This window comes from Bufo gargarizans, chromosome 2 (assembly GCF_014858855.1).
Source record: "Bufo gargarizans isolate SCDJY-AF-19 chromosome 2, ASM1485885v1, whole genome shotgun sequence".
In the NCBI taxonomy this organism is placed as follows: domain Eukaryota; kingdom Metazoa; phylum Chordata; class Amphibia; order Anura; family Bufonidae; genus Bufo; species Bufo gargarizans.
In genome coordinates this window covers 64,208,531-64,496,888 of record NC_058081.1, presented here as the reverse complement: position 1 = coordinate 64,496,888, position 288,358 = coordinate 64,208,531, and the positions used below count along the sequence as shown (strand labels likewise).

Here is a 288,358-nt window from a genome sequence, read left to right as displayed (position 1 = left end):
AATCAAAATCAGGAAAGAAATAAGAGACTCGAGCTCCACTGGTAGGTCCTTAGCGGCAACCTCATCCTTCAAGGCATCCGAGAGACCATGAGAGAAAGCAGCGACCAGAGCCTCATTATTCCAGCCCACCTCTGCTGCCAGGGTACGAAACTCAATGGCGTATTCAGCTACGGATCGTGAACCCTGTCTGATGGACATAAGGAGCTTCGCAGCAGAGGCAGCACGAGCCGGCACATCGAATACCTTCCGAAGAGAAGCAACAAAACCAGAAAACTCGGCAACCACCGGATTGTTGTTCTCCCATAAAGGGCTGGCCCAGGCCAAGGCCTTGTCCGAGAGCAGCGAGATCAAGAAGCCCACCTTTGATCTCTCAGTAGGAAAGGCATGTGGCAGCAACTCGAAGTAAATGCCCACCTGGTTAAGGAAACCTCGGCACTGAGTTGACTCTCCCCCAAAGCGCTGTGGAAGGGGGGCATAACCAGTCATACCCCGAAACACCGCAGGCGCAGCAACAGGTGTCGGGGTAGACTCTGGCGCAACAACCGGAGCGGCAGTAGGAGCGGGCCCAGGAGCGACAACCGACCCATCGGCAACGGAAGCTAAATGAGCCGTGCGTTCAAGCAGGGTTTGCAACGCCACAGCGAACCGACCCAACAGGTGATCCTGCTGATCAAGTCTGGCAACCAGCGTAGGTAGCGAGGATGGCCCTGTACCGTCAGAATTCAAGGCTTGGTCCTAATGTCATGGAACCATGAACCAGACGTACAACAAGAGATGAGTGGAAATAAGAAGGCTTTATTGAAAATAAAGCTGTAAGGCAAAAGTCCAAACGGATGGCTAAACCGAAGCAGGGTCTTGCGAAACCAGGGATCAGGAACCAGAAGGGTAGTCAGACGAAGCCAGGATCAGGAACCAGCAGGGTAGTCAGACGAAGCCAGGATCAGGAATCAGCAGGGTAGTCAGACGAAGCCAGGATCAGGAACCAGAAGCAGCAGCAGTCTTAGAAGCATGTGAGCACAGGAGGACCAAGCAAGGAACTGAAGCCACAGACCTCCTATATATATGAGCTAGGCATCCAGCTCCTCCCAGTGGGAAGGAGGAGCCGCAGGGTGGGAGGCTACAAGAAACCCAGAAACCAAGATGGCCGCCAGCACATGTCAAACGAAGGAGAACAGCAAGGAGGTAAGACCATGACACATCAGTCCACAGCACCTTATTCCAAAATGAAGCTGGCTTGTCCAGATGTGTTTTAGCCCACCTCAAGCGGCACTTTTTGTGCTGTGGGCGGAGATAAGGCTTCCTCTGCATCACTCTCGCCTACAGCATCTCCTTGTGTAAAGTGCGCCGAATGGTTGAACGATGCACAGTGACTCCATCTGCAGCAAGATGATGTTGTAGGTCTTTGGTGCTGGTCTGTGGGTTGACTCTGACTGTTCTCACCATTCGTCGCTTCTGTCTATCTGAGATTTTTCTTGGTCTGCCACTTCGAGCCTTAACTTGAACTGAGCCTGTGGTCTTCCATTTCCTCAATATGTTCCTAACTGTGGAAACAGACAGCGGAAATCTCTGAGACAGCTTCTGTATCCTTCCCCTAAACCATGATGGTGAACAATCTTTGTCTTCAGGTCATTTGAGAGTTGTTTTGAGACCCCCAGGTTGCTACTCTTAAGAGAAAATTAAAAGAGGAGGGAAACTTACAATTGACCCCCTTAAATACTGTTTCTCATAATTGTATTCACCTTTGTATGTAGGTCAGGGGTCACTGAGCTTACCAAGCCAATTTGAGTTCCAATAATTAGTTCTAAAGGTTTTGGAATCAATAAAATGACAACAGTGCCCAAATTTATGCACCTGCCTGATTTTGTTTAAACAATTATAGCACACTTTCTGTAAATCCAATAAACTTCATTTCACTTCTCAAATATCACTGTGTGTGTCTCCTATATGATATATTTAACTGACATTTTTTATCGTAACAACCAACTATTTATACAAGAAAATCATGACGATTAACAAGGTTGCCCAAACTTTCGCATCCCACTGTATATTTAGGCAGTTAAAATACATCACACAGAATCACACAGAAGTAAAGGCTTCACTATCTTTTTTATCTGAATATAAATTCCACAGTGTGAGGATTGTCTAGATGTTCTTCAAAATATGTATTCATGTATCAAAGTTTGTCTCTTAGCTCTGAGATAAGGACTCCATGGATGCAGCAAGTGCTAATTACATCCACAGTTTGGTATTTGCTAATGAGCAGAAAGTCTGTAATATCTATGGATACTTATAATCAACCTTCGTTTTGTACAAGAAAATCAATAAGATATCTGTATTGGGTTATATTGTTACGTATTTTTAAGGACATTTATATATCCGTTATTATATGTTTTAGGGACGTATATATTCCTATAATATATTAAAAACAGCTTAAGCATGGGCTTTGTTAATGAGTATCTGTGTAGATGTGGTACCGTTGGTGTAGCAGAGGAGGCACGGATGTCTCTGTGAGAAAACAAAGTTTATTAATATTATTATCAGTATTATAAGTCAACAATGTAGGAAAAATTCAAAAGGCGTCTAAGAGTCTGTCTCTATTTGGTAAGAAGCGTTAAAATTAATCAGTTAGCTTTGATTTAAGCTTACAAATACCAGGTGTGTATGGTGAAGATGAAGTCAGATTTACATAGTTAACTCTTTAGGGCATGATGCGTGTGACTTATACAACAGTGCCACCTAGGTATGAGTAGGCTGCACTACACCAGTAGCAAAAGTGCATTCTGGGCAGTGTTATGACGTCACATCCCTGATCAATGTACACGCCCATCTGACAGTGATTGGAAAGTTCCAAACTAGGAAGGTGTGTCCATCTGATAAGTTTTTGGTTAAGAAACCACATAAAAAAAAGAGAAGGAAAAGAATAAAGAAAGAACCCTTTCTTTCTTTATTCTTTTCCTTCTCTTTTTTTTTATGTGGTTTCTTCCAGGAAAAGATCTGGATTATCAGAAAAACTCTTGAGAGCAGACTTCCCCCGAGACTCTGCACCTCACTTGACCCTTGGGTAATGTATATTTTGTTTCATGTAGTATTGGTATAGATTAATTGGCTTGATACTTAGCCAAACCCCGCTTATTGCAGACGGATAGTGTTAGTACCATATCACTATCAGCGGGTTCATTGAAAATGCATATCACTGAATACAAGTTCTGATATTGGTAACAAGAGAGTTTCTCTGTTGGGAATCTTTATGTTCCCTAGTTTTATATCAAGCCGATAATTTATAAGTTTCATTGCAATACTATTTATACAATCTGAGATTGGTCATCGTTTTGGGCAGGGCAAGGGCTTGTATCTCTCATTTTCATTAGTGAGTTTCTGTGCATAATCAATTGATATATATATCTCATAATTTTAAGCAGCACTGCATTCTTGTACTGGTTGAATAATAGATTGTGTGACGCTGGTCTTGGTGCTAAATTTGTGTTCTGTTGGCACCATCTAGTGGCGGTACTACAGTTTTCTTCTATCATTGGTTTTATACTCATTGTTATTGATTGTATATTAAATTATTATATAATAAATCATTTATATTTTTGCATAGGCACTTGTACCCTGTTTTACTGATTGCACAAAATAATTAGGTTCTCAATCAAACTCTTGGAGGTGTATATACAGTACAGACCAAAAGTTTGGACACACCTTCTCATTCAAAGAGTTTTCTTTATTTTCATGACTATGAAAATTGTAGATTCACACTGAAGGCATCAAAACTATGAATTAACACATGTGGAATTATATACATAACAAAAAAGTGTGAAACAACTGAAAATATGTCATATTCTAGGTTCTTCAAAGTAGCCACCTTTTGCTTTGATTACTGCTTTGCACACTCTTGGCATTCTCTTGATGAGCTTCTAGAGGTAGAAGCTGAAATGGTCTTCCAACCGTCTTGAAGAAGTTCCCAGAGATGCTTAGCACTTGTTGGCCCTTTTGCCTTCACTCTGCGGTCCATCTCACCCCAAACCATCTCGATTGGGTTCAGGTCCGGTTACTGTGGAGGCCAGGTCATCTGGAGCAGCACCCCATCACTCTCCTTTATGGTCAAATAGCCCTTACACAGCCTGGAGGTGTGTTTGGGGTCATTGTCCTGTTGAAAAATAAATGATGGTCCAACTAAACGCAAACCGAATGAAATAGCATGCCGCTGCAAGATGTTGTGGTAGCCATGCTGGTTCAGTATGCCTTCAATTTTGAATAAATCCCCAACAGTGTCACCAGCAAAGCACCCCTACACCATCACACCTCCTCCTCCATGCTTCACGGTGGGAACCAGGCATGTAGAGTCCATCCGTTCACCTTTTCTGCGTCTCACAAAGACACGGTGGTTGGAACCAAAGATCTCAAATTTGGACTCATCAGACCAAAGCACAGATTTCTACTGGTCTAATGTCCATTCCTTGTGTTCTTTAGCCCAAACAAGTCTCTTCTGCTTGTTGCCTGTCCTTAGCAGTGGTTTCCTAGCAGATATTCTACCATGAAGGCCTGATTCACACAGTCTCCTCTTAACAGTTGTTCTAGAGATGTGTCTGCTGCTAGAACTCTGTGTGGCATTGACCTGGTCTCTAATCTGAGCTGCTGTTAACCTGCGATTTCTGAGGCTGGTGACTCGGATGAACTTATCCTCCGCAGCAGAGGTGACTCTTGGTCTTCCTTTCCTGGGCGGTCCGCATGTGAGCCAGTTTCTAGCCTCTCCTGTGCCTTAGGCCTCATGCACACGACCGTAGTTCTGGTCCACATCCGAGCTGCAGTATTTGCAGCTCGGGTGCGGACCCATTCACTTTAATGGGGCCGCAAAAGATGCGGACAGCACTCCGTGTGCTGTCCGCATCTGTTGGTCTGTTTCGTGGCCCTGAAAAAAAAATATAACATGTCCTATTCTTGACCGTTTTGCGGACAAGAATAGTCATTTCTACAATGGGCCGCCCGTTCCCTTCCGCAAATTGCAGAAGGCACACGGACGGCTTCTGTTTTTTGCGGATCTGCGGTTTGCGGACCACAAAAAACTAAATGGTCGTGTGCATGAGGCCTTAGACATACATCTGTATATCTCCACATCCTGATCTGGCCACACACTGCTCACAATATGGACATCTATATAACTTTAGCTTCTACTAAATGTAATCTGGCCACACTAAATTATGTTATGCCAAGGCAAGGTATCATCGGACAAAAAGTTACCATAGCTACGGCATTCAGTGATTTCTACAATGAAGATAGCACACACAAGTTTGAGTGTTCTCAAATTAGAGGTGGCTTGGGAGTAAATGTAAGAACTTTGTTACAATGTGCAACTTTGTACATCCATGAGGCATAATTTTTTTTATCTATGGATTGTATCTACAGAAATAATGAGGATAAGCTTTAGGATTTCCCATTCCTCATTTCATCATTTATCACCAATAGGACACCATAGATTATATTATAGCCGCAAAATCTGAAATTTAAAAAGAGTTTGTTGAAACAAGATAATTTCCAAGAATTATTATCTAGTCAGTTAATTAGACAATGAGTTTTTTTTTTTTTCAAAATTCCATTGAGTCTACGGTTTACCTTTTAAAAATAACTTCGCCATTACGGCTTTCATTTCTTGATTTCTCAAGCAGTATATGATGGGGTTGAACAGAGGAGTTACTACAATGTACAAAAATGCAATGGACTTGTTGATGATCAAGGTGTCTCCATTAGCTGGAACCATATAGATAGTGATTATTGTTCCATAGTAAATGGTGACCACAGTGAGGTGGGAGCTGCAGGTAGAGAAGGTTTTCTTCCTTCCTTTTGCAGAGGAGATGCCAAGAATTGTTATAAAGACACGGATGTAACTGATAAGAACTAAAATAAAAGGTAGAACCATTATAGGAATAGCAACTATTAGGATCATTAACTGAAAGTCAGTCTTGTGAGAACATGTAAGTTGAAGGAATGGAGCAAGATCACAGAAAAAATGGTTTATTACAACGGGGCTACAGAAATCAAGTTGACATAGAAAATTAAGAGTGATTTGCGTCAAGAGGAAGCTGAAAACCCAACAATAGATGACCAAGCAATGCTGAAGCCTGGTATCCATGATGGTGCTGTAGTGAAGAGGTCGACAAATAGCCAAGTACCTGTCATAAGACATGACTGTGAGGAGATGACATTCTGCACACCCTATGGCACAATATACATAAGCCTGGGCTATACAACCACCAACCGAGATGGTGGCTCCTTCTAACCATATAACACGCACCATATTAGGAACAACCACAGTCAGGAACATGGATTCAACAAATGATAACTGCTGGAGGAAGAAATACATGGGAGAATGGAGCTTCGTCTTGATAGACACCAAAACTATGACCATAGTATTGATCATTAGAGTCACAGTATAAATCACCAGTATTACAATAAATAAAATAACAGCCCTAAAGCCAGTAACATTGGGGAATCCTAAGAGTAGAAATTCAGTGACTGTCTGGTTGCTTTCATTCATATTTTTACCTTGTGGGAGTATTCATATACAATAGAACTCCTTTTAGTTGTCTGGATATTTGAATCTGTTAAAATATTAGTGACGTTTCTGTTAATTCCAGATTTATCTCCTTAATATTAAGATGTCACTTTGGTTAGCACTATCATTTCTAATTTATCTGACTTCTCTTATAACAGGAAAATGTTCACAATATGAGTCAACAGTATGAGAGCTAGGTTATTCAACGTAGATAGCACAATATGGAACTGTGCTGAGCTCTTTTACCTACGGAAACAAAAACAGAAAATGTTATGACAGATAAATTTGTGACCCAAGCACCAATCCTCGAGTATTGCCATACAGATTTCCAAGGCATTTTGTAAAGTATAGCTTTTATCCTTTTCATAAAAGCAAATGATAATGTTTCAGATATTGAGGGACTGTGTCTCGCTTCAAAGAAAGCCCTTGGTGGCCAAAATGTCATTTGCTTTCATCAGTGTTGGACTAAATTGCATAGGGCCCACCAGAGGGCTTCATTCTAAAGGCCCACCAGCAGGGGCCGCAATCATACTTTCCCTACTTGGTGTAGAGTAGTAATATTGAGCCACTGTAAAGCGAAGTATCCGAAGTGGACCAATCTGAAGTTCAGGAGAAATTTGATTCGTCACGAAGGCAAATTTCCTTGCGTTTCTTGGTAATAAATACATTTTTCCTGAAATGGCAGTAAAAAATAATGGATATACTCTCTCATTAATTTGATTGTGGAGAGGCTGTCACAGCCATCTTGATTGAAGAAAATGCGCCAAATCTCTCTGGCGCTGGTGTGTGATGTCACCACGTCATCAAGCTGGCCAGGCTGTGATGACGTCACCATGTCCAACCAGTGTGAAGACATGGTGAAATCATCACTAGAGATGAGCGAATCGAAGCTGACGAAGTGGAATTCGTTTAGAATTCCAGGAAGAATTTGATTCACAACGAATGCGAATTTCCTTGCGCTTCGTGGTAATGATTTGCATTTTTCCTAAAATGGCAGCTACACATGTGAGGACTGAGGACATGGAGCAACGAACTCTGGAAAGGCGAGATCACCCAGATTGACATGCCGGCATGCAGCCAATCAGCAGCCAGCTAGCCTTGTGATGTCACAGCCCTATAAATACGTCGGCCATCTTACAGTCAGACATTTTCCAGCGTTCAGAGTGCAGGAACAGACATGTGAAGGCGCTAGGGACAGCTTTTGGAAAAACAATTGTGGAAAAAAAGACTGAAAAAATGATTTATAAGTGCAGGGAAAGGATAGGGAGGAATCATTTCACAGCATCTTAGTGCAGGGAGAGACGTCAGAAGGCGCTAGTGACATTTATAGGAAAGTGATTTACAAGTGCAAGGAGCGATTATTTGGGGATCCAAATAGCCATTATACAGCTCTGTCATTCTAGCTTTTTGTTTGTGGGCTGCAAGTCTTTAGAGCAGGTATGTTCAACCTGCGGTTCTCCAGCTGTTGTAAAACTGCAACTCCCACAATGTCCTGCTGTAGGCTGATAGCTGTAGGCTGTTCGGGCATGTTTGGAGTTGTAGTTATTTCTGTTGAAAGCATGTAGGGGCGTATTTCAGTAATAAAGAAAAATATATATGCACTTCACTGTTGCAGTTATTTCTGGTGAAAGCGTATAGGGGCGTAGTTCAGTGCTACCAGAAAAATATATACGCACTGCACTATTTAATTGTTTTCTGGTTAAAGCGTATAGTGGCCTATTTCATTCCAACAAGAAATATACCGTACGTTTCCTCTTATAAGAATGGCAGTGCGTCTTATGGGGCAAATGCTGAAATTCACTCTGATATACCGCCGCCGTGATGCTGCACAGCACGGCCAGCGGGTGTATCAGTGGGGAGGGAGGAGGGGCTGTGGGCCGGCATCTGGTTTTGTAATGGCAGCGGGGTCCGGTGCAGTCACTGTGTTCAATTACACCAGGCCCCACTGTAGTAATCATATCTAACCTGTAGGCAATGTTAAACTATAGAAATCATGTACAATCCAGCCTGTAGTACTTACTACAATCTTCCGTAGCAGGCAGGAGGCCGGGCGGCGGCAGCGTAACTCACTACGTCACGCGCCTGCTCCTCCCACTTTATAAATGAGGCAGGCGGCACAGGCGCGTGATTTAGTGAGTTACGCTGCTGCCGCCCGGCCTCCTGCCTGCTACGGAAGATTGTAGTAAGTACTACAGGCTGGATTGCACATGATTTCCATAGTTTAACATTGCCTACAGGTTAGATATGATTACTACAGTGAGCGGGGAACGGTATAATAGAATACAGTGACTGCAAAGGGCCCCGCTGCCATTGCAAAACCAGATGCCGACACTCACCCACTGTATTGGGGCTCATTCACTACACAGGGACACTGTTATGGGGGGGATCTGTGGATAACACATAGCATAAGATGCTATATATGTGTCATCCATAGGGTTGAGCGAACCCGAACTGTAAAGTTCGGGTTCGTAACGATTTTTTGGATTTTTGGACTCCGGACCCGAACCCGAACTTTTCAGTAAAAGTTTGTTTTCGGGTTCAGTGTTCGGCGATTTAATGGCACTTTTTTTGCCAATCAACAAGCCTTTTACTCTTGTGTCCTTAGAAGCCATCACTAATGGCATGGCTGTGATTGGCCAGTGCAGCATGTGACCCAGCCTCTATATAAGCTGGAGTCACGTAGCGCTGCACATCACTCTGCTCTGAATCTTTAATCTGAGGTGTTTGCTAACTCAAGCTACCTAGATTTTGTTTTGTGGGTGCAGTCCACAATCTTTTTACCCTGCCCTGAGCCCAGTGACACAGAAAACTTTATATTCTGCCATTAAAAATACACCCTTTTTGGTCAAAATACTACATTTGCAGCCTTTGCTGCATCTGTCACAACAAGAACTAGATACTACACAAGAGTTAGATACTACTGTTATATTCTGCTATTTAAAAAGCACCCATTTTGGGCAAAATACAAAATTTGCAGCGTTTGCTGCATCTGTCATTGTTAAATGCAAGCTTCAAATACTGCAATAATTTTTTGGGGTTTAAAAAAGCACCCATTTTAGGCAATAACCTACATCTGGGGCCTATGCTGCATTTGTCAGTGTGAAATATAATCTTGAAATACTGCAATAATTATCTAGGTTTTAAAAAACACCCTTTTTGGGCAAAATACTAAATTTGCAGCATTTGCTGCATCTGTCATTGTGAAATACACACGTTAGATACTGCTGTTATCTTCTGTTATTAAAAAAACACCCATTTTAGGCAAAATACTAAATTTGCAGCCTTTGCTGCATCTGTCAGTGTGAAATACAAGCGTTAGATACTACTGTTATATTCTGCTATTAAAAAGAAATATCAGTAAGATGCGCGACTACAAGCGCACGCTGGTAGACGCGCTGCTGGGTGCATTCCCACCTGACAGCGGGGGCACAGTAGAAACACAAGGCGAAGGCAGAGGAGGAGGAAGAGGTTGCCAATGCAGCTGGGGCACCACCAGCACCTCAGAAGGCAGGGTTAGCATGGCCAAAATGTGGGAAAGCTTTGTCGGCACGCCACAGCAACCAGCACCACCAGCTGATGTGGAACGTCTTAGCAGGAGGCAGCATTTCAGCAACATGGTGGAGCAGTATGTGTGTACACGCCTACACTTACTGAATGACGGGTCTGCCCCCTTCAACTTCTAGGTCTCCAAATTGGGCACATGGCCTGAGCTTGCCCTTTACGCCTTGGAGGTGCTGGCCAGCTGTCCTGCAGCCAAGGTATTATCTGAACGTGTGTTTAGCACGGCAGGGGACGTCATCACAGACAAGCGCAGCCGCCTGTCCACAGCCAATGTAGACAGGCTCACATTCATTAAAATGACCTAGGCATGGATCCCACAGGACTTGTCGGTACCTTGTGCAGAATAGACATGTATACCGGCCTTACCCAGCCATTGTTATACTACAGCGCAATTGCTCATTGTTGTATTTTTGATATTTCCCACTCTTTTGGGGTGTACCCTAATTAAAAAAAAATTCAAATAAATTAAAAACAAAAACCAGTGTTGGCTACCTCGTCCTCCTCCACCGCCGCTTCCACCTACACCGCTACGTCCCCCGCCTCCTCAACCTCCTACTACATATGGACCTCCACCTCATACATCAAGATTATTTTTTTTAATTTGTACATATTTTATTTTATGTCATTTCACTAATCTGTCTGTTACATTTTCGGGCGAAATTCACCAATTTTTGGCTATGATATACCCCTGCTCTACCTAGTAGACAGGTAAACAAATTTCACTAATTTGTCTGTTACATTTTCGGGTGAAATTCACCAATTTTTTGCTGTGATATACCCCTGCTCTACCTAGTAGACAGGTAAATAAATTTCACAAATTTTTCTGCTACATTCTTGGGTGACATTTTACCATTTTTGCCGTGAATAAACCTTTGCATAGGTGACAGTGAACCGAAATGTTTAAAAATGTTCTGTTCCATTGGTGGGTGACATTAATTTCTGGTGATGAAAAACCCCTGCTCTGCATAGGTGACAAGGAATTAAATTAGTAAAATTCATCTTTAATTGGCCCTTTCATTCGATCCTTCCGCTTTAATAACTTTTCCCACATTTCAGCACGATCACATTGCAGCCATTGATCTCCCTTAGATGTGGTCTCCCTTTCTTACTCTCCCTCTCCGGTGTGGAACCCTGATTCGCCGCTAACCGCGATCAACATGGTAGGCGCAGAAAGGTTGATAAAGAAGATATCCAATTGGATCGTGGACATCACGGGGATGTGTGACATGGTGGAGCAGTATGTGTGCAGATGCCTACACGTACTGACTGATGGGTCTGCCCCCTTCAACTTCTGGGTCTACAAATTGGGCATATGGCTTGAGCTCGCCCTTTACGCCTTGGAGGTGCTGGCCTGCCCTGCAGCCAGTGTATTGTCTGAACGTTTGTTTAGCACGGCTGAAGGGGGTTATAACAGGTTATATTTCCCAATATTTTGAGGTGTACCCTAATTAAAACAAAATAAATAAATAAATAAAACCAAAAAGCAGTGTAGGCTACCTCCTTATCCTCCACTGCCGCTTCCAACTACACCATCACATCCACCGCCTCCTCAACCTTCTACTCCATATGGACCTCGTGTCACAACCAGACAGCTGAGAAGCTCTGACAGAGGCCTTTCAGAACCTACTCCTTGAGTTTCTTTGTTGTGGTATTCAGTTCCTCATCTCGTTAGCCTCTCTCAGCTGTCATGTGTTGGACTAATTGCTTCCCTTTAAATTCCTCCCCAGAATGCTTTTCTGGGCGGCTTATACTTCTTCCTGGAGTGTGTGTGCATGCTGATCTTGTTCTCCTGTCTGCTACAAAGTTAAGTGTTGAACATTTATCTGTTATTTTCTGTTTGCTGGATCCCAGGTGACCCTGACTCCCTCCGTGTCTTGTGTAGGGGGCCGGTGGTCGTGTCCCCTCACTATTGTAGGGTGCTCAGGGGTTATATAGTCAAGGTACGTGGATATGCAAACCTCCACCATTCGGATCTTTGCATAGGCTGAGCATCCAGGGAAAGTGCCAGGTCTTCTGCAGGGGTCTCCCTTTGGTTCCTTAGCTGTTGGATCCAGCGAGTCATTTATGCATGTTGTTTTGCCTTGTTTCCTGTACACCGTCCGTGACATTATAAGCCGCCATAACCGTCTCAAGCATGGATCCGGTTTCACTTTTGGCTGAACGCCTTCAGGGTCTTTCATTGGAGGTAGCTGATCTCCGCAGGACTTTTTCTCAGCTTCAAGTGACCGGTTCAGCTGGCGTTCATGGAGTTTGTTCTGAGCCTAAGATCTCGCTCCCGGATACGTTTTCCAGGGGGTAGTGAGAATTTTGTGCGTTTTAGAGAGGCTTGCAAACTCCATTTTCGCCTTCTTCCCCATTCCTCTGGTGATGAGGAACGGAGGGTGGGGATCATTATATCGCTGCTCAGGGGTAACGCTCAGTCCTGGGCCTTTTCGCTGCCGGAGGGGGCACGGCCCCTCCGTTCAGTGGATGAATTCTTTTTAGCCCTGGGTCAGATATATGATGATCCGGATCGTATTGCTCTGGCGGAGTCTAGACTACGTCTCTTATGACAGGGTAAACAATCTGCAGAGATATACTGCTCAGAATTTCGGAGATGGGCAGCTGATACTGGTTGGAATGATGCTGCACTCCGAAGTCAATTTTGCCATGGTCTTTCAGAGGGATTGAAAGATGCATTTGCCTTTCATGAAAGGCCTATTTCTTTGGACTCTGCTATGTCTCAGGCCGTTCGTATTGACAGGCGTCTTAGAGAGAGAGGAGAGATCTCTCCTTCCTGTCATACTCGGTCCCAGGACTGTGCAGCAGTCCCATTCTGTGCGCAGGGGTCTCAGTCGCTGTCAGCCCCTTCTGAGCAGGAGCCCATGCAGCTGGGGTTGATTGCTTCTGACAATAGAAGATTCAGCCCGCATGGGAGGGTTTGTTTTTGTTGTGGAGGTATTAATCATTTGGCAAATATTTGTCCCTCTAGGTGATTCAGACAGTTCTCTGGGAATAATAAAGAAACAAAGAGGAAAAAATCTTTTAAAAATGTTCCGTCTGTTACTATTGGCAGGGTTGAGGCGGAAATTGAAGGTTTTCCGTTTGCTTGTAGTTCCCGTTTTGTCCTGCCTGCTAGGGTGGCGCTAGAGAGCAAGAGCATTTTTTGTGAGATTTTTGTGGATAGTGGAGCAGCGGTCAATCTCATTGATAGTCAATTCGCAATAGCTCATGGTTTCCAGGTGTGCACTTTGGGAAAGGATATTCCGGTTTTTGCGATTGATTCCGCTCCACTTTCTCAGAAATCATTAAAGGGCATAGTTCACAATATCCGTTTAATTGTGAGTGATGCTCATGTTGAGTATGTGTCATGTTTCGTCCTTAGCGGTTTGCCTACTCCTCTAGTGTTGGGGCTACCCTGGCTCACTAAACATAACCCCACCATTGATTGGCAAGCGAGGCAAATAAATGGTTGGAGTGACTTTTGCAGAGAGAATTGCCTCACGACATCTGTTTCTGAGGTTGCTACTAAGACTGTACCATCTTTTCTCTCTGAATTTTCGGATGTCTTCTCTGAGAGTGGAGTTCAGGATTTGCCCCCGCACAGGGAGTACGATTGCCCTATTAATCTCATCCCAGACGCCAAGCTGCCTAAATCTCGTTTATACAATCTTTCCCAACCTGAGAGGATCGCTATGCGTGCTTATATCTCTGAGAGTCTGAGAAAAGGACACATACGACCCTCGAAGTCACCTGTTGCCGCTGGTTTTTTCTTTGTTAAGAAAAAAGATGGTTCTTTAAGACCTTGTCTGGATTTCAGGGAGCTGAACAGTATCACAATTCGTGACCCTTATCCGCTTCCTCTGATCCCGGACCTGTTTAACCAGGTTGTTGGGGCTAAAGTCTTTTCCAAATTAGATCTAAGAGGGGCATACAACCTGGTCAGGGTCAGAGAAGGGGACGAATGGAAGACGGCCTTCAATACCCCTGAGGGCCATTTTGAAAATTTGGTTATGCCTTTTGGTTTGATGAATGCCCCAGCCGTTTTTTAGCATTTCGTGAACAGCATTTTTTATCATTTGATGGGAAAATTTGTATTGGTGTATTTGGATGACATTTTGATTTTTTCTCCCGATTTCAAAACTCATAAGGAACATTTACGTCAGGTCTTCCAGGCTCATCCGGGAGAATAAATTATATGCGAAATTGGAAAAATGTGTGTTTGCGGTTCCAGAAATTCAATTTCTGGGGTTTCTTCTCTCCGCTTCTGGTTTTCGCATGGACCCCGAGAAGGTCCGCGCTGTGCTTGAGTGGGAGCTTCCTGAGAATCAGAAGGCGCTGATGCGTTTTTTGGGCTTTGCCAATTATTACAGGAAGTTCATTTTGAATTATTCTTCTATTGTTAAACCACTCACTGATATGACCAGAAAGGGGGTAGATTTTTCTTCTTGGTCAGTAGAGGCGCGTAAGGCTTTTTCTGATATCAAGGAGAGTTTTGCTTCCGCTCCCATCTTGGTGCAACCTGATGTTTCTTTACCCTTCATAGTTGAGGTTGATGCTTCTGAGGTGGGTGTGGGTGCGGTATTGTCTCAGGGTTCCTCTCCTGCCAATTGGCGACCGTGTGCCTTTTTCTCAAGAAAACTCTCCTCCGCAGAGAGAAATTACGATGTGGGAGATAGGGAATTGTTGGCCATCAAGTTGGCTTTTGAGGAATGGCGCCATTGGCTAGAGGGAGCCAGACACCCTATTACCGTATTTACTGACCATAAAAATCTGGCCTACTTGGAGTCAGCCAAGCGTCTGAACCTGAGACAGGCCAGATGGTCTTTGTTCTTTTCTAGGTTTAATTTTGTTGTCACGTTCCGCCCTGGAGTTAAGAATGTGAAGGCAGATGCCCTGTCACATTGTTTTCCGGGAGGCGGGAATTTTGAAGACCCGGGTCCCATTTTGGCTGAAGGTGTGGTGGTCTCTGCTCTTTTTCCTGAATTGGAGGCAGAGGTGCAGGCAGCCCAGTCAGAGGCTCCTGATCTTTGTCCTCCTGGGAGGTTGTTTGTGCCTCTCGCTTTAAGACACAAGATTTTTAAAGAACACCACGATACGGTCCTTGCTGGGCACCCGGGGGTAAGAGCCACACTGGATCTCATCGCTCGGAGATTCTGGTGGCCTGCGCTTCTTAAGTCGGTTGAGGGTTTTGTGGCAGCCTGCGAGACTTGCGCTCGTGCCAAAGTCCCTCATTCACGGCCATCAGGTCCTCTCCTTCCCTTACCCATTTCTTCCCGTCCTTGGACACATCTGTCCATGGACTTCATAACGGACCTGCCTCGTTCCTCGGGGAAGACTGTGATTCTGGTGGTGGTGGACCGTTTTAGCAAAATGGTGCATTTCATCCCTTTTCCTGGTTTGCCCAATGCTAAGACGCTGGCGCAGGCATTTATTGATCACATTGTCAAATTGCACGGTATTCCTTCAGACATAGTCTCTGATAGGGGCACGCAGTTTGTTTCCAGATTCTGGAAGGCTTTCTGTTCTCGCTTGGGGGTTCGGTTGTCATTCTCTTCTGCTTTCCACCCGCAGTCGAATGGCCAGACAGAGCGCGTCAATCAGAATCTGGAGACATATCTGCGCTGTTTTGTGGCGGAGAATCAAGAGGATTGGTGTTCTTTTTTGTCCCTTGCTGAGTTTGCTTTAAATAACCGTCGTCAGGAGTTTGGGACTTTCTAACCGTCGTCAGAAAGTCCCAAACTGGGTTTCATCCGCAGTTTGGGACTTTCTCGGGAGAGTGGTCTTCTGGTTTACCTGATGAGGACAGATTCTCCTCGTCTTTGTCATCTATTTGGCAAAAGATTCATGATAATCTAAAGAGCATGAGTGAGAGATATAAGCGTGTGGCAGATAAGAGACGTGTGCTTGGTCCGGACCTGAATGTTGGTGATCTGGTGTGGTTGTCTACCAAGAATATCAAATTGAAGATTCCCTCCTGGAAGTTGGGTCCTAGGTTTATTGAGCCTTACAAAATCCTGTCTGTCATCAATCCTGTTGCATACCGTCTTGATCTTCCTCAGACTTGGAAGATCCATAATGTTTTTCATAAGTCCTTATTGAAACCTTATGTTCAACCCATTGTACCCTCGCCTTTGCCTCCTCCTCCGATTATGGTTGATGGGAATCTTGAATTTCAGGTCTCTAGGATTGTGGATTCTCGTCTTGTCCGCGGATCTCTTCAGTACCTTGTTCATTGGGAGGGGTATGGTCCTGAGGAGAGGATGTGGGTCCCAGTGACGGACATTAAGGCCTCTCATCTCATAAGGGCTTTCCATAGGTCCCATCCTGAGAAGGTGGGTTCTGAGTGTCTGGAGTCCACTCGTAGAGGGAGGGGTACTGTCACAACCAGACAGCTGAGAAGCTCTGACAGAGGCCTTTCAGAACCTCCTCCTTGAGTTTCTTTGTTGTGGTATTCAGTTCCTCATCTCGTTAGCCTCTCTCAGCTGTCATGTGTTGGACTAATTGCTTCCCTTTAAATTCCTCCCCAGAATGCTTTTCTGGGCGGCTTATACTTCTTCCTGGAGTGTGTGTGCATGCTGATCTTGTTCTCCTGTCTGCTACAAAGTTAAGTGTTGAACATTTATCTGTTATTTTTGCATAGGCTGAGCATCCAGGGAAAGTGCCAGGTCTTCTGCAGGGGTCTCCCTTTGGTTCCTTAGCTGTTGGATCCAGCAAGTCATTTATGCATGTTGTTTTGCCTTGTTTCCTGTACACCGTCTGTGACACCTCGTCCTCCAAGCTCAAGATTATTATTTTTTATTTTTACGTATTTTATGTTATTTTAAGTCTTAACCACAATTTGATGCCATTTGCAGCCCTCTAGCCCTTTCCATGACTTTTTTACAGTCATTTTAGTGCTCAAAAGTTCGGGTCCCCATTGACTTCAATAGGGTTCGGGTTCGGGGTCAAGTTCGGGTGCCGAACTCAAACTTTTTTGTGAAGTTCAGCCGAACCCGTCGAACCCGAACATCCAGGTGTCCGCTCAACTCTAGACATCCACAGATCCCCCCCACATAGCAGTGTCATGCCATCCACAGATGCCCCCTATAACAGTGCCATCCACAGATGCCGTTATTTCTGTTAAAAGCGTATAGGGGCGTATTACAGTAAAAAAAGTAAAATATATATGTACTGCACTGTTGCAGTTATTTCTGTTGAAAGCGTATATGGGTGTATTTCAGTAAAGAAAGACAAATATATATACGCATTGCACTGTTGCAGAAATTTCTGATGAAAGCGTTTAGGGGAGTATTTCAGTAAAAAAAGACAAATATATATATGCACTGAACTGTTGTAGTTATTTCTGGTGAAAGCATATAGAGGCATATTACAGTAAAAAAATTAATATATATATATATATATATATGCACTGCACTGTTGCAGTTATTTCTGGTGAAAGCGTATAGGGGCGTTTTTCAGTACTTCAAGAAATATATATACGCACTTCACTCTTTACTTTTTTTCTGGTCAAAGCGTATAGTGGCCTATTTCAGTCCAACAAGAAATATATATTCTCATTTCACTACTGCAGTTATTTCTGGTGAAGTGTATAGGGGCATATTTCAGTACTGCAAGAAATATATATATGCACTTCACGCTTAAATTTTTTTCTGGTCAAAGCGTACAGTGGCCTAATTCAGTCCAACAAGAAATATATATTCTCAGTTCAGTGTTGCAGTTATTTCCGTTGAAAGCATATAGGGGAGTATTTCAATACTGCAAGAAATATATATATATATATATATATATATATATATACACTTCACTGTTTAATTTTTTTCTGGTCAAAGCGTATAGTGGTCAATTTCAGTGCAACAAAAAATATATATTCTCAGTTCACTGCTGCAGTTATTTCTAGTGAAAGCTTATAGGGGCGCATTTCAGTACTTCAAGAAATATATATACGCAGTTCACTCTTAAATTTTTTTCTGGTCAAAGCGTATAGGGTCGTATTTTAGCACAACAAGAAAAATATATTCTCAGTGCAGTTCAGCAGTTAATTGTCGTGAAAGCGTTTAGTGGCCTATTTCAGTACAAAAAGAAAAATATATTTGTCGCTTTTAGGGGTGTTTTAATTTCTATTTCATTTGTTTAGTTCAGTTTAGTATGTCAGGCAGATAAGTGCCAGGCCATGCACAGAGGAGTGGCAGAGGCCTGAATGTTTCTGGCGCAAGCAGAGGTTGCAGCAGAGTAAGGGGTCGTGGCAGCAGTAGTCGCAGCGAGAGGCCTGAGTTCCCGGTGTCATCTAGCAGCCGTGTCTTGACCAGCAACCCTGTGGTTTTTGATTGGTTAACTCAGTCATCCACATCATCCCAAGCGACATAAGACACCCCCAGCCAACAGTCGGTGGGTTCGTCAGACACAACCCTTAGTTGGTATTGCCCTGTGCCCTCACCTGTCCTTAACCTGCCTCTGGCTTTTTCTGTTCCAACACCGCAAGAAGTACTACATGCAGTGCGCTCAGCTTCACTTTTCAGCGAGGATGAGCTACTAGAGGATAGTCAGCAGCTACTGCCCAGCCAAGATGTGGAGGAGACTTCCGCCACTTCCTCCGCTAGGCGGGTAAGTCGTGATGAGGAGCTTGTCTTGCGAGTGGTCAGGCTCCTGACCCAGAGGCTGTTGAGGAGGACATCAATGATGTGCAGACACTACTCGATGATGATGAAGCCGATCGAGCCGGGTAAAGAAAGGGCTTCATCATCATCAGGAGAATAGGGTGGCAGCTTACCCGTCAGGCAGTGGCTGAGCCAGCAAGTCGCTAGCATGGCCAAGAGTCAGCAGGGTGGCAGCAGTGGGAGGTCAGGAGCCAAACGTGCCCGGGGTAGACCACCTGCTTCGCAGCAGCCTAACTGCTTGGGAAGTAGTGGTTCATGGATTCATGGCTGCAGCGGTGGTAGGAATCAGTCAGTGCAGACTGAGATAACAAAGTCAGGGGGCACACCAAATAATGAACGGAGTGCAAGGGGCGGTGAAAAGAGCATATAACAAAATCACCTGACCCAAGAGAGAGTCACCAGAACCACCCCATAAATGCACATCCGACAATCAATTAGTATCAAAAGTATATAAAGTTTATTAGATACACCAACAGACACATTAAAAAATTGTATACAATTAGAACAAGGTGCGGTATGCAATAATATATAATCAGCACATGCAGGTCTACTGAATTGCCCAACCAAAGACATATAAATTATAAACCAGCGTATAAATGTCCGATAAAAAATACAGCAAATGTTACATAAGGTAAGACCACTAGCAATACAAACAGACCAAAATGGGGTCAGAATAGAAGGGCCAAACGTACATGAGCAGCTGGTGAAGAAGCCGGATTGCTCTGGCGATACGCGTTGGGCGCTTTCTCATTTTCCAGGTCCACTGCACCAGCTGCTCATGTAGGTTTGGCCCTTCTATTCTGACCCCATTTTAGTCTGTTTGTATTGCTAGTGGTCTTACCTTATGTAACATTTGCTGTATTTTTTATCGGACATTTATACGCTGGTTTATAATTTATATGTCTTTGGTTGGGCAATTCAGTGGACCTGCATGTGCTGGTTATATATTATTGCATACCGCACCTTGTTCGAATTGTATACAATTTTTTAATGTGTCTGTTGGTGTATCTAATAAACTTTATATACTTTTGATACTAATTGATTGTCGGATGTGCATTTATGGGGTGGTTCTGGTGACTCTCTCTTGAGTCAGTGCAGACTGTTGGGGGGAAAATCACAAATCACCTACTCGGCGGTGTGACAGTTTTTTTTCAAAGCGCCATAGGGGGTGAACGTGGCCATATGTCACATCTGTGGGCAGAAGGTGAAGCGTGGCCAGGGTGCCAGTGTTGGCACTATGGCCCTGCGACAACATATGCAGCATCTCCATACAGTGGCCTGGGAGAACCGTGGCTCCAATGTGGTGGTCCTACCTGCCTCAGAAACCACTGCATCAGCCAGTGGCATGCACCAGGTTTCAGGCAGTCAAGGCTCCACCACCTCAGCCGAAGGGAGCTGTCTGTCATTCCCATCTTTTGCTGGTCCAGGTGATCCTGCTCCTCCTACTCCTCGTCAGTCATTCCGTCAGCAATTGTTCACCGAAGCGATTGCCAAGAGACAGCAGTATGCGTGCACGCATCCAACGGCGCAGAAGCTGAACGTGCTCCTGTCCAAGTTGCTGGTGCTGCAGTCCTTCCCTTTCAAGTGGTGGACTCCGCACCTCTTAGAGAACTGATGGCTTTTGCCGAGCCGAGGTGGAGAGTCCCAAGCCGTCATTTCTTAAATATGTAGAACAGAAGGTGGGCCAGTCCTTGAGCCTGTCGGTGTCTGCCAAAGTGCACGGCAGCGCCGACATGTGGAGCTATAACTACGGTCAGGGACAATACATGTCCTTTACAGCCCACTGGGTGAATGTGGTTCCTGCACAGCCACACTAGCAACTTGTCACGTCGCTTCCGCCTCCACGCTGTCATGCCGTTGGTCCTGCGACAATGTCCGCCTCTGCCTCCTCATCCTCCACCATGTCCTCAGGGACAAGTCACAATGCCCCTCCAGCATTCCACATGTGCAGGGCTCGGCGGTGTCACGCTGTTCTGCACCTGGTTTGCCTTGGCGAACGGAGTCACACAGCGGAGGAACTGCTCCGTGTGATGCATCCTGGCTTTTTTTTCGAATCCTTTCTTTCTCCGTGACAACTGAAAATCAGAACCATGCTGACCGACAACGGGAAGAACATGGTGTCGGCGCTGCGTCAAGGAAGGCTGAGCCATGCTTGGCAGACGTGTTTAATCTGGTTGTCAGGTGGTTCCTGAAGTCTTCCATCTAACTGCAAGACATCCTAAAAATGGGCAGGAAACTTTGCCTGCACTTCAGCCACTCGTATACCGCAAAGCACACCCTCCTTGAGCTGCAGCGGCAGAACGGCATCCCCCAACATAGGCTGATATGCGATGTTTCTACCCGTTGGAATTCCACCCTCCATATGTTGGACCGACTATATGAACAGAGAAAGGCCATCAACGATTTCTTGATGATGCAAGCGGATAGGAGTACTCCACTGTGTAACTTCAATGTCAGCCAGTGGCAGTTCAGACATGACACCTGCCATTTGCTCAGGCCCTTTGAGGACGCCACGTTATTTGTCACTCGCCAGGACTACAGGATGAACGATGTCATTCCACTGCTTCATGTCCTGGAACAGATGCTTGTAACAATGGCTGGTCAGGGGACAGGAGACGTGGCGCCTCGATCTAACGGCCGCATGAGCCCTGTGGGGGGCTGAACTGGAAGAGGAGGAGGAGGAGGAGGGGGGAGGAGGACATTGGAGCACAGACAATGTGTAGCCAAATGGATGGCATTTCTACTTAGCTGACAGGACAGGAGGAGCAGGAGCATCCAGAGTGGCTACAGGGCGATGAGGAAGACGAGACAGAGGACCTGGACACACCGTGGCAGTATGCAGTAGAGATGGAGGCAGGATGCATGCTCACTTGCTTGCGTAGTGACAGCCAAATTGTCACCATTCGGCAGAGGGATGACTTCTGTCTCCCCACCTTGTTGGACCCTCACTACTGGTCCAGAATAAGGGCCTTCTTTACACCCACCGAGAGGGAGGACAAACTGAAGTACTATAGAGACATCCTATGTAGTTGGCCGCTGCCTATCTGCGCCATCGTCCATCTTCTCGCAGGTCTGACTAGGGGGGGCCCTCTGTGCTCACGTTCCACTGCCATGGCTTCTGGGAAGGGGTGGTGTGGCAGGAGCAGTACCTTCTCCATCAGCAGCAGCCTGAGGCTACAGTCGCTGATGAGTAGCTTTCTTCACCCGCATAGTGAAGAAACTACTCACCAGCAGTTTCAGGTAGACCTGGAGCAGGACCAGAACCAGCAGGTGGTGGCATACTTGGACAGCACCCTGCCACCCCACATTGAAGATCCGCTGGACTACTGGGTAGCCAAACTGGATTTGTGGCCCTAACTGGCAGAGTTTTCCCTGGAAAAGCTGTCCTGCCCGGCCAGTAGTGTGGCATCAGAGCGGGTTATTAGTGCGGCGGTGGCCATAGTTATCCCAAGGAGAACTCGCCTGTCCACCCAAAATGTGGAGAGACTGACCTTTGTCAAGATGAATCAGGCGTGGATCAGCCAGGATTTCCAACCACCAATTCCTGATGCATCAGACTAGATCATCTATGGTTCCACACCAACACTTTGATAAAAAGACCAGTTTCTTCTGACTACCTGCCTCAGCTACTACTCTGATGCTGCAACCCGCCTGATGCCATACATATGATGCCAAGTGCTCCTTCTTGCACCCACCTTTATTAGCGGGTACTGGTTTTGCCACCCACTGCCCCACTCACTTTGTGGTCTCCTGATGCAGCTGCTGCTACTGCCATCTCCACATTATGTCACCTTGCCACTCTGTGGTATCCTCATGCTGCTGCCATCTCCACACTATGTCACCTTGCCACTCTGTGGTCTCCTGATGCTGATGCTGCTACTGCCATCTCCACATTATGTCACCTTGCTACTCTGTGGTCTCCTCATCCTGTGGCTATCGCCACACTGTCACCTTGCCACTCTGTGGTCTCCTCATGCTGCTGCCATCTCCACACTATGTCACCTTGCCACTCTGTGGTCTCCTCATGCTGCTGCCATCTCCACACTATGTCACCTTGCCAGTCTTTGGTATCCTGCTGCTGCCATCTCCACACTATGTCACCTTGCCACTCTGTGGTCTCCTCCTGCTGCTGCCATCTCCACACTATGTCACCTTGCCACTCTGTGGCCTCCTGATGCTGCCGTCACCTCCAAACTATGTCACCTTGCCTCTCTGTGGTCTCCTCATGCTGCTGCCATCTCCACACTATGTCACCTTGCCACTCTGTGGTCTCCTCCTGCTGCTGCCATCTCCACACTATATCACCTTGCCACCCTGTGGCCTCCTGATGCTGCTGTCACCTCCAAACTATGTCACCTTGCCACTCTGTGGTCTCCTCATGCTACTGTCATCTGCAGACTATGTCACCTTACAACTCTGTGGTCTCCTCATGCTGCTGTCATCTTCACACTATGTTACCTTGCCACTCTGTGGTCTCCTCATGCTGCTGCCATCTTCGCACTATGTCACCTTGCCACTCTGTGGTCTCCTCATGCTACTGTCATCTGCAGACTATGTCACCTTACAACTCTGTGGTCTCCTCATGCTGCTGTCATCTTCACACTATGTTACCTTGCCACTCTGTGGTCTCCTCATGCTGCTGCCATCTTCGCACTATGTCACCTTGCCACTCTGTGGTCTCCTCATGCTACTGTCATCTGCAGACTATGTCACCTTACAACTCTGTGGTCTCCTCATGCTGCTGTCATCTTCACACTATGTTACCTTGCCACTCTGTGGTCTCCTCATGCTGCTGCCATCTTCACACTATGTCACCTTGCCACTCTGTGGTATCCTGCTGCTGCCATATCCACACTGTGTCACATTGCCACTCTGTGGGATCCTGCTGCTGCCATATCCACACTATGTCACCTTGCCACTCTGTGGCCTCCTTATGCTGCCGCCACCTCTAAACTATGTCACATTGCCACTCTGTGGTCTTATGCTGCTGCCATCTGCACACTATGTCACCTTGCAACTCTTTGGTATCCTGCTGCTGCCATATCCACACTATGTCACCTTGCCACTCTGTGGTATCCTGCTGCTGCCATATCCACACTATGTCACCTTGCCACTCTGTGGTCTCCTCATGCTGCTGCCATCTCCGCACTATGTCACCTTGCCACTCTGTTGTCTCCTCATGCTGCTGCCATCTCCACACTATGTCACCTTGCCACTCTGTGGTCTCCTCATGCTGCTGCCATCTCCACACTATGTCACCTTGCCACTCTGTGGTCTCCTCCTGCTGCTGCCATCTCCACACTATGTCACCTTGCCACTCTGTGGCCTTCTGATGCTGGCGTCACCTCCAAACTATGTCACCTTGCCACTCTGTGGTCTCCTCATGCTGCTGCCATCTCCACACTATATCAGCTTGCCACTCTGTGGCCTCCTGATGCTGCTGTCACCTCCAAACTATGTCACCTTGCCACTCTGTGGTCTCCTCATGCTGCTGCCATCTTCGCACTATGTCACCTTGCCACTCTGTGGTCTCCTCATGCTACTGTCATCTGCAGACTATGTCACCTTACAACTCTGTGGTCTCCTCATGCTGCTGTCATCTTCACACTATGTTACCTTGCCACTCTGTGGTCTCCTCATGCTGCTGCCATCTCCACACTATGTCACCTTGCCACTCTGTGGTATCCTGCTGCTGCCATATCCACACTGTATCACATTGCCACTCTGTGGTATCCTGCTGCTGCCATATCCACACAATGTCACCTTGCCACTCTGTGGCCTCCTTATGCTGCCGCCACCTCTAAACTATGTCACATTGCCACTCTGTGGTCTTATGCTGCTGCCATCTGCACACTATGTCACCTTGCAACTCTTTGGTATCCTGCTGCTGCCATATCCACACTATGTCACCTTGCCACTCTGTGGTATCCTGCTGCTGCCATCTCCACACTATGTGATGCTGCCGTCACCTCCGCACTAGGTCACCTTGCCACTCTGTGGTCTCCTCATGCTGCTGCCATCTCCACACTAAGTCACCTTGCCAATCTGTGGTCTCCTCCTGCTGCTACCATATCCACACTATGTCACCTTGCCACTCTGTGGTCTCCTCCTGCTGCTGCCATCTCCACACTATGTCACCTTGCCACTCTGTGGCCTCCTGATCCTGCCGTCACCTCCAAACTATGTCACCTTGCCACTCTGTGGTCTCCTCATGCTGCTGCCATCTCCACACTATGTCACCTTGCCAGTCTTTGGTATCCTGCTGCTGCTGCCATATCCACACTATGTCACCTTGCCACTGTGTGGCCTCCTGATGCTGCCGTCACCTCCAAACTATGTCACCTTGCCACTCTGTGGTCTCCTCATGCTGCTGCCATCTCCACACTATGTCACCTTGCCACTCTGTGGTCTCCTCCTGCTGCTGCCATCTCCACACTATGTCACCTTGCCACTCTGTGGCCTTCTGATGCTGCCGTCACCTCCAAACTATGTCACCTTGCCACTCTGTGGTCTCCTCATGCTGCTGCCATCTCCGCACTATGTCAACTTGCCACTCTGTGGTCTCCTCATGCTGCTGCCATCTCTACACTAGGTCACCTTGCCACTCTGTGGCCTTTTGATGCTGCCGTCACCTCCAAACTATGTCACCTTGCCACTCTGTGGTCTCCTCATGCTGCTGTCATCTACACACTATGTCACCTTCCAACTCTGTGGTCTCCTCATGCTGCTGCCATCTCCGCACTATGTCACCTTGCCACTCTGTGGTCTCCTCATGCTGCTGCCATCTCTACACTATGTCACCTTGTCACTCTGTGGCCTCCTGATGCTGCCGTCACCTCCAAACTATGTCACCTTGCCACTCTGTGGTCTCCCTATGCTGCCGCCATCTCTGCACTATGTCACCTTGCCACTCTGTGGTCTCCTCATGCTGCTGTCATCTCCACACTATGTCACCTTGCCAGTCTTTGGTATCCTGCTGCTGCTGCCATATCCACGCTATGTCACCTTGCCACTGTGTGGCCTCCTGATGCTGCCGTCACCTCCACACTATGTCACCTTGCCACTCTGTGGTATCCTCATGCTGCTTCCATCTCCACACTATGTCACCTTGCCACTCTGTGGTCTCCTCCTGCTGCTGCCATCTCCACACTATGTCACCTTGCCACTCTGTGGATTTCTGATGCTGCCGTCACCTCCAAACTATGTCACCTTGCCACTCTGTGGTCTCCCCATGCTGCTGCCATCTCTGCACTATGTCACCTTGCCACTCTGTGGTCTCCTCATGCTGCTGTCATCTCCACACTATGTCACCTTCCAGCTCTGTGGTCTCCTCATGCTGCTGCCATCTCCACACTATGTCATCTTGCCACTCTGTGGTCTCCTCATGCTGCTGCCATCTCCAAATTATGTCACCTTGCCACTGTGTGGTATCCTCCTGCTGCTGCCATATCCACACTATGTCACCTTGCCACTCTGTGGTATCCTGCTGCTGCAATATCCACACTGTGTCACATTGCCACCCTGTGGTATTCTGCTGCTGCTGCCATATCCACACTATGTCACCTTGCCACTCTGTGGCCTCCATATGCTGCCACCACCTCTAAACTATGTCACCTTGCCACTCTGTGGTCTCCTCATGCTGCTGCCATCTGCACACTATGTCACCTTGCCACTCTGTGGTCTCCTCATGCTGCTGCCATCTCCACACTATGTCACCTTGCCACTCTGTGGTCTCCTCATGCTGCTGCCATCTCCACACTATGTCACCTTGCCACTCTGTGGTCTCCTCATGCTGCTGCCATCTACAGACTGTTATTGTGCCACTCTTGCAAGGTGTTTTTTTTTCAAGTAAAAATGATGGGTGATTGAAAAACTTATTTTGCTGTATGGACCGAATGACGTTGTGTGAGGTTGTGTGACGTCTGAAAGTGTAAGGAAAATATATATTATGAAACAAAAAATATACAAAAAGTACATGAAAACAATGACAACCTCCTGATGTTGCCGCCACTTCCAGACTCTGTCATTGTGCCACTCGGTCACGGTAGCCTCCTCATACTGCCGGCATCTCCAGACTCTGTCATTGTGCCACTCGGTGGCCTCCTCATACTGCTGCCAACTCCAGACTCTGTCATTGTGCCACTCGGTGGTCTAATCATACTGCTGCCATCTACAGACTCTGTCATTGTGCCACTCGGTACCCTTCTCCTGATGCTGCTGCTGCATCCGCCACCTCCAGACTTTGCCATTGTGCCACTCGGTGGCTTTCTCGTGATGCCGCCACCTCCAGACTCAGTCATTGTACCACTCGGTGGCCTCCCTATACTGCTGCCAACTCCAGGCCCAGGCCCTGTCATTGGGCCACTCTGTGGTCTCCTCATGCTGCTTCCACCTCACCACTATGTCATAGGTCCACTCTGTGGACTTCTCATGATGTTCCCACTCTCCCCACTTCATTACTGGTCCACTATTTAGCCTTTTTGGCTTGGCTGACATCATTATTTATTTGACCTTTCTTCTGATCTGTCAGAAGGAAGGAAAAATTAGATGCACAACGGATCCTTTCTGTGTAGCAGCTGTACGGCCTGATCAAAATTGGCTTATAAAACACAGAAGACATGCAAATATTCCATTCACGAGTCATCTCTGTCTTACATCCACTCCTGTTTTTTTTTTTTGGCATTAGCAATACTGATGGATTATTGGGCAAATGCTGACAGAGTGAAGGCGGATGCTCCACAGACAGGATCCGTTTTTTGGGTGTTATTATTCTGACAGATCAGAGGAAGGGCAAATTAATCAGTGACGTCAACACAAACTTACTGCTGACACCCTCTCCACTCTGTTCGGGGGGGCTCCACTTTTATACGCGTTTAATAGAACAGGTTCTGATAACATCTATATGGAATCAGCTGACAGTGTAATAGGAGTGCACTTCTTCTTGGTGCTAACATCGACCTGTAAGGCTGAGTTTATACTTGAGTTATTTGGTCAGTTTTGGTCCCGTGACTGCCCTAATAAGTGAAGTATGCAGTGATTCTAAGAGCGACGCATGTCATCTGCGTGTCATATGGACTCACAGTATTATTTCACTACCAAAGCAAACTCCCTATGCGTGTTACTACAAGGCACAGTGTTCTACACCACTATAAAGGCTCTCAGCAGCCAGGAAATAGCCGTTTTTTAACGCGATTCGCCGCAAATAAATTCGGATCAAAGCAAATTTTCCCCCAAAATTTGGCAAAACGGCCGACTCGAATTTTTGAAAAATTTGCTCATCTCCAATCATCACGTCACAAATGAGATTTGCCGTGTTTTAATCAAGATGGCCTCTCCGCTATCAAATGGATCAAGTGACCCCTGATTTACCCCGAAAAAGGCCTAAAATGTGACTCTCAGATGCCGCAATCAACATTGAACATGGCATCTGAGGCTTTCAATGACGGGGGGGGGCGATGTGATCACCGTTCCTCATCATTGCGTCCGCTACATACAATGGAATGCGATTCTTAATTAAGTAATTCGGAACAAATTGAATTTCATCTCGAAGTTCGACAAAGCAGCCAAATCGAATTTTTGGAAACTTTGCTTATCGCTACTATGAGACAGCCTCATGTCATTCTGAATAACAGAGGCTGCTGCATACACGCTTCGGCTCCTCTGATCTCCACCTGGGAGATCCAAAGCATACCCAGAAGTGCTTGCTTCCAGTATTTCACATGCTCAGATGCCATGTCAGGTTTGACCACAGCATCTGAAAGGTTAAATGTCAGCGATCGGTTTACCACCAGTAGTGGACATTAGCCACAAATCCCTGCTGTATGAAACAACAGGCACCCTGTTGCTATGACTCCTGCTCCGTTCCGGAGCGGGTGCCATCTTTAAAGACCCAACGTGTGACAGACATACTATTATGTCACATGCCGGGAAGGGGTTAAATTCAAGGTTTGACTTTCTTTTTCCTGCACTTTTCTCATTGTGCTGAACAGTACAACTGCTTGTGTGTTATAAGTTTAGATTGTGTTTGTCTATAATTGTGACAATCAGACCACATTTTTATTTGTAATCACTGCAGAAATCCAGGTGACCCCCAAGGTTTCACTTACTTTTTCTTGCACCTGTAAGTGATCTTCATTCTAAAGAATTTTCCTACCATGGAAATACGCAGAAACCCGGCTGTGATCACATTGGTTGTTTCTTTAGACTGCTTATCATAATCACCATGTGCAGTCTTGAGAAGCATTGTGCAATTTTCCGTTCCTTGGGTGTATAACACTTCTGTTGCTTCACATCTCTCTGGATTTAGTCTTATCCCTATAGACAAGAGGAAGAAAGCTGTGTAACCATACGTGCCATAAGTAATAATGTTGCAGCACACTTCTTTAACCTTTTTATATATTGCAGAGCGCTCGGAGAATTAGTTGTTTTCGAAAAATTAACAAGCTGTCTTGGGATATTATTTTTATTACTTAGCAATTATAAATATTATGGTCTTTATTGTAATAAACAGGCGTTAGTTTATGGAAATGAACAAGAAGCTCTGGCTGATATTTTTGCATTATAATACATTTATATTGTCAATTAAATTCAAGTGAAATGCTGAGTAAATATAATGTATCAATATCAATTATGACCCAAATCAATTTATAGAATTCTATAAATAAAGGGGGTGTCCACATATAACAACCGTCAAGCATTTAGAAGGCCCAAAGCTGCTATAGCAATTAAATGCTTCCACGAAGATGTCGTAGTCACAAGTTGCTAAAATGCAATTGACGTTGTTTTATTACAAACACATTTCCTATGATCTAAGAAAATAATATTCTTGATATATTTTTTAGTTGAAATCCAGCAGGCTGCACACTCCATGAACTTCAGTCAATGAGTCTAAAATGCCTGTAAGTTTAGTTTGCTTCTTATCTATAATACAAAAAAGGGAAAAACCAAAAAGTTTTAATAAATTAAATTTGTGGAATCCTAGAAGACAGAGAGACTCTTCTAAGGACACTTTTCAATCAACCGTTTCTTACTTTTCCTTGTTTCGGCTATATATCAGGAGTATTTCCCAAAGGCATATACAACAAACATGGTCAATGACCGTAATGTGAACACAACCTACCTACACAAGAGATAGTTGTCTGGTGCAGACATCTAGTGCCTATCATTGACCTGCTAAGGGGGGGGGGGGGGGGATCATTGCAAAATGACTTGATGAGTCTTCTGGACTTATGAATTTGTGTTTTAAGTGTTGAAATTGACCACAGCATCTGAGGGGTTAAAAGTCCATGTTTGGAGTTGACTCTGCCTCCAAGTGTCTGCCAGGGTGCAGCGTGTGGGACCCTTGCATTTGGGATGCAAAAGTCTTAATACGGCAGCCACTGGCGTCTGCCTGCAGTGCATGCCTATCAGGCTATGTCAGAGGTACAGCCTGATAGTGCCTGTCAGTATAGTACTGACAGTATAACACACTGTACAGCATAAGCAGTACACTATATTATAGAAGTGATCAAAAGATCACCTGTAAAAATCCCCTTGTGGGACTAATTAAGGGTAAAATATAAAGCGATGGCAAGAGATTAGCAAAGACTTCATTCTGGTATAAATCATTTTGAACTGAACCAAAAGTGCTCCGATTGGACTGCAAATTTGTGTATACCATTCTGAGGTCTTCTAGGTCTTCTTTTTCTCTCTTGTCTTTATCTATCTTTTTTAAATAAATCTCTCTCTCCCCTTTCCAGCTCTTAAATGCAAATATATATATGACTATGGGTAAATGCATGGTTGACACTCAGGATACCAGCGCCATACATCAACGGCACTGGAAACTGGGACAGAAATCCCCGCGCCATACAGCTACGGAGCTCTGCTCGGGCGCCCGATCAGCTGCAGGTGTCTGGCAGTCCCTGATAGCCAGACCCCTGCTGTATGCGCCGGCATCTGTGAAAACACTGATGCCGAAGCATTAAGCCTTGCACTGCCGCAGTCAGCGCTGACCGCGGCACGTGCGGTATGCTGCCGAGTGGGGGGTGTCCATCTGGTCCCCGTGCTGGTGTGACTGGGACCCAATGGCAGGGAAGGCAGCCCGATGCCTTCCTTAGGCATCGTGTTGCCTTCCGTGAGAGCCTGTGAGATCCAGCCCCCTGGATCTCACAGGCAGGAAGCTGTAAGTGTATTACACAATATAATACACTTACAGCCTATGCATTACAGTACAGTAAGTACTGTAATGCATTGTAAATGGGATCAGATCCCCAAAAGTTGAAGTCCCAGAGTGGGACAAAAAATAAAGTGAAAAATGAAGTTTAAAAAATAAAGTTTTACAAAAAATGTAAGTTTCAAGTAAAAAAAAAAAAGCGTCCTTTTTCCAAAATAAAATGAAAAAAATAGTAAAAAAATAGGGAAAAAATATCGCCACGTCCGTATCGACCAGATCTATAAAAATATCACATAATACACTTCGTTGGGTAAACGGCGTAAAATAAATAAATAAAGAGAAAGAGTGTCAAAAAAGCCATTTTCTAGTCACCTTGCCTCACAAAAAGTGTAATACCAAGTCTTATGTAACCCAAAATGGCACCAAATCGTCATTTCATCCTGCAAAAAATGAGCCTCTACCTAAGACAATTGCCCCAAAAATAAAATAGGGCTCTCAGAAAATGGCAACACAAAAACAACATTTTATTCTGTTAAAAAATGATTTCGCTGTGTAAAACTTAACAAAAAATATAAATGATAGACATATTAGGTATCGCCTCATCCGTAACAACCTGCTCTATTAAAATATCACATTATATGCCCCCTCAGGTGAATGCTGTAAAAAAATGTAAGTGATCAAAAAGTCTTATGTATCTCAAAATGGTACCAATCAAATCATCCCCTCATCCTGCAAAAAATGAGCCCCCACATAAGACAATCATTTAAAAAATAAAAACCAATGGCACCCATTAGTGATGGACGAACATCTGCCTGGGCGGTTTGCGAACGCGATCGTGCGAACACGATCAGATGTTCACGAACCGCAAGTTTGTGGCGGGTCCCATTCATTTAATGGCAGGCGAACCTGAAACACCTTCAGCTCATATTTGCAGCCAAGAAATATTTTCTAGAAGTGCACAAATAGTCCCACAACATGGACAGTGACATACCAGATGTATTATTAGAATTTGCGATCTCCATCGGCAATATCATTTTTGCGTACGCGCATGCGCACACCAGTTATAATTATTTTTTCTAATACCGTTTGTCACTGTGTGTAGCAGAGGGAACGCAGCAAAACGGCAAACAAATGCTGCTGTTCCCAAATGCACTATATAGAAAGTATATTATTGGTATATAACACCCCACTTCTATCTTTTTTTTTGGGGGGGGCGACTGGTATATCACACCAGTTATAATTATTTTTTCTAATTGCGTTTGTCACTCTGTGTAGCTACAGTATCGCTGCAGAACCGCACACAACTGCTGCACAATACAAATCCACTATAATATGCTTTCTATGTTAGAAAGTATTTTATAAGTCAATAGTACACCTATACCAGTCCTTAAAAGGACTTTTGTGGACCTATTTGATAGCGTTTTTGTCCCTAACAGTCCTGTCCCTGCTCCACACAGCAACCTTTCCCTACACTGACAAAAGACTGAATGTAAAATAGCAGCCAGATCGGGTCTATTTATAAGGTAGGGGGTATGTCCATGTGCTGAAACTCTTCAATTGGCTGTCCTGTATCACCTGATGGATGTGTCATGGGTCAAAGTTCTTCACAATGTAAAAGAATATGGCGGGCGCGAATATCACCATATGTTCGCTGAGCGAACTGCAAGGCCATCTCTAGCACCCATATGCCTATCCAACAAAATCTGCGCTGAAAGCCATATAGCGCTTCTTCATTTCTGAGTCCTGCCACGTGCCCCCACAGCAGTTTACCACCACATATGGGGTGTTGCCGTATTCAGGAGAAAATGGGTAACAAATTATGGGTGCTTTTTCTCCTGTTACCCCTTGTGAAAATGAAAAATTTGGGGCTAAAGCAACATTTTCTTGGAAGAAATTTTTTATTTTTACAGCCAAGGGGGTCAAAGTGTAAAACGCTTAGGGGGTCAAAGCGTAAAACGCTTAGGGGGTCAAAGTGCTTAGTACCCCCCTTAATATATTGTTTAAGGGGTGTATTTTCCAAAATGGGGTAACTTTTTGAGGGTTTCCACTGTAGGGGTACATCAGTGTCACGGCTAAGGATGGGGGAAACCCTCAGCCGTGCGATGTCACGCGTATGTGGAAGTTGCTTGGCCAGGACAACAGAATTAGGGAGCAGGTCACCTCCTACAGCGTCCCTAACTCTGACCCTGACTCCTAGCTGTATGAGCCAACCCAGAGGTAGGAGGGCTCATACTCAGGAACCTCGGGTCCCTACTATCCCTCAGCAGATCCCTGAGCTAGGAGCTGGGCAAGACAACCTGTTCCTCCTAGACACGGAGGAACAGGAGTCTAAACTGGCCAAACTGCAAGGAAGGGGAAACATAAACAGCCTATGCATATGGCAGGTGAGCAAAACCACTTCCACACCTACCTGCCACAGACACACTGACTGGATCCCGTGCTCACATGCTGTTGTCCACACCAGAAATAAAGGACACAGCACACACATAAACACACAGGAACCCAGATCCATAGCTGCAGTAAGATAAGACATCACAAGAACATAAAATAAACAACACGCATAACTTTTATGACCACAAGGGTGGCCCTCACTGGCAGATGGAATAACACCAGGAGGATGACTCCAGCTTACCACAAGGCTGGAGTACCCCTGAGCTTCAGGTCTTATCAGAGGCTAAATAGGCCAAGTAGCCACACCCACACAGACACACACTGGAAAGGGAATTAACCCTTCCAAGACCAGACAGGGTAGTGAAGCCACTTAAAGGGAAAGTACACACACAAATAAACCCCATGCACAAAAAACAGGGAAAGTGCACACATATAACACAAGTTGCCATAGGCAACCGCATGCATAGACAGTGAGCAGCCCAGCAACAATCTCAGGCTGCTACAGTGCCAACAACACCATGTTGCCAGCGGCAACCACACGTGAGGCTAACAACTTACAGCCCTCAGCTGCGGTGAACAACCAACTGACCGCTGGCAAGTGCATGCGAAGACTAAGAGTCACGACCCTCAGCATAGTCGTGACAGTCAGGGTCTCTTCAAATACAAAATGGTGCCTAAAAACCATTCTAGCGAAATCTGCCTCCAAAATGCATATGGCGCTCATTTCCTTCTGACAACTGCCACGTGCTCAAAAAGCTGTTTACCGCCACATATGGGGTATTTCTGAAAAACTGCAGAATAAGAGTAATATATATTGAGGTTTATTTTGCTTTTTAACTCTTGCTGTGTTGCAAGAAAAAATTGATTAATATAAAAAATCGACCAAAAAAGTGAAATTTTGTAATTTCACCTCCATTTTCCTTTAATTCTTGTGGAACACCTCAAGGGTTAACAAAGTTTGTAACAGCAGTTTTGAATAATTTGAGGGGTGTAGTTTTTAAAATAGGATCATTTATAACTACACAAGCCCCTCAAAATCACTTTATAACTGAATTGGTGCTTAAAAAAATGGTTTTGGAAATTTTGTTGAAAATTTGAAAAATGACTTCTAAACTTCTAAGCCTTCTAACGCCCTAAAAAAATAAAATAACATTTACAAAATTATGGCAACATAAAGCAGACATATGGGAAATGTTGATTGATAACCACTTTATGAGGTATTAATTTCTGTCTTAAAAGTAGAGAAATTCTAATTTAGAAATTTGTGAATATTTCCAAATTTTTAAAACATTTTGGATTATTTTATAAATAAAGGTGAAATATATCGACTCAAATTTACCACTGTCATGAAGTACAATCTGTCACGAGAAAACAGAATGGCTTGGATAAGTAAAAGCGTTCCAAAGTTATTACCACATAAAGTGACACGTCAGATTTGCAAATATCGGCCTGGGATTTAAGGTGAAAAGTGGCCCGGTACTGAAAGGGTTAACTGTAGAAAACTTGCAACAGATTTTTGGAAAACAAAAATTGTAAATGTGTAATGTCTGCAGCCAAAATATATGCTGTAGGTGACTCTGAAAAATATGCTTATTGAATAATTAGAAGCTTTGCAACAGGTTATTTTTTTTTTAAAAAGGTGCAATTGTGCAATGTCCAGGGCAACTATGATGATTAAAATATGATCAGCCAGTTAGATTTAGGTTGTTTTATACTAATTTTATATTTTATATACATTTTTAGCATATTTTATATTAAAATACTAGCTGGTAAACAAAAAAATAATATTGTCTCTTTAAAAACTGAAGTATGATGCAACAGAGTCTGTATATATATATACAGACGTGGACAAAATTGTTGGTACCCTTTGGTCAATGAAAGAAAAAGTCACAATGGTCACAGAAATAACTTTAATCTGACAAAAGTAATAATAAATTAAAATTCTATAAATGTTAACCAATGAAAGTCAGACATTGTTTTTCAACCATGCTTCAACAGAATTATGTAAAAAAATAAACTCATGAAACAGGCATGGACAAAAATGATGGTACCCCTAACTTAATATTTTGTTGCGCAACCTTTTGAGGCAATCACTGCAATCAAACGCTTCCTGTAACTGTCAATGAGACATCTGCACCTCTCAGCAGGTATTTTGGCCCACTCCTCATGAGCAAACTGCTCCAGTTGTGTCCGGTTTGAAGGGTGCCTTTTCCAGACTGCATGTTTCAGCTCCTTCCAAAGATGCTCAATAGGATTGAGGTCAGGGCTCATAGAAGGCCACTTTAGAATAGTCCAATTTTTTCCTCTTAGCCATTCTTGGGTGTTTTTAGCGGTGTGTTTTGGGTCATTGTCCTGTTGCAAGACCCATGACCTGCGACTGAGACCAAGCTTTCTGACACTGGCTAGTACATTTCTCTCTAGAATTCCTTGATAGTCTTGAGATTTCATTGTACCCTGCACAGATTCAAGACACCCTGTGCCAGACGCAGCAAAGCAGCCCCAGAACATAACAGAGCCTCCTCCATGTTTCACAGTAGGGACAGTGTTCTTTTCTTGATATGCTTCATTTTTTCGTCTGTGAACATACAGCTGATGTGCCTTGGCAAAAACTTCGATTTTTGTCTCATCTGTCCACAGGACATTCTCCCAGAAGCTTTGTGGCTTGTCAACATGTAGTTTGGCATATTCCAGTCTTGCTTTTTTATGATTCGTTTTCAACAATGGTGTCCTCCTTGGTCGTCTCCCATGTAGTCCACTTTGGCTCAAACAACGACGGATGGTGCGATCTGACACTGATGTTCCTTGAGCATGAAGTTCACCTTGAATCTCTTTAGAAGTCTTTCTAGGCTCTTTTGTTACCATTCGGATTATCCGTCTCTTAGATTTGTCATCAATTTTCCTCCTGCGGCCACGTCCAGGGAGGTTGGCTACAGTCCCATGGATCTTAAACTTATGAATAATATGTGCAACTGTACTCACAGGAACATCTAGTTGCTTGGAGATGGTCTTATAGCCTTTACCTTTAACATGCTTGTCTATAATTTTCTTTCTGATCTCTTGAGACAGCTCTTTCCTTTGCTTCCTCTGGTCCATGTCGAGTGTGGTACACACCATATCACCAAACAACACAGTGATTACCTGGAGCCATATATATAGGCCCAATGGCTGATTACAAGGTTGTAGACACCTGTGATGCTAATTAGTGGACACACCTTGAATTAACATGTCCCTTTGGTCACATTATGTTCTGTGTTTTCTAGGGGTACCATCATTTTTGTCCATGCCTGTTTCATGAGTTTATTTTTTTACATAATTCTGTTGAAGCATGGTTGAAAAACAATGTCTGACTTTCATTGGTTAACATTTATAGAATTTTAATTTATTATTACTTTTGTCAGATTAAAGTTATTTCTGTGACCATTGTGACTTTTTCTTTCATTGACCAAAGGGTACCAACAATTTTGTCCACGTCTGTATATATATATATATATATATGTGAAGAGCCCAAGCCCTGTAACACACATAATAAACTAAGCCATCCTAAATATGCTGGGGGCAATATCGGGCAAAATAATTGTACTAGGGCCACTATAGGGGCAAATATTTATACTAGGGGCAACAAGAAACAATATATTTTAACAGCAGGAACTAAGGGAGCCATTATTTATACTCAGGGCACTATGGGGGCCATTTTATGTCCATGGGGTACTATAGAACGGCATTTTATATACTGAGGACACCGTGGGGGGGGGGGCATATTATATACTGAGGGTACTGCAGGGGTTGAAGGTAAAAAAAGAAACTGATGTAAAACAGAAAATGTACTGATGCCATGAAATACTGTTTTTCTTTTTTTTTAACTCGTTTTATTGAAGCTTAACAACAAGCATGGTTCATCACATTCCGGAGCAGTGGCCGCCCACGCAGGGGAGCCACCAACTCCACACAATACAGTCATGATACATAGTGCGTTAGGTAAGTACCGACAATATTACCACAACTTAGCATCCATAGGTGCTACAGGCCTGCAGACCAGTATTCAGACACCCGGCGCATTGGGATCCTCCGATACGGAATGCAAATGCACAGACTGTAAGGAGTGATTCGAAGAGCACCACTCCCCCCACACTTTCTGGAATTTCCCTGGACACTTTCTATGTATATACACTATTTTTTCCATATTCATTGCATGGTTCATCAAGGTCTTCCATTGGCCCACCGTCGGTAGTCTTTCCGCCATCCACCTCATCGCTACTGCCTTCCTAGCCAAGAAGAGAGCCTCCCCCAAAAATACTCTCTGGTAATGTGTCCACTGATCCTCCTCCAATATCCCCAGGATACATATTTTAGGGCAGACTCCTAACGAGACAGGCACCATTGCGGAGAGAATTTCTAGAACATTACCCCAAAAAACTTGCAAATATCTGCACCCCCACATTAAATGCCAGAAATCGGCACCCTCCTCTTGACATCTATGGCACCTGCTGCTGGGCAATCTCCCCATCCTATACAACCTAAGAGGGGACAGATAGCTCCTATGCAATATGAACAATTGTATCAGTTTATTATTTACCGATGGGGAAACCTTTGTGGGTACCAACATAGCCTCCTCCCATTCCTCAGCATCAAGAGTTGGAATATTAACCTTCCATTTCGCTTCTACCTCCAATGGTTGAAGAACCATGCGATCACCCAGTAAGTATGTATACAGTATAGAAATAATGCCCTTGGGTCCCTGTGATCTCAGCACCCCTATCAAAGGGTATTTAGATATACTGCGACCCGTCCCCCTAAACTGAGCATTCAGGGCGTGCCGCAATTGAAGGTACCTATAAAACATAGAGTGGGGAATCTCAAATTTCTCCTGTAGTTGCTGCAAAGTCCGCAGTACCCCCCCATCATACAGCTCAGCCAGTGTCCGCACCCCGCATCCCTTCCATGTCTCGGCCCCCCCCCAAGGATATCAAGTGCGGCATCGTGGGATTATCCCAGAGCGGAGTTGCATCTGGAACATCTACATACGAGTTAAATTTGGCTGCTTTCCATACTTGGTTAGCCAATCTATGAGCAGGAAGTAACCTCCCGGGGACTAAACCTGGAGACTCCAGTACAGGCCATAAAGTGGAAAGGTTAAGATGTTCCCTCAGCCAATATTCCGGCCCTGGCAGTTCTCCCTGCCTAACCCATGCCGCTACATACTTCAACTGGCCAGCCAGATAATACAGATAAAAATCCGGTAAACGGGAAGCCAACAGTCTAGTCAGAATTTTGTACTCTAAATTAAGCAATGAAATCGGCCTGTAAGAGCCACACGCGGTAGGATCCTTATCCGGCTTTAACAAAACCACAATAGTAGCATCATATAAGGTCTCAGGTAACTGATGGCGCTGGAATGATGCAGAGTACAACTTAAGAAGTTGGGGACTAAGAATTTCACTATACCTAGAGTAAACTTCAATCGGGATCCCATCCGGGCCCGGTGCCTTCCCAGTTGGTATATCATGAATGGCTAACTGGATTTCCTCCAGGGTTATGCCCTTATCCAGGAGGGCCACCTCCGCCGCGCTGAGCCTAGGGTGTTCCACCTCCGAAATATAATCATCTAGTTCCCTCTCCGTATAGTGAGCTGCTGAACTGTACAAGGATCGGTAGAACCGTTCGAATCCATCCAGTATTCCTTCACGGGATTCCACCAATTGTCCCTCCGGGTTCAAAATTCGTAGCACCGGGGGAGACGACTGGTTGGTCCTAGCAATCTGGGCTAAAAGCTTACCCGCCCTATCACCCGATTCAAATGACTGCTGCTTCATGAAGAACATTTTCCGATCACTTTTCTCCTTAAGATACATCATATACGCCCTGCCTCTAATCATCCACTCTATCCTATTCTCTTCTGTGGGGGCGGAACAAAAGGATGCCTCAGCCTCCCTACATTTAGTGTGCAGTTCCAGTTCCCGTCGAGACGTGTCCCTTTTTACATAAGATATTGAGGACCTCAAACATCCCCTCAGGTAGGCCTTCAGGGTATCCCACAATAACAAACCTTCTGTTTCCTCTCCCTGCACGTCTAGGAAAACTCTCATCTGACCGGGAATCCCTATCATTTTGTGTAAATAGGGAAAGCCAAAAGGGATGGATTCTCATCTTCCCCCCTCTAGACACGACCCCGGGAATATCAAAACGTGCCACAACCGCAGCGTGATCTGAGGGGCCCTGCGGCTCATAAGTGATTGCTACCAGATCCGAATAAATAGCAGCGTTTCCCAGGACATAGTCGATCCTCGAAAGTGCCCCCCTAGCGGGAGTAAAACAGGAGTATTCCCTCAGCTGCGGGTTCCTAAGTCTCCACATATCCACCCATCCCATTTCTGCAGCAATTCTAAACAGAGTAGTTGTCGAATGGACCCCAGTCCCCCTCCCTTCAGGTGGTCGAAATCTGTCTAACTCCTCCTGCATGACCATGTTAAAGTCTCCCATGCAAATCAGCCTGGCTGAGGGATATTGCACCGCGAACCCCAGAATAACATGAAGAAGTGAAAGACTAGCCGGGGGGGGGGGGTTATACATGTTAATAATAACATATGGAATGTGATCAATAAAGCCATACACCAGTAAGTATTTTCCCTCTGGGTCAGCAACAGACTGCTGCGGTTCCCACAAGAGTCCCTTGCGCACTAATAGGGCCGTACCTTTAGAATTTGATGTGCCGTACGACTGAAGTGACCACTGCACCCACTGTTTAACAATTCTGTGCCCAGTGTCAGCCGTCAGATGAGTCTCCTGAAGTCCCAGGACGTGAGGGCAATAGCGTCGCACATGCGAAAATACCGCAATCCTTTTGTTCGGATCACCCAAGCCTCTCACGTTCCAGGACATCACCACTAGAGATCCCATAATTCAAACATAGGGTTATCCCTCCAGTAATGCTGAACGCCTTCCGGCAAGTGGGATGACACCCCACTCAGCTTAATGGATCGCCTCCCCAACACACTCCTATTGAACAACTGATGTGACCATGCATTCCATAACTTAATAAACACAGAACATAACAGGTAAACACTTAATACCTCTGAGCAAACATCCAGTGTATGCATTATAGTATTAATAACGTGACAATATATTCGGGGACCAGTGCGGGAAGAAGATGTTATGCCCGCACAGGTAGCCGATCATTCCCCGGTCAATGTAGATATTGCAGCTGCAACGTGACTAAGCTGCAGTAGGTGCATATATGTCTAACCAGCCCACCTATAGAACAGTATTAACCCCATAACTGTATCTATGAACACAACAATCTGGTATCTAAGCGAGCAACACATGACATGTAAATGTAAATAAGGCTAAACATAGCACCGTATAATAAGGATAATTAACTCAGTGACAAGACATCCATTTCGCGCCTTTCAAGGGACCAACAATACTTGCAACTCAGTCCCGGTGTGCCAGGTCAGTGCGGCCTTGGGCGTCTGGCAACCCATTCCTCAGCTTCCTTCGGATCAGTGAAAAAAATAGGCCGGTCGCCATCCACTACACGTAGTCGCGCCGGATAAGCCATCGAGTACTGTAAATTCAATTCCCTGAGGCGCCTTTTGACCAAAACAAAGGTGGCCCTCTTCTTCTGCAAATCCGCAGAAAAGTCCGGGAAAAGCGACACATTGGCGTTTTCGTGCGTCAGCGCACCCTTGCTCCTTGCCTGGCTAAGAATTAAATCCCGATCCTTCCAGTTTAATAAGCGGGCAAGCAGGGGCCTCGGTGGTGCGCTTGAAGGCGGTGGTCTGGCCGGGACTCTGTGCGCCCTTTCCACAGCATAGGCCGCAGAGAACGTGGCATCAGGAAACTGGGCCTTAAACCACAATTCCAGAAAGCTGGCAGGATCTCTCCCCTCCGCTCTCTCTGGCAACCCCAGTATTCTCACGTTGTTGCGCCGGGCCCGATTCTCCAGGTCGTCGCACTTCTGCCGCCATAATCCCACAGCTCTTTCCACCTCCGTCAGCCTTGAGTCCAGCGGTCTGGTGTAGTCCTCCAGCTCCGACACCCGATCCTCAGTGTGCTTAACTCTTTCTCTCAGCTGCTGCACGTCCTGTCTCAGCAGGCCCAAGTCGACCCGCACCTCCTCTATCTTACAGGTAAGGGAGGACTGGCAGGAGGATATTGCTGTGAGGAGCTGCTCAGAGACCGCTTTCAGCGTTATCTCCGGTTCCCCAGCATCTTCGGCCTCTGTCTGTTGTGCGGCCTGCCCACGCGTCACCGCTGCACGTGGAGTAGCGGGAGCCGCGGCGCCATGTTGGTTATCCTGGCGGGCATATTCTTTAAGCTTGCCAGCCGCGGACTGCGCTTTGCTGGGACCCATGTCGAGGTGTCTGGGTTTCCTCCTTCTCCTCTGCACTTGCCACTCTGAGTTTGAGGAATGCAGCTTGGCAGGATTAGTCAGGATATAGTCCAGGGACCGGAGCCGCTCTCAAGTGCGTGCGGTCATGCCGGCAGTTGGCCACGCCCCCCCTTTGAAATACTGTTTTTAACATCCATTTATTTTTTATTTTTTTCACTGTCATGTGAATATACCCTAAATATATTTTCCCAATCCCTAAGGGTAGGTACACACCTCCAGCGGTTCAGTCTGGTAGTCTGGTCCGTCAAAGGAGCAGACTTCCGGAGTTAACCCTATTGGGCATAGTTGGATACTGCTGTGCACCGCCAGCTTCCCAAAATGCTGCATGCAGTGGTATTTGTCCAGCTGAAAGTTGTCATGAGATCTGATGGTGCCAGGTAGAGTCTGATGAAATTCGGCTACGCCAGTTATGGCTAACTCCACTAGGCTACCATAGTTAAAGTTTGGGGATGTGAACGTACTCTAACACAGTCCCTGTAAGAATGTAAATCAAATTTCCATTTCCACTTGGGCTTCATTTGAAAGCAGAATTTTTGGTAAATTTGTAATGAATTTGATTTGTTTACAAATCAGTTTGATTATCTCTAGTGCTGGCAAATCCAAGAAAAAGGCTGGACAAACAGCAGGTGTCTGGGACTACTAAATGCAAAGTGTAAATCAGGTAGTCTAAGCGATGCGGCCATCTTACGTGAGAGAAGAGGAGCCTGGGAATCAACAGATCTGCAGCTGAAAAGATGAAAGTGAGATCACCAGGTAGGGTTTTGTTTATTCCCTTTTTTTCTTCAACTGGAAAGTTATTTATCGGTAATAAAATACTGTCTAGAATGTGTGGGCCTTTGCATACCAACAACTTAAGATTGCACTGGTAGATAACTACCTGTATAAATCTTTATAGCCCTGTGTATTCTACTTTTATCCCTCGATGCTTCCTGTTTCCTGTGGATGATGTACTATAATTCTATTGTCAACCAGTCATTTCTGCCCCTCTTCTTGCAGTGGGATGCAGATTGCACACTGCCTGTATTATGCTGCTTCAGAGGCACAGTCTCTAGCCTCTCTTGTGCCTTAGGGTCCATGTAGCTGGCCAGCTAAGACCTGTCCTAGGTTGCTAGTATAGCATATATGTGTATACAGCTAAACCTGCTAACAACCTTAATAAAGTTCCTATGTTTATGTGTTAAATACAAAAGCAGAGTTATTTACTGTGACATCATGTTTTGGATGTCATATAACTGTTATATTTTGTGTTCACAGAAGCAGAAAAAGATAATATGCCTTTAAGATTCATTTTGTAATGTAAGGTAAGCTCAGTGACACAGCAGAAACAACAAGAAGCATAGTGTTAATCTGTTGTTGCTGGGCATAAGTCTAGACCAATCACAGACAGATTTTCACATAGCAAGAGTTTTCACCAATCATAGCCAGCCTCACACACAGCCGGTCTGGGAATTCCCCTAGCTCCTGCTGCTAGAATCATTATTCACCAGAGAGAGGAGCTGAAGAGACATTCACTCCACTGAGAGTCCAGTTTTATGGGAACAAGAGGCCAAAATAGGTATTTAAAACAGTTATATAATGTTCCTATTGTTAGTATTGTGTTTCGAACTGTCTACTGAACTAGATATATATGTGTTTACTTACAGTTCCACCAATTGCAAAGTAAAAGTTCAAAGTACAAATACAATTGCAAATACAAACCAGATTCCATACAAATTGCATACAAACTGCGAACTGCTCATACCAGATCATAAGCAATTGCATACTGCAAACCAAGTTGAGCAAGCAGAACTATTAGTTAGACCTCAGATATACCTCTCAGAGAGATCATAAAGTGCTTAAATAACTTAAAGTGAGAGAACAGATACTCAAGAGAGAAATACAGTTGCAAGAAAAAGTATGTGAACCCTTTGGAATTATATGGATTTCTGCATAAATTGGTCATAAAATGTGATCTGATCTTTATCTAAGTCACAACAATAGACAATCACAGTCTGCTACAAATAATAACATAAAAATAATTAATTGTTACCATGTTTTTATTGAACACACCATGTAAACATTCACAGTGCAGGTGTAAAAAGTATGTGAACCCCTAGACTAATGACATCTCCAAGAGCTAATTGGAGTGAGGTGTCAGCCAACTGGAGTCCAATCAATGAGATGAGATTGGAGGTGTTGGTTACAGCTGCCCTGCCCTATAAAAAACACACACCAGTTCTGGGTTTGCTTCTCACAAGAAGCATTGCCTGTTGTGAATGATGCCTCGCACAAAAGAGCTCTCAGAAGACCTATGATTAAGAATTGTTGACTTGCATAAAGCTGGAAAGGGTTATAAAAGTATCTCCAAAAGCCTTGCTGTTCATCAGTCCATGGTAAGACAAATTGTCTATAAATGGAGAAGGTTCAGCACTGCTTTTACTCTCCCTAGGAGTGGCTGTCCTGTAAAGATGACTGCAAGAGCACAGCGCAGACTGATCAATGAGGTGAAGAAGAATCCTAGAGTGTCAGCTAAAGACTTACAAATGTCTCTGGCATATACTAATATCCCTGTTGGTGAATCTACGATACGTAAAACACTAAAGAAGAATAGATTTCATGGGAGGATACCACAGAGGAAGCCACTGCTGTCCAAAAAAAACATTGCTGCACAATTACAGTTTGCACAAGAGCACCTGGATGTTCCACGGCAGTACTGGCAAAATATTCTGTGGACAGAAGAAAGCAAAGTTGATTTGTTTGGAAGAAACACACAACACTTTGTGTGGAGAAAAAGAGGCACAGCACACCAACGTCAAAAGCTCATCCCAACTGTGAAGTATGGTGGTGGGAGCATCATGGTTTGGGGCTGCTTTGCTGCGTCAGGGCCTGGACGGATTGCTATCATCGAAGGAAAAATTAATTCCCAAGTTTATCAAGACATTTTGCAGGAGAACTTAAGGCCTTCTGTCCACCAGCTGAAGCTCAACAGAAGATGAGTGTTAGAACAGGACAACGACCCAAAGCATAGAAGTAAATCAACAACAGAATGGCTTAACCAGAAGAAAATACACCTCCTGGAGTGGCCCAGTCAGAGTCCTGACCTCAACCCGATTGAGATGTTGTGGCATGACCTCAAGAAAGCGATTCACACCAGACATCGCAAGAATATTGCTGAACTGAAACAGTTCTATAAAGAGGAATAGTCAAGAATTACTCCTGGCCGTTGTGCACGTCTGATCTGCAACTACAGGAAACGTTTGGTTGAAGTTATTGCTGCCAAAGGAGGTTCAACCAGTTATTAAATCCAAGGGTTCACATACTTTTTCCACCTACACTGTGAATGTTTACATGGTGTGTTCAATAAAAACATGGTAACATTTAATTATTTGTGTGTTATTAGTTTAAGCAGACTGTGATTGTCTATTGTGGTGACTTAGATGAAGATTAGATAACATTTTATGACCAATTTGTGCAGAAATCCATATAATTCCAAAGGGTTCACATACTTTTTCTTGCAACTGTATATCCACCATTTTATGTTGAATGACAAGATTGAACAGTTGAACCACCATCTTAATCATACCGCCATTTTGTGATATCTTTTTAACACGTGTTATGTACATGGACTATCTGCTGTGGACGCCGCAGTGTTATATGAGGAAAAGTTAATAAAGAAGTTATTTCAAGCATTTGGTGTGCTCTTTAAACCTACTGTTCCATAGAACAGCGCTAGAGGAATTACAGAGTAATAGACAGACAGTCTGGTTAGACTAAAAGTCAGAGATACCAAAATTCTTCTAATGCCACAGCGCAAAAGGCACTTCATAGTGCTGCGCCTGCCATAGTCCATTCACACTTCCGTAGTGTATTGCAGATTCGCAATTTGCGGATCTGCAATACACCCGGCCGGCACCCCCATAGAAATGCCTATTCTCGTCCGCAATTTCGGACAAGAATAGGACATGTTCTATTTTTTTCCAGAGCCGCGGACCAGAAGATGGACGGCACCCTCCGGAAATTCGGATGTGGACAGCACACTGTGTGCTTTCTGCATCCATTCCGTCCCCATAGAGAATGAATGGGTCTGCACACATTTCGCAAGATTGCTGAATGGATGCGGACCACAATTGCGGACGTGTGAATAGAGCCTTAATCTGGATTTAGACAAATGTCGGGAAGAGAGCATTCCTTCCCCTCAGTCGACTGCTCGTTCAGTGAAGGAGACTGTGCATTTACATGCAGCAGGGGCGGATTGGCCATAGACTTTACACTTAAATTTCCCGGTGGGCCGATGCCATGGGGGCCTTCTGAGCACTTCTCATGGCCAGCCAGTGTAAGTTTTTGGGGATGTATTTTGTGCTGCTGGCAGCAGTATTTTCTGATGGACTGTGGTATTTAGCTCTGTTGGGGTAGTATAATGTACCACAATATGGTATTGCTTGCTCTGGCTTCCATCAATTTGGACCTGACTACAAACCGGGGCCACTTTTAGTATTTTTTTTTCAGGGCCACTCTAAGTTCCCAGTCCACCCCTGACATGCATCAATCTTCTTCACTGTATGAGGACGGGGCATCGTTATAGCAATCCCTCGTCCTCCTACAGAATTATGGCTTCTGAGCAGCAGATCGTTGTGTAGACTAGTGTTGAGCGTGAATATTCGAATCGCAAATTTTAATCGCAAATATCGCCACTTCGAGAACTTGCAAATATTTAGGAAATAGTGCTATATATTCGTATTTGCGAATAGTGTTGAATATTCTAATCGAAAATTTATCGCAACTATATTACATTGCCAATTTTTGCAATCAAGTAAACAATGACTGGAAATCACGAATTCTCAAATTTGCAAATATATGGTGAATATTCGGGCAAAAATTAACGTAATATCGCAAATTTGAATATTGCCTGTACCGCTCATCACTAGTGTAGACCATACGATCTGCTGCTCAAAGCCATGATCGATGGTGGCTGCACGAGCAACAGGATCATCCGATGAATAGGACGCTCCCGATTATCTGGACGATTATATTGGTGCATCTAAATATACCTTTAGACATAAATCTTTATTTCTCCAACATCCTGCTCACAGTATGGATCATCTATATAGCTATAGCTTCTACTAAATGTGATCTGGCCACACTAAGTTATGTAATGCAAACGCAAGGTATCATCAGACATAAAGTTACCAGCCACTACATGCAGACAGTGATTTCTATATCCAACATAGCAAACACAAGCTTGTATATTCTCATTTAAAAGCAAATTAGAGATGGCATGGGGGTAAATACAATAATTTTGTTATAATAGGGTCTAGGTTAGTGGATGGTGAGAATTATTGCATGTGTCTCTTGGAGCTTCTCTTCAAGTTCTTATTAGAGAAATAACTTTGTACATCCTTGAAGGCATATTTTCTTTTCCTTGGACAGAAATAAGGAGGCAAAACTTAGGACTTACTACTTCAAATCCAGATATTACTGACAGGACACCAAGGATTTGATTCTGGATGGGATACTTGAAATTTCAAAAAGGTTTGTCCAAATCAGATAATAACCTCAACATTATCTGATCAGTGAATTACAGGACAGGTTTTTTTTTCAAAATGGCATTGTGTCTAATTAACTTCTCCATGACGGCTCTAATTTCTTGATTCCTCAAGCAGTACATGCAAACATGCGATTAACTTGTTGATGATCAAGGTGTCTCCATTAGCTGGAATCATGTAGATAGTGACCATGGTTTCATAGTACATGGTGACCATGGTGAGATGGGAGCTGCTGGTCAAGAAGGTTTTCTTCCTTCCTTTTGCAGAGGAGATGCCAAGAATTGTTATAAAGACACAGATGTAACTGATAAGAACTAAAATAAAAGGAATTACAATCAAAGGAATCAGAATGATAAAGGTCATTAGCTGAAAGTCAGTCTTGTGAGAACATGTAAGTTGAAGAAGTGGAGTAAGATTACAGAAAAAATTCTTTATTACATTGGAGCCACAGAAATAAAGTTGACATAGAAAATTTAGAGTGATCTGAGTCAGAAGGAAGCCTAAAACCCAACAGTAGATGATCTAGAAATTCTGAAGTCTAATGTCGATGATGGTGCTGTAGTGAAGAGGTCGACAAATACCGGTCATAGGGCATGACTGTCAGGAGGTGGCATTCTGTACTCCCTATGGCACAATATACATAAGCCTGGGCTATACAACCACTAACCGAGGTGGTAGCTCCTTCTAACCATATAACGCGCAACATATTAGGAACAGCAATGGTCAAGAACATGGATTCAACAAATGATAACTGCTAAAGGAAGAAATACATGGGAGAATGGAGCTGTGACTTGATGGTCACCAACACTATGACCATAGCGTTTATAATGAGAGTCACCGTATAAGCTATGAGTATTACAATAAATACAGTCCTAAAGCCAGTAACATTGGGGAATCCTAAGAGTAGAAATTCAGTGACTGGTTTCTTTTATTCATAGTGTATGAATATTATTTTTATATTTTTGTTGTTTTTTTTTTACTTCATGAGTGTATTCACGTGATGAATTATTTTATGATTCTGTAAGTCAGAATCATCAACATTAAAATAAATGCTTGAAATAGATCACGGTGTGTGTGTAATGAATCTACACTAATATATGGGTTTGACTTTCTGAATTGAATTACTGAAACAAATTAACTTTTCAATGATATTCTAATTTATTGAGATGCATCCGTGTTTGTTCTTCGAAAGCAAACTCTGCTAATTGGATGCCGCTATACAATATACAGCTCTGTGCATGGTAAGCTGTGAGAAGGTGTCGGACCCCCATCGAACAGAGGATAGGTCATCAGTAAAAAAATAAATCTTGGAAACCTTTTAATACGGGCAGCAAGTGGTTAGCACTGGTGCCTTGCAGCGCTGGGGTCCTAGGTTCGAATCCGACCAAGGACAACATCTGCATGGAGTTTGTATGTTCTCCCCGTGTTTGAGTGGGTTTCCTCCGGGTAATCCAGTTTCCTCCCACACTCCAAAGAAATACTGATAGGGACCTTAGATTGTGAGCCCCATTGGGGACAGTTGGATGATAATGTCTGTAAAGCGCTGCAGAATATAGTAGCGCTATATAAGTGCATTTAATAAATAAATACACTTTCAATGACTGTGTAACTGCATTTTATATGTTTGTTGTGATATATATATCCTATTCAATTGCACTGTGGAAATGGTTAATGACTACTGAGAGACTTTAGGGACTTTCTAGCTAATAATAAGAAGCTAGTAATTTTGCACAGTTACCATAAGAGTTGAAGAGGGAAAACTCCAGACTTGTTTACCACCAAAACCAGACAGACTGACCTTTTAAATGTCTGGTTTAGCCACATTATTATGTCTGAAGACTTGTTTTTTTCTCTGCAAAAAAAGCCTTGTCATTGCCATTGCGTATTATTGAAGTTGTAATGCAAGTCTATGAGAGACAAAAGTTGTTATATTGCATTTGTTTGGGTTGTGTTTTTCCACTCCATCCCTCCCATTAGAAGTTTCTAGTTCAGCTAGAAACTGTATATAAGGATAGCAGTCAGATCCCCTAGTATTATGCAATTAGGAATCAGTTCTTTGAAGAGGAGACTCATGCCAGTCTGAGTCTGAATCTGGGATGCTTAGCCACAGACTAGAGTTGAGCGAACCTGCCTTTTGGCAGGTTCGACTACAGGTTCTGAGTTTAACTGAATTACATAATGGATTCCGTTCTCACAAAATCCATAATGTAATTCAATGCCGGTATTCAAAACGGAATGCTTTTAGAGGCATCCCATTTTGCATGCCGTCATAATACAAGTGTATGGCCAGCAGAACGGAACCCTTGGAGCTGGCCCTACATTTGTATTAAGCAGCATGCCCGCATTAATTATGCGATGGATTCCATGAGAACGGAATCCATTATGTAATTCACTTAAACTCCAAACCTGAACCTGCCGAAAGGCAGGTTCGCTCAACTCTACCATAGACCATGGGTCACCAGCCCTGTGACCAAGCAGTCACAAACCATTTGGTCAAGGTACCATCCTTCTGAGGGAGAGAGGGACAGCTAGCTCTGGACTTACCCCAGCATCAAACCCTTCTTCTGCCTGGGAGGAGACTGGAAAAGCAGTAAAGAAGCATACTGATAGACCGCAGACCTTGACTTTCTGCACTTATTTCCCATTGGGGTGCACCATGCCTTACCAACCCTTCTGGAGAGCAGCCACATGTGGTGACATCTCAATGGTGTCTGGGGGACCCATCATAGCATTGGAGCCACCCAAACCCCACCACTGCACTATGCAGCATCAAACACATTTGCTAGCTACTAATTTCTTCAGAATGAAAAAAACTATGGGTGAAGGTCTTGGGATCCCCATCAGATGGGTTCTACTCCTAATTCACAAATATATTGCCTGTTAAAGTGGTCTTGAGTGTGATTCAGAGAGATGGTTTTCCAAAGCAGTCCTTAATGGCTTGATGGGGAGTGTTAGTCTTTATAATACCTATGCACTTAATGGTCCTATCAATGTGTTCTTTCAGTACTTGGAATCTGTTGTACTCCAAGACCAGGAAAGGAACATAATTGTGAAGGACAACCTAAAGATCATCTTCTGGTAACATTCAGATGCTCAAGAGGCTTCCACTGCTTTGTTTATTAGATTCCAGTAACCTGAGGGATGCATGGCACTCGTGTAACTCCATGGGGCAGGAATATACACAATATTCTCATGTACATAATACCTGGTCGAAAATCAACTATTTTTTAGCCTCTCTGCCAGTGCTCACTAAGATGTAAGCAGTGTCAGATGTGGACATGGTGATCACTAATCACTCTTCTTTACCTTATTCCTTTACTCTTTTGCTTTATTGGCAAATTGTATCCCTAAGGGAAAGGATTTTCTTTGGTGGTTTTCCAGTCTCATGACACTGGATGAGGATCTGTAGTGTATTTAAAGGGTTGATGGTGGGATTACTGCTTGAATACTTCAGCATATGCTGATGACCCATATTTTTGGGGGCACTGCCAAGGTGGCCCTCCAGGGCAACCGTATTTCCTATTTTACTGCAAGGAAGAGAAATGCTGTGAAAAGATATATAAAGGCAACCGGTTTATTGGGGCAATCATATACTTTATGAGCTTCATAGCAGAACCTACACAGGCAAGGAAGCAGAAATGAAAAGAGGCAAAAAGGATATTTGATATTCACTTAGTCTGGGTAAAAATATGTTCAGAAAAGGATCAGAGAACCCTGCAGTTTTTTTTAAGTGTGGCAGTAAGGCAGGGAAATTACTGGCTAATTTGGCTAAGGGACAAAGACCCATAACACACATACACTTTCTAATACCTATGGTTACTATCTCACCATAAGGAGATTAGTAATGCTGTTCTGAAAGAGTTTTATGACAGTTTATATAAAAGGGACTTCTCTGACATGTACGAGGGTCTTCAGTTCTTGGAGATGTCCATTTAAATGTTCCTAAGCCAGAAAAGGAAGTTGTGTCTACCATTCGATTCTTGGGGAACTGTAAGGCAACCGGCATGGATGGGTATCCAAAACATTTATTTTTGTCAGAGCTGACTTCAAGCCAAACATATCTATTTTATCACATTCTTCTGCCCGGTTCCTTTATGTCTTCTGGGTCTACACCACACATTAAAATACTAAACAAGGCAGGCAAGGACCCCACTCACCAGATGGCAATTTTTCTACCTAAACTGATTGGTGGACATCACATGAGTTTAACAAAGTTCATTTAGCAGTGACCAATATTCAACCAATATTGGCAGTAAAAGACATGTTGGAAGTGGTTGGGAGCAGTCTTGAACCAGATGGGAATCTGAGGGGCTTCTAAATTATTAGTGAATGCAATATACACGCCACCTACAGCAAGAGTGTATATCACTGGGTTCTTGTCCAGTCTGGTCTGTCTCCAAAAAGTGATCAGACAGGGATGCCCACTTGCCCAGTGCATCTCCTTATTTCTCTAGAACTGCTAGCTTTATATGTACAGAGCTTCAACGTTTATAAAGGTATTTTGATTGATTGGAAACAGAGAGGCTAAACCAACTTGCTTTGCTGATGATATGAGCAAAGAACATCTTTCCAACCTTTTATAAAAAAAAAAAAATCGACATTTGGGGATTTTCTGGATAAACAATAAATGTTTTGAAATGCCAGCTTCTGTTTTTGCATAAAAAGATCTTGGTTTTCTAGACCACTGTAAAAATTACATATTCTTTTATCACGTATCTAAGAAGTAAGATAGGGAGAGCTCTGTCCTGTCCCTATTTTCTAAATTATACTCAACTCTTCTGCAAGATTACACAGGAAAGGGAGAGACAGAAAGCAATGGCCGGACTGAGGGGGGGCGGAGCCCCCTTTAGGGGAGGCCTACATGACTAGGGTTTGGTTTAGTGAGCTGGAGGGGAGGGTGGGGTCAGAATAGGTGAATGGGAGGGCTATAGGTAGGGATGGAGGTTAGGATAGGTAGTTTGAGCTGGGGGGGTGGAGTTAAGGGGTTAAATAGGGTGAGAGGAGGAGGTCAGGGCGCCATTTTAGGTTGGAGAAGAAGCTGGAAGCTAGCTTACCGCGGGAATGGAGCAGCTGGAAGCCATGCTGGAGGAGTTGCGGGCGGCAGCGGAGGTGAGGGGCCCAGCGTGGGCCCAGGAACGGATCCGGACGTTGCTGAGGGGGTCGGTGGAGGCGCCTGTTCTGCCTCCACATCGGGCGTTACGGCCGCGGCGGGCCAGGCCGCCGGCGCGCCTGTCGCCATCGGCTTCCCCCCCTCGGGCTCAGCGCCGCATTAGGAGCCCCTCGTGGGACCCTCCACGTCGGGCGCCTATGTCACCAGCTTCTTCCAGGCCCCGACGTGGGAGGAATCCTCCCGGTAGGCGGAGCCTTGCGGGTGGCCGGTCGCGGCCATCTTCGCCATCGTTTGAGGTCGGCGGGGGAGCGGGACCTGGCACTGCGGGCGCCTCTGTAACTCCAGGCACGGAGGCGGCCCCTCGATGTGGGAGGTCCGTTGGTCAGCGCGGGGCTGCTGCAGGACGGTCTGTTGATGGCAGCAGGCCTCAGGATGCCGGCAATGAAGGAAGCTCCTCCCCCAGGAGTGCACCGAACCCTGAGGTTAACCCCGGCGTCCCTGGTCCGTGTGGGGCCAGGGGACAGGTGACAGCCAGTCTCAGGAGCTGTTCTGAGGGGTCCTGCTGCGGGGTGCATTCCTGCCCTGCCGGGAGGCAGGGTGAAGAGGAGCGGTTCGGCGTCTTGGTCTATCCGGAGGAGGACGTCCCGGGTCCTAGCGGGATCAGGGGACAGCGTGATGGTGACGGTTCGTCGCGGAGGAGTGATCGTCTGGAGTCCGGACTTGCAGCTGGTGGGGACACAGCACCCAGGCAGCCAGGTGAGATTTCATGGGGACCGCTTGCGCAGGTAGTGCAGGGTGTGGGGGCCGGGGTGGGGGGTGGCTCCCAGTTAGATTTGAGTAGGGGTTTGGGTCAGTTGTTGGGGGGTTTGGCGGGACTGGTGGCGAGTTGGGGTTTGAGTGGGGGGACCCTGTTACAGGCCTGGGGGGTGCAAGGTGGGGCTGCAGGCGCGGGGTCGTCGGGGGAGCAGCAGCAGCGGGGGTTGCCGGGCGTCGGGGTGTCGGAGCAAACGCAGGCGGGGACTGAGGGGGAGGAAGAGGCTGTTCGGGTGGATGACAAAGCGAAAGGGGAGGTTTATGTTTGTTTTGAGGGCCCGTTGGGGGTGCATTTGAAGTCTGAGGTGAGGGAAAGGATTTGGAAGGGGGAGTATGTGGAGATTTTCTCCCTGCTCCCGTTGGAGCGGTTTAATTTGGATAGGGTGCGGAAGGAGGACGGTAAGAGGGAGGAGGAGGAAAAGCGTCGTTATAGGCTGATACCGAGGACGTTTGCAAATTGACTGCAGGCGTTTGCGATATTGGCAAGTGTGATTGGGGAGAAGGCGCCGGAGGCGTGTTCCGGGTTGTTTTGCTATTTGGACGCGATCGGTGAGGCGTATAGGGTGTACGGGGGGGTTGCCTGGTTGCGCTATGACGAGCAGTTCTGGCAGCGGAAAGCGGTGCGCCCTGAGATGCGGTGGGACCATAAGGACATCGCCTTGTGGTTGAAGGTTACGGCTCCGGTGCGTGCGGTGCAGTCCTTTCGGGGGGACGGAAGTAGTGGGGGAACAGGCGGTACGGCAGTTGCCTCGGCGAGGGGACTGTGTTTTGCCTTCAATGAAGGAAACTGTAGGTTCGGTGCTAAATGTAAATTTAAGCACGAATGTTCCGGCTGTGGAGGGGCTCATGGGGCTGCGCGGTGTTTTAGGGGGGACAGGCAGGCTGGAGCCGGTGGGAGAGGGGGTGATAGTGCTGGAAAAGGGGGTGACGCCGGTGCGGCTGGGAAAGATGCAGCTGTACTTAGATAGGTACCCCAATAGAGAGGCCGCGAGCTTGTTGAGTTTGGGTTTTGCGGAAGGTTTTAGAATTCCGTTTGTGCCGGGGGGGGGGGGGGGGGCGGTTTTGCTTACAAAGAATTTGCGGTCGGCTAGGGAGCATCATGAGGTGGTGGGGGAAAAGTTGGGGAAGGAGGTGCTGCTCGGGCGGATGGCGGGTCCATTTTTGGCACCGCCTGTTAACAATTTGAGGGTGTCGCCGTTGGGGGGTCGTGCCCAAGAAGGAGGCGAATAAATTTCGCCTTATGCATCATCTGTCGTTTCCGAAGGGCTCCTCGGTTAATGATGGGATTGACCCGGCAGTTTGTTCAGTAGTTTATACGTCATTTGATGCGGCAGTGGGTTGGGTGAGGCGTTTTGGGGCGGGGGCTTTGATGGCGAAGACTGACATTGAGGCGGCGTTTCGGTTGTTACCGGTTCATCCGGATTGTCAGCATTTGTTGGGGTGTTTTTGGGATGGGGGTTTTTTTGTGGATCGTTGTTTACCCATGGGGTGTTCGCTGTCGTGCGCTTACTTCGAAACGTTCAGCTCGTTTCTGGAGTGGGCGGTTGTGGACTCGTCGGGTTGTGATTCGCTGATTCATTATCTGGACGATTTTTTGTGTGTTGGCCCCCCTGGTTCACGGGTTTGCGCTTTGTTGTTGGAAACGTTGGGCTCTGTTTTTAGGAGGTTTGGGGTTCCGTTGGCTGAAGGTAAAACGGTGGGGCCGGTGACGGAATTGAGTTTCCTGGGCATAGTGATTGATTCAGTGAGGATGGAGTGTCGGTTGCCGGGGGATAAGCTGGAGGATCTGAAGATGTTGGTGGCAAGGGCGATTCGGGTGAAGAAGTTGCAGTTGAGGGAGATTCAATCGCTTTTAGGGAAGCTTAATTTCGCGTGTCGGATAATGCCCATGGGTTGCGTGTTCTGTAGGCGGTTGGCGCAGGCGACTGCGGGGGTGGTAGTTCCGCATCATTTTATTCGGTTAGGAAGGGAGCAGCGGGCGGACTTACGGGTTTGGAATTCTTTTCTGGACCAGTACAACGGTCGCTCGCTGTTTATGGGGGGAGTGGTGGAGGCTTTTGATTTTGAGTTATTCACTGATGCGGCGGGGGGGGGGGGGGGCAGGTTTTGGGGCTTTCTGTGGCGGTCAGTGGTGTGCGGGGGTTTGGCCGGAGGCTTGGGTTGAACGGGGTTGGGTGCGGAATTTGGCTCTGTTGGAATTGTTTCCCATTGTGTTGGCAGTTTTGTTGTGGGGGGAGCGTTTCCGGGACCGGAAGGTGCGTTTTCACTGTGACAACATGGGGGTGGTTCAGGCAATTAATGGCCTGTCGGCAGCGTCGCCGTTGGTGGTGCGGCTGCTGCAGCGGTTGGTTTTGGAGTGCTTGTCGCTTAATGCCTGGGTTGTGGCGGTGCATGTGCCTGGGGTGGAGAATTGTATCGCTGACGCCCTTTCTCGTTCGCAGTGCACTCGTTTTCATCAGTTGGTTCCGGAAGCGGACGCGGTTGGTCTGGAGTGTCCGGATTGCCTGTGGGAGCTGTTGGAGGAACGTTAATTGGGCTTGTTCGGGCGTCCTTAGCTCCGGGTACGTGGGACTTGTATATGAGGGCGTGGAGGGCCTGGGAGGATTGGTGTTCGGTGTTGGGAGGGGGATCTGAGGAGCCGGAGTTGGCGTTGTTAATGTTTTTGGGTCATGGTAGGGAGCAGGGTTGGTCGGTCAGCAAAGTCAATGGTTACATGGCGGGGTTGGCTTTCGGTTTTAAGGCGCGGAAGTTGGTGGATGTCACGAAAGCGTTTCTCGTGGTGCAGGCGCTGAAAGGGTGGCGGAGAATGGGTGCGGGGGTGGATGGGAGAAGGCCGGTTTCGTTTGGGTTGTTGATTCAGTTGGGGGGTCAGTTGAGGGGTGTTTGCCGGTCAGAAGGGGAAGCGCGGTTGTTCCGGTTGGCTTTCTCATTGGCGTTCTTTGGGGCTATGCGGGTGGGGGAGTTAGTCTGTCCTTCGGTGAGTCGAGCGGGGGGCTTGTTCAGAGGGGATGTGGAGTTGTTTGCGGACAGAGTGGAGTTTGTCATCCGGTGGTCAAAAACGAATACGATGGGGCGGGGTCGGAAGGTGGTACTTTTCCAGATTGACGGTTGCGATATGTGCCCGGTTCGCTGTTTACGGGAGTATGGGTTGGGGGCTGGGGGGGTGGCGTCCCCCTTGTTGGTGCATGCGGATGGTTCCTTTTTGTCTCGGTTTCAGTTCTCGGCGGTTTTTTCTAAATGTTTGATCAGGGCGGGGGTGGATAAGGAGGGTTACTCTAGCCACTCCTTTAGGATTGGTGCGGCGACGGAGGCTGCTAGGTGGGGCTTGGGCGAGGAGGTCATTAAGCGGATTGGGCGTTGGGAGTCGGCAAGGTTTAAGTCCTATGTTCGTTTGGATCGATTATAGCCGGGTGTGATGAGTTGGTATGTCAGTGTAAGGTTGTGGTATTGTTCTTTTGTTTTCTTTTGTTGCAGGTGCGGCGCCCGCTCTGGTGTGGATTCTGGGGCATTCATACGTCTTCTGGGGGGCCGTACGGGCAGCGGTTCGGCCGGACGGCCAGCAGCTCGGCTTTGATAGAGAGTCTGCGGTGGTAAGGTGGATTGGGAGGCGGGGTATGGTGTGGAAGGGGGTGTTGCCTGAGGTTCATAGGTTTGTGCGGATGGATAGGGCGCCGGATGTGTTGGTGGTCCATGCGGGGGGCAATGATTTAGCAGCAAAGCCGATTCGGGAGCTGATCAAGGAGGTTAAATGGGATTGTTTGCGGTTATGGTCGTTGTTCCCGGGTATGGTGATGGTTTGGTCGGACATTGTTCCTTGGCAGGTGTGGAGGGAGGCGCGGTCCGTGGAAGCGGTGAATAAGGCGAGGGTGAAGGTCAATAGGGCGGTTGGGCGTTTCATGGCTAGGAACGGGGCCGTGGTGGTTAGGCACAGGGAGTTGGAGGCTGGAGTGGGGGCCTATTGGAGGTCGGATGGTGTGCATTTGAATGCTGTGGGCTTGGACATGTGGAGTTTGGCGCTGCAGGAAGGCATTGAGGTGGCCCTGGGGTTGTGGAGGAACGCCCGGAGGTGAGGTGGTCAAGTCCGTGCGTTGGTGGCGGTGGGGGGGGTCCTTGGAGTTGGTCATGGTAGAAGCTGAGGACAATTGGGCGGGCCCCACGGTTGGGGCTGGACTCCCAGGTGGACCGAGTGGTTGTGGTGAATCGAGGGGGGGTCATTCGGTGGTGCCTTCGAGCTGGGCGTTACGGCTGGAGGCAAGAATGGCTCACCCTAGTTCGGCAGCTCGATGTTTTGGGGCTTAAAGGACCTCCCCCCATTGGGGTTTTACAGTATTATATATGTTATGTTGTATTTTGTTATTTAATAAACGGCTGCTGTGGCCATTACATTCCAGTCGGTGGTCTGTGTTTTATTGGTTATGGGGCTCAATGGTGGCAAGTGTAATGGTGGTAAAAGGGTAGTTGGAGGTGGGTTTTTATAATGAATAAGAGGTGGCGAACGGGAAGTAACCAATACCCTCGTCATGGCTTTACCTTTAAATTTATTAGGTCGAGCTCATCTGCTTAAAATGATTAGCTTTGCTCGGCAAAATATTAAAATTTTTGATTGAACGCAAAGACATCCAACTTTTACAGATGCCTTTTTGAACCTTTCACTGGCAGAAGAAAAGGCCTTATTTACATGTGGCAAGTGGGTTTACCATTGACGAATAGCAGATGTTACAATCTAGCACAGGGGTTTACAACATTTTCTGGGTGGGGGTCACATTGCCAGACTGAACCAACGTCAAGGACCCAAAATAACATTTAAAGGGGTTTAACAATTACAATGCTATATTTATGGCATAGACATAACTGTTTGTTACCAGATGGTTGGGGGCTGCACAGAATGGTATCAAGGACCGAATGTGGCCCCCAGGATGCAGGTTGTGCACCCCTGATCTAGCGGCTTTGTTTCGGTACGTTAGGGATTGAGTTTTCAATTCTAGTGTTTTTTTCAAAACTCATTCTAGAACGGGAGTCGGCTGCCACATGGCATTTAGGGGGGTTAATTATGCACCAAACTGAGTGACCTTCTCTCCTAGATAAAAAATAACATTCTTCTTAGAGACACTGTTATGGCTTGGAAGCCTCATCTTCCTTTCCTTTAGGGAGATACTAAATAAACTTTTTAAGGAATAGAGGGGGGAAAAAATCCTCATGGTCGGAGACTTATTGCATTCCACAGAATGTCATTTTTTATTTTGGAGTGAAGTGCAGGACAGATATGGCTTCACATCATCATTTACAATATCAACAGTTTAAACATTTCTGCTTTTCAATGGTGGATTTCTGTCTCAGGCGAAAAGGAAAGGCATTTTTGATAATCTGATGGGAAATGGAGGGAGGATAGACTCATTATCTATTTTCCACAAAAATATCAGAAATTGGAGACTGCATGGCACATGGACTACACTCAGTGTCGGACTTGGGTGCCTAGGGCCCACCAGTAAAATTTATTTTGGGGGCCCACCGTATGGATACAATATTACCTGCTCACTTAGCAGAAAGATGCTACCAGATGATTGAATATGGGGGTCCCTGCAGCAACTTTGAGAAAGTAGGTCCTGGGGAGTAGTGGATACTGGCAGCTTTCCTCTATACCTAGAAGTCATCTCAGCTCTGATCGTGTCTAAAATAATAAACTGGGGAGTTTCTTTAATAATCTATAAGGTTTTTATATGAACATCGGCTGGTTGAGGTGCTGTACATTGAATATACAGTATGTATGTAGTGCAGTAAGTCTACTGTGCTATGTGCCACTTGTGCAGGGGGTGGGAGACTAGGGTCCACCGGGGGATTCATCTGTACCCATGTGGGACAGTCCGAGCTTGACTACACTATTTAAGAAATGGTAAGCTCAGTGATTTGGAGATATATACACTGAGCAAAAATATAAACGCAACACTTTCGGCTTTGCTCCCATTTTGCATGAGCTGAACTCAAAGATCTGAAACATTTTCTACATACACAAAAGACCCATTACTCTTAAATATTGTTCACAAATCTGTCTAAATCTGTGTTAGTGAGCACTTCTCCTTTGCCGAGATAATCCTTCCCACCTCACAGGTGTTCGGCTCGACTACCGCGCACCCATGCTTGCCAACAGTATAATGAAGGACTGACTCGCAAGTTACTGGAGGCACCGGTAGAAGATTTCCCGGTATCAGTACGAAAACTGGACCGAGTGCTGGACTTTTGTAAACAGCGGGGGTTTGGATTTATCCGCGACATGGTGACTAACCGTGATTAATACATCAATCGCCGGTCTGTGAAGAGAAAAGAGCTTCCCCCTTGGCTACACAGCCTATATGTAAATTAAGTGGTCAAGTTCACTCCTGCAGAGGGTACACGTGGACCCTGTGCCACGGCAGTACGTAGGCCAGGACAGCCTACAGAGACCCAGGAGCTTGATCAGGACTCTGTGTCTGAGGAAGATCCAGAAAAGGAATTTTCTACCGCCCCGTGCGGCCTGCTGCAAAATATGTGCCACCGAGTACTACACAGAATCAATATGCCACTGGTTTTGCAGGAACCAATATTCTCTGGCAACCAGCCATCGTCACCAGAGACCCCGACGTTAAACCTAAACATCAAAGAGAAAGGCTTAGGAGAAGAAGGCCCGAGCCACAAAACCTCATGGAGGGACAATTATGGAGGGACAACCAGAAGGATCATCCCCTGATTCATGGGATTCTGGAAGCCCAATTCTGACGGATGTGTCATCGTGTTCTGATCCGTACAATTAAGTAGGGCGTTCAACAACCATTACATGGAGCAGGAGCTGCCATCGTTTGAGAGGACTTCTCTTATTGTTTTGTTTATGAGCCCCTCTCTATGTTCTTGCAAGGACTCCACTTGAATCCAGAAAGTTTTGCACTACATTTGTGTTTTATCATGTTTAACCCCTTTTTACCCCATTTTCAGGTTATCAAGGGAATTTGTTAACGCAATGTTTAAAGTATAATACCCAGAAAGACTTTTCTGTGCTTATCCGTTCTACAGCAAAATTTTTGCACTTTAAAAAGTTTTATAGAGATATAAGTATGGTCCTTAGTAAGGTTTTATTTCAAGCTAGACTCTTAATACTCAAGAAATGGGTAGGGGTTGACCCTCCAACAGTTCGGCAGTGGAGAAAAGCAGTAGAGGACATGATTAAAGAAGAACGGGTGATGGAGGGCCATAGTAGAAAAGGAAAAACTTCGGATGAAATATGGAAGAGTTGGCTACTTTAGGGCTGGATAGATAGGTTTCTTTTTTTTTTTTTTTTTTTTTTTTGTATCGCATGTCTCCCCCCCCCCCCCCCCCCCTAAGGGAGGCGGGAGGCGGGAGGGTGGGAAATTGGGGAATAAAAATACTTGGGTATGTATAGATTAGGAATGGAATGTTTTTCCTTTCCTTTTTTTTTCATCTTTTTCTGACGGTTGTAAATAAAAAGTTGTAATTCTTATCCAATCTATAGATGATTATTTTTGAGACGATGGTAACAAAAGGATATTTGTAAAAGGGAAAAAGAAGAGGGAGGGTGGAAGAAGGGGAAGGGAAAAACAAATATAGCCATATATTGTTATTATATATAGTACTTTATACTGTTATTATAAATAGTGGTGTGCTTGGGTGGGGGGGGGCTGGGGGGGCGGTAGGGCTAAAAAGTTAATTTGAATGATTATTGTAATGACCCGTTGGACGGTCTGATACTGTATATTTAATGTGTTTTGTATAACAATAAAGAAATATTAAAAAAAAAAAAAAAAAGTTTTATACATGTTTTATACCCCATTTTAGGTATGGACTCTGAACCATATCATGGACTTTACTGCCCTAATGTGAGATCATTCTCTAATAACCATTTTTGCCATAACACATCTACCATAAAGAAAAAGTGTATGTGATATATATTTGCCTAGAATGTATTTTTTGTGCATAACCCTTTATTCACAGGAGGTTATTGAAGAGTCATGATAATACATTGCAATGTCTATATTCACATGTGCATATTTGGTGGTGTGTATTTGGTGTATTTTCAGGACACGGCTTAGAGATCCACAGCTTCAGACATTACCAACGTCGAGGGCGACTTACATTTTACCATGGGGGTATGCAGGGTCCCACTACGTGTGTGTGGGCACTGCTTAAAAGCACTTTTTACCCTAAAAACTGTATTATGCTGTATTATGTGACTTTGTACTAATTTATCCTTAGCCACAGCTCAAATCAAGCCTAAGAAAGCCTAGGAACAGTGGACTTGCAGATTAACTCTAATACCAACAAGAGACTGTATTTTGTACTGCTGCAACCAAAGTCAACATCAGTAAAAGTTGTGAGCTGTATCTTACCACTGTCTACCTCATTATTACCACTATTGGTTGTACCACCATTAACGGTACTGGCGTGACGACAAAAACAATCAAGGGACTCAGCCGCAACAAGCACCCTAAGCACCCCTAACATCAAGGGCTCCTCAACCACCATCTTGGCTGATGTTTCCCTACCACACAGCGTGCCCTGGAGGATTTCGTGCTGTCCACCTCAACACTGTGCTGCCAGCCCAGGGAGGCTTTCTGCTAACCGTGAGTAAACTGATGAACTGTGTGTTATAATTTGGCCCCTCATCGGTCAACTGTGCACCTCACGTGTTGCCACTGCGCTACTGGCTGGCTGCATATCAAAGTGCTGATTAGACAGCATGAATATTGCACAGGTGTGCCTTAGACTGCCCAAAATAAAAGGACACTCTGAAATGTGCAGTTTGATCACACAGCACAATGCCACAGATGTCGCAACGTTTAAGGGAGCGTGCAATTGCCATGCTGACTGCAGGAATGTCTACCAGAGTTGTTGCCCGTGCAATGAATGTTCATTTCTCTACCATAAGCCATCTCCAAAGGCGTTTCAGAGAATTTGGGAGTACATCCAAACGACCTCACAACCGCAAACGACGTGTAACCACACCAGCCCAGGACCTGACCTCCATGATCATCTGAGACCAGCCACCCAGACAGTTGCATCAACACTTTGCATAACCAAAGAATTTCTGCACAAACTGTCAGAAACCATCTCAGGGAAGCTCATCGTCCTCATCGGGGTCTGGACCTGACTGCAATTCGTCATCGTAACCAACTTGATTGGGCAAATTCTCACATTCAATGGCATCTGGCATGTTGGAGAGGCGTTCTGTTCACGGATGAGTCCCGGTTTTCACTGTTCAGGGCAGATGGCAGACAGCATGTGTGGGGTCGTGTGGCTGAGCTGTTTCCTGACGTCAACTTTGTGGATCGAGTTATGATATGGACAGGCGTATGTTATGGACAACGAACACAGGTGTATTTTGAATGCACAGAGATACCGTGACGAGATCCTGAGGCCCATTGTTGTGCCATTTATCCACAACCATCACCTCATGTTGCAGCATGATAATGCACAGCCCCATATTGCAAGGATCTGTACACAGTTCCTGGAAGCTGAAAACATCCCAGTTCTTGCATGGCCAGCATACTCACCGGACATGTCACCCATTGAGCATGTTTGGGATGCTCTGGATCGGCGTGTACGACAGCGTGTTCCAGTTCCTGTCAATATTCTGCAACTTTGCACAGCTATTGAAGAGGAGTGGACCAACATTCGACAGGCCACAATCAACAACCTGATCAACTCTATGCGACAGAGATGTGTTGCACTGCTTAAGGCAAATGGTGGCCACACTAGATACTGACTGGTTTTCTAAGCCCCCCCCCCCCCCCAGTAAGGCAAAACTGTGCACATTTCAGAGTGGCTTTTTATTGCGGGCAGTCTAAGGCACACCTGTGCAATATTCATGCTGTTTAATCAGCACATTGATATGCCACACCTGTGAGGTGGGATGGATTATCTCAACAAAGGAGAAGTGCTCACTAACACAGATTTAGACAGATTTGTGAACAATATACCTGTAAGAAATCCCCTGTCTGTAAGGAGGCATTATCCCAGATAGAGCATATATGGCAGTGCATAGCGCTTATGCAACTTGGTACTAGACATCTGTGCACTGACAGATAGCCTCCGTACACCTCCGCCTTATGAAAATAAATTATCAATAGTTTAGTTGTTGAATATATTTATCTGTTTTTCCACTTTTGAAATGAATAAAAAAATCAAGCTGTATTTTCTGTATCATTTGTCTTACCAAAATTACAATCCTCAGAGATGATGAGAGGCCAATTACTGTTCTATGTTTAGTATACACTGATCTGAATTGTATTGGCTCTCTGTCCCCAGATAGCCAACTGAAATACATAAAAACCTTAGAGGCCTCAATGGGCCCCATACATTTCTTATATATGGGCTGCTATGCTACACAAGTTCTAATTTTCAAGCAGATACTACTACAGCTGGGTTCAGAATAAAAGCCATATGAGGGGCTCTATTCCGTCTAAGCTGCGCAGCGTGGAAAAGATAGAGCTAAAGCTCCCCTTACAAACAGGTAAATCTGTATATTGGTTCCTGAATCTCATTAGTATGTTGCCGTAACTTTTTATTTTCCATATTGCCCAGCTTAGAGGGAATATTAATGAAGGGGGCAAATGAAGAACCCTACACTTGAACTTGTAAGGGCTAAACATACAGGAGGGTTGAGAAGTCATAAGAAACCAACGCTGCAACGTAATTTTTTCAAGGTAAGAGAATCCCTTTCATAATGTTAGTGATGGATAAACATCGGTGAGGGAGAAAGATTTAGTCATAAAATGTGAGCATGGACTTACACATTAGATAACTGGTCTCTGGCGTCATCAGGATCAGATGACAATGCAATTATTATGATCACAGCTCCTGTGTCTACTGTTGGGGGAAATGAGGGGATGCTCTTTCCTCGGTAGCTGTGTCATGAAATGTGGAGATACCATAAACCAGACATACCCATTAGATAACTGGTCTCTGGCGTCATCAGGATTAGATGACAATCGATTATTTATGAGGTCAGACCTTGCGTCCAGGGCTGTAGTTTCAGCTGATGCTATTAGACACGTTCACACATGCCGGGTTTTGGCTTGAAAGTCTGCCTTGGGTACACTACAGATTTTTAAGCAACATATCAAATCCACAAAGAATCCACAGCACGCTCTGCATGCAGATTTTGATTGCAATTTTTCTGAGGGCTCTCCCTATACATTGAAGTCCAACAGACTGATTCTTTTTTTCCATTACATGTTCTAAATACAAGCAAAAAAAAATTATAAATCCAAATTGTTGTTTTGAGGAACAAATGTGTAATCCAAAGAGAATTTGCAGACGTATAATAAGTGTTATTTCAGTGCTACTTATTGGGTCAGTAACTTTTAGGACTGGACTACACTGTGATTTGTTGTAGACCTACCGATTGAGTGACAGCTGCAGACCACAATATTGCATACAACCTAATGTATTCCTTTGGTTCAAGTTGGTCAGCTATGGACAGTTGTAGTGTAGCCCTAGACTTTGAGGTCCTTTAACAGTGAATGGTCACCTGACAGATTACTCGGGATAAGTGTTTGTATAAAGACTCGTTCCTGATAATCTGCCTGTGTAAAAGGTGCTCGTTCATTATTGTGTCGTTCTGCTGCCACAGAAAATCACCATTCCTGCAGAGCAGATCGTGCTGTTTAAACAGGGATCTCCTGCCCAAGAAAACTGGGGACAAGCAATCGCTATAGTAATCACTTGTCCCCATACACTGGAGGTGACTGCTGCATGTAAATGCAGCCTTCATCTCCGCTGATGTTCTGACAGAAAATGGGAGCATCTACTTAATTCCCGATAATCTGACAGATCATCTATATGTGCAAAAGGATCCTTATTTGCATCCCCTTGTGTTAATCTGGTGCTCCTGATTTCTTCATTAATGAAGACAACATGAACTATCTTACCCTACGTTGGTGAAGGCTCATCATCGTGAAGTTAGATTTATGATTTTTACTTCTATTCCGGGAAAGCAAGTCATTAACAAAATTCTATATGTCTATATTATAAATCTAATTCTACAAAATGTAATTAACTGGTGAATTTACCACTTATTTCCTGCAGTTATTCCGACAGAAGAAAGAGCTCAAGCCAATGCACAGCTTCAGCTCCAGAGACTTGGTTCTTCTATATTATTTTTTTATAATAAATGTATTTAAAAATAAAAATAAACTTTAATAATAAAATCTCTGGCCTTCATCTTTTTAGCAAATTATTATTAATCCCTGGCTATGAATATAGGCAACAGTTCATCAGTCATTGAGTTCTTGTTATTGGGATTCCCAGATGTTACTGGCTACAAGGCCATTGCTTTCTTTATTGCTATCCTGATCGTGTACATCATCACACTCATGATAAATGCTATGGTCATATTTTTGGTGTCCATCAAGCCGACGCTCCATTCTCCCATGTACTTTTTTCTCCAGCAGTTATCATTTGTTGAATCCATGTTCCTGACTGTGATAGTTCCTAAAATGCTTAATGTTGTATGGTTAACAGGAGCCACCATATCCGTTATTGGTTGTATAACCCAGACTTACATGTATTGTGCTATAGGATGCACGGAATGTCATCTCCTCACAGTCATGGCTTATGACCGATACTTGGCCATTTGTAACCCTCTTCGCTACAACACCATTATGGACACGAGACTTCAGCATCTCTTGGTCATCTATTGTTGGGTTTTTAGCTTCCTGCTGACCCAGATCACTCTTAATCTTCTTTGTCAACTTGATTTCTGTGAATCCAATGTGATTGACCATTTTTTCTGTGATCTTGTTCCTTTTGTAGAACTTTCCTGCACTTACAAGTATGCCTTACAGCTGGAGATTCTGATTGTCGCTATTCCTATAATGGTCATACCTTTTATTTTAGTTCTTATCAGTTACATTCGTGTCTTTAAAACAATTCTTGGCATCTCCTCTGCCAAAGGAAGGAAGAGAACCTTCTCCACCTGCAGCTCCCACTTAACGGTGGTCATCATGTACTATGGAACCCCTATCACCATCTACATGGTTCCAGCTAATGGTTACACCTTGCCTATACACAAATTAATTGCATTTTTATACATTGTAGTAACTCCCCTGTTCAACCCGATCATATACTGCTTGAGGAACCAAGAAATGAGAGCCGTCATGGAGAAGTTATTTAGAAGAAAGAATAAATCAGGCCAAAATGCTCTATTAGAAAATTAGTACAATGAAATACTATGCTTCACATGTACGGTGGATCTTGTGTCTTTAAAGATGCCACCCACTGAGTGGGCACCATAGTCGGCGGGTGCCTGCTGTTTTACACAGCAGACGCCCAGTGGCACAGCCCTTGGTCAGAGACAATTCTCATCACAGACTTTCAAACTCTCAGATTCAGTGGTCAATTGCAACCACAACATCTGAGTAGTCATTTACTCAGAGCAGGGAGGTGGGTGGAGAAATAAGACAGTAGCCCAAAGAACAGAAGTAAATCAACTAAGGAGTGGGTAACCCTTTCAGGACATTGCGATGTTCCGTATTTAACTTTTTGTTTTTTACTCCTTGCCTTCAAGGAGCCATAACTTTTTTATTTTTCCATTCACATAGCTATGTACAGCTTTTTTTTGTAGGAGAAGTAGTACTTTTTAATGGCACCATTTAATATTGCATATAATGTGGTGGGAAGCTGGAAAAAAAATCCAAATAAGGTAATATTGAAAAAATAATAATCTGCCACAGTTTTATGGGTTTTCTTTTTATGGCTTTTTTTTCTGTGCCCTTCATTCTCTTGGCCAGTACAATTATATATATCACATTTATATAGTTTTTCTTGTGTTTTAATACCCAAAAAAAATAAAACTTTGGAAAGAATGCATTCTTTTCTTTTCATCGCCATATTCTGAACCCCATAACTTTTTTGTATTTATATCTATTGAGTTGTATGGAGGCCCATTTGTGCTTTTTGTGGTCTATAGTTCTCATTGATACCATTTTGGAGTGTGTATGGCTTTTTGATCACTTTTTAATCAATGGCGAAAAAATGGCAAATTGGCCATTTAGATTTTTTTCTCATTGTGCCATTCACAGTATGGGACAATTATTTTTATATTTTAATAGTACAGGTGCTTGAGGACATGGGCATGCTCGTGAGGTTTAATTTTTTTTTTTGTGTGTTTATTTTTTTATTCTAGGAAAAGGAAGTGATTTGTATTTTTATATTTTTTTATATTTGTAAAAACTTTATTTTTTAAATCACCCTGTGACTATAAAAACGTAATTTTTGAAATCACCTTAAGTGACTACAACATGCAATCATTAGATTGCCATTTGTATTCTGTAATGGATTTCTATCCATTAACCCCTTAGTGACCACCCATACGTGTTTTTACGGCGGTCACTAAGGGGCCTTAGGCTGGGCCGCCGTGTTTTTACGGCGGCCCAGTCTAAGCGCTGCACGGCTCCCCCGTGCAGCCGGGAGCGCGGACCCAGCTCTCACAAGAGAGCCGGGCCCTGCTCTAACAGCCCTGACCGGCAGAAGTGCTGATCCGCGCTGTTTAACCCTTTACATGCCGGGCGCAATGGCGCCCGCTGCATGTAAAGTGGTGACAGAGGGACCGGACTCCCTCTGTCTCCCATCAGCACCCCGAAAATGCGATCGCGGGGTGCTGATGTGTTCGGAAGCTTACCTCGCTTCCGATCAGGGCCCCGAGCCTGTCTTCAGTTCTCTCTGGCGCAGCCTGCTGGTCAATCTTTGAATAGCATTGCTATTGAAATGTAACTGGTATTGGCGCGTCCGTAACGACCCGGACTACATAAATATTACATAAATTATCCCCTATGGTGAACGCCGTAAAAAAGAAAAAAAAAAGACTGAATTTCTAATATTTTCTTAGTTTCCACCGAAAAAAACTTAATAACAAGCGATCAAAAAGCGCCATTTACTCCAAAATGATACCAATGAAAAATACAAGTTGTCCCTCAAAAATCAAGCGCTCACACAACTCCATAGAAAAAGAAAAAAAAAGTTATGGGTCTTGTCTTGTGAAGTGGCAATGCAAAATCATTTTTCTGGTTAATAAAAGGGGTTTTATTGGAAAAAAATGTAGTAAAACGTAAAAAAAATTATAAGTATTAAGTATCAATGTAATCGTACTGACCCAGAGAATAAATATATTATGTTATTTGTACCGAAAAATTAACGCCGTTAAATTTATAATGTAAAAACGCAGTGGCAGTATTGCTATTTTCCCCATCTCCCTCCCAGAAAGAGTTAATAAAAGTTAATCAGAAAGTTATGTGTACCCGAAAATGGTGCCTTTAAAAACTACAACTTGTCCCGTAAAAAACAAGCCCTCATAAAGCTATATAGGCAAAAAAAAAAAAAAAAGTTATAGCTCTTGGAACGAGACCATGAAAAAAGGAAGAAAAACACTTGGTCATAAAGGCCCAAACAGGCTTGGTCACTAAGAGGTTAAAGAATACAGGATTCAGTATATTCCAATGCAGTGCTGCCACCTGCAGGCCAGCATTGAAGCTTTGTACATCTGAGGGGTTAAATGTCTGCTTGCTATCAGCATTATCATTGATTGCAGACATTAGCCCCGGGCCTCTGCTGTTTTAAAACCAATGGATATGGCGCCATTGTTATAGTCCGGAAGGGGTGAAAAAAAGATTTATGTTTTGCAAAGCATCCCAGAAATATTCATGAACTAAAACACATTTGCAGGGAGAAATGGGCCGATATTCCTCTCCAACATTCTGCAAATCATATTTCAGCGACAGGAAATATTTGGTGGAGGTGATTGCTGCTACACAGATATCTAAAGGTTATTGAGTTCAAGGATTCACTTCCTTTTTCCCACCTTTGGTGCAAAGGAAAACTGGCTTAGTTGCCCATAGCAACCAATCAGATTCCACCTTTTCAGTGCTCCTTCGGAAAATGAAAGGATCAATCTGATTGGTTGCTAGGGACAACTAAGGGACAGGTCACCTCTCCATTACATTTTAATTTTCAATTCTTCTGATCTGTCAAAAAAACAGTGGGAAAAAACAGTATCCTGCACATGCGCCGGGTAATGCTGCGGCTCACCGGCAGAGGACAGCAAGCATGCTGGGTCAATAAGGTCTGGAAGTGATGGAAGGAAAATAGGGTCCTCTGCACTCTGGGCTTTCCGTAGACTGAACCAGCTCCTTCAGTGTCAATAAGGAACTATCAGAATGAGAGAGCAATCTTCTGTGGTACCCTGGGTATCAATGGCAGAGGGGGGGGGAGCATTTTTGGGTAAATGCATTGACAGCTGTGGAGTGATCCCTGGGATTCAGGAAGAAGAATTGATCTGTTTTGTGATTTTTCCCTTGAAGCAAATAAATCTATTATCGGATTCCACTCTCCCGGATCTATTCTGTGGTGACTGAGGAAATCCGCTTTTACATTTAGATAGGCCTTGAAATAAACTGCTTAGAGTGATTTTACTGTTTTCTCTGCCCAGACAAAAATCTTTTGTGAGAGGGACTGCAGACGAGAGTGTCTTGTTCCCCCTGATGTCTTATGGAGGCTACCAATGTCATGTTGTCTGAGTAAATTAACACATGGCGGTCTGTGGAGTGGTTCCCTATTACTACCTGTCTCTTCCAAACTACAAACTGTTCTTTGAAGTTTGAGGTTTCCTTCCTGATACTTTGCACTGAAAAGAAAAAAAAGAATTGATCCACGTTAACCCCGCAATCCCCAAGTACTGGCAGCTGTGGTGATGGATAGGATCTGTTTCTAATTCCAGTGGACCCCCTTCAATAGATTTTCAGTTGACAGCTATGATCAAAGATGTCTTTACCTCCCGGTAAAGCCTTTTTTTCCCCAGGGAAACAGACCTTTTGTCCCATCTGGAAAGGATGAATTTTTGTAGAGGTTTCATGTGAAACTGAGGCCCACGCCAGCACCGTCATGCAAGAGGATAGGAGAGCAAGCTAAAATCCTGCAGGACTATTGTACTTGTAGTTGAAGGGAAGAGATGGTCTGCTCTGGAGAGAAGTACATCTGGGAGACTAAATCCATAAGGAGGCCGAAAAATACCGATAGTTTGGGGTTAGGTTCGACATCTCTGAATTTATAATGCAACCTAAGAACGGAAGAAGTTAAAGGGTGATTGGAACGAACATGAGCTGTCAGCTAATCCTCTGCCGTATGCTACTACCAAGATATCGTCTAGATATGGAATCATATATGGAATTTACCAAGAAAAGATGAGAGTAGTGACCTGTATCCCACTCTTCTCTGGGAACAGGTTGACCTGCCCCTATCTGAGTCATGTTTTGGACACCTTTGTTTATTAGTGGTTGTTCAGGTTATGCTGGAATAGTAAGGATGAACTTTTGAAGGGGGACAGACTCGAACTCTATGCGGTTACTGTCACCCAAGGATTCAAGGTGATTTGTTCCCAATAGGTGGCAAAGGAACTTAATCTGCCCTTCACCAGGATGGCGTCATTGCTTGGAAGAAGAAGAAGCCTCCCCTTGATTGGGGTTGAAGAGGAAACTTTTTCCCTTACCTCCCTACCCATCCTTGTTTTAGCTTTATCTTTCTCTTTTGGTCCTGCTATCTACCTCAAAAAACTGTTTTCTTTTCTGAACACTTTCCTCTGGAAACTCTTATGGTCTGTTGCTTTTCAAGAATTGTGTTCAAATCTGGACTGAATATATATTGAAGGTGGAAAGGTAGGAACATTAACTTATCTTTTGAACCCATATCTCTTGACCAGGACGTCTGCCATAGAACTTTTTCTGGTAGAATTAAAGAGAAGACCGTTTTACTGATTCCGCTGAGGCATCGGCTAAAAATCTAGTAGCCATTTTAAGAAGAGGAAGAGACTCCAGAATCTGACCTATCTGGGTCTTATTTACTAGATACATTTTTAGTTGTTCCAGCCACAAACTTAAAATGTGGGCTACATATGTAGCTGCAACTCCTGGTTTCAGCAAAGCGGAAGCTTCCCAGGATTTTTGGGAGTAAACTTTCAGCTTTTCTATCCATAGAGTCCCTAAGCTGAGCTGCATCTTCAAAAGGCAAAGAAGTGCGTTTAGCTACTTAAACCACCGGGGGCTTCAAACCTGGGCCCAGTACCCCAATCTGAACAGTCATTGAAGGGAAAACTTCTCATAATGCCCCTAGGGACAAAGGAACTGTCACCGCCACTTCTGTGAGAAGATCTGACAGACGTCCTTTTCTACCTCTTGAATGATGTTCTTTGTTTTGGTTTCACTTTCACATCTCATTTCCTTCTCCCAGGTGTCACCTATTTAGACTAATCCTCTTTCCTTTATATTCCCTCCCATACTGCCTCACTTTGCGGTTTATACTACTTCCTGGATTGAAGTGTTCACTGCTGGAGACTTCTGCTGCTGCTTGTTCAGATAAGTCCTTTCATGTATTGTGTTTCCTTGCTGGCTTGATTCTAGGTGACCCTGACTCCCTCCGTATGAAGTGCAGGGAGCCGGTGGTCGTGTCCCCTCACTATTATAGGGTTTTCAGGTGTCACACAGTCTAGGTGCATGGGCATGCAATTGTCTACCTCGGAGATCCTTGTATGTGCTTAGCAGTCAGCGTGAGCTCTTAGGGTTTTTATAGGGGTCACCTATATGCTCCTTAGTTTGGGATCAAGCCAGTCGGACGTTTATTCATAACTTCAAGCTATCTGCAACATCATCCGTGACAGGAACTCTTTTTTTGGTTTGATCCATTTTATGTAAATCATCTTTTGGAGAAGATCAGGAAAGGGGAATACAGATTGACATCTCTCACCTGGACCTCCGAAAATCTCTTATTATACCGATTTACTTTTTTTTTTTATTCCATTTAAATTGTGGCTCTGGTTGCTTTGATCAATTCCTCTAAATTAGCAAGATTAAATAGGAAATTTTTATATTCATTATCGTCATCAGAGGAAGCAATTCATTTTTCCCTTACTACAAATCAGAGAATACTTGGTCTTCAGAGTCACTATATGAAATTTGTTGTTTCTTGGAAGAAGACACCAGACCTTTTTGAGTGGCTACATTGTCCCTGGCGGTGAGGGCTGACTTAACCTCATTGACAAATACTGAACCCATGACCAAAAGAAACCCCCAAAAAATGCACATCCACTAAGTGTAAAAGCAATACAAGAATTTTATTAGGCTACAAAAGACACACAAACATGATTAAAAATTGTATACAATAGAACAAGTGCTGGTATGCAATAAGACCAAACACCTACTCATCTCCCACCGAAAACTGCAAATATGGGTAAAATGTAAGTAGTCCCAAATAGCAGCCTCAAATAACATGCAACAATCATATACTAACAATTCCAAAATAGATGCATAATACACAATAATATGTAATCAAAGATCTTATACCTGAACCAAATAAAAATGCAGGGACTACCAAGGTAGGCCTAGGTCAGGAAAATAGCGCCCCACACGTATCGCAGGCAAAGTCCGGCTTCCTCAGGAGTGAGTGTCCCATGTGCCCCAAAATTATATATATATATATATATATATATACATACCGGTACTGTGTTAATTATTATTAGTTAATAGTAAACCAGAGTCGCCTGTATAAAATAAAAGGATCTGCTGTGCTTCTAGCGTCATGAAACAGCAAGCGCCGTTAAAGGGGAGGTTGACTTAACCTTCTCTTTAACCAGGTGTCACGACCCCTGGTCATGGTCGTGACTCCTTGGGTGCCGCATGCTGTTGCCCGCGGTTTGGGAGTTCGTCAACCGCAGCTGGGGCACTTAGTTGTTTGCCTCAGGTGCGGTTGCCGCGGACAACAAGTGTGCGTGCGGTTGCCCTTGGCAACGTGTTTTATGTGCACTCCCTTTGTCGTTTTGTGGTGCACGAGGTTATGTGTTGTATGCACGTAGACACCTCCCTTCACCTGTGGTTGTCCGCGGCAACGTCTGTTGTTGTATGCATGTGGTGGCAGGGTTTCGGCCTGCGGGCTGTTCCCCAGAACAGGGTGGCCACGCATGCCGTTGCTGGCGGTAACAGGTGAGTGGGTTGGTGTGGGTTATGTATTATGTGCACTTCCCCTTATATGTGTGTTTTCCCTTCTGTGTGCTGGAAGGGTTAACTTCCTTCCCAGTGTGTGTGATGTCACTGGGTGTGGTTGACTGGTGGGTGGGGCCTTTTGGCCTATAAAGCCTGAGTCTCTTGCAGGCTTCAGTAGGTTGCTCTCAGCCATGCTGGCTGGAGCAGCCTCCTGTCTCCTCCATCTGCCTGGTGAGGACCATCCTTCTGGTCATAAAACCTGTGTTGGGAATTTCTATGTTTCTTGGTGTTATCTAGGTGTGTGTGGGGTTATCTTGTTAGTGCAGCTTATGGTTTCCTGGTTTCCCTTGTATGTCTGGTGTGTGCTGTGTCCTTTATGTTGCTGTGGACATCAGCACTTGTTCATGGGTTCCAGGTTTGTGTGTCTGTGGCAGGTAAGTGCAGGACTAGTCTCACTTACCTGTCATTTCCATATGTCTGTTGATGTTTCCCCTGTGTTGCTTGGCCGTTGAGACTCCTGCTCCTCCGTGTCTAGGAGGAGCAGGTCGTCTTACTCTGTCCCCTAGTTCAGGGCCGACTTGAGGGCTTGTAGGGACTCTTAGGTTCCGGCGTATGAGCCCTCCTACCACCGAGGTCGGCTCATACAGACAGGAGACAGGGTCAGCGTTAGGGACGCTATAGGAGGTGACCTGCTCCCTAACTCTGTGGTCCCGGCCAAGGGGTAACCCCACCATCTCCTGGCACCGCACGGCTGGGGGTTTCCCCCACCGCCAGCCGTGACACCAGGACTTTGATTTCTTCCAGAAAATTTGACGATTCCCTTTTAATCACAATCACATGGAAGTACAGTAATTGCAAAATGGCTTAGCATGGGAAAGAGGTAACTATTTTGCACAAATCCCATATTTCTTGGGCTTTTGTTTAATCGTAGAGGCTGAATCCATGTCTCCCTAAAGCAACACACAAGGGAGAGAAAAATCCGCCACAGTAGGTATAGGGCATAAAAAAGTCCTGAGGCCAGATTTACTTACTCCTGGGTGGAGCTCTCATCTTGGATCTGCCAGGAACGCAGCATCGCCGTCATCAAGTGGTAATTACAGAGCCATACTGCAGGCCTCAACTACATACCCCAGACCAAAAACGGGGAGTGACGTTAGACACATCCCAGCATTCAGCGTCTGACATCATTGTGGTGGGACCGGAGGGAGCGTGTCTCAATGTCACTCCAGCTCCACGTTGCCTCTCCGTATTGACCCCAGTGACTAGAGAAATAGGGTTTTTATTGTGAAAAAAATTATCATGTTATTTATGCAAAAAAAATTGCGCCACAAAATTTTGAACGTAAAAATCCACTGGCAGTATTGCAGTTTTTTACCATCCCCCCAAAAGAGTTAATAAAAGTTAATCAGTAAGGCTACTTTCACATATGCGTTTTGCTTCAGTTTTGTCCCCATTCATTGTCAATGAGGACAAAACTGAAAAAAAAGGAACGGAGTGCTCCAGAATGCATTCCGTCCCAGTTTGTTGCTTTCTGTGACCGGACACAAAACCGATGCAAACTGCAGTTGTGTGTCCGGTTTGCGAAACTGAACAAAATGGATCCGGAACTAAAAACAACGTGAGTCAAAGGTACCAGATCCTTTTTCAGTTTTGCAAACTGGACACAAATTCACAGTTTGCAGCAGTTTTGTGGTTACAGAACGCAACAAACCGAAAAGGAATGCATTCTGATCTGTTTTTTCCAGCGCTGGTTTGTTCATTTTGGATTTAATACAACCACATCCAAATGGAAGGGATGCAGGTAGTTGTATTAAATCGAACTGAAGAGTTTTCCTCTGACAGAGATCTCAAAACCAGAAAGGAAAAAGCATATGTGAAAGTAGCCTAAGTTATGTGTCATAAAAAATTATAACTTATCCCACCAAAAAAATAAAAAATAAACATATGGCTACATGGATGGAAAAATAAAAAAGTTATAGCTCTTGGAATGTAACACAATGAAAAAATGAAAATAACTACGGTACTTGATCACTAAGGCCCAAGACAGGCTCGTCACTAAGGGGTTAAAATTTTCAGCAGTATTTGTCATAAAATATTATTTTTAGCTCAAAATAAGTACAATGCAATAATTCGGTTAGAATCCAACAAGGACAACATCTGCATTGAGTTTGTATGTTCTCCGCATGTTTCCACCGGGTTCTCCGGTTTCCTCTCACACTGTAAAGACATACTGATAAGGAACATAGATTTTGAGACCCACTGGGGACAGCTGGTGATATGAGAATGTCTGCGGAATATATCAGCGCTATATAAGTGAGGAAAATAAATAAACAAATAATAATTAAAAAAATATATATATTTAGAAAATTGTCCCAAAGGTGTCCATAGCCTCTTCGGGCTCCTTATCATAATCATCATCATGTTCAGCCTCGAGAAACATTTGTGCAATTTTCAGTTCCCCTTCTGTTGCTTCAAACCTCTCTGGATTTAGCTCCAGCATTGGCCTCATCCATGTAGACATGAGGAAGAATGCTCTCGAGTCATACTGCTATAATGTCGGGGGAAATTAAGTACTCTAATCTTTTTTATGTATTACAGGATGCCAGGAGAATTGGTTGTTTTTGGAAAATTAACAGGCTGTTCAGGGATATTATTTTAATTATCTGGTAATGAAAAATATAAGATCTTTATTATAATAAATAGGCATCAGTTTGTGGAAATAAACAAGAACTCTGGCTGATATTTTTGCATTAGAAGACGTTGATATTGTAAATAAAATTCAAATGAAATATAGAATGAGTATCATTTATCAATTGAGAACCAAATCTATTTATAGAATTCTTTACAAGTTTAAAGGGGGAGGCCACATATAATGTGTACATAAAATTGGGCAAGGGGGATATTTGTAACTTATGTGTATACTAATAAAGATGAGTGAATTGAGAAATTCTACAGTACTTCCAAATGAAGCAGAAGCTTTGGCGCCAGACAATTTACATATTAAATTCAGTACACTAGTGAGGGAAAAAGGGCAGGGGAGATGAAGATCTAGGCTCACATGATCTTGGGTCGAGCCCTGGCCAGCAGGCTTGCCCATAATGCCTTGCACTGAATCTCACAGCCAAACAGCAGAAACAATAGTCTATAAGGTACTACGTAATGTCCCAAGCAGAGATGCCATTCTAAGCTTGGCACTTAAAGGTCAAGAGTTTTATATATTGATGGGATTTCCGGGATTTATACAGTCCTGATCAAAAGTTTAAGACCACTTGAAAATGGCAAAAAATCATATTTTACATTGTTGGATCTTAACAAGGTTCCAAGTAGAGCTTCAACATGCAACAAGAAGAAATGGGAGTGAGACAAAACATTTTTGGAGCATTCAATTAATTGAAAATAACGATTAAACTGAAACAGGCTGTTTTTCAGCTGATCCATATTTTAGGACCACATGCCTTTATAAAGCCAAATCTGTGCAAAGATGTGGATTCATTGTCATTTTCTGTCAGGTAGTCACATGTTGTGATGACAAAGGCAAAAAAACTCCCTTTTTGAACGTGGTCGGGTTGTTGAACTGCATAAGCAGGGTCTCTCACAGTGCACCATCGCTGCTGAGGTGGGAAGCAGTAAGACAGTCATTTGGAATTTCTTAAATGATCCTGAGGGTTATGTAACAAAAAAAGTCAAGTGGAAGACCCAAAAAAATGTCATTAGCACTGAGCTGGAGGATCCAATTGGCTGTCCGTCAAGACACTGGACGATCCTCGACCCAAATTAAGGCCCTTACTGGTGCTGACTGCAGCCCCATAACCATCAGACAGCATCTGAGACTGAAGGGCTTCAAAAACAAAAAATGTCTTCAAAGACCTCGTCTCCTTGAACGCCACAGAACCGCTTGTTTGGACTTTGCAAGAGAGCACCAAACATGGGACATTCAAAGGTGGAAGAAAGTTTTATTCTCTGATGAGAAAAAATTTAACCTTGATGGTCCTGATGGTTTCCAACATTACTGGCATGACAAGCAGATCCCACCTGAGATGTTTTCTACGCGCTACAGTGGAGGGGGCGCCATAATGGTCTGGGGATGCTTTTTCCTTCAGTGGAACAATGGAGCTTCAGGAAGTGCAGGGGCGTCAAACGGCCGCTGGCTATGTCCAGATGTTGCAGAGAGTATTCCTCATGATTGAGGGCCCTCGTATGTGTGGTAACGACTGGGTTTTTCAACAGGACAACGCTACAGTACACAATGCCCTCAGGACAAGGGACTTCTTCCAGGAGAATAACATCACTCTTTTGGCCCATCCTGCGTGTTCCCCTGATCTAAATCCAATTTGATTACCTTTGGGGATGGATGGCAAGGGAAGTTTACAAAAATGGCCAACAGTTCCAGACAGTAGATGGCCTTCGTGCGGCCATCTTCACCACTTGGAGAAATGTTCCCACTCACCTCATGGAAACTCTTGCATCAAGCATGCCGAAACAAATTTTTGAAGCGATAAACAATAACGTCAGAGCTACTCATTACTGAGTTCATGTTTGGAAGTTGGATTTCTGTTTTGGGGGGGTTTATTTTTTTTTTGGAGGTGTGGTCCTAAACTTTTGATCAGCTGAAAAACAGCCTGTTTCAGTTTATTTGTTGTTTTCATTAAATTTAATGCTCAAAAAATGTTTGGTCTTACTCCCATTTCTTCTTGTTGCATGTTAAAGCTCTACTTGAAACCTTGTAAAGATCCAGCCATGCTAAATAGGATTTTTTGCCATTTTTCAAGTGGTCTTAAAATTTTGATCAGGACTGTATATTGATGACCTATCCTCAGGATAGATTATAAGTATCTGATTGGCTGAGGTCCAACTACCAGCACCCCCTGCCAATCAGCGGTCACTGGAGCTATTCAAAGATTCTACAAAGCTGCTATAATCTGCTTTTTTGCCTGTGTTCCAACATCTGCCTGTGGGTCAGCTGTCAACCACACTGGGACTACTCCAGGAGGTAGCAATCTGGTGGCTCCCCTGCAGCAAAGTCCAGATTCCAATATACAGTTTAAAGGGTGAATGCCAAGGGACTCCCAGGATAATGCTCTTAAGTTTAGCCCAAAGTCAAACCTGTTAGTTGACACAATGGTTCAACACCCACTGCCTGCAACAGTTTGCTTAGTTCATGAAACCTGCTGACCCATCTAAGATGTGGCTGCTTCAGTTCTTCCAAGAACTGGATCACCAATGTGGTTGCCAGGAGCAACTTCTGTCTTAAATGCATAACATTTCTGTTCGCTTGTGCACTCTGACCACTGAGGTACCACAACCTTCTGCCACAGCATCAGTACCTACACCTCTGCTAGTTTTAGCTTCCAGTAATTCTGAACTGCATCTGCCACTACCCTCCCTGCTATGATGGGGAACTGAAGTCATGCTGAGGCTTTCTCAGTCAGTGTATGATACATTTTGAGCTGCAACCACACCAGTTCTCCAGCAACTGAGCTAAAGTCACCTTTCTGATCTTGCTCTTGACAGGCAAAGCTGTAGCCTGGGCTACCCCAGTTTGGGAGATTAGTAATCTTACCAGTAATCTGCAGGAATTTTTAACCAACTTCTGCAGTCAGGAAACAGGGCGAACTATATTAACTGCTTTTTCATTTCTGCAACTCCACCAGGGTAACCTCACTATCAATATGCTGTTCAGTTCTGTACCCTGGCTTCCAAAATGGCCTGGAACAATGATACCCTAGTGGCAACATTCCGAAAAGGTCTGGTTGGTCGTAAGATTCGCGATATGTCAGCTACATTACATGACCTGATCTCCCTAACCTGCGAGAAGGCTTTCTCGGTTGAATTTAATTAAACCAGCATATAGGTGATCAGTACACCAATCAAGGGCGTAGCTATAGGGGGTGCAGAGGTAGCAGTCGCTACCGGGCCCAGGAGCCTGAGGGGGCCCAAAGACCCTTGTGCTGCATAAGAAGACACACAAAGCACTGAGGGAAGGGGGGCCCAAGCCTAACTCTTGCACCATGGCCCATGAGCCTTTAGCTACACCCCTGACACCAATGCACACTAGGGTAATATTTTAACTGTCAGTGTTAACATGAATTTGACCTTCAGGCCTCAATTGTCCATTTCCATTTATTCTATAATGTCATTTTTTTTTTTTGGGGGGGGGGGGGGTATTTTTCAATTTAATTAAACCAGCATATGCACGTGATTACTACAACAACGTACAACAGAAATCATACAGAAATAGCGTAGTCCAAATAACCTCTGTGAAAAAACGTCAGAGGAAAGCCAGACCAGGCTAAAGTTCATACAGAAGACTCCGTGAAACCAGGTACCTAAGGATGAAACAGTGAAGGTCCGATCAAAGGCCACACACGGTGCAACTGTAGAGCAGAGACGAGGTTTCCATAGGCATTCACTAGATGAAGACACACAGAGTTTATGCATGGAACAAACTTAGTGAATCTGAACCAGCATACTCTAGCATGGACGCCTGAACGGAACCCGCAGGAGACACCAGAGGCAGGACCGGCCGCTACGTATTGACCGGCAAGTCTGCCTCCGAGATCCCAGCGGCCAACCCCTCAGGCGCCCATGCGGGCTCCCCACCATATCTGCCCGCAAGGGAACCGCAGACTCCCTTATATTACCCCCCCCCCCCCTCGAGCAGGCGGCTCAGAAGACTCCAAACGGGGCATTCCCGGATTCTCATGGTGGAAAGTAGCTACCAATTCCTCCGCATGAACCTGGTGGGCAGGTACCCAACATCTCTCCTCTGGACCAAATCCCTTCCAGTCCACTAAATACTGGAGAGATCTCTGGACAAAGCGGGAATCCATAATCTTATTGACCTCAAATTCCAGCTCCTGTTGAACCTCCACCGGAGATGAAGTTTGAATGAAGGGCGCTGATTCTGCCACCGATTTGAGCAGTGAAACATGAAAGGTGTTCACTCCTCAAATCGACGGAGGAAGAGCAACCTTATAAGTAACCCGGTTGATTTTTTGTATAACCGGGTATGGACTAATGAATCTAGGCCCCAGTTTGGCAGACAGTTGACGCAACGGGATGTTTTGGGTGGAGACCCACACTGGATCTCCTACCTTAAAAACTCTTGCTCCATAGTGCGATGGCGGTCAGCGAATTCTTTCTGCTGCGCCACTGCCCTACGAAGATTCCACTGCGTCAACAACCAAATGGGCTGTATATCCTGGAACCATTGATTCACCTCTGGACAGTCAGTGGAGGCCTCTGCCAGAGAGGAGAGTCTTGGATCCCTGCACCCCACGCACCTGAACGGAGACATCTTGGTAGAGGCATGTTCAAAGTTGTTATAAGCCACCTCTGCAAAGGGGAGGTGAGATGCCCATTCCTCCTGGCAGTCTGACACGAAACACTGGAGATACTGTTCCAGGGTCTGGTTCGTTCTTTCTGTCTGCCTGTTAGTCTCTGGGTGAAAACCAGATGAAAATGACAGCCTAATCCCTAGACGGGAGCAGAAGGAACACTAGAAATGGGAAATAAACTGAACTTTCCTATCTGAAACAGTATCCTCCCGTGCCCCGTGTAATCGGAAGACATGTTTCACAAACAGATCTGCCAGCTCCACAGCCGACGGCAATCCAGGAAGTCGAATAAAATGAGCCATTTTTCTAAAACGATCTACCACTACCCAAATTACTGTACAGCCGGAAGACCTAGGCAGATCCGTTATGAAATCCATAGACACGTGGGTCCACAGGGCCGAAGGAATAGACAGAGGAAGCAAAGTACCAGAAGGGGCGGACCGAGACGATTTACAGCAAGCACAGACACTACATGCTTGGACATAGGCTTTGACATCAAAAGCATCTTGGGCCACCAGACATGACGTTTACAAAGGGATATGGTTTTCTTTATCCCTGGGTGCCCGGTCAACTTAGAATTATGCAATTTTTGCAAAACTCTGAGTCTGAAATTTAAAAGCACAAACAGCCGACCTTTCGGTTTGTTAGGAGGGCTCTCCGCCTGTAAAGGTAAGAGCAGTGAAGACAGATCCTCCATTATCCCTGAGGTGTCCAAGGCGGCTACGAAACACCTCTCAGGGATAATGAGTTCTGGCTCAGTGTCATGTCCAGAAGGGGCTTCAGGGAAACAACGGGAAAGAGCATCTGCTTTGACATTCTTGGTTCCTAGTTTATAGGTTAAGTGGAAATTAAAGCGGGTAAAAAACAATGCCCAGCGGGCTTTGCGAGAATTTAATCTCTTAGCCCCTTTGATATACTCAAGGTTCTTGTGGTCGGTGTAAACTGTAATGGGATGTTCCGCACCCTCTAGCCAATGTCTCCACTTTTGAAAGGCCAACTTTACCCCCAAAAGCTCTCTATTGCCAATATCATAGTTACGCTCGGCTGGAGAGAGCCTCCGAGAGAAAAAGGCACAAGGATAAAGCCTCTCAGGATCTCCAGAGTACTGAGACAGAACCGCCCCCACTCCGACCTCAGAGGCGTCAACCTCGAGGAAAAAAGGTCGAGAAGTGTCTGGACAAGTGAGGATGGGAGCTGAGCAAAAGGCTTTCTTTAGCGTCTCAAAGGCTTCGCTAGCCTCTTTCATCCACTCAGATGGGTTCATCCCCTTCTTAGTGAGGTTAGTGAGAGGCAGCACTACCACAGAAAAGTTCTTAATAAATTTGCAATAGAAATTGGCGAAACCTAGGAAACGCTGCAATCCCTTCAGATCTCTAGGCTGAGGCCAGTCCAGGACAGCTGAGACTTTGGAGGGGTCCATCGCCAATCCTTGTTCAGAGACTATATACCTTAGAAAATTCTTTCACTTCCAACAAGCATTTCTTAAGCTTGGCATACAAGTGATTCTCTCTCAGCCTCTGGAAAACTTGACAAACATGATCCCAGTGAGTCTGCAAGTCTGATGAGTAGATTAGTATGTCATCTAAATAGACAACCACAAATCTACCCAAGAAATCCCGGAGGACATCATTGATGAACTCCTGGAAGACTGCGGGAGCATTACAGAGACCGAAAGGCATCACGAGATACTCATAATGCCTGTCTCTAGTACTAAATGCGGTCTTTCATTCATCACCCTTACGAATACGTACTAAGTTGTATGCACCCCTCAAATCGAGTTTGGTAAAAATCCGGGCCCCTGCCACCTAAGCAAACAAATCTTCAATAAATGGAAGGGGGTACCGATTCTTCACCGTAATTCGATTGAGGGAGCGAAAATCAATGCATGGTCTCAATCTGCCGTCTTTCTTCTCCACAAAAAAAATCCTGCCCCTGCAGGAGAAGTGGACGGTCGGATGAAACCATTATCAAGATTCTCCTTTATCTATTCTCGCTGGGCCTGGATTTCAGGCCCAGTGAGATTATACAGATGCCCTCTGGGTGGCATGGTACCTGGCAACAAATCAATAGGACAATCATATGGCCTATGAGGATGTAACACATTGGCCCCTTGTGGGCTAAACACATCTTGGAAGTGATGATAGCATTTGGGTAATGCACTCAGCACTTCCGTGGATGCAAGTGGCAATACCGGGCAAACGCACCTGGTTAAGCAGTCAGAACTCCACTTGCAAATTTGTCCGGAACGCCAGTCCACAACTGGATTATGAAGTCTCAACCAGGGGAAGCCCAAAATCACAGGAGTGGATGGCATGTCCAGGGATAAAAGGTTTAAGACTTCCTGGTGACCAGACCCTACCGTTAGCTGCAATCAGGTGTCATCCACAACGACTGGCCTTCTTGAAGGGGGAGACCCATCCACAGCGGTGACGGAAATGGCTTCTCCCAGTTTGAAGACTGGGATCTGTAGTCATTGGACCAGAGAAGAGTCAATGAAATTACCAGCAGCTCCCGAGTCAAGTAAGGCGGAGATAGGATGGTTATTCCCTTGCCACTCAATAGTAATAGGTAGGTATGAGAAGACAACTTATTTTAAGAGGAGGCAGCAGAGTACCTAGTGGATTATCCTCAATCTCCACTAGGCTTTGTTGTTTCCCGACAATGGTAAAGGACATTTCTTTAGTTGGTGCCCAACAATATAAACAAAGACCCTCATTCTGGCGACAAGCCCTCTCTGTAGGGGTAAGACGCGAAGACCCCAGTTCCATGGGTTCCTCAGCCAGTTTACCGGGTCATGGAGATGGGGTGGAAGAAACTGAATGAGAAGCCCGCTCCAGACGACGTTCTCATAAGCGACGATCAGCGTTGATTGCTTGCTGGATTGCCACATCTAGAGGTGATGGAGATGGTTGAGATAATAGTAGATCTCTGACAGAGTCGGAGAGTCCCAACTGGAACTGGTGGCGAAGTGCAGCATCCCCCCAGGTTGGTAAAGGTGGCCCAGCAACGGAACTCCGAAATTCTTCCGCTGTGCGCCGTCCTTGTTGGAGGTGTTCCAGTTGAGTCTCAGCAGTTCGAGTGCGATCTGGGTCGTCATACAAAACCCCCATAGCATGAAAGAAGGCCTCTACTGAGTCAAATGCAGGATCCCCTGTCTGGAGGTTAAAAGCCCAGCGTTGCAGGTCCTTCCTCAATAGAGACATCACTATGCCGATCCTTTGCTTGGTATTACCCGATGATACAGGGCGCAGTTCAAAGTATAAGTGGCAGGAGTCACGGAAGTTGAGAAACTCCTGCCTATTACCTGAATAAAACTCAGGTAGGGGTATCTTGGGTTCCACTGGGCGTTCTGCTGAAGTCGGGTTGGGCAAACCCTGGCCTACCTGGAGGAGGATTTTAAGCTCATCCCCGACTGTTGCTAGTTGTGCATGGATCTTATTAATATTCACAGCAGAGATGTTTATCCTGTGTCGGACCAAGAGGTTTGCTGCACCGGTCAATTCCACTAGCTGATGATGGATACGATCCATGATAACTGGAAGTTGGGGCTCACTATTCTGTATGCTGCAGAACCCCAAGCAACCAGGTAAAGATTTGAACAAATGTGGATTTATTGAAAACACAGCAGTAAAGTCCAAGCCAGAAATCATACAGAAATAACGTAGTCCAAATAATAACCTCTGTGGGAAAATGTCTGAGAAAAGCCAGACCAGGCTAAAGTTCATACAGAAGACTCCGTGTAACCAGGTACCTAAGGATGAGATGGTGAAGTATCCAAGGTCCGATCCGAGGCCACACCCATGCAACTGTAGAGCAGAGATGAGGTTTCCAGAGGCATTCACTAGATGAAGACACACAGAGTTCATGCATGGAACAAACTTAGTGAATCTGAACCAGCATACTCCCAGGTTGTAGAGACAACAGTGAGCAGGGGCGTAACGATCGCAGTCGCATGGGGTGCGACTGCGACCAGGGCCTGACGGGGGGAGGGGGCCCGCTGTACTAACATGTAATGAAGCGCTGTGACGGGGCCTGGCATGAAGTACAGTGACAATGCCGGGCCCCGTCAGGGCGCTCCATTACATGTTTAATATGAGTCAAGGTGGGGGAGGTTTGCGCAGAGGGGGGGAGGTTAGCGAAGAGGGGGGAAGAGTGCACTGACTTTTGGAGGTGAATGCATCCTCTCTGGGTGCTTACCCAGAAGGGTTCCCCAGTAAAATAGTCACCTGTGTTTTTTTTTTTCTAAAGGGCCATTTACATGGGCCGACAATTGAACAGATCATCGCTAACCAGCATTACTAGTAACAATGGTTAGTGATGATCTGGAGGTGTAAATGCACCGCTGATTACCCAATGAACGAGCAAAATGCTCGTTCATTGGGTAATTGTATCTTTTGTGCAACACAAAAAAATCATCATTTCCCGGTGGTAGATTGTGCTGTGTAATCAAAATCTGCTTCGGCAAACAAGACCTTATGGGGAAGAACGATGGCACTAGCGATCGCTCCTCCGAATACTCTTGTGAAGCTGCAGGAGATCACTGCGTGTAAGTGCACTAGTCTCCTCCCTAGCTATCAGCAGATTGTCTGGAAGAAACGCTTCCTTTCTGATAACCTGCTAGATTGTTGTCCCATGTAAGGGGACCATAAGTCCATCTTTTCAGCAGAACGTAACTATTCCACTGGTGACAGAATAGGACAGAACTCCTCATCAAGCAGGCTCTGGAGACATCTACTGCATGGCGCCTGTCATATTATCATTTATACCGACCATAAAATCTGATTTACCTTCAGTCTGATCAGCGTCTCAAGACCCGTCAAGCCTCTCTCCCAATGCTTCAAGCCTACTGATTGAGTGGTGGAAACTCAACACTTCATCAAACCAGCCCAATTAATTTCTTTTGCTCCTGTTTTTTTTTTTGTAGGACATTTCGCTGGGTAAGAAATATGTTCCATTAGCTAAGAGGAGGTGAATCTTGGACTGTGGGCATAAATATAAACTGGAAGGACACCCAGGTTTCTGTAAGACATTAAAACATATTTTTTTAATATTACTGGTGGCCTACTCTGTCTCAAGATGTTCAAGACTGTGTTGCTTCCTATGCCACATGTGCTTAGAACAAGTCACCTAGGCAGAGGTCTTTGGGTCTTCTTCTCCATTTGCCTATACCTGATACTCAGTGGTAGCATTTCATGATAGACTTTATTACAAATCTCTATCTTTTGGATACAGAATAATCTGGGTGGTCGTATATATTTCTCTTCCAAGATGGCACATCTCAATATCCCTTCCGCAGTGGAGATGACTAACCTATTCATTGAGCACATCTTCTAGCTGCATGGTCTAACTCAATACATTGTGTCTGTGTTATGGATCCACTGATTACGGATCAAGACAAATCAGTGGTAATGTGGAACCATTATGGCAAGTAACCGGTTTGACATGGGCCATACCCTAAGGGCATTTTTCTGGTGCCTCCCCGGTATTCACTCTTTAACCCCTATACAGAGATGTGGATGTTGCTGTGGGTTAGCAACCAGACCACTACCTCCTGGGAAGGTCCCAGGGTACTTGGCAGCTGACTCTCAGACTCAGGAAACAATCAAAACCACAGGCACAATCTGAACAGGAACCAAAGCCAGAACACAGGACTCTGGAACACCACAACAGGCAGACTGGAATAACAGCAGGATAACACAGACAGACCACATCAGGAACTCAGGCAGGGTGATGCAGGCAGACTATGGCAGGAACAGGTCAGACATGACAATGGACACAGGTCAGACATAGAGACTGCACAGGGAACAGAGCAATAGAAAAAGATACAGGAACTATTGCTGGGAACTATTACTGTTACTCAGCCAAGTGCGGGATACACAGGCCGGACGTATAGCTGCGCTCATAGCCCACAGCACCTACTGGTACACACAAACAGAAAGCGGGATTAACCTCTACATGGTACACAAAACATTGCAAACATGGGTGATTAACCCCTGACTTGCTGAACAGAACAGAGGAGAGACATACCAACGGTCATGTTCACACCACAAAGTATGCGCGGCCAGTATGCACAATACAGAGGCGAATATGCACTACCACACTGATACATTGCCCTAGATACATATCACCACCATCCAACAACTAGCCCACACGGCATACAATAGAACACATGAACAGATGTCGTAATAGTCTTACAAAGCAGTGCACTTTATGTAAAGGTCCTGGAGGTCTCTTTGCAGACTGTTGGAGTGTTGCTCCACCTCTTCCAAAGTATCAGCTGCAGTTGCCACTCTCAAGAGTTTCCAGATTTGACAGGAGACACACTTTCCTGGACAAGGCATCTGCTCTTATGAAGAAGTTGGGAGTCAGGAGATGCAGATTGACATTGCACTTCTCTACTGGGAAAAGGTCTGGTTATCCTCCAGAAATATTTGGCTAAAGGTACCCTCCTACAAGTCTGCACTCTGATTCTTGGGGCCATTTCAAGTTTTGAGCCAAATCAGCCCCATCTATTATAAACTGTGCCCTTACCAACCCTTTGCATTTCTAATTCCTGCAATGTGCCCCAGTCCCTCTGTTCCCATCCTTGTCACCCATAATTATTTTGAAGTTAAAAGCATCCTGGATTTTAAGAAGGTTGGGAGGAGAACTTACCATTTAGTAAATTGGAAGGGGATTGGTCTTGAGAAGAGATCCTGGGATTCTGTTAACAACATCAAGGCACCAGGACTTAAAAAGAAAAATGTCTATGCTCTGGACCAAACAAGGGGAAGCAGAAAGGGAAGAGAAGGGGAATACAATTATACCAGAAGTTCATGCCTGGCCTGCCACCTTCTCACTTTCTGGTGGCCACTGGAGCATTCACCTGCTTTCTCTCACTTTTCTACACGGTGCCATCTCGCCGGTATTTGGTGCCCAAAGACATCATTCAGTAGTTTGAAACTACCAAACAAGGGACACGTTTATTAGTAACTATTTTCTGTATAACTTGTATATTTTCGGTGTAACTGGCATAAAACTGTATCTTCCAGACTACTGAACGGATCTGGGTGAATTTCGGATATGTGGTTCACCCAGATCCCCCGGTTCTGAGGATATACTTGTTATGGGGTTATTGCATGTTTTGGGGTTCCTGTGATATGTTTTATAAAACTGTATTTCTCTGCCTTTGATAATTATATTCGTCATTGTGTTCAATGGTCATCATCGGCAGAGGGGAGGATTTTGTGTGGGTGTGTTTCTATTGTCCCATTGTGTGTTTAAATGGTGATGTCTGTCTTGTTGTCTCCACATGTGTATTGGCGATCTCCCTTTTGTCCTGAGAGATAATTGGATTGTCTTCGGTCGTCTCCGGGACAGAGGGAAGGAAACCATGATGCATTGTGGGGATGTGTTGTATCTGCAACAAACTGTAATAAAAACCAGGCTGGGTGTGCCAGCACTTCAGACCTAGTTTGACCTTCAAATCGCAGCCTCGCCTCGTTTTGTGGGGGAAAGATTATCCTAGCTGTAAGATAGCTAGTGGGATTGTTCTACATTTACAGGATCCTTCTGGATATCGAGACGAAGCGGCTCCTCTCTCTCTCCCTAAACAGAGATCCAGACTATCCAAGCGGTCCAGCTTCCAGCTAGCCTGGGAGTAACTGTAACATTTGGATGGCAGCGGTGGGATTGTCCTGGATTTCCTAGGAGAAGTACTGAACGGATGGAGAGCGCTTACGAAAAATTGAAACGTGCGACCCTAAAGGATTTACTCGAAAGCAGAGGGGGGAACGCCAGCAACCGTCCGAGAAGGGAACTGATCGCAGAATTAACCGAATTGGATCAGGGCTTCACGATGGCAGAAACCCCGACCACGAGTGGTGACGAAAAGACCAGGATTGTTCGGGAGAGGCTCTCGCTATACGGGCCGAACCCACCTATGGAACTGGTGCAGCAGTTGATGGCAGAAGCGGACGAGGATATACGGAAGGCTCGAGCCCACGAACTCAGCCTAGTGACCGCACACCGCAATGCCGAAGCACCGCAGGTAATCGTTCCTGTCGAAAACGCCGGGAGGCCAAAGATACCCTATGCGGCTTTTAGACCCTTCCTAGAGAGCGAGACAGGAATCGATGAATATTTGGCGGACTTCGAAAGGCAATGTGCCCTGCACCAGATTCCCAACAGAGAGTGGCCCACGATATTGTCTGGGAAACTATCCGGGCGAGCTCTGGAAGCATTTCGGACTCTGGGCGCTGAGGAAGTGACACAGTATGCGCTGGTCAAAGAGACACTGTTGCGGCGGTACGCTGTAACTCCTGACACGTATCGCCAACAATTTCGTAGCACGAGAAAGAAGCCTAACGACACACATATGGAATGGGCGCACCGAATGCGGAGAGCGGCAAATCACTGGATGAGCGGAAGTAAAGCTGTGACTGGTGAGGAAATTTTACAATTATTTCTCTTAGAACATTTTTATAACGGCATGGAGCAGCAGGGGAAGGAATGGCTGCGAGACAGACGACCTTCTACCTTAGAAGAAGCAGCCAAATTGGCCGATGAACATTACGACTCCTGTCTACACGAACCCACGAACTACCGAACCCCAGCACGGGTCGAACACCAAGATGTTTACCATACGTCGCCACGTACCGAATTCCGAGCCCCGGTGCCCGCTGGGCCCATACGGTACTCAGGACCACCGAATAACAACTCTGATCGTCCCAGACCGACCTGCTACCGATGCAATCAACCAGGGCACCGCATGGCTAGCTGCCCCCTTAATGCACACCAGACCCCCCGGAATTATAATTACCCCTCTGGGTCATCTCGTCCTGCCCGGGCGCTCTGTGTTAACCAAGAGGCCCCTATGGAGGAATATTTGGGACCACTTCACGAAGCAGATCCTGTATATGCTGCTTCGGATAACCGCCAGCACCATCGGCAGAAAGTATGGCTCGAGGGGCAATCTACCGAGGGGTTAAGAGACACGGGGGCTACCATTACACTGGTCCAGAGCCATTTGGTGCCGGGGCACAAGCGATCAGGGCAAACTGTGGCCGTTAGAGTGGCGGGGGGGATGTGTACAAAATTCCAACCGCTAAAGTACATCTTGATTGGGGAGCGGGAAAGGGGGTCGTGAACGTGGGCATAATGGATAATTTACCTGCCAAAGTACTACTGGGCAACGATTTGGGCCCCATGACTTCTGCCTATGCTCCAGTATACAGCAACGAGGCGAACCCAGTGACTACCCGAGCCCAAGCCCGAACGGAGCGAGAACTCTCACCAGTGCGGGAGACACAGGTAAGACCTACCCCGACCTTGACTGACCCGTTAGGTCCCATACCCTGGGGCACCCCAGATGCTTTCGAAACAGAGTCTAAGACTGACCCGACATTACAAAAGTACCGGGAACGAGCAGAGACCGGAGGGAGCGGGTCAGATAACGAAACCTTTTTATGGGAAAAAGGAAAGCTATATCGCTTGACGGAGAAAAGGGGGCAGCATAGGCGACAGCTGGTAGTGCCCCACAAATACCGTCGAGAAATACTCAAGATAGGACACGACATTCCCTTGGCAGGCCACCTAGCTGTAACCCGCACACTACACCGCATTACTCACACGTTCTTTTGGCCAGGGGTACACGCTGATGTTAGGACTTATTGTAATACCTGCGATGTGTGTCAACAAGTAGGGAGGAGAGGCGATCACCCTAAAGCTCATCTAGTAAATATGCCCATTGTGGAGGAACCCTTCAGCAGGGTTGCTATTGACCTAGTGGGACCGCTGGCTACCCCTAGTCCCTCCGGTAAGCGCTACATTCTTACCGTAGTGGACTAAGCTACCAGGTACCCTGAAGCTGTCGCCCTATCCAACATCCAAGCGGATACGGTAGCGAATGCGCTGGTGCAGGTGTTCTCCCGGGTAGGATTTCCGAAAGAAATCCTGTCCGACCGAGGCACCCAATTTACTGCCGAATTAACTCAGCAACTCTGGCAGGTTTGCAAAATTAAGTCCCTCCTGAGCTCTCCATACCACCCCCAGACGAACGGACTTTGTGAGAGGTTCAATGGGACCCTCAAACAAATGCTCAAGACGTTTACTCAGGAATACCGAGACTGGGAGCGTTTTCTGCCGCACCTCCTATTTGCTTATCGGGAGGTGCCCCAGGAAACGACCGGGTTCTCTCCCTTCGAGTTGCTCTACGGAAGAAAGGTACGGGGACCCCTAAACCTGATTCGGGAGCACTGGGAGGGAGAGATGGAGACTGACGGTGTCCCCATTGTGCCGTACGTGCTGGAACTCAGGGACCGAATGGAGCAATTAGCCAAATCAGTGCAGGCTAACCTCCAATCGGCCCAGAGAAGACAGAAGGTATGGTACGATCGGGGGGCCCGAAAGAGAATCTTTACCATAGGGCAAAAGGTGTTAGTGCTTAAGCCAGTTAAGACAGACAAATTGCAGGCGTCCTGGCAGGGCCCCTACCAGATAGTGGAGAAAAGGGGAGACACCACTTACGTAATAGCTAGCTGCCATGACAGCAATCTTAGAAAGACATTCCATGTGAACATGCTCAAGGAATATCTTGAGCGGCCGGAGAACGTGACGGCCGTATGCTGTCCCCCTCAGGAAGACCCCGACAGTCTACCCATTCCAGATCTGTTAGAAAAGAGTCCCCACGCAGATATAGTAGCTCAGGTCAAGATAGGGGACCGACTTAGCCCCACTGAAAGGGAGCAGCTTAATCAACTCCTGCAGTCCAAAAGCCCCACCTTCTCCCAGAAGCCAGGGTACACTACCTTAACCACCCACCAGGTAGATACCCCGGGACAAGCTCCTTTACGCCAGGCTCCTTACCGAATCCCCGAGGCAGTTAGGACAGGGATGAAGAAGGAGATCGATGAGATGCTCCAACTCAGGGTAATTGAGCCCTCCGATAGTCCCTGGGCTTCCCCAGTGGTCCTGGTGCCCAAGAAAGATGGTACAACCCGGTTTTGCGTAGACTATCGGAGGCTCAATGAAAAGACAGTGACGGACGCTTACCCTATGCCCAGGGTAGACGAGCTACTCGATCGTATAGCCAGGGGAAATTATCTGACCACCATTGACCTCTGCAAGGGTTACTGGCAGATCCCCCTGGCCCAGGAGGCTGTCCCCAAGTCGGCATTCGTCACCCCGTTCGGCTTATATCATTTTAAGGTAATGCCGTTTGGGATGAAGAATGCCCCAGCTACATTCCAGCGCTTGGTCGATAGGCTCCTGGATGGCTTCCAGAGTTTTGCTTGCGCATACCTGGACGACATAGCGATCCACAGTGAGTCCTGGGAGGACCACTTAGCTCACATAGGAATGGTTCTGGATCAGATCCGGGCTGCTGGCCTGACTCTGAAGCCAGAAAAATGCCACTTTGGGATGGCCGAGGTACAGTACCTGGGTCACCGGGTGGGGTGTGGGAAACAGCGACCAGAACCGGCCAAGATAGAAGCTGTCGCCAATTGGCCCACCCCCACCACTAAGACTCAGGTCCTAAGCATTCCTGGGCACAGCAGGGTACTACAGACGGTTTGTACCAGACTACAGCACACTTGCCAAACCCCTGACTGACCTGACCAAGAAAAACTTACCTCGACAGGTCCTGTGGTCTCCCCACTGTGAAACGTCTTTCCAAGCTCTCAAAAATGCTCTTGTTAACGCTCCTGTCTTGGCGGCCCCAGCCCTTAACAAGCGTTTTATCGTCCATACAGACGCTTCCATGTTCGGGCTGGGAGCTGTCCTCAGCCAAGTAGGCGAAGACGGAGGGGAGCACCCAGTTGTCTACATCAGCCGTAAGCTCCTGCCACGCGAAGTCAGCTATGCAGCGGTAGAAAAAGAGTGTTTGGCTTTGGTGTGGGCACTAAAGAAATTGACTCCCTATTTGTATGGACAAGAATTCACTCTGGTTACAGACCATAACCCGTTGGTGTGGCTAAACCGGGTCTCTGGGGATAACGGCAGACTTTTACGTTGGAGTTTATCGTTACAACCCTTCAACTTCACCATTACCTACAGACCTGGGAAACAGAATGGCAACGCCGACGGGTTGTCCAGACAAACAGACCTCAGCCCAGCATAACCAGCGGTCTGGACAGCCTTAGTCTGCCCCGAAAAGGGGTCAGACAGTGTCTGCCAGAGTGTTCCACAAAAAGGGAGCACTGTTACAAAACTGTTATTCACCCTGTTAGTCTGAATGGATGAAGCACATGGTGAGAACAATGGATGGCGGCCATTTTAACTCACAGACACTGTTCGGACTTTTCTACACGGTGCCATCTCGCCGGTATTTGGTGCCCAAAGACATCATTCAGTAGTTTGAAACTACCAAACAAGGGACACGTTTATTAGTAACTATTTTCTGTATAACTTGTATATTTTCGGTGTAACTGGCATAAAACTGTATCTTCCAGACTACTGAACGGATCTGGGTGAATTTCGGATATGTGGTTCACCCAGATCCCCCGGTTCTGAGGATATACTTGTTATGGGGTTATTGCATGTTTTGGGGTTCTTGTGATATGTTTTATAAAACTGTATTTCTCTGCCTTTGATAATTATATTCGTCATTGTGTTCAATGGTCATCATCGGCAGAGGGGAGGATTTTGTGTGGGTGTGTTTCTATTGTCCCATTGTGTGTTTAAATGGTGATGTCTGTCTTGTTGTCTCCACATGTGTATTGGCGATCTCCCTTTTGTCCTGAGAGATAATTGGATTGTCTTCGGTCGTCTCCGGGACAGAGGGGAGGAAACCATGATGCATTGTGGGGATGTGTTGTATCTGCAACAAACTGTAATAAAAACCAGGCTGGGTGTGCCAGCACTTCAGACCTAGTTTGACCTTCAAATCGCAGCCTCGCCTCGTTTTGTGGGGGAAAGATTATCCTAGCTGTAAGATAGCTAGTGGGATTGTTCTACATTTACAGGATCCTTCTGGATATCGAGACGAAGCGGCTCCTCTCTCTCTCCCTAAACAGAGATCCAGACTATCCAAGCGGTCCAGCTTCCAGCTAGCCTGGGAGTAACCGTAACAATAACTCTTACTCCTTCCCTTCCCACTAGCTTGCCGATTCCTATGCCAGGGCCCTTGTATGCCTACCTCTAAGAAATTCCCTGTGTGTATAGAGGAATTCTCCCTGATACATATGGCATATGTGCACTGACATATAGGCTCCACATACACATACATGAGCCCCTATGAAAATTAATTATCACTAGTTTTATTCATCTCTCAAAAAATTCTGTTTGTCATATTGTTTTTTTTCTTACAAAATTACAATTCTCAAAAATGATTAGAGGCCAATTACTGTTCTATGTTTAGTATACACTGATCTGAATTGTATTGGCTCTCTGTCCCCAGATAGCCAACTGAAATACATAAAAACCTTAGACAACTCAATGTGCCCCATACATTTCTCATAAATGGGCTGCTATGCTACACACATTCTCCTACATTTTCAAGCAGATACTACTACAGCTGGGTTCAGAATAAAAGCCATATGAGGGGCTCTCTTCCCTCTAAGCTGCGCAGTGTGGAAAAGATAGAGCTAAAAAAACACCCTGCAAACAGGTAACTCTGTAATTGATCTCATTAGTATTATTGCTCTGACTCTTTCTTTTCCATATTGCCCAGCTTAGAGGGAACACTGATGAGGGTGACGGGGACATTGAAGAATCATGCACTTGAAGAACTAGTAAGGTCTAAATAGGAGGGTTGAAGAGTCATACGAAACCAACATATCAACTGGAATCCAATGTTTTTCATGGTAAGAGATTCATTTGTTATTATTATTTATTATTAAAGGGCCATTCATTCCATAGCGTTGTACATATGATAAGGGGTGCACATACCTTTAGAGCTTACATTAGACACACACATTAGATAACTGGCCACTGGTGTCATGAGGATCAGATGATAATCTAATATTTATGAGTACTGATGAGCGGCAGGGGCAATATTCAAATTTGCATATTACGCAAATATTTGGGCGAATATTCTTCACATATTCGTGAATTTGAGAATTTGCAATTTTCTTCTTGATTGCGAAAATCGGCAATGTAATATGCGCGTATTGCGCGCGCAATACAGGCGTGGGTCACTTTTGCTGCATTTTTCTAGCTGCTAGAAGTTTCCTGAGACTGGAGAAAATGGTCGGCATGAAAGAACATTACAATAGCTTTATATGCAGATAGAGTGCTCCTATATATTTGCGATTGCGCAAATCGGCAATTAATGATGCGTATATTTTTGCGCAATACGTGCAACTTCACATTTTAGCACTGGAGCCTATCAGCTACACTATATCACTATCTAACCTACACTGACTATCTCCCACTAACTATCTGTATTATATATATAAGCTAACTAACTATCTAGTGTAATTAAACAGTAAAGCAAAAAGCACAGCAATTTCATTGCTGTCTCTCTCAGAACTCCATAAAACAGCAGAAAATGGCTGCTGGGGAGGTTCTTATATAGTAAGGGGCAGGCAGCTTTCCTATTGGTTGCTAGGGATGTTGCTAAGCTCAGACAAAGACATTGCAGCCTTCTCATTGGCCCACAAGCAAGAAGGGAGGTTACTGATGAAAAAAAAATCTAGAATGTTCGCAAATGCGAATATATACCACTATATTCTAAATCTTCGCCAATTCTCAAAGTGGCGATATTCATGATTAAAATTCACGATTTGAATATTCGCGCCCAACACTATTTATGAGGACAGCCCCCATGTCTGCTACTAGGGAAAAGAAGGCTCGGTTTGCTTTGGATTGGATTATGATTGATATTCTTTGGTCCTGTCCTTTAAAGTGTATCTAAACTTACAAACATTATTGAAACCTAGTCTAAATGTGACTAATTGCTGTGTACGGATCCACTGAGGCTGTATTTAGCGCTGTACCGGCAGGACCTCCATAGCACATTGCTCTCCTTCTTGTATCAGGACTGCTCTCTTATAGCCTGGCATGGATGGGCTATGTCAGAGCAGGCACCGGAAGAGGAGTGATGTGCAACGGAGATACTGCATTGCACTTGCTCCTCTCAGCTAATAGCCTGCTTACCACATCGGTACAGGCCATTAGTAGAGCGGAGTGAGGGCAGTGCAGCCACGCTCCATATCACATGGCTCTTCTGCCTTTGCCATCTATACCAGGCTTTCGGAGAACAGCGTTGGTAAAAGCAGCAGAGCGATGTGCTATGTAGATGTGCCCTTACAGCTCTCAGTGCAGCCTCTGTGAATCCGTACTTCCATACACAGCACAATACACGAGTATGGATTCTTAAGTGCAATAGGCACCTGATTTTCAGCCGCTAAAAAAAATGATTAAAGCATATGATTAAAATTAATTAAGTCACATTTAGAGTAGGTTTCAATAAAGTTAATTTGTAAATTTAGGTACACTTTAAGGCCTCGATCACATTTCCGCGTCAGTGTCACGTCCGTGGGAAAAAAGTGTACGTGTTTCATCCGTGAAGATGGTTGGTCCGTGTGTTCGTTTTTACCATCCGTGTGCCATCCATAATGCACTGACATTGCTCAGCTGAAAATTAATTTCCAAAGAATCTCCTAATAGTGTCTTCAGTGAAAAACGGATGCAACACGGACACATAGACTTCAATAGGCGTGCTTGGTCCGCATCACGGATCAAAGTAGTGCATGTCCCAACGGCCAGTAAAAAAATACTGAAATGTGAACAGACACATTTAGATCAGTGGGTACATGTGCTGTCCATGGAAAATGCAGACAGCACATGTCAGTGAAAAACGGAAATGTGAACCAGGCCTAACTGTCAGGTCAGTGGAAATTCAGTCTGGTGTAGCTAAGCATGCATGTGTTCTGAGCAGGGGAGAGTGAAGTAAGCTACAGCAAGACAGCACTGGTGATGGCATACAGGATCTCCTCTGAAAACAAAATGATAGGGCATGTTGAAATCCAACAGATCAAACCCCCCCCCCCCCCCTTCCCCAATATCGATGCTCTAGATACAAGCAAATAAAATGATAACTCCAAACAGTTGTTTGCAGATGTACAGTAGGTATTACTTTTCTCTCAGTGCTACTTATTGTGTTAGTAACTTGTAGGACTGCGCTACACTGTGATTTATTGTAGCGCTACTGATTGAATGAACGCTGCAGACCACAAGATTGCATGTAACCTAATGTATTCCTTTAGCTCTTTAGTTAAATTCGATCTGTAGCGCTATGAAAAGTTGCAGTGAAGGTCTAGCCTCATTTTGATCCCTTTGTGCTGATCTAGTGCTCCTGATTTCTTCATTCATGAAGACCACAAGAACTGTATTACCACATTTTGGTTAAGGTTCATCACCATAAAGCTCACCTTATTTTTATCATTCCTTTTACACAGGGAAAATAAACAGTTAAGAAAATTCTACATTTGTAAATGATAAATTAATTTGACTAAATGTAATTGAGTAATGTTATCAATATTGTTACTAACTTACCAATTATATCTTGCAATTATTGGGACAGAAGAAGGAGCTCACTGGAATACATAGATTCGGCCCCAGAGATATTGGATGTGGTTCTTCTGTAATATTTCGTTATATTAAATCTATTACTAAGTCATAGTGTAGCTTTAATTAAAAATAAAAAAAATCTGGGTTTAATATTTTAAGTAACTTACAAATAACACCTGACTATGAATACAAGCAACCACTCTTTGGTCATTGAATTCTTGTTATTGGGATTCCCAGATGTTACTGGTTACAAGGCCATTGCCTTCTTCGTTGCTATCCTGATCGTGTACATCATCACACTCATGATAAATTCCATGGTCATATTTTTGGTGTCTATCAAGCCGAAGCTCCATTCTCCCATGTACTTCTTCCTCCAGCAGTTATCATTTGTTGAATCTATGTTCCTGACTACGGTTGTTCCTAACATGCTTAAAGTTGTATGGTTGGAAGGAGCCACCATCTCTGTTATTGGTTGTATAGCCCAGACTTACTTGTATTCTGCTATAGGGTGTGCAGAATGTCACCTCCTGACTGTCATGGCTTATGACCGATACTTGGCCATTTGTAACCCTCTTCGCTACAACACCATCATGGATACAAGACTTCAGCATGGCTTGGTTATCTATTGTTGGGTTTTTGGCTTCCTGCTGACCCAGTTCGCTTTGAATTTTCTTTGCCAACTTGATTTCTGTGGACCCAATGTGATTGACCATTTCTTCTGTGATCTTGTTCCTTTTGTAGAACTTTCCTGTACTTACAAGTATGCCTTACAGCTGGAGATTCTGATTGTCGCTATTCCTATTATGGTCATACCTTTTATTTTAGTTATTATCAGTTACATTCGTGTCTTTATAACAATTTTTGGCATGTCCTCTGTCAGGGGACGGAAGAAAGCCTTTTCCACCTGCAGCTCCCACCTCATTGTGGTCATCATGTACTACGGAACCCTAAACATTATCTACATGATTCCAGCTAATGGTTACACCTTGCCTATACACAAATTAATTGCATTTTTGTACATTGTAGTAACCCCCCTGTTCAACCCAATCATATACTGCTTGAGGAATCAAGAAATGAGAGCCGTCATGGAGAAGTTATTTAGTAGAAGAGATAGCAAAAAATAAAAGCTATAATTAATAATATTAGAAAAGTAATATTAGAAAGTTAATACTGTGATATACATGAACTAACTCTTTTCTGAATCTGCTAAACATGCATGGCAGATGTCAGGTCTTTAAAAATGGTGCCGCTCAGAAGCTGAATGGGCACCATAGCTGATTTAGACACCTGGTGGCAGAGTCTAGAATGGGACACAACTCTAATCACAGACATTTAATCCCTCAGATACCAAAGTCAATTACAACCACAGCATCTGAGTGGTCATTTACCATGGGGCGGCACTCTCAGCAACCAAGCTTGCTTGAGCAGTCCAGTTGCATTGGCAGCCTGCGGCGTTCTAAAGACTCCGAAGACGGGGAGCGTGGCCTACCGCAGCATGGAGTGAGACGCACCTCAGAGCGCTCCTGCCAGCATCCTGAACGAACCTGCTGCTCACAGACATCTGGTGGACGAGGAAAGCCCTGAAGGGTGCCTGGGTGAAGCGACAATGTCCTCTTCAGATCAGGAGAGATTCAGATGAAGAAGAGGAGAGAGATAAAGGATGCCAGGTCCCTACTTCAAAAGAAACCACACAGGGGAAAGAAACCCCCCACAACCCCACTGAACAAGAGCCCCCCCTTCAAGATATTATGGTGGCAGTAGCCAGTTGTAACACCACCCTCAAAGCCCTCAACCTTCAAGTGGCCAGTCTACGGGAAGATACAGTCAGGTCCATAAATATTGAGACATCGGCACAATTCTAACATTTTTGGCTCTATACACCACCACAATGGATTTGAGATGAAACTAACATGATGTGCTTTAACTGCAGGCTGTCAGCTGTAATTTGAGGGAATTTACATCCAAATCAGGAATTACAACTGTTTGCATATGTGCCTCCCACTTGTTAAGGGACCAAAAGTAATGGGACAGAATAATAATCATAAATCAATCTTTCACTTTTTAATACTTGGTTGCAAATCCTTTGCAGTCAATTACAGCCTGAAGTCTGGAACGCATAGACATCAGCAGACGCTGGGTTTCATCCCTGGTGATGCTCTGCCAGGCCTCTACTGCAACTGTCTTCAGTTCCTGCTTGTTCTTGGGGCATTTTCCCTTCAGTTTTGTCTTCAGTGAAATGCATGCTCAATCGGATTCAGGTCAGGTGATTGACTTGGCCATTGCATAACATTCCACTTCTTTCCCTTAAAAAACTCTTTGGTTGCTTTTGCAGTATGCTTTGGGTCATTGTCCATCTGCTCTGTGAAGCGCCGTCCAATGAGTTTTGAAGCATTTGGCTGAATATGAGCAGATAATATTGCCTGAAACACTTCAGAATTCATCCTGCTGCTTTTGTCAGCAGTCACATCATCAATAAATACAAGAGAACCAGTTCCATTGGCAGCCATGACACTACCACCACCATGCTTCACTGATGAGGTGGTATGCTTAGGATCATGAGCAGTTCCTTTCCTTCTACATACTCTTCTCTTCCCATCACTCTGGTACAAGTTGATCTTGGTCTCATCTGTCAATAGGATGTTGTTCCAGAACTGTGTAGGGTTTTTTAGATGTTGTTTGGCAAACTCTAATCTGGCCTTCCTGTTTTTGAGGCTCACCAATGGTTTACATCTTGTGGTGAACCCTCTGTATTCCCTCTGGTGAAGTCTTCTCTTGATTGTTGACTTTGACACACATACACCTACCTCCTGGAGAGTGTTCTTGACCTGGCCAACTGTTGTGAAGGGTGTTTTTTTCACCAGGGAAAGAATTCTTCGGTCATCCACCACAGTTGTTTTCCGTGGTCTTCCGGGTCTTTTGGTGTTGCTGAGCTCACTGATGCGTTCCTTCTTTTTAAGAATGTTCCAAATAGTTGTTTTGGCCGCACATAATGTTTTTGCTATCTCTCTGATGGGTTTGTTGTGTTTTTTCAGCCTAATGATGGCTTGCTTCACTGATAGTGACAGCTCTTTGGATCTCATCTTGAGAGTTAAAAGCAACAGATTCCAAATGCAAATAGCACACTTGAAATTAACTCTGGACCTTTTAGCTGCTCATTGTAATTGGGATAATGAGGAAATAACACACACCCGGCCATGGAACAGCTGAGAAGCCAATTGTCCCATTACTTTTGGTTCCTTAACAAGTGGGAGGCACATATGCAAACTGTTCTAATTCCTACACCGGTCACCTGATTTGGATGTAAATACCCTCAAATTAAAACTGCAGTTAAAGCACATCTTGTTCATTTCATTTCAAATCCATTGTGGTGGTGTATAGAGTCAAAAATGTTAGAATTGTGTCGATGTCCCAATATTTATGGACCTGACTGTATATCCCTTATAAGACATGACATGCATAAAATTACTGAGAGAACCTCAGAACTAGAAAAAAAAGAGTATCAGGGAAGAAAGATGAGGTTAGGCCTCTCAAGATGGCGACTAAGTCGACAGCAAGAGATATTGCTGCCCTATTTGCCAAGGCTGATGATTTGGAAAATAGATCATGTTGTTATAATATCAGAATAGTGGGGGTCCCAGAAAAAAACAGAAGGGGCAAATGCTAAAGAATATATAGAAAACTGGTTACATCAGAAATTCCAGGATAAAGGACTGTCTTCACTATACGCTGTAGAAAAGGTCCATCAGGTGCCCACAAGACCACTACCACCTGGTAGACCACCGAGACCAATACTTGCTAAAATACTGCATTTTAACCCCTTAAGGACCCATGATGTACATGTACATCATATCTGGCCTGGTCTTAAAGACCAGTGACATACATACATATACGTCATGCTGATCAGGCAGGTGCAGGAGCTGGCCTGCTCGATCAGCGGCAGGGGTCCGGCAGTCACTGATAGCAAGACCCCTGCTGTATGCGCCGGCATCGGTGAAAACACTGATGTCGGCGCATTAACCCTCACACTGCTGCAGTCAGCGCTGACCACGGCATGTGCAGGATCGTGCCGGAAGCGGGGTGGCCATCAGGTCCCTGCGCTGCTGTGATGGGGACATGATGGCAGGGAAGGCAGCCAGATGCCTTTTTTAGGCATCGTGCTGCCTTCCGTGACAGCCTGTAAGATTCAGCCCCCTGGATCTCACAGGCAGGAAGCTGTAAGTGCATTACAGTGTTTAATATACTTACAGCCAATGCATTACAATACAGAAGTATTGTGATGCATTGTGAAGGGGATCAGACCCCAAAAAATTGAAGTCTCAGAGTGGGACAATAAATAAAGTGAAAAAAGTAAAAAAAATAGTTTTACAATCAAAAAAAAAAAAAAATGTTAAAGTATCCTTTCAAATGACCTAACCCTTCAGGTTAACACAGTCAAAAAATAAAAACTGTGCTAAAAAAAAACCATTTTTTTGTCACCTTACATCACTAAAAGTGGAGTATGCCTCCCAAAATAGTACCAATCTAATCGTCACCTCATCCCACAAAATATGAGCCCCTACCTAAGACAATTGCCCAAAAAAAATTAAAAACTATGGCTCTCAGACTATGGAGACACTAAAACATAATTTTTTTTTTTTCAAAAATGCTTTAATTGTGTTAAATGTAAAAAAAAATTAAAAAAAAGTTGACATATTAGGCTCTATAAAAATACCACATGACCTAACCCCTCAGGTGAACACCGCAAAAAAGATAAAATAAAAAAGCCATTTTTATCACCTTACATGACAAAAAGTGTAATAGCTTTTTGCTTTTTGTGCGGTTGGGAATTGAAGGGTTGACTATGCTATCTACAAAGGTGGGCAAGTTTGTTTAAAGTGCCCTAAACAAGGGATAATTAGGAGATGTGTCTTTTGGAATAGATCCTATATTTATGGGAGGGGACATGGGGGGAGGGAGGGTACTCACTCCGGCATTGTTATGGGGATAATACGGAACTTTGAACAAGTTGTCACGGAAGGTGTACAGGAAACAAGAGAACACAAAATGAATATATGACTCACTGGATCCAAAACTAAGGAACAAAAAGGGAGACCCCTGCATCAGACCTGGCTCTCTCCCTTACTGCTCAGCCTATGCGAAAATCCCAATAGTAGATGATCGCATATCCTCGTACCTCGACTGTATAACACCTGAACACCCTATAATAGTGAGGGGACACGACCACCGGCTCCCTACACTAGATACGGAGGGAGTCAGGGTCACCTGGGATCCAGCAAACAGAAAAACACAAATGAATGCACAACACTTATCTTGTAGAAGACTGAGAAGTAGGGATCAGCATGCACACACACTCCAGGAAGTAATATAAACCGCAAACTGATGCACTATGGGGAGGAATTTAAAGGGATGCAATCAGTACAACTACATGACAGCTGAGAGAGGCTAACGAGATGAGGAACTGAAAGCAAAACAAAGGAAGCTCAAGGAGGAGGTTCTGAAAGGCATCTGTCAGAGCTTCTCAGATGTCTGGTGGTGACACAAGTATAGCAGATGACCTTAATGGGTGGGGATCACTTTTTTGTTTTGATTCTGGAATATGACACATATGACTGGTATACTCAGCTGGAACGTGAGGGTATGGCTGACACGAATAAGCGACATAGCATTTTCAACTACTTATCGCGGTTTCAGCCGGCTATATGCTGTTTACAGGAGACACATTTAACTAAAAATACAATACACTGGCTTAAGAAGTCATGGGTGGGATATGCGGCTCATACGGTATTCTCCTCGCATTCTGGGAGAATAAGTATATGAGTACACAAGAGTGTTAGATTTGAATGTATTAAAAAGTTCCTAGATGGGGAGGGGAGGTTTGTCTGTATACTATGCAATATAGAAGGAATTCAAATGATGCTGGTGGCGGTATATATCCCCCCGCCATTCGCATCAACTCCTTTGAGAATGATCCTATACTTTATAGCATAATATCCCATGGCTGCTTATAGGTGACTATAACTGTACCCAGGATGACCGGTTAGATAGATGTAGGGTGGGGGGAGCTGGGAGATCTCCAGGAAGCACTGCGATATGTAACATTATGAAAGAGGTAGGACTGATAGATGTATGGAGGGCGAGACATCCTGCAGAACGTAAATACTCTTGCAGCTCGTCCACATATCATACCCTATCCCGAATAGATTTGGCGCTGGTGAATGATGCAATGTTTCCGTTTGTTCACTCCTCTGAATATTAGCCTAGATCACTATCAGACCACTCCATACTAGAGGTGGAGCTGGACTTCGGGGAGCTAGACCTGGGCCAAAATTATGGAAGTGCAATGCAATTTAGCTGCAGATTCTGGGTGACCTGACAGGTATGACTGAATCCATTAAAGAATACTTTAGTTTTAATGCAGGAATGGCATCCCCACATGCTGTCTGGGATGCTATGAAAGCATTTTTGAGGGGGCTATTGAGTAAGTATATTAGTGCACATAAAACCAGGTCCAAGGAAGCAGACGTCAGGGCTCATAAAGCAGTAGCGGGGCCGAGGAGACCTTTGGGGCAGCACCTTCACAGTCTACCAGCAGGGCATTGAGAGAGGCTCAGGAACTACTAAGATGTCACCTGCTACAGGCAGCAGATAGGAAGCACATCTTCTATAAGCAACGTATGTTCGCAGAAGGAGAAAGAGTGGGTCATATGCTGTTATCTCTAGGGCCCAGCAAGGGTCGTCATGTATAATGGAGTTGGCGGATCCTCAGGGGAAGTCATGTGTGGGTACAGAGGATATTCTGGGCATACTCAGGGGTTTTTACTCCTCTATTTATACCTCTAGGGTCTCTAATATGGAGGAGGAGTTATTAACATTCCTTAGGGAGGCAGAATTGCCTACACTATCAGCAGAGGAGAGGGAACAATTAGAAGCGCCTATTAATCTGGAGGAGGCCCTGAAAGATATGGCTAATGATAAGGCCCGGGATCGGATGACATTCCAGTGGAAGTATATAAGAAATTTCAGGGAGTATTGTTGCTGGAATTACTAAAGGTTCTCAATTACTCGTTAGAGTTGGGCTTCTCTCCCAGCTTCTATGCAGGAGGCCCTTATAGTAATGATACCAAAGCCATGCAAAGACCCAAGATTCTCCGACTTGTATAGACCGATATCCCTTCATCTGTCTAAGGTAATTCTTAGCATAATCCATTCAGATCAGACGGGATTTATACCCCAGAAATCTACAGCTATTAACATTCGCAGAGTATATACCAGTCTACTGGTTTCGGCGGACAATTGCGGAGATAGAGCTGTTCTGTCTCTTGATGCTGCCAAGGCCTTTTATAGTGTGGAGTGGGGGTATCTTTGGGGTACGTTGAGATGTATGGGCTTTGGACAGCGGTTTATCAAATGGGTTCAGGTCTTGTATTCTAACCCGAAGGTACGGATCAGGGCTAATGGGGGAGTGTCTAACTGCATTCAGTTGGCTAGGGGAACTAGACAGGGCTGCCGGCTATCGCCCCTTCTATTTTCTATAGCCATTGAGCCTTTAGCGGCAACAGTGCGAAAATCTCCAGATATTAAGGGGTTTCAATACGGTCAGATACAAAATAAAATTGTGTTATATGCTGATGATGCTCTTTTATTTTTGGTAGATACGTCACCTTCTCTATCGGCCACTATGTCAGTGATAGACCGGTATGGTAGGATGTCGGGCCTCACTATTAATTGGCAAAAATCGGCGTTAATGCTTATTGATGGTCAGGCTGTGTCTGCCACATTGCTAATAATATTCCATGTGTGGAGAGTATTAAGTATCTTGGGATTCAAATCTCGCCCAGGATCATGGACTTTGAGGACTTAAACCTGTGTACACTGATGCTGAAATTTAGAGTGAAGGTTAGGGCATAGAGTAAGTTACAGTTAGGTCCATATATATTTGGACACTGACACAAATTTAGTTTTTATTACCTGTTTACTAAAACATATTCAAGTCATAGTTATATAATTGACATGGACATAAAGTCTAGACGTTTAGCTTTTTTTTAAAGGGGTTCTGCACTTTCATTTAACTGATGATCTATCCTCTGGATAGATCATCAGCTTCTGATTGGCGGGGGTCCGACACCCGGGACCCCCGCCGATCAGCTGTTTGAGAAGGCAGCGGCGCTCCAGTAGCGCCGCGGCCTTCTCACTGTTTACCGCAGGGCCGCCTGCCCTCTGACATCACGACTAGTATCAACTAGCGTGGGCGGGGCTAAACTCCATTCAAGTGAACAGAGCTTAGCCCCGCCCACGCTAGTTGATGCAAGTCGTGACGTCAGTAGGCCGGCGGTAAACCGTGAGAAGGCCGCGGCGCTGCTGGAGCGGCGCTGCTGGAGCGCCGCTGCCTTCTCAAACAGCTGATCGGCGGGGTCCCGGGTGTCGGACCCCTGCCGATCAGATGCTGATGATCTATCCAGAGGATAGATCATCAGTTAAATGAAAGTGCAGAACCCCTTTAAGGATATCCACATTAAAATTGGATGAAGGGTTTAGTATTTTCATCTCCTTTAAATGTGGCACCCTGTTTTTAAAGGGACCAAAAGTAATTGGACAATTGACTCAAAGGCTGTTTTATGGGCAGATGTGGACAAGTCCTTCATCATTTCATTCTCAATTAAGCACATAAAAGGCCTGGAGTTGATTTGAGGTGTGGTGCTTGCATTTTGAAAATTTTGCTGAGAAGTAAACATGCGGTCAAAGGAGCTCTACTTGCAGGTGAAACAAGCCATCCTTCATCTGCAAAAACAGAAAAAAAAGACATCCGAGAAATTGCTACACTATAAGAAGTGTCAAAATCTACAGTTTGGTACATCCTGAGAAAGAAAGAACTGGTGACCTCTGTAACGGATCACCTGGTACCCCGACTGAGTACCTCCGTTTACGGATGCGCCTAGCGTTTCCTGAGGCTTCCAAGCACTCTGGCAGACACCACAATCACCAAACCGAAGAAGCAGATAAATCCTCTTGATGCATATGAATGCTGTAGGCAGTTGAATAGGAAACCATATGAATAGGTTTTCACTCCTAGCAGTCAAACTGGGACAGCATGCAATAAATCCTCCCCCAAGAATGAGACGACACTTCACCTTGAGGTTTAAAACAGGAACTCCCTTTATTTTAACACAAGCATTGATTTATACACATCTTCCAACAAGGTACTACCCACAGGCTCTGCAAAAACAGCCAATCATATGTATCTACAGTATTTAAACCTTCCCAGCAATTGTACACAAAATCCCCTTCCCTCTATCTGTAACGCAATAAACAAAACACAATGAGCATTGTCTGAGATGTAATTAACCAACACAATAAGCATTGTCTCAGACGTAATCCACAAAATACAATTACCAAACGTAATGGACTAACTTGAACCCTGGTATGCACATATACAATTTAACCGAACACATAATAACATACATAGTATTTAAGACAGCCTGAATGCAATCTGCTACACAGTCTTAAAGGGGCATTGTTCCTAAAAGTCATAACATGGCCATTAAAGGGCCAGTAGCAGCAATATAAAATATCACATGCCCAAATATTGCATTCAAACGTACCAAATCACCAGGGGCCATAGTCAACAGGTAGGAGGCGGGCAGCCAGGCCTCTCCAATGCCCAGTGGCGAGGCGGGTTCCGCCACAACCTCAACAATGCAAAAAGACCTGGACGCCCACAGAAGACAACAGTGGTGGATGATCGCAGAATAATTGCCATGGTGAAGAGAAGCCCCTTCACAACAGCCAACCAAGTGAACAACACTCTGCAGGATATAGGCTTATCAATCTCCAAATCTACCATAAAGAGAAGACTGCATGAAAGTAAATACAGAGGGTTCACGGCACGTTGCAAGCCACTCATAAGCATCAAGGATAAGAAGATTGGATTTTCCTAAAAAAGAAAAACATCTTAAAAAACCAGCACACTTCTGGAAGAACATTCATTGGACAGATGAAACCAAGATCAACCCCTACCAGAATGAAGGAAGAAAAAAGTATGGTTAAGGCATGGTCCAGCTCATGAGCCAAAGCATACCACATCATCTGTAAAACATGGTGGAGGCGGTGTGATGGCTTAGGCATGCATGGCTGCCAGTGGCACTGGGTCCCTACTGTTTATTGATGATGTGACACAGGACAGAAGCAGCCGGATGAATTCTGGGGTTTTCAGAGACATACTGTGTGCTCAAATCTAGCCAAATGCAGCCAAACTGATTGTCCATCTGTATTATGAAATGCTGACCAATGACCCAAAACATAAAGCCAAAGCAACCCAGGAGTTTATTAAAGCAAATAAGTGGAATATTCTTGAATGGCCAAGCCAGTCACCTGATCTGAACCCAATAGAGCATTTCACTTGTCAAAGACTAAACTACAGACATAAAGGCCCACAAACAAACAGCAACTGAAAACCGCGGCAGTAAAGGCCTGGCAGAGCATTAAAAAATGAGGAGACACAGCGTCTGGTGATGTCCATGAGTTCAAGACTTCAGGCAGTCATTGTTAACAAAGGGTTTTCAACCAAGCATTTCAAATTTACAATTTATTTACAATTATTTAACTTGTCCAATTACTTTTGAGCCCTTGAAATGAAGGGATTGAGTTTAAAAAATGCTTTAGTTCCTCACATTTTTATGCAATCATTTTGTTCAACCCACTGAATTAGAGCTGAAAGTCTGAACTTCAACTGCATCTGAATTGTTTTGTTCAAAGTCCATTGTGGTAATGTACAGAGCAAAAATTAGGAAAATGTTGTCTCTGTCCAAATATATATATATGGACCTAACTGTATTTCTCTCAGTTGTGGGTAGAGTAAATCTCCTCAAGATGGTAATGATGCCGCAACTACTATACATACTTCACAACGCCTCGGTCTGGTTACCCTTGGATAGATTTCATAAAATTAACGCTATATTCAGGGACTTAACAGGCGGGGAGGTCATCCTAGGAGTAAATTGGGAACATTGCAATATGCTAAAATAGTGGGGGGGTTGGCGGAACCGAATCCTTGGATCTTTTATCTAGCAGCGCAGTGTCAGCATCTTAAGGGATGGACGGACTATACTCTGGTGGATATGACTAGTCAGATCCTACAGCAAAAAATAGGTGGGAGGGATCTAATGTGGATACTGGAGGGTGCAGGGATCCATATTCTGGAGGAAAATCTACCCTTGATAGGGCTTATGAAAAAAGTATGGGCTAAGGTTAAGCAGCTGAGAGGTGCCATGGGCATTAGCGAATTATCCCGGCTATAGAACAACCCTCTTCTACCTGAATTTCTTTCTATGTCGGGACTGCAGGATTGGAAGAATAAGGGGATTCTTAGGATAGGTGATCTATTAGATAATGGAGTGTTTAGGTCCTTTACGGCTATACAAGAGAAATTCCAGATCCCTCGAATGAGCTTCTACCGGTATCTCCAACTGCGCCACGCATATGACACTTCGCTGAAAAAAGGCACTAACATTATTAAACTAGACACAGCCCAAAAATTTATGCTCACAGGGGGAGATAAGAGAGGTCTGATATCTGCGCTTTACACATTGGTAATGGATAAGTTCTTGGACTCTCATCCATTTACCTGTATTTACATATATAAAATAACTTGACAGTATAGAGCAGATTGTACCAAATAGTTTTATTTTTTGCTATGATTCGATATGCTTAATGTGTATCTGTAATAACATTCTTGTCAATAAAAAAAGATCTGATTTCAGATCTGATCATAAAAAAAAGACTCAGAAGAATGCCACAGTAAAGTTCCTAGAAGGCACATAGTAATTTATCCCACTGCAGTGATAATCCATTGCAGTCTATGGAATAAGCGGACTAACGATCATATGTGGAAGCTCCACTAGGAGGACAAAAATAAAGACAAAAAAAAGTGTAAAAATATTTGAAAAAATATCAAAAAAAATTTAAAACTTAAATCATCTACCTTTCCCCATTTTACAAATGAAAATATCACCAGTATCACCAGTGCTGAAAATGACCAAACTATTAACCTTTAGTGACCACCGATATGCCTTTTTATGGCGGTCACTAAGGGACCTTAGGCTGGGCCGCCGCTCTTTTTCACATGAGAGCCGTGGCTCTGCTCTAACAGCATGAGTGCCGATCCGGGCTGTTTAACACTTTACATGCCACGGGCAAAGGCGCCCGCCGCATGTAAAGTGCTGACAGAGGGAGTGGACTCCCTCTGTCTCTCATCGGCACCCCGCAAATGTGATTGCGGGTTACTCATGTGTGTGAAGGCTGCCTGGGGTCTGATGTAGGCCCCAGACCAGCCTTGAGTAATTTCCAGCAGGCTGCGCCTCTCTGGCGCAGCCTGCTGCTCAATGTCAGAATAGCATTGCCATTAAAATGCAATGCACTATAGGGATAATGCATTGCATTTTAAAAGCGATCAAAAAGCTGTCTGTTATAGTCCCCTTGTGGGACTATTAAGTGGTAAAAAAAGTAAAAAAACTAATTTATTCAATAAAAAAATCCCCCAAAAAATTTAGTTTTTTTATCCATAGAAAATACGCTTTTCAATGAAAAAAATAGCAAAAAAAAAATCTCCCCCATATGTTTGGTATTGCAGCTTCTCTAATGACCCGGAATACATAAATATCACATAAACTATCCCCTACGGTGAACGCCGTGAAAAAAAAAAAGACAGAATTGCTTATTTATTCTTAGTTGCCACTGAAAAAACGTAATAACAAGCGATCAAAAAGTGGCATTTACTCCAATGGCAGAAAAATAAAAAAGTTGTGGGTCTTGGGAAGTGGCAATGCAAAAAAAAAGAGGGTTTTATTGCAAAAAAAGTTGTAAAACGTAAAAAAAACTATATGTATTTGGTATCACTGTAATCGTACTGACCCATAGAATAAAGATATTATGTTATTTATACCAAAAAATGAATGCCATAAAATTTATCATGTAAAAATGCAGTGGCAGTATTGCTGTTTTTCCCATCACCCTCCCAGAAAGAGTTAATAAAAGTTAATCAGAAAGTTATGTGTACCACAAAATGGCGCCATTAAAAACTACAACTCGTCCCGCAAAAAACAAAGCTATATAGACGGAAAAATTAAAAAGTTATAGCTTTTGGAACGCAATGATGAAAAAAGGAAGAAAAATGCTTGGTTAGTAAGGCCCAAAACAGGCTGGTCACTAAGGCCCCTTGCAGCGGATTAGGTCTGGATGCGTTGTGGATGCATTCAGTGAAAAATGTGCGATTTCGCAAGCAAGTTCATTATGGGGAACTTGCGTTCAGTTATCGCGCGGATGCAATGCTATTTAATGCATTTTGTACACGCATGATAAAAAACTGAATGTTTACAAACAACATCTCTTAGCAACCATCAGTGAAAACGCATCACATCCGCACTTGCTTGCGGATGCGATGCAATTTTCACGCAGCCCCATTCACTTCTATGGGGCCAGCGTTGCATGAAAATCGCAGAATATAGAACATGCTGCGATTATCACATAACGCACAAGTGACGCAGGAAAACCAACGCCCATGTACACAGACCCATTGAAATGAATGGGTCCGGATTCAGTGAGGGCGCAATGCGTTTGCATCACGCATTGAATCCGCTCGGAATACTCGCTCATCTGCAAGGGGCCTAAGGGATTAAAATATAAAAGTATTTATCCATTTTGGAGAACTACGTAACAGGAAAAAGAAAACAAAAAAAAAATAAGAACTGCTTCATCTCGCCCCAAAAAATGAATAAAAAGTTATAAAAAATTCATACACACTCCAAAATAGTACCAATAAAAACTACAGGTCACCCTGCAAAAATCGAGCTCTTACTTATCTCCACAGACCTAAATATAAAAAAAAAAGTTATAGGTGTCAAAATATGGTTAGACAAAGGAAATCATTTAAAATTTAAAACAAGAAAAATTATTTAAAAAAGTGGTATCGTTGCAATTGTACTGACCCACAGATTTACGTTAATATGTCATTTAACCACATAGGGAACAGCATGAAAAAAAAAAAAACATAAAACAAAGGCAGAAGCGTTTTTTTAAATTCCAATACAACTTGTCGAGCAAAAAACAAGCCCTGATATGGCTATGTGAATGAAAAAAATAAAAAGTTATGGCTCCTGGAAATCGTGGAGTAAAAAATTTAAATATGAAAAATAGCTGCATCAACAAGCGGTTATTAGATTGTAACTTTTATCTGGTTTGATGTACACACCCAAATCGGATTTCTATTTTTTCTTGCTAGGCAGTTTTGCATGGGACTTTTTTGTCAGTAGAAAATTGATACAAGTCATTCTAAGGACGAGTTCACACTTCAGTTTAGGGATGGACGAACATTGGCCGGGATGGTTCGCGAACGAAACCGCAAGTTCGCGGCGGGCCCCATTCACTTTAATGGCAGGCGAACCTGAAAAACCTTCAGCTCATATTTGTAGCCACCAAATACTTACAAGAAGTGCACAAACCATCCCACAACATGGACAGTGACATGCCAGAGGGGGATCAATGGCAAAAATTCCCACAAAAAATATGTACAGTGGGATGCAAAAGTTTGGGCAACCTTGTTAATCGTCATGATTTTCTTGTATAAATCGTTGGTTGTTACAATAAAAAATGTCAGTTAAATATATCATATAGGAGACACACACAGTGATATCTGAGAAGTGAAATGAAGTTTATTGGATTTACAGAAAGTGTGCTATAATTGTTTAAACACAATTAGGCAGGTGCATAGATTTGGGCACTGTTGTTGTTGTCATTTTATTGATTCCAAAACCTTTAGAACAAATTATTGGAACTCAAATTGGCTTGGTAAGCTCAGTGACCCCTGACCTACATACACAGGTGAATCCAATTATGAGAAAGAGTAGTTAAGGGGTCAATTGTAAGTTTCCTTCCTCTTTTATTTTCTCTGAAGAGTAGCAACATGGGGGTCTCAAAACAACTCTCAAATGGCCTGAAGACAAAGATTGTTCACCATCATGGTTTAGGGGAAGGATACAGAAAGCTGTCTCAGAGATTTCCGCTGTCTGTTTCCACAGTTAGGAACATATTGAGGAAATGGAAGACCACAGGCTCAGTTCAAGTCAAGGCTCGAAGTGGCAGACCAAGAAAAATCTTGGATAGACAGAAGCTACGAATGGTGAGAAGAGTCAGAGTCAACCCACAGACCAGCACCAAAGACCTACAACATCATCGTGCTGCAGATGGAGTCACTGTGCATCGTTCAACCATTCGGCGCACTTTACACAAGGAGATGCTGTATGCGAGAGTGATGCAGAGGAAGCCTTTTCTCCGCCCACAGCACAAACAGAGCCGCTTGAGGTGGGCTAAAGCACATTTGGACAAGCCAGCTTCATTTTGGAATAAGGTGCTGTAGACTGATGAAACTAAAATTGAGTTATTTGGCCATAACAAGGGGCGTTATGCATGGAGGAAAAGAACACAGCTTTCCAAGAAAAACACCTGCTACCTCCAGTAAAATATGGTGGTGGTTCCATCATGCTGTGGGGCTGTGTGGCCAGTGCAGGGACTGGGAATCTTGTCAAAGTTGAGGGACGCATGGATTCCACTCAGTATCAGCAGATTCTGGAGACCAATGTCCAGGAATCAGTGACAAAGCTGAAGCTGCGCCGGGGCTGGATCTTTCAGCAAGACAACGACCCTAAACACTGCTCAAAATCCACTAAGGCATTTATGCAGAGGAACACGAAGTACAACGTTCTGGAATGGCCATCTCAGTCCCCAGACCTGAATATAATTGAAAATCTGTGGTGTGACTTAAAGAGAGCTGTCCATGCTCGGAAGCCATCAAACCTGAATGAACTAAAGATGTTTTGTAATGAGGAATGGTCCAAAATACCTTCAACCAGAATCTAGACTCTCATTGGAACCTACAGGAAGTGTTTAGAGGCTGTAATTTCTGCAAAAGGAGGATCTACTAAATATTGATTTCATTTATTTTTTGTGGTGCCCAAATTTAAGCACCTGCCTAAATTTGTTTAAACAATTATAGCACACTTTCTGTAAATCCAATAAACTTCATTTCACTTCTCAAATATCACTGTGTGTGTCTCCTATATGATATATTTAACTGACATTTTTTATCGTAACAACCAACGATTTATACAGGAAAATCATGACGATTAACAAGGTTGCCCAAACTTTTGCATCCCACTGTATTTTAATCAGGGGCCATTTTTATGCGTCTTAAATTGAAACTCTCAAAAATGTTTCCTGCTGGAGCATAGAAAAAATGTATTTTAGGCCACGGGAGTACAGGCCCCAAACAGGCATTCACCGGACAGAAAACATCAAGTGATTATGTGGCTGGAGGTATATTAGACGGTCATTACATATAAATTTTACTGCAGGCCAGTGGAGTACAGGCCCCAAAAATTATTCATTCAATGTACAGAAAAGAACAAGCTTTGTCTTCTTCTCATTGTCTGTCGCTAGTAGAGGCCTAAGCATGGCAGGCAGGTTCCCCCAGAAGTATCTTTAAGGATTAGCAGTCAATACCGCACTTGCATCATCTGCAGCGTGGGGGTCCCACACGGGTTCTACACACTTCCAAAATAAAGTGGGCACCACAGGATGTCCTCCTCCTCCTGTGTTAGGAAAAATTTATTTTTTATTATTAAATATAATAAGGATGCTCTCCTTTCCATTCCATGATGACTGGGAACCCCTGACGAAGAGACTGGGCGCTAGGTTGGTTTGAATCGTGATTAAATTCGCAACTCTTCCAGGCTCCAAGCAATTTTGAAGCTTTGTCTTCTGCTCATTGTCTGTCGCTAGTAGAGGCCTAAGCATGCCAGGCAGGTTCCCCAGAAGTATCTTGCTGGATGAGCAGCCAATACCGCACTTGCATCAATCTTGACAGGATTCGATTAATTTTTTTTTTTTTTGAATGCTTTCTCCATCGCAACACCACATCATTGAATAAACCGAAGACTGGCCGATTCTCTCTTGTCTTACGCAACATTTAATTTTTATTGTTAAATTTATTAAATATTTTAACATTGATTTTATTAAAGCAAAACTTGATTAAAATTATAAGAAAGTATACTTAAATATGCCAAAACTGGCCTAATAGCTCAAGTATGAACTCTGCCTTATAGGTCGATGTTAGTGTCAAGAAGAAGCGCACTCTTTTAACACCCTTGTCAGTTGATTCCACATAGATCTCTAGAGAAGCTGTTCTATTACACGCTTATACAAGTAGAGCCCCCCTGACAGAGTGGAGAGGGGGTCAGCAGTAAGTTTGTGTTGACGTCACCGATTAATTTGCCCTTCCTCTGATCCATCAATCCGTTTTTTGGGGGGGGCAACTGATAAATAAAGTATATTATTGGTATATAACACCCCTGCTTCAATCAGTTTTTTTGGGGGGCAACAGGTATATCACACCAGTAGAAATTATTTGTTCCAATAGCGTTTGTCACTCTGTGTAGCTGCAGTATCGCAGCAGAACCGCACACATCTGCTGCACAATACAAATGCACTATAATATACTTTCTATGTTAGAAAGTATATTATAAGTATATTACACCCCTCAGTATGTCACACCTATCGATAGCACACCTATACCAGTCCTTAAAAGGACTTTTGTGGCCCTATTAGCTAGCGTTTGGTGTCCCTAATAGCCTGTCCCTGCTCCACACAGCAACCTCTAACTACACTGGCAAAAGACTGAATGTAAAATGGCGGCCAGATCAGGGTTATTTATAAGGTAGGGGGTATGTCCACGTGCTGAAACGTCTCAATTGGCCGTCCTGTACCACCTGATGGATGTGTCATGGGTCAAAGTTCTTCACAATGTAAAAGAATATGGCGGGCGCAAATATTGCCATATGTTCGCCCATTCAGCGAACAGCGAACGAGTGAGAGTGCAGGAACACCCACCCACTCCCCCACAACTGGTTACGCCCAGATTGACAGTTAGTGGGGTGCGAAAGTTTGGGCAACCTTGTTAATAGTCATGATTTTCCTGTATAAATCGTTGGTTGTTACGATAAAAAATGTCAGTTAAATATATCATATAGGAGTCACACATAGTGATATTTGAGAAGTGAAATGACGTTTATTGGATTTACAGAAAGTGTGCTAGAATTGTTTAAACACAATTAGGCAGGTGCATAAATTTGGGCACCACAAAAAAAGAAATGAAATCAATATTTAGTAGATCCTCCTTTTGCAGAAATTACAGCATCTAAAGGCTTCCTGTAGGTTCCAATGAGAGTCTGGATTCTGGTTGAAGGTATTTTGGACCATTCCTCTTTATAACATCTTTAGTTCATTCAGGTTTGATGGCTTCCGGGCATGGACAGCTTTCTTTAAGTCACACCACAGATTTTGAATTCTATTCAGGTCTGGGGACTGAGATGGCCATTCCAGAACGTTGTACTTCGTGTTCCTCTGCATAAATGTCTTAGTGGATTTTGAGCAGTGTTTAGGGTCGTTGTCTTGTTGAAAGATCCAGCCCCGGCGCAGCTTCAGCTTTGTCACTGATTCCTGGACATTGGTCTCCAGAATCTGCTGATACTGAGTGGAATCCATGCGTCCCTCCACTTTGACAAGATTCCCAGTCCCTGCACTGGCCACACAGCCCCACAGCATGATGGAACCACCACCATATTTTACTGTAGGTAGCAGGTGTTTTTCTTGGAATGCTGTGTTCTTTTTCCTCCATGCATAACGCCCCTTGTTATGGCCAAATAACTCATTTTTGGTTTCATCAGTCCACAGCACCTTATTCCAAAATGAAGCTGGCTTGTCCCAATGTGCTTTAGCCCACCTCAAGTGGCACTTTTTGTGCTGTGGGCGGAGAAAAGGCTTCCTCTGCATCACTCTCGCATACAGCATCTCCTTGTGTAAAGTGCGCCGAATGGTTGAACGATGCACAGTGACTCCATCTGCAGCAAGATGATGTTGTAGGTCTTTGGTGCTGGTCTGTGGGTTGACTCTGACTGTTCTCACCATTCGTCGCTTCTGTCTATCAGAGATTTTTCTTGGTCTGCCACTTCAAGCCTTAACTTGAACTGAGCCTGTGGTCTTCCATTTCCCCAATATGTTCCTAACTGTGGAAACAGACGGCGGAAATCTCTGAGACAGCTTCTGTATCCTTCCCCTAAACCATGATGGTGAACAATCTTTGTCTTCAGGCCATTTGAGAGTTGTTTTGAGACCCCCATGTTGCTACTCTTCAGAGAAAATAAAAGAGGAAGGAAACTTACAATTGACCCCTTAACTACTCTTTCTCATAATTGGATTCACCTGTGTATGTAGGTCAGGGGTCACAGAGCTTACCAAGCCAATTTGAGTTCCAATAATTAGTTCTAAAGGTTTTGGAATCAATAAAATGACAACAACAGTGCCCACATTTATGCACCTGCCTGATTGTGTTTAAACAATTATAGCACACTTTCTGTAAATCCAATAAACTTCATTTCACTTCTCAGATATCACTGTGTGTGTCTCCTATATGATATTTTTAACTGACATTTTTTTATCGTAACAACCAACGATTTATACAGGAAAATCCTGACGATTAACAAGGTTGCCCAAACTTTTGCATCCCACTGTATAACTGGTTCTTCAGGTTAGCTATAGTGATGTAAAGGGGTTGCCCTAAAATACCATACACAACTGCTGGACAGATGAGACGCTGTCTTTCTAATCCTGGATAACTCCTTTAAAATTTTAATAAACTGGTTGGCTGAAACTGAGTATCACTTTAGAGCAGCCAGTGAATCCAACTCACACTGAGAAATGCTACATTAGGTTACCTCTATATAATAAACTACTAAGAAATAAACCAGCTGTATAGTAGGAGAGGGAGCTGAAAATGCTTTCCAGAATAAGCCCCACTGTTATAGGAGGCCAAAGGAATGCAAAATAGTCCCTGTCAAACACTGCAGGTCTACAATGAAGAAGCAGTGAAAAAATGTTACTCTGATTGGAAGACAGTGCCCTCTAGTGGTGACAAAGCAGTATACATTGTCTATACTAAATGAATTCATGCTAAGCCAGGTTTAGGCGTGTGGTAGAAGTTACACATAACATTTTTATTTTAGAGGCGGTGGACCAGTCTCTAAGGCTATCAGTAGGTACTTGTGCTTTTACAACACCAATATTTTATTAACCCCTTCCCGACCAGCGCCGTAATAGTACGGAGCTGCGGAAAGTGACTTTCCGACCAGCGGCGTAGTACTACGGCGCGTTGATCGGGAGGGTGCAGGAGCTGCACCTGCCTGATCAGTTGCAAGGGACCGGCTGTTCCCATTAGCCAGACCCCTACTGTATGCGCCGGCATCGGTGAAAACACTGATGCTGGCGCATTAACCCTCACTATGCCGTGGTCAGAGCTGACCATGGCATGTGCGGGGTGTGTGGAGGGAGCTCCATCTCCTTCCCCATCGGGTCGCCGCTCTGCTGTGAAAGGGACTTGATGGCAGGGAGTGCACCCGATGCCTTCCACAGGCATCGGGGCTGCCTTCCATGTAAACCTGTGAGATTAAGCCCCCTGGATCTCATAGGCAGGAAGGCTGTAAGTGTATTACAGTGGGTAATACACTTACAGCCAATGCATTACAATACAGAAGTATTGTAATGCATTGTACAGGGGATCAGACCCCAAAAGTGGTGCGGGGAAAAACATGTAAAAAAAAAAAATAAAGTTAAAATTAAGTTTTGCATAATAAAAAAAATTAAATAAAAAAAAAAAAAATTTGGGAAAAAAAAGAAAAGCATACAGATTAGGTATTGCTGCGTCCGTATCGACCGGCTCTATAAAAATATCACATGATCCACCCTGTCAGGTTAATGCAGTGAAAAAACAAAAAAACAACAACGCCAAAACAGCCATTTTTGGTCACCTTCCCGCACAAAAAGTTTAATACCAAGCGATCAAAAAGGTGTATTTAGCCCAAAATGGTACCAATCAAACCGCCATCTTATCCCACAAAAAATGAGACCCTACCTAAGACAATCGCAAGAAAAAATATAAATAAAATAGGGCAGTCAGAAAATGGCAACACAAAAACAAGATTTCATTCTATTCAAAAATGCATTTACTGTGTGAAACTTCACAAAAATAAAAATAGACATATTGGGTATTGCCGCATCCGTAACAACCTGCTATATAAAAATATCACATTATATGCCCCCTCAGGTGAATACTGTAAAAATATATATTTTTTTAACTATCCCCAAAACCTTCACCTTGCCTCACAAAAAGTTTAATACCAAGCGATCAAAAAGTCGTATGTACCCTAAAATGGTACCAACGAAAAGGTCTCCTCATCCCGCAAAAAATGAGCCCCCACATTAGACAATCACTCAAAAAATAAAAACCAGTGGCACCCATAAACCAACCCTCTTTCCAGTCTGAGTCCTGCCATAAGCCCCAACAGCAGTTTACCACCACACAGGGGGTGTTGCCGTATTCAGGACAAAATGGTTAACAAATTATGGGGTGCTTTTTCTTCTGTTACCCCTTGTGAAAATAAAAAATTTGGGGCTGCAGCGACATTTTATTGGAAGAAATGAAACTATTTTCACAGCCAAGTGTTTTCAAATTCTGTAAACCGCTTAGGGAGTCAAAGTGCTCAGTACCCCCTTAATATATTCTTTGAAAAGTGTAGTTTTCAAAATCAGGTCACTTTTTGAGGGTTTTCACTGCAGGGGTACGTCAGGGTCTCTCAAATACAAAATGGTGCCCAAAAACCATTCTAGCAAAATCTGCCTCCAAAATCCATATGGCGCTCCTTTCCTTCTGACCACTGCCACATGCCCATAGAGCAGTTTACCACCACATATGGGGTATTTCTGTAAACTGCAGAATAAGAGTAATGCATATTGAGGTTTAGTGTTGACCCTTGCTGTGTTGCAAGAAAAAAGTTGATTAACATTAAAAATCTGCATAAAAAATGAAATTTTGAAATGTCGCCTCCAATTTCCTTTAATTCTTGTGGAACATCTAAAGGGTTAACAAAGTTTGTAACATCAGTTTTGAATAAATACTCTGCTGCTAACTGCAGAAAAGTTATTGAACTTGCCTTCATCTTTAAACTCCTGTAATTGGGGTCTCCTTGGGGATTATATCCGTCATGTCTCAAGGCCTGTTTAAAAAGTGTCGACCATTGACTTATAGGACAGCTGCCTTACATCTGGTGGCACCAGAGGCAGAGCTTGTTAAGAGCTGATTTGCACAGAGTAACATGTATGGCCTATGAGCCTCCTCACGCCGATTAAGGTGCTCTCTCCTGAAGGAGAGAGAGAGTGCCCCCCAAATCCTGAGTTAGGCCTCTCACCCAGTTAAGCCAGTACTCTCTGCACTGGGGGGGGGGGCATAACCCCAAAACAGCTGTCTGCAGATGAGGTGCTGGCTTATTTATTATCCAAGTCATGTCTCAAGGACTGTTTAAAGGGTCAAACACTGACTTATAGGATACCTGCCTTACATCTTGTGGCATCAGAGGCAGAGCTTGTTAAGAGCTCATTTGCATCCCTTTCTTCTCTAAAACTTCTGTAACACATGGTCTTCTTTCATCTGGTCAGCCATCGACTCTCCTCTTGACCTTAACATTTTTTTATTTTATTTTTTCCCTGACTTATTCTGCATCGCTTTACAGGCATTATCATCATTTGCTGTCTCCAACAGAGCTCACAATCTAAGTTCCCTTTCAGAAAATATTTAGGAGGAAACTGGAGTACCCAGAGAAAACACACACAAAGAAGGGGAGAATTTATAAACTCTATGCTGATGGTGTCCTTCATCAGATTTGAACTTAGGACCTCAGCACTAGCAAGCTACTAGTGCTAACCACTGAGCCACCCATGATACTCTACAGAATCTGTCCGTTCCAAATTCTCAAATGATATTGATTCTTCTGCATCTACCTGCAGTTGCAGACCACTACTACCTAAAACCATTGTGCTTTTTAACCTAAATAGGCTCCAAATTCTCTGCAGATTTAGACCTTAATATAGCTTTCTAAAGGAAAAAGGTAAATTATACATAACTTCAAATCCACTATATTTAAAATAGCACTTACTGTCTGCATGCAGTGACCACTATGGCATGGGCATTCTCTGCATGTCCAAACTGCTGCTGGTTTATTGCGGCAGCAGTCACACACAGAATTCTAGGCCCAGCTGCTGGTTTTGCGGCAGCAGTCACACACAGAATTCTAGGCCCAGCTGCTGGTTTATTGTGGCAGCAGTCACACACAGAATTCTAGGCCCAGCTGCTGGTTTATTGTGGCAGCAGTCACACACAGAATTCTAGGCCCAGCTGCTGGTTTATTGTGGCAGCAGTCACACACAGAATTCTAGGCCCAGCTGCTGGTTTTGCGGCAGCAGTCACACACAGAATTCTAGGCCCAGCTGCTGGTTTATTGTGGCAGCAGTCACACACAGAATTCTAGGCCCAGCTGCTGGTTTTGCGGCAGCAGTAACACACAGAATTCTAGGCCCAGCTGCTGGTTTTGCGGCAGCAGTCACACACAGAATTCTAGGCCCAGCTGCTGGTTTATTGTGGCAGCAGTCACACACAGAATTCTAGGCCCAGCTGCTGGTTTTGCGGCAGCAGTCACACACAGAATTCTAGGCCCAGCTGCTGGTTTATTGTGGCAGCAGTCACACACAGAATTCTAGGCCCAGCTGCTGGTTTTGCGGCAGCAGTCACACACAGAATTCTAGGCCCAGCCAGGGCCGTCTTTGCCGCAGGGCAAAAGGGGCAGCTGCCCCGGGCCCAGTTGCTCCTGGGAGCCCATGAGAGCTCCGTTTCCCGACTCCCATTCACTAGTGGGCATCGCAAGGTTAAAACATTCGGGGCCTGGGCCCCGGATGTTTTGTCGCAGGCCCCGAATGTCCTGCCTGCCTGCTAGATACAACTGTATTGCCGTACACAGAACGGCAATACAATTGAATCTAATACACTGTGAAGAGGCGAAGGACCTTTGGTGACATCACAGGTCATGTGATCAGCAAAACAGGCTGTGATAGGATGACCTGGATGATGTCACCATCATGTGACCAGTGCAGGATTCGACTGGAGTGAAGAGGAGTACTAGGAGCCTAATGCTGATGTCTGTATATCAGGACTGGAGAGGTAAGTGAAGGGAGAGGCAGAGCAATGCTGGGAGTTGTAGTTATTTAACTGGGATGTATGTTAAGGCTGAAGGGAGGGATGTTATTGACATGGGACTGTATGTGGAAAGTGGATGGGGGGGGGGATGATGTTTATGTACATGGGACTTAATGTTTTGGCTACGTTCACACTTGCGTTTGGGGATCCGCTTGTGAGATCCATTTCAAGGCTCTCACAAGCAGCCCCAAATGCATCAGTTTAACCCCAATGCATTCTGAATGGATGCGGATCCATTCAGAATGCATTCGTTCAGCTCCGTACGGCCCTCCGTTCCATTTTGGAGGCGGACCCCAAAATGCTGCAAGCAGCGTTTTTGTGTCCGTATGGCCTTGCGGAGCCAAACGGATCCGTCCTGACTTACAATGTAAGTAAATGGGGACGGATCCCTTTGCATTGACACAAAATGGTGCAATTGTAAGCGGATCCGTCCCCCATTGACTTTCAATGTAAGTCAGGACGGATCCGTATTGGGACTTAGGCTACTTTCACACTAGCGTTCGGGGCTCCGTTTGTGAGTTCGGTTTGAAGGCTCTCACAAGTGGCCCCGAACGGATCCGTCCAGCCCTAATGCATTCTGAGTGGATGCAGATCCGCTCAGAATGCATCAGTCTTGCACCGTTCAGCCTCCGCTCCACTCAGCAGGCGGACACCTGAATGATGCTTGCAGCGTTTTTGTGTCCGCCTGGCCGTGCGGAGGCAAACGGATCCGTCCAGACTTACAATGTAAGTCAATGGGGACGGATCCGTTTGAAGTTGACACAATATGGCTCAATTTTCAAACGGATCCGTCCCCCATTGACTTTCAATGTATTCAATGTAAAGTCTGGACGGATCCGTCTGAGCAACTTTCACACTTAGAATTTTTTCTAAACTATAATGCAGACGGATCCGTTCTGAACGGATCCCATCGTCTGCATTATAGGAGCGGATCCATCTGTGCAGACACCAGACGGATCCGCTCTGAACACAAGTGTGAAAGTAGCCTTAGAAATTCAAATCTAATACAAACGGATCGGTCCTGAACGGATGCATTCGTTTGTATTATCGGTGCAGATCCGTCCTGTACAAGTACAGGACAGATCCGCACGAACGCAAGTGTGAAAGTAGCCTTAGGGGGTGATGTTTGCATTGGATTATGCGTTGGAGGCGGCTGGGGAGGAGGTGGTGTTATTTACATGGGACTGTATGGTGGAGGGAGGAGTATAACTGCAGGGGGCACTGCAGATCCAGGGGACATTATTGGCGGTCTTATTACTACTGGGGGCTCTATAGGAGGGACTTATAGATCCGCCTTATTTCTACTAACTGCACTATGGGGGCCTTATTACTACTGAGGGGTCTGTAGGGAGCTTTATTACCACTGGGGGAACAATAGGGGGCCTTGTTTCTACTAGGGACTCTGTGAGGGTATTATTAATATGGGAGGGCTCTTCTAATAATGGGGGCATTGTTGAGGAGCATTATCACGGTTGGGGCAGTGTTACTAATGAGGGCATTCTAGAAGGGAATTACTATTGGTGGGACTATGAGGAGCACTATTACTATGGGGGCAGTAATGTTTCTTCAGGATAGTATTTGGGGGTATTGGGGGGGGGGCGTAACTAAAGGCTCATGGGCTCCGGTGCAAGAGTTCAGCTTGGACCCCCCTTCTCTCAGTGCTTTGTGTGTCTTCTTATGCGGCACAAGTGTCCTTGGGCCCCTTCATGCTCCTGGGCCCAGTAGCGACTGCTACCTCTGCACCCCCTATAGCTACACTCCAGCAAGCAGCAGGATAAGACTGTGGGGACTCTAGTTGGGGGATAATGATAGAATGTGAGGAAGCTAAGATGTCTGTGTGTCACACTCTGCAGAGACGAGGCGGCTGAGAGAAGTTGTCCAGACCGAGTGGAGAAGATGATAAAAGAGAAGATGATGACAGAGAGGAGACATCACCTGGAGGCCCTGGACGTGACAGGTAAGTGCTGCTGTATAGCAAGTACAGCAAAGTGCGGGCGGGTGGGGAGGGCGGGATCCAGGGGGCCCAAGTAAATTCTTGCCCAGGGTCCAACCAATATTAAAGACGGCCCTGGGCCCAGCTGCTGGTTTTGCGGCAGCAGTCACACACAGAAGTCTAGGCCCAGCTGCTGGTTTATTGTGGCAGCAGTCACACACAGAATTCTAGGCCCAGCTGCTGGTTTTGCGGCAGCAGTCACAAACAGAATTCTAGGCCCAGCTGCTGGTTTTGCGGCAGCAGTCACACACAGAATTCTAGGCCCAGCTGCTGGTTTTGCGGCAGCAGTCACACACAGAATTCTAGGCCCAGCTGCTGGTTTATTGCGGTAGCAGTCACACACAGAATTCTAGGCCCAGCTGCTGGTTTTGCGGCAGCAGTCACACACAGAATTCTAGGCCCAGCTGCTGGTTTTGCGGCAGCAGTCACACACAGAATTCTAGGCCCAGCTGCTGGTTTATTGCGGCAGCAGTCACACACAGAATTCTAGGCCCAGCTGCTGGTTTTGCGGCAGCAGTCACACACAGAATTCTAGGCCCAGCTGCTGGTTTTGCGGCAGCAGTCACACACAGAATTCTAGGCCCAGCTGCTGGTTTATTGCGGCAGCAGTCACACACAGAATTCTAGGCCCAGCTGCTGGTTTTGCGGCAGCAGTCACACACAGAATTCTAGGCCCAGCTGCTGGTTTTGCGGCAGCAGTCACACACAGAATTCTAGGCCCAAGTTCTTTAATCCCTTAAACAGGTCCTCTCACTTCAGCAAATTACATTTATCATCTAGAAAAAGGCACTTACTAATGTATTGTGATTGTCCATATTGCTTCCTTTGCTGGCTGGATTCATTTTTCCATCACATTATACACTGCTCGTTTCCATGGTTACGACCACCCTGCAATCCAGCTGTGGTGGCCGTGCTTGCACACTATAGGAAAATCACATCACAAAAAGCAACACCAAGCGATCAAAAAGGCTAATGTCCCACAAAATGGTACCAATAAAACTGTCACCTCATCCAGCAAAAAATGAGCCCCTACATAAGAAAAAAATAAAATAAAAAAAACTATAGCTCTCAGAACATGGAGACATTAAGGGTACTTTCACACTAGTGTGTTTTTTTTGTTTTGTTTTTTTTTTTACACGGTATTGAGTTCCGTCCTAGGGGCTCAATACCGGAAAGTATTTTATCCTAATGCATTCTGAATGGAGAGCATTCCGTTCAGTATGCATCAGGATGCATCGGTTCAGTCCCTCTTACGTTTTTTGGCCAGAGAAGATACCGCAGCATGCTGCAGTTTTCTCTCTGGCCAAAAATCCTGAACACTTGCCGGAAATTGAAATGCATTAATGCCGGATCCGGCCGGCCCCAAGTGTTCCGGCAAAACTGATCCGATTCATGCGCAGACCTTTAAAAATGAGAAAAAAAAAAAATATCGGATCCGTTTTTCCTGGATGACAATCGGAAAGACGGATCCGGTATTGCAATGCATTTGTAAGATGGATCCGCATCCGGATCCGTCTCACAAATGCATCCGTTTGCGTCCAACACAACAGTGCTAACCGATGACAAGCTGGTTATCAATTTGTCATCTCGTCCTATGACCCAAACTGAGATCAAGGTTCTCAGACGTGGCCTGCCATTTGTACCCACCACAAGATTCGATTTGTTTCGCTGGGCCAAGGATCTCCACCTTTTTGCCCGCAAGCTAAAGTGGCATAAGCATTTTAAGCCAAGAGACAAAAGAAAGTCGTGAGCTGGGGATACCGGTGGAGATCCTTGGTGATGTCCGTCTCCTGTATAACTTGGATACTATGCCTAGTAACCCCGAAAGAATAGGTCCTTTTACAGACCTCAAAACAGAAGCACTAAAATGCCGCCCACAAGGGAGATCTCGTGCATCGAGGTCTTTCTAAAACACACCATTTCTGAACTCTCTACCTTGGACTCTACCTCCATGAGGTTTAATTGTAGTAGGGAAGAGAGGTGCGCGATACAAGTATTGGAGAAAGACAAGAAAATAACGATTAAACCCTTAGACAAAGGGGGAAACGTGGTTGTTATGAACACTCCAACTTACAGGGACATGTTTCTAGTGATTCTTAGTGACAGCCAGGGGTATGAAATCCTGCCCTCTGATCCCACTCCTAGATTTCGGAGTGAGTTGCTACAAATCTTAACAAAGGCTAAATCTGACAAACTAATTAGTGCTGATGAATTAGTTTCTCTACCCTCCCCACCCAGTCACGGCAACATTCTATTGTTTACCTAAAGTCCACAAGGACATCTTGCTTATGAAGGGTCGCCCCATTGTCTCAGGAGTGGGGAACCTTTCACAGAATATTGGCATCTACGTTGACCATATACTCTGCCCCTTTGTACAATCACTACCCTCCTATGTGAAGGACACAGGGGATTTGCTGACCAAACTTGAGAATATATATATTGAACCGCACTGGTTCCTAGCCTCGATCGATGTAGAGGCCCTATATTTATCCATTCCGCACAAAAAGGGGCTTGAAGCCGCTGCACACTTCCTGAGAGCCAGCGGTCAACAGTTCTCCGCACACAACAACTTGGTTCTGAACCTATTGAATTTTGTTCTCCGAGAATGCACCCTGTAGAACTTGGTAAGGCGTGCAAGGAAGACCGGTGGCCGCCTTGCACAATTTGCATGGCCGAAGCTCAATGTCTCCGGCCCAGGAGGCACCGACCGCTCTGGTGAAATGAATGGTGACACCAAGGCGGAACCCTGCCCTTGGTGCGGTAACCTCAGCAATAGCCATTCTGATGAAGCGGAGGAAAGCCACCCTGGAGGCCGTCAAACCTTTGCGCGGACCTCCTGGAACCACAAGAGATCGAGCGCCGACAAGAGTCGGAGATCTCCAAGTAAACGTGCAAGACCCAAACAACGTCCAATCGGTGAAGTGTCCGTTCCCGGGGGTGGGAACAATAGCCTCATTGAGATGAAAGGCAGATACCACCTCAGAAGGAAGGAAGGGACGGGATGGAGAACAGCCCTGTCCTGGGGAAGGACAGAAGGCTCGGAAGAAAAAGGGACACCATTCAGACACCCATCTGAGAGACACAATGGCTACAGAAACTCAACCGTACAGGACAGAAGGAGTAGAGAAAACTTCTGTAACAACTCCAAGGGAATGCTTGATGCGCCGAGAGCTCAGTATGTAGTTCCCAGGGCGGTACCGGGGGACAGTACAGAGGAACCAAAGAGCCACTCCGTGGAAGAAGGTCTTGACAGGCCCAAGAGGGGCCAGGGAACGCTAAAAGAGGATGGACTACGCCGACACAAGACACTTCAAGGAACAGAGTCCCAGTCCCAGGTCTAGGCCGGACTGGAGAAAGACAGAACCATGGGGAGAGAAAGGCAGAGTTGGGGAATGTTCCAGCTTCCCACAGAACCCCAGGTAAGAACTCTAAGTCCGACAATGGATCCTGGACGAAGCACGGCTGGGAGCGAACACTAGCGTGCCCGCTGGAATCGCCTGGGCAAGCGGGAGAAAACCCAATGTGATCAGGCGCAGACCAGTAACACGGGCAGGAGAGTCAGTAAAACTGGTCCCGTCGGCCCCCGAGCAACGTCGTCCGGTATCCACCCGGAGCGGGGGGACAGAAGAACAGACGGGAGGATCCGAAAGGGTCCGCCCAGCATCCGACAGATGCCAGGACAAGACAGGCTAAAGTCCATGTCGATGTTGCCACCACAGGAAGGGGTTCTACAGTTCCGGTGTGGGAGATCTAAGGACAATCTTGACCGAAGGGTAGTCCTCCCAAGTTACCGAGAAGGTAAGTCCACAGCAGGACCATTGCCTAGAATGGAAAACACAATCTGCACCCAGGGGAAGGATAGAACGCGGTAGACCCGGTAAATAGGCACACAGCTAGTACAGCCAGTGTGAATGAGGGAGACAGTACGAGGCCACAAGGAACACCAGAACCATCCAAGTGAACAACCATGCTCTCCCCAGAGGGGAGGGCAGTGAAGGAACAGCCCCTGAAGCCTGGCCGGGGCAGAAGCCACATCGGAGAGATATGCCCCGAGCGGGAGCCAAAACAGAGCGTTGAGAAAAGGAAGTCGAGACAGAGGCCGGCATAACACCCTCCAACCGAAAGGAGGAGTGGGCAACAGGGAAGTCATAGTAGGACAGCCCAAAAGCAGAACACCCGCTACTCTGAGACGCCCGGCTCACCGGCTCGCAGAAGGCGAATACTCTGAAGACCATAAAGTGGAGGTCCCCTGGACCTGGATAATCAAGCACCCAAGAGAAGTTGGGTGACCTTCCCGAGAAGAGCGGCCCAAACCTGGTAGCAAAGCAGAACTGAGGCGCAGAGGGCGCCAATAGGAAGGACTTATACCACACTGCACCCGAAGAGGAGGAAATGGTAGTAGGCGAGGGAACCGTAGTCCCGCCAGAGCCAAACGTAGAATTCGAGGGGCGCTGCAGACAGCACTCTCGTCCACGTGACCACTTGCGCAGGGAAGCAATGCAGCGGGAGGACGAATGGGTACGCATCTAGGAACCACGAACACTCCCTAGATGGCAGGGCCAACGAACGTGGTGTATACCGTCACAATGGAACCGCAATATACAATCCAAACCCGAGAATGAGCACCACCTAGCTCAGTGCAGTAGAGAGCAAGTAGAGCCCGTCCGGGTCAGGTGGACAGAATGATCTCTTCAGAGAAGGGTGCAAGGCTTGCGGCAAGCATCGTGCATCGTATCCCAAGAGAAATAAGTATGTCGCAGGAGGAAGGGAGGCATACGTACGAGCAGCCCCGTAAGCAGTAAGAAGGCCAACCCACCTACAGGAGGAGAAGGCATACACGGCCCAAACAACGCAGAGTGCACAAGAACGTCCGCTCACTGCAAAATAGTCACTCAGCGAAGGGGGTCAGCCACAGAGTCCCACAGTATGTACAGAAGTGCACAGTGCAGCCTGAAAGGGAGTTATGCACAAAACTAGTACGGCATGCGATGGAACGCAAGCAGTCCGCCCAGAAAGGGGGGAAATGTACCTGGCAAACACTGCAGTCGGCGAGAATGCAAAGGCCCGCCCCAAAAGAGGGTGATGCCCAAGGCCAGTACCAACTTCAGAGAAGTAGGACATACTATTATTCCGCCCAGAAGGAAGCCATGCACATGGCCGCACAGTATCCAGAAGGAACGCAGGAGGTCCACCTAGTGAAAAGGGGGACATGCACAGGGTTATCCTAGCATTAAGTGATTGTGCAATAATCCACCCAATACCGAATTTCGTGAGAGTGCAACTACTCCGCCAATGAAGGGGGACATGTACAAGTCCAGCACAGCATATACAAGGACAGCCGTGAGTCTCGTGAGTGTGCAAAATTCCGCCAATGGAATGAGGGATGGTCATGCACAAGGCCAGCACCGTATCCAATTGGAGTACAAGCATTCCACCCATGTTAGAGGGCCATGCTCATGGCCAGCAATGTATCCGGTGAGAGTGCAGTATGCCGCACAGAAAGGGGGGGTCATGCACATGGCCAGCATCGCGTCCAGTGAGAGTGCAAGCACCCCGCCATGGATGGGGGTCATGCACATGGCCAGCAACGTACTGGCGAGAGAACAGCCACAGTCGGTGAGAGTGTATGTATGCCACCTGAGGAAAGGAGGCATGCCCATGGCCGGCAGCGGATCCAGTGAGAGTGCAAGCACCCCGCCTGGAAGGGGGTTATGCACATGGCCAGCAACTTACCGGTGAGAGAACAACCCCAGTCAGTGAGAGTGTATGTATGCCGCCTGAGGGAAGGAGGCATGCCAAGGCTGGCAGCGAATCCAGTGAGAGTGCACCATACGGCATATGGAAGGGGGTCATGCACATGGCCGGCAGCGAATCAAGTGAGAGTGCAGCATTCCGCCTATGGAAGGGGGTCATGCACATGGCCGGCAGCGAAGCCAGTGAGAGTGCAGAATCCCGCCTACAGAAGGGGGTCATGCATATGGCTGGCAGCGAATCTAGTGAGAGTGCAGCATTCCGCTTATGGAAGGGGGTCATGCATATGGCCGGCAGCGTTCCGGTGAGAGTGTAGCGTTCCGCCTATGGAAGGGGGTCGTGCACATGGCCAGCACCGTATCCGGTGAGTGCAGTATTCCGCTTAGAAAGGGCGGCATGTACATGGCCAGCGCCGTATCCCAGGAGAAGACAAGAAACCGACTAGAAAGGGGAACACGCACCTGGCCAGCGCCGCAGCCAGGGAGCGCAACATGCCACCTATGGAAGGGGGGCATGCGTACGCCCAGCACTACTGAGATCAGGCTGCAGCGTCCTGCGCAGCCTACAAGAAATCATTATTTTTATTTTTTTATATATTTTTTTTAATAACAGCCTCTTGAGGCAGGAAGGGGGCCACCATACAGGGGCACAGCCTCTCTTAGAGGCAGGAAAGGAGCCAGCCATACAGGCCCATGAGGAAGCCCAGATCTGAGAGGGTCTCCTCTAGATAGGAGCCGGCCCGTACCCAATGGGTTAACAGGGATCCGGCCTGCGGGGCAGCGCTGCGATCCAATGGGGGCGGGGGAACCTCTAGGTGGGAAGAATTCGCGTCTGGAGAAAATCCCGCCCCTCCAACAGAGGACGGAATTTTGCGGCCTAGTAGGCCGCAAAGCCGGGGCCTACATTTTTGCGGCGCCCGGACGACCGGGGCCACACAGTATCTGAAGTACTGGCCGGGAGCTGAGCCAGAGTGGCGTGTGTACATACCGGCCGCGGGTGTCCACCCCGCGGGCCGGAAGAGTCAGGGGGCCGGGAAGGAGCGCCAGAGTTGGACCAGCAGGCAGGGAAGCCTGGGTCAAAATTTGCGGCGCCCAGGCCGACCGGAATGCACCGACGGTCGGCCGGGGTTTGGAGCATTGTGCTAAGTCCATGTCGGCCGCGGCTGCCCACCCCGTGGGCCGGAGGCGAGGTGTTACGCCTCAGCCGTCAGGAGCGGGCCCCTGGCCCTGAGCAGCGGTAAGGGGATGGGGGGACCCTGAGACCGGGTGCCTGTGCAGTGTTAGCTTAGGGGATAATATGCCAGGAGAAGGGAGGCAATGCGGCTGAACCTATTCTGCAGCTAGCGGTGGGGAGACAGCCAGCTGCATGTCCTATTTTAACATCCCGAAGTATGTTACTAAACTCTTTATCCCTGCTACAACATGTTAAGTGTAATTTTATTGTCCGTCTATGTAATGATATTGTCATTAATGTAATTTTATGTATTTCTAGGCCTGTTTCATATATTAACGTAAAAACACAAATGCAATAGCACTCTGCAACCAGCACTCTGCCCTGCCTCTATGTTGGATGTTGAATGAGGCACTGTTTCATATCTTATGCTGTAATTTCCCTGTACACCAGCAGGTGGCAGAAATGTGTGATCAGGATCATAGCCAGTTTAGTATTGCTAGACTGGAATAGTTCGTTCCAGTCTAGTCTCCCCTCTGTGAGCAGAAGTGGGCTGGTCCCATGTCCTGTCTCATGAGGAGGAGAGGAAGTAGTGTACCAGCTACCCACGCTTGGGGTAGGCTGTGTTAGTAGGAGCTCCCAGAAACAGGGATTCCCAAGACAGGATCAAGCCTCGGCTGAGGCCAAAGATCTCCATTCCCAGCCTGAGCCATCAGCCTCAGCTGGTTGACAAGCCAGCAGCACCTCCAGCCTCCAGGAAGAAGCATTCCCTGTGAGACAAGCTGGGAGTACATATCCAGAGTCCAGGAGAAGCCAAATTCCTCCTCAGCTAGTCAGGCCCATTACAAGCAGAGGACAGACAGAGGAGAAGATAAATACCTGCCAGATTCTCCAGGCACATAGTATAGCTGCAGAAGAGATATTGATCCCTGCCATACATTGCCAATACCTGCTGGGACCTCAAAGACTACTGCTGTAACTTATGTGGATTGATGCTGCTATTCAATAAAGACAAGTTGGATTATATCTCCAGTCTTGATCTCATTTACTGCTACCAAAGTTCCTCAGTTACTCCTGTTAACAACACTCAATTTTATTGCAAGTGAGCCAGGATCCAGGAGTCCAGCCGTACCAAGGTAGGAGACACAGTTGACACTACACAGAGACATTATCCCCCTCTGGCATTCCTCACCTGGTACGGGAGTTATAACATCTTAAAGGGCCCTGCAACAGTACCTGCGCAAGCTGCAATTGGCATCACAAACAACTCAAATATATACAGACGTGGACAAAATTGTTGGTACCCTTTGGTCAATGAAAGAAAAAGTCACAATGGTCACAGAAATAACTTTAATCTGACAAAAGTAATAATAAATTAAAATTCTATAAATGTTAACCAATGAAAGTCAGACATTGTTTTTCAACCATGCTTCAACAGAATTATGTAAAAAAATAAACTCATGAAACAGGCATGGACAAAAATGATGGTACCCCTAACTTAATATTTTGTTGCGCAACCTTTTGAGGCAATCACTGCAATCAAACGCTTCCTGTAACTGTCAATGAGACATCTGCACCTCTCAGCAGGTATTTTGGCCCACTCCTCATGAGCAAACTGCTCCAGTTGTGTCCGGTTTGAAGGGTGCCTTTTCCAGACTGCATGTTTCAGCTCCTTCCAAAGATGCTCAATAGGATTGAGGTCAGGGCTCATAGAAGGCCACTTTAGAATAGTCCAATTTTTTCCTCTTAGCCATTCTTGGGTGTTTTTAGCGGTGTGTTTTGGGTCATTGTCCTGTTGCAAGACCCATGACCTGCGACTGAGACCAAGCTTTCTGACACTGGCTAGTACATTTCTCTCTAGAATTCCTTGATAGTCTTGAGATTTCATTGTACCCTGCACAGATTCAAGACACCCTGTGCCAGACGCAGCAAAGCAGCCCCAGAACATAACAGAGCCTCCTCCATGTTTCACAGTAGGGACAGTGTTCTTTTCTTGATATGCTTCATTTTTTCGTCTGTGAACATACAGCTGATGTGCCTTGGCAAAAACTTCGATTTTTGTCTCATCTGTCCACAGGACATTCTCCCAGAAGCTTTGTGGCTTGTCAACATGTAGTTTGGCATATTCCAGTCTTGCTTTTTTATGATTCGTTTTCAACAATGGTGTCCTCCTTGGTCGTCTCCCATGTAGTCCACTTTGGCTCAAACAACGACGGATGGTGCGATCTGACACTGATGTTCCTTGAGCATGAAGTTCACCTTGAATCTCTTTAGAAGTCTTTCTAGGCTCTTTTGTTACCATTCGGATTATCCGTCTCTTAGATTTGTCATCAATTTTCCTCCTGCGGCCACGTCCAGGGAGGTTGGCTACAGTCCCATGGATCTTAAACTTATGAATAATATGTGCAACTGTACTCACAGGAACATCTAGTTGCTTGGAGATGGTCTTATAGCCTTTACCTTTAACATGCTTGTCTATAATTTTCTTTCTGATCTCTTGAGACAGCTCTTTCCTTTGCTTCCTCTGGTCCATGTCGAGTGTGGTACACACCATATCACCAAACAACACAGTGATTACCTGGAGCCATATATATAGGCCCAATGGCTGATTACAAGGTTGTAGACACCTGTGATGCTAATTAGTGGACACACCTTGAATTAACATGTCCCTTTGGTCACATTATGTTCTGTGTTTTCTAGGGGTACCATCATTTTTGTCCATGCCTGTTTCATGAGTTTATTTTTTTACATAATTCTGTTGAAGCATGGTTGAAAAACAATGTCTGACTTTCATTGGTTAACATTTATAGAATTTTAATTTATTATAACTTTTGTCAGATTAAAGTTATTTCTGTGACCATTGTGACTTTTTCTTTCATTGACCAAAGGGTACCAACAATTTTGTCCACGTCTGTATATATATATATACACATATCCTGACCCACTGCATCGTACTGCGGTCCTTGCTCTATTGCAAAAGTGGCGTCACGAACAGGATCGGATTGAATTGTGTGTCACCCCTGACAACAGAACCGGATCCAATTGTGTGTTTAACCGGATCACAGTATTGCAAGTTTTGCGAATTGTTCAAAACCCTGAAAAGTGACTTTATTGGTCTGCTGCTGTGCCAGAAAGCGCTAAACGTGCGCTCCAGCAGTGTAGGGGTAAATTCTTCATTGTTAATTCGCCATATTCGTAAAATGGTGCTTCATGCTCAGAAGCGGGGGAAGACAGGACCGCCCTCTCAAGAGCGCGAAAATGCCGAATACGCCCCCTAGAAGCGGGAAAACTAAAGACTGCCCCCAGTGAACTTTCTATTGTGAGCCGAGGGAATAAAGACTCCTCCCTCTGGGCTCCACCCTCAGATCTGGCAGTTTGCTTATTCGAGGAGGTAGGAAAGATGGCGTACCCTCGTCCAAAGTGGAACCAAATGTCCATTGGAGGAGAGCCAGTCTATCCGGAATATCCGCTGGAGATCCAGGTCTCCCAGCTACTAAAAAGACGCGGTCCCTCGATCTTCGGTACCGACCCGGAGGCAGTGGATCCCTCCGTGGCCAAAAAGCCTGTGCCACCTACCCTGGCCAGCATCCCTGAGGTTCCAGAGAAGGCCGCTGCTGGTGTCCCGGTCCCTGCTGTAGAGAGCCAGGACTTAATCAAGTTCCCAGAGGCTGTGGATCCATCCGCCACGCCAAGTGCCACCGCGGAAGGCAACGTACCAGTCAAAATGGATGTGGACGTCGTGCCTGTTCCCGCGAAGGATGCCGCTGACGTCGCTACCCCCGCCATTGACAAGCCGGTGGTACAGATGAAGATGGCACCCCTTGATGGCAACCAGGAGGCATCGGAACCGTCCGCAACCACAGGTAGGAGCTGCCGCGCTTCCTGAGGCCCCGGCCCGGTCCGCATCTGCCCCTGCATCATATCCTGCGGCCCCAGCAACTGCCACCAGACCTAGGCCTGCTCCGCGGAAGTCACCTTCTGGTGTGGCGGAGGCGGCTGGCGTTTCCGCTCTGCCGCCTAGTGCTACTCCCACCAAGCCAGCAAGCCTGAACCCTGAGGTGCCCCACGAGATTACCGCTTTTGCCCAGACGGCCTTGGAATACAAGTCTGCCGTTGAGGAGTGGGTCAAGCAGGTAGTGGATGACCCCCAGCCAGGCTAGCCCGACGGACCGGAACTGTCCTGTGGTTCTCGGTGGAACGGGGGGGGGGTTGGCTTCTTGCAAGACAATTACTCAGGGACTGAAATTTTTGTGGGCCAGCGCTCTGTAAAACGGCACTACCTGCCGCAGGCCCATCATAATCTATATGTGGGGGATCAAGTGGAATACACCCCCATGCGTTCCATGCAAGGCCCCTTTGCTGCGGGCGTGACCCTGCTAGATAAGCCACTCACCCCTGCCGTCGTCCCAGAGACCTGGCAGGAAGAACCAGGCTCTGCAGGCAAGGTGAGATGCCTCCAAGAGACCCCGGATGGTCGTCTGCGATTCAGAGAGCAGCCCCAGCCTGAGCCTGCATCTCTCATGCCTGATTTGGCCACACCACCAACCCTGAGGGTAGGACAAATTAATAATTCAGTCCTCATGTTCAACCCCAAAGTGCAGCCATATACCCTTCCATGGAAGCAACCTCAAGTTCCTGCTGTGTCCCTTCCTGAGCCCCTCTGTGCCAGCTGGAGATTCCGGATTGCAGCGTGTAACTGCAGCATTTTCCAGGCTGTCTGCTCAACCAATACCTGCAGCAACCAGCAGAGGGCAGTGGCGCACCACAACCACCGCTACTATGAGCTACCACCAGAGGCAGGAGCGCACTCTTATGCGCTTCAGCAGCTCGAGTAGTGTCTCTAAAGAAAAAACAATGACATTTGGGAGCCACTCCGTGGACTGATTCCTGACAGGTGAGGATCTGTTGGCAGTTGTGTGCGTTTTAATGTTTTTATATTTCAGGTTGCCTGGTTAGTCCTCACCCTGATGGGTCATGCTCAGTAAAGACTCCCCCCAACAGCACTTGACCCCCTCACGTCCAAGTTCAGCGTTTTATCACCTTTCTCAGGTTACTTGATAGCCTTTTGCTCTTATGACATTTTATACCCTTTGGATTACAATTAACTTTTAACCCTGTGGATTACAAATTGACTTATCAGTTTCCAGAGGATTCTACAACTTTAAACACTTCCAGGAAAAAGGACTCAAGTCATTGTTGAGCCTCATCTTGTATTAAAATTTGCTCTACCTTTTATAAAATATTTTATTGCAACATAAAAGTTTGCACCCAAGGAAAAGACTCAAACGTGATACCTGAGCCCTTTGTGATTCCTATTTAATATTTTGCACTTATTGTACCAGTTATCTGTTATGCAACGTTCAAGATAACCTGCCCATTGTGTGTATTCTCCTTCTAGGTGCCGCAATGTGAATTTATGCACTAATTGTAACAATTGCACTTAACCACTGCACTTCACAAAATTGTAGCATCTTACTTAAGTGTGCCTTAACTTAACAGCTCTTGTTCTCTCCCCTCTTTATACAGACTGTCTTTATAGGGACATTGTATACTAATGGCCTACACCCGGTGATGTATACCCATAGGTACCAAGTGGTAAGTCCAGGCAGATCCAGTTACTACACAGGCACCCCTGCTGCTTCGGGAATCGTTAGAAGCCCTAGGCTGCTCCTTCCCGCTTGTTAAATGTTCAGGATTGTTCCCATCCTGAGGTGTCTCATTTCCAGGAGAGCGACGGGATTAAGCTACCCTCCTCCTGTGACAGTGCCAGAAGATATGGAGATGATCAATACCTCCCCTTCTGAGCCTTTTGCCTAAGGTAAGGCGCCTAAAGCCTTAGAGCCATATTTTAGCTGCCCCTCAGTCATCATAGTGATCGTGCTACAAGCCAAATTTCTTCAGGCTATGGTGCAGGGAAGGGAAAACAGGATAAAGCCACCCTTCCATTTGCGGGCATGGCGGAGTAAAGACACCCCCATGCTTTCTTTGATGTGTTAGGGCCAGAACATACAAAGTCAGTCAGTAATGTTTGCTTTGTGCAGTATTTAGGTTACCTGGTTATACCAAGAGAAGGAAACTGTGTTGGACACCTTACTCTAGCGGGCAGGAACCTTGTGAAAGCCGTTATGTGTTTTGTCTAAGTATGTCATTATATGTATTTCACGCAGCACTTTGTATTTTATTAGGTACTTAGAGCTGATTCCTTCACCCTCCTAAAACGTAAGCAGAGGACGGCTTAACTTAAAGTAAGGGGGAATGTAACATCCCGAAGTATGTTACTAAACTCTTTATCCCTGCTACATGTTAAGTGTAATTTTATTGTCCGTTTATGTATTTCTAGGCCCGTTTCATATATTATGCTGTAATTTCCCTGTACACCAGCACGTGGCAGCAATGTGTGATCAGGATCATAGCCAGTTTAGTATTGCTAGACGAATAGTCTACTCTCCCCTCTGTGAGCAAAAGTGGGCTGGTCCCATGTCCTGTCTCATGAGGAGGAGAGGAAGTTCTAAGTAGTGTACCAGCTACCCACGCTTGGGGTAGGCTGTGTTAGTAGGAGCTCCCAGAAACAGGGATACCAAGACAGGATCAAGCCTCGGCTGAGGCCAAAGATCTCCATTCCCAGCCTGAGCCATCAGCCTCAGCTGGTTGACAAGCCAGCAGCACCTCCAGCCTCCAGGAAGAAGCATTCCCTGTGAACCAAGCTGTGAGTTACATGTCCAGAGTTCAGGAGAAGCCCAATTCCTCCTCAGTTAGTCAGGCCCATTACAAGCAGAAGATAAATACCTGCCAGATTCTCCAGGCACATAGCATAGCTGCAGAAGAGATATTGATTCCTGCCATACATTGCATGTATTTACCAATGCCTATGCAGGCAATAGAAACCTATCTTGGCCCGGGTTATTTTAATACTTCACTTTTATTAAACACATTGTTAAAAAGTGTCACTGTTCATTGTGAGTCACATTTGAAATGACAAATACAAAACACAAAATAACTGCTAAGGTGTTAAAAACACAGTTGAGGCCCACCACAAAAGATACTGTATGTCATCAATAGGAGGCGATATACTGGATCGCTCACTCCAAGTATAGGGAGAAAAGCAGAATCAATTCCATATACCCACAAGGGGTGATATTAGTTATTGCCGGCAAGGCTTATTTGATGATGGCAAATGTCAATAGTGGGAGACTGATGTCATCATACCACTTATGTACTGATAGACTATTTGCCAATTTGCTGTTTGCCAGCATATAGGGCTCTTATCATATATGCCCTGGACTGAAAGGGTATATGGTCCTGCTAGTGCCAAGACACTTCCTGTGAACCAAACACAGCCACTATTATTTGTTAGCAGAGTGGCTGACCACGTGTCGGTATACTGTTGACAACACCAATTATTTGGCAACAATAAGCGACAAATCGCACAGATTGTTGCACCTTAGATGTATGGGGGGATTTGTGGCAACCACCCTCTATACAACTAGGCATGCTCTAAGGTAACTAACACTTAAATGATGGCATTGGCTGTACTGTTAGTGAGTGGGATATACAAGCTGCTGGTGAGTGCCAGACTGTCCAACCCAGTACAGTTAGAGCTCACTGCTAGTGCCAATAAGTTGCCACTGAACGAGCCCAGCCACTGCTTGTTGCTGGCTAGGTGCGTTCCCACGTGTCGGGATACTGTTACCAGCAAAGGTGGTTAACAACACCTGAGGCGGCAAATAGAGCAAAATACTGCCCTTTGTTGAGGAGGATTTATGACATCCACCCTCAATACAGCCAGGACGTAATTAAGTCCTAGGCGTTGTATGCCCATTTCTCCCTGTCCCTCAAGGATGGGCCTTGGCCTAAAAAAGAGGGCAGATTTGTGGATGGTGTTGACAAAGGCATCGGCATAGCACAAAATACCCCAGATGATGCTGGTAACAGTATCCCGACACGTGGGAACGCACCTAGCCAGCAACAAGCAGTGGCTGGGCTCGTTCAGTGGCAACTTATTGGCACTAGCAGTGAGCTCTAACTGTACTGGGTTGGACAGTCTGGCACTCACCAGCAGCTTGTATATCCCACTCACTAACAGTACAGCCAATGCCATCATTTAAGTGTTAGTTACCTTAGAGCATGCCTAGTTGTATAGAGGGTGGTTGCCACAAATCCCCCCATACATCTAAGGTGCAACAATCTGTGCGATTTGTCGCTTATTGTTGCCAAATAATTGGTGTTGTCAACAGTATACCGACACGTGGTCAGCCACTCTGCTAACAAATAATAGTGGCTGTGTTTGGTTCACAGGAAGTGTCTTGGCACTAGCAGGACCATATACCCTTTCAGTCCAGGGCATATATGATAAGAGCCCTATATGCTGGCAAACAGCAAATTGGCAAATATTCTATCAGTACATAAGTGGTATGATGACATCAGTCTCCCACTATTGACATTTGCCATCATCAAATAAGTCTTGCCGGCAATAACTAATATCACCCCTTGTGGGTATATGGAATTGATTCTGCTTTTCTCTCCTATACTTGGAGTGAGCGATCCAGTATATCGCCTCCTATTGATGACATACAGTATCTTTTGTGGTGGGCCACAACTGTGTTTTTAACACCTTAGCAGTTATTTTGTGTTTTGTATGTGTCATTTCAAATGTGACTCACAATGAACAGTGACACTTTTTAACAATGTGTTTAATAAAAGTGAAGTATTAAAATAACCCGGGCCAAGATAGGTTTCTATTGCCTGCATAGGCATTGGTAAATACATGTTTAATTAACCTTGCCCAGGTTGGTCCTGTATTTATGGATGCCATACATTGCAAATACCTGCTGGGACCTCAAAGACTACTGCTGTAACTTATGTGGATTGATGCTGCTATTCAGTAAAGACAAGTTGGATTATATTTCCAGTCTGGATCTCATTTACTGCTACCAAAGTTCCTCAGTTACTCCTATTAACAATACTAAATTTTATTGCAAGTGAGCCAGGATCCAGGAGTCCAGCCGTACCAAGGTAGGAGACACCGTTGACACTACACAGAGACATTATCCCCCTCTGGCATTCCTCACCTGGTACGTGAGTTATAACATCTGAAAAGGGCCCTGCAACAGTACCTGCACAAGCTGCAATTGGCATCACGAACAACCCATAAATATATATATATATACATATCCTGACCCACTGCACCATAATGCAGTCCTTGCTCTATTGCAAAAGTCGCGTCACGAACAGGATCAGATTGAATTGTGTGCCACCCCTGTCAACAGGACCGGATCCAATTGTGTGTTTAACCAGATCACAGTATTGCAAGTTTTGCGAATTGTTCAAAACCCTGTAAAGTGACTATCGCTTTGCTGCTGTGCCAGAAAGCGCTAAACGTGCGCTCCCGCAGTGTAGGGGTTAATTCGTCATATTCGTACTGCGGTACTTGCTCTATTGCACTATGGAGGCCAGGAGGGGAGGAGAGGGAGCAGATTGGAGCAGCCTAGGTCTAGAGGCACCAGTATGGGGTCAGGCACGCAGGAGACCGGGTGAGGGGGAGAAATGCACGTAGGGCTGGAGAAGCTACTCTCTCACCATCAGCCGTCTTCACCCTCGGTCTGTTCCAGCAGGGTCATCCCTTCAGCTCCTGGCACCATAGTTGCAGGACGCTGGAAGAGGGACTTGGCGTGCGGGCGACCCTTGCGCTGGCGGGATGCAGGGGAGCTAGGCTGCCCTGGTCCACCTTGCCTTCTGTGGAGGTGGCAGCAGTGCGGGTGACCGGCGCTGGCGCAGCTCAACCACGGGAGAAACAGAGGTCTAATGCGCCTCTGTTGTCCCCGATGGTCTGGAAGAAAAAGAAAAAAGTAAAAATCTAAAATTAAACAACAAGGAGAAAACAGCCCTGCAGTAGCAGGGAGTGTCTTGCCTCCTTGGAAACTAAGCAAAAACTGGCAGTCTCTCTCTCCAGGCTGAGGGTATAGCTAGTGGAGGAGGGGCTTAACAGTCTTTCACTTAGTGTCACGCCTCCAACGAGCTGAGCTATACCCAAGGTCTCCTGTGTCCCCAAAGGAAAATGGGCGAGAAATATTAATTATATTTAAAAAGAAAAAAATTATATATTTTTTTTTATACACACACACTGTATATATTTTACGCATATACCTGGATGACTCATAATTGTCTCAATATTATCAACATGAACAAAACCTTTTAAAGTAAAAAAAAGTTTCAAGGTTACCACAAGCAAATCTGCACAACTGTAGAGTAAAAATTCTATTTATTTCTTAAATTCACAGACAGTCTTTAATTATAAGAACAAGGTAATACAAGCCGTGATACATGTGTAGTTTGATATAAATTTGGTATTTTGTGTTTAAATGATTTTGTGATGCTCTGCAGGGTCTCTCTGGTCAAAGGAAAAAAAAATACAAAAACAAAAAAGGTATTTAGGCTATGGATAGTGGTGCGAGGCCAACAAAAGGCGATGTGCACGCCTCTGGAAGCCTCTAAGCGCTCTAAGTCATGTGGCAAAAACATAAAAAAAATGAAACTAATTTCCCTTCTAGTCACAGAAGTGGTGCATGATTGACTTGCTTAGAAACTGCATAATACAAGTTAGAAAATCATTAGATCGCCAGTGATGTAATGGACCCAGATTAACACACACAAGGAGGCTTAACACTGTCCATTCTTCGAATGTAAAAAAAACATCAAAATATAAAAATACAAAAAACACCCACCTAAGCCCAATCTGTCTAAATGCCGTAGAGAGGTCACATCTGATGCGAAATACGTTGAAAGGACGATTGTCATGGTAAACATTACATGTCGGAAAAGCTGAATTGTCCATTATTGAAGGTGGACAGGGCTTTTCTTTCTAGGAACATTTTTTTATTTTTTTTGAGAGAGGGGGAGGGGGAATAGAGAGGAAAGTTTTGCAGAAATGATTAAAGGGTTGTTACATTTTTCTTTAAAAAAATAAAATAATAATATTCACTAAGTACCTAACAGTATCTACTTACTGGTCCCTCTTAACACATGAAATGCAACCATTCGGCCAATGACAGGCCACATTGGTGACCCGCCTCAGCAAACATTTCCTGTGTCAAGAGGGATCGGTAAATACAGACCATGAGCAGCGAGCTACTCATTTTTACCAAAGAATATTCTACATTTTTCAATCCAGCACCTGGATCCAAATACTTTTGTAATTGCATGTAATTCACAATTTAGTCAGTGCGCTATTCAATAAAATCTATCTGTATAGCGCCACCTGCTGTTTGCTTGCTTCCTTAATGCTCCGTCCAACTGAGGTGGTCACACCACGTGCTCAGGTTACATCTTCAGCTGCCACCAGCCATATCTTCTGTTAGAAGCTGTGGCAGCGCACACTGATTTCTGTGCCGAAAAACCGCTGCATAATACAGGCCCAACGAAGTGATTAGATAAATCTCATGTACACTTTGCCGAAATTGACCATGTCAATTGTTCATACGATTTTGCATCTTCTGTGGAGGAGTTCTCTTCATAAGACGTCAATGGGGATGTTTACATAAAAAAAAAATAATAATAAATAATCTACAACAAAAAAAATATATCTCAAAACGCACAGAAAACCACGATAAATACAGCAGGATCTCAAATCTGCACCCTGCGTCTCACTGCGGACTCGCAGCGAGGCACCCGGCCTGAACTCCCAGCATTATATTGATTTATGATGCTATGTAAGGCTACTTTCACACTAGCGTTCGTCGGTCCGCTCGTGAGCTCCGTTTGAAGGGGCTCACGAGCGGACCCGAACGCTTCCGTCCAGCCCTGATGCAGTCTGAATGGATGCGGATCCGCTCAGACTGCATCAGTCTGGCGGCGTTCAGCCTCCGCTCGCTTCCGCACGGACAGGCGGACAGCTGAACGCTGCTTGCAGCGTTCGGGTGTCCGCCTGGCCGTGCGGATCCGTCCAGACTTACAATGTAAGTCAATGGGGACGGATCCGTTTGAAGATGCCACAATATGGCTCAATCTTCAGGCGGATCCGTCCCCCATTGACTTTACATTGAAAGTCTGGACGGATCCGTACGAGGCTATTTTCACACTTAGCTGTTATATGCTAAAAATAATGCAGACGGATCCGTTCTGAACGGAGCCTCCGTCTGCATTATTATGATCGGATCCGATCGAACGCTAGTGTGAAAGTAGCCTAACCCTTACAATTCTGGAATGTATTAGATGACACTGACATAATGCTGTCAGCATAATCCAATACATTCCAGAACTGTAAGGGTTACATAGCATCTTAAATCAATATAATGCTATGTGACCCCATCAGTGCTGGGAGCTGCGAGTCCGGAATGTGGAACTCACTCATCTGAAAGGGGCCTTACAGATGAGAGCTGCATAAGAAAGGACACGCCCCCCGCCCCCCTGAGCTGCAAACGTGGAATTAATCTAGCGGAGCAATGAATGGGGAGATATCTCTGGGTTCATGTGAGGTACAGGGCTGGTTCTAACTTTCTTAGAGATTGATGTTAAAAAAAATATAGTACATAGTGACAATCATGGTGTAACCGCTTAAATTGGAAAAAAAAATGGGTAGAATAAAAAAATCCTAAAGTTTAAACTGTTTCCATGAAAGTATATTTCGGAAACACTTGAAATTTATGTGAAATGTTCAATTAAAAATACTTTCAATTTAGACAATTAAAATACAGTACAAACAAGTCAAACTATTATATCATGAGAAACACTAACGTCTGTGGCTGCTTGAATTATAGCAATACAGTCTTCAACCTGCAAAAAAACTGAAAAAATAAATAAAACAAATGCAAATATTAAAACTGAAGAATTTGTCTACTATTCGTATCCAGACATCCCTATAACCACCCCCGATCGGTTACTGCACTTCTAACCTAATCACTGGAATGGGGCAGAGCTGCCGTACCTATATAGAAGAGTGGCGCCATTTCTGGATGTAGCCCAATGTACTGTAGCGCTCCTTCATACTGCTAAGTAGCATTACAATACTGAACGAATATTACACACTGGTTTGCAAGATTTAGTTTCTTTTTTTTTTTAGCATTTTGATTTCTTTGCATTTTTCGTCATAAAAATAGATCTTTGATAAGCAGGGATTACTTTTTACTTGGTTTAGGGTGGGTTCACACTAGCGTTACGGCTTTCCATTATAACAGGGTTATAACAGAATCCATAGGATGGAATGCAAAACGGAAGCCTTTAAGAGGCATTCAGTTTTGCTCTCCGTCCTAATGGAAGTCTATGGGAAAACATAATGGATCCGTCTAGTTCCCGTTATGCAAGACGGAAAACAAAGTCCTGTCGACTGGACTTTGTTTTCAGTCTTACATAATGTGAACTAGACGGATCAGTTTTGATTCCCATAGACTATGATTAGGACGGAGAGCAAACGGAATGCCTTTTAAAGGCGTCCGTTTTGCATTCCGTCATAACGCAAGTCTATGGGCAGCATAACGGATGCGCCCTCCCGTCTTATGTATTCAGTTATAACCCTGTTATAAAGGAAAGCCATAACGGACTCCATAACGGTAGTGAACCCACCCTTACAGGTAATGTGGCCATAGACACCGGAGATTTTTGTACAGGCATGATAAAACCCCCCACCCCCACCTCCCTAATATTTACATGCTATAAGACTTCATGGCCAGAGGGGTTGACGTCAAGGTAGTGTGCTGAAATTATGCTAAAAAAAATAATATTTGAATTGGACATTATTTTATGGATAAAACAAGGTAAAAAAAATAATATTTCTTTATATTTTTTTTATATTTAATCGTATTTTAGTATCAGATATAAGCTACGTATGTTAATGGAGGCAAGGTGGCAAAAAAAAAAAAAAAAAAAAGGTCCATCATATGGAACACGTGACTGGTATAGTATAACAGGATGTAGCCACAAGGGCAAGTAAGGCAATCGGGGAAAAAAGGATCCAGATAAAAGTTTGGAAACTTGACAGAACACTGTTTAATAGATGTATTATTGGCATGTGAGGGAGGGAAGATGAGGAATCTACAGAGCATCATGCACAAATGCCCAGTAGGAGTAGTAGTAGTAGTGTGCCCATCACTTAGTAATACCAGAGAGAAACAGGCATCTTTCCCTAACATATGGAGTATTATGCATGAATACAGGTATATTGTTCTGCTTCACTTGTAGAATACATTATTACTGTACACCGCCTTCCAGTGTCGACCCATCCAAAGGAAAAAAAAACAAAACAAAAAAAACACGCCCCTGCAGAGCATCACGAAGCCCCGTCATCACTTTGCAAATACTGAACAAGTATCACCCTCACAATCTTACATGGCTCCCCAATATTGCCAATGTGTCAGTCCCCACACCCTCCACCGCTTCTGTAGAGCACAACCACCGCGCCCCACAGATGAAAAGAGCACCCTTCTGCAGGATCGTCTTTATAATATAAAATAAAATAAAAAAACACAGGCAGGGTGGGGGAGGGGGTTCAGGGTGGTCAACAGAGGCAAATGGGGTGAAACCAACATAAATAATTTGTTTTTTCTTCTATATGCAGCAAAAGTAAAATGAAATGAAAATATAATAAAAAAAGACTTTATTGCATGAAATCAGTTACAACACAGACTTCCGTGCCTGTTTGCTCAGGAGAATGAATGGGGGCCACTACCTAAAAAAAGGGGAGACAATAAGAACGGGTGGGGGTGGGGGGGGGGGGGGAGAAGATGCGGAGAATAAAAGGAAACAGAGCTTATGGCACATAAAGGATTTTAGTTTTTTTTTTTTCCTTTTTGAACAGTTCAAATTATATATATTTATATATAAAATAAAATAAAATAAAAAAAGAACAAAATAAACAGAGTAAAATTACAGAGACAGGATATGGGAAGGAAAGTTTGAGGGGAAGGTGAGTTTGTATCAAATTAACAGGGTGATCAAAACAATTAAAGATCTCCCCCCCCCCTCCCCCAAATCCCCGTCATGCACACACGAATACGCACGCACATACACACAGTCACTCACACTCACAGGGCCCGCACTAAACTTGGGGGCTGGTACAGCTACTCTGCATTACTGCAGTGCCTACAGACTAAGGGCATAGGGATTTTTGCAGACTATTGTATTGTGTGCGAGCAGATCGTTGCACCAGGTTTAACCTGCAGCAGCAGAGAGCTGGACTCCGAGAGATTTCACAGCATAACATGGTCATATGAGCGTTTTGCATGGGGGGGGGGTTGGGTGTTGGGGAGAATATTGACGCTACAGTGTATACGCAGCTGCTCGTGTGCCTCATGGCCCGGCCCGGCCCCCCCCAGCACACGCATTCCTTTCTACCCACAAAGCTTGCAGGTTTAAACACCCACTCTTGAAGTGCCATGTCCTTGTGAGAACACAAGAACTAGGCACGACGATCGGGGGGGGATTGACTCGCAGAGCATTACCCTTAGTATGGGATGCGCAGCAGTGGTGGGAAACGACCTGCTGGGCAAGAAAATGTAGACTACAGGGGATGAAGGCAGCCATGCAAAGTAAATGGTCAGCCCAGCAGAGCAATATTAAAAATACATAGGATGGCGTTTATAACAAAGTCAGAATACGTATAAACCATGCAACTACATGTGTGTGTCTGTATACAGCTCACCCGCATGTATACATGTAAAGCAATATACAATGCAACCATGTGCAGAATGGGACTAGCAGACTAGGCTTGCTTACTTTCTACTGGATTTATGCTGAGCAGTTTCTACGCCTTTAGAGAAAGGGGATTAATACCTGAGTTTCAAGAGCAATTTGGGTGTACAGGGACAAACAAGCACATACACAACATGAAAATAAGATGTATACAATATAATAAAAAAAAAAAAAAAAAAGAAAGAAAAAAAGTACAATCATTGCAGGCACATAGAAATGTGTGTACAAAAAGATGGGCTATTGTAGAGCAGTCATCACTGTATATGAAATGCAGCCAACATGTACTCAATGAGTGACGTCGGGCACGGGACAGGATGCAGGCATCACACATATATAGAAAACGGCGGACGTCCGTTCAGAACATTGCGTGACCCTTTAAAGAAGAATTCAACCAATGCCGAAATTGTCATCTTGCACTTCTCTGCCGCATTTGTAGCTCAGCTTCGGTTCACTGTAAAATGTTTGCCAGGCACGTCCACGTTCTATACCAAGTAACATACATGTTATGCACTAGTGACACACACATATTGTGATGCATCTCTGCCCAGGACCCAACGACTGAACTCGAGGTGTAATGGCAGCGGAAAGGTGAGTTGATGCAATCCTGTATAAAACAAGGCTAAATGGGCCCCCCCCAAGAGCTGCAAGGGCATTTGGATTATATACACCAGTCGTCTCTATTTGCCGTAGCGATTTGTTTGCACGCACACAATTAGCAATGTTCTGCAGCCCTCTTAGCCCTGACACAAACAAGCACACTTTGCACTGTACCCAAACGCCTGTCTCTTGCGTATGAACCTCATCCAATGCAGAGTGCTCCTTCCCCACTGCTCACAGAAAGTGGGTGATAGAGGGACACCGCTGCCACCACCAGAGTCTGTGCTCCTCCAAATTGCTCTGCCCACAAAAAGGGGGAGGGGGGGGGTGTTTACTGCACGATAATCCATACTGAGGCTGTATGTCGCTTTCATATCAACACTTCTGGAGACTCCATGTTTCTGTGTACGAAGGCTGAGATAAAAATACATGAGGGGCATAAATGTCAGCGTCTCTTGAACGGTGGTGTCCCCTCTGCCCCTCAGTGATATTTAATAAGAGAAAAAGAAAAAGAAAACCCAAAAAAAAAAAAAAGTGTAAATCATGGGACAGGGTTGAGTGGAGTAAAGTGGTGGAGGTGGTGACGGTGCGAAGACTGAAGTCTCAAGAGAACAAGTTCTGTTCAAATATCTCCATCAGGTCACTCTGAAAATTCATGTCTATAGAGGGGGCCATCTGTAAGGAGGAAAGGACACGCATTAGCACAAAATTAAAAACTAAAAGTCTATATTTAAGACACGCGGGGCAGGAAAGCAACACGCTGGGCAGTTGATGATTGGTGCTTACCGCCTGTCGCCGTCTTCTCTCCTGTTCTCTCCTCCTTTCCATCTCTCTCTGATCCATTATTGGTTGAGAGCTTTGTGTAGACGGGGGAGCTGCAGGAAGAGTATTTTGCACATGCTGCTGCTGTTGCTGCTGCTCTTGTCTCCTACGAGCCTCTTCGTGCACTTTACGTGCTTGCTCCTGAGCGTCATCTTCTTCCCGAGATCTTAAGTGGAAAAAACCCCATAGATTAAGCAACTTAAAACAAGCTCTATGAAACAGGTACCTGGTTCGCACTAAAGCAGCAAAGTGCATCTAATGCCAGCAACAAAATGACCTGTCTTATGCCCAAATGATTTTGGCTAACCATACAATTACTTATTCAGCTATCAGCCACATCATAAACGCATGCAACAAGAACAATTGGGTGCGTATATGTGGTAAAGGGAGCAGAGATTTTAAACTTTTTTTTACATTGCTGGTCTCCCGGTGGAAAATGCTGAACCATTGTCCATTTACCAAAGAGCAGCACATACTGGAGAACAATCTGGTTTCTGCCATATACATCAAAATAACTCCTGCTCCCCCTAGACTAGACAAAACATGGAGCGAATTTGTAGGTAATTTGGAATGTTCAAAACAAAAACACACACCTCACACAACAGCAGTTTAAACCGTGACAATCTGTAGTCTAGTATGTTACAAATAGTGGGGATTGTCAGCAGGGTTAAGAATTTTTATTCATTTTATGGCAACCTGGTCAGCAATTGTAAGTATTTGTTTTTTTATAACCTACTGTAGATCATTTGGCTTCTGCACGCGTATCGAGATATAGATGGACTCAACTCTCACCTCATCCTCTCCTGCTCTCGCCGCATTCTCTCAGCTTGTTCGGCCTGCAGTTTCAGCGCCTTCTCCCGCTCTTCCTTTTCCCGGGCGGCACGTCTGAAAAGCTCAAAGCTATCGCTGGATGACTTCCCGGCTGAAGTCGGGGTGACTGGAGGCTTTTGCACCAGACTGGCCCAGGAGCCCATACTTTTAATTTTCAGATCCTGCAGAGAAAAGTGACAAGCAAACTGTATTAATAGAAAAAAGTAAAGTGGCGTTTACTTTATGCACACATATACACTTATGTATTTTTCTGGGGTGTCTGAATAAAGTCCCTCTTTATGAAATCAGAAATACTCCAAAGACATACTGATAGGGACCTTAGATTGTGAGCCCCATTGGGGACAGCGTGATACTAATGTCAGTAAAAAGCTGCGGAATATAGTAGTGCTATATAAGTACATAAAATAAATACAGACTACTGACAGGTTATTCTGCTGCTGGCATCAAGACCAAAGGCTGTATCCTCCTACGCTTGCTCAGCAAGTATAGGGGACAGGCCCGTACTACTGAGAATCTGTTGATTGCAGTTTGGGCGCGCTGCTGTCATGGGAAGTCCGCCGACACAGAAGTCAATAGCTCCCTGCTCCGCCGTTTACTCTCACACACCATTAAGTCTGAGAGCAAAACAATCATAAGAGGACGCTCACCATAGTTTCTTCTCCAATGTGCTCTCCCAGTGGATTTAGAAGGTGCTGGCAATCGCAAACCAACATTCAGAAAACGAGATTTTTGTGAAACTCACCTGGTTCATTGGGGGGGAGACACAGGACCATGGGTATAGCTTGCTGCTGCCACAAGGAGGCGACACTAGGCTGAAAAAAGACTTAGCTCCTCCCCTGCAGGCTATACCCCCTCCAGCCTGGAGAGAGCATGTCAGTTTGTGCTCAAGCAGTAGGAGCAGTAGAAAACATGTGCCAAGTAAAAGAGAACACAACAAACTCCGGCGGAAGCGAACCCGCTAAACACCCGAACGGCAACCAGACATCACTATCAACAATAATAAATACTGGGTGGGTCTTGTGTCCCCCAATGAACCACGCGAGAGAGATTTTACAGGCGAGTTTCAAAAAAATCTAGTTTTCTCACTGGTATCATTGGGGGACACAGGACCGTAGGAGGTCCTAAAGCAGTCCACGGGGAGGGAAAAAAAGTATACGCCCATGGAAATAGCACTCTCGAGAATGCTTAATGCACTGCTTGCCTGCGAGACCCGGCGGCCCAGAGCAGCACTGGCGATGCCTAGGAAGCACCTGGCAAAAAAACTTGGTGAACGTGCACCAGGAAGACCCAGGCGCTGCCTTATACAACCGCGAAGCTGATGCAGGGTGAAACATGCATCTCACGAAGAGATGACCGCTGGTCAGATCTCCCGAAGTCCACTGGGCGGGGCCTTGCCCCGGGAGCGGAATGCCTAAGCAGCCGCCAACGGATTCACCTGGAACACCCCTTGGAGACCATCGAGCCCTTCCAAGGACCTCCAGGAATGACCAGGTAAAAATCCACACGGCGAAAAGAGCTAGTCATGGACAAGCAAACCTCCGAACTCGAATTCATTCTAATGGAGAGCTCACTCTCTCGAGTGCGAGGGAGAAGGAAAAAAGGAGATTTTTGTATAACTTACCAGTTAAATCTCTTTCTCTCTCTTCCTTGGGGGACACAGACCTTGGGTATAGCTCAGCTCCCTAGGAGGCGTGACACTAAGTAAAACTGTTAAGCCCCTCCTCCATCAGCTATACCCTCAGCCTGGAGATAGGGGCTACCAGTTGCGTGTCCAAGTAGTGAAAGGATAACAACCAATAACGGAAACAACCAGCCAGCAACCCAACGGGGCGCCAGACCATAACCCTGTAACCAAACACAGAAGGGTGGGTGCTGTGTCCCCCAAGGAAGAGCGAGAAAGAGATTTAACTGGTAAGTTATACAAAAATCTCCTTTTCTCGCCCATTTTCCTTGGGGGACACAGACCTTGGGACGTTCAAGAGCAGTCCAAGAAGGGAGGGACCACAAACCCAAGGCGGAACACCACCAGAGCATCAGGAAACCGCTGCCTGCAAAACCAGGCGGCCCAAAGCAGCATCCGCTGATGCATGCGTATGCACCCTATAGAACTTTGTGAAAGTGTGCAGAGAGGACCAAGTGGCTGCTTTGCACAACTGTTCAGCCGAGGCCCGATGCCTCTGCGCCCAGGAAGCTCCGACTGCTCTGGTGGAATGAGCAGTGACGCCGAAAGGCGGACCCCTGCCCTTGGCTCGATAAGCCTCAGACACCGCCAGTTTAATGAAACGGGCAATAGCCACCTTGGAGACCGCCAACCCTTTGCGCGAACCCTCCGGAACCACAAACAGGGAGTCCGTGCGCCGAAAGGACCCGGTGACCTCCAAGTAAATCCTCAACGCCCTGACCACATCCAGACGGTGCAGTTCCCGTTCTCTGGGGTGGGAAGGAGAGGGACAGAGCGACGGAAGGACGATGTCCTCATTGATGTGAAAGGCGGAGACCACCTTTGGCAGGAAAGTCGGGACAGGCCGAAGCACAACCTTATCCTGGTGGAAGATCAGGAAAGGTTCGGAGCAAGAAAGAGCCGCTAACTCCGACACCCGTCGGAGAGACGTGACGGCCACAAGAAGGATGACCTTGCAGGACAGAAGGCGAAGGGAGACCTCCCGTAAAGGCTCGAAGGGGGCTGATTGGAGCGCCGAGAGCACCACATTCAGGTCCCAGGAAGGAACTGGAGGGCGGTACGGCGGAACAGAGTGAGCCACCCCTTGTAAGAAGGTCTTAATTGGCCCTAGAGGGGCCAGGGGACGCTGGAGAAGAATAGACAGCACCGAAATCTGACCCTTCAGAGAACTGAGGCACAGCCCCAGGTCCAGACCCGACTGGAGGAAGGACAGGATTGTGGGAAGAGAAAACCGGAGAGGTGGGATGCTCCGGGACTCACAGAACCCCAGATAGGACCTCCAAACCCGATAGTAGATCCTAGAGGATACGGGCTTACGAGCACGGATCATGGTGCGGACTACGTCCGCGGAGAAACCCCGTCGCGTTAAGACGGCGGTCTCAATAGCCACGCCGTCAAACGTAGCGAGCCTAAATGCTCGTGGAAGATCGGTCCCTGAGAGAGAAGGTCTTCCCTGGAGGGCAGTGGCCACGGTGCGTCTGCCAACAGCAACATTAGGTCGGCGTACCAAGACCGGCGGGGCCAATCCGGGGCGATTAGAATCGCGGGGACGCCCTCTGCCGCGATCCTCCGAAGAACATGTGGCAGGAGGGGAAAAGGAGGAAAGACGTACAGAAGGGAGAATTCACGCCACGGAAGGACGAGCGCGTCGGCGCCGTATGCCTTCGGGTCCCGTGCCCTGGCCAGGTATAGGGGAGGCCATGAGGTCCACGTCGGGGCGACCCCAGCGAAGACAAAGGGCTTCGAACACCTCTGGGTGCAGGGACCATTCTCCCGGGTCGATGGTGGACCGGCTGAGGAAATCCGCCGCCCAGTTGTCCACCCCCGGGATGTAAATCGCAGATAAGGCCGGCACGTGCGTCTCCGCCCAGAGGAGAATGAGGGTCACCTCTTGCAGCGCTGCGAGTGCCTCCCTGATGGTTTATGTATGCCACAGCCGTGGCATTGTCCGATTGGATCCGAACAGGGTGGCCCCTCAGCAGATGGGTCCAGTGTCTGAGGGACAGAAGAATCGCCCTCAGTTCCAGAATATTGATTGGAAGTCTGGACTCCGATAGAGACCAAACGCCCTGGACGGACCGGGGAGGGAAAACCCCCCCCCACCCCCGTAAGCTGGCATCTGTGGTAATCACCAGCCAGTTCAGTGGAAGGAAGGACTTCCCCTTAGAGGGATATGCAACCACCAGCCGAGGGAAGCCCGAGCCAGGGGAGGCAGAAGAAAGGTCCTGTCCAGACTCCTCGGTGATTTGTCCCAGGCCGACAGAATTGCCCTCTGAAAGGTGCGGGATCGGAATTGTGCGAACGGCACCGCTTCGAAACAGGCAACCATCTTTCCCAACAACCGCATGCTGGATCTGAGGGAAGGGCGGTGATGACGGAGGAGACTGCGAACCGCCAGACGCTTGTCCGACGGAAGGCGGACCTCCGCCAACTCTGTATCCAGGAGCATCCCCAGGAAGATCAGCCGCTGGAGGGGGTAAGGGAAGATTTGGGGTGGTTGATAATCCAACCGAACCGCGTCAGGGTCTCCAGAGTGAGTTCCACACTGCGGGATGTCTGAGAGAAGGAGGGTGCCTTGACCAGGATGTCGTCCAAGTATGGGAGAAGAAAAACACTTCTTGAACGTAGAAGGGCCAAGACAGGGGCCAGGACCTTGGTGAACACTCGAGGAGCCGTCGCCAGACCAAAGGGAAGGGCGACGAATTGGAAGTGATCGTCCCCCACCGCGAAGCGCAGGAAGCGGTGATGACATGGAGCAACCGGAACGTGGAGGTATGCATCCTGAATGTCGATTGAGGCCATGAAATCCCCTCTTTCCAGGGAGGCCACTGCGGACCTGAGAGACTCCATCCGGAATCTCTGCAGTCGGAGAAAACGGTTCAGGCGTTTTAGGTCCAAGATCGGACGCACTGAGCCTTCCTTCTTGGGAACCACAAAGAGGTTCGAGTAGAACCCCCTGAACCTTTCCGTCGGAGGCACGGGGGGCGACGACACCCTTGTCCATTAGAGAGTGAATGGCCGCGAAGAAGGCGGCCACTCGTACGGGATCTCGCGGAGGACGGGATCGGAAGAAACGGTCTGGCGGAAATGGACGCAAATTCGATTTTGTATCCGCAAGATACAATCTCGAGCGCCCATGCGTCTGAGATGTGGGCCCGCCATACGTTCCTGAATAGGAGAAGGCGGCCCCCCACCCGGGTGGGTGGGGGCGCACCTTCAGGCAGAGGGCTGCTGGCCTGTGGGAGCCCGTGCAGGCTGGGACTTGCGCCAGGTAGGTTGCGTCCGAAAAAACGGCTTCTTGCGTCTATCCTGGGCTGGGCCAGAGGAAGAAGAACTGGCCGCGGGTCTAGACCCGGTGGGCTTGCGAAAGGACCGAAAACGGGACGAACCAGCGCGACCACGGGGGGCGCCCATTGGCCTGGACTGGGGGAGGTGAGTACTCTTCCCACCCGTGGCCTCTGATATAAATTCGTCCAGACGGGTTCCGAACAGGCGGGAACCCGTGAATGGTAGGCCGGCCAAAGAGCGTTTGGAAGCGGCGTCCGCCGCCCAAACCTTCAGCCAGAGTTCCCTCCTGACAGAAACTGCCAGGGCAGAGAAACGGGCAATGAGGGCACCCGCATCAAGGGAGGCCTCACAGACGAATTTTCCGGCCTGAACAATTAGTTGGGCTAAGGAACGGAGGTCCTGAACAGGGACGTCCGACCCTAACTCCCGTTCCAGTTGCAAACCCCATTCAGAGACCGCTTTGCCAACCCAGGCGGAGGCAAAGACCGGTCTAAGGGCCGAACCAGAGGCAGTAAATATGGCCTTGGAGAGGGATTCCGTACGACGGTCCTCAACAGACTGGAGGGAAGATCCGTCCTGTACAGGAATAGTAGTGCTTTTGGACAGGCGAGCCACGGGAGGATCAACCTTAGGCGGGGATGTCCACGTGGTCACAGAATCCGCTGGAAAGGGATAACAAATGTCCAGCTTTTTGGGTGTAATAAAGCGGACGTTAGGCCGAGTCCAAGCCTTGGATACCACAAAAGAAAAATCAGCGTGTATGGGAAAAACCTTGGAGGCCTGTTTGGGGCGGAGAAAGGACACGCCGGCCTGTTCAGAGCTGGGGGGGTCATCGTGTAGCTGAAAGGTATCACGGATGCTAGTGACAAGATGCCCCACCGCGGACGCCAATTTGGACGGAAGCTCTGAGTCCATGTCCACGTCCGAATCCGCCAGTTCTCCCTCAGAAAGCGTATCCCTTTGAGAGGATAGACTTGACTGAGCTCGCACGCATGGCGGAGAGAGCGAAGCATCTGGAGAAGATGTGCGCTCAAAGGGGGTTCAGAGGCACCGGGGGGCGCAGCGGGAAGCGGGCCCTGCACCGGGGCCTGACATGCAAGGCAATGCGGCTCAGATTGCCCACGCGGGAAAAGTTCCTTACAGGCGGTACAGGCATGGTACCAGGGTTTGGGGGCACCTGTGGGATCTGACATGCTGAAGTGTGGTTGTACTCTAATATAGAGACCACAAAGGGTTATAGCAGCTATGACCAGGAGGGTTAGGAGAGTGTTAACTGTCCTACCAGTGCCTCAGAAGAACGTCAGGAGATGGCCCAGATCAGCAGCAGCAGAGAAGCAGTGAACAGCAGTGAGCAGCAGAGAGCGCCCACAGAAGCCGAACGATGTACACAGGAGGTTAGAGTCCCCCACCGTGTCCCAGCTTCCTGTCAGGAGTGAGGAAGCGCGGGAAACCTCAGCAGAAAGCGCGGGGAACAAGCTCCGCCCCCTCCAGCGCTTGAAATGTCTCCTGTGAAGGAGAACGTAGCTCCGCCCCCAAAATGACGCGCACGTAAGCCCCGCCCCCTGCCGGGAACGCTAAGCCCCGCCCCCCGGGCGGCGGCGGGAAGAAGAGAAAAATGGAGTCAGCCCCGAATGAGGGGGGGGGAAGATAGCAGCGTGGGGGGGGGAACGGCGTGGGGGTGCTGAGGATGCTGCTGTGCTGCATTGTCCTGCAGATGAGCGCTCAGAATGAGCGACCACGGGTGCCCCCCTTACCCAGAGGGGTAGATGCTGCAGATAGGGACGGGGTATGGGCTGGAATAGCCATCTCACCGTCCGACGTCTTCACCCTCAGTCCTTTCCAGCAGGGTTGCCCCTTCAGCCACTGGCTCCGCAGTGGCAGGAAGCTGGAAGAGGGGCTTGGCGTGCGGGCGACCCCCTAGCTGGCGGGATGTAGGGGAGCCATTGCTGCCCAGATCCTCCTATTGCTTCTGTGGGGGAGGCAGCAGTGCAGATAAGTTGGCACTGGCGCAGCTCAACCCCGGGAGAGCAGAGAGGTCTTGCGTCTCTGGTATCCCTAGGAAAAAATAAAATAACAAAATTAGAAGGAAAAGTAAAAATAACAAGGAGAAAACAGCCCTGCAGTAGCAGGGAGTGTCTTGCCTCCTTGGACACTAAGCTAAAACTGGTAGCCTCTATCTCCAGGCTGAGGGTATAGCTGATGGAGGAGGGGCTTAACAGTTTTACTTAGTGTCACGCCTCCTAGGGAGCTGAGCTATAACCAAGGTCTGTGTCCCCCAAGGAAAATGGGCGAGAAAGGAAAAACAATGGCCCGTCGACGTGGAAGGCGGCGACTAGCTTCGGCAAAAAAGGTAATGGGCGGAGCACTGCCTTATGCAAGAACCTGACAAGAAAAACGTACGTACAAGAAAGGTGCTCCCAACTCCCAAATTCGTTGGGTGGAAAAGCCCGCCCCCAGAAATAAAAAGAGGGGAAGAAGATTTGCAGAGAGGGGTTATGTTCCTCAATGAAACGCCACCAAATGACCCATCGTCGTCTGGAAGAAACCAGGTACCTGGCCCTAACTCTGGATGCAGAACCAAAATCCCAGACCACAGGATACCCCTCTGCCAGAAGCGGTCGATTGGCAGACCGATGCCCCCAGAGGCGAAGAGGCTTGCAGGGAGACTGAAAAGCTGGTTGATAACCCATAGAGAAAAATGCCTGAATCAGACACACCCCACCGCAGGCCAAGGAACAAATACATGTGAGATAGGTAGAGTAAAGCCAGAGAGAGAACCGCCAAAGGTGAGGAGCTCAGTCAGTGACCATATATTGACAGCGTGGCAACGCCGCTCGACGAAAATTTCGACCAGGCCAAGATAAGAGAAAATACCCCTACTGGATGGAGTGCGATGACGACGTCTAAAGCCCCACCCGTACCAGAGAACACTGCTCAGATGGGAAACAAATGATGAGGGGAGTCCAGAGCAGTGCCACACATGGCTACTGGTCAGGTAGATAGAAGGGAGAGACCAGCAGCTTGAGGAGGAAGAAGAAATAGAAAAGGTGTTCTGTTCCAGGAACGAAAGGTCCATCAGCGGTGGTAAGGCATGACAGGAATCCGCCTGGCGTGGTGAGTCTCGTAGTCTACCCACGGAATGGGTAGTGAAAAGGTATGATCACCATCGGACTGACATGACAGACATTACTCATGCCGTAAGAGAGATAATTGTATATACAGGTAGCACACCCAGAATCAATAGGAAGGATACACCTGTAGAAGGAGGGTGTGGAGGCGTCACAGTCCACCAGCCGGGACCAACACCCCGTGCCAATGCAGATGAGGGGAAAGTAGTAACGTAGGAGCCACCAAGGCTTGTGGGGTGGCCGTGAACCCGGAGCCAGAGAAGGAAAAAGATGGAAGGAGAGAAAAGTCAGGGCAAAGCTCATTCCCCATCTGGGACTGGGACTGGCACTATACAGAAGAAGCCACCGGATGATAGTGGCGGTGCCATCTTCTGCCTAAGAAGGAACCCATGCAATGCGGCGCTAGAAGAATCCACCAAACGAAGGAGCTGTGGAGGAAGAACCCTAGTATGTCGTGACAACGTAAAGACCCCTCGTGTCATTGTAGTCACAGCATGTCCCGTCAATGCTGAGGGGAAGGTCTGAGGACTTGCAGTATAAGTCATGGAACCCTACTGCCCCAGTTCAGTAGAACTAGCCTAAAACACCTCACAGACAAGGGCGCCGAACAGGAGCAACCGCCAAGCTAGCGTCAGGGAAGAAGCTCTACCTGAGGGGGGATGCCCCACAGCAACAGCTACGACCCCTAGCACCAGTGTAAAAGGTGCACATGCGGAGGAGAACACACTGTAAAACTTAAACCAGAGTGTCAGCATAACCACTTTCCCAGATAAGGAGGAGTGGAGCTAGAGAATACAGAGTCAGTGCGACCCTCGTCTCGCTGGAGCGGAATCACAATATTATGTGCAATGGCGTACGCCCTTCACCTTCAAGAACAAATACCATGACCAAATGAGATGTGGGTCTCTAGTGTTGCCGGGTAACTCCCTGAGAGGACAGAGGGTGACATATTCAAGCCCCAAACCAATACCGGCAAGAAAAAGGGGGCCACAACGGGGAAATAGCCACCGTATCCACTGTAGGCATCCATAGTTACCAGATGAATAGTCCAGGGCCCAAAAGAAGCTAAGGCATCTAGAGCCCTGGCACAGTGGAGGTGCAGCATTTCAAGATGCTTAGTTATCCACCCGTTAGCATTTCAAGATGCTTAGTTATCCACCCGTTAGCCATCACTAACGAAAGGGTAAAATAACAGTAAGCATGGAGAGGTCGATGTGACTGAAGAACTAACCTCCAGTGGTATTGCAATATTCCACTTAAGGATGAGGGTAGCGCAGCCTTCAGAACCGTATCCAGCGGTACTGGAATTACCCTATCAATGGAGTTTGACAATGCCAAAGTTGAGCACCGCCTCGGTGGTAGTACATAAATTCCACCCCAAAGGGGGAAAAACGCATGCGGCAAGAACTGTATCCCGAGGAAGTGAAAGCACCCCGCCTAAGGAAAGGGGTGATGCATACTGCAGGAACTGAATCCAATGGCAGAGAAATTATGCCACGTAAGGAATGCATATCGCGAGTCCTATACCCGGTGAGAGTGCAATTACTCCACCTAAGAGGGGTAATGCATACGGGAAACACTGTGCCATAACGCCACCTATGGAAGAGGCTAATGCATACGGTAAGTATTGAACCCATGGAAATGCAATTCCGCAACCTACAGAAGGGGGAACGCCTACCGACAGCACTGAAGCCCGTGCTAGTGCCGTTAGTCCACCTATTGTAGGAGGTAATGTCTAAGGCAAGCACTGTATCCAGTAACAGTACAAATACTCCGCCTAAGGAAGGGAGCAATGCATACGACAAACACTGCTGCCTACCGTGAACGCAAACTTGGAAGATTGCGCTGGGTAATGACAGAGTCCGAATCAGTGGGCAATGACAGGGAGTCCGAATTCCTTAAAATAAAAAGAAAATAAACTTCATGGGCATCGCTGGGTGCAAAAATACCCATACTATAAAAATATAACAATATTAATGGAAAACTGCAAATTTCTGGTCACTTCAACTGCCCAATAATTTTTTTTTTATATATAAAAAAAGTGATCAAAAAGTTGCACACACTTCAAATTGGTATCACTGAAAAGAACAGAATGTCCCGCAAAAATGAGCCCTCACACAGCCCTGTACACATAACTACAAAAAAGTTATAGGGCTTAGAATATGGTTATAATCATTTTTTTTTCCTCAAAAGTTTAAATTTTTTTCCAGTATTAAAACGCAAGAAAAATTATACAAGTGTAGTATTGTTGTAACCGTACTGACCTGGAGAAGGAAGTTAACAGGTCAATTTTACCTCAGTGTACAGGGTAAAAAATTAGTTATAAAAACATTTATCAGAATTGCGTTTTTTCCCAATTTTATCCCATTTGGAATTTCCCCCCGCTCCCTACTACATGGTATGCGACCATAAATGGTGCCATTAGAAAGTACAACTTGTCCCACAAAAAAATAAGCCCTCATAGGGCTATGTGAATGGAAAAATAAAAAAAGTTAGGACTATGGGAAGGCGGGGGATGAAAAACGAAAACGCAAAAATGGAAAATCCCAGGGTCCTTACGGGGTTAAAAAACCATCCAACTTTTATTTTATCTTCTGGAAAAAAAATTGCAGTATATTAGTAGTTAGCCATAACCTGCGTAGGTTATGGGTGAACAACTACTGTACTGCTTATTTTATTCAGAAGATAAAATAAAAGTTAAATGGCACCATGTCTAAGGCCTATGGGACAGTAGATCAATGTAGGCCGTTGAGGAATGATATAACAGCAGCTTGTGTCGGGTTGCAAGTGGTGATGTGAGCGGTCCCGCGCCAATCCTGTTCACCTGCGTGGAGAAGTCAGCAACTCAGGCTACAGGCCGGTATTGTGCTTTTGTTTTAACTCACTCTGGGAGGGAAGGAGGTACTGGGGAACTTTGTATGGGGGGTTGGGGGGATAAATTTGAGACAGCATACTGCACTTGTCCCTACCTCAGGTATCATTCCATTTGAAAAAATGCGGAAACATTTTGTGGCATATGGGTCATGCTGGTGAGAAATGTGTAGTTTGGTCACTTTGTGAAAGTTAATCGAATATTAAGTTTTATTATTACCTTTTTGGGGGCCACTGGTGTCTTAGGTTCCTGCTTTTGCTTCTCTTTCTCAGGTACCACTTGAGGGGTGATGTTCTGATCTGGAGGTCGCACAGGGCGGCTAACATCAATGGGTTTCATCTCTGGCCCTGAATGTGAAAAAAAAACTTTGCATCATGCAAACATGCTGCTAATACAACAAAGAGTGAGCATCAACTAATCTTACATGGTCATGATCACAATTTTGCATTCCCCTACTTCTACAACTGGAGGCTTGGGAAAAATGAACCTTGAATCCCTCAGTTAATGTCAAGTTGCTGACTGGGAGATTTACAAGAGGAGAAGCCTATTCTACCAAACAGATTTTATCAAGTTTCCTTTCTGCTTTCTCAAGGTCTTTTTGTCCTTTTAGTAAAAAGACAATGGGAGTCTGTAAATGTGTAGTAAAGGCTGGAGAACATTTAGGAATGGAGACGATCTGAAAAGCATGTGTTTATGTGGCTGCTGCCGGATGAAACTAAAATGTACAACTCACGTGGCTGCTCATGGATGGAACCTTTGAGGGACTCTGGAAGTTTGTGGGATTCACTTCTCATGGCAGGAGAGAAGCCTTCAGGCCTCAGAGAGGGTGAATGGCGCTTTTGTTCTTTTACCACAAGCGGCTGAGGCTGCAACACTGACGATCCTCTCATTTCCTGCAGGAATACACAAGTGGATTAGAAACAGAATAAAACGAGCTTTGGTTAAAACTCAACTGTGGAAAATGAGGTACACAAATACATAAGAACAGAAAGGCAATCCAGGAGTTTACCTGCTTCTTAGGCAGTACAGCCTGCGGTGAAGGTGGATGTGCCATGCCTGCAAATGGAGCCACCTGAGGTGAATGGAGGAGAAGAGGTGAAGGGGCCTCTCTCATGTGACCTAGACATAGAAAAGAATAGGTAATTCACAACTGGAACAAATTGCCTGCTTCACTCTTGTCCCTTCATCTAAGGGCTCTTTCACACCTCCGTTGTCCGGATCCGTCGTGTACTCCATTTGCAGGAATTACACGCCGGATCCGGAAAAACGCAAGTGAACTGAAAGCATTTGAAGACGGATCAGTCTTCAAAATGCGTTCAGTGTTACTATGGCAGCCAGGACGCTATTAAAGTCCTGGTTGCCATAGTAGTAGTGGGGAGCAGTATACTTACAGTCCGTGCGGCTCCCCCGCTCCCCACTACACTTTACCATGGCTGCCAGGACTTTAGCGTCCTGGCAGCCATGGTAACCATTCAGAAAAAGCTAAACGTCGGATCTGGTAATGTGCCGAAACGACGTTTAGCTTAAGGCCGGATCCGGATTGATGCCTTTTAATGGGCATTAATTCCGGATCCGGCCTTGCGGCAAGTGTTCAGGATTTTTGGCCAGAGCAAAAAGCGCAGCATGCTGCGGTATTTTCTCCGGCCAAAAAACGTTCCGGTCCTGAACTGAAGACATCCTGATGCATCCTGAACGGATTTCTAGCCATTCAGAATGCATTAGGATAAAACTGATCAGGATTTTTCCGGCATAGAGCCCCGACGACGGAACTCTATGCCGGAAAAGAACAACGCAAGTGTGAAAGAGCCCTAACTCAACCATTCCCAATGTTGTCCAAATGCCAGGCACACTGCTGCCCTTCTCACCTCCTGGGTACGGCTCTGGTTTCTGCTGCCGTGGTGATGGGTGATGGTGTTGGATCACTTGCTGCTGCTTGGCCTGCTGGTGTTGCACAAGCTGTGGGTGTGGAGGAGCCAAAGGGCTTTGCAGAGTTGGGTGTTGCTGGGATGGGGGTGGTGCCTGCCCTGGTGGCTGCTGCTGAGAACCTGCAGGGGGAGTCTGTAACTGGTGCACATGGGATACAGGAGGTGGTTGGGGGGCAGTGCTTACAGAGGAAGAGGATGGAGACGGGTAAGGCAGGTTCGGCAAGTGGCGCACTGACTGGGGAGGAGCACTCAGTGGCGCTTGACTTTGCACTTTGACAGAAGGGAGCAGAGGCTGGAGGGGAGATTGAGTGGGAGGTTGCTGTGATTTCTGTAATTGCTGCAGGTAAAGAGTCATCTGTGCAGGGCCAAGCTGAATAGGGGAGGGAGGGAGACCACTTACAGGAGACGGTGGACTATCATCTTCTAAAAGGATATGAGGGGGCTGTGAATGGTGGTGGTGGTGGGAATGAGAGGCTGGTTGGTGATGCGGTTGTGGGGGAGGCGGCGAAGATGATGGTCGTCGGACAGGTTTTGGGGGCAGAGCAGCTGCACGATTTGAGGGGCGAGAGGGTTGCTGGGGCATGGCGTTGTGCAGAGCTGTAAATAAAAAAAATATGAAAGTTATTAAACATCTCATCACAAGGCAATATGTTTAGACCTAGTTGGTTAGATTCTTATCTAGAAACATTAGTTCTATTTTTGCACATTTGTCACACTCGAACTACTTCTCTTATAATGCTATATTAAGAGATTCAAATACAGAAGCCAGATACCAGTCTGGAAAGGGTTACAGCCATTGCCGAGGCTCTGGAATGCTATAGAACCACAGGGACCACCCACAATGGAGTAACTTAGAATGGTGGTGGACTTTCCTAGGAGTATCTGGCCTAACTAAAGATCACATCAATGACTCATCCAGAAGGTCACAAAAGAACTCTTGGCTTGTTTGTCGTGCTGCAGCCAGACCTCCGGCCTACCCCATTATAGTGAATAGGGCCGGAGCGGACTTCCGGCAGCACAGTGAACTAGCGTTAGCACGGATTCGGCAGGCTGTCCCCCTGCAGGAACAGCCCGTCAGAACCCGCTACCACAAATGTGCAAGTAGCTCAAGACTCCTCTCAATTCACTGTAAACACACACATCCCGTTATTAGGTTTAGGGGGGCAATAACAAGCGATACAAGGCTTTAATTAATCTTTATGTTAAATACATTGATCAATTAAATCAGCAGTTTGTGTTTACTTGGGTTGCCCAGCTTATATTAATTAGTTTAGTGATTTGAAACATGTATATGTGACACATTAGCAAAAATAGAAGAGATTGGGTAAGAAGCAAATACTTGTTTCACAGCACTGTATATTCATGAAATAATTCTGAGCCCTCTGTTCATAGGGCAGTCCTGTTCTGCAGTTACACCTCCTAGTACAGTGTTAGCGATCCCATGGCACAGGTGCCAGAGGCGGCACTCTGAGCCCTCTCTGTGGGCACCCGCACCCTGGAAAAAGTATATGGCGTACCAATATACCTTGGATTTTTCCTGCCCTTCACCAGCGCAGGGCGCACTATGAATGGCACAGGCAGTGCATTGAATGTAGGCAGGCTATTACAGCTAACTGATAACGTACATGGAAGATATACTATATTGGTATTCAGGTTAAATTGCTGGCCTGGCACTTGACAACAAATAAGTGGGATTTGGGTTGCAGTTTGGGCACTCTGTCTCTAAAAGGTTCACCATCACTGTCCTAGTAGTTTACGACTAAACTGACAACTAGGGGTTGTCCAATCGGTGCTGACTCAGTAGGGACACACCCATTTAGCAAAAGGAAATGGCGACTTCTGTCAATTTATTTATACATAAATATTTTGGAGGAATAACAGAGGCACGGCACAATGCAGTTCTAAAATAAAACTTACTCCAGAATTATTTAATTGAGAAAGTAGGTATTACTAAGACATGTAAGGAGGTCATAGGTCCTGTTTAAAACACACCAACACTGGGCAGTTATAGTCACCTTGGGGAACGTTCACACCTGCAGCATGCCCAATACTGCATTTATTTTTTTCGTCTGGCCAAAAGCTGGCATTTATACGAGAAAGCAGCCGGATCACCTCCAGACTCCATTTTAGTCTAAGGGGATCCAGTAGGCAGCTCTGCTGGATGCGCTGCCGTAGATGTGAACGTACCCTTAGAAGGTAAAACGAAATGCCATTTACCTGGAGGACTAACGAGGGCATGTTGGTTGAGATGAGGTGGAGATACACGTTCCGGCTGACCACCTGTTAGATGTGCTGGAAGATCAGGTGTAGGGATGTGTAGACCTGCCTGCCCATAGTGAGCGGAAACAGCTTCGAAAACACTAGCAGGATGGAGAGGATGATGAAGCGCTGGATGGGATGAGTCCAAGCTTGGAGGAGGAACATATGAAGGTGGTGGAGTAGGGGAGGGTGGCTTCATGGCATTGGAAGGTGGGGCAAGAGACTGTTGAGGAGGGTGGGACTGATGATGATTCTGTAAAAAACAGGGGTGGACCAGAATTAGTAAACACAAAATTCACTACCAAACAGCTTCTCTGCCCTCTCAAATGATAAATACAGACCGTCAAGCTGTCCCTATAAACAAAAGGTTGAACTGACAGGTTGCACATAAGGCTACTTTCACACTAGCGTTCGTCGGTCCGCTCGTGAGTTCCGTTTGAAGGGGCTCACGAGCGGACCCGAACGCAGCCGTCCAGCCCTGATGCAGTCTGAATGGAGTGGATCCGCTCAGACTGCATCAGTCTGGCGGCGTTCAGCCTCCGCTCCGCTCGCCTCCACACGGACAGGCAGACAGCTGAACGCTGCTTGCAGCGTTCGGGTGTCCGCCTGGCCGTGCGGAGGCGTGCGGATCCGTCCAGACTTACAATGTAAGTCAATGGGGACGGATCCGTTTGAAGATGCCACAATATGGCTCAATCTTCAGGCGGATCCGTCCCCCATTGACTTTACATTGAAAGTCTGGACGGATCCGTACGAGGCTATTTTCACACTTAGGCTGTTTTATGCTAAAATAATGCAGACGGATCCGTCCTGAACGGAGCCTCCGTCTGCATTATTATGATCGGATCCGTTCAGAACGGATCTGATCGAACGCTAGTGTGAAAGTAGCCTTAGTTGACGAAATTTGTGCAAATGAAAATCCATACCAAGCACCACAATGCAGGTGCATGGATTTCTACAAATCCCATTCAGGAGAATGCAACAGCATGCTGTGTGAATTCACCCTTCAAGGAGGTCAAATCACATATGTCATTAATAAAATGGCATTGACCACGTCAGAAAAATCTGAAGTAAACTGTTGCCTCGGCTAGTCCTTCCTTCTGTCTCAAAAGAACCACCATAGAGACCATTCTAAACCGCTGTCTATTGGGAGCAGTTTGAATCCAGTGCAGCCTTGCAGCGGTTATTATAAATGGAAGTTACAACGCAGGTGTGATCAGAGCCTAAGCTGATCATCAATGGTTTCCATGTTCTTAATTTAGCAGGAAATATTCCCTGAAGATCTTCAAAAGGGAAGACTAGTGACCAAAGGCACTGAAGGGCTGCAGCCCGACAGGTTTAGCCTTCTCTATAGTGAAGGTTACCTTTCTGGACTCTCTCCCTGAGTGACTCTTTTTCTTCAGTTTTGGAGCCATTTCTGTAAAGATAAAAGAAATTGTCATGTTTGTTTCATTACCACCTGAAGTTGTAGGAGTTCTGCGAGCCGCTAACTTGTTGCCCTGTACATACACACAGCGCACAGTTACTTCTAACCTGGGTCAGATTCTTCACTATCTGAAGTGCTGGACTCACTAGAGCTTTCAGATTCGGAAGATGAGAAGCCTTTCCCTTTACCGGAAACAGATGTGGGAGCCTCAATTTTATCTGTGAAAGATAACAGCGGCTTCAGGAAAACTACTCCTTTAAAAGAAATGTAAATGCAGACCAATATTAATTCAGTAGTGGAGGTTATTTAGATTGTGAGCTCCGAACAGGACAGGAATGTATGTGAGCAATGATGATCTCCGCACAGCGCTGGGGAATGAATATGTGGTCGCCATATAAATGAATACAATTCACAAACTGGTGGTGGTAAGTTAGAACCTCCCAAACCATTGCTTGTGAAAACGTATTATTATTAAGGCTACTTTCACACTGGCGTTTTGGCTTTCCATTTGTGAGATCCGTTCAGGGATCTCACTAGCGGTCCAAAACGGATCAGTTTTGCCCCAATGCATTCTGAATGTAAAAGGATCCGCTCAGTTTGCCTCCGTTCTGTCTCCATCCCACTTTGTCCGTCTGACTAAACTGAGCTAAACGGATCCGTCTTGACACAATGTAAGTCAATGAGGACGGATCAGTTTTCTATGACATAATAGAAAACGGATCCGTCCTCCACTGACTTTCAATGGTGTTAAAAATAACACAAACGGACCCAGATGCAGACGGTTGTATTATCTGAACGGATCTGCACCAAACGCGAGTGTGAAAGTAGACTAACCTCTAGGTAACAAATGGCAATGGCAGAGATCAAAAAGCAAGATCCTGAGCAAAAGCATATTTTTAAGAAACAGTAAATCCATAAAATAATTCTAAAAACTGAACCACACTTATCAGTCTGCAGGATTTTCTGCGTGCTCTTGAAACGGATTGTTTCGTAGAATCCCTGCACAGAACACAGGGGTTAATCTCCAGCTGATCTGTTCCACTTAAAGGGGTAATTCCAGGATTTTGCTATTGATGGCCTATCCTCAAGACAGGCCATCAATATCAGATCAGCTGGGAGGGGGTCTGACTACCACCAATCAGCTGTTTCAGAGTAGCTCAATTGCAGGAAGTACACAGCATCGTCCACTGTGGCTGATGTCCTGGGTCACATATGGAGGACGCCTTTACAAATTTCTCAGTTGTAATATGTGTTAAAGAAGCAATGAAGAAGCTGAGAAGAAAGCAGATATCTTTGCTAAAGCAAAATCATTTGGGATCCAAGCCAAGGAGACAAAATAAAATAGTTATGGGAAATAGGAAAGAGAGGTGTGTCTAAGAAATGTAACGATGCAAACATTTTCACAGGATGCTCGACTCCTGCTGAGCCCTCACCTTGAGGCTTTCGCTTCTTTCTCAGGCAAGAGGTGACATATCTCTCCAGCTCTCGCAGAGTGGACGGTTTAAGGGTCTCAAAGTCTATTTCAATCTCATCTGGGTTTGAGTTTTTAAGGGATGGTTCCCGGGACTGAATAATGTGTACAACACGGCCTAGCTTCTCCCCTGGAAGTTTATTAATGTCCAGGCTCAGCTGGCGCTTTTCCTCATAAGACATAGGTCGACACCTTTGCGTTTCCTCTTCTGAAGACTCGCAGGGGGCGGGTGGGGGTGCAGGACGAGGTGGGCGCGACACTGGTAGGGGAGCTTCTTTTTTTATGCTAAGATAAAAGGAATAGGCAAAACATTAGCCAAAAACACAAAGCAAGCAAAGTTTCAACTAAAAAAGTGAAAAATAAAATACAGGTGTATGCAGGGGAAAGGAGAAGAAAAGCATTACCCAGACTGTCAAACAGTTTGCAGAGATACATAACTGTAATTCACCTGATTAAAACATGTTTTTTTCTTTTGTGGATCTGAGGCTCCATTCCTGCATCATAATTCGTTTTCTTAATGTGCAGATTAGGTCTTTGGTGCAATGGGGGTGTCACCATTACTCTTCTTGCACACAAGCTTGGCTTTCTGTGGATAGCCCCTCCTTCCCTTCTGACAGGGAAAGACAGAACAGCAAGGGAGGGGCTGGCCACAGAAAGGAGGGGAACTTGGGTGCAACAAGAGCAATGGTGATGCCCTCATTGCACTAAATTGCTAATTTAAGAAAAAGTATTTTCTGCAACGGAGCCTCAGATCAATGAAAGAAAATATTTTAACCCACAGCTATGTGGATATAGGAAGGTCGCTGGTTAGAGATTCCCTTTAAGTTGGCCATATATTTTCCTTGCTGGTCGACAGCTATTCCTGCCACACATGCATGCTCTGTCAATTACAGGTCTCAGTTTATGCAATGACATGCTGTTCCCGCACACGACTGAGGAGGCCACAGATTGACAGCAGTGGTCACTTGAGTAAGAACGGCATGTCATCAGTTCCAGTCTGACAGAGAAGGTAACAGAGGCGCTTGATCGCCATCACCTACATGTGACACAAATCTAGAATACATTTCTACGGGTCAGAATTATGTCCGAAGTTAACTTTCATAGCGAATGGTCGGTCATTAATCTAGGGCAAGCTATACAAGTGTAACTAACGTACCTTGGTGTTCCCACTGGCCCTTGAACACTTTTCTTGGGTTTTTTAGCTGGAGGTTCCCGGGTTCGGTTCTTACGCGGCTCCTCAACCTCTTCCTTTCTTTTGTGCTTTTCTTTCCGCTTCTCACGCTCCTTTTTCTTTGGTTTGTTTGGCTGTGGCTGAGAGAGGGCCGCTAACTGCTCATGAACAGCTTTCAACTTGGGGGGGAAAAAATATAAAAAAGACATCTGGTAGACTGGCTGCCAGGAGTAACTGCTCCACTTTCCAGTTGCATCTCTCTCACAACTGTCTAAGGGTACTTTCACACTAGCGGTTTTCTTTTCCGGTATAGAGTTCCGTCACCGGGGCTCTATACCGGAAATGAATGGAGAGCAATCTGTTCAAGATGCATCAGGATGTCTTCAGTTCAGTCTTTTTTGACTGATCAGGACGGAGATAAAACCACAGAATGCTACGGTTCTCTCTCTGGCCCCAAAAACTGAAGACTTGCCTGAATGCCGGATCCGGAATTTTTTTCCCGTAGGAATGTATTAGTGCCGTATCCGGCATTCAAAATACCGGCATGAAAACATACAGGTGAAAAAAATGAATGCCGAAACTGGATGACACCGGAAAGAAGGATCCGGCATTTCAATGTATTTGTAAGACGGATCAGGATCCTGATAGGTCTTACAAATGTGAAATTGAATAAACGATTCCGGCACCTATTTTTCTTCCCATAAAATCTTCCTCTTTATTCAATCACATCATATGCGGGACAGTATCACAAACAAGCTGTTTACGCGTTTCGGAGACCTTCTCCTTAGTCCTAACACTAAGGAGAAGGTCTCCGAAACGCGTAAACAGCTTGTTTGTGATACTGTCCCGCATATGATGTGATTGAATAAAGAGGAAGATTTTAAGGGAAGAAAAATAGGTGCCGGAATCGTTTATTCTATTTCACTTTGTCTACGCCCAGGAACGTGCTGGCTTGACTCAGTGCACACGGGTGATAACACGCCGACCAGGTGAGCTGGATAACATTATCTATACAGTCTTACAAATGCCATCAGTTGGCATACGTTTTGCCGGATCACTCTGCCGCAAGTGTGAAAGTAGCCTTACCGGCCACGTCCCATTTACAAAGACTCATTTCTGTGCTCACCTGCTCCTGAAGCTCCGCCAACCTCTGCGCTCGCTCCTCTTCACTATCAGAGCTACTTTCACTATCAGAAGAGCTGTCACTGCTGCTGTCGCTAGAAATATGGGAAGGACCTTTGATGGAGGGTGCAGGAGGACCTGGACTTTGTGAGGGTGCAGGTGCAGGCGTTTCTTCAGGTTCATCTGGCATTTTCGCAAATCTCATTTCAAATACATCCTGTCAAGAAAAAGAAACGAAAAAACTTCAGCAAATAACAGCATGCCAAGTTTTACTGCCACTATTTCTTTCATAGTTCATGAGTCAACTGCTTAACCCTTTAAGGACATAGCAATTTTCCATCTTAAAGCCTTCCCAGAGCCATAACTTAATATTGCATGCAATGTAGTGGAAACCTGGGGGGTGGAAATAGAGAAAAACTTAACTGCACCATAGTTTTATGGGTTTAATTTTTAAGGCATTCCCTATGCAGTAAAACTGAGCTGTTCCCTTTATTCTCCGGGTCAGTAGGATTACAACAATACCACATTTGTACAGTTTTTCTTTTGTGTTTAATGCCAGGGAAGAAATCTGGGGGAAACACTTTTTTCTTTGCATTGTTATATTCTGACCCCATAACTTTTTTATATTCCGAGCTACGGAGCTGTGCGAGTACTAATTTTTGGGGGGACAAATTTATCTTGCAAATGAACTTTATTTTTATTGCTAATTTTAAACCTGGGGTAATTATATTAAATCAGATTTCTTTTTATTTATAAAAATTTTACCTTTTTTTTTATTTTTTAAGACCTCCTAAGGGACCTGAACAGGCAATCAGATTGTTTTTCCTATACACTACTGTGCTTTTATACAGTAATGAATGAGAAATTCAATATATTCCTATTGAGCACTGCCATTTGCAGGCCTCCAAAAGAATATACCTGTGATAGGTCTGGTTGCCTTGCACAGGCTCTGGCCTAACACAACCAATAAATTGCTTCCCCGATCTCAACAAGGAGAAGCCATTCTGGCCCAGAGAGCGCAGCCTCCTCAGATGACGTGGTCACAGCTGACTATGGAATCTGAAAGGTTAAACATCTGCAGGCATTAGCCGTGGGTGTCTGCTGTGTGAAACAGCAGGCACATGGCAGCTTTGGAGCCCGTTTAGCTCTGGAGACAACGCATGCTGAAAAAGGATTAAAATACAAATTCAAATTTTCTCCATTCTCTTAAAAAAAAAAAAACTGTATTTAATAACCTCCCTATTTCCTTAACACATCCTTCACTAAGGAGCTCTGTTCATGCAATGCACCATGCACACAAGACTGGTTACACATTGCTGTAGAATTAGTTTCTGCTTGCTGATTACCAAGCCTAATTTACCTGCAGTTTTCGGGCCATGGCTACCACTTCATGGTCCGGCGGGTTATACTTATAACAGTTAGAAAACATAAGCCGCACATCAGATGCAAATTCCTGGGCTTCCCGATACTCCATATTATCCATTTTCACCTGGGAACAACCGGATAAATAGTTTGCATAATCATAAATACGGCACAAAGCAGTGTGGTTACTTATCGGGTCTGTGTATTATATCTGAAATACATTGTGTTATGCCAGTAAGGCTACTTTCACATCTGGGAATTGGCCGGACACAAACCACGGTTTGCAGCAGTTTGTGTCTGGCAGATTCTCAGCATTCTTGCCGAAATACAGCTGAATCTCTGCCGGACTCCATAATATTTAATGGGGCCGGAGGGCATTCCATTTGAATCCGGCAGTGCTGGATCCGGAGAATTCCAGCAGACTGTTCTCTCCCAGAACAGCCAGTCGGAACCAATCCCACAAATGTGAAAGTAGCCTAATTTACTAGCTACATAACTAGAATGTGACTTCTCGTGTGCACCTATTGTTACACAGCCATACGTTTAGGACAGTGCAAAGATATTAGATTCTTAGGTACAAGCACAAATTACTACAAATATACACTGATGGTCGGTGTTGTACACAGGCTCTTCCCGCACCTTGATAGTACTCAGATCCATAGGATGCTTGATAATTTCGCAGTAGTCATGTAGTCCGAGAGCCTCCACATCCACTGGTTTATAAAATGGCCAGGCATAGGCAGTGTGCTTCTTGGCAAACATTTCCCGGACAAGTCCAGCACAATAGCTTAGTTGCTCAGAGACCTTGGTACTGCTATTTACTGGGATGGATGCTGGAGCTGCAGCAGTGAGTAAGACAGGTGGTGCAGGAAGCTGGGAGTCAGGCACCTCAGTCTTCTTTGCTGGCCGAGCCTGGCGACTGATCTCCCGCCGCGGTGCAGGCTTAGGTGGCTTAGAGTCACTAGGAAGTGGTGAAGATTCATGGAGCGGATCATGGGTGGTGGGAGTCGTAGTATCAGCTTTCCTTTTAACCCCTTTCTATAGCGGGAGACAAATAAACTGTCAGTGGCAGAATGAACTCGATACAAAAGACATCTACTATGTGAAACTCTAGCTGGCTAAACATACTAACCAGAGATTAATAATGAATGGCTTTACCCTGCACTGCGGTCTAGTGAACGCTGGACTAGAAATAATTCATCTTCATAATCGGCCTAAATGAACTCACCATTCTTCTCACCTTTACGGGCTGAGTTGCAGTTGGGATGATGGGTGTAAGACTCTGCACGGGCTGTGGAGCAGCAGGTATTGTTGTGGGCACCACCATGTCCTGAGTGACTGTAGGTGAAAACGTAAGGGGCGCTTGCGTGATGGTTGGGGTGCGGGCAGGTGGGGTACGGGTCTGCGGAGGGGTAGGTGCCTGGGTCACAGGAGTGGGAGGGGTTGCAGGCTTAGAGACAGCTGAGGAAAGAACAAGTGGTTAGGGAGGTGCAATAAACGTTTAAGCAAAAAGTATAATATTTTAAAGTGCTCCTAATGCCTGAGCCGTATTAATAGTCACAGTAAACAATTACCTATTGTGAACAATCAGCTAAAAATATAAACCAGGAGTTTACTAGTCAAATAATTTGCATACAAAGCACAATACAGAAGCTAAATGACTAAAACGAGGAGGGAAACTTCCTCCAGGCCAGGTCTACTTACATGTGACTGGCGTTTTAGAGATGGATTTGTCTCCCTGGTTTATTGACGGGACCCTGGTTCTCATTGGGGTGACTGCCGTATCTTGAAGGCAAGCAAGACAATTAAAGATCTGCATGTCCTCACAACTCGTATAAATATGTGTCACTCATTAGGATTACGTTAAAGATGTTAGTGATGTCAGGGCGGATTCAGATGTCAGAGCCCAGACGTGTGAATCCACCCCAAAACATCACACAGCGTTTCTGACAGATCTCAAGCTGCAGAAAACATACTTGTTGAGACCATTTAATTAAAACCAATTACAATTCATGCAAAGGTGCCACAGCCTTTAAAGCTCACACTTTCTCACCTGGTTCCCTCCGTCCACGGCCGCGCCCTTTGCTCTGGACAACTGGTAACTCAGACTCTTCCTGGGGCATTTCAGAAATCTTCTGCAAGAAGAGTTTCTCCAGGGCTTCAGCCATCAAAACTATATCATCACCAGGCTGGACGGAAAGGAGATTATTAATGGGACTTAAAAGTTATAATCACTGCAAAACCTAAACATTTTGCACCAAGCAGATGATTTCTTTTATAATTTTTCTGCACGGAGAAACAGCTGTAAGAAATAAAGGGGTCGTCTAATTTATAAGAAAACCATCCAGAGACCTCAAGCGTGATAAAATAAAATAAAACATAACACGTCCCCCTGCAATTTCCAGTCCTGCAGCACTGGTTCTCACTTCTGAGGTCAGGGACTGGCTGCAGCGGCTATAACCGCTGCAGCCTGGGGAGAGGCCTGGAGCTACAGAGCTGAACACAGCAGGCGTCTAAGTTGCGAGTTCTTTTAATATATTATCACATTTAAGGTGGTGGGGGATTAGAGCAACCTGGGGGAACATCCAGTTTCCATCCAATCTCTAAAAATGTACTGATCTCTTTGTTTGAAACAGGTCTAAGTGAGTTTATGAGACATGAAAATTAGATGGTGGGTAATTACCCGTCCTTTACCGCGCTTGCTGTGCACTCGCTAATAGCAATTAGTATGGAGATAAAAGGCTGCACTACATTTTCCACAAATTCTTGTTAAACTGTGACCCACACTGACAGCTACACGACCGGACCTCCATCAGACCCGAGCTGTAATCTTCAGCACACACCACCAACAAATGACATCCTATGCTAAAGGGTCCCAAAATTACCGCAGGACTCTAGTGGACACAGATTGATTATCATCTAGGAAGCCAGACTGATGTCCCCCTTCATGCTTTGTATCGGACACACGTAAGGCCAGATAAGAGATGAGACCCTGTAAGTTTCACGGTCAGTCTGCCCCAGTAAAATATAATTTCCAATGACCCACTGCTTCGTGCTTTTGTGATAGAACCAATGCATCTCACACATTAAACAGTAACAAAAGGTTTATAACACTTCTGATATGGTATGGTAAAACAGTTTGGATCGTTGAAGGGTCTGGATGCCGAGACCCCACTGACGGCTAAAACAAAGGGGCACAAGTGCTCACCTGAGAATGTGGTGCAAGAACCTGAGAGAAGTCTATGAATCTCTACATTGTGCTCTCCATCACAGAAGAGACGACAAAAGCCGGACATGTACTGCCCTCTGGTGAGTGTTTCTGCTGCTGGATAGGGGTCTCGGCACCAGCACCCAGACGGGACCAAATTTCCGAAAGGTCACCACTCTGGATATGTCCACGTTCTAAGAAAAGGTGCTCCAGAAATGCCATTTTTGGGGGAATCAGTACTTACTAGAACCGTGACCGTGCACATGTGCCACCGCTACTCTGAAAATATGCAAACACCTGCAAACCCCTCAGATGGATTCCATTGCTGCACTTTAGGACCCCCACAACTACATGAACCAACACAATTTCCACACAGTGAGGTGCAGCATGTCGGTCAATAAAATACCTAGCACACGCAGGCCGAGACTTACCTTGTTATAGATGTAGCAGTTTGTAAACATGGTGTTAAAATCCTGGATACATTCCTGGGCATTGATGTAATAATAGTTCTCCAGACGTCTCTTAATGGTGCCCATGTCCATTGGGGTCTTGATAATTTTGTAATAATCCTGTGAATTAAAAAAAGATAAATATATTAAAAAAACAAACAAAAAAAAAACGGAGGGTCAAGAGAATAATAAAAAAGGAAAATCTTTATGGACCCTGACCGGCGACCAGAGACAGACAAGGATTAAATAACTGTCACTTCTTGGCAGATTTCCGTAGATCGATAAAAATTAAAATGAGCAGGAGAAAGTGTTCCTTCTCTGCAATCATATGCTCGATAGTGGAGGAGACCACTGCTAATAAATGCAACGATCTCCTCCTTAGAATGGGGAGCAGTGATCGCTAATGTCACAGCTCACCACCCTACTTAATTACTGTTTGCCGGCAGCAGATCTTGATTACACGGCATGACCTGATGCCAAACGAGGATTTTTGAGATTCTGATTACCTGATGAACGAGCGTTTGCTCGTTCATCTGGTAATCGGCAGCAGTATTACACTGCCAGATCATCACTTACGAGTGTTCATACAAACGCTTGTTAGCGATAAGGCTGGGTTCACATCACGTTTTATGCCTCCGTTTGACATATGCAAAAAAAATAAAAAAAATGCAGCAGACCATGTTTTTATATTCTGCAGAGTCCGGTAAAAAATAATAAATTATATATATATTTTTAAAAAGTATACTGTATTTTTCGCCCCATAAGACGCACCTAGGTTTTTGAGGAGGAAAATAAGAAAAAAAATAAAAATTTGTGTGCTTTTGGTGGGTTTTCAACTAATGGCAACCTGCGGATGACACTGCCATGCGGGCAACCTGCGGATGACACTGCCATGCGGGCAACCTGCGGATGACACTGCCATGCGGGCAACCTGCGGATGACACTGCCATGCGGGCAACCTGCGGATGACACTGCCATGCGGGCAACCTGCGGATGACACTGCCATGCGGGCAACCTGCGGATGACACTGCCATGCGGGCAACCTGCGGATGACACTGCCATGCGGGCAACCTGCGGATGACACATATATAGCATCTTATGCTGTGTGCCATCCACAGATACCCCCCATAAAAGTGTCCCTGCAGTGTGAATGACCCCCAATACAGGGGCTGGGGGCCGGCATCTGGATTAGGAATGACAGGGGGGAGCGGTGCAGTCCCTGAATTCTAAAGCACTGGCCCCGCTCACTGTTGTATAATGTTATCTAACCTGCATTGTTAAGATATAATAACCATGTGTAATCCAGCTGTTTACTTACAGCTAAATTCTGTAGCAGAGATGAGGCAGGCGACGCGTCACTCACTACATCACGCGCCCGTGCCACCTGCTTTATTCATAACGTGGGCGGCGCAGGTGCATGACGTAGTGAGTGACGCGCCGCCTGGCCTGCCTCCTCCCCCTGCTACGGAACTTAGCTGTAAGTAATACAGCTGGATTACACATGATTATTATATTTTAACAATGCCTACAAGTTAGATAAGATGTGAGCGGGGCCGGTGCATTAGAATACAGGGACTGCACCAGTCCAAGCTGTCATTCCTAATCCAGATCCCGGCACCCAGCCCCTCCTCCCTTTCCGTTTATACAACCACCGACCGCACTCTGCGACATCGCAGTAGCCGTGTATCATAAAAAAATATAATATAATTTATTTTTTTTAATTTATAATTGAACTCTGAGGCATCCATTTAACGAATACTTTTTTTGTGTGAATTAACCCTTTCTACCCCGGGCCAGTTTTCACCTTCCTGCCCAGGCCATTTTTTTTGCAAATCCAACATGTCACTTTATGTGGTAATAACTTTGGAACAAGTTTACTTATCTAAGCCAATCAGAGGTTTTTGCTAAATTTGCAATTTTCAAAGTTTCAATTTCTCTGCATTTAAAACAGAAAGTGATACATCATAAAATATTTATTACTTAACATTCCCCATATGTCTACGTTATATTGGCATTATTTTGGAAATGTCATTTAATTTTTTTAGCAATTCTTAACCTTTTTAAGAAAACCTCCAAAACCCACTTTTTAAGGACCAGTTCAAGTCTGAGGTCACTTTGAAGGGCTTACATAGTGGAAACCCCCCATAAATGACCCCATTGTAAAAACTACACCCCTCAAGTTACTCAAAACTGATTCTACAAACTTTTTTTTAACCCTTTAGGTGTTCCACAAGAATTAAAGGAAAATAGAGATGAAATTTAAAAATGTCACTTTTTTGGGCAGAATTTCCATTTTTATCTTTAACACATCAAGGGTTAACAGCCAAACAAAACTCAACATTTTTTACCCCGATTCTAAGGTTTACAGAAACACCCCTCATGTGGTCGTAAACTGATGTAAGGGCACATGGCAGGGCGCAGAAGAAAAGAAGCGCTGTATGCTTTTTGGAAGACAGATTTTGCTGAACTGGTTTTTAGACACCATGTCCCAATTGAAGCCTCCCTGATGCACCCTTACAGTAGAAACTCCCAAAAGTGACCCCATTTTAGAAACTAGGGGATAAGGTGCTAGTTTTATTGGTACTATTTTGGGGTACATATGATTTTTAATTGCTCTATATTACGTTTTCTGTGAGGCAAGGTAACCAAAAAATAGCTGTTTTGGCACTGTTTTTATTTTTTACAACATTCATCTGACAGGTTAGATCATGTGCTATTTTTATACAGCAGGTTGTTATGGGCGTGGTGATATCAAATATGTCTACTTTTTTTGTTTGTTTCAGTTTTACATAAAAAAAGGATTTTGAAAAAAAAAATATATATATATATGTTTTGTGTCTCCATTTTCTGAACGCTTTTTTTTTTTTTTTTCCTTTTCATTTTTCTGCTGATCGTCTTGTGCAGGGGCTCATTTTTTGCAGGAGGAGTTGACGTTTTTATTGGTACTATTTTTGGGTACATTATTATTACAGTTTATGGGGCAAGGCAACCAAAAAATGTGTAATTTTGGCACAGTTTTCATTTATTTTTCCAGCGTTCACCTGAGGGGTTAGATCATGTGATATTTTTATAGAGCAGATAGTTACGGACATGGCAATACCTAATATGTATACTTTTTCTTATTTAAGTTTTACACAATAATAGCATTTTTTAAACCCCAAGTGTCTCCATAGTCCGAGAGCCATAAGTTTTATAATTTTTTACAGACTGCCTTAGGTAGGGTCTCTTTTTGCGGTATGAGGATGACGGGCATACGCCTTTTTGATCGCTTGGTGTTGCACTTTTTGTGATGAAGGTGACAAAAATGGCTTTGACAGTTTTATTTTATGGTGTTTATCGGACAGGGTGGATCATGTGATATATTTATAGAGCCGGTTGTTACGGACGCGGCGATACCTAATGTGAGTTTATTATTATAAAATCAGGGGAAAAGGGGCGTTTATTTTTTTTACTTTATTTCTGACTTCTGGGGGTCTGATCCCCTCTGCAATGCATTACAATACATCTGTATTGTAATGCATTGCCTGTTAGTGTATTACACAGAGAAATACACTAACAGGTTGCCTAGGAGACTAGCCTGAATCTCCTCGGCACCTGTAGAAGGCAGGTCCAGATGCCGTGCAAGGCATTGGGCAGCCTCTGCACGGCATCGGGCTGCCTCGTCACCCATCAGGTCCCCGCCACAGCAGCGCGGGGACCCGATGGGCTCCCTCACCCGCAGCAAACGCCTTCTATGTTGCGGTCAGCGCTGACCGCGGCATAGAAGGGGTTAATACGCCGGTATCAGTGTTTTCACCAATGCCGACGCATGCAGCAGGGGTTCGGCTAACGGGAACAGCCGGTCCCCTGCAGCTGATCGGGCTGACGCAGCTCCTGCACCCGCCCGATCAGCGGGCCGTAATAGTATGGCGCTTGGGTGGAAAGTCACGTCCCGCTGCGCCATACTATTACGGCGCTGGTCGGGGAGGGGTTAAACAAATGAGGGAAAATGATGTGAACCCAGCCTAATCTGAACGATTATCTTCAGGTATAATAGGGCCTTAAAGGGGTTGTCTCATCTGAGACAATTGGGGCATATCAAAAGGATATACCCCCATTGTCAGATACCGCCAGCGGTGGGACCTGCACTTATATTGAGAATGGAGCGGGCCAAAGTAGTGGCTGGAGGACTCTAGTCCGGCCACCACCAATCCCTCTCCCCATAGAAGTGAATGGGAGCACACCACACATGACCAGCCACTGCTGCCATTCACTTCTACGGGGCCAACAGAAATAGCTGAGCCAGTGCTCGGCTTTTTTCGGCTGCCCTATAGAAAAGACTGGAGGGCAGCTGTGCGTGCGCCAGTGCACCCACAACCACTTCAGGGGCTTTGTTTAGGAGTTGGGGGACCCACAACAATCAGACAATGGGAGCATATCCTAGCGATATGCTGCCATTGTCTCAAATGAAGAAAAAACCCTTTAACTGTACTGCGCATGTCTGTCTACCACTCCATTTACTTTTACACATCGCTCCGTCAGTCCAATAGAATTTGTGCATAGATCACTAGACCGACGTGCACCAATGTATCATACAGAGAGGAGACTCAGGATCCCACTGGTCAGACCCCCTGTGATTCTAACAGGGGATATTTACTTTTCACGCTAGTGAATAGTCTTGTGATGGCTAACGTCCGGCTCAAGCTGTGGTAAAACTACGTACTTGCTTTGCTGTTCTCAGAACTCCACAGAAATTAATGGAGCATGCTGGGAGTTGTAGTTCCACCTGGAGTGCCGGAGGTTAGCCATCACTGCAATAGCCCCTTTACCTGAATGCAGTTCATGATATATGGCTTAAGAGAAAAAACTAGTCTCTCAACAAAATCCAAGTTAACCGCCTCCGGACCGCCTAACGCAGATATGCGGTCCGGAGGCGGCAGCGCTGCGCACAACGACGCATATACGCGTCATCTCGCGAGACGCAAGATGACGCGCTATGCGGCCCGCGCATGCGCAGTTCGCGCCGGCATTTCGAAGAGGACCATTTCGTCATCAGCTTGCCAGCCAATGATCGCGGCTGGCAAGCTGATGATTTTCAAAAAAAGCCAATCACAGAGCCATATATCAGATCATATTTGTAAATATGATCTGTTATATGGCTGCCTGCTCCTCTGCTGGTTCTTTTCGTCGGTTGGATCCAGCAGAGGAGCAGGCTTCACAGTGAGTACACCAACACTACACACTATAGCCCCATGATCACCCCCCTGAACCCCCAATTAACCCTTTGATCACCCCTTTGTCAATCACTAGTGAAAGGAAAAAAGTGATCAGTGTAAACTGTCACTTTTTTTTTCCACTGGTATTGACCGTTAGGTTTTAGGTATAGTTTAGGTCCCTTGGTTAGGTAGTTAGCGATCAGTTAGCGCCCAGCCCACCGCACCGCAGTCCGTTATTCGCTGATTAGCGTATCGCTAATCAGCATTTGTACTTTTATAGTATCTGGAAGTGATCAAAACTGATCACGGTCAGATCTATAATAGTACTAGTGTCACTTTAGTTCGCCCTCCACCCAAAACACAGTGTTTGCCCGATCAGGCCTGATCGGTCGCCCACACGTGCGTTCGCCCACACCCGCCCCGCCGCAGTGACAAAAATTTTTTTTTTTGATCACTGCACAATCACTTTACACGCACTGCGGCGATAAAAAAATCAGTTTTGATATTTTTTAATCAACCGCAGCGGCCTCCGGTACTTCGCTAGCCTCCCCTTTGTAAGACAGGCTTGCTTTTTTTTTTTCTTGGGTAGTCTCAGGGAATACCCCTAAATTTAGTTGCCCAAAATGTCAAACAGGGGGTATTCTTCTGAAGAGGCCTACAGGCTTCTGACCCAGTCGGATGAGGAGTGGGAACCCTCATCTGATGAATCCAGCGGGTCAGAATACGAACCTGTAGAAAGCAGTGGCTCTCTGACCCAAAGTTCGGACGAGGAGGCTGAGGTCCCTGATACCACCAGGCGTACCCGGCCCCGTGTCGCTAGACCACAGGTTGCGCAGGATCCGCTTCAAGAGCAGCAGAGTGGGGCTGGTGCTGTCGGATTACGTGGTGAGGCATACACCAGCAGCGCAGCCCACCCTGGACCTAGTACCAGCACTGCCGTAGAACATGGTGAAGTGGCGAGCACCAGAAGGGCAGTTGAAGCAGGTACGGTGGCACGTGCAGTAGTGACCCCGTCGCAGCCACCGCAAAGACGTGCCCGTAGAGCCCCTAGAATCCCAGAGGTGCTGGCAAACCCTGATTGGCAGTCCCCAACTTCAGCCGCACCCGTAGTTTTCCCTTTCACTGCCCAGTCTGGAGTTCGGGTTGAGACAGCTCAGATCGGTTCGGCCCTGGGATTTTTTGAGCTGTTCTTGACTGCGGAGCTCTTAGACATAGTTGTGGCCGAAACAAACAGGTATGCCACACAATTTATCACCGCTAACCTGGGAAGCTTTTATGCCCAGCCTTTCCGGTGGAAACCAGTCCAAGTTTCCGAAATTAAAACTTTTCTGGGCCTCCTCCTCAACATGGGCCTGACAAAAAAGCATGAATTGCGGTCATATTGGTCCACGAACCCGATTCATCACATGCCCATGTTCTCTGCTGCTATGTCCAGGACACGATTTGAGACCATCCTGCGTTTCCTGCACTTTAGTGACAACACCGCCTCCCGTCCCAGGGGCCACCCTGCTTTTGACCGGCTCCACAAAATTCGGCCCCTCAGACCATTTCAACCAGAAATTTGCAGATTTGTATACCCCAGAGCAAAACATCTGCGTAGACGAGTCCCTGATACATTTTACCGGGCGCCTTGGCTTCAAACAATACATCCCAAGCAAGCGCGCCCGGTATGGGTTCAAATTGTATAAGCTCTGTGAAAGGGCCACAGGCTATACCCACAAATTTCGGATCTATGAGGGAAAAGATCAGACCCTGGAGCCGGTCGGTTGCCCTGACTACCTGGGGAGCAGTGGGAAGACAGTCTGGGACTTGGTGTCACCCTTATTCGGCAAGGGGTACCATCTTTATGTGGACAATTTTTACACAAGTGTGGCCCTCTTTAGGCATTTGTTTCTAGAACGGATTGGCGCCTGTGGTACCGCGCGAACTAGTCGCACGGGCTTCCCCCAACGGCTCGTTACCACCCGTCTTGCAAGGGGGCAGAGGGCCGCACTGTGTAACAAAGAACTGCTCGCGGTGAAATGGAGAGACAAGCGTGACGTTTACATGCTCTCCTCCATTCACGCAGACACGACAATACAAATTGAGCGAGCAACCCGTGTCATTGAAAAGCCCCTCTCAGTCCACGACTATAACCTCCACATGGGAGGGGTGGACTTCAATGACCAGATGTTGTCTCCGTATTTAGTTTCCCGCAGAACCAGACGCTGGTATAAGAAGGTGTCTGTATATTTAATTCAATTGGCTCTGTATAATAGTTTTGTTCTCTACAGTAAGGCTGGGAGAACTGGATCCTTCCTCAAATTTCAGGAAGAGATCATCGAGAACCTCCTGTACCCAGGAGGTTCCGTGGCCCCATCCACCAGTGTAGTTAGCCGTCTACACGAGCGACATTTCCCCAATGTCGTTCCTGGTACCTCAACCCAACCGTCACCCCGAAAAAGATGTCGTGTCTGTAGCAGGAGTGGAATACGGCGTGACACCCGCTATTTCTGTCCTGACCACCCTGCCCTATGCTTTGGAGAGTGTTTCCGGAAGTACCACTCACAGGTACACTATTAGCATAGGGATCATCTCACCAGGACAGGCACACAGGGCTATTAGGGCCCATTCACTCACAGCTGCTGCAAACGTCTCCTTTCACATGGGACAAAGTGCATAACGCACTTCGCCACATCTTTGGGCGATTTGCGCTTTGCACATTGACCCATGGGGAAGGAGAGGTTTGTTCTATAAAGGTAAAAAAAAAAACAAAAAAAAAAAACACACCAGTAAGCAAAAAGGTTAATGTTCAGTTAAAAAAGTTAAAGTTTATATGTTCTGTTGCAAAGTTAATAAAATTATTGCGTTGCGGCCTGTTTTTTTTTTTTTTTACCTTCCAGGTGGACCAACCGATCTACTAGCTGCAGCACCGATGTGCATTCTGACAGAAGCATTGCGCTGCTGTCAGATTACACGCAAGTCGGTGTATGCGGCGCTGCAAGATGGGATTTTCTCCTCTGCAGTAACAGATATGTTTGCCAAGGCATACGAGCTGAGGAGGAGGCGGCGTTCCTATGCTTTGGCAAACACTTTGTGTATATATATATATATATATATATATATATAAAAAAAATAATAAAAATCCCGGCAATGATTTATTCATCCACATCGATTGATGTGAATGGAGAAATCTGGTTTGCCAGGGCATACAAGCTAAGTGGGTATGGATGTAGGGCGGAGCTCCTATGTCCTGGCAGACGCCTTTCCCCTCCATTTTTTTTTTTGGCAGAGATTTTTTCATCCACATTGATCGATGCGAATGAAGAAATCTGTGCCGTTCATTTTTTTCTTTCAGCCCAGAGGCTGAACGGAAAAAATAATCTCATTACCCTTTTGCTCAATATAAGGAGAATAGCAGAAACTCCTAATGCTGGCCATACATGTAATGATTGCGGAGACCCTCAAATGCCAGGGCAGTACAAACACCCCACAACTGACCCCATTTTGGAAAGAAGATACCCCAAGGTATTTGCTGAGGGGCATATTGAGTCCATGAAAGATTTAAATTTTTGTCCTAAGTTAGCGGAAAGTGAGACTTTGTGAGAAAAAAAAAAAAAAAATCAATTTCCGCTAACTTATGCGGAAAAAAAAAAATTTCAATGAACTTGCCAGGCCCCTCATTGGATACCTTGGGGTGTCTTCTTTCCAAAGTGGGGTCACATGTGGGGTATTTATACTGCCCTGGCTTTTTAGGGGCCCTAAAGCGTGAGAAGAAGCCTGGGATCCAAATGTCTAAAAATGCCCTCCTAAAAGGAATTTGGGCTGCTTTGCGCCCCTAGGCTGCAAAAAAGTGTCACAGATCTGGTATCGCCGTACTCAGGAGAAGTTGGGGAATGTGTTTTGGGGTGTCATTTTACATATACCCATGCTGGGTGAGAAAAATATCTTGGTCAAATGCCAACTTTGTATAAAAAAAATGGGAAAAGTTGTCTTTTGCCAAGATATTTCTCTCACCCAGCATGGGTATATGTAAAATGACACCCCAAAACACATTCCCCAACTTCTCCTGAGTACGGCGATACCAGATGTGTGACACTTTTTTGCTGCCAAGGTGGGCAAAGGGGCACATATTCCAAAGTGCACCTTTCGGATTTCACCGGTCATTTTTTACACATTTTGATTGCACAGTTCTTCTCACACATTTGGGCCCCTAAATTGCCAGGGCAGTATAACTACGCCACAAGTGACCCTATTTTGGAAAGAAGACACCCCAAGGTATTCTGTGAGGGGCATGGCGAGTTCCTAGAATTTTTTATTTTTTGTCACAAGTTAGTGGAATATGAGACTTTGTAAGAAAAAAATAAATAAAATCATCATCATTTTCCGCTAACTTGTGACAAAAAATAAAAAGTTCTATAAACTCACTATGCCCATCAGCGAATACCTTAGGGTGTCTACTTTCCGAAATGGGGTCATTTGTGGGGTTTTTCTACTGTTTGGGCATTGTAGAACCTCAGGAAACATGACAGGTGCTCAGAAAATCAGAGCTGTTTCAAAAAGCGGAAATTCACATTTTTGTACCAAAGTGTGTAAACGCTATAACTTTTACCCAAACCATTTTTTTTTTTTTGCCCACACATTTTTTTTTTTATCAAAGACATGTAGAACAATAAATTTGGTGAAAAATTTATATATGGATGTCGTTTTTTTGCAAAATTTTACAGCTGAAAGTGAAAAATGTCATTTTTTTGCAAAAAATTGGATTTTTTGTACTCACCGTAAAATCCTTTTCTCGTAGTAGGCATTGGGGGACACAGCACCATGGGTATATGTCCAACTACCACTAGGAGGCACTAGACACAAAAAGTGTTGGCTCCTCCCAGGTGGGCTATACCCTCTCCACAGGCACGAGGCTATTCAGTTTGTACCAAAAGCAGTAGGAGAGAGAAGAAAAGCAAGGAACCAACAACTCCCGTACCGGGAAAGATCAAGAGACCAGCCCGGAGAAGCGGAAGAAAAAACATAGGGAGGGATCTGTGTCCCCCAATGCCTACTACGAGAAAAGGATTTTACGGTGAGTACAAAAAATCAAATTTTCTCGTGCATGGCATTGGGGGACACAGCACCATGGGACGTCCCAAAGCAGTCCCTGAGGGAGGGAAAAGAAGAGACGCGCCACCGGTTGGGCATACAGGTGCAGGAGAACCATGTGACCCAACGGGAAAAAACACGAGATGGGCAAGAGGTTCCATAACAAGGAAGAAACCCCAGAAGAAGCAGGGAAGACTGCCAGCACCCCAGGACAAATGACTGGAAGAAAATCCCAAATGCAAGAAGGTGGCAAAAGGAAACAGAGCGCAGCCAAGGGCTGGAGAAAAAATTAGGACAGCACCGCGTGGTGAAACTACCCAACGCTCTACATTGTTCCAGACCCAAAAAACCTGTGGCCATCCCCTGAAAGGCCAGGGGAGAAAAGAAACAGGGAAGCACCGAAAACCAAACGAGTGGGGGAGCCATAGCAAGGCTCACATGTGAAGGGAGGGGACTCCCCTCACCGCAAGGCCAGGAAAGAAGCTAAGCGCCCCATGTAAAGGTGAAAACCCAAGGCTGCTAGAGGAAACCACCAACCCTGGAGAAGGAGGGGGTTGTAGGTAAAAAACCAGGAAAAGAACGATAGCTCCTGCGTCCCCAAAAACAGGAGACGAGGCGCAAGCCTCCGAAAACAAGATATCACCGTGAAGCGTAAGACCAGAGGAAACACTGGGCATGTGAAGTAGCATGGAAAAAAGAAGCCAGATACAGGCCAGGCAACCTCGGCAGGACACACTGGACTGAGAGACATGGGAGTAGAAGGAGAGCACTCCAAAAAACCTAAAGAGGAAAGGTCCTACAACAGGAGGAGGTCCCTCCCGAAGGAGACCATACGGTGGAACTGCAAACCGCAGCACTAAACCACTCAATACCAGGTACTTGACGTGGGAGGCTGGAAAAAGAGACACAAATCCCAAGAGGACCTCAAATGAACAGGGACAGGGACTCCAGAAAGGAGTACCCAGTATGGGCTCACAAGGAACCAGAAGCTGAACCACCAGAAGACAACGCAAGCCAGAATATCCAGGAAAGGCGAAAAGAAACCACCATAGGGGAAGGGGCATTGGCCATGGACAACTAGCCGTACCAAGAATATTGACCAGCAAACCTTAAACATTGTCCCAGAGAGGGCAAGTACAGCAGCTCGGGATGTACCACAAAACGACAGACATCCATATGCATAAGGAATGCAGAAGTCGCCATGAAAAAACCGGGGTAGCCTACATAGAAATGTAGAAACCAGCTGCGACCGGCATACAGAAAACTTCCAGGGGGGAGAAAGCACCAGACAGGTGCAGACGACGGCAAGGTCCAAGAGGACTGCCCCTCCGCCATGTAGCACAACTAAGCAGAAAATACAAGGGAATACCGAAAACACCTGGACCCAAAAGGAACTACGGGGCCCTGTCCGATACCAGAGCAATCAGCTGAAAATTCAGACAGGTGTGTGTGGCGCTCAGAGGTCCTGTCCTTGACCCATCAGGGAGGACGTCCAGCAATGATAAAAGCCGTGGACCCAGAAGGATTCCGTGTGGCGGACATCCAGCGATGACAGAAAACCGCAGCCGCGGCCGATGCCACCAGCTACGTGTCCAAACAAGGTAGAAGATCCAGTGGAGATCCTTGTACTTCACCAGGAATGGGCCGCTCAGCAATTAGGAAACAACGCGAGTACTCCCCTATAACATGGGGTAACGCGGAGCACAGCATACCGTAGTACCGTAAAGAGAAGGCAAGAGCAACTACAGCACGAAGGCCAACAACCACCTGGCCACGGAGTAGGGAGCGTGGTTGAATGAGGACCACCCGCCGGATCAGACAGATCAGTCATATACTGGAGCTACCAGAAGTAGCAGTAGACCGACAAGGTGGGGGTTGGGCTGGCCCACACCTGCCAGACATGGAAACCATGCACACGCTGAACGAAGGGGGCCTGGTGCAGACAGTGCCTTGAGAGGTAGAAGGAGACCAATGAGCGCGACAGTAAAGGAGTGGCAGATGTATGGAAGAACCAAATGGATGGAACCAACATCCGCAGCACAGATTAGAACCCGTGGGCAGAAAACACCCAGTGATACAGAAACTGTCTGAGCTACAGACCGCACCACAGGGCCCAGCGCTTGGGGTACTACAAACACACGCCTAAAATATGGGCAAAGTGGCTGCATGTTGCCAACTAAGGAGAGTGGAAACATAGCCACAGCATCTGGGAATGAGACAGCATACGGAGGGTACAGGTACACAACCTGTAAAGTAGAAATATGGCTGTGTTAGAGGAACTACATTTAAGATCGAAGCAATGTGGCCGCATGGTGCACCCTAGACCCAGAGAGGTGCAACAGCAACCGCGTTAACAATGGAACCCAGTAGGGCCGCACGGTACCACAAAGAACAAGACAGGTGCACACCACAATCAGGTAGGTGCAATGGCAACAGAAACAGGGCCGCATAGCACACCCTAGAAGCCAGACAGGTTGAACGGCTGCAGCATCGGAGACGGTTCAGGGACTCTACCCATGAAGGGAGTAAGATGGCCGTTTGGTGCACACTATGATGAGGTAGGTGCAATGGCCACGGCAATAGGAGGAGGCCTCAATATCTCGTCCTGTAAGGAGAGAAAATGCCACATGGAACAGCATAAAGCCGGACAGGAGGAACGGCTACCGCATCCGGAGATGGCTCAGGTACTCCACCTGTTAAGGGATCAAGGCGGCAGGGAACAGACAGGTAACTGAACCGGACAGGGGCAATTCTACGGCAATTGAAAGTGGCCTCTATATTCCGCCCGTAGGGAGAAATGTTGCCGCATGGAACACAACAGAGCCCGCCAGAGGTATCGGCTACAGCACCGGTGATGGCGTAGGTACTCCACCTGTGAAGGAAGCAAATTGGCTGGGAACAGACAGGCGCAATTGCAGCGGCAATTAAAGGCAGCCTGTATATCTCGCCAGGAAGGGAGAAATAGTGTCGCATGGAACACCATAGCGCCAAGCCAGGGGAATCGGCTACAGCATCAGGAGATGGTGTAGGTACTCCACCTATGACAGGAGCAAAGTGGCTGGGAACAGACAGGTGCAATTGCAACGGCAATTGAAGCGGCCTGTATATCTCACCCGGAAGGGAGAAATAGTGCTGTATGGAACACCATAGAGCCAGCCAGGAGTAATGGCTCCTGTAGGTACACTACCTAAGAAAAGGGGCAAGGCGGCTGTACAATTGCTCTGAACTCACCAACCTACAGGAGGCGATAGCCGAGCTAACCGCTTGCCCAGAACAGGAACTCCCTGTAATGAGGTAGAGTGGCGAACACCAACACCAGGATGGGAACCCCACGGAAACACTCTCAAATGTGTAGAGGATAACCCCTGGTATAGGGGAACCAGGAAGGCTTGTCAGGGACAGCCTATGGCAGTGGTGCAGGAACCCCCCTGTTAAGGAGAAGGCGTACGCATCAGACACCGGGTAGGTGACTCAGTATGCTAAACACGGGGACGGCTGCCTTACCTGTGCGGTTGAATACCTGTGCGGTCAGGGGAGCACCATCCGAAAATCCACTAGAGGGGATACCAACCCTGTTTAGGTAGGAGAGGTTCCTCCGTGCACGTAGTCTTGACCTCCCAGAGGGCTTCTATATGGAGGAAGACCGCCTGATGCTCTGTTCCGAGGGAATCGGTGCAGAGGTGTCCCCAGAGGCAACGGATGGGGTGACAGGAAGGATTCGTCACCAGCCTCAGGCCTGTCCTGGGGGGGATCCGAGGATGCCGAGGAGGGGTGGGACCCCGTTGAGACCACCCGAGGGTGTACTGTGAGCTACCCCTCGCCGAACCCGGGTGCAGGTACCCCTAACTGAGCATGCCCCATCTGCAGGGAGGACCCTGGGAGGGCAGAGGTGGCCGCAATTTGGGTTGGTAGCGTTCCAGCGACACTGCCAGGGAGAGTCGGCCAAGGTTCCCATGGCATTGACACGGAGGGACCCATTCATGGGGAACCTACACAAAAAGATTGTTCAGGGAAAACAATGGGATCTGGGAAGAGGTACTGCACACCAGCAGGGACAGGATGACCACATGGCAGCCATTGTAGACAGCGGACGCACGTGAAAACACGTGGCGACCGAGGAGCTGTTGGGAGAAGAGATGCTCAAAAAGCAGCCAGCAGAGGCTGTCTATCCTGACCCGGACGCAGTGTTCCCCCAAAGAGGTGCAGCAGCAGCTGTTCCCCAAAAAAGAGGTGGTCAGTAGGGCTGCAGGGGACATGAAGCAAACGAGGGGTTAACCACCCCCTCCAACAGAAAAAACATGTTAGCCCAGGAAAGGGTGAGGAGATAGCTCCTCCCGAGGGCCGGGCGGGGCTCAGAAAAGCCCGGGAAGCAAGGGGGAGGGGCCGGGAAGATTGCGGCCTAGCAGGCCCAAAAGCCGGGGCCTCGATTTATGAGGTGGCCGGGAATGGAGCAAGGGGGGCGGGGCGAACCGCGGCCGACAGAGGGCCCACCGAGCCATAAAAATAGGTGAGTAGGGTAGGGGGGGAGAAGCGACACCTGGGGATAGGCAGATCAGGGCAAACAGAGCACCTGGGAGCCGGGGACAGGCCATAGAAGATGAGGCCTAGTCCCGGCAGAAGCCGGGGACTAAAGTAGCGGGGAAGCCAGGGAGAGACTGTGGCCAGGGAGGAGAGAAAAGGCCAGGAGGGGGAGGGGGTTGGCTAGGAGGAACGAAGAGGCTCCCCAGGACCCCCAGGTAAGGTGGATCCCATCCCCCTGGCCACAGAAGGGAACCTAACCCTGGGGCAGGGACACAGGGACAGGGGAGTATACTCACCATCCGATATACTCACCATCCGATGTCTTCGGGCGCAGCACGGTCACCCCTTCGGCAGACTCAACACGGGAACCGTGGGAATGCCGGCAAGCCACTGCGGATGCAGTCCGTGGGGACTGGGTGACCGGCGATGGTACCGAAGTACGCGCCCGCAGGGGGGGCAACTAAAGTGGAACACGATGGAGCCCCAGCCTGCAGCAGGTATAACGGTGGAAAAAAACCGACCTGCGGAAGAGAGAAAAAAAAGAATAAAAATAAACAGCAGAACCTGCAAAAAAGCAGGACAGGTCTGCCTCCTACGGCACTAGACTAAAACTGAATAGCCTCGTGCCTGTGGAGAGGGTATAGCCCACCTGGGAGGAGCCAACACTTTTTGTGTCTAGTGCCTCCTAGTGGTAGTTGGACATATACCCATGGTGCTGTGTCCCCCAATGCCATGCACGAGAAAAATCGTTACATTTTGATTAATAACAAAAAAAGTAAAAATGTCAGCAGCAATAAAATACCACCAAATGAAAGCTCTATTAGTGAGAAGAAAAGGAGGTAAAATTCATTTGGGTGGTAAGTTGCATGACCGAGCGATAAACGGTGAAAGGAGTGTAGTGCCGAAGTGTAAAAAGTGCTCTGGTCATGAAGGGGGTTTCAGCTAGCGGGGCTGAAGTGGTTAAAGGTAATGTCCCATTCCATTGGAGAGGGCATGTGTGTGATCAGTGGGCATTCGACTGCTGAGGCCCACACCATTCACAAGAACAGGAAACCTGAGTACAAGCCACCTTCTATCTCCAGCACAGCAGCATGCTCTGTTGTTGGCCCTGCAGTCTGTCCTCCTGGCCTATTAGACACTTAAGGGGTAGTTTATCAAGGCGTTCTTCTGGCGCAGATTGCGGTGCAAAGGTCCCTTGTGCTGCAATCTACTAATTCTCCACATTCACGCCAGGTCTACAAAAGTGGGCGGGCAAGGGGACGGGTCGGCAGGCCAGTCTCATTTACCACTTTCTACGCCTGGTACAGGTGTAGAAAATGGTGTAAATGTAAGACAGCAAGGAAGCTTTAGAGGCGGCGATGGATCTGCCGAAGTTATGAAGAGGCCGGCACCTCTATATAACTCCGGTGAGGGGTAATTAAGACCGAATCTTAATAAATGTGCCCCTTATTCTCTATCCTATGAAATTGGGGATACCTTTGGGTAATGAGTAAGCCCCATTAAAAGCCATGGACACCACTGCATGGATTTTTTTTATTACACATGCAACAGATTTCTTATTTAAAGAGGACCTGTCGCCCAAAAATGCAATGCATTCTGACAGCACCATGTTATAGAGCAGAAGGAGCTGAGCAGATTGATGTATAGTGGGAAAAGAAACCTGTAAATGATACATTTATATCTCTGCTTTCTGTGAATTCCTATCAGTACAGGAGGGAGGGATTATCAGTGACTGATAGCAGTGTGTGTATAAGTGTGCATACAGAGATAGGCTACTTTCACACTGGTGTTTCTGGGTCCGCTTGTTAGATCCGTTTCAGGGTTGTCACAAGCGGACCAAAACGGATCAGTTCAGCCCTAATGCATTCTGAATGGATAAGGATCCGCTCAGATTGCATCAGTTTGCCTCCGCTCCGCCTGTATTCCGCTCTGGAGGCGGACACCAAAACGCAGCTTGCAGTGTTTTGATGTCTGCCTGACGATGCAGAGCCAAACGGATCCATCCTGACACACAATGTAAGTCAATGGGGACTAGGGTTGGGCGATATCCAAAATATTCAGACGATTACGATATATATCGCAAAAAATACCTGTTTAAAAGAAAAGGGCCACAAGGAGACGTTATACTGTATAGGGGGCGGGGGCCACAAGGAGACGTTATACTGTATAGGGGGCGGGGGCCACAAGGAGACGTTATACTGTATAGGGGCGGGGGGCCACAAGGAGACGTTATACTGTATAGGGGGCGGGGGGCCACAAGGAGACGTTATACTGTATAGGGGGCGGGGGGCCACAAGGAGACGTTATACTGTATAGGGGGCGGGGGGCCACAAGGAGACGTTATACTGTATAGGGGGCGGGGGGCCACAAGGAGACGTTATACTGTATAGGGGGCGGGGGCCACAAGGAGACGTTATACTGTATAGGGGGCGGGGGGCCACAAGGAGACGTTATACTGTATAGGGGGCGGGGGGCCACAAGGAGACGTTATACTGTATAGGGGGCGGGGGCCACAAGGAGACGTTATACTGTATAGGGGGCGGGGGGCCACAAGGAGACGTTATACTGTATAGGGGGCGGGGGGCCACAAGGAGACGTTATACTGTATAGGGGGCGGGGGGCCACAAGGAGACGTTATACTGTATAGGGGGCCACAAGGAGACGTTATACTGTATAGGGGCGGGGGGCCACAAGGAGACGTTATACTGTATAGGGGGCGGGGGGCCACAAGGAGACGTTATACTTTATAGGGGGCGGGGGCCACAAGGAGACGTTATACTGTATAGGGGGCGGGGGCCACAAGGAGACGTTATACTGTATAGGGGCGGGGGCCACAAGGAGACGTTATACTGTATAGGGGCGGGCGCCACAAGGAGACGTTATACGGTATAGGGGGCGGGGGCCACAAGGAGATGTTATACTGTATAGGGGGCGGGGGCCACAAGGAGATGTTATACTGTATAGGGGGCGGGGGGCCACAAGGAGATGTTATAATAAAGTCTTGTGGCCACAGGCCACCATACATACAGTAATGTCTTCTTGTTGCTCATGTTTGGGGGACTCATGTGACTCATTATTCCCTGATGTCTGCTATTCTAGATCAATGTGCTGACACTAACTGCAGCTTGCAGGCAGGAAGGATCAGGCCAGGGCCACAGAAGACAGTCTGACATAGCACCTTTATTTATGACACTATTCTATGCTTTTTAGGGTCTCTCACTCACTCCTGTTCCTCTGCCTGGACACTCCTCACAGGCCAGGAGTCGGGCGAACTCTTGTGCAGAGGGAGTCTGGAGAGACTTTTCCCGCGGCTGCCTCGCTGTGTGCTCCGATTCTGACATGAGATGTCGCTGGGCGGAGATTTGAATATAGGAGCAAGGGGAGGGAGAGCCGGGGATGGCCCGCTGCGGGAAGTAATACATCTGTAAGCCGCGGAAAAAGTATCTCCAGAGACACCCTACTCACACAGAGTTCGCCACATACAATAGAACTGGCACGGGTGGGACACGGACGTTGATGTTAGATGGTGGGTGGAGTCTGGAGACTTGAATATGGGAGGCGGAGCAAGAAGGAGCCAGGAGCGAGTGCCGGGAATGGAAGTAATGTGTTGTACTTCTCAGCGCTATGCAAGGTGCAGGGGCGGGCGGACACAGATTTAGAAGCGGTCAGCGCACATGACCGCTCCTATGACGTCACAAAATACTGCGGTTATTAGAAAACAGCGATATCGCTGTTCTTTAATACCGTGGTATATCGTTGCCACCGGTATACCACTCAACCCTAATGGGGACGAATCCGTTTTCACTGACACAATATGGTGCAATTGAAAACTGATCCGTCACCCATTGACTTTCATTGTAAGTCAGGACAGATCCGTTTTGACTTTAGACTTTTTTTTTTAAAGAATGCAAACGGATCCGTTCTGAACAGATACAAGCGTTTGCATTATCAGTGCGGATCCGTCTGTGCAGATACAAGACAGAGCCGCACCGAATGCAGGTGTGAAAGTAGCCATTGCCGTCACTGTTAAAGGGAACCCGTCATCACTTTTTTGTTGCCCATACTAACAGCAGCATAAAGTAGAGAGAGGCGAGTTGATTTCAGCGGTCTGTCATTTATAAGTAAGTGGTTGCTGAGAACCAACATCACAATCATTGCAGACTGGGCCTGGAAAAGAGTCCCGGCCACCTGAGAGGAGTCCTGGTTATTCATGAATTCGTGCTCTCCTGCCCACCTGCTGATGTCTGACAGTCTTCTACCTAGTTTTCCCCCTTTATCTCTAGGAGGGAACTGCCAATCATCAGCAGATGGGTGAGAGTGCAGGAGATTATGAATAGCCAGGACTCTTCTCAGGTAGATCTGACTCTTTTCCAGGCCTGGGCTGCAATGATTATGATGCTGGTTCTCGGCAACCACTTACTATTAGCTCATGAGTGACACACCGCTGAGATCAGCATTTCTGTCACTACTTTATGCTGCCCTCAGTGAGGTCAGCATAAAGTTAATGACAGGTTCCATTTAACACCTCCCTCATGTACCAATGTATTCACAGAAATAAAAAAATAAAAATAAAAACTGATGTGAATGTATAAATTGCAGGTTTTACTGAATCTTTTCTCACAAAAAATAATTTGAGATAGAGAGATATATATCTATCACAATCTGCTCAGCTTCTCTCGCTCTATAACATGGTGCTGTCAATTAATTCATTTTTTAATAGGTCTTTATAAAAAATATGAAGCCATTTTCCCTGTACAGAGCCGAGATTCTCTTTTGGCAGGATCTGAGACGGCTCCTTATCTCTGCTCTCTGACATTATAAACACTCCTTATAGCTCAGTTCTGATCTTACTGATAAGAATGTAGCTTAAAGAGGACCTTTCATGGTTTTTATTTATTCTAGATAAATCCCTTTACCTGCGGGGCTGATGCTGCTGCCCTACCTGTTTTTTTAAAATATTGCTTCTGCGCCCTGCTGTGCCCCCCTGCAGTTTTCCCGCTCAGTATATTAATACTGAGCATTGGTAAAGGGAGGAGACGACGCCAGGGTTTCTCAATGGGCGTCTCCTTCTCCTTCCTCCCCCCCCCCCCCCGGGCTGTGACACTCTCCACTGTGATTGGACCGCGCTACAGCCAGGGAGAAGAAGGAGACGCCCATTGAGAAACCCTGACGTCTCCTCCTCCCTGTTCCGACGCTCAGCATTAAAGGGAACCTGTCACATGGATTTTGGGTATAGAGCTGAGGACATGGGTTGCTAGATGGCCGCTAGCACATCCGCAATACCCAGTTCCCATAGCTCGGGGTGCTTTTATTGTGTATAAAAAACGATTTGATACATATGCAAATTAACCTGAGATAAGTCAGAGTTTGAAAATATGACTCTTCTCTGGTCACACAAGTAAGATATGACTCTTATGTTAATTTGCATATGTTTCAAATCGGGTTTTTTTACCCAATAAAAGCACACAGAGCTATGGGGACTGGGTATTGCGGATGTGCTAGCGGCCATCTAGCAACCCATGTCCTCAGCTCTATACCCAAAATCCCAGTGACAGGTTCCCTTTATTATACTGAGCGGGAAAACTGCAGGAGGGCACAGTGTGGGCGTAGAAGCGATAATTATAAAAAGATATTTCGATTTTTTTTTTTTTTTTTAAAAGGCATGGTAATAGGGGGAGGTACCCCGCAAGTAAAGGGATTTAGCTAGAATAAATAAAAACCATGAAAGGTCCTCTATAAATAAGTGTTTATGACCTCTTAGTAATTTAGAGATAATGTTTAAAGTGAAAGTAAAAGTAGGATTCACACAGCTAGAAAAACAGTTAACCCTTTCTGACGGACCAGCTCAACATTTTTAACAAAGACCAATTGAAAAAATAATTTTTTGCCCAAAATAAGTAAAATGCAACTATAAAACAATTGCTCCTGAAGGTGTACATACACTTTTTTTTTTAAATATATATATAAAAAAAATGTTTCATTCTTTTGCTTCTGTAAATCTGTCACCCAGCTGGTGCCGAATCTAAAAGCATTAGAGCGCTGCAGCCGTTTGTGACGGCTCTTTGCTCTCTCACATCCTTCTCTATGTTGGAAACATCAGCAGGGAGGAGGAGGTTACACATGGCAGATGTGTGTGGAGAGGTGGGAAAGCATCCAGGGCAGAGCACACAAGCTGTAGATAGGGTGGAAAGCACACACAAGGCAGTATGCAGAATTAATTACTAGGAGGGACAGGACCACAGTTCAGAAGTTTGATACTAGGTTACAGGTTATAAACTGCAAATCAGTGTGTCTGAAAATGAATGAGGGAATGTAACCACTTTCATTTCAACGTATCCCCTATCCACAGGGTGGTGGATAAGGGTCTGATCAGTGGGGGCTGCAGTGGTGTCCCCTATGGGTCAGCAGATACATGTGTGTCCACCACTCCATTCAGCTATGGGCCTGCAAGAGACAGCCGAGTACAAGCAGTATGCTCTAGCAGCGCCATAAAGTTGTATGGAGCAGCTCGCGTGTCCACCTCTCAGTTCAAACCGGGGATGACAGGTGCCCTTTCCTTGATCAGTGGGGGGCACAGCAGTCTCATACCCGCCTGACACTTATACCCTATCCTGTGGGCAGCGGATAAGTTGTTGTAATGGGACAGGCGCTTTAATAGAGCATCACGACACTTCCAAAGTTGTAACCATCTTTCCACTTTAAACCTACGGCCTGATGCCATAAAACCTCTGTGTCTTGCCCGGTGAGGCGGCAGATAACAGAGGAGGCACTTGTGTGGACACTTCTCCATTCGCTGCCTGGATGAGCTAGCCACCGGCTATATGTTCTCCACATAGGTGCGAGTCGCAATAGTGGGATTTGTATCTATCAGACAGTTATGCCACATCTCATTACACTAATATTTTATTTATCTGGCACCTGGTGGTTTGGAAATCTCAATAACTAAGCATCTGACAAGCAGATCTTTATAGAACGTGTGCAAAATGACCTCGGGGTCTGTCACATGTAATATATATATGTATATGTACTCACAGGCAGGTTTAGTTTGATAACATCCACAGGCTGCTGAAAAGGCCAAGCAAACTGGTGCTTCCATAGTGTCTTCAGCACGGTTTTTAGTAAGTACTGCAACTGGTTGGTCTGGCGCTTTGACTGGCTTGACCTGGTAGTATCAGGAGGAGGAGGGTTGACTAACACGGGACCCTGTGCCTGGGGTTGTGGAGGTGCAGCTTGTGGGGCCCCTGACATTGGGACCCCTTCTACTCCGTCGCCCATTCCAGATGAGGCCCTCAGACGTGTACCTAGCCCAGTCTCGCTTGACATGATAAAGCTCCCATCGCATGCAGGGCCAGGCGACCTGGGGGAAGGAAAAATGCATAAAATTAGACAAAAGTAAAAAATAAGACAATTTCCACAAACGGAAAAAAAATCTGCTTCGGATCCAGTTGGTAGTGAACCCATATGCTTCATAACACAGCAGTGCATTACATAGCAGCAAGGATGAGACGACCCAGCTACACCCTCAAGGCCTCACCTCAGGGACACCTGAGGACAGGAGGAGCTGCTGTCTGTTTACCTCAAAGATTCCTGACTCTTGCCTAATGTAACAGTCGCTGACTACTGCAAGCTGGTGTGAAACTACAACCCCCAACATGTATACTTGCTCCGCTCTTCTCAGAACTCCCATAGAATGGAGCATGCTGGGAATTGTAGTTTTACAACAGCTGCAGAACCAAAAGTTGCTGACCCCTGGCGGCCACAGCCTTGCGGGGGAGACGCTGAAGATGTGGACCACAACTTGGACGTACGTTAAGCGGCTTTCATTTTATCCCGTAAGGAAGCAGACTATTAAGGATCGATGCTGACGATTTCAGCGGTCGTCGTGCAGAAGGGATGCATGTGTTTTGGTACAGGGCGGAGACACATGCACAGTGACATCACAAGTCCGGGGATGCCTGTCCTTTATCAGTACCTTGGGCCTGACCCGATACAAGACAGGGAAGGAGGGAAGCTTGCAGCATTTCGGATATACTGAGGATGGACGGCTTATGCAGACGGTGTGCCCCTGGTAGAAGAGTCACCTGTGCTGCACGTATAGATCACATCCAGAGCTCAGTGTATACAGCCATCTATAGGGGAGGGTCACATGACAGTATATATACACATCCAGGGCTCAGTGTATACAGTCATCTATAGGGGAGGGTCACATGACAGTATATATACACATCCAGGGCTCAGTGTATACAGCCATCTATAGGGGAGGGTCACATGACAGTATATATACACATCCAGGGCTCAGTGTATACAGCCATCTATAGGGGAGGGTCACATGACAGTATATACAGCCAGCTATAGGGGAGGGTCACATGACAGTATATACAGCCAGCTATAGGGGAGGGTCACATGACCGTGCATATACATCCAGGGCTCAGTGTATACAGCCATCCACAGGGGAGGGTCACATGACCGTATATACACATCCAGGGCTCAGTGTATACAGCCATCCACAGGGGAGGGTCACATGACCGTATATACACATCCAGGGCTCAGTGTATACAGCCATCCACAGGGGAGGGTCACATCACGGTATATACACATCCAGGGCCCAGTGTATACAGCCATCTATAGGGGAGGGCCACATGACCGTGCATACACATCCAGAGCCCAGTGTATACAGCCATCTATAGGAGAGGGTCACATGACCGTGCATACACATCCAGGGCTCAGTGTATACAGCCATCTATAGGGGAGGGTCACATGACCGTATATACGCATCCAGAGCCCAGTGTATACAGCCATCTATAGGGGAGGGTCACATGACGGTATATACACATCCAGGGCTCAGTGTATACAGCCATCTATAGGGGAGGGTCACATGACCGTATATACGCATCCAGGGCTCAGTGTATACAGCCATCCACAGGGGAGGGTCACATGACCGTATATACGCATCCAGCATGGTCTCCGGTACACACCGCCCCTCCTCGCACTGCCCGGACCACACGCAGGGGGCACACGCCGCCCCCACCTCTATACTATACATTACATGGCACATTACAAGCCATTTCTACAGATAATCAGTCCCCACACATAAGCCCACCCCCCCGGGCCTCCTCTCCCAGAAAATGGCGCCGGCTCGGGGCTGCTCTCCAGGCCCCGGGCTCCTCCTCCCCGGGATTTCTCTCCTCTCACACAATCCCCGTGAAGTGGCCCGTACACACACCGCGGCGGGGGAACCGCCCAGATAAAACGCTTACACATACACCCGGAGCGCGTCACCAGCGGCCGCTTCCACCCGTCCGACACAGGGCCCGCCAAGGAGAACCGGCGTTACGGAAACTGCGCAGCGTCGCCGGCGACTTATACAGCGGCAGCCGTAAGTGAGCCATTCACGACCAGGAGACGTAACATCTCCTCCGCTCAGCTCTGCGCCAGTGGCGTAGCTAGGGCTTTTTTTTTTTTTTTTTACGCTACGGAAACTGCGCGACGGATCAAACGCCAGGCCCGTCACCGCACTGAGGCAGGGGAAGGCGGCGTAAGGTTGTCGATTCACGAACGCGTTCGCCTAGGTTGCGGAAGTGACGTCATGCGCAGTGGGAGCGTGGTGATGCAATCGAATGCAAGTCCGGGCGCCGCACATACACAAGAGCTACGCAAAGAGCGCAAACGACTGCTCCTGACTGTGGGCAGCCTGAGTCATAGCAAACACTGCAGACGGTTTTATTTTATCAAATGGAAAAAATATGAAAAAAACTCACTGTACATCCAGTAAAAACATGACAGTCCACCCATAAAACCACTGCTGGGGCGCACACTGGTTCGAAACGCGTCAGCTGGACTGTCACATGTTTTTAATGGATCTACAATAAAAAAAAACTTTTTTATATTTTTTCCACTCCACGCTGGAATTTCTCCAACCCGGCCCCCTCCCCTCAACACTGTTTAGGTGTACCCATTGCCAAGATGGCGTCTCCTGGAGCACCGAGGAATCCAGCACATCCAGCGGTGCAGTGCTATGTATACACCAAGTGCACCTAAAGGCTGATGCACACAACCGTATTATTTGTGCGGATTGGATACGGACCAGTTCGTTTCAAAAGGGCCGCAAAAGATCCGCATCCGTTTGTCCATTCCGCCAGCAAAATAAAAACTGGAGGCAGCACACAGCTAGGGATCTTCTTTTTTTTTGCGGACTGGAAAACACTTCGGGCTCATACACGAACATGTGCGCCCCCGTGCCAATGCTTTAAGTAAGCGGTGCAGTGTTTTGTTCAGACGCTCCGTCACCAGTTCATGGCGCGCTCGGACTGGGGCATGAAACAGGTGACAAATTCCCTTTAAAACTGATCTGTGAGACCATGCTGCCCTCGTACCAGCCCAAACAGCAGAAAAACAGGAAGGACCAGAGACTACCAGGGGCGCCCTTACAAGATCTTCACATTCCAACAATCATCGTATGGCGACATGTGTGAGCGGACTGCAGGGCGGTACAGAAAGAGCAAGGGCACTAGTGGGCCCATCACTGGACGGACTCTTACATGGCACCCAACAGCAGCTCCCCCCTCAGTCTGCTAACCTCAAGTCCATCCGCTGATCATTAATGTCTATGGGGCTGGTAGTTTTTTTTGCAGATCCGTGTGTGCATGCGTCCTCAATGAAAACTATAGCACTTTCCTAGTAGATGCAATGGGCAGGCTCACACATTTCACTCAACAGGGCCATGAGAAAAACCGTACACAACACAGGTCAGACGACGTAAACCATCCAGGCGGTGAGAATACAGGCGTACATGATCTACGGGGGAGGGGCAGGTGACCAAACAGGTCTTCTGCAGGACACTATAGCAGCACTGAGACCCCCTCCTTACAGCTGTCTGGATCCAAGCCAATGGCTGGTACAGGGACAGACGGTACAATGCTTAGGGGGCTGCCTGTCATGGAGCAGTGTTAGGTCATTTAATGTGGACATCCTGCGGCTATATACATTTTTTTTCCTTCTGTGCAATGTTTCTCAAGGTACCCAAATTGCTAGGATGTTCCACCACTTTATGATCCCCACCCATCCTGAGAATGAGGGGGTTGCAGTGCTGGTGTAGTTCCCCAGGCAGCTGGGTGGCCAGGACAAAACTTTGAAGTAGTGCAGCTCTACACCAGCATTGCAGACCCTTATTCCCAAGATTGGTGGGGGTCCCAAGGAGCAGCCCCCCACCCAGCATTATCCCTGTAATAATCAGCGCCCAATGTATGACACTGCAGTCTCATCTGTACACCCGATGACACTCCGGTGTCCCCGCCATCTATTTCTGCAGCGCAGGTAGACACTGATGTAACGCACGTGGCTACAGGCTGCAAACACCGTCCATGCCCGTCTTCTAATCACAATGTATGAGAGATATAGGAAGGAATGTCATAGCCAGACCCTTATTTCTGATATTTGCAGACTCTATACTGACAGGGAATGTCCCACAGGATTGGCGCATAACAAATGTGGTGCCAATATTCAAAAAGGGTCCAAAAACAGACCCCGGAAACTATAGGCCGGTAAGTTTAACATCTGTCGTGGGTAAACTGTTTGAAGGTTTTCTGAGAGATGCTATCTTGGAGGATCTCAACAGAAATAAGCAGATATCGCCATATCAGCATGGCTTCATGAGGGATCGGTCATGCCAAACTAATTTAATCAGTTTCTATGAGAAGGTAAGTTCTACACTTGACAGCGGCGAATCAATGGATGTCGTGTATCTGGACTTCTCCAAAGCATTTGACACTGTACCACGTAAAAGGTTAGTATATAAAATGAGACTGCTCGTACTGGGAGAAAACATCTGTATGTGGGTAAGTAACTGGCTCAATGATAGAAAAACAGAGTAATGCAGACGGATCCGTTCTGAACGGAGCCTCCGTCTGCATTATTATGGGCGGATCCGTTCAGAACGGATCCGCCCGAACGCTAGTGTGAAAGTAGCCTTAGTAACTGGCTGAGTGATAGAAAACAGAGGGTGGTTATTAACGGTACACACTCAGATTGGGTCACTGTCACTAGTGGAGTACCTCAGGGGTCAGTATTGGGCCCTATTCTCTTCAATATATTTATTAATGATCTTGTAGAAGGCTTGCATAGTAAAATATCAATTTTTGCAGATAACACTAAACTGTGTAAAGTAATTAACACTGAAGAGGACATTATACTACTACAGAGGGATCTGGATAGATTGGAGGCTTGGGCAGATAAGTGGCAGATGAGGTTTAACACTGACAAATGTAAGGTTATGCACATGGGAAGGAATAATGCAAGTCACCCGTACATACTAAATGGTAAAACACTGGGTAACACTGACATGGAAAAGGACTTAGGAATTTTAGTGAACAGCAAACTAAGGCTCCTTTCACATCACCGTTTCTCCTTTCCGTTCGAAGTATATAAACTAGGGGGAAAGAATATAAGGTGCCTGCTCTCCTGGGGTCAAAAGTGAACCCTTCCTTCACAATAAGGGCTCATAGCCCACAACTGTGGTGATGCGGGGCCGCAATGCACGGGCACCAACCGTTTGCCCGCCATCTGTGGATGCTGACCCCTACACTACTTTTTTGCGGTGCGGAGGCGCAGACAGAAAACCCATGGAAGCACTCCATAGTGCTTCTGATCCATTCCTCTGTTCCGCACCGCTCCGTATCTTCAGGACCCATTCAAGTGAACGCATCCGTATATTGCAGACACGCTGTTTGCAAACTGCAATTCAGCCACAGACCTGCTACGGTCGTGTGCATGAGGCCTAAGCCTAAGGCTCCATTCACACGTCCGTAACGTGTTTTGCGGATACACGGAGCCACGGATCCGCAAAACACGGAAAGCGGCAATGTGCATTCCGCATTTTGCGGACCGCACATTGCCGGCACTAATAGAATATGCCTGTTCTTGTCCGCAATTGCGGACAAGAATAGGACATGTTCTATTTTTTTGCGGAAACGGAAACACGGATGCGGAAGTGCGGATCCGCAAATGTGGATGCGGACAGCACATTCCGGCCCCATTGAAAATGAATGGGTCTGCACCCGTTCCGCAAAATTGCGGAACGGATGCGGATCCATTTTGCGGACGTGTGAATGGACCCTAAGGGCTTCATCTGGCTACAAGATTCCTAGTATTGTGCCTGATCTAAACCACGTCCCTTACATACACATATTCAATTAGGCATCAATCAGTGGGGTCTAGGTGGAAAGCGGTCGTATCTGGCAATGCCGGATATGGAGAACTCTGGTAGAGAGCAGCCTGCTGGATTTCCCTGCTGTGTGGACAAAACCGGGTTCTGTCCCGTGCTATTTTTCCTGTATTTTATTATTTTAGATTATTGACTTATGGTTTCGATATTTCTCCTTTGTATGTATGAGTCATTTTAAGAAATGCTAAGTGTCTTATCAGGATTTGGATAGTTTCCTTCTAATGAATCATTGTATCTTACTCTGGTCAGGTGATGATTGCACAAGACTGAGTGAGATTTTTTTTTAAAAGGCCCCATTCACATAACCATATTTTTCATGGATCGGATGCAAAAAAAAATATAAAATGCAGCGTGCAGTCCACTCCCGTATGCCCTATTCTTGTCTGTTTTATGGACAGGAATAGGCATTTAAAACATAGTGTGGGACCTGCAGAAGGAGAATGAGGGATGCACATTGCCAGTATCTGTGGTTTGCTGATCCGCCAAAGTGGATATGGCCGTGTGCATGAGGCCTAAGGCCTAAGCTACCGTCCAAAATGCATTGACTATGGGGAATCTTGTTTGCATGCTAATAAATTGGTTTTTATCTTCCATGAGATTCCCACTGGTGCTGGACTTCCTTTTCCCATACCAACAGCCCTGGCACCACCAATATCGGTTCCTCTCTCTCTCTTTTATGTACAGAGCTAAAAACCCATTTAGTAACTCTGCCTTCTCCTTATCTTCAGTGACCCCCCGGCCCCCTTTACCATTAAATCTGCATTGTGAACTCAGGCACTGTAATCCGGTCACTGTATCAGTCTTACATGCCGGCTTTCAGCTGGACATTATATATATATATATATATATATGCTACATGCAACATTTTATGTTTGGCATATATGCCGGAAAGCAGCCGGATCCCACAGCAGTGAATGGGGATCCATCGGCACATAGTGGTGGTATCCGCCTATGCCAGATACGGTGAACTCCGGCAGCGTGTTCCTCTGCCGGAACAGACTGCCAGAGTTCACATCGCAGATGTGAACTCAGCCTTAGTTAGGGGACCTACCTGCCATGACCTTGTTTTTTTTTAGTATTTATATATTTAAAGAATTTTTGGGGGATTTTAATTTCAAAGGCTACAGCTGACCCCTCAGATTTGTATTTTTTAAAAGGCCTTTTGTCATTTATTGCCTTTTTTACAGTAGCTGTAAGCCATGGGGGGGGGTTTAATTTTAGCCGTTTATACTTGTTACCTAAAGGGATACATTTTTCAGTGCAATTACTCAATGTGGATTTGAAGCTCTCCCATTTATCCTCTGTATTATTATGTGACAGTAGCTACACCTAGTCTATGCCCTGAAATGCTGCCCTCAACCCAGGGAAATTAGCCTTTTTGAAATTCAGTGTCTTTGCTCTGCCTGACAGTTTGCTTGTTACAGTTTAGGGGGAATATAATTATATTGTGGTCACTATTACCTAGTGTTTCTCGAACAGTAACATTTCCAACAAGCTCTGCATCATTAGAGATTACCAGATCCAAAAGAGCATCGCCCCTACTGGGACCTTCTACAATCCAAAAAAGCCAAAAGGCATAGAAAAAAGCAGTGAGCACACCACAATGCAAATAATAACCTTTTTTCCATGATAAACATATACAAACACAGAAGATAAAACCATTAAAAATCACAAAAACATGAACCCAACCACTCCAACCAGTCTATAACAACCAGTAATAAGCAATATGTATTACAGCAAACCCACAGGAGAGAGAAATCAGATAAAAAGGCACATGTGCAAAAGTCAATATCCCAAGTGATACCTAAATGTTATTCTTAAAGTGCAGCAGTGCAACAAGTAAAACTACCACACCGTAACTAACGAGAAAATATAAAGACGATTCATAGTGTGCAATGAATGAGTACAGACTCCAAAAGGCAGCCAGATAAGGAGTCTGATGAAGGCATCACCGACCGAACTGCCTTCATCAGTTATTTGGCGATCCGCATGGGTTACTGGCACCAGTCTCCTCATCTGGCTGCCTTTTGGAGTCTGTGCCATTAGCTGCCATGTAAAAGTACTGGCAGGGGTGCTGATGGGTGACAGAGGGAGCCACCTCAATCTGCTGAAACCACTTAAAAGCCACAGTTGCTATTGACTGCAGCATCTAAGGGATTAAATAGCCCGGATCAGCAGTTCTGCTCCTCTGAGCTGGTACCGCAGGAGCCCAGCTGTCATAAGGCAGCTGAGCACCCACTCTTCCTGACACAGGTGACCGCTGCAAAATAGGGTCACCCTTTAGTGACCGACCACCATAAATTTGTATATTCTGGTCACTAAGAGTAGGGGGAGGTCAATTCAAAATTGTATTATGCTACAGACGTCAGATACATCTTAGAAGATGATATTGGAGAAGTCTCATCTCAGACCACCACTGATCCATAGGGCACTCATAGCCCTTTTCACTGGATTTCTCCATCAAAATTAGGCTGTCCGATACAGATGGGACAGGTGCATGCCTACCTAATGGCGGGGGCACTCGTTACATGGCATGGACTTCTTAGCCCTAATGAAACAGCTCGATACCAGCCTTAGGATGGATTCACATGCTGCCTGGGTGGCAAATTTGCACTCATGTCATATCATGCCTCCATCTCAGGGTCCCACAGGGCCAGTGCATATAAAAAGTATGTTCTGAAAAGATGGGGTGAGCCCACATAAGAACAGAGAGCATGTAAATGCCAACATCAGACATGGCACGATATAGATAGTACATCTCACCATTACAGAGGGCAGCGGTATACTGCATTCCTTCACTACAATGTATGACTGCAGCCTGAAACCGCAATGCTGCAAAAATGTGAACGAAGCCTAAGGCCACATTCGCACCGTGTCTATTATGCACTAAATTTTTGTACAGAAGATCCACATTGTAAGCCTCATGCACAAGACTGTCTTTTTTCCGCATCTGATCTGCATTTTTGCGGATCGGATGTGGGCCCATTCACTTCAACAGGGCTGCAAAAAATGTGGACAGAACACCGTGTTTTGTACGCATCTGTACGTCCACGGCCCCGCCAAAAAATAGAACGACCTATTCTTATCCGTTTTGTGGACGTGGATGGGACATTTGTAAAATAAATAAATGGATGCAGGCTCTCGGCCCGTCTCTGCGTTTTGTGGATCGCAAAAACGGCTACGGCCGTGTGCATGAGCCCTAATACAGTACCAGCAAAGTAGATTATGTGTTCAAAATCTCAGCTACATGGCGCGTAAACCTTCCGTGCATAATTTGACCTGCAGCGCAGATTCTGAACCTCCAGCGAGACAATTGTGTGAATTCTCACTGCAGATCTCACTCAATGCAGTACAAGGGGATGGGAGGCATAGCCATGTCAAAATCAGAGGCTTTGGCGCGTATTCAGCAAAATCTGCATGAACTACACTGCCATGTGCGTGTACCCTTAGGATCCGAATCACACAGATCCTAAATTTGGTGGCAATGCATCTCCGCTGAAGGTGGTGCCTCTTTCTACAGGTTTCTTGCTATGCGGCACTCTGCTCTGGATCCCATACATAGTATGTGGCTTTTCCCAAGTTCTTACAAGTTATGACTAGCTGATCGGTGGAGTTACAACTGCTGGGATCCTCACCGATCCTGAGAAATGGGTCTCTGTCCCCCATCGAACTTGCACCATGCAGCTCCATTCATTTTCTATGGGGCTGACCAAAACAGCCGAGCGCTGTTCTCTGCTGTCAAGCAGACCCATAAGGAATGAATGGAGAAGCAGGGCGCATGCTCAACATGCCGCACCAGCCCAATGGGGGAATGGGACCCCCATTCTCAAATTAGTGGGGGTCCCAAACCCCACGATTTTTTAGTTATAACTTGAACACTTAGCACATACCGCTTAATGCTTCTAAGGCCTCTTGCACACGAACATTGCATACGGCGGGTCCGCAATACACGGGCACCGGCCTGTGTGCACTCCGCATCACGGATGCGGACCCAGTCACTTGAATGGGTCCGCAATCACGGACATGCGGAACGGAAGCACTACAGAGTGCTTCCGTGGTGTTTCTGTCCATGCCGCCGCACCGCAAAAAAATAGAACTTGTTCTATTTTTTTGCGGTGCGGACGGATCAAAGACCCATTCAAGTTGAATGGGTCTCGATCCGTCCTGGCTGCCGCATGGACGTTGCCCGTGCATTGGGGGCTGCAAATTGCAGTCCCCAATGCACTGAACAGATAAGAGGAAAGCTCGGGGCACACTACATAAAAACATGCATGAAAACATGCACACCGCGAGCAGAAGAGATGAAACCTCTCAGGCCGACAACACCGGCACAGAAAGCAGAGCGCTATTAAACAGGATGCAAGGCCTTTCAATGGTTTTCTGTGGTTTGTTACTTCCCCCCCCCCCCCAAAAAAACAGCATGTGAACTTCTACAGCATCAAGCCTATGGCCTCCTGAAAATCACAGCAAATGATAACCCTCATCATCACCACCGCAAAAATACACAGTAAAATGGTTAAAATAGTGGAAATACCAGGACATGGACTCCGAGCCCTTCACATTCACCATCCAGGAGATGTCCGTGTCACCACACAGGGACCTTGCCTGGGGTTTCTGTCCACTGCTCTCCTATCTTGGTTGGACCTTCATTGCAAACTGCTATTAATTCATTCATACTTTCGAAGTCACTACCACATATATAGGATTTTTACTTTGTACTGAATACTTTCAATTAGGGTTGCACTAGGTATCGAATTATCGATACCCAATCGATACTTTTGTACCAGTATCAATTCAATACTGGGATTTGCCATTTACCAATACTAGGCTGCGCTACTGCGCAGCCTAGTATCAGAGAACATGGAGCACGCTGCTCTTAGCAGCACAGGGGAGGAGGAGGAGGAGGAGTCTCCCGCCAGTGCTGCTGCCACCAATGAGAAGAGAGAAGGGCGGAGGAGGGGAGGGACTGTGGCCACTGCGCCACCAATGAAGATAACTAAACCATTAATACAGATACAGGAGGCTGGTGCCGGTGGCAGAATCACATAGCTGGCACCAGACTTCTATGGCAGGGAGCTGCGATCAGCGGCAGTTAACCCCTCAAGTGCGGAACCTGAGGGGTTAACTGCCGCAGATCGCACCCGCCTCCTGTATGTGTATTAATGGTTTAACCACTTCACATCTGCCCATAGGATATAAACGTCCTATAGGTGGATGTTTATCTCTGAATGGACGTTCTGGAACATCTATTCAGAGATGGCAGCTCCACGCTAATCGTGCAGCTGCAGAGCGGGGGGCCCTTGTCAGTGACAGCAAGGCAACCCTGAGAGAAGGCAGGGACAGTTCCCAGGTGTCCCTGCCTTCTATTCCCCAATTATGCCTCCTACGCCCGGCTGGATTTCTCCCGCTCAGTATGCTAATACTGAGCATCGGAACAGGTGGGAGGAGATGCCAGAGTTTCTCAATGGTAGTCTCCTTCTTCCTGGCTGTAGCTCTGTTCAATCGCAGCGCAGAGCAGGAGAAAAAAAAAACCTCCCCGACTGACGCTCTGCGATTGGACAGTACTACAGCCAGAGAGAAGGAGGCGCCCATTGAGAAAGCCTGGCATCTCCTCCTCCCTGTTCCGATGCTCAGTCTTAGCATACTGAGCGGGAGAAATCCAGCGGGGCGTAGGAGGCATATAATTTTTTTTTAAATCAAGCAGGGTGGCAGCATCAGCGGGAAGGGGGGGTACCCAGCAAGTACAGGTATATATCCCCCTTAATAAAATCGCATAAAAAGTCCTCTTTAAATAAAAAGTTAAAAAAAATAAAAAATAAACATATTACATAGCGCCACGTCCGAAAAGTCCACACTGTTCAAATTTTTTTTAATATCTCCTATGCAGTGAACATCGTAACAGAAAAAATAAATAAAAACCACGCAATTCGCCATTTTCTTTCGTCAACTTGTTATCTCTTAGTAAATTACAGATAAGGTTTATTAGATGACAGCACAAAGTGAAAGTACCATTCACACAGCTACAAAAACTGTTAAAAGGGGTTGAAACCCGGACATACAGATATTTTCTCCCAGGCAGCCCCACTAAATCACGCAGGGCCAAAGGCATTTTCAGGAGATCCATTGACGTACTGGGCTCTCCATAGGGCTGCCCAGCGGAGGCTTCTGCCCAGCAGCGAGCACGGTGACGTCAACAGCACTGATGGGCGGGCTTTAGCGCTGCCCTAGCCTGTAAAGCCTCCACCCAGCAGTGTGATATTGTAAAAGAAAAAAGAAAAAAAAAAAAAAAGCCCTGCGCAGTGCAAGGGAGTGCATCAGAGAATGAAATGCTCCAATGCCAACATCAGGGGGGCTGCCTGGGTGAAATTCTGGGTACGTCCAGGTTCAGCTCTGAACCCAGACAACCCCTTTCACCCTTTGTGACAGAACAGCTCAATAATTTTTTTTTTTTTTAAATAAAATCCAATTTAAAAAAATTTGGGGGTCCAAAATGAGTAAAATGCAATCTATAAAAAAAAGTATTGCCCCAGAAGGTGTACACAGTCTTTAAAGGGTAACTGACATGTTTTCATAAAAAATAAAATTAAAATAAAAACAATTTTAGCGTATGTTACTGCTGCAGCAGCATTACGCATAAAGCAATCTTTAGTTTCTTCATATACCACTGTTTTCCTTCAGTTTTCCCCTTAGTTACGGCTGTCTTGAATCCTATAATATGAGGATCTTCTCAGGATGGCTCCTCTGCCAGTTCTCTGAGGCCAAAACTGCTTTCCCTCACTTCATATACACACTTGCTGTAGCCTGCAGCTCCCTGCCAGCCAATCAGATTTGAATACTGAGAGACACGCCTCCTCACTCTGAAGCCTAATGCAGGCATGCAGTGTGAAGGAGACAGACAAGCCCTAGCAACGGTCTTTTAAGGGAGCAGTGGAAAGGGACAGGAGACATTAGTGAAAGCTGTAATTATAAGGTAATTACAGATCTTTTGACAATCATTGACAGACTAACTCAGGTATACAGGCCTAGCTCTAATAAACTAGCAAATAAAAAAATATGACAGTTATCCTTTAAGCCAGTGTGCAAAGAATGACCCCGAAGGTGATAAAAACCACAGCCCAGGGAGGCGCAGCACAAGAGCCTTACACGGTGGTAATAGCGACCACACTATACATAAGTATTATATAGGATTTTACCACACCTGATATACTCTCAGCACTGAGGAATCCATGGCATAAACCGCCCTGACTGTGAAGGGAGCAAAATAACCGTTACCCAGGGCCCATCAGGGAACCACTGGGCACCGGTAATCATGGCTGCCGCATTTATGGCAATGACGTCAAATACATAATTTGCTGGTCATAGCAAATACAGTAAACCCCTCTAAATCACAGTGTTACACAAAAGGTAAGTAATATGAAGGGAGGGTGTGAAGGATCGGCCCGGCACAACCATGGGTTATGTACTCCATATACTTTCCCACCAGAGAGGCTCTGGTCAGACAAGTCACTACAGGGTCATCACATGTGGTAGGAAACGGAGGTTACAGGACCACAAAGGCACAGCTTTATATACCCCTTCATATGCCCTACACTCTGTTCACTACGTCTTCCACTAGAAGATCTGAGGGGCGCTAGGAGAAAATATTCATTCATCACGCCTGTGTCGGAAGAAATCTGACTTCAGCAAATGGCATTTATCATGTAGAGAGAGTTACTACACACCACTTATGTATTGTCATTATCCATATTGCCTCCTTAACCGGCTACATCACATTATATCCAGGAGTTACGACCACCCTGCAATCCAGCAGCGGTGGTCGTGAGTCGTGACTACACAATATAGGAAAAGGAGCCATGGTGGCCGGGACCGTGGGTGTGCGCATACCAAGCCTAGCATGGTTTTCTTCCGGCCAAGCATAGGTATGGTCACATGCTCCGCTGAGCCAATGACTAGCTATAGCGGGAACTTGCCGCTTCTGGACAGGTCACCGTTGTAGCCAGGCGTTGGCTGCAGCAGAGCATTTGACAGTGTCTGTGCTGTGCCGCAACAAAACAAGCTGGGGACCGGAAGTTGGTCACACCGGCGCAGGAAAGTATGAATCTTGCAGCTGCCGACAATAGGTAGGAATTACTTATTCTCGACAACCCCAAAGATAAGCTACTAGAACTGATACATAAAATATCCTTTAATATACACAAAAACACGCAAAATTAAATTTTTAAAAAAGGTACGTTTGCAGAAGCTTTGGAGCTTGAACTAACAGACCTGAGGTCTGCTGCCTGCTCGCAGGGACAACGCGTGGATCTCACCGCGGCCATTGCTAAAGCAACTCGGGATGTGGGTAGATGCAGTCAGCATCCTGGAACTGTGTGCTGGATAACTTTATAGTACCTCTGCTTCATGACAAGAGCACTACCCCCAGCTTACAGGAAAAGGAAACCAAAACTGAAAGCAAACAGCGGAGCAGGATCTGCCAGGCTGAGGGAAGATACCCGTGAGAGAGGGATCCCACCAAGTCAGATGAAATCAAAACAATGCCTCCCCATAGGGCAGGGCTGGGTGGTCCTCTACATTACGAGACCTCCAGCCTTCCTCTACATTACGAGACCTCCAGCCTTCCTCTACATTACGAGACCTCCAGCCTTCCTCTACATTACGAGACCTCCAGCCTTCCTCTACATTACGAGACCTCCAGCCTTCCTCTACATTACGAGACCTCCAGCCTTCCTCTACATTACGAGACCTCCAGCCTTCCTCTACATTACGAGACCTCCAGCCTTCCTCTACATTACGAGACCTCCAGCCTTCCTCTACATTACGAGACCTCCAGCCTTCCTCTACATTACGAGACCTCCAGCCTTCCTCTACATTACGAGACCTCCAGCCTTCCTCTACATTACGAGACCTCCAGCCTTCCTCTACATTACGAGACCTCCAGCCTTCCTCTACATTACGAGACCTCCAGCCTTCCTCTACATTACGAGACCTCCAGCCTTCCTCTACATTACGAGACCTCCAGCCTTCCTCTACATTACGAGACCTCCAGCCTTCCTCTACATTACGAGACCTCCAGCCTTCCTCTACATTACGAGACCTCCAGCCTTCCTCTACATTACGAGACCTCCAGCCTTCCTCTACATTACGAGACCTCCAGCCTTCCTCTACATTACGAGACCTCCAGCCTTCCTCTACATTTTGCATTTCCAGACCAACAGAGCCTAGACTTTCATTGTATTAGTGCAGCAGTGATGCAACTAGATGCGTCATTAACTACCCCGTAATGTGACATCTCAGGTATTGGTCGTGTCTATGGTTTCTTTGTGACACCGCGGGAAAAAAAAAAAAAAAAAAAACACAGTTGCAAACACAACTTGCTAGGTTATTGGCTGCAAACAAGTTTCCCATTATGGACTTCAATGCGAGTAAAGCACTCTCTTTCTTCAATGTGTTTTTATTAGTGGATACATAGGACGCGTTTTGGCCCATCAACTATAGTGCCAGGATCATCTGCTTTCAAAAGACTGGGAACGCATCCCTTCCATGTGCACCGCCACAAGCCCGAGTAAGTAATGCACAAATCCCAAGTCACATGCAACTCACACAATAAAATAACTGCACGACGGCAAATCGCAGACAATCACACAACTTGTACACCGCCCCAAGAAGGGATGTCCTGGTCAGAAGAGAAGATCCAAATCTTTCCCCTACCGGCCAGCAGGAAAATGCAGTGCAGTCTGCAGGTTAGAGAGCGGGAGGAGCAGAGCAGACTGATGTATGGTTTTTAGGAAAAGATTCAGGAAAACATCTCATTTATCCATTTAAAGCTTTGCTCAGGGGGCGGCCCTATCAGTACCCACAGAGATCAGACCGCCCACTGGACTCCTAAGCCGAGAACATGCAGAGGCTTGAAATAAAACACTTCAGGTTCCACGGAAGCTTCTCCGACTGCGCTATACCTTGCTGCCTGCAGACTGACAATATCACCCCTTTAGGTGTGGCCCAGTAGGTCCGTTTCATGTACCATTTTCTACGCCTGTTTTAGGAGTAGAAAAGGGTCTGAATGCGAGGCAGCTAGGAAGCGGTCTTACATTTAGAACTGGCAGAGGATCCGCGGAACTGATGTACAGTCTGGCGCCTCTTCATAACTCCGGCGGTTCCACCGCCAGTGCAGACCTTTATTAAGACCAGTGTCTAAACCGCCGGTCTTAATAAATGACCCCCTAACTTTGCAATTTGCATGACCTCGCTATGCAGGCCACGCCTCCAGGATCTATAGACCATCTAATAGCGGACTACAAGCCCCAGGAAGCCATAATACTAGATATCTGATTTTACTGTGTTCCTTAAGACATTTAATATCACCCACCTCATGTGGTGATAATGAAGTTTTGCAACATTGTAACTGACATCCAATATCTCTGTTTACAGCCAGTGAATAGACATCAGCAGTAGTGTTGACCGAACTTGTGTTTTAAGTTCTGCATCCAAAGTTCGGGTTATCGAAGAATCCCATTATGGATTCCGCTACCACGGATCATAACGGAATTTGGAATTAATAATGGGATTCTTCAATAACCCGAACGTGAACTTTGGACGCAGAACTTAAACCACAGGTTCGCTCAACACTAATCAGCAGCACAAATTACTTCTCGTCTTGGAAATTGCTAGAATGTATCAGCTAAAGTCCCCATCATCTTTTTAGCCACCTGCGTTTTTTTGACACTTTTTGTAGTATTTTTCAGTTAATCAAAACTGGTGTAAAGTAGAACTGGCTTAGGCTAGTTTCACACTAGCGTTCGGGTGTCCGCTCGTGAGCTCCGCTTGAAGGGGCTCACGAGCGGACTCGAACGCTTCCGTCCAGCCCTAATGCATTCTGAGTGGATGCGGATCCGCTCAGACTGCATCAGTCTGGCGGCGTTCAGCCTCCGCTCAGCAGGCGGACACCTGAACGCTGCTTCAATGTAAAAGTCTGGACGGATCCGCTCAGGCTAATTTCACACTTAGCTTTTTTTTGCCAATATAATGCTGAGGGATCCGTTCTGAACGGAGCCTCCGTCTGCATTATTATGATCGGATCCGTTCAGAACGGATCCGATCGAACGCTAGTGTGAAAGTAGCCTTAGTTGACCACAGCAACCAATCCGATTCCTCCTTTCAGTTTCCAAAGGAGCTGTCAAAAATAAAAGGTGGAATCTGATTGGTTTCTATGGGCAACTAATCCACTTCTACATTACACCAGTTTGATAAATGACCCCCAAATGTCTCCTGTTGACATCCGTATGTCCGTTCCATGGCCCCGCAAAAAAAAAAAAAAGACAAAAAAAAGAAGGAAAGAAGAAAAGGAGGACATGTTCTATTCTTGTCCATTTTGTGGACAGGGGTTGGACATTTTCGAGAAAAGTGTGAAAAAATATAATAAATATGGAGGCATGCACTCGGCCGGGATCCGTGTTTTGAAAATCCATGATTTGCGGACGGCAGAACGGATGTGGTCATGTGTGTGAGCCCTAAAGTGAACACTCATCAGTCTGGCTGTTGAGGGCCTGTATAGCTTTTTAGTCACTGGATGGAAGCAAGCAGAGATCTTGAAAATGGTGGACTGAAAACACAAATCATGGCTAGCATTTTGCTGAACTTGGATCAGCAAAAACGCTTCCGTTATTCCGTATGCATACATTATGAACGGATCGGGTTGTATTAGCTCTAAAATGACCAAAATGGATTCTGCACTAAAACCACTGTAAGTCAATGGACGCCAAATCCGTTTTTTTTTTGTGTCCGAGAAAACAGATCTGGCACCATTGACTTACATTGTGTGTCATGCCAGATCCGTCTCGACTAGTTTCCCATGACGCACACAAAAACGTTGTTTGCAGCGTTCTTCTGTCTGCCATGGGAATGAAACGAAAGGCATTCTGGCGCACTCCGTTCCCGTCAGTTCAGTTTTGTCCCCATCGATGTACTTTCCACATAAGGCTAGTTTCACATCTCTGGCGTTGTGATCCGGCCGCCAGTTATGGCCGGACACAAACTGCAGTGTGCAGCAGATTCCCAGCAGATTTGCCAGTTTGGATCTGGATCTCCTCTGGATCCCATTATAGTTACTGTGGCCGGCGGGCATTCTGTTTGCAACCGGCAGTGCCGGGACCGGAGAATTCCAGCAGGCTGCCAGAGATGCGAAACTAGCCGTACACTGACTAGATGGGAAGTCCAGCCTACGATCGGCAATAAAGTAAAGCCTCATGCACACGGACCATGTGATACCGGCCTGGATTTCTTCTAAGTGCAGGAGTGCATGGCGTCATTAGTTGCTACGACACCGTGCGCTTCCTGCTGCCGCAGTACAGTAATACACTGGTATAGATCATAGCAACCAATGACGCAGTGCGCTCCTGCACTCAGAAGAAATCCAGGCCGGTATTACACGGTCCGTGTTCCACGGATGGGTGCACTCCCCCATTACTACAAGGAAAGGGGAATATAAATTTATACTGATCTGAGCTTTTTCTTTTTATCGGCCGGTGACTCCTTTACATATTAATGTAGTCCGTCACCAGCAGTCCTCCTTATCCCGCACAGACACATGTAACTCGCCCGTTTTCTTTTTGTTGATCCGAGGCTCCGTTTCCGAGTTATGGCACTGTTTCTTAATATGCAAATTTGGCCTTCGGTGCAACGAGGGCGCCACCAATGCTCTTGTTGTACCCTTTCTGTGGCTAGCCTCTCGCTCGCTGCTTTGATTGACAGGGCCCAGCAGTGGCAAAGCAGCCAGGGAGGGGAAGGCCACAGAAAAGAAGGAAGCTTGGGTGCAACAAGAGCAATGGTGACGACTTTGTTGCGCCAAACGACTAATTTGCATATTTGGAAAAGCATCGTAACTTGGGGATGACACCTCAGTAACAAAAGTAAAAGCGTTTTCATCAGGTGAATTACAGCTATGCAAAGGGGATAGGGACACCGCTGGGGACACTCCCTATGATCATATATTTCCAACGTTTTCCGAGATTTTGATACTGAGAGAGGTCATCAGTAGGGATGAGCGAATCAACTTCGGATGAAACATCTGAAGTCAATTTGCATAAAACTTTGTTCTAATACTGTACAGAGCAGGAGCTCCATACAGTGTTAGAATGTATTGGCTCTGGTGAGCCGAAGTTATTGCTTTGCCAAGTCTCGCGAGACTGTGTATTAACTTCATAAATAAGGCTACTTTCACACTGGTGTTTTGGCTTTCCGTTTCTGAGATCCGTTCAGGGCCCTCACAAGCGGTCCAAAACGGATCCGTTCTGCCCCAATGCATTCTGAATGGAAAAGGATCCGCTCAGAATGCGTCAGTTTGCCTCCGTTCTGTCTCCATTCCGCTCTGGAGGCTGCCTGCAGCGTTTTGCTGTCCGCCTGACGAAACTGAGCCAAACACAATGTAAGTCAATGGGGACGGATCCGTTTTCACTGACACAACCTGGCACAATAGAAAACGGATCCGTCCTCCATTGACCTTGAATGGTGTCCAAGACGGATCCGTCTTGGCTATGTTACAGATAATACAAACGGATCCGTTCTGAACGGATCCATCGATGACAGATCGGCACCAGACGCGAGTGTGAAAGTAGCCCAATACTGTATGCAGCGGGAGCTCCGTACAGTATTAGAACAAAGTTTTATGCGAATCAACTTCGGATGTTTCATCCCTAGTCATCAATAAAGAGGAGTTAATAATTGAAAAAAAAAAGTTTGATTTGGTGGCTTTCGACAAATTTTACAACAAAATTCACTTTCTAATGAAGCGAATTTCTTTGTAAATAGCGGGTGCAATGACAGGGAGCTGCGATTGTGCCCCTCAGATGCCGCGTTCATACATGAGGGCAGCATCTGACAGTAATCATGTAAAATAAAATAAAAATCATACTTACCTGATCCATTTGCTCGCCAAGGGCCAACCGCCGCTATCTTGCTTAAAGATCTGGCGAGAAATCTCACGCGGCCCGTGGCGACATCATACGTTACCACACACAGGATTTCGTGTGTGATCCTCAAAGCAAGATGACAGCGGCTGTCCCTTGACCAGCAAATGGATCAGGTAAGTGCGATTTAGTTTTTTTAGACTATTTCAGGTTAAATCGATTCGCTACCACGAAACACACGGACATTCGGCTTCACGGCGAATCGAATTTCTCCTGAAATACGAATCTAAGTCCACTTAGTGGACTTCGATTCGCTCAACACTAGTCCTTAGTATCTTATCAGTGGCCAATCAGTTGTTTGATAAGGCACGGCACTCCTCGCCAAGCACAGCGCCATCCATCGTACAGTGGCGGCGCTAGGTATTGCGCTCAGCCCCATTCCCTTCCAAAGGGGCTAAGCTGCTCCTAGGTCATGTGACCAACGAACGTGACTTCACTGGGTCTAGAGAAGGCGGCGGTGTTCCGTTAGATTTCCCTACCCTCGTCACTTCCAGCCATGACGTGGGGGAGGTGTGGTGCGCAACGACGGGGTAGGGAAATTTCACAGCAGACTTAGCTGGACACTGCGCATGAGCCAGGAGCCTCAGCAGCGGTTAGGGTAGTGAAAAATTACGGGCCAGTGCGCAGGCAATCGGGTGGATGTTCTCAGCGGGACACTGGCTGACTGCGCATGCACTGGTAGCCTCACCAGTAGTTACGGTAGGGAAAAATTCTGTGCTTTTTCCCTACCCTAACCGCTGGTGAGGTTCCCAGCGCATGTGCAGTGTCAGCCGGTGTCCAGCTGAGAACATCCACCCGATCACTGCGCCTGCGCACTGGCCCATAATTTTTCCCTACCCTAACCACTGGTGAGGCTCCTGGCGCATGGGCAGTGTCGTTTGGTGCTGTGAAATTTCCCTACCCAGTCATTGTGCGCCTGCGCGGCGCAGCACACCTCCCCACATGTCCAGTGCGGCCAGAAGTGACAAGGGTAGGGAAATCTAACGGAACAGCATGAAATCCTGCGAGTGCCCGTGCCTTCTCAAACAGCTAATCGGTGGGAAAGGGGGGGGGGGGGGGGAGCCAGGTGTCGGACCCCCACTCATCAGGTAAAATCTCAGAAAATGATGATGAGGAACCTTCCCTTCAGACAGCGGGGTCAGCCATTCGGCCAGGAGTCACAACTGAGGAACAGGGCAGATGCTACCCCAGGCAGTGCCCAAAATGAAAGTAAATAAGGAATACTAGGAGGAGGAGGAGAATTTCACCAATTTTATTTCAGACAATCGGACACAGTGATGAGGTATAGGGTGTGCCAGGGGCAATAACAAAGCAGCAAAAATAACTAAATACATTTACACCCTGAAAGGCCCCATTTTGAGACCGCACAGCGGGCATTTACAAACAACCCCACACGGACCGGCCGGGCTGCCATCACTGCCTCCTATGCACGCAGGTTACGTAACGTCCGGGGTATTTTACGCCATTCCTGCGCAGACGGACGGAAACCTCGTAACCCGCCCATCCCTGAAAGCCGGCCCCCCGCCTCACGCCTAGAAGGCACTCCAGCCCGCAGTGTGGTAAACAGCACAGCTCCCGCCAACGGGCGGCTCGTGTGCAGCCGGCGGTGCCCGCCTGACCCCAGGGTGAGTCACGGCGCCCGGGCACAGGGGGCCAGCACACCGCTCCAGCCGCTACGCAAACTACGTATCCACGGGACTTTCCCAGCTCTACGCCAGGACCGCAGGCTCCACACCAGCGAGAACCGGCCAGCACCCCACGTCACCTCCTCCCAAGCCACCAAACTGCCCTGATTATGCAATGCGGGCCCCGGCGTATCCCGCAACCGTGAATAGCTCAGGCTCTCGGCCCTGCGCTCACCTTCAGGGCCTCTCCGGGAGGCGGGGAGACGTAGCGACAGTGCCAAGGACCAGGTCGTTAACACGGACAACCACAAAAAACGGGACAACGGAGCGATCACCGACAGGGATTAATGGAGACGCACCGAGAGCGCACTCCCACTGCTCCTTCCTCACACAGCGCCGCCGCTACGCTCCGTGACGTCATACGCATACACCCACGTCGTGGTGGACCCGCCTCATCTACCAAGCTCCGCTACTGCGCATGCGCGGGCCTTCCGGAGGGATTGACGCTGTCGTCCCCGCCTCCTTCCTGGGAGCAGTCCGCACACCAGGGGGCTGTGTGACCATTGTCCGAAAGCAGGCCCGTCTTTGTTTCCAGTAGCAACCAGTCCCATCGCAGCTGTCATTCTTTTAAGGGCAGGGTAACGGATTAAAGTCGTGCTGTGATTGGTTGCTATGGGCAACAAGACAGTTTTCCTGAGGGTGGGTTCACACATGGCAATTGGCACTGTTGGGTTTTTAGTAGTTTTTTTCTGTAGGCACAGCTGTTGGTGTGTGTGTGTTTAGTTTTTTAGCTAAAAATAGCAATTCCAGATGTTTCACCTTTCGATACCTGGCGCTGTAGGGCATGTTTAAGAGATGTCATATCGCAATTTTGTTTCCTGATCCGCTGCTCCATGGCGGTGCTGTGCCGCCCCCACCCGCCTTTTTTGACGCTCTTTATGCCAATCAATAGCATTGGTACAGGGAGGAGGAGACAGGCAGTCTTTGGGGTAAGTGAAGTGATGAAAAAATGGCGAATTGGGCATTTTGATTATTTTTTTTCCGTTTTACCATTCGCCTTATGGGATGAATATTTTTAAATTTTAATAGTTCAGGCATTTTATGGATATGACGATGTTCATGATCCGTTTTTTGTGCATGAGCCCTAAAGCTCCATTTGTGGTTATCCTATGGAGGCCTGCAGGAACCGCGGTTTTGATATGCTGGATCTCTTCATATCAACTCCCCCCCAATCGCTGCATAAGAGAGCCGGTTCTAACCCACAAGCGCGCGCTTCTGGTTATTCAGCATTTAGATGCCACGGTCATGTTTAGCATCTAAAGGGTTATATGCCTGTGAATGGCAGTATTGCAGGTCGCAGACATTTGCCCCAGGTCTCTACTGTTTGGAACAGCGGAGACCCGCCGGTTACGGTGCGGCTGGTGCCATCTGCGCTCTTCAGCCATATTTAAAACAGTTCATTCCATCGAAAATGTACAGCACTGTGACTCAAGGGGTTAAAGCAGGGCATGCAAAAAAAAAAAAACACTGGATGTCTATGGAACAAAAAAGACCTAAAAATGGCTAAAATATCTGGACTCAGATGGTGTTCATTGCCTTAAAAAAAACTTTGTAAAAAACATGGTTATAAGGGAAAATAATAGCATTCTGAATACAGAATGCATAGTAAAATAGGGCTGGAGGGGTTAAAAAAAAATATATATAACTCACCTTAATCCACTTGATCGTGCAGCCCGGCTTCTCTTCTGTCTTCTTCTTTGCTGTGCACAGGAAAAGGACCTTTGATGACGTCACTGCGCTCATCACATGGTCCGTCACATGATCCATCACCATGGTCAAAGATCATTAATGAGCGCAGTGACGTCATCAAAGGTCCTATTCCTCAAAGAAGAAGACAGAAGAGAAGCCGGGCCACGCGATAAAGTGGATTAAGGTGAGTTAAATTATTATTTTTTAACCCCTCCAGCCCTATTGTACTATGCATTCTGTATTCAGAATGCTATTACAGTCCTGATCAAAAATTTAAGACCACATGAAAAATGGCAAAAAATCATATTTAGCATGGCTGGATCTTAACAAGGTTCCAAGTAGAGCTTCAACATGCAACAAGAAGAAATGGGAGTGAGACAAAACATTTTTTGAGCATTCAATTTAATGAAAACAATGAAAAAACTGAAACATGTTGTTTTTCAGCTGATCAAAAGTTTAGGACCACACCTCCCAAAAAAAAACTAAACCCCCCCAAAAACTGAAATCCAACTTCCAAACATGAACTCAGCAATGAGTAGCTCCGCCGTTATTGTTTATCACTTCAAAAATTCCTTTCGGCAGGCTTGATGCAAGCGTTTCTATGAGGTGAGTGGGAACATTTCTCCAAGTGGTGAAGATGGCCGCACGAAGGCCATCTACTGTTTGGAACTGTTGTCCATGTTTGTAAACCTCCCTTGCCATCCATCCCCAAAGGTTCTCAATTGGATTTAGATCAGGGGAACACGCAGGATGGGCCAAAAGAGTGATGTTATTCTCCTGGAAGAAGCCCCTTGTCCTGCGGGTATTGTGTACTGTAGCGTTGTCCTGTTGAAAAACCCAGTCGTTACCACACAGACAAGGGCCCTCAGTCATGAGAAATGCTCTCTGCAACATCTGGACATAGCCAGCGGCCGTTTGATGTCCCTGCACTTCCTGAAGCCCCATTGTTCCACTGAAGGAAAAAGCACCCCAGACCATTATGGCGCCCCCTCCACTGTGGCGCGTAGAGAACATCTCAGGTGGGATCTGCTTGTCATGCCAGTAACGTTGGAAACCATCAAGGTTACATTTTTTCTCATCAGAGAATAAAACTTTCTTCCACCTTTGAATGTCCCATGTTTGGTGCTCTCTTGCAAAGTCCAAACGAGCAGTTCTGTAACGTTCAAGGAGACGAGGTCTTTGAAGACGTTTTTTGTTTTTGAAGCCCTTCAGTCTCAGATGCCGTCTGATGGTTATGGGGCTGCAGTCAGCACCAGTAAGGGCATTCATTTGGGTCGAGGATCGTCCAGTGTCTTGAATGGTGACACTGGTAAGTATTGTCTTCTCTTCCGCACAGTGCTCACTCCCCTCTGCACAGGATCCACTGCCACCAATGACTGCATATATACACTGCCTGTCCAAAAAGAAAGTCGCCTCCTGGATTTAACTAAGCAAATAGTTATGACCCTCCTATTGGATAATTACTGCAGGGGCGATTATCTTTCAGCTGGCAACAAGTTATTTAACCCCAACTGGTGCAATGAGTTGCTTCTCATTTCTTAAACAACCATGTGCAAAGACACATCTCGTGGTCGTGGAAAAGATGATAGTCTGTCTGAGAAGGGTCAAATCATTGGCATGCATCAAGCAGAGAAAACATCTAAGGTGATTGCAGAAACGACTAAAATTGGGTTAAGAACTGTCCAACGCATTATTAAAAACTGGAAGGATAGTGGGGACCCATCGTATTCGAGGAAGAAATGTGGAGGGTAAAAAATCCTGAATGATCGTGATAGGCGATCACTTAAACGTTAAATCGAAGAAAAACAACAGTAGAGCTCAGGGCTATGTTTAATAGTGAAAGTAAGAGCATTTCCACACAATGTGAAGGGAACTCAAGGGATTGGGACTGAACAGCTGTGTAGCTATAAGAAAACCACTAATCAGTGAGGCAAACTAGAAAAAAAGGCTTCAATTTGCTAGGGAGCATAAAGATTGGACTCTGGAGCAATAGAAGAAGGTCATGTAGTCTGATGAGTCCAGATTTACCCTGTTCCAGAGTGATGGGCGCATCAGGGTAAGAAGAGAGGCAGATGAAGTGATGCACCCATCATGCCTAGTGCCTACTGTACCAGCCTGTGTGGGCACTGCTATGATCTGGGGTTGCTGCAGTTGGTCAGGTCTAGGTTCAGCAACAGTATGTGCTCCAAGAATGAGGTCAGCGACTACCTGAACATACTGAATGACCAGGTTATTCCATCAATGGATTTTTTTCTTCCCTGATGGCACGGGCATATTCCAAGATGACAATGCCAGGATTCATCCGGCTCAAATTGTGAAAGAGTGGTTCAGGGAGCATGAGACATCATTTTCACACATGGATTGGCCACCACAGAGTCCAGACCTTAACCCCATTGAGAATCTTTGGGATGTGCTGGAGAAGGCTTTGCGCAGCAGTCAGACGCTACCATCATCAATGCAAGATATTGGTGAAAAATGAATGCAACACTGGATGGATATAAATCTTGTGACATTGCAGAAGCTTATCGAAACAATGCCACAGCGAATGCGTGCCGTAATCAAAGCTAAAGGCGGTCCAACGAAATATTAGAGTGTGTGACCTTTTTATTTATTTTTTGGTGGCGACTTTTTTGTTTTGGACCGGCAGTGTATAAGCCACAGAACAGTCCTAGGGGAATGCACGATTCCGATAGCGTTGAGCGAACTTGTGTTTTAAAGGGATTCTGTCACCAGTTTTTGACCCCCACATTCAAAAATATGGTTATGTGCATGGAGCCCTTGTGATTCCTAATGTGGTCTTATAAGCTAAATCTGTAGGCTCATTTAGTGTAAAAAACGTTTTATCTAACCTGTCATTCATCAGATTAAGGTGCCCAGGAGGACGCTCGTGTCTCCAAGATGCCGCCCGCCGCCGCCGTTCGTGCCCAGCTCCTCCTTTGCTGTCATCAGCGAAGTGCCCAGCTCCTCCTTTGCTGTCATCAGCGCCGCCTTAGAATCCTTTTCAACGCCTCCGGCTCTCCCTCACTCCCCCCTCCTTCTTTTCTAACATCCCGCGCGTGCGCACAGGCCTGTGCCTGATGCGCCTGTGCGGACTTCTCCGTTCAGCTTCATTGAGCGAAGTGCGCATGCGCAGGCACTTCGCTCAACCTCCCGATGACCTGAGCCTTTAAGTTCATCATCCAAATTTCGGGTTCGGATTATCAAAGAATCCTGCTATGGATTCCAAATTCCGTTATGGTCCGTGGTAGCGGAATCCATTACGGGATTCTTCGATAACTCGAACTTTGGACGCCGAATTTAAAATTAATGTTCGCTCAACACTACTCTGGACCAATGATAAATAGTGAGTCGCAGTGCAGGCTCCAATAGATAGGACTATTAGGTCTATCAATCAAGTGTACGAAACGCTAGGGTGTAGCTGTAGCGGTGCTTGAAGCCCTATAGCCTATCCCTTGGTGCTCCGACTGCCTGATTTTCATAAAGATAAAAATCCTGATATCTCCACAAAGTTGCAACCTACAAAGGTAAATAAATACTATGGTCAACCCTACTAAGAAATATGCATTGTTTAAGAGGGGTGATTGTGCTGACAACAACTCTTTAAAGGAGTCTGTCAGAAGATTTCTGGCTACCAAATGACTCCTAGTACTTGGCCGGGCACTTTGAAACAAGGGAACACATACCTTTATCATTGTTTTATTGCAGAGAGAAATACAGTTTATCTGATATGCAAATAGATTGGCAAGAGACTTGAGGGAAACCCCAGTCCCAGCAAGTGCTCCAGGTCTTGTTTGTAAACCCTGCCCAGCTTCTTTGACTTTGCCCTGCACACGACCGTAGGTGTCCCGTTGCCGTATTGCAGGAGGCCTAACAGTCCTATACTTTTTTACAGACTGGTATGCACACATGCGCCATTCGTTCTTGGTCCAGGACATGCAGACTACATCTATAAGGCCATTGCCCACAACAAGAAGAGTACTGTGCATGTGCAAGATTTATGTTCGGTGCCAATGACATGGGAAAGGCTGGGGCTGTCAATCAGAGTTAGGCTGAGTTCACACGGGCGAGATTTCCGCGCGGGTGCAATGCAGTAGGTGAACGCATTGCACCTGCACTGAATCCTGACCCATTCATTTCAATGGGGCTGTGCACATGAGCATTATTTTTCATGCATCACTTCTGCAATGCTTTAAAATCGCAGCATGTTCTATATTCTGCGTTTTTCACGCAGCCCTGGCTCCATAGAAGTGAATGGGGCTGCGTTAATAACGCATTGCATCTGCAAGCAAGTGCGGATGCAATGCGTTTTTCACTGATGGTTGCTAGGAGATGTTGTTTGTAAACCTTCAGTTTTTTTATCACGCGCGTGAAAAAAGCATCAAAACGCATTGCACCCGCGCGGAAAAAACTGAACAACTAAACGCAATTGCAGCCAAAACTGACTGAACTTGCTTGCAAAATGGTGCGAGTTTAACTGAACGCACCCTGAACGCATCCGGACCAAATCTGTCACGCTCGTGTGAACTCAGCCTAAGGCCTCATGCACACTGCCGTGTTTCACGGCCGTATGCGGGCCGTGGAACCGCGGCCTGGATCCCTCCTGAGAGCAGGAGCGCACGGCGTCACTGGTTGCTATGACGCCGTGCGCTCCCTGCTGCCGCCGCAATACAGTGATACACTGGTATGATCTATACCAGTGTATTACTGTACTGTGCCGGCAGCAGGGGGCGCACGGCGTCATAGCAACCAGTGACGCCGTGCGCTCCTGCTCTCAGGAGGGATCCAGGCCGCGGTTCCACGGCCCGCATACGGCCGTGAAACACGGCAGTGTGCATGAGGCCTAAAGGAAAAAAAAGCTAGACAGGGTTTGGGATCATCCATATGGTTGTAAAGATGCAGGTCGTGCCCAAGACCACAGAGCTGGACTTCACCTATAGCAGTCACCTTTCTCAAGTCTTAATGGTGGATCTTAGTACTCAGATACCCCAAGGACTTACAGTAGGGATACACTGCCTAACAACTGGACAGTCCCAAAAACATAGGAAGCATGTATCAGTACCAGTAGAAAACAAGAAACTATAACAAACGCACCAGTTGGATGACAGGAACCGGATGCTGAGGGTTACAGAAGAAGGAGATGATCCAGCAATGGAGAGGATGGCATGCAGTTAGATAGCAGATGAATGACAAGAACTGAAATGGAGCAAAATTCACCCTATCAGAATTCAAGTCGGCAAATCTGCTTGGACAGTACAGTGTCACAGCAAGAATCAAATCCCTAACACAGCAAGAAAGTTCTTGGAACTACAGATCCCAGAAAAAAAACAGAACAAAGTACTGTACAAAATATCTGGAAGGGAATGCACCGAGCAAAAGCTAGACCTGAAAACCAAAATGGAGTAAGGCCTGCATACATAAAGGCTCAACAATTAGCAACTCCTTCCTAATTAACCAGACAAAGCTTGACGATAACCAAGCCCAGATTCAAATGTTACCCAAACAAAATTAGTAACGAGGTAAACAGAAAGAGATACCCCTTGGTTGTAAACAAATCTGCAATTTTTTTCTGCTATAAAACTGAGATAAACAGCCCAAAAGTACAGGTGAAATAAATGAACTTTGCACAATATTCAAATTTTTTCAGTAATGTAACTTAAAAGGTGACAATAACATATGAGATAGACTCATTACATGCATAGCGAGATATTTCAAGCCTTTATTTGTTATAATTTGGATGATTATGGCTTACAGTTTATGAAACCCCAAAGTCACAATCTCAGGTACCTTTGCTCGGGGGGTACGGATTAATTAGCTGACTGCAGTGTGACACTTTGAGCCAAGAATATTGAACCTTTTCACAAAATTCTAATTTTAAGCTGCATTAATGCAATTCTTTTTAATCTGCGTTACTGAAATAAATGGACTTTTGCACGATATTCTAAGTTTTCGATTTTCATCTGTATATATTCATATATATATATATATATACTCACCTAAAGAATTATTAGGAACACCATACTAATACGGTGTTGGACCCCCTTTTGCCTTCAGATCTGCCTTAATTCTACGTGGCATTGATTCAATAAGGTGCTGATAGCATTCTTTGGAAATGTTGGCCCATATTGATAGGATAGCATCTTGCAGTTGATGGAGATTTGAGGGATGCACATCCAGGGCACGAAGCTCCCGTTCCACCACATCCCAAAGATGCTCTATTGGGTTGAGATCTGGTGACTGTGGGGGCCATTTTAGTACAGTGAACTCATTGTCATGTTCAAGAAACCAATTTGAAATGATTCGAGCTTTGTGACATGATGCATTATCCTGCTGGAAGTAGCCATCAGAGGATGGGTACATGGTGGTCATGAAGGGATGGACATGGTCAGAAACAATGCTCAGGTAGCCTGTGGCATTTAAGCGATGGCCAATTGGCACTAAGGGGCCTAAAGTGTGCCCAGAAAACATCCCCCACACCATTACACCACCACCACCAGCCTGCACAGTGGTAACAAGGCATGATGGATACATGTTCTCATTCTGTTTACGCCAAATTCGGACTCTACCATTTTAATGCCTCAACAGAAATCGAGACTCATCAGACCAGGCAACATTTTTCCAGTCTTCAACAGTCCAATTTTGGTGAGCTCGTGCAAATTGTAGCCTCTTTTTCCTATTTGTAGTGGGGATGAGTGGTACCCGGTGGGGTCTTCTGCTGTTGTAGCCCACCTTTCTTTCCCATTCTGACATTCAGTTTGGAGTTTAGGAGATTGTCTTGACCAGGACCACAACCCTACATGCATTGAAGCAACTGCCATGTGATTGGTTGACTAGATAATCGCATTAATGAGAAATAGAACAGGTGTTCCTAATAATTCTTTAGGTGAGTGTATATATATATATATATGTTAAGTTTCTAAGTACCCTATCACTTGGTAGGCCTAAAACTTCTGACAGATTCCTTTAAAGTGTACCTAAAATTTCAAAATAAGCTCATAAGTGTACATGAGGAATAACACTATATCTGGCCGAAATGGAGCGTGATTCCCACAAGGGACAAGCTTGTGTGAGAGAGCCCTAACACTAGGATGAAATAAAAGGAATGATTTAGACTTGGCAGCAGTGTCTCTGTGTGTGTGTGTGCCTCTCCCTCTGTCTCTGCAGCTGCTTCCTCCTCCTTCCCTCCATAGACTCATATGGGCAACAGCTGTAACTCGTTTCCCTGTGTAAGGATTTCATTAGTGAACTGAGTGAGTAAAGCCTCATTCACACGTCAATGTTTCACGGACGTGTGCTGTCCGTGTTCTCCACGGACAGCACATGTCCCTATTCATTGCACACGAACGTAGGTGTCCTGTTGCCATATTGCGGATCCGCAATACATGGGCACCATTCCGTGTGCATTGCACATCACTGATGTGGATCCAGTGACTTAAATGGGTCCGGAGATGCGGAACGGAACACTACAGAAGCACTACGGAGTTCCGTTTTGTACTTCCATCCCGCAAAAAGATAGAGCAAGTCAGCAAGTCCCATCTTTTTGCAGAACGGACGGATACCGACCCATTCAGGTTGAATGAGTCTGGATCCGTCCCGGTGGCCGCACGGAGGTTGCCCGTGCATTGTGGACCGCAAATTGCGGTCCCCAATGCACTGAACGAATATGTTCATGTGCAGGAGGCCTTAATGTGTGTATTCACACATCAGTGTTTTAGCAGGGTCCGTGGGTCAGTTTTTTTAGTACAGGTGCATGCTCTATTATGTTCGTGTTCACGAATCTATCACGCCCATTATAGTCTATGGGTCCTGTGAAAACCACGGATGCCGTCCCTGTTGCATCCGTGTTTCACTGATCATTAAGAAGAGATTCTTTGAAAATAATTTTTCAGCTGTGCAGTGTCAGAGAAACACGGACAGCAAAAAACGGACACACGGACCAAACACGGATCATTCACAGATGCATCACTGACCACATGCTCACTGATTTGAGCACGGACGTGTGAATGAGGCTTAGAGTATTTTCACACTTCCGGCAGAGTGATCCGGAGTGCAGTTCCGTCACCGGCAAAACGTATGCCAACTGATGGCATTTGTAAGACTGATCAGGATCCTGATCAGTCAGAAAAATGCATTGAAATGCCGAATCCATCTTTCCGGTGTCATCTGGAAAAACGGATCCGGCACTAATAGATTCCTATGGAGAAAGAAATGCCAGCATTCAGGGCCAGATTTATCATTAGCTCAGGTCAGAATAATGGAGTGAAAAAGTCCCAAACGCTAAAACTGCGCACAAATTAGCGTCTTTTTTCTGCTCTGCACTATGCTCGCCAGTTTTCTGAAAGTGGGCGTGTTTTATTATGTAAATGAATCTCTAGACAGATTTACTATTGGGACTATTTAAAAAGTCGCAATTTCACTCCAGTGAGGACCATGCTTATCTTATGAGACTTTTTAATAGAACATGTGACTTTTTCATAAAAATTTGCAACTTTTTCGTAAAGCTGTGCGACTTTTGTAAAGCTGCTTACTGACGGATAAACTGCTACCGACAAACCACATTTATTACAGTCTTAAAGGGCCGATCATAAATCTGACTTGGCTAAAACTGACTTTAGCCATATGTTAAAGTGGAGTGAGCTGTCAGAGTCATGATAAATCTGGCCCTCAGTGTTTTTGGCCGGAGATAAAACCGTAGCATGCTGCGGTATTATCTCCGTCCTGAACAATGAAAAAGACTAAGCTGATGCATCCTGAATGGATTGCTCTCCATTCAGAATGCTTGGGGATAAGGCCTAGTTCACACGAACGTATGGCTTTTATAGTTTTTTGCGGTCCGTTTTTCACGGATCCGTTGTTCCATTTTTGAGTTCCGTTGTGTTTCCGTTCCGTTTTTCCATATGGCATATACAGTAATTACATAGAAAAAATTGGGCTGGGCATAACATTTTCAATAGGTAGTTCTGCAAAAACGGAACGGATACAGAAGACATACGGATGCATTTCCTTATGTGTTCCGTTTTTTTTGCGGACCCATTGACTTGAATGGAGCCACGGAACGTGATTTGCGGGCAATGATAGGACATGTTCTATCTTTCAACGGAACGGAAATACGGAAACGGAATGCATACGGAATACATTCCGTTTTTAATGCGGAACCATTGAAATGAATACAAAGAAACGGCCCGTACACTCGCAAAAAAAAACGGTCGTGTTAACTAGGCCTAAAACTGATCAGTTCTTTTCCAGTATAGAGCCCCTAGAACGGAACTCAATGCCGGAAAAAAAAAAAGGCAAGTGTGAAAGTACCCTTAATTAGTGCAAAAGGCAGGAGGAGAGATGTCTGATATGTGGAGAAAGAGGCATTTACTGTAAAAATATGTATTAAAAAGGTATTTATCACTACTTGGGGGGGGTGAAATGATAGATTGGGTCACTTCACACGGCTGATTTTCTAAATACATGTGTAAAAAATCTGTGCTGAATCCAGGCAGATATTTACAGCAGATTTGGAGCCGATTTTGAGGCAGAAACGCTCCAAAATCAGCAGCAAAAAAAATTCTTTGTGAACTGTCCCTAATACTTGAAGGGTCAAAACTGCTGACAGACACCTTTTAAAATGCAATTAGTGTCTACCATGAAAAATGCTGCTTGATATTTGTTTTGAATTCCATACAAAGAAGTGTAATGTACATTAAAGGGGGTTTCTAGTCCATGTTTAGAGATGTGTTACATTGCAGGTGGCCCTACTGACCCCATCAACCACTAGACCAGAGGTCCCAAGTCTCCCATTCTTAGGCGACATTCACACAACTGTATTTTGGTTTGCGTCCAATCCGCATCCCATTTATTTCTATGGGGCCACAAAAAATGTGGACAGCACGCCGATGTCGTCAACGTGCTGTCTGCAACCTCAAATTATAGAACATGTCCGATTTTGCGAACACGAACAGGAATTTTTACAGTGGGGCTGTGAAAAGTGGAGGAACGCACACGGAACGCATCCATATTTTGCGTCTCCGCGGTTTGCAAACAACAAAACGGATACAGTTGTGTGAATAAAGCCTAAGGCTGACGGGGGCGGGGGGGAATAATGCCAAATATAACTAAAACACAAGGCGCAATTTTCTGATTTACCGCTAGGGAAGACTTTTATGTTTTTGTTGGAGACCCTCCAGAATATCTTTATTCTTCTTGGATAAAGCTGTATGAACTCTCCGGGACGCCCCCTGACCTACAGCTCCTACGCCACAGTTCTTCCTGTAAGAGGTTATAAAACATTATCTTCCCAGATATATGATCGCTGGTTCTCTGGCTCGTATTCCAGTTTCACGGAAAAGATAAAACCTACCCCCTTCCCCGGGAGCGTCTGATTCCTTCGGAGCACATGGAGCATTTTCTTTCAAGAAAACAATTTCTTTAGGCCTCTCGCACACGACCGTATGGCTTTTTCAGTATTTTGCGGTACGTTTTTTAACGGATCGATTGTCCCTATATTTGTTTCCGTTCCATATTTCCGCAAAAAATTCTCCGTATGGTTTCTATATGCGATCCATTGTTTGCAGATCACAGAGAAACATGACATTTTTTATGTAATGTACAGTAATGTGTTTTAACAGTATACACATGGGCAAAGTTGGCATGGATCCGCAAAAAACGGATGACATAAGGATGTGTTCCGTATGCATTCTGTATTTTTTGCGGACCCGTTGACTTGAATGGAGCGACGGAACGTTATTTGCGGACAATAATAGGACAAGTTCTACCTCTTAGCGGAACGGATATACGGAATGTACACGGAGGATTGTGGAACATCTAAAATCCCATGGATTGAAAGATGAAAAACAGCATGGGTTTACCTCAGGGAGATCATGTCAAAGTAATCTTATAGATTTTTTTGACTGGGTGACTAAAATAATAGATGGCGGAGGTGCAGTAGACATCGCCTATCTAGACTTTAGTAAGGCTTTTGATACTGTCCCACATAGAAGGCGTATCAATAAATTGCAGTCTTTGTGCTTGGACTCCCATATTGTTGAATAGATTAGGCAGTGGCTGAGGGACAGACAACAGAGGGTTGTAGTCAATGGAGTATATTCAGATCATGGGCTTGTTACCAGTGGGCTACCTCAGGGATCTGTTCTGGGACCCATATTGTTTAATATCTTTATCAGCGAAATTGCAGAAGGCCTCGATGGTAAGGTGTGTCTTTTTGCTGATGACACAAAGATTTGTAACAGGGTTGACGTTCCTGGAGGAAAACACCAAATGGAAAAGGACTTAGGAAAACTAGAGGAATGGTCAGAAAGCAAATATTGTGTGGTCCATTCACACGTCCGTTCCCGAAAAAAATAGAACATGTCCTATTGTCCGCAATTGCGGACAAGATTAGGCATTTTCTATTAAGTGCCGGCGATGTGCGGTCCGCAAAATTCGGAACGCATATCGCCAATGTCCGTTTGAATGGACGCAAAACACACACGGACGTGTGAATGGACCCATAATCTGAGACATTTTGATGCCACTTTTGTGGAGTAAAAGACTAGTTACACCTCCTCCTAACTAGGGCTGCAGTAAACGATTATTTTAGTAATCGAGTATTCTATTGATTATTTTTTACGATTAATTAAGTAATCTAATAAGAAAAAATGAATTAATAGACTGTTTTCCTTTATAAAAACTCATCAGACCCCCTACCATCAGTCCCCAACACACTTTGTTCCCCCTGTGCGATCAGCCCAAGTGCATCAGTTCCCTCCAGTGCCATCAGCTCCGTACCCCCCAGTGCCATCAGCTCCACTATCCCCCAGTGCCATCAGCTCCCCTCCCCTGTGCCATCAGCTCCACTATCCCCCAGTGCCATCAGCTCCCCTCCCCTGTGCCATCAGCTCCGTTCCCCTAGTGCCATCAGCTGTCTCCCTGGTGCCATCAGCTGCCCCCCTAGTGCAATTAGGTGCCCCCTCAGTGCCATCAGCTTCTCCCCAGTACCACCAGCTGTCCCTCAGTGCCATCAGCTGCCCCCTAGAACCATCAGCTTCCCGCCAGTGCCATCAAAACCCCCCCCAGTGCCATCAGATAGCCCCCCCGTGCCATCAGATAGCCCCCCAGTGCCATCAGCTCCCCTCCGCCGTGCCATCAGATCCGTCCCCCTAGTTCCATCAGCTGCCCCCTAGTGCCATTAGCTGCCTCCCTAGTGCCATTAGGTGCCCCCTCATTACCATAAGCTGCTCCCCAGTGCCATCAGCTGTCCCTCGGTGACATTAGCTGCCCCCCCCCACTGCCATCAGCTTGCCCCCCTAGTGCCATCAGCTTGCCCCCCTAGTGCTATCAGCTTGCCCCCCAGTGCCACCAGATTGCCCCCCAGTGCCAACAGCTGCCTCCCAGTGCCACCAGCTTGCCCCCCAGTGCCACCAGCTTGCCCCCCAGTGCCACCAGCTGCCCCCTCAGTGCCATCAGCTGCCCCCTCAGTGCCATTAGCTTCCCCCCCAGTGCCATCAGCTTGCCTTCCAGTACCACTAGTTTGCCCCCCAGTGCCACCATCTTACCCCCCAGTGCCATCAGCTGCCACCGCAGTGCCACCAGCTTCCCTCCCAGTGCCACTAGCTTGCTCCCCAGTGCCACCAGCTTGCCCCCCCATTGCCACCAGCTTGCCCCCCAGTGCAACCAACTGCCCCCCAGTGCCACTAGCTTGCCCCCCGTGCCACCAGCTGCCCCCAGTGCCACCATCTTGCCCCCCCGTGCCACCAACTGCCCCCCAGTGCCACCATCTCCCCCTCCTAGCCATGTCCCCAGCGACAGTACTTACCTTTCCTGTAGGGGCGCCGCTCCACAGCTCCTTCATAATCTTCTCTGCGCGCTGCACTGATGTCATACAGCGTCGGTTCATAGTGGGCGCTTACGTGCAATATGACCTTCACTCCCGCTCTGTGGTCACATGACACAAATGAATCCTCGATGGAAAAAATTAGCATTGAGGATTTTTTTGTGTTGAATTACTCGATTCAATATATGATCGTGGGGGTCTGTACTGCCATCGATCAGCTGTTTAAAAAGGCCATGGTACTCTGGTGAGTGCTGCGGCCTCCTCACAGCTTGCCAAGCACAGCGCCATACATTGGATAGTGGCCGTGATTGGTATTGCAGCCCAGGCCCATTCACTTGAATGCGACTGAGCTGCACATAGGTCATGTGACCGATGAATGTGACATCACTGGCCTAGAAAGAGACCACAGCTCTAACTGGAGCCTCTCCAAACAGCTCATTGACGGGGGTTTCCAGAACCAGACCCAACCGATAACATATTTATGACCTATGCTGAGTATGGGTCATCGATATCAAAATGCTGGACAAGTCCTTTAAAGGGGTATTCCCATAACAGACAATGGGGGCATATCGCTAGGATATTGTCTGATGGGTGCGGGATAGAGCGCTGGCTCTGCTATTTCCGTCGGCCCCATAGAAATTAATAGGAGCGGTGGCCTTGCAAGCGCAGTGCGCCCCCATTCACTTGTATGAGGCGACCGATCGGAGGTGACTGGACCCCAGGAAACCCGGGGTCCTCCAGCCACCACTCTCCCCTTTCCGTTCTCGGCGTAGGAGCGGGTCACAGAGGTGGTACCCGCACCTATCAGACAATGGTAGCATATACTAGCGATATACCCCCACTGTCTGTGATGGGAATACCCCTTTAAAGGGAAGCACAAAACTGGTAACAATCGCACAGAAAAACATAGGGGGGAAAAGATTGCCTAAAAAATAAAAATGACTCACATCGCCTGTCCTCTCATTATGACCTGACACAGGTCCCCGCTGGTCTCTATTCCTTGTCCTGGTCAAGACATTTTTTGCAGGGACGCATTGAGGCGGCGTGAAATGCTGTAAAGGAAGGCAATTCCTCCTAGGAGGCCGTTATCACATGGCTACTACAGTCATGTGAAAAAATTAGGACACCCTTTGAAAGCATGTGGTTTTTTGTAACATTTTTAATAAAAGGTTATTTCATCTCCGTTTCAACAATACAGAGAGATTAAAGTAATCCAACTAAACAAAGAAAACTGAAGAAAAGTCTTTTCAAGATCTTCTGTAAATGTCATTCTACAAAAATGCCTATTCTAACTGAGGAAAAAGATAGGACACCCTTGCCCCTAATAGCGAGTGTTACCTCCTTTGGCTGAAATAACTGCAGTGAGACGGTTCTTGTAGCCATCTACCAGTCTTCGACATCGGTCTGAGGAAATTTTACCCCACTCCTCAATGCAGAACTTTTTCAGCTGTGAGATGTTTGAGGGGTTTCTTGCACGTACAGCCCTTTTCAAGTCACCCCACAGCATCTCAATGGGATTCAAATCTGGACTTTGACTTGGCCATTCCAGGACTCTCCATTTCTTCTTTTTCAGCCAATCTTTGGTTGATTTACTAGTATGTTTTGGGTCATTGTCATGTTGCATGGTCCAGTTCCGCTTCAGCTTTAATTTTCTAACTGATGGTCTCACATGTTCTTCAAGCACCTTCTGATACACAGTAGAATTCATCGTGGATTCTATGATGGTGAGCTGACCAGGTCCTGCTGCAGCAAAGCAGCCCCAAACCATGACACTTCCACCTCCATGCTTCACAGTTGGTATGAGGTTCTTTTCTTGGAATGCTGTGTTTGGTTTACGCCAAACATGTCCTCTGCTGTTGTGTCCAAATAATTCAATTTTGGACTCATCTGTCCAAAGAACATTATTCCAGAAGTCCTGGTCTTTGTCAACTTTATCTCTGGCAAATGTCAGTCTGGCCTCGATGTTTCTCTTGGAAAGCAAAGGTTTCCTCCTTGCACACCTCCCATGCAAGTTAAACTTGTACAGTCTCTTTCTGATTGTAGAGGCATGTACTTCTACATCAACAGTAGCCAGAGCCTGCTGTAGTTCTCGAGATGACACTTTAGGGTTTTTGGAGACCGCTTTTAGCATCTTGCGGTCTGCTCTTGGGGTGAACTTGCTGGGGCGACCAGTCCTGGGCATGTTGGCAGTTGTTTTGAAAGCCCTCCACTTGTAGACTATCTTCCGGACAGTGGAATGGCTGATTTCAAAATCTTTTGACATCTTTTTAAATCCCTTCCCAGACTCATAGGCTGCTACAATCTTTTTTCTGAAGTCCTCTGACAGCTCTTTTGCTCTCACCATGGTGCTCACTCTCACTTCAACAGTCAGGAGCACACCAAACTAAATGTCTGAGGTTTAAATAGGGCAAGCCTCATTCAACATGCAGAGTAACGATCTACTAATTATGTGCACCTGGTGTGATATACCTGTGTGAGATCTGAGCCAATTTAAGAGGGAATACATGTGAGGGTGTCCTATCTTTTTCCTCAGTTAGAATAGGCATTTTTGTAGAATGACATTTACAGAAGATCTTGAAAAGACTTTTCTTCAGTTTTCTTTGTTTAGTCGGATTACTTTAATCTCTCTGTATTGTTGAAACGGAGATGAAATAACCTTTTATTAAAAATGTTACAAAAAAACCACATGCTTTCAAAGGGTGTCCTAATTTTTTCACATGATTGTATATGCTAACCCTGCGGCAATGTACTGTAGATATGATCAAACAATATAAGAAGACAGCCATGTGAGACAAGACAGGCACACGGAGCATGGGAAGCTTGGGGTGGAGGTAGGTCACCGTGGCAGAGCAGTTACTGAAGAGCAAGCCATGGTGCTTTTTTTAATTTTTTGCCACAGTTTTCTTCAATTGCAGCACAAACGCAAAATGTTGCCACAATTTCAGAAAACCACGATAAAAAGTGCAGTCGTAAGGTGCAAACTGCAGCTGGGTCTGAAGAGGAGTCAATGCCCTGGTCCATGCATCAGCCCCTTTGAGCACTAGAGCAGTTGGAGGATAATACCCCGGGCAAATGTGACAGGCTGCAAGAGGAGACCCTGAGATAAGGCACTTACAGGCCTATAACTATGGCCCCTGAAGCAGAGAGGAGTCTCTTGGGACTAGTGGACTCTTAGGCCCCTTTTCACGCGGCGAGTATTGCACCCGCACTGAATCCGGACCTATTCATTACTATGGGGCTGTGCACATGAGCGGTGATTTTCACGCATCACTTGTGCGTTGCGTGAAAATCGCAGCATGCTCTATATTGTGCGTTTTACACGCAACGCAGGCCCCATAGAAGTGAATGGGGCTGCGGGAAAATTGCAAGCATCCACAAGCAAGTGCGGATGCGGTGTGATTTTCACGCGCGGTTGCTAGGAGACGATCGGGATGGGGACCTGATAATTATTATTTTCCCTTATAACCATGTAATAGCATTCTGAATACAGAATGTATAGTACAATAGGGCTGGAGGGGTTAAAAAAATAAAAAATTATTTAACTCGCCTTAATCCACTTGCTCGCGCAGGACCTGGGTAAAGGACCTGTGGTGACGTCACTGCGCTCACCATGGTGATGGATCATGTGATGAGCGCAGTGACGTCACCACAGGTCCTATTCCTCACAGATGAAGACAGAAGGAGATGCCGGCTGCGCAAACGAGTGGACTAAGATGAGTTAAATTATTATTATTTTTTTTTATCCCCTCCAGCCCTATTGTACTATGCATTCTGTATTCAGAATGCTATTATTTTCCCTTATAACCATGTTATAAGGGGAAATAATACAATCTACACAACCTTGAACCCAAACCTGAACTTCTGTGAAGAAGTTCGGGTCTGGGTACCACAGTCAGTTTTTTATCACGCGCGTGCAAAACACATTGCACCCGCGCGATAAAAACTGAACAACGGAACGCAATCGCAGTCAAAACTAACTCCAATGGCGTACCTACTCGCGCAGATTTGCTGCAATGCACCCGGGACGCATCCGGACAAAAAACATGACACCCGTGTGAAAGAGGCCAATATGCTTATTTTAAGGAGTTTTCTGAGATGTTCATATTGAGGACCTCTCCTTTGGCTAGGTCCTCATTATCTGATCGGGGTCCCGACCTACTGATCAACTGTTTGAGAAGGCAGCAATGCTCACAGTAGCACCGCGGCCTTCTCCAGCTTTTCCTAGGCTAGTGACGACACGTTCATTGGTCACATGACCTAGGCGCAGCTCAGCCCAGTGCCTTCTCAAACAGCTGATCGGCTGGAGGTCCCAGTTGTCAGACCCTCACCGATCAGACACTGATGACCTAACCTGAGGATAAGTCATCAGTATTAAAATCTCAGAAAACACTTTTAACCTCTGGACTACCACATGAGACTTCTAAGTGTTAGATGTTCTCATTGGGCGACTGTAACCAATAAGAGTACTGTACCTTAAAGAGACAAATAATGCAGCAGCACAGTCAGACGTAATAAACTGGGTGCAATTCCCCACAGAGGCCGTCCCCTCCTCCACGATATATACTTAACAAATGACGAGGCAGCACTTCCAGCTTTAGGTGACAGGGTGAAAACCCCAAAACTTTAATCCCAGCAACGTTTCGGCCTGCTCAATGAGGCCTTTATCAAGCTTGATAAAGGCCTCATTGAGCAGGCCGAAACGTTGCTGGGATTAAAGTTTTGGGGTCTTCACCCTGTCACCTAAAGCTGGAAGTGCTGCCTCGTCATTTGTTAAGTATATACACTCACCTAAAGAATTATTAGGAACACCATACTAATACGGTGTTGGACCCCCTTTTGCCTTCAGAACTGCCTTAATTCTACGTGGCATTGATTCAACAAGGTGCTGATAGCATTCTTTAGAAATGTTGGCCCATATTGATAGGATAGCATCTTGCAGTTGATGGAGATTTGAGGGATGCACATCCAGGGCACGAAGCTCCCGTTCCACCACATCCCAAAGATGCTCTATTGGGTTGAGATCTGGTGACTGTGGGGGCCATTTTAGTACAGTGAACTCATTGTCATGTTCAAGAAACCAATTTGAAATGATACGAGCTTTGTGACATGGTGCATTATCCTGCTGGAAGTAGCCATCAGAGGATGGGTACATGGTGGTCATGAAGGGATGGACATGGTCAGAAACAATGCTCAGGTAGCCCGTGGCATTTAAACGATGGCCACCATTTCAATGTCTCAACAGAAATCGAGACTCATCAGACCAGGCAACATTTTTCCAGTCTTCAACAGTCCAATTTTGGTGAGCTTGTGCAAATTGTAGCCTCTTTTTCCTATTTGCAGTGGAGATGAGTGGTACCCGGTGGGGTCTTCTGCTGTTGTAGCCCACCTTTCTTTCCCATTCTGACATTCAGTTTGGAGTTCAGGAGATTGTCTTGACCAGGACCACAACCCTACATGCATTGAAGCAACTGCCATGTGATTGGTTGACTAGATAATCGCATTAATGAGAAATAGAACAGGTGTTCCTAATAATTCTTTAGGTGAGTGTATATATATATATATATATATATATATATATATACATACAGTAAAGTTTTTGTTTGTTGCAAATGATATACATGCCTCTGCCTGCCCTATTTCCATTCTAGATCTACTGATGGGGCAGGTCTATCCCATTTTACTTCTCAAAGTATTTCTCCTGTAAATAAATGTCAGAGCGGGCATCTCCCACTATTTTCTGTATGTCAAGGCAGAGACCAGCAAGGACCTGGTAAGCACCAGAATGGCACAGCGGGGGTAACAATCCTGACTCGGCCCTTATAGGAAGTTAGGTGTGGGCTGGCCCCACCCCTATCCTTAAATCAGTCTAGACTGGAGTTCTGAGAGAGAAACTTGTTGCCTCATTTTCAGGCCCAGAAACCTTCAGATCTGTGCAATATCTACAGAAATAGAAGGAGAGAAAGAGGAGAACTTGGAATCTGCATATCCAAGCATACGGGTCAGCAAGGTAATCTGCTACTAAAGCTATTCAGACTTTGCTGCTCTTGGGGACACAGTTAAGACATCGTCCACTCCTGGACATATCCTGGCCAGACGTGGCTTCAAGTGGACACTTCAGCCATTATTGCCCAGGTACTATTGCTCAGCATAGATTCTACTGAAAGACTTTAGCAAGACATTAGCGCTTTACACCGCCTGCCTTGTACCCATCAAACACCTAACATCAAGGGCACCCCAACTACCATCAGGAAGGAGCCCCAGAATCAGGGTGTGCCCCGAGGGAAGAAATGTTGCCCCCTACTTTCACTGTACGGCCCTAGGGAGAAATGGTGTGAGGACAGCCGACGTGATTGACTGTGACGGCCAGAGCCACTATAATTCACTTGAATGAGGCTGAGCTGCGCCAGAGGTCCGGTTTTAGGCCAGACAGTCCGGCTTTCTGACCCCCTGTCCGGCGCAGGGGCTGGATGGACCCAAGGATGTTCTTTTTAACAGATCATGCTGCTGTCTGGGCGGAGTGGTACGTGGTTTAGTGGATCCGGGGGCGGGGTAGTAATGTCCGGCTTTTGAGGGTGGTCTGAGTGGCCATCCTACGCCTAGGCCATGAGACTGATGAACGTGATGTCACTGGCCTAGGAAGAGGCCTAAGCACTCATGGAATGTTGCGGCCTCTTCGTATAGCTAATCATAAAATGGTGGCCATGCAGATTTCCACAAATTTTTTGTGGGTTCTGAGAAGTTTTGTGTACTCCTGCATGTGGGGCCACCTCTCCAATTACAGCAGCCACAAGATGAGGGCACGGGGAACTAAGGTGGGCTCCACATCAATAAATATCTAAGATTGTAGATTCCTATTACACTATGGGGGAGATTTATCAAAACTGGTGTAAAGTAGTACTTGCTTAGTTGCCCATAGCAACCAGATTCCACCCTTCATTTTCCAAAGGAGCTATGAAAAATGAAAGGTGGAATCTGATTGGTTGCTATGGGCTGTGACCGAACGTGCATAGAGTAAGGTCACAGCACAGCGTGGCAGGCTGAACTAGAAAAGTGCAGATGTGAGGAGTGGCGGAGCAGGAGAGGTAAGTTAACCGTTAATTGTTTTTTAATGTCTGATCTGAGGTCTGCTTGGGGGTCATTCACATCGGACTCTGATCTGAGGTCTGCTTGGGAGGGGGTCATTCACATTGGGGATCTGATCTGAGGTCGCCTTAGGGGTCATATTCACATTGGGGCTCTGATCTGAGTTGTGTGTTGGGGGTCATATTCACATTGGGGGTCTGATCTGAGGTCTGCTTGGGGGGGCATTCACATTGGGGCTCTGATCTGAGGTGTGTTTGGGGGTCATATTCACATTGAAGGTCTGATCTGAGGTCTGCTTGGAGTCATTTGCATTGGGCTGTGATCTGAGGTCTGCTTGGGGGGGTCATATTCACATTGGGGCTCTGATCTGAGGTCTGCTTGGGGGGGTCATATTCACATTGGGGGTCTGATCTGAGGTCTGCTTGGGGGGGTCATATTCACATTGGGGCTCTGATCTGAGGTCTGCTTGGGGGGGTCATATTCACATTGGGGCTCTGATCTGAGGTCTGTTGGGGGGCATATTCACATTGGGGGTCTGATCTGAGGTCTGCTTGAGGGTCATTTACTTTGGGGGTCTGAATGGGAGGGTTCTTATTCACATTGGGGGTCTGATCTGAGGTCTGCTTGGGGGGGTCATATTCACATTGGGGCTCTGATCTGAGGTCTGCTTGGGGGGGTCATATTCACATTGGGGCTCTGATCTGAGGTCTGTTGGGGGGCATATTCACATTGGGGGTCTGATCTGAGGTCTGCTTGAGGGTCATTTACTTTGGGGGTCTGAATGGGAGGGTTCTTATTCACATTGGGGCTGTGATCTGAGGTCTGTTTGGGGGTCTTACGAACATTAGGGTTCTGAGCTGAGGTCTGATTAACACTGGGGGTCTGATTGGGGCTCTTTTAGCTTATTTTCCTCCTCTAAAACTTAGGTGCATTTTATAGGCCGGAAAATACGGTGTGTTGATGGTCTATCCTGAGAATAAGTCATCAATATTTAAAATGCGCACAACTCCTTTAATGGGAATGAGCAAATGAATTAATTCTCAAAAATAAAAAAAGGCTGATGCACAATGAGAGTATCAATCCATTCGCCATCATCAGAAATGCACTAAAAGCAAATCTATAAATGTAAAAAATTTGCTAAATCATTTCCACAGTCAGTGAAACCACAAAATGGAATGGGCGAAAATGTCTCTAACCTCTCTGCTTACACTTCCAATAAAATGTCAGTTTTTCTGCTCTGTCATAGGAGCAGAAACACGAAGGTAAGAGAGTGCTGGATCCGTAAATGGCGCCAGGCAGACCCATTATCATAGCGGGGTCCATCGGGCACCATCGCTGTATGTCAGGGATCCAGCAGTCCTGTTTTCGCTATGGTTCAGATGGAGGATTTGTCCGTGCTGCGGTGTCTGCCGTGGGTTTTCATGCAGACCCGCTCTAGCTCCATTGAATGGGGCTAAACTGCAAGCGGGACCCCACTGCGGCTTTATGAGTGGTCCGATTGGCAACCGTGCTAAAGAATGGACCTGCACATTTTTTGGCGCAGCCTCGAAAGCCATGCATCAAAAACCCTTGTCTCATAAAATGAGGCGCGGCCTGCATTAGGAGCTATGGAAGGCGGCTTTAGCTCAGATTTGGCCTGTTTTTGGCCCCGACACTGTCTGAACATACACTAATGCGCTATTTTTCCATCAAATATGGCGGAATATCCGATCACGCCTCAAAAGGACATAAGAACAGATGCTTACATGTGTAGCATGCCTATCTATTATTATTATTATTATTTAAGCGCCATTCATTCCATAGCGCTGTACATATGATAAGCGGTGCACATACATAACAGACAATTGTACTAATCATAAACAAGATGAGTTACAAACTGGTACAGAAGGAGTCATTTGCATTGGCCAGTGCACTATGCACCAGTTTTTAGGTATTTCTATATGTCACTTAAAATAGAGGACACTGCTTAAAAAAAAAAAAGGATGAAAACTACACAGCTAGAGATGACCTGTCACCATGGCAACAGAAACCCTGGAGACAATCAGTGCAGCTAAATGTGTACTGCACTACCTAGAAAGAGCAAAATCCTGGCAGAGTGGCAGGCTCGAGCTCAATCTCCACTGGACAATCTACTTGTCAATCAAAATGATTGACAATCGTCAGCACCTATAGAAAGCGAGACCGGCAGCCAATAACCGTACGCCCTCTGTTTAACCCCGCCCGCGTCATGGAAACGCCGCTCTTCGGCCAAACCTCAAAAGCTTCTACCTACCTTGCTGGCGGTTCCAAATCAACCAATAGAATACCTCCAGTGTCAGATAGACAGCGCTCTTATCCAATGGCTGACGGGGAAATCGGTCAATGGGCGGGTCTTGTGAAATGTCCTTTGTAAAGTGGCCGTGTGAAGGAGACGACGCTACAGGTGATGTTGGCTTGCTGGGTGTAACTCTGCATTGATATAGAACGGTGGCAATGTATAAAATGTGTGTCATTAGTAAAACAATCCCTGACAGGAAGACAACTAAAAAGACCAGGCTCTAGTTGTGTGATGTCACTTTTTGTGCTGTTGGGGGGTCACATGATGCGCTTTTGGTGCGATATGTTGTACATGGCGTTTCCCCCCCCCAAGACCATTGCTATGAGTGGAAATGTAGAACAGGTTAAATGTTGTAATATTTGTATTGATGTCAATGAAGGTCACCAGTGTCAGATGCCATGCAGGCTGCAGGGCTCACCTTTGTGCCAGTTGTGTAACTTAAAGGGTTATTCCGGTTACATCAAGTTATCCTCTACAAGAATTAACTATTAGATCACTGATCATGAGAACACGGGTTCCATAGCCCCTAAATCAGAGGTTGACAGCCTCTGGCACTCCCGAATATGAAGAAACTACGACTCCCAGCATGCACATGGGCTTGGCTATTCTCATAGAAGTGAATAGAGCATGCTGGGATGCGGGAGGTTGCTGATCCCTGCCCTAAACGGATGGAGGGGCAGGACGAGCATGCACATTGCCTTTCATTAATCTCTATGTCGAGCGCTTGTACTCGCCGCCATAGAGATGCATGGGGCCACACGTCACATACTCCATCGGCCCTGTTCATAGGGCCCAGTTCTTGTTATAATCAGTAGGGATGTCATCGGTTGAACCCCTAAGTTCTGATAGTGATCTCCTATCCTTTGGATGATGATATAACCAAAATATTCCTTTAAAGGGGGGGAACTGTGGGGTCATTTCTCAAAATGGTGTAAAGTAGAACTGGCTTAGTTGCCCATAGCAACCAATCAGATTCCACCTTTCATTTTCCAAAGGAGCTGTCAAAAAGGAAAGGTGGAATCTGGTTTCTATGGGTAACTAAGCCAGTTCTACTTTACACCAGTTTGAGAAATGACCCCTTTAGTTCCTATCCACAGAATAGGGGGTAAGTGTTTGACCACTGGGATATTCAGCAATCTCAGGTTTTGTGTGGTGGTGACTCGGCGACATCACCCCCCTCCATGCCATCAGCTCCCCCCAGTGCCATCAGTCCTCTGTGCCACCATCAGCTCCCCCCAGTGCCATCAGTCCTCTGTGCCACCATCAGCTCCCCTGGTGCCATCAGTCCTCTGTGCCACCATCAGCTCCCCCCAGTGCCATCAGGTTCTTCATGCCATCATTTACTCCCCCCACTGCCATCAGCCCCTTCCATGTCATCAGCTCCCCCCTAGTGCCATCAGTCCTCTGTGCCACCATCAGCTCCCCCCAGTGCCATCAGGTTCTTCATGCCATCAGTCCTAATGTCACATAGCGTTCGGTCATAATGCACGCTTATGTGCCCTATGTCCTGACCATGTGTGTACGTCAAGATACAGTGCAGCAAGGTGCAGGCCATGGAGCGTGAGTAATAGAGAGCGCCTCACTCACACTCTGTGGCACAAACAAATCCTCAGTGCAATAAATTTGCATCAAGGATTTTTCGAGTAATCATTGCAGCCCTAGTGGCCACATATGTCCTGTGCTGTGCCAATCTACTCTGTAAATGTATGCACTGCACGATATATAGCGATTACTAGGCATTGCAAAGAGTGAAATTCACAGAAGAAATCCGCCACATACCGTAAATTGATATGCTGTGGATTTAGACTGTGCGCCGCAGATCTATTTCCACGAGGAAATCTGCAGATCTATTTCCACGAGGAAATCTGCGCAATAGCAGAGTAGATTCTGATTTAAATCAGTTGACCGCTCCGGTGGACGCCTTTGCTGTGTATTTCCGCGTCAAAATCGGTGTAAAAAAAAAATTATTGTGTGAACATATCCTAAAAGGAAGTTCCCACATCTTCACTTAAAGGGGTTGCCCCACGAAAAATATTCTACACTTTTCAAACCCTTATTTCTTTGTCCTGCTCACTGAGATGGCCGCACATGCTCAGTTTCATCCTTCAGCTGTCTCCTGAGCTGTGATAGGGAGAGCTGAGACACGCCCCCTGAGCTGTGATAGGGAGAGCTGAGACACGCCCCCTGAGCTGTGATAGGGAGAGCTGAGACACGCCCCCTGAGCTGTGATAGGGAGAGCTGAGACACGCCCCCTGAAATGTGATAGAGAGCTAAGACATGCCCCCTGAGCTGTGATGGGGAGAGCTGAAACACGCCCCCTGAGCTGTGATAGGAAGAGCTGAGACACGCCCCCTGAGCTGTGATAGGGAGAGCTGAGACACGCCCCCTGAGCTGCAGCAGAAAAGACACTCCCCTTGATATAAATCTAGCAGAGCAATGAATGTGGAGATCTCTGGATCCATGTTCTAGCTGTGTTAGAAAGAGGTTGTCATGTACTACAGTCAGATCCATAAATATTGGGACATCAACATAATTATAACATTTTTGGCTCTATACACCACAACAATGGATTTGAAAAGAAACAAACAAGATGTGCTTTACCTGCAGACTGTCAGCTTTAATTTGAGGGTATTTACATACAAATCAGGTGAACGGTGCAGGAATTACAACAGTTTGCATATGTGCCTCCCACTTGTTAAGGGACCAAAAGTAATGGGACAATTGGCTTCTCAGCTGTTCCATGGCCGGGTGTGTGTTATTCCTTCATTATCCCAATTACAATGAGCAGCTAAAAGGTCCAGAGTTCATTTCAAGTGTGCTATTTGCATTTGGAATCTGTTGCTGTCAACTCTCAAGATGAGATCCAAAGAGCTGTCACTATCAGTGAAGCAAGCCATCATTAGGCTGAAAAAACACAACAACCCCATCAGAGAGATAGCAAAAACATTAGGCGTGGCCAAAACAACTGTTTGGAACATTCTTAAAGAGAAGGAATGCACCTGTGAGCTCAGCAACACCAAAAGACCCGGAAGACCACGGAAAACAACTGTGGTGGATGACGGAAGAATTCTTTCCCTGGTGAAGAAAACACCCTTCACAACAGTTGGCCAGATCAAGAACACTCTCCAGGAGGTAGGTGTATGTGTGTCAAAGTCAACAGAAGACTTCACCAGAGTGAATACAGAGGGTTCACCACAAGATGTAAACCATTGGTGAGCCTCAAAAACAGGAAGGACTAGATTAGAGTTTGCCAAACGACATCTAAAAAAGCCTTCACAGTTCTGGAACAACATCCTATGGACAGATGAGACCAAGATCAACTTGTACCAGAGTGATGGGAAGAGAAGAGTATGGAGAAGGAAAGGAACTGCTCATGATCCTAAGCATACCACCTCGTCGGTGAAGCATGGTGGTGGTAGTGTCATGGCGTGGGCATGTATGGCTGCCAATGGAACTGGTTCTCTTGTATTTATTGATGATGTGACTGCTGACAAAAGCAGCAGGATGAATTCTGAAGTGTTTTCGGGCAATATTATCTGCTCATATTCAGCCAAATGCTTCAGAACTCATTGGACGGCGCTTCACAGTGCAGATGGACAATGACCCAAAGCATACTGCAAAAGCAACCAAAGAGTTTTTTAAGGGAAAAAAGTGAAATGTTATGCAATGACCGAGTCAATCACCGGACCTGAATCCGATTGAGCATGCATTTCACTTGCTGAAGACAAAACTGAAGGGAAAATGCCCCAAGAACAAGCAGGAACTGAAGACAGTTGCAGTAGAGGCCTGGCAGAGCATCACCAGGGATGAAACCCAGTGTCTGGTGATGTCTATGCGTTCCAGACTTCAGGCTGTAATTGACTGCAAAGGATTTGCAACCAAGTATTAAAAAGTGAAAGTTTGATTTATGATTATTATTCTGTCCCATTACTTTTGGTCCCTTAACAAGTGGGAGGCACATATGCAAACTGTGGTAATTCCTACACCGTTCACCTGATTTGGATGTAAATACCCTCAAAATAAAGCTGACAGTCTGCAGGTAAAGCACATCTTGTTTGTTGTTCGGTCAGTGATTTCCATCAGTGATTGTGAGCCAAAACCAGGATTGGAGCCTCCACAGACATAAGGGAAAGATCTGCACCTGTTCTATGTTTGGGTTTTGGCTCAAAATCTCTGACTGAAATCATTGATCGAACTCGGACTGTGTGAATAAGGGCTTACCCTGCAGATTTTCATCTGCAGAATTGTGTGCGTCACATCCACAGTGTTTTACATCATTAACAATGTGGATATATTTTAGAAAGGAAAAGCCCACCAGATTTTTGATGCAGTGCATAGGCTTAATAATGCATCAGATCAATAGGAAATCCACACGGGACTCTTGCAGATTTTGCCATGGATTCAATGGTGAAGACTCCGCTGCAGAACACACACAGTTGTACCGTTAAAGGGGTTCTCAGGTTTTAACATTTACCACTCTTACTACTAAACACTTAAAGGGTTTCTACCACTTAGGTGTCACATATTTGGCTGTCAGACACTAGCGATCCGCTAGTGTCTGCTCTGGCCAACCATCCTAATATAATTGCTTTTGGGGCGGTGGTTTGGCTAAAAAAACAACTTTTATTAATATGCTAATGAGCCTCTAGGTGCTATGGGGGCGTCATTAGCACCTAGAGGCTCCGTCTACCTTTAGAAACTGCCGCCCCCAGCGCGTCCCTCCAGCCCGCCCATCTCCTCCTGAATGCGATCCTCGTATGTATTCTGCGCATGCGCAGTAAATGTCTGACAGCTTCCCTGCTCAGACATCTCCACTGCGCCTGTTCCTCGGAGCACTATGGCGTCATCGCGCAGGCGCAGTGGAGATGTCTGAGCAAGGAAGCGGTCAGACATTCACTGCGCATGCGCAGAATACATACGAGGATCGCATTCAGGAGGAGATGGGCGGGCTGGAGGGACGCGCTCGGCGGCGGCAGTTTCTGAAGGTAGACGGAGCCTCTAGGTGCTAATGACGCCCCCATAGCACCTAGAGGCTCATTAGCATATTAATAAAAGTAGTTTTTTTAGCCAAACCACCGCCCCAAAAGCAATTATATTAGGATGGTTGGCCAGAGCAGACACTAGCGGATCGCTAGTGTCTGACAGCCAAATATGTGACACCTAAGTGGTAGAAACCCTTTAAAGGGGTTATCCTATAATTAATGTAAAAAATGAAAATCAGACATCATATAGTACATAATAACTTCTTTCTAACAGAGCTAGAACCAGCCCTGTACCTCGCATGGATCCAGAGATCTCCTCATTCATTGCTCTGCTAGATTTGTATCAAGCTGGCAGCTCAAAGGGAGTGTCTTATCTGCTGCAACTAAGGGGGCGTGTCTCAGCTCTGCCTATCCCAGCTCAGGGGGCGTGTCTCAGCTCTGCCTATCCCAGCTCAGGGGGCGTGTCTCAGCTCTGCCTATCCCAGCTCAGGGGGCGTGTCTCAGCTCTGCCTATCCCAGCTCAGGAGGCAGTTGAAAGATGGAACTGAGCATGTGCGGCCATCTCAGGAATGTGGACAGAGAAATAAGAAAAGAAACCAACATCCGGTGGTGCTGTACCAATAGATTTTAATGAATAACTCAGTGGCTATAGTACATTTTTAATTACATGCCATTATAAAAGTCTTTAGATCCAGGTGCTGGTTTGCAAACTGTAGAATATTTTTTTTTGTGAAACAGCTACTTCAAAGGGAACCTGTCACGTTGAAAATGGTGTCTGAGCTGCAGGCAGTATGTTATAGAGCAGGAGGAGCTGAGCAGATTGATGTATGGTTTTATAGGAGAAGATTTAGTAAAACGTGTATTTCATTCATGTATATCACTGCTCATTCTATCAGTGATTGACAGGCTGCCCTCTATGAGGGGGCGGTCCTATCAGTGATTGACAGGCTGCCCTCTATGAGGGGGCGGTCCTATCAGTGATTGACATGCTTCCCTCTATGAGGGGGCGGTCCTATCAGTGATTGACATGCTTCCCTCTATGAGGGGGCGGTCCTATCAGTGATTGACATGCTTCCCTCTATGAGGGGGCGGTCCTATCAGTGAATGACAGGCTGCCCTCTGTGAGGGGGCGGTCCTATCAGTGAATGACAGGCTGCCCTCTGTGAGGGGGCGGTCCTATCAGTGATTGACAGGCTGCCCTCTGTGAGGGGGCGGTCCTATTAGTGATTGACAGATCTCTATATATAGTCATAGAGGGCAGCCCGTCAATCACTGATGGAACCGCCTCCTCAGAGGGAAGTCTGTCAATCACTGATAGGACCGCCTCCTGGACTTCAAACTCCAGAATGAGCAGTGATATAAATGAATGAAATACACGTTTTACTGAATCTTCTCCCATAAACCCATACATCAGTCTGCTCAGCTCCTCCTGCTCTATAACCTGCTGCCTGCAGATTATTTAGCATTTTCATGGTGACAGGTTCCCTTTAATGTGGAATGACTGCGTTACTTTCCATATACAGCTCGGCCACCGCTGCAGTCTGTAATCACAGCCTGTTGATGAGGACCGCAGCGGCAGTTCTGGAAACCGCAGGGAATTAAGGGGTGATTATTTGATCTCTTATGATCTGAACACATTTAGGGGCACTGGGCAGGTTTTCCTTTAAGTGACTCTGCACACAGTGAGTAGGTGATGTATAGCGGAGAGCTCCGACGTATACCACTGAGTAGATATACAGTGGCATGCATAGCGCATTGTGGAAACTGCACTCTTTTCTCTGTATAGGAAGGTATACCGAAGCATACCACCCCCAGCGAGACCAAAAGGATACCCTTTTGGACTCTGGTGGATGCAGCCCTATGGATATGCTTTACACCAGAGATCGGCAACCTCCGGCACTCCAGCTGTGATTAAACTACGACTCCCAGCATGCACACTTGCTTGGCTGTTCTCGGAACTCCCATAAAAGTGAATGGGGCATGTTGAAATTTGTAGTTTTCACAGCAGCCGGATGTTGCTGACCCCTGCTTTACACATACCCCGGGAGTTATTCCCAGCGCCTAGAGCTCAGATGCAGCTTGAACTGGGCCACAGGAGCACACATGTATGTATTTGCTGCTTGCATAATCCTAACAGCCAGGGTTATCTGGAATCATAGTAGCCTAGTCTCCCGGACAGTGATGGCTAACCTCCGGCACTCCATCTGTGGTGAAACTACGACTCCCAGCATGCTCCATTCATTTCTATGCAGTTCTGAGAACAGCCGAGCAAGTGTGCATCTTGGGAGTTGTAGTTTTACCACCGTTGGAGTGCTGAAGGTTAGCCATCATAGTCCTAGGGTACCCTGGATTCTCAGCAGAACAAGGACGTCTTTCACAAAGGCTGCCACCAGGGGGGGTTGCTCTATATGCGTTTGCATTGCTCTCATTGACTTCAATGATGTGGTTGGCATGTAGGAAGGGGCATTGGTGAATGTGACCAGTGAGTGCATGTGATGGAGAGCAGGCCTTGGAAGTATCTCACAATTGTCTTTTGGTCACAGACTGGAGCAGCAATGCAGTTTTATGTGTCTCGTCTCCTGCTGATGGTGACCCGGGCTGCTCTGAAGGTATCCGGTCTCCTATTCTGGATCTTAGTCTATGTAGCATCTCTTCTGTCAGCAGCGTCCTACTTGCCTGATGCCCTGAGGCTCATAGCCAAGGGACCGTTTAGGGCATTTTGTTGGAAGCCACGTAAGGCCGCCCCAGCCTGCCTTACAAGCAGCAAGCATGGACAACATGGACACATCCGCATCAAGGTAAGAGCTTGCGTGATGTTTTCCACTGATGAAGGTGGCATTGTGTATGTGAATGTTCTCCACGGGTTGATGATAAGACTGACTAATGCATAACCTATTCTTTGACTTCCCAGAAATCTGGGATACGTTTCCATTACGTGACGTCTGGAAAAAAGGGGAACCCATTAATGCTTCTCCTGCATGGCTTCCCTGAGAACTGGTAATGTCTTCCAAGTCATGTCTAGCTGTAGGTTTAAGCATGAAATAACTTATCATGTACTGGATCCTGACTTCCAGCCTGTGTCATACTCCAGAGCTGCCTTCATAATTCTGTTGGTGTTCATTAGAAATGGTCAACCATCTTGGTAAAAGACACACTTCTGACACCTGAGCTTCTACAATGACGGTCTTCACCAGGATGATACTTGTCATAATGCGGATAACCATAGAAAGCTATGTGTGGACATGGAGACAGCAATAGCTGCTTGGAAGATTTCAGCTCTGAAGCATGCAGAATTGTTGAGAAATTATTATATAAATCTGATGTCAGTCTGATCATTTGGAAAATGTGTCCATCCAGCATCTCTGCTACATGTCTTCATTGGAGAGACACATGTAATAGACTGAGGAAGCTCTTCCCCTTCTATCATTGTACAATCTTCCTCCTGATGCATTCTCATGTTGGCAGGTACTCCTGGAGATACCAGCTGGACGAGTTCTCCCAGGAGTACTGGACCGTGGCTGTGGATCTCAGAGGATTCGGGAGCTCTGACGCTCCTCCTGAACTCCAGGATTACAAGATGGAGACTCTACTGCAGGACATCCAGGATCTCATTACTGGACTGGGTGAGGGTTTTGCATTTCACAAGTCTGATATGAAACAATATGGTTCGGATTTCATTATAAGCGCTCCATGTTCTCTCCCACCCAGGCTACTCGGACTGTGTTCTAGTGGGACACGATTGGGGGGGTACCTTGGCATGGACATTTGCTGTTCGTCACCGCAACATGGTGTCCCGACTGATCGTTATGAATGCTCCTCACCCATCGGCCTTCCATGGTGATGTACTCCTTTTATATGAATCTGTTTTTAAGCTTCTCTTCAGATTATTTGTACCTCCAAGCACATGTAGAATGGTAACATCAGAGGGCACATTGGTGAATGTTTATGGCTGTTGAGTGACTTATTTATTGTTGTGTTGAATTATATGGCCAGTGACTCTCATCTTGTGATAGGAGTGGTAGGATTAGACGGGTTGTCCCATCTGGACATTTATGGCATATTGACTAGATATACCATAAATTTCCGATCCTTCTGGGTCCCGCTCCAATCTCAAGAACAGGGCCCTTGCCATAAGTGTAGAGCAAGCCGTGCATGCGCAGTGTCCCCTTCAATCACTACTATGGGACAAGCCATAGCAATGTATGGCAAGACACGGGACCAGTTCTTGGGAGGTGGGACATACATCTATTGACATTTATAGCATATCTTTTACACCATAAATTCTCAGATGGGAATACTTCTTTAAATACTGTTTCATCTGATCGGTTGGGGGTCCACCTCCTGGCACCGTCATCATTCAGCTGTTAGAAGGGCCTCTTCTTCGGTCTGTGACGTCACATCCATCGATCACATGGTCCTTGTGCAGCTTGGTCCCTTTCAAGTAAATGGGATTCTGCTGCAGTACCAAGCACAGCCACTATACAATATATGGCGCTGTGCTTGGTATAGTATGAAGAGCGCGCAGTGCTCATTTGGGTTCCGTAGCCTATTCAAACTACTGATTAACGGGGGTGCTCTCAGTTGGACCCCCATGATCAGGTATTGATGACCTATCCTGAGGATAGCTTACCATTGTTTCATTGCTGGACAACCTTAGTATATAATGATACTATTATGTACTGTGCAAAAAATTTAGGCAGGTGTGGAAACATTGCTGCAAAGTAAAAAATTGAAGTCTTAATAGTTTATTTTTTTAATTAAATAACGAAATGCAAAGTGAATGAATGAAAGAGAAATCAAAATTCATTCAATATTCGGTGTGACCACCCTTTTCACCCTTCAGAACAGCATCAATTCTTCAAGGTACACTTGCACACCCTTTCTGAAGGAACTCGGAACTAAATTTGTTCCAAACATCTTGGAGAACTAACCACAGATCTTCTGTGGATGTAGGCTTGCTCGAATTCTTCTGTCTCTTCATGTAATCCCAGACAGACTAGATGATGTTGAGATCGGGACTCTGTGGAGGTCATATCATTACACTGAAGATAGTTCTTGATGACATCGGCTGGATGTTTGGGGCTATAATCCTGCTGCAGAATATATTTGGAACTTCCCTGATGGTATTGCATGATGGACAAGTATTTGCCAGTATTTCTCAGCACTGCCAATGCCATTAATTCTGAGCACATTGCTAACTCCATTTGCTGGAATGAAGCCCTAAACTTGCAAGGAGCCCCCACCATGCCTCACTGTTGCCTGCAGATACTCACTACTGTACCGCTCTGCAGCCCTTCAGTGAACGAACTGCCTTCATCAGTCCATAGCACCTACTGCCCAGTCTTTTGGCCTTGTTTCCATGTTGTAGGTATGGCTTTTTTGCAACAATTTTTCCATAAGCACCACTTCTGGCTAGACTTCTCTGAACTGTAGATGGGTGTACCTGGGTCCCACTGGCTTCTTTCAGTTCTGAGCTCATGGCTCTGTTGGACCTCTTCCGGTTTTGAAGGGAAGTAAGCATGATTTGTCTTTCATCTGCTGCACCAAGTTTCCTCGGCAGACCACGGCATCTTCTCAGCGTGGTCAGGATTTGGACTCGTACAGAAAACCATAAGGCTATAGTGCCCGTATTGCGGTCCGCAATACACGGGCACCAGTCATGTGCACTCTGTGCTGCGGATGCAGACCCACAGTCTTAAATGGGTCTGCGATCAGCAAAATATGACAAAAGATGGGACATGTCCTACCTTTGGCGGAGCAGAGGCACAGATCAGAAGCACTTCCGTGGGTTTTTAGGTCTGTGCTTCCACACTGTAAAAGATAGGATATGTCCTATATTTTTCCGATCGCGGATGCATTTAAGTCGGTGGGTCCTCACCACAATATGGGATTTACACAGCCGATTCCCATGTATTTGCAGTCCGCAACAAGGGCACGATGACCATACGGTAGTGTGAATGATCCCTTAATAGTGTCCTGCATCTTGTAATACCATCAGGGAGGCATCGGATTGGCTCCAAATTTATTCTACAGTAGACCTACTATCCCAGACATGCAGTCTTAGTGTAAAGAAGACCACACCTGCCCAAAACGTTTGCACTGTACTGTAGGTATTGCTTTTGTCTGACATTTAATGTTCTTCTCTCCTTAGATTATGTATTGGCTCATCCATCCCAGCTCTTCTCCTCCCGTTACGTCTTCCTTTTCCAGCTGCCAGTCCTTCCTGAAATCCTCCTGTCACTAGCTGACTTTGAGGTGAGCGCTTCTTGCTGATGGCCCAACTGACTGTCCAGTAGTTTCAGCGGTGACCGCATCTAAAAACTAACATGGTAAACTTGTTTGTTCTCATTACTTCCGACAGTACATCCGGAAGCCCATGGTAGATGCCAGTATGGGGATCCAAAACGAGGAGCGGAAGCTAAGCAAGGAAGAGATAGAGGCCTTTGTATACTACCCCTCCCAAAAAGGAGCCTTAACACCTGCCCTTAACTACTACAGGAACTTGTTTGGGTGAGAATAACAAGGATTTGAACTTAAAGGGGTATTCTGGTTATTGAAAGTTATCCTCTATCTACAGGATAACTATCAGATCAGTGGGGGTCCTACTGCTGGGGCCCTCACCGATTACAGGAGCGATGGTCTGTACCCAATGGAGCCCCCCCCCCCCCTAAAATAGACAGAGGGGCCAGTTGGTAAACCGTGCCGTCTCCATTAATTTCCATAGATATCAGAGTACCTCACGATCTAATAGTTATCCCGTATGTTGTGTATAGGGGATAACTTTCTGTAACCGGAATACCCCTCTAATTAAATGATACAATTCTGTTTGCCTGCAACCACAACTAGGAAAACTCTCCATGTTTGGTTTTTCCGCTGCAGTTGAATGCTATATCTGTGTTAAAGGGGTATTCCTGCATTAGACAATTTTAGCATATTCACAGTTTATGATAATTGGGGCAGGACCCACCTCTGGGACATGCTGCTATCTCCACAATAGGAACAAGTGTTCTTGGTCGTTTCCATGACTCCCATAGAAGTCAATGGAGAGACATAAATGACAACCTCTCCATTCATTCTCTGCCTGACTGTGCCAGGATGGGGACAGAAGCGGGACCTGCATCGATCAGACATTTATGGCATATCTACAGGTGGGGGTTACCTCTTTAAGAGATGCAGATGATTGGGTGCTCTTAGATATATTATGACACTTAGAAGTGCAGAATTTTTCACTGTAAAGTAAGAAAATGCAGAACATATGATGGGGCTCTGATTAACATTACGTTTTAATGTAATATGCTGAAACTATTCTTCACTTCTTGCATATATCTACCGTTTTTTTGGCCCTATAAGACACACTTTTTTTCCCTCCAAAAGTAGGGGAAAAATGTCAGTTCGTCCTATCGGATGAATACTAATGAGTAGGGATGAGCGAACTCGAACTGTATAGTTCGGGTTCGTACCGAATTTTGGGGTGTCCGTGACACGGACCCGAACCCGGACATTTTCGTAAAAGTCCGGGTTCGGGTTCGGTGTTCGTCGCTTTCTTGGCGCTTTTGTGACGCTTTCTTGGCGCTTTTTGAAAGGCTGCAAAGCAGCCAATCAACAAGCGTCATACTACTTGCCCCAAGAGGCCATCACAGCCATGCCTACTATTGGCATGGCTGTGATTGGCCAGAGCACCATGTGACCCAGCCTCTATTTAAGCTGGAGTCACATAGCGCCGCCCGTCACTCTGCTCTGATTAGCGTAGGGAGAGGTTGCGGCTGCGACAGTAGGGCGAGATTAGGCAGATTAACTCCTCCAAAGGACTTGATTAACTGATCGATCTGCAGCTGTGGATCATTGAGCTGCTGATCCTCAATTGCTCACTGTTTTTAGGCTGCACAGACCGTTTGTCAGTCTCATTTTTCTGGGGTGATCGGCGGCCATTTTGTGTCTTGTGGTGCGCCAGCACAAGCTGCGACCAAGTGCATTTAACCCTCAATGGTGTGGTTGTTTTTTGGCTAAAGCCTACATCAGGGTGAAGCTGTCACACCAAGTGCATTTAACCAGCAATAGTCTGTTCATTTTTTGGCCATATACAAAATCAGGGGCAAGCTGCGCCTGTCACCAAGTGCATTTAACCCTCAATGGTGTGGTTGTTTTTTGGCTAAAGCCTACATCAGGGTGAAGCTGTGACACCAAGTGCATTTAACCAGCAATAGTCTGTTCATTTTTTGGCCATATACAAAATCAGGGGCAAGCTGCGCCTGTCACCAAGTGCATTTAACCCTCAATGGTGTGGTTGTTTTTTGGCTAAAGCCTACATCAGGGTGAAGCTGTCACACCAAGTGCATTTAACCAGCAATAGTCTGTTCATTTTTTGGCCATATACAAAATCAGGGGCAAGCTGCGCCTGTCACCAAGTGCATTTAACCCTCAATGGTGTGGTTGTTTTTTGGCTAAAGCCTACATCAGGGTGAAGCTGTCACACCAAGTGCATTTAACCAGCAATAGTCTGTTTATTTTTTGGCCATATCCCAGTCTAATTCTGTCACTAAATCCATACCGGTCACCCAGCGCCTAAATACTAGGCCTCAAATTTATATCCAGCTAAATCTGTCCCTAGTGCTGTAGCTGGGCGAGTTATTTAGTGTCCGTTCAAGCACATTTCTTGTTCTGGGTTGAAATACAATTCCCAATTTAGCAATTTCATAATTTAGTGGTTCCTGCTATATCAGAGCTATTTGAAATCTATCCCAAAAAGGGTATATAATATTGAAGGTGCACATTGGGTCATTCAGAATAACTTCACACACACCCGCTACTGTGTATTTCCAAGTCTAATTCTGTCACTAAACCCATACCTGTCACCCAGCGCCTAAATACTAGGCCTCAAATTTAAATCCCTCTAAATCTCTCGTTACCGCTGTACTGTTGTTGCTGGGCAAGATATTTAGTGTCCGTCAAAGCACATTTTTTGTTCTGGGTTGAAGTACAATTCCCAATTTAGCAATTTCATAATTTAGTGGTTCCTGCTATATCAGAGCTATTTGGAATCTATCCCTAAAAGGGTATATAATATTGAAGGTGCACATTGGGTCATTCAGAATAACTTCACACACACCCGCTACTGTGTATTTCCAAGTCTAATTCTGTCACTAAACCCATACCTGTCACCCAGCGCCTAAATACTAGGCCTCAAATTTAAATCCCTCTAAATCTCTCGTTACCGCTGTACTGTTGTTGCTGGGCAAGATATTTAGTGTCCGTCAAAGCACATTTTTTGTTCTGGGTTGAAGTACAATTCCCAATTTAGCAATTTCATAATTTAGTGGTTTCTGCTATATCAGAGCTATTTGAAATCTATCCCTAAAAGGGTATATAATATTGAAGGTGCACATTGGGTCATTCAGAATAACTTCACACACACGCTTCTGTGCATTTCCAAGTCTAATTCTGTCACTAAATCCATACCGGTGACCCAGCGCCTAAATACTAGGCCTCAAATTTAAATCCCTCTAAATCTCTCGTTACCCACCGCTGTACTGTTGTTGCTGGGCAAGATATTTAGTGTCCGTCAAAGCACATTTTTTGTTCTGGGTTGAAGTACAATTCCCAATTTAGCAATTTCATAATTTAGTGGTTTCTGCTATATCAGAGCTATTTGAAATCTATCCCTAAAAGGGTATATAATATTGAAGGTGCACATAGGGTCATTCAGAATAACTTCACACACACGCTTCTGTGCATTTCCAAGTCTAATTCTGTCACTAAATCCATACCGGTGACCCAGCGCCTAAATACTAGGCCTCAAATTTAAATCCCTCTAAATCTCTCGTTACCCACCGCTGTACTGTTGTTGCTGGGCAAGATATTTAGTGTCCGTCAAAGCACATTTTTTGTTCTGGGTTGAAGTACAATTCCCAATTTAGCAATTTCATAATTTAGTGGTTTCTGCTATATCAGAGCTATTTGAAATCTATCCCTAAAAGGGTATATAATATTGAAGGTGCACATAGGGTCATTCAGAATAACTTCACACACACGCTTCTGTGCATTTCCAAGTCTAATTCTGTCACTAAATCCATACCGGTGACCCAGCGCCTAAATACTAGGCCTCAAATTTATATCCCGCTAAATCTCTCGTTACCGCTGTACTGTTGTTGCTGGGCAAGATATTTAGTGTCCGTCAAAGCACATTTTTTGTTCTGGGTTGAAGTACAATTCCCAATTTAGCAATTTCATAATTTAGTGGTTCCTGCTATATCAGAGCTATTTGAAATCTATCCCAAAAAGGGTATATAATATTGAAGGTGCACATTGGGTCATTCAGAATAACTTCACACACACCCGCTACTGTGTATTTCCAAGTCTAATTCTGTCACTAAACCCATACCTGTCACCCAGCGCCTAAATACTAGGCCTCAAATTTAAATCCCTCTAAATCTCTCGTTACCGCTGTACTGTTGTTGCTGGGCAAGATATTTAGTGTCCGTCAAAGCACATTTTTTGTTCTGGGTTGAAGTACAATTCCCAATTTAGCAATTTCATAATTTAGTGGTTTCTGCTATATCAGAGCTATTTGAAATCTATCCCAAAAAGGGTATATAATATTGAAGGTGCACATTGGGTCATTCAGAATAACTTCACACACACCCGCTACTGTGTATTTCCAAGTCTAATTCTGTCACTAAACCCATACCTGTCACCCAGCGCCTAAATACTAGGCCTCAAATTTAAATCCCTCTAAATCTCTCGTTACCGCTGTACTGTTGTTGCTGGGCAAGATATTTAGTGTCCGTCAAAGCACATTTTTTGTTCTGGGTTGAAGTACAATTCCCAATTTAGCAATTTCATAATTTAGTGGTTTCTGCTATATCAGAGCTATTTGAAATCTATCCCTAAAAGGGTATATAATATTGAAGGTGCACATTGGGTCATTCAGAATAACTTCACACACACGCTTCTGTGCATTTCCAAGTCTAATTCTGTCACTAAATCCATACCGGTGACCCAGCGCCTAAATACTAGGCCTCAAATTTAAATCCCTCTAAATCTCTCGTTACCCACCGCTGTACTGTTGTTGCTGGGCAAGATATTTAGTGTCCGTCAAAGCACATTTTTTGTTCTGGGTTGAAGTACAATTCCCAATTTAGCAATTTCATAATTTAGTGGTTTCTGCTATATCAGAGCTATTTGAAATCTATCCCTAAAAGGGTATATAATATTGAAGGTGCACATAGGGTCATTCAGAATAACTTCACACACACGCTTCTGTGCATTTCCAAGTCTAATTCTGTCACTAAATCCATACCGGTGACCCAGCGCCTAAATACTAGGCCTCAAATTTAAATCCCTCTAAATCTCTCGTTACCGCTGTCCTGTTGTAGCTGGGAAAGTTATTTAGTGCCCGTCAAAGCACATTTTTTGTTCTGGGTTGAAGTACAATTCCCAATTTAGCAATTTCATAATTTAGTGGTTCCTGCTATATCAGAGCTATTTGAAATCTATCCCAAAAAGGGTATATAATATTCAAGGTGCACATTGGGTCATTCAGAATAACTTCACACACACGCTTCTGTGCATTTCCAAGTCTAATTCTGTCACTAAATCCATACCGGTGACCCAGCGCCTAAATACTAGGCCTCAAATTTAAATCCCTCTAAATCTCTCGTTACCGCTGTCCTGTTGTAGCTGGGAAAGTTATTTAGTGCCCGTCAAAGCACATTTTTTGTTCTGGGTTGAAGTACAATTCCCAATTTAGCAATTTCATAATTTAGTGGTTCCTGCTATATCAGAGCTATTTGAAATCTATCCCAAAAAGGGTATATAATATTCAAGGTGCACATTGGGTCATTCAGAATAACTTCACACACACGCTTCTGTGCATTTCCAAGTCTAATTCTGTCACTAAATCCATACCGGTCACCCAGCGCCTAAATACTAGGCCTCAAATTTATATCCCGCTGAATTTGAATACAATACATTGGGCCAAATAATATATTTGTTGTTGTGGTGAACCATAACAATGAGAAAAACATCTAGTAAGGGACGCGGACGTGGACATGGTCGTGGTGGTGTTAGTGGACCCTCTGGTGCTGGGAGAGGACGTGGCCGTTCTGCCACATCCACACGTCCTAGTGTACCAACTACCTCAGGTCCCAGTAGCCGCCAGAATTTACAGCGATATATGGTGGGGCCCAATGCCGTTCTAAGGATGGTAAGGCCTGAGCAGGTACAGGCATTAGTCAATTGGGTGGCCGACAGTGGATCCAGCACGTTCACATTATCTCCCACCCAGTCTTCTGCAGAAAGCGCACAGATGGCGCCTGAAAACCAACCCCATCAGTCTGTCACATCACCCCCATGCATACCAGGGAAACTGTCTCAGCCTCAAGTTATGCAGCAGTCTCTTATGCTGTTTGAAGACTCCGCTGGCAGGGTTTCCCAAGGGCATCCACCTAGCCCTTCCCCAGCGGTGAAAGACATAGAATGCACTGACGCACAACCACTTATGTTTCCTGATGATGAGGACATGGGAATACCACCTCAGCATGTCTCTGATGATGACGAAACACAGGTGCCAACTGCTGCGTCTTTCTGCAGTGTGCAGACTGAACAGGAGGTCAGGGATCAAGACTGGGTGGAAGACGATGCAGGGGACGATGAGGTCCTAGACCCCACATGGAATGAAGGTCGTGCCACTGACTTTCACAGTTCGGAGGAAGAGGCAGTGGTGAGACCGAGCCAACAGCGTAGCAAAAGAGGGAGCAGTGGGCAAAAGCAGAACACCCGCCGCCAAGAGACTCCGCCTGCTACTGACCGCCGCCATCTGGGACCGAGCACCCCAAAGGCAGCTTCAAGGAGTTCCCTGGCATGGCACTTCTTCAAACAATGTGCTGACGACAAGACCCGAGTGGTTTGCACGCTGTGCCATCAGAGCCTGAAGCGAGGCATTAACGTTCTGAACCTGAGCACAACCTGCATGACCAGGCACCTGCATGCAAAGCATGAACTGCAGTGGAGTAAACACCTTAAAACCAAGGAAGTCACTCAGGCTCCCCCTGCTACCTCTTCTGCTGCTGCCGCCTCGGCCTATTCTGCTGCTGCCGCCTCGGCCTCTTCCTCCGCCTCTGGAGGAACGTTGGCACCTGCCGCCCAGCAAACAGGGGATGTACCACCAACACCACCACCACCACCTCCGTCACCAAGCGTCTCAACCATGTCACACGCCAGCGTTCAGCTCTCCATCTCACAAACATTTGATAGAAAGCGTAAATTCCCACCTAGCCACCCTCGATCCCTGGCCCTGAATGCCAGCATTTCTAAACTACTGGCCTATGAAATGCTGTCATTTAGGCTGGTGGACACAGACAGCTTCAAACAGCTCATGTCGCTTGCTGTCCCACAGTATGTTGTTCCCAGCCGGCACTACTTCTCCAAGAGAGCCGTGCCTTCCCTGCACAACCAAGTATCCGATAAAATCAAGTGTGCACTGCGCAACGCCATCTGTAGCAAGGTCCACCTAACCACAGATACGTGGACCAGTAAGCACGGCCAGGGACGCTATATCTCCCTAACTGCACACTGGGTAAATGTAGTGGCAGCTGGGCCCCAGGCGGAGAGCTGTTTGGCGCACGTCCTGCCGCCGCCAAGGATCGCAGGGCAACATTCTTTGCCTCCTGTTGCCACCTCCTCCTTCTCGGCTTCCTCCTCCTCTTCTTCCACCTGCTCATCCAGTCAGCCACACACCTTCACCACCAACTTCAGCACAGCCCGGGGTAAACGTCAGCAGGCCATTCTGAAACTCATATGTTTGGGGGACAGGCCCCACACCGCACAGGAGTTGTGGCGGGGTATTGAACAACAGACCGACGAGTGGTTGCTGCCGGTGAGCCTCAAGCCCGGCCTGGTGGTGTGTGATAATGGGCGAAATCTCGTTGCAGCTCTGGGACTAGCCAATTTGACGCACATCCCTTGCTTGGCGCATGTGCTGAATTTGGTGGTGCAGAAGTTCATTCACAACTACCCCGACATGTCAGAGCTGCTGCATAAAGTGCGGGCCGTCTGTTCGCGCTTCCGGCGTTCACATCCTGCCGCTGCTCGCCTGTCTGCGCTACAGCGTAACTTCGGCCTTCCCGCTCACCGCCTCATATGCGACGTGCCCACCAGGTGGAACTCCACCTTGCACATGCTGGACAGACTGTGCGAGCAGCAGCAGGCCATAGTGGAGTTTCAGCTGCAGCACGCACGGGTCAGTCGCACTACAGAACAGCACCACTTCACCACCAATGACTGGGCCTCCATGCGAGACCTGTGTGCCCTGTTGCGCTGTTTCGAGTACTCCACCAACATGGCCAGTGGCGATGACACCGTTATCAGCGTTACAATACCACTTCTATGTCTCCTTGAGAAAACACTTAGGGCGATGATGGAACAGGAGGTGGCCCAGGAGGAGGAGGATGAGGAAGAGGGGTCATTTTTAGCACTTTCAGGCCAGTCTCTTCGAAGTGACTCAGAGGGAGGTTTTTTGCAACAGCAGAGGCCAGGTACAAATGTGGCCAGCCAGGGCCCACTACTGGAGGACGAGGAGGACGAGGATGAGGAGGAGGTGGAGGAGGATGAGGATGAAGCATGGTCACAGCGGGGTGGCACCCAACGCAGCTCGGGTCCATCACTGGTGCGTGGCTGGGGGGAAAGGCAGGACGATGACGATACGCCTCCCACAGAGGACAGCTTGTCCTTACCCCTGGGCAGCCTGGCACACATGAGCGACTACATGCTGCAGTGCCTGCGCAACGACAGCAGAGTTGCCCACATTTTAACCTGTGCGGACTACTGGGTTGCCACCCTGCTGGATCCACGCTACAAAGACAATGTGCCCACCTTACTTCCTGCACTGGAGCGTGATAGGAAGATGCGCGAGTACAAGCGCACGTTGGTAGACGCGCTACTGAGAGCATTCCCAAATGTCACAGGGGAACAAGTGGAAGCCCAAGGCCAAGGCAGAGGAGGAGCAAGAGGTCGCCAAGGCAGCTGTGTCACGGCCAGCTCCTCTGAGGGCAGGGTTAGCATGGCAGAGATGTGGAAAACTTTTGTCAACACGCCACAGCTAACTGCACCACCACCTGATACGCAACGTGTTAGCAGGAGGCAACATTTCACTAACATGGTGGAACAGTACGTGTGCACACCCCTCCACGTACTGACTGATGGTTCGGCCCCATTCAACTTCTGGGTCTCTAAATTGTCCACGTGGCCAGAGCTAGCTTTTTATGCCTTGGAGGTGCTGGCCTGCCCGGCAGCCAGCGTTTTGTCTGAACGTGTATTCAGCACGGCAGGGGGCGTCATTACAGACAAACGCAGCCGCCTGTCTACAGCCAATGTGGACAAGCTGACGTTCATAAAAATGAACCAGGCATGGATCCCACAGGACCTGTCCGTCCCTTGTCCAGATTAGACATTAACTACCTCCCCATAACCATATATTATTGGACTCCAGGGCACTTCCTCATTCAATCCTATTTTTATTTTCATTTTACCATTATATTGCGATGCTACCCAAAGTTGAATGAACCTCTCCTCTGCCTGTGTGCTAGGCCTAAATATATGCCAATGGACTGTTGCAGTGGTGGCTGACATGAAGCCTGATTCTCTGCTATGACATGCAGACTAATTCTCTGCTGACATGAAGCCAGATTGTCTGTTACGGGACCTCTCTCCTCTGCCTGGGTGCTGGGCCTAAATTTATGACAATGGACTGTTGCAGTGGTGGCTGACGTGAAGCCTGATTCTCTGCTATGACATGCAGACTGATTCTCTGCTGACATGAAGCCAGATCCTCTGTTACGGGACCTCTCTCCTCTGCCTGGGTGCTGGGCCTAAATTTATGACAATGGACTGTTGCAGTGGTGGCTGACGTGAAGCCTGATTCTCTGCTATGACATGCAGACTGATTCTCTGCTGACATGAAGCCAGATCCTCTGTTACGGGACCTCTCTCCTCTGCCTGGGTGCTGGGCCTAAATTTATGACAATGGACTGTTGCAGTGGTGGCTGACGTGAAGCCTGATTCTCTGCTATGACATGCAGACTGATTCTCTGCTGACATGAAGCCAGATCCTCTTTTACGGGACCTCTCTCCTCTGCCTGGGTGCTGGGCCTAAATTTATGACAATGGACTGTTGCAGTGGTGGCTGACGTGAAGCCTCATTCTCTGCTATGACATGCAGACTGATTCTCTGCTGACATGAAGCCAGATCCTCTGTTACGGGACCTCTCTCCTCTGCCTGGGTGCTGGGCCTGAATATATGCCAATGGACTGTTGCAGTGGTGGGTGACGTGAAGCCTCATTCTCTGCTATGACATGCAGACTAATTCTCTGCTGACATGAAGCCAGATTGTCTGTTACGGGACCTCTCTCCTCTGCCTGTGTGTGTGCTGGGCCTAAATATATGCCAATGGACTGTTGCAGTGGTGGCTGACGTGAAGCCTCATTCTCTGCTATGACATGCAGACTGATTCTCTGCTGACATGAAGCCAGATCCTCTGTTACGGGACCTCTCTCCTCTGCCTGGGTGCTGGGCCTAAATTTATGACAATGGACTGTTGCAGTGGTGGCTGACGTGAAGCCTGATTCTCTGCTATGACATGCAGACTGATTCTCTGCTGTCATGAAGCCAGATTGTCTGTTACGGGACCTTTCTCCTCTACCTGGGTTCTGGGCCTAAATTTATGAAAATTGACTCTTACAGTGGTGGGTGACGTGAAGCCTGATTCTCTGCTATGATATGAAGACTGATTCTCTGCTGACATGAAGCCAGATTGTCTGTTACGGGACCTTTCTCCTCTGCCTGGGTTCTGGGCCTAAATTTATGAAAATTGACTCTTACAGTGGTGGGTGACGTGAAGCCTGATTCTCTGCTATGATATGAAGACTGATTCTCTGCTGACATGAAGCCAGATTGTCTGTTACGGGACCTTTCTCCTCTGCCTGGGTTCTGGGCCTAAATTTATGAAAATTGACTCTTACAGTGGTGGGTGACGTGAAGCCTGATTCTCTGCTATGATATGAAGACTGATTCTCTGCTGACATGAAGCCAGATTGTCTGTTACGGGACCTTTCTCCTCTGCCTGGGTTCTGGGCCTAAATTTATGAAAATTGACTCTTACAGTGGTGGGTGACGTGAAGCCTGATTCTCTGCTATGATATGAAGACTGATTCTCTGCTGACATGAAGCCAGATTGTCTGTTACGGGACCTTTCTCCTCTGCCTGGGTTCTGGGCCTAAATTTATGAAAATTGACTCTTACAGTGGTGGGTGACGTGAAGCCTGATTCTCTGCTATGATATGAAGACTGATTCTCTGCTGACATGAAGCCAGATTGTCTGTTACGGGACCTTTCTCCTCTGCCTGGGTTCTGGGCCTAAATTTATGAAAATTGACTCTTACAGTGGTGGGTGACGTGAAGCCTGATTCTCTGCTATGATATGAAGACTGATTCTCTGCTGACATGAAGCCAGATTGTCTGTTACGGGACCTTTCTCCTCTGCCTGGGTTCTGGGCCTAAATTTATGAAAATTGACTCTTACAGTGGTGGGTGACGTGAAGCCTGATTCTCTGCTATGATATGAAGACTGATTCTCTGCTGACATGAAGCCAGATTCTCTGTTACGGGACCTCTCTCCTCTGCCTGGGTGCTGGGCCTAAATTTATGACAATGGACTGTTGCAGTGGTGGCTGACGTGAAGCCTGATTCTCTGCTATGACATGCAGACTGATTCTCTGCTGACATGAAGCCAGATTCTCTGTTACGGGACCTCTCTCCTCTGCCTGTGTGTGTGCTGGGCCTAAATATATGCCAATGGACTGTTGCAGTGGTGGCTGACGTGAAGCCTCATTCTCTGCTATGACATGCAGACTAATTCTCTGCTGACATGAAGACAGATTCTCTGTTACGGGACCTCTCTCCTCTGCCTGGGTGCCGGGGCCTAAATATCTGAGAATGGACTGTTCCAGTGGTGGGTGACGGGAAGCCAGATTCTCTGCTATGGAACCTCTCTCCAATTGATTTTGGTTAATTTTTATTTATTTAATTTTTATTTTAATTCATTTCCCTATCCACATTTGTTTGCAGGGGATTTACCTACATGTTGCTGCCTTTTGCAGCCCTCTAGCTCTTTCCTGGGCTGTTTTACAGCCTTTTTAGTGCCGAAAAGTTCGGGTCCCCATTGACTTCAATGGGGTTCGGGTTCGGGACGAAGTTCGGATCGGGTTCGGATCCCGAACCCGAACATTTCCGGGATGTTCGGCCGAACTTCTCGAACCCGAACATCCAGGTGTTCGCTCAACTCTACTAATGAGCGCTTTCATTATGGTATTTCACATTAGTACAGTAGGACCAGAAAGCAGTGAATAAGCTCCTTGTGCTGGCTTTACTCACCGCTCCCTGGTCGTTTCCTGCCGGCGTTCCACTCTGTGCTGTGACGGGCACACAGCATGAGAACGTAAGCGCGCTCTGTGACGTCAGCACAGTGTAGCAAGAAGAGTTCTGGACCCCAGGAACGGCGGCGGTGGGAACAGGAGAGGTGAGTTGATTCATTTTTTTTTTTGTCTGATCTGAAGCCTAATTAACATTAGGGATCTGAGCTGGGGTCTAATTAACATTGCGGGTCCAATCTGAGGTCTGATTAAAATTGGGGGTCTGATTGGGGCTCTGAGCTGAAGACCGGCACACAGCGTGAGGACATAGGCGCGCTCTTTGACCTCATGCTCTGTGACGTCGGGTCACAGCACAGTGCAGCAGGGAGAGTTCTGGACCCCAGGAACGGCGGCGGTGGGAACAGGAGAAGTGAGTTGATTATTTATTTTTTATTTTTTTATTTTTATTTTTTTTATCTGAGCTGGGGTCTAATTAACATTGGGGGTCTGAGCTGGGATCTGATTAACATTGGGGGCTCTGATTAACATTGGGGGTCCAATCTGAGGTCTGCAGAACATTGGGGGTCTGATCTGATTTTTTTCTTATTTTCCTCCTCTAAAACCTAGATGAGTCTTATAGGCATGTGCGTCTTATAGGGCAAAAAATACATTGTACATAAAGTATATTATTAATATATTTGGTGCAGGCATCTGTCCATCCTGTGTCCTCCTCACAGTGGTACTTGTGTTTCCCCAGATTCTTCCCAGTAAAATCCCAAGATGTTCTTGTGCCCACACTGCTGCTGTGGGGGGAGAATGACACCTTCCTGGAGGCTGCGATGGTTCCTGAAATGCAGCAGTACGTCCATGCCCCACTCCAAGCCGAGATTATACACAATGCCAGTCACTGGGTGCAGCAGGACCAGCCAGAGGAGGTCAACAGGATCATGTGGGACTTTCTAAAACGGGAGATACCTGTGTTCTCACACTGACTGTACATAAGATGTATATACAATGGTTTGTGTGTAGGAGTCTGGTTCTTTGATGTGTATATAGCTGATAACTGCCTCTAAAGCTTGTATATAGGATTCAGCTGTAATGCCCATATTGGATGACTGGATACAGAGATCAGGAAATCTAGCAGTAATGTGTATATACAGTTTCTGGTTCTGATCAGTGTGTGTATATATCATGAAATCTATATATAATAACGTATACAGTGTATTCGGAAAGTCTTCAGACCCTTTCACTTTTTTCACTTTTTGTTATGTTGCGGCCTTGTGCTTAAATTTCAAAAATTTTGTTTACCCCCATCATTCTGCACTCAGTACCCCATAAAGACAAAGTGAAAGAGAATGTTAGAAATTTTTGCCCATTCATTAAAAAGGAAAGACCTAAAAGTATTCAGACCCTTTGCTGTGACACTTGACATTTAGCTCTGAGGGCCTCTAATTTCTCTTTGAGATGTTTCTACACCTTGACTGGAGTCACCTGCGGTAAATGCAGTTGATTGGACATGATATGGAAAGACACGGCCCTGTCTATATAAGGTCTCACAGCTGACAATGTATATCAGAGCAAAACCAAGCCATGAGGAGGAAAGAACTGCCTGTAGAGCTCAGAAACGGGATTGTGTGGAGGCAAAGGTCTGGAGAAGTGGACAAAGAATTTCTGCTGCACTGAAAGTTCACAAGAGCGCTGTGGGCTCCATAATTATTACATTGAAGAAGTCTCGAACAACCAGGACTCGGCCTAGAGCTGGTCACCCTCCAACTAAGTAATTGAGGGTGAAGGGTCTTGGTAAGAGAAATGACCAAGAACCCAATAGTCACCCAGCTGAGCTCCTGTGTGTAGATAGGAGAAACTTCCAGAAGGTCAACCACCAATCTGGGCTTTATGGCAGAGTGACCAGAAAGAAGCCTGTCCTCCTTTAGGAAATGGAGACATTGCATTGAGCATTCTTTCATACAGCAGAAAATACAATTATTGATGGAACCTTTCAGGTACACAACATGGTATTACATACAAAAGGGAAACGGCATCTTGGGTCGATTGCTGTAAGGATGGGAGTATTCCAGTGGCCACAAATATTTGCAGTTATTGTGGTAAGGGGAAGAGGATTTTTGGGATGTTTATATGAATATGAGGATAGAAAATGAACAATTGGTAAGATGCAGACTAGCGATTGTAACTTCTTACCAGAGAATTGACTGTCGGGAAGCTACGTGTGTTCATTTTAATCACATGTATTATTTTCTGTTTTCCTTGACTTTACTGTATTGAAATATCTTACCCAATAAAACATTGTAATAAAGCCTCCCTTCGGTAAAAAACACATGAATGCCCACCTGGAGTTTGCAACAAAAAAAAAGGCACCTATAGGACTCTCAGACTATGAGAAACAAGATTCTCTGGTGTTGTAAAACCAAAATTGAACTTTTTTGCCTCAATTCTAAGTGTCATGTTTGGAATCCCATCCCTACAGTAAAGCATGGCGGTGGCAGAATCATGCTGAGGGAGACTTGTCAGGGTTGAGGGATAGGAGAAAGGAACAACATGGACCTCAGACTGGGATGAAGGTTCACCTTCCAACAAGACACTGACCTGAGCATACAGCCAAGACCACACAGGAGTGGCTTAGGGACAACTCTGTGAATGTCCTTGAGCTCTGACCTGAACCCAATCGAACATCTCTGGAGAGACCTGAAAATGGCTGACCACCGTCCCCATCCAACCTGACAGAGCATGAGAGGATCTGCAGAGAAGAATGGCAGAAGATCTCCAAATCCAGGTGTAGAATTGTGGCCTCATTCCCAAGAAGACTGGAGGCTGTAATCACTGCCAAAGGGGCTTCAACTAAGTCCTGAGAAAAGGGTCTGAATACTTATGTCAGTGCAATATGCTAGGTTTTCCTTTTCAATAAATTAGCAAAGATATCTAACATTCTGTTATTATCACTTTCTCATTAAGGGTTACTGAGTGCAGATTGTTGGGGGAAAACATGATTTTTATTATTTTATTTCAGCCCAAGGCAGTGACTTAAGATAATGTGAAGAAAGGGAAAGGTTCGGAAGACTTTCCGAACACACTGTATATAGAGATCTGAGAACCCAGCTTTAATTTTTATATAAGATTATTGACCCAGCTTGTACGTAGAGATCGGGCCATCACACTACAATGTATATACGGTCACTGAGTATAACTTGTATATAGAGATCGGGCGATCGCACTACAATGTGTATACGGTCACTGAGTATAACTTGTACATAGAGATCGGGCGATCGCACTACAATGTGTATACGGTCACTGAGTATAACTTGTACATAGAGATCGGGCGATCGCACTACAATGTATATACGGTCACTGAGTATAACTGTCGCCGCCAGATCTCTGAGAAGTTCTTCAGTACCTCCTGCATGATGTTCTTTTGTTTTGGTTTCGCTTTGACATCTCTTCTCCCTCTTCCAGCTGTCATCTATTAGCAGTGATTGCCTCCCTTTATATCCCCTCCCATACTGCCTCACTTTGCAGTTTATACTACTTCCTGGATTGTGCTCACTGCTTGAAGTTTGCTACTGCTGGTTTCTCAGATAAGTCTATCCCTTTATTTGTGTTTTCCTTTTGGCTTGATTCTAGGTGACCCTGACTCCCTCCGTATTAAGTGCAGGGAGCCGGTGGTCGTGTCCCCTCACTATTATAGGGTTTTCAGGTGTCACTCAGTCTAGGTACGTGGACATGCAACTTTCTATCACAGAGATCTTTGCATGGGCTGAGCAGTCAGGGAGAGCTAGAGGGCTCACCCTTTTGTTCCTTAGTTTGGGATCAAGTCAGTCGGATCTTTATTTGTTACTTCTTGTTTTCTGCAACACCATCCGTGACAATAACTTGTACATAGAGATCGGGCGATCGCACTACAATGTGTATACGGTCACTGAGTATAACTTGTATATAGAGATCGGGCGATCGCACTACAATGTACCGGTATAAACGGTCACTGAGTATAACTTGTACATAGAGATCGGGCGATTGCACTACAATGTGTATACAGCCACAGAATCTACAGCCACAGTTACTAATTTTATCCTTGTGATAATGTAAATAAGCTCCGTATGCTTTGCCTAGTGCTAATATTGGCAAGCAGAGCTGCAGTGAAAAACATGGGGGATAAACAAAGCAGCAGCCTTAGACATAGTGAGACAGGGGGTGATATGTGTGTGTGTGTGTATATATAATATATATACATACACACTGTATAAACACACACTGTATATGTATGTGCACAGCCTGCTAGGAGCTATCTGACCCTATGCATGCTGACATCCTCACCAAATCTGATTCCACATTTTTTTTTCAAATTTTAATTTTCAATTCCACGATTATTGATGGCATTGGGCAAACGGGTTGCAATTAGGGATGAGTGAACTTAAAATTTTGACGTTCGGGTATATGGTGAATTGCGTTATGGATTCAGTTACCACGAACCTTAATGCAAATCAAGGACGAAATACCTTTAGTCCTCTCCTACATAACTGAACCCGGTTATGCTGACCATAGAACTCTATTATGACGAAATGCCTCTAAAGGCATTCCGTTATGCATTCCGTCATGGAATTGCGTTAGTGCGTTATGGAAATGCTCACATAATGGGTGTCATGTACTAGAGCTCTACGCCAGTTTTTTTTGTGTAGAAAAGTAGCAAATTTGCAAAAAAAATTGCAACTTTTTAGCTTTTTTTCAACACACTTGCCACTTTTCCAAGGTGGGGTTTGGGCAGGAGGAGGCAGGTTACAGGCAGGAGCTCTGTCGGGTCAGAGGTCCGGACGCAGCACGGCAAACATGCCAAGAAGCTGCCGGACAAAAATTACAGCACGTTGCGTTTTTGCGATTTCCCGTGCTGCGGCCGGACCTCCGGCGGCACGGTGGACTTGCGGTAGCACGGATCCGGCAGGCTGTTCCGGAAAAGGCTACTGCAACAGAAATCTGCAGCACATTACACCAGAAACTGACCTCAGCTCCTGGCTGGAATAGATTTTTAGTAAATGACCCCCAACATTCCCATAATAGCGCTAAATCTAGTTAAAACCATTCATGGTTCACGTCCTGCCTAGCTCCACAGCTTCAGGATTCTGGTGTATGAGGCTCATGTGCAGACAGTCTATCTTCAGGATGATATACAGCCTGTATACAGATTATATTTAATGTACTTGAATTACGAGAGTGCAGTTTACATGCCGCTGTGACGGATTTTTGGAAAAGTTGTCAGTGTGATTAGTCCGATGACTAAAAATAGAGTGTATGTAACTTTTATGTGTGGTGTGATTTTATTTCATTTTTCTGCTGGAGTTCTCCTTCAAGTTTTGTTTTTGTTTTGCCGATTTGGCCATTTTTAAGCAGATATCCATCTGACACCGATGTGCGGCAATATTACAGCCATGTGAAACTACCTCAAGGGGGTTGTTCAGAGGGATTAATTTTTTTATATATGGCTCAGAGTGGGTTAAAATAAGCCATACTTGCCCTCACCGATCCGCCATTAAGGACCGGTTTGGAGACTCTGCTGATTTGATATACAAAAGATATACAGAAATTGCATTGAAAAGTATTATTCTAGGGGTGTGATCAGTATACATATGGGAGAACTGAAAGCCTGTCTCAGGAAATGTAGTCTGGTGGAGAGAGGTTTTACTGTATAGGACTTTTTTCAGACTTCTATATCTCACTTGTGAGAGCCCTGGAGCTGTACTGTAAGAAATGCATGCAAAAAAACATAGAAAGCCGTGTATTTGGATGTAGAGCCTTGACACTGACCCTTGCATGTGTGCGCTGAGGTTTTAATGCATTACTATTTATTTTAATGATTGTCATGACCCTGACATCTCATGTCCATTGGGACAAAAAAATCATCAAATATAAAAATAAGTCATCCATAACTGTCTGTATATCTTTACTTATTATTGGGTGTGTGCACAGGGGCTTACAAGTTATTGGGTCTCATAGTAAAATCCAGAACAGACCCTACCCACCACTGACAGCTCATCAAATATACCAATATTATTTTTTTTTTTTCTTAAAGTGTACCAAAACTTTGGAACAAGTTTATTAAAACTCAATCTAAATATCATATAATATTTTTTTTTTTTTCTGGTTATCTTAAATAGGCAGCTGAAGTTCAGGCGTGTATAGCGCTTTGTAATCTGTACACTTGTACACCACTAAGGGTCCGGCTTGTCGCAGGAATGTCACATGACATTTTGTGTAATGATGGTCAATGCGACATACTGCAACACAACAGTCTAAAAAAAAAAATCACCGTCGCAGCATGACGCATTGTTACACCATGACCATCATTGCTGCAACACACGTTGCCATGTACAGTACAGACCAAAAGTTTGGACACACCTTCTCATTCAAAGAGTTTTCTTTATTTTCATGACTATGAAAATTGTAGATTCACACTGAAGGCATCAAAACTATGAATTAACACATGTGGAATTATATACATAACAAAAAAGTGTGAAACAACAGAAAATATGTCATATTCTAGGTTCTTCAAAGTAGCCACCTTTTGCTTTGATTACTGCTTTGCACACTCTTGGCATTCTCTTGATGAGCTTCAAGAGGTAGTCACCTGAAATGGTTTTCACTTCACAGGTGTGCCCTGTCAGGTTTAATAAGTGGGATTTCTTGCCTTATAAATGTGGTTGGGACCATCAGTTGCGTTCTGGATAAGTCAGGTGGATACACAGAATCCAATCGAGATGGTTTGGGGTGAGCTGGACCGGAGAGTGAAGGCAAAAGGGCCAACAAGTGCTAAGCATCTCTGGGAACTCCTTCAATACTGTTGGAAGACCATTTCAGGTGACTACCTCTTGAAGCTCATCAAGAGAATGCCAAGAATGTGCAAAGCAGTAATCAAAGCAAAAGGTGGCTACTTTGAAGAACCTAGAATATGACATATTTTCAGTTGTTTCACACTTTTTTGTTATGTATATATATTGAGATTAGCGATGTGCTAATGTCAGCTAAACCTACCTAGCATATTCCTACTTTAATCTATGCCCCCGTTACGCCAGAAATCTAACTTTTATAATATGCTAATTAGCCTCTTGGGGGGGGGGGGGGCGAGGCGTTGTTCTCTCACCTTTGTCGCCTCCCTCCAAGTCCTGATTGACAGGGCCAGGCAGCGCTCGCATCTGTCTGCCAGGCGCGGTGAGGAAGCTGGCAGCCTGCGAGTGTCTTTCCCTCACTGCGCCTGCGCCGAATGCTGAACGGCGTGAGATTTCACCAGAGCACAGGGCTGGCAGACAGATGCGAGCGCTGCCTGGCCCTGTCAATCAGGACTTGGAGGGAGGCGACAAAGGTGGGAGAACACAGGTAATGTACACAGGTAATATACTTACCCCGCTCCCGGCGCCGCTCCTGGTCCCCATCACTGTACATAGATTAAAGCATCCGGTGTCGGGGTGAAGCAGACAGGGACTAGCCTCCCTAGCATCACCTGCGATGTAAGGGGGGCTTTTTGTGATATTGAATAACCCTATAAAAAATTGTGGAAACTTGCATAGTGAAAACTCACCATATATTTTACACCATTGTCGCTCCCAGTTTGGGTAAAGCATTTTCCTGCTGTGCACAAAGCAAGGTCTATAAAGCACAGTGTGACGGGTCCATAGACCTGGTATTGCAGTATTTATGCACTGTGCGGTTGTGTTATGTGGGCACTGGACTCTGCTAACTGCATTCATTATTCTGTATGGTGATATTTGGGTGCTACATGGCAGAATTATTTAGGCACTGTATGTGTCACGCTTCGGTGTGGGAGGGAAACACCACACCGAGCATAGGGGGGAACAGGGAATCAGGCCTGATAACTAGGGAAGGAAAATGGACACCTCCTACTGAAAACCCTAACCAAAATCCTGACTGGCTACCAGTATGAACAGACCCCAAAGGTAGGTGTCTTCATACACAGGAATACCTAGAATCCTATCAAGCTCTATAGGACCCTTGTACTAATCGCAGGGACGAGACTACCTGTTCCTCCAACAGGAAGGACTAACAGGAGTCTCCTACAGGCCTAATACAAACAATAGGGAAAAGCAACACACAGAACCCAAACAATATACTAAAGGAAAAGGAAAGACCTAACTTCAAAGGAGCAATAGAAGCACCAGGAACTCAGCCGAGATCCAACCACAATCTAGCCAAAGGTCCAAACAGAAGCTATAAACCGCATTGTGGGAGAAGCAACTATAAATAGAGAAGGTTAAATGACCCTAATAGCCACACCTGGGGGGAAAAAGGTGTGGCAAGCACCAAAAACAACACAGACATCATTTGATCCAAACGGAAAACATGTCAGATCAAACAACGTGTTGCCAGTCTCACCAATTTCCTGCTGCGGGAACTTCCATGACAGTATGATGGTATATTCCAGGGCATTGTTTTAGGCATTTGTGGTGGGGGTATTGAGGAAAGATATATTTATGGGCACTGTATGGTAGTATTATTTGGCCCCTAAATAACAGTATTATCCATAATCAAAAAAGATCTGTCACGCTGGAGCAGCAGACACAGTTTTACATTACATTACCAACTGTTTTTAATGAGAACAATGCAATGCTTCATTTCTCCTGTGGTGGCGCTAGCCCCAGATGACAATCGATCGCTGGAGGTCTCAGCAGTAGGTCTCTCTATGATCATCTTGTCCACCGTGGACCCTTCTAGAAAAAAGTGGACAACCCCCTGAAGAACCCATATACCACCATAGTGGTTATCTACTGAGAGTCCTACAGTACAAGCCACAAGATGGATTTTACCTTTAATTCATGAAATGGAGGGTGTTACCAGCACAGGGCAGTAATTACCGCACTGAATCAGGGGGAATGTCATAAGCGTGGGTGATGAGTAAGAGGAGTAAAATCAAATCAAGAAATCTCGAGCCCTTTCCATGAATCAGCTCTTGCACAAGAGCAGAATATTACTTGCCAAGTTTCACTTGAGAAATCTCATTAGTAAGGGATTATCCTAGGAAAAGTCGATGAATTGACAAAAAAAATAACCCACCCAGCTAGAAATGTTGAGTTGCTGCAAAACTCGGCATGCAGTTATGTCTAAGGCAGATATATAAAAGATTACAAATGTGTTTCCGATTGAACACTGGGTCTTGTCACAAGAGGGTGTAAAAGTGCTTCTCCTGCTGCCCTAGAAAAAGGCTCTCAGAGGCTACTTTTGGGTAGTGTGCCTCTTGGGGAGAGTTTATCGAATGCTAGACACGCCTCTAATGTGCTCTTGAAGGCATTTTGCTCAGTTGACAGACTTTGAAAGGAAACTGCCTGCCATCTGGGCCGTTCTCACCTAGCAGTTAGGACTAGTGGTTACATGAGGGCACACACACACTTGACAGACCCATATAGACCACCAGAATTGTATGATCTGCCATCAAGCACAATCAACTCCACAGTTTCATTGTCCACTATCCAGACACAGGTGGCCCCTTCATTACCATACCTCTGTCTCTGCCCGGACCATTTCCATGCACTTGGAAATTTGGTATCACTGCGCCCTTTGTTCGAAACTGTGTGGTGAACAAGAAACCTGGACTCTCATGAAATGGAACGATATCGTCTTTAGCGATGAATTCAGTTTCTGTTTGGGCCAGCTTTCATATAGAGGCTTTGTGGTGAGTGCTTCAATCCTGCTTTGGTTGTGGAGCTACACACTGCCCCAACTACTGGCGTGATGATCTGCAGAGCCATCACATAGGACAGTCGGTCACCCCTAGCAGTGATACAAGGGACACTACCAGATCAGTGATATGTGCAGGACATCTTGCAACCACATGTGTTCCTCTCATGGTAGGGCTTCTGACTGGCATTTTTCATCAGGGTAATGCCCGTCCACGCACCCAAGGGTTTCCCAGGAATGTCTCCGTCAGATTACAGCACTTCATTGGTCCACCAGCTCACCAGGGTTCTCACCAATCAAGTACTTATGGGGCCAGCTGGGATGCCATATTCAGCAACTTACAAGTGAGCAGGATCTACAGGCCCAGCTGCAATATCTGTGGGCAAATGTACCGCAGGATACCATAAAGAACCTATATGCCTCCATGCCCAACAGTATCTCATCTTGTATCCAGGCTAGAAGCCGTATCTCATCTTGTATCCAGGCTAGAAGCCGTATCTTATCCTGTATCCAGACTAGAAGCCGTATCTTACGTTGTATCCAAGCTACAGGCCATATCTCATCTTGTATCCAAGCTAGAGGCTGTATCTCATCTTGTATCTAAGCTAGAGGCTGTATCTCATCGTATAGCCAGGCTAGAGGCCGTATCTCATCTTGTATCCAGGCTAGAGGCCGTATCTCATCTTGTAGCCAAGCTAGAGGCCATATCTAATCTTGTATCCAAGCTAGAGGCTGTATCTCATCTTGTATCTAAGCTAGAGGCTGTATCTCATCGTATAGCCAGGCTAGAGGCCGTATCTCATCTTGTATCCAGGCTAGAGGCCGTATCTCATCTTGTAGCCAAGCTAGAGGCCGTATCTCATCTCGTATCCAAGCTAGATGCCGTATCTAATCTCATATCCAAGCTAGAGGCCGTATCTCCTCTTGTATCCAGTCTACAGGCCATATCTCATCTTGTATCCAAGCTAGAGGCCATATCTAATCTTCTATCCAAGCTAGAGGCTGTATCTCATCTTCTGGCCAGGTTAGAGGCCGTGTCTCATCTTGGAGCCAGGTTAGAGGTCGCATCTCATCTTGTATCCAGGCTAGAGGCCATATCTTATCTTGTATCTAAGCTAGAGGCCGTATCTCATCTTATAGCCAGGCTAGAGGCCGTATCTCATCTTGTAGCCAGACTAGAGGCCGTACCTCATCTCGTATCCAGACTAGAGGCCATATCTCATCTTGTATCCAGGTTAGAGGTTGTATCTCATCTTGTATCCAGACTAGAGGCCGTATCTCATCTTGTGTCCAGACTAGAGGCCGTATCTCATCTTGTGTCCAGACTAGAGGCCGTATCTCATCTTGTAGCCAGGCTAGAGGCCACATCTCGTCTTGTATCCAGGCTAAAGGTCTTATCTCATCTTGTATTCAGGCTAGAGGCTGTATCTCATCTCGTATCCAGGCTATAGGCCGTATCTAATCTCATATCTAAGCTAGAGGATGTATCTCATCTTGAAGCCAGGCTAGAGGTCGTATCTCATCTTGTAGCCAGGCTAGAGGCCGTATCTCATCTTGTATCCAGGCTAGAGGCCGTATCTCATCTTGTAGCCAGGCTAGAGGCCGTATCTTATCTTGCATCCAGGCTAGAGGCCGTATCTCATCTTGTATCCAGGCTAGAGGCCGTATCTCATCTTGTATCCAGGCTAGAGGCTGTATCTCATCTTGTATCCAGGCCAGAGGCTGTATCTCATCTTGTATCCAGGCCAGAGGCTGTATCTCATCTTGTATCCAGGCTAGAAACCAGGTGAATCTGTACAAAACATGACAAGCAATAATAATTCTGTTACTTACAACCCCCAGGCATACTAAGGTAGAGTAACTAGTTTTGGGCTACGTGTCATAGGTACAGAAGTTTATTTGCAAACGCTGATGTAAACCTGGTTCTGCGAAATATGACCAAAGGGCGGGAACAGAGCATGATTTAGATGGGGTAAAAACAAGCGAGCTACATCGGTACACCCCCATATGTGCTCTCCTGGTGGAGGAGCCTACGAGTGCCACTCACTGATGTCAGCAGATTAAACATTATGGGACAATTGAACAGTTTTGCAACCTTATGGCCATTCTCACGATCTCTGATTGCTGTCAGTCAATGGAAACATTCTTGCAGCTAATGAAAATTGTTACAATGTAAAGCTGCACGGAAGGTGCGGCGTCTGCTGTTGCAGCATGCAGAGTACTGATCTTTAGAAAGCATATATGGTTCGTACTCCACATGCTGCAAAAGCAGATCCGATGCAAGCAGAAGGTGCGGATCGCCCTGAGAAGCACCACTGCTCCTTCCGTGCTTTGCGTGAAGGTTTAGGTACTTTTAAAAAAAAAAGGTATTTCAGCTTTTACCCCAGCGTTAACTGCATAGGCGTGCGCACGGGCAGTGGCGTACATATAGGGGTCGCAGGGGTCGCAGCTGCGACCGGGCCCGGCACCCCAGGGGGCCCGGCCGCCTGCAGACCCCTGGCCCCTGCTGCTGCGCGTGCGCTAGACTGACTCTATTATCTCAATTGCCTTGCGGTAAGCGCCGGGCCCAGGCAGGAGGAGCACGGCGTCAATCCCGCGAGACCTGTGAACTCCTGTGGCAGGTCTCGCGGGAACATGCGCGCGCGGCAGACGGGATCCGGACGTGAGAGAGGACGGACGAACAGTGAGGACCGCCGACCAGAAGAGTGAAGACAGTTCCCCTGCCCTAGACAGCGCCGCAGCAGCCGCCAGCCGGTAACTCGGTAAGTAAGGAAAAGCGGCCCGCAGCACAGTGCACTGACTCACTATGACACTGGACTTGTTGGAGTAGTAGTGAGGGCCCCCAGGCCCCCCCTGGCCCCTGGCACTGGCACTCTGCCAGGAAAAGGACACTGACTCGAGTAGTGGGGGCCCTGGCCTGAGAATAATGACCAGCAGCAGTGGGGGGCTGACACTGGACTTGTTGGAGTAGTAGTGAGGGCCCCCAGGCCCCCCCTGGCCCCTGGCAGATGACCGTGGGGGAGGGTTTGCACTGGCACTGGCACTCTGCCAGGAAAAGGACACTGACTCGAGTAGTGAGGGCCCTGGGGGCCCTGGCCTGAGAATAATGACCAGCAGCAGTGGGGGGCTGAATTTATTGATGGGATTGGGGTCTTTGGGGCCTGGGCTGACCTGATCATCTGAGGGGTCTTTGCTTTTGGCTGATGATTGATCTGGTGGCTGATGGGGGGGGGGGGGGTCTTTGGGCTGATCTGAGGTCTGATGGGCATGGGGGATGACTGGGGGGCTGAGGGGCTTTGGGCTGATGATTGATCTGGTGGCTGAGTGGGGGTCTGATGGGGGGTCTTTGGGCTGATCTGAGGTCTGATGGGCATGGGGGATGACTGGGGGGGGGGGTCTTTGGGCTGATCTGAGGTCTGATGGGGGTTGACTGGGGGTCTGATGTGGGTCTTTGGGCTGATCTGAGGTCTGATGGGGGCTGACTGGGGGTCTGATGGGGGTAGGAAACTAAGATGTCTGTCTGTCAAACTCTGCAGAGATGAGAGATGGCTGAAAGAAATCATCATGGTGGTCCGGTCTGAATGGAGAAGATGAAGAAAGAGAACATCTACATCAAAGGAGACGTCACTGGATGTAAGAGGTATGGCCGCAATATATAGGTAGGGCTGTGCATAGGTGTGGCTTGAGGGTGGGCGACTGGGCGGGGACACTGGGGGTGGGGCGGGGGGGGGGGGGGGGTTTGGGGCCCATGGATCAGTTTCGCACAGGGGCCCCATGGATTTTGTGTACGCCACTGCGCACGGGGTGTGCTGGGTGTGCCTGGGCACACCCTAATTACACCCCTGTGCTCCGCCTCCTGCACTGCCAGCCGCCCCGCACTAGTGTCCGACCGCACAGCTGCTTCATCATCATGTCAGAGACAGAGGGTGTGACATACTAGTCTACATACTGCTGGATGCTGGTCTCATCTGTAGTGTAATCCACTAATCCATCCAGTCCAGACTCCACCCCCACTGCTCCACTGTGCTCCGCCTCCTTTTTGTCTCCGACGTCACGCGCCTGCTCCGCCTGCTTCTAAAATGGGAGGCGCATGCGTGTGCGGCGTGACGGAGTGAGTGACGTCACGTTACGCTGCCGCCGACTGCCTATTTTGAATGTGAAGAGCGGGAGCCTGCCTGCCCGCGCCCAGTGTGCCTAACTGCCCATGCCCAGTAGGCCAGAAGTGAATGGATTCTGATCTTCTTTTGTGCACTGCCAGCAGTCTGCCACAGTAAAAAGAAAAAGTCTGGAGAGGAGTCTTGACTTTCCCCGGTAAGTTAGTGAAGTGTCAAGTGATAGATAAGGATTATTAGATAGTAGTATACATACTAGTACATACTTTGCACAAGTTTACTATTTACAACTTAAAGGGAACCTGTCACCAAAAAATCGCTTATTAAGCTGTTCATAGTATTAACAGCTTAATAAGCGATTTTTTGGTGACAGGTTCCCTTTAAGTTGTAAATAATAAACTTGTGCAAAGTATGTACTAGTATGTAGTACCTTATATGCTGCAGAGTAGTTTCCTAATGCACTCTTTCATCGTTTACCCGCATTTAGCCTTGAGAAATCGATGTTTTCAAACCTGACTTGAAGCACGGGGCAGCGGCTGAATAAAACATCGATTTCTCAAGGAGGCTAAATGCGGCTAAATGCGGCTAAACAAAGAAAAAGTGCATTAGGACACTACTCTGCAGCACTATAAGGTACTATTAACAGCTTAATAAGCAATTTTTTTGGTGACAGGTTCCCTTTAAGCTCACTTACATAAGGAACATGGGGTCCGTCTTACAATAGTTGCCGGCCTTCACCCCCTGTTGGCGGTCAGTCACTGTCAGGGACACTGTTTTGGGGGGGGGGGGTAGATATCTGTGGATGATCATGACACATATAGCACAAGATGCTGGCGCTGCTATATATGTGTGTCATCCACAGATCCCCCCGGCCCCCCATAACAGTGTCATCCACAGATCCCCCCCCCCCCCGCGTCTGTGTCAGATTCCACCCAATGATCATGCCCCCATAACAGTGCCATCCACAGATATCCCCTTAACAGTCTATTAAGGGGATATCTGTGAATCACTGTTATGGGGGATCTGTGGATGACGCACTGTTAAGAACAATGCATCATCCACAGATGCCCCCATAACAGTGTGTCATCCACTGATGCCCATAACAGTGCATCATCCACAGATGCCCCCATAACAGTGCGTCATCCATGGATGCCCCCATAATAGTGTCATCCACAGATGCCCATAACAGTGTGTCATCCACAGATGCCCCCATAATAGTGCGTCATCCACAGATGCCCCCATAATAGTGTCATCCACAGATGCCCATAACAGTGCATCATCCACAGATGCCCCCATAATAGTGTCATCCACTGATGCCCATAACAGTGGGTCTGCATGTATGCAGAGTGTATATGTGTGTGTGTATGTGTAATATATATATATATATATATATATACATACATGCGCGTGGCGTGTGTTTGTGCTTTAGGGTGCACACCCTAATGCAATAGGCTGCGCACGCCTATGGTTAACTGTAGCCAGGACTGCACTGTTCTTAAAGATCAAAACACACTCACCTTCTCCCTCCAGCGCCAAGGGTCTGGTCTTCTGTTCCCTGACATAAACTTCCTAACCTGGTCACGTGCCACTGCTGAGGCCAGTTGGCTGCATCGCTGCATGTAACCCTGTCTGGAACTTTACACATCTGGGACTGGAGGGAGCCGGACCAGACCCTTGGTGCTAGAAGGCAGCAGGGGAGTGTGTGGGGTATGAGCTGGAGACGAGTCTATGTTTAAAAGGGTTGGGCCACCAATAAGTGTTTGATCGTGGGGGTCCAACTGTCCGCAAATGCCACCAAAATGCCCCCTTATCCACAGGCTAGGGAATGTGTTATTAGTGGCACAGCCCCTTTAAGGGCGCTGTCAGCCAGCCATACTTCATCCTCTGTATTACAGCCCTAACAGCCAGTGACAGGCTTAGGGATGTGCAGCCTCTGAGGAGCCACATTAGTCTTCCAAGCCTTGTGACCAGAACGCCTCTTAATATCAATTATGTAATAGTATCATTCAGAGATTGTGTAGCTTTATGTATGGAGCTGATATGTGGTCAGTTTATGTTGCCATTATGTGGGCTTCTGAATGGCGGTATTAACTTTTTAGCATTTGTATTTAGGGAACTTTACTTGGGCATCATACGATATGGCGTGGTTTAAGGTAGGGTGTTTGGTATGCTACTTGTACAATGTATGACGGTATACTATATGGTGGAAGATGCTAACAGAAAGTACTACTACACACAGTAACATCTAATGTAAGATGTGACTTGATGACCAGATTATCTGGTGGATCTACTGCGTGGTTCAGGGTAAGATCACTGTAGGGTTCCTGGTGTAATATGGAACCAAGAGCTGAACCAAATTAAGTTATAGGAGACTGAAAGTTATTTATGGTTTCAAATGACCGCCATACGCGTGCATTTCAGGCTCCAAATTATGACCGCAACAGACAAACCACCCCCGAGATTCTCCAGAACCAAACTTAGAGTTCTACTTTTACATCTGATATAGGTCATTATGTAATGCTAGCTTAAAGGAGTTGTAAAAATGTTTTAAAAATGGATGGCCTTTCCATCCAGCACAACGGTATATTTTTCATAGCGACTGTGCTTGATATGGCATCATTATGCCATTCACTTGAATGAGACAGAGCTATAATAAAAATCATAGCCACTAAGAAAAATATGGCGTTGTGCAGTACAAACCGTTGGCTACCGGAGAATCCGCCTCTTCTTTAGTGGACAATTCTGACCTGGACCCATGTTACTGCACCACTGACGATAAGGGCAGAACATACTGCAGATTTTACAGTATGAGAAATGAAGCTGGAAACAGTATTCCCTAATGTCCACTAGATGTCGCTATAAACACTGAAAAAAAACTGCTATGTACAAACAGTGGCCACTAGGTGTCACTAGAATGTCAACTTGCTCATGTACTGTAATTGAATACAACTTTGCTAAGTTTCTCAGTAGAGGAAACAAAGAAAGATTACGTTTTAAAAGAAAAATGGGGAAAAGTAAAAGTAGTGAAGTAATCCAAGAAAATGGCGAGATGGGGACGGAGGGAGGTTACGTTCCATTTAGTAACATTGCTCCCAGGTTGGAATGTTCTCACAGTGCAGCGTATGAGGGTAAACGCCAAGTTTAGATGGACAGATAAATACATTGGCCCAGACCCAGAGGCAGCTAACCTCTCCCCTACAGAGCTCTGCTCGGCTGCTCCCCTGCCAGACGACTGGAGGCTGCACACAATGCACTCACAGGCCCAGCTGCCTCCTGCCGAGAGGGCCCCATGCTTGAAAATCAGGAGATTGACAGACCTGTCCAATATTAACTCTGTAAAGATGGTTCACCTGCCAGTGTAAACGGTCTCCCTGCTATGATTTAACCCTGTCTAACCATATAGAGTCTAAAGGTATTAACCACAGGGGCATCATGACGTAGCAGGGCCTCAAAAAGTCAGATGTAAGATAGGTACAAGCCCCCGCTTCAGAAAGAGAAATAGTTTGCAGGGTGGGTTTTTCTTTAAGGACAACAACGTTAAGGCATCTGCACCAGAGTATGATACCCCATAACAGTGTGTGCCAGCCACATAAATATCTATACCAGGGTATGATACCCCATAACAGTGTGTGCCAGCCACATAAATATCTGCACCAGGGTATGATACCCCATAACAGTGTGTGCCAGCCACATAAATATCTGTACCAGGGTATGATACCCCATACCAGTGTGTGCCAGCCACACAAATATCTGTACCAGGGTATGATACCCCATAACAGTGTGTGCCAGCCACATAAATATCTGTACCAGGGTATGATACCCCATAACAGTGTGTGCCAGCCACATAAATATCTGTACCAGGGTATGATACCCCATAACCAGGCTCGGACTTGCCCACAGGGCTACAGGGGAATCCCCCGGAGGGCCCCTGAGCAAGGTGGGTCCCTAGTCTCCATAACAGTGTGTGCCAGTCACATAAATATCTGTACCAGGTTATGATACCCCATAACAGTGTATAGCAGCCACCTAAATATCTGTACACAGCATATAATGTATAATATAATAGATGCAGTGTGTACAGATATATAGTATATACAGCAGTGTACTAATATGTGGGGTACGAGGTATAGTAGATAGTGTGTACAGATATATAGTATATAAAGCAGTGTACTGATATGTGAGGTATAATAGATGCAGTGTGTACAGATATATAGTATATACAGTAGTGTACTGATATGTGAGGTACGAGGTATAATAGATGCAGTGTGTACAGACATATAGTATATACAGCAGTATACTGATATGTGAGGTACGAGGTATAATAGATGCAGTGTGTACAGATATATAGTATATACAGCAGTGTCCTGATATATATGGTAAGAGGTATAATAGATGCAGTGTGTAAAGATATATAGTATATACAGCAGTGTACTGATATGTAAGGTACGAGGTATAATAGATGCAGTGTGTACAGACATATAGTATATACAGCAGTGTACTGACATGTGGGGTACGAGGTATAATAGATGCAGTGTGTACAGACATATAGTATATACAGCAGTGTACTGATATGTGAGGTACGAGGTATAATAGATGCAGTGTGTACAGATATATAGTATATACAGCAGTGTCCTGATATATATGGTAAGAGGTATAATAGATGCAGTGTGTAAAGATATATAGTATATACAGCAGTGTACTGATATGTAAGGTACGAGGTATAATAGATGCAGTGTGTACAGACATATAGTATATACAGCAGTGTACTGACATGTGGGGTACGAGGTATAATAGATGCAGTGTGTACAGACATATAGTATATACAGCAGTGTACTGACATGTGGGGTACGAGGTATAATAGATGCAGTGTGTACAGACATATAGTATATACAGCAGTGTACTGATATGTGGGGTACGAGGTATAATAGATACAGTGTGTACAGAGATAAAGTATATACAACGGTGTACTGATATATGAGGTACGAAGTGTAATTAATACCTTGTACCTCACATATTAGTATACTGCTGTATACACAATATATCTGTAATACTGCATCTATTATACCACTTACTCAATTACCTTTGGCAACATGTGACCTGTGATCTCTCACCTCCTTTTACCCACTACATTCTACCTTCTACCAGGAGGCCCTGTCCCTCCAACTCCTGCCTCACTGCTCCTGTCTTTTAAGTCCCACACAGATGTGAGACATTGAAATGGAGACAATGCTGCTGCCAGTGGGGGGAGAGGTTGTCAGGGGACAGTAACGCGGGCTATTTTCTACTTTATGGTAGTATTTATTTGGTGCTGTCAGGGAGATATTTTGTGCTGCAATGTTGTATTTATATGGGGAAGTTGGGGAGGTAATTTGGCAATGCACGCTGGTATCAGATGCTGCTTGGAATTATTTTGAGCTTTATCATGGTATGCGTTGCTGGTGAGGACGGTAATGTACTGTATGTCCCTGACCAGGCGATTAGACAATTTTGTGCTCCCCTTTTATTTCCTTTCTTGTATTCATGGTTTACAAGTAAAGCACAGTTCACCTCCGCAGTGTGCATCATGTGTGGGCTAGTGGGGTTTGGGTGCTGGGGTTGTTTTGTAACCCCAGTCCAGCCCTGATGGCCTTCAATAGGACACGCAGCAGCAAGCACAGTTCATGGATCAAGGGGAGGAGCCAGGAATGGGTAATGGGAGGGGCTATGGATGAGGCATGGTGGTGGCCCAATTTAGATTCTTGGTATGGGGCCCAATGATTTCTATTTACGCCCCTGCACCCCTCTATTCAGTGGTGAGACATGCCCATTCTTGTGGTGGTCCTACTGCTCAGATACTTATCTGTCCTCTGGATTGGTTATGACTGAGGGAAAGGTTAAGTCATCACAGCCTCTAGTGTCCGATTAAAGGCTTTTTAATGGCGGTCCGACCACTTTGACCACCATCGATCACTAGCTGTAGGAAGGCATTGTCTCCTGATGGCTCCACTCTGCATGGATGGTATCTGTAGGCGCATCGTTTGGATCCCACTGATTGGCAGTATCTGTTTGGCCCCTCAACAACATTGCATTTTAGGGTGAACAACGTATATCTAATAAAAGAAAAATGGATATTTAATGTCACATATTGTCAATATTTCCATGCCTGCAGGGGTTAAATCTTGGATGTAATACACTGTGTCTTGGGGTATGTGCTCCATACGGACTGGTTCAGCTTCCTGCGCCTGTCTGATTTCGGCTCCTTGCCTTGGTTCCTGAGAGAACAGACAGATATAGATCCTGAGAGGATGAGAAAGTTTTAAATCCCACGAGCCAAACGTCACCCCTCTACAAACACTGCAAGGGAATGGGAAGGAGGGAGAGACAGCGGACACATGAGCGAGAGACTGACCGGGTGGAGAGAAATGAGGGCGAACTGGAGATAGGACAGCGGGATGATAGGAGTGACTGGGGCAGATAGGGATAACAGTGTGACGAGGAATATCATATGGACAGTGAGTTATACAATGAGCTTTCTTATCGCTTGGTTACTTAGGGTTATCGAAGAACTTAGTAGCTAGTTAATCTTATTAAAGTGCACCATAAATTTCCACCATGTTTTTGTTAGGTCCAACGTTCTGTGTGGACTCCATACTTACTCATAGCAATGCATTTCTGGTGGCCTGCAGCCACCACTAGGGGGAGCTCATTGCATATTGTTATACATTCAACTCAATAAAAAGCCAGTATGCAGTAAGCTTCTAGGCTCCCTCTAGTGGTTGCTGCAGGCATCTACCATTTTATCATTAAAATGTTTTGCAACTTTTCGCAAAAGCAGCATTACTTTTGTCTGTGGGCTATGTCCGGTAAGGCAGGATGTTCCCATTCCAGCAAATGGAACTGAGCTGGTAAAACAAATACAGCACATGGAACAATGTGGTGCTGTTTCTGGATGAACCAGCAGAGCCTTTATTTTTCTAGTGCTGGAGAACCCCTTTAAATTGCTAAATGGTAGTTGTCTTCAGCCACCACTAGGGGAGCCTAGGAGCTAACTGCATACTGGTTTATTATTGAGTTCAATATTCAATAAGAATTTTCAAAAAGCTCTTAAGCGCCACCTAGTGGTGACTGCAGACCACCAGAAATGTATAGCTATGTCTGTGTATGGGATCTAAATAGAATGTTGGCCCTAACAACAATGTGGTGTTAAAAGGTGAAAATCTATGCATTTTCAGCTATTCTGTCACTTCTTTGTGATATTTCTTAGTGGAAAATCTGGGTGACTACCAATATGGACACCTTTACAGCTCCCATGTAGTTGTCACTCAGATTACTTAGAATTTCTTGGTCTAATGAAGCTTTACATGGTATAAGAATGACCATTCTTGATCCTTGGACAGTGTAAACATGGAAGCTTTCAGTCAACAATTATTGCCAGCAGCACATCTCCCTGTGTAAACAGGAATGTGCTGATGACAATATTCAAACTTCATGGGGATGAATGATCATACTGACGATCATTTGTTCCCCATACAGTCTGCATTAGCTTGTGTAAAAGACATGTGTTATAGAGGATTATTATATCATTGATCGCAATCGTCCCATGTAAATGGATCCCAAGACGTGGCACATTCTCACTGGTGAAAGATGCGTTGTGTTATTCTCTGTCTAATAATAAAGGGTCCCAAATGGGACATCCCCCTCTATTTGGCACAGTTGTATGATCTCACACGGAGAGTCATCTGCCCCTCTCTCCAAGTCTGGATCATGACTAATATATTGTGGGTGGTCAAATCTGAAAATACAAGAGCCAAAATAACTGAATTTTGTACAATAATAAAAAAAATTGTTCTTACTATGTGCTAGCCTGACGCTGACCGGCAGAGTTGTAAAGGTCTCATATTAAACCTAGAAAGTCCAGGAATTACATATGATGACCTGTCTATGGCCATCAGGAACGTCTGGAAATGTGTCCTCAGAAAATGAGCTATTGTTTAAATCATGTTTTTATGTTTAACATCTTTTTAAAGAATTTTTGATGATATTTTTAAATTTCCATGTCAATATCTATATTTAAAGGGCTTCTGTCATTTTTTGTTTTTGGGCTACTTAAAATCCTTATACTGCGATTTTTCAATATATAGTGCTCTTACCCTTTTTCGTTCTCTAGTTTCTTAAAAAAACACACTTTTATAATATGCAAATTACCTGTCTACCAGCAAGTAGGGCGGCTACTTGCTGGTAGCAGCCGCATCATCCTTTCAAAAAAATGCCCCCTCCTCCTGTTGATTGACAGGGCCAGCGAGCCCTCTCGTCCCCTGGCTGGCCCTGTCTGCGTTCTAAATCTTGCACCTGCGCCATACCGGTCTTCAGTCGGCGCAGGCGCACTGAGAGGAGGACGCTCGCTCGGCCGATGACGTCACATCTACACCTGGCGAAGGCGCACTGAGGAAGGAGCGGCCGAGCGAGCGTCCTCCTCTCAGTGCGCCTGCGCCGACTGAAGACCGGTACGGCGCAGGCGTGAGATTTAGAACACAGCCAGGGCCAGCCAGGGGACGAGAGTGCTCGCTGGCCCTGTCAATCAACAGGAGAAGGGGCGTTTTTTGGAAAGGAGGATGCGGCTGCTACCAGCAAGTAACCGCCCTACTTGCTGGTAGAGAGGTAATTTACATATTATAAAAGTGCGTTTTTTTAAGAAACTAGAGAATGAAAAAGGGTAAGAGCACTATATATTGAAAAATCGCGGTATAAGGATTTTAAGTAGCTCAAAAACGAAAAATGACTTTTGGGGGTGACAGAAGCCCTTTAAACAAAACCCATAAAATCCTGCAGTTTTAGCACTAGCCACTAAGCCTAATGACAGGCACCACTTCTTGGTCTGTACAGATCACTTTACTGCAGTTATCTGCTTATCTCTACACAGAGGTGATATCATTAAAGGCATAAATAGAATGACAGATAAGACAGGATGCACCATACACAATAGGTGATATCACATCTTATCTATTCTCTCCTTGCACAATGACCTCTGCGCAGGTTACAGAGCATGCCTAGAAAACTCTCCCATAGAAGTCAATGAGGTCCCCTCCTGTCCATTGTGTCCATGGCCCATGGGGCTGCCGTAAAGCATAAAGCAATTTGTTTAATGCTGTGTAAATGCTGTTAAGAACAGCTCGGGCAAGATAGCCGCCCCCATAATCATGTTCAGGAAATAGAATAAATAAATCTACAATCGGAAAATAAAAACAGATTAGCAAAAAAGGAGATTGTGTTACTATCTGGTTTTAACTGACAAAAAGCATTTTGGTGACACGTTTCCTTTAAAGGGATTCTGTCACCTCCCCTAAGGCAAAAATCGATTTAAAAGCAGCCATGCAGCACAGCTTACCTGGATTAGGCTGTGCTGTTCTATCTTGAAATCCGTCCAGCAGTTACTTCAAAAAACGACTTTGATCAATCAGGAAATGTGTCCTGAAGGTGCCCAGAGGGGCGTTTTTTTCTTCTGAGAGAGCCCAGTACCTCCCCTTTTTCAGTGCCCAGCCCGCCTTCCTTTTACTTCCTAACCGCCGCCCCCAGCCTGCCACAGCCTCCCCTCCCTCTCCTCCCCCTCCCTCACGCCGAACGAAGTCTCGCACAGGCGCAGTACCCACTGAGGGCTGCGCCTGTGCGATCATCAGGAGACTGAGGCCGGCAGCTTCATCTTCGTCACTGGGCATGCGCCGAGCCCAGTGACGTCCGATGCTCGCTCTTTCCCTCAGTCAGCCTGGTAGGAAGCGCAGAGGATTGCCGATCGGCTGCTGCACCCTGCGCTTTCTCCAGTCTGCCTGCCACAGTGAGGACGGCCAGCGATTTCTTTCCCCACCCTCCCTTCAGGAAAGAAATAACTATTTGTTGGGGCGAATTAGGTCTTATTATATTAAGTAAAGGCAGGCAGACTGGAGAAAGCGCAGGGTGCAGCAGCCGATCGGCAATCCTCTGCGCTTCCTACCAGGCTGACTGAGGGAAAGAGCGAGCATCGGACGTCACTGGGCTCGGCGCATGCCCAGTGACGAAGATGAAGCTGCCGGCCTCAGTCTCCTGATGATCGCACAGGCGCAGCCCTCAGTGGGTACTGCGCCTGTGCGAGACTTCGTTCGGCGTGAGGGAGGGGGAGGAGAGGGAGGGGAGGCTGTGGCAGGCTGGGGGCGGCGGTTAGGAAGTAAAAGGAAGGCGGGCTGGGCACTGAAAAAGGGGAGGTACTGGGCTCTCTCAGAAGAAAAAAACGCCCCTCTGGGCACCTTCAGGACACATT

The 288,358-nt window shown here is 46.1% G+C and overlaps 3 protein-coding genes across 6 annotated transcripts; 2 read left to right on the top strand and 1 right to left on the bottom strand.

The window, feature by feature from the left end:
* Positions 1-65,365: 65,365 nt before the first annotated feature.
* On the top strand, positions 65,366-66,328 carry LOC122925644 (olfactory receptor 10A3-like). Its single transcript, XM_044276991.1, has one exon. The coding sequence runs from the start codon at positions 65,366-65,368 to the stop codon at positions 66,326-66,328; it is 963 nt and encodes a 320-aa protein (XP_044132926.1).
* Positions 66,329-144,625: 78,297 nt separating this feature from the next.
* BRD4 (bromodomain containing 4) lies at positions 144,626-218,473 on the bottom strand. Of its 4 annotated transcripts, none has more exons than XM_044279058.1 (21): positions 217,178-218,473; positions 195,170-195,494; positions 173,331-173,468; positions 171,745-171,880; positions 171,396-171,476; positions 170,920-171,152; positions 170,331-170,729; positions 169,690-169,818; positions 168,334-168,546; positions 167,193-167,386; positions 165,999-166,321; positions 164,673-164,783; positions 164,504-164,556; positions 163,098-163,392; positions 160,821-161,477; positions 159,965-160,074; positions 159,689-159,848; positions 159,175-159,302; positions 147,948-148,147; positions 147,120-147,321; positions 144,626-147,008 (listed from the first exon to the last, which is right to left on the bottom strand). In XM_044279058.1, exons 2-21 carry the CDS (start codon positions 195,458-195,460, stop codon positions 146,937-146,939), a joined length of 4,125 nt encoding a protein of 1,374 aa, XP_044134993.1. In that variant the 5' UTR covers positions 195,461-195,494; positions 217,178-218,473; the 3' UTR covers positions 144,626-146,936. The 4 variants fall into 4 exon arrangements, with proteins under 4 accessions (XP_044134993.1, XP_044134996.1, XP_044134994.1 ...); XM_044279061.1 differs by having other exon boundaries at positions 170,932-171,152; XM_044279059.1 differs by lacking the exon at positions 217,178-218,473 and adding an exon at positions 197,395-197,503.
* A 22,482-nt stretch (positions 218,474-240,955) lies between these two features.
* LOC122929435 (epoxide hydrolase 3-like) lies at positions 240,956-267,795 on the top strand. Its single transcript, XM_044282995.1, has 8 exons — positions 240,956-241,013; positions 248,434-248,688; positions 248,802-248,887; positions 249,356-249,513; positions 249,599-249,727; positions 252,042-252,145; positions 252,252-252,400; positions 265,050-267,795. Exons 2-8 carry the CDS (start codon positions 248,446-248,448, stop codon positions 265,282-265,284), a joined length of 1,104 nt encoding a protein of 367 aa, XP_044138930.1. The 5' UTR covers positions 240,956-241,013; positions 248,434-248,445; the 3' UTR covers positions 265,285-267,795.
* The last annotated feature ends 20,563 nt before the right edge of the window (positions 267,796-288,358 follow it).

What these genes read in the sequence shown, in the direction of transcription:
- LOC122925644 (XM_044276991.1), top strand. Translation starts at nt 65,366, where the DNA reads ATGAATATAGGCAACAGTTCATCAGTCATTGAGTTCTTGTTATTGGGA.
- BRD4 (XM_044279058.1), bottom strand. Translation starts at nt 195,460, where the DNA reads ATGTCAAGCGAGACTGGGCTAGGTACACGTCTGAGGGCCTCATCTGGA. An exon ending in GGGCCAGTGGGAACACCAAG is followed by an intron (nt 166,322 to 167,192) that starts GTACGTTAGTTA and finishes CTTTTATCTTAG; the next exon opens with CATAAAAAAAGAAGCTCCCC. An exon ending in CGAGAGCAGGAGAGGATGAG is followed by an intron (nt 147,322 to 147,947) that starts GTGAGAGTTGAG and finishes TTTCCACTTAAG; the next exon opens with ATCTCGGGAAGAAGATGACG.
- LOC122929435 (XM_044282995.1), top strand. Translation starts at nt 248,446, where the DNA reads ATGCAGTTTTATGTGTCTCGTCTCCTGCTGATGGTGACCCGGGCTGCT. An exon ending in ATGGACACATCCGCATCAAG is followed by an intron (nt 248,689 to 248,801) that starts GTAAGAGCTTGC and finishes TTGACTTCCCAG; the next exon opens with AAATCTGGGATACGTTTCCA. An exon ending in TACTACAGGAACTTGTTTGG is followed by an intron (nt 252,401 to 265,049) that starts GTGAGAATAACA and finishes GTGTTTCCCCAG; the next exon opens with ATTCTTCCCAGTAAAATCCC.